General features: G+C 33.9%; 10 protein-coding genes and 1 long non-coding RNA gene across 12 annotated transcripts; 4 read left to right on the top strand and 7 right to left on the bottom strand.

The window, feature by feature from the left end:
- Positions 1 to 15,729: 15,729 nt before the first annotated feature.
- On the bottom strand, positions 15,730 to 17,224 carry LOC149423777 (uncharacterized). The gene is made up of 3 exons (XR_016302228.1): positions 17,057 to 17,224; positions 16,104 to 16,244; positions 15,730 to 15,859 (listed from the first exon to the last, which is right to left on the bottom strand). It is a non-coding gene; the product is annotated as an uncharacterized LOC149423777 (long non-coding RNA).
- Positions 17,225 to 35,094: 17,870 nt separating this feature from the next.
- Positions 35,095 to 42,861, bottom strand: xit (ALG6/ALG8 family glucosyltransferase xit). The gene is made up of 8 exons (XM_089632112.1): positions 42,727 to 42,861; positions 42,362 to 42,634; positions 41,670 to 41,823; positions 41,283 to 41,525; positions 40,874 to 40,979; positions 40,051 to 40,249; positions 39,502 to 39,588; positions 35,095 to 36,401 (listed from the first exon to the last, which is right to left on the bottom strand). Exons 1-8 carry the CDS (start codon positions 42,783 to 42,785, stop codon positions 35,960 to 35,962), a joined length of 1,563 nt encoding a protein of 520 aa, XP_089488238.1. The 5' UTR covers positions 42,786 to 42,861; the 3' UTR covers positions 35,095 to 35,959.
- A 78-nt stretch (positions 42,862 to 42,939) lies between these two features.
- LOC149423775 (transmembrane protein 60) lies at positions 42,940 to 45,870 on the top strand. The gene is made up of 2 exons (XM_089631803.1): positions 42,940 to 44,394; positions 44,530 to 45,870. Exon 1 carries the CDS (start codon positions 43,189 to 43,191, stop codon positions 43,585 to 43,587), a length of 399 nt encoding a protein of 132 aa, XP_089487929.1. The 5' UTR covers positions 42,940 to 43,188; the 3' UTR covers positions 43,588 to 44,394; positions 44,530 to 45,870.
- Positions 45,871 to 50,463: 4,593 nt separating this feature from the next.
- Positions 50,464 to 51,056, top strand: LOC149423774 (transmembrane protein 60-like). Its single transcript, XM_089631802.1, has one exon. It carries the CDS (start codon positions 50,611 to 50,613, stop codon positions 51,022 to 51,024), a length of 414 nt encoding a protein of 137 aa, XP_089487928.1. The 5' UTR covers positions 50,464 to 50,610; the 3' UTR covers positions 51,025 to 51,056.
- Positions 51,057 to 51,186: 130 nt separating this feature from the next.
- On the top strand, positions 51,187 to 54,463 carry LOC149423773 (uncharacterized). The gene is made up of 3 exons (XM_089631801.1): positions 51,187 to 51,535; positions 51,900 to 52,170; positions 54,264 to 54,463. Exons 1-3 carry the CDS (start codon positions 51,323 to 51,325, stop codon positions 54,461 to 54,463), a joined length of 684 nt encoding a protein of 227 aa, XP_089487927.1. The 5' UTR covers positions 51,187 to 51,322.
- A 329-nt stretch (positions 54,464 to 54,792) lies between these two features.
- On the bottom strand, positions 54,793 to 61,257 carry APC4 (anaphase-promoting complex subunit 4). The gene is made up of 6 exons (XM_089631799.1): positions 60,969 to 61,257; positions 58,192 to 58,295; positions 57,216 to 57,377; positions 56,560 to 57,088; positions 56,271 to 56,470; positions 54,793 to 56,139 (listed from the first exon to the last, which is right to left on the bottom strand). The coding sequence occupies exons 1-6, from the start codon at positions 61,075 to 61,077 to the stop codon at positions 54,811 to 54,813; spliced, it is 2,433 nt and encodes an 810-aa protein (XP_089487925.1). The 5' UTR covers positions 61,078 to 61,257; the 3' UTR covers positions 54,793 to 54,810.
- Positions 61,258 to 76,431: 15,174 nt separating this feature from the next.
- LOC149423770 (endothelin-converting enzyme 1-like) lies at positions 76,432 to 177,505 on the top strand. Of its 2 annotated transcripts, none has more exons than XM_089632110.1 (17): positions 76,432 to 76,779; positions 130,486 to 130,550; positions 156,870 to 157,015; positions 157,682 to 157,927; positions 162,793 to 163,061; positions 164,288 to 164,464; positions 165,379 to 165,486; positions 168,575 to 168,719; positions 169,694 to 169,908; positions 170,641 to 170,817; positions 171,406 to 171,509; positions 171,594 to 171,652; positions 171,740 to 171,788; positions 175,257 to 175,324; positions 175,398 to 175,531; positions 176,074 to 176,244; positions 177,326 to 177,505. In XM_089632110.1, the coding sequence occupies exons 1-17, from the start codon at positions 76,768 to 76,770 to the stop codon at positions 177,500 to 177,502; spliced, it is 2,322 nt and encodes a 773-aa protein (XP_089488236.1). In that variant the 5' UTR covers positions 76,432 to 76,767; the 3' UTR covers positions 177,503 to 177,505. The 2 variants fall into 2 exon arrangements, with proteins under 2 accessions (XP_089488236.1, XP_089488235.1); XM_089632109.1 differs by lacking the exon at positions 76,432 to 76,779 and adding an exon at positions 123,641 to 123,929.
- Positions 173,610 to 174,676, bottom strand: LOC149423771 (uncharacterized). The gene is made up of 5 exons (XM_089632229.1): positions 174,619 to 174,676; positions 174,399 to 174,479; positions 174,214 to 174,294; positions 173,830 to 173,937; positions 173,610 to 173,725 (listed from the first exon to the last, which is right to left on the bottom strand). The coding sequence occupies exons 1-5, from the start codon at positions 174,674 to 174,676 to the stop codon at positions 173,610 to 173,612; spliced, it is 444 nt and encodes a 147-aa protein (XP_089488355.1).
- Positions 177,506 to 179,143: 1,638 nt separating the features above from the next.
- LOC149423769 (putative U3 small nucleolar RNA-associated protein 11) lies at positions 179,144 to 185,794 on the bottom strand. Its single transcript, XM_089632111.1, has 3 exons — positions 185,411 to 185,794; positions 184,542 to 184,862; positions 179,144 to 179,486 (listed from the first exon to the last, which is right to left on the bottom strand). Exons 1-3 carry the CDS (start codon positions 185,639 to 185,641, stop codon positions 179,277 to 179,279), a joined length of 762 nt encoding a protein of 253 aa, XP_089488237.1. The 5' UTR covers positions 185,642 to 185,794; the 3' UTR covers positions 179,144 to 179,276.
- A 10,619-nt stretch (positions 185,795 to 196,413) lies between these two features.
- SREBP (Sterol regulatory element binding protein) lies at positions 196,414 to 220,779 on the bottom strand. The gene is made up of 15 exons (XM_089631798.1): positions 220,647 to 220,779; positions 219,432 to 220,499; positions 218,466 to 218,731; positions 214,224 to 214,460; positions 210,424 to 210,604; positions 208,696 to 208,874; positions 206,444 to 206,625; positions 205,769 to 206,011; positions 204,532 to 204,727; positions 204,036 to 204,174; positions 203,426 to 203,576; positions 202,121 to 202,289; positions 199,554 to 199,706; positions 198,420 to 198,555; positions 196,414 to 197,785 (listed from the first exon to the last, which is right to left on the bottom strand). The coding sequence occupies exons 1-15, from the start codon at positions 220,759 to 220,761 to the stop codon at positions 197,568 to 197,570; spliced, it is 3,633 nt and encodes a 1,210-aa protein (XP_089487924.1). The 5' UTR covers positions 220,762 to 220,779; the 3' UTR covers positions 196,414 to 197,567.
- An 8,836-nt stretch (positions 220,780 to 229,615) lies between these two features.
- On the bottom strand, positions 229,616 to 235,897 carry rib (BTB/POZ domain-containing protein ribbon). The gene is made up of 3 exons (XM_089632108.1): positions 235,798 to 235,897; positions 230,608 to 231,390; positions 229,616 to 230,464 (listed from the first exon to the last, which is right to left on the bottom strand). The coding sequence occupies exons 2-3, from the start codon at positions 231,370 to 231,372 to the stop codon at positions 229,616 to 229,618; spliced, it is 1,614 nt and encodes a 537-aa protein (XP_089488234.1). The 5' UTR covers positions 231,373 to 231,390; positions 235,798 to 235,897.
- Between the last annotated feature and the right edge of the window lie 52,461 nt (positions 235,898 to 288,358).

Below are 288,358 nucleotides of genomic sequence, written 5' to 3'. Positions count from 1 at the left end.
CATAACAAAAGGCAAGAACATTCTTATAGGCGGTGATTTCAACGCAAAAAGCTCGTGGTGGGGTAGCCCCAAAACAGATAAACGAGGCGAGGAACTTGCAGAGACAATAACAGCGCTAGACGCTCACATATTAAATGACGGCAGCACTCCAACGTTTGAAACTTGGAGATCCGGCAATCATTTAACATCCTTCATAGACGTTACCTTCTGCTCCAACAACATAATGGACAAAGTAACAAACTGGGGAGTGGAACAGACAGGTTTATCTGATCACAATGTTATAGCGATGATTATATCAGACACAATAATGCCTCCTGAATCAACAACAACAAGGTATAGAACAAAGTTTGCGGACTGGACCAAGTTTAAAAAAGTCGCAAAAGAAATGCTGCAAAAGGCAAACATTAATATTGAAGACCCCGTCCTTTCCAATAACCCAATAATCCTTGAAGAACAGGTCGAGACTATCTCTTCAATCATCAAAACAAGCTGCGAAAGGTCTATCCCAAAACCCGGAGGAAAACGAAAAAATTGCCCATGGTGGTCTGACTCACTTACACTTTTAAAATCGGAGCTGGTCTCTGCAAAAAGAAAACTTCAGAATTCATGCGGACAAAGAAGATCTGAGGTGACGTTACCTGGAAGCCAAAGAAAAATTTAAAAATGAGTTAAGAGAGTCAAAAACCAGTAGCTGGAAAGACTTCTGCCAAAAGCAAACAAAGGAAACAACCTGGTCTAACATCTATAGAGTCCTCACAAACCCACCAAACAGAGCGCCAACATCAACTTTTAAAAACAATAACCCTGAAGATACTGCCAAGGAAATTCTTCAACACTTCTTTCCAGATGACAATGTGATAAATGAAACACCGGAACAAATAGAAAAAAGAATAAAAGCAACGCAAATGTTGCTACAATAAGTGATCACTACTTGAAGCTTGAATAATATGCTGATTTTACCGAAACACACATTTCAAAACTTTTGACAATACAAAATAAATGACTTTTTTTTAAAAATGCGACTAATTTCAACAAATCTTTAGAAAAATCATCTAGAGATTTTTATACATCATGTTGTATTACAGAATAAATTGGTAGCATTTTAAATATCAAAACATTCAAAATACAGATATATCAATATTTGTGAATACATATATTTTTTTAAAATATAACTGTAATAGAAAATATAAGTAGGTATATAATAAAATTTTAAAAAGAGATTTGTTAATCTCTCATTTGGAAAAAAAAGAACAGTTATGCAAAAATATCATTCATAAATAAATTATATAACAACTCCACAAAGACAAATGAAACAATTAGAACTTTGTCCACACATAACATATTAATCCCCGCAACGAATATTACTTTTGGACAAAGAACAGAATACAACCTAGAACCAAAATATTATAATTATAATATAATTTCGGTCGTAATTAAAACACAAATTAAACAATCCAGTCCAATCAAAAATAAATTTTAAAAAACTTTATCATGTAAACATGAATAGATTTCATTAAAAAAAACATTAAAATTAAGTGAAACATATTTATACGAAAAACAAAAACAACACAACACGCTAAGATCTACCCTTTGTTTATGTTTATATTAGAGGATCAAATCACCTTAGAAGAATAATTGATAAACAATAATATTGCAATATGTAGACCTTAGAGCAGGTGTCATATTATGAACCTATAAAGCCCCAGATGGACCTATACGAGTACAATTTGACCTTAGAACAGGTGTCAAACCATGAACCTAAAAAACCCTACACGGAACTATTCGAGTACAATTTGATTTTAAAACAGATGTCATACCAAAATTATATTTTATACTACAACTAATTATTATTATTACTAACTATTTTGAAACCCTTTTTTAAGGTATTCAATACAGAAAATTATGGTAAGTACCACTTTGTTAAATAGTATTCATTTCTGTTCGAATAACGGATTTAAAATATATTTAGGTAATACAGGTTGCAACAAAACAGACAGTGCAGTGTTTTGAATGGCTGGTACACCCCGTGTGGTAGGGGTAAAAACGTAGGAGGGGTCTCATTGTTTCGGGAGCGTCGTGCCGTTTTCAGTCGTTACCGTGGTTTGGACCGGACAAAACCAGGGTTTCACCGTCCGCACGTTTATTTAAAATGACCCTTCTTTTGTCGCCACCCAGCGGGCCTTCCGGTTGCACTTCAATCTTGCGCATCGTGATACCGTATCTACATTCGAAGAAACTGGTTTCACACTAAGACCTAGGTGTTTAGGAAGACCCAAAACGGTAAGAACACTATCGAACGGTCGCGTAGGTGCTCTGCCCGGAAACATGCAATTGCATTGGGCATTGCCGACTACTCACTCAGAAGGATTTTGCGTCAAATCTTATCATTCTACTCCAACAAGATTATGATTGTGTAAGAGTTGAAGCCTGCTGACTATGAAAACTGCATGAATAGCTCCCAAGACACGTTGAACCGGATCCAGGCCAGGCCAACTTTTTTCAGTAGTGACGAGGCGTACTTCCATCACTGTGTAGTGGTGAATAGACAAAAATGTTGGTACTTGGCTGAAAATAACCCACGGTAACTTCACGGGAGACCTCTTCACTCCTTAAAAGTGACCCGTGACTTTCAACGCTCAACTTTACATTTCCATTCTGAAATTTTTTTAGAACCTCAATTGGAAGAACTAACGGACGAAACAGATTTGAGATCTGGTTTCAACAGGACGGTGCTACGGTCCATACTGCTCGAGTTTCAATGACGAAACTGCGACAGATGTTCCCTGCGCGCCTCATCTCTCTGAGAGATGACGTGGGGTGGCCCGCGCGATTACCTGATTTGAGCATTTGCAACTTCTTCCTGTGGGACTACCTAGAGGAAAATGTTATTAATCATCTGCCTCACCTTGGAAGAACTAAAGGATCGAATTCGGGAGAAAATCGCCGATGTGCCAAAATGTGGCCGAAAACCTTAGAAATCGTGTTTATCGATGTATCACTCTGCTGGGGGTCACATCATCTTTCTAATGTCGTCTTCAAGACTTGATGCATAAAACGGCATGATGTACCGAATAAAATAAAATAAACCTCATTTCTTTGAGTAACACCGTTTTATGGACTATCGTTTGCTGCACCTGTATGATTACATCCAATCATTACATCCTGTATGATTAAAATTAATCATTATTATGTAATTTAAAAGACAAATATTTTTGTATTTAGAGAAGAACAAATAATCATCGATCATAGATAGAATATTACAGGATTATTTGTATTATGTTTTGTATATTATGTAGACGATGCGATCTAATTTTAAATTCATACATAAAATAAACACTTTTCTCCGACTGAATGGCGTGTTTTAAGGTTTTATTCCATAAAATTATTTTAACATAGGTAATCGTTACATACAGGTATTGAAATGAATGTTATATATACGGCCGCTAACCAATGTAGGTAGGTATCCATTGAAATAATACATTTTTCATTTACATTTATAATGCAGCAGTCAACTTGTTGCAAATATATTCATGAAAGGTTTGACATGACTTTTTTTCCACTATCATAAAAAAATGGAAAGGTATCAATCTGGCTGGGGCATTTTCGCGCCAAAGCACAAACGTCACTGTGACAGTTGAGGTTAGCGAGTTCGCCGCCAGAGCGCCGTTTTCCAATTTAAATACAAATCGAACGCCTAAAGCACTAGGAATATTTTTGCATTTTGATAAGTGAAAAGGGGAATTCGAGGTAGAACGGTTAGCAGTGTACCTCGAGGAGGGTTTACCCTCGCACTGTTTTATCTCTTTGATGTTTATTGAATGCGATGCGTTCAGTTTTCACTCTATTTAACTCATATATGCCGCATTTGGTTGTCGCATACACCCGTGCCTTCGCTTTTGCTGAAAGGTACTCACCTGTTTTTAGATTTTGGTTTGTATGGGGTCATGACCATGGATTTATTTATTTTCGGAAAGATTCAAAATTAGACATTATTTCATCCGTTCTGCATGTTAAGCAGCAAAATACCTTCGAGTTGTTACATATTCAAAGTATTCACCTTCATTTCAAAAGTCAAAAAAATGATTATTTAGGTACATAACCTTATACCTGTTCAATTTTATACTTGACAGATTTGCATTCTTTGTAAACTCTACCTCAAACTGGGGATTTTTTTAAAGATCTCACTGAACCACCTTACGTTTACCTTGTTTTTAAGGATATGGAAAGTTTTTTGCTTCAAGTTCGAAATTATTTCTTCTGAGGAAAAAACAGAAAATAATAATCACTTCCTGAACAATAAAACAGCCTATAAATAGTTTTTGTGCGCAAATACGGGTTATATTAAAGTTTTGTTAGTTTTCTCCCTAGATAAGCTGGTCCAAATGTCGATAAATATTAGTTTGACGTATCGATTCTGTAGTCGATATGGCTGAGGTTTGTCGTGAATTTTCTTCTAATATTACGTTTTCCATAGCAAAAAATGTTTATTTACACTTCAATATGTCAATATAACTTATATTGACATATTGAAGTGTAAATAAACATTTTTTGCTATGGAAAACGTAATATTAGAAGAAAATTCACGACAAACCTCAGCCATATCGACTACAGAATCGATACGTCAAACTAATATTTATCGACATTTGGACCAGCTTATCTAGGGAGAAAACTAACAAAACTTTATGTCACTCGATGTCCTGTGTTAAAGATTTTGGGTGATTTGTGCTAGTGCAAGCAAAAATTTCGACAGAAGCAGAAATTTACCGAAATTGTTGATAAAAACCTATATCGTTTTAATTTTGAATGTTTTAGGAATCCAGAAGTGATTATAATAAAATAATTTATTCGATTTGTGATATAATAAATTAAATAATATGTATTATTTCTCATAAAAAAGTTGGCAAGCAAGTAGTTAACAAAATATGCCTAGTTTTCAGCCGCCAGTAGAGAAAGTTGAAAATGCTTTTCTGTTTTCACATTGAGAGTAATTTATGGCTAAATCGCGTGTTTTATTCCCATTAAAATAATCACTTCGTGAAATTGAACCCGAGGGTCTGGAATGCGCTTTGTGACAATATGTAGTAGTTTTATTATCATACAACTACTTTTTACTTTGCTCTAAGCCACGTGAAAAAATCAAAACATATTATTAACACAAGAATATGTACATTATAGTATTAATATTAAATATACAGGGTGACTTATGGTAGGTACTAATTGATTTGAAATATTTCAGAAGATTTGTTTTCGAGAAAAAAAAAACGTTAAAGACACGATTCCGAGGTTGGCGACAGACTGCAAACCGCATCGGCAGACCGCATATTTAATACAATACTTGATAATTGGTAAAAGTCACAGACATAGGAATTAATAGACGAGAAGATAATGGCGAGGGGTAAAATCAACTGTTGAAGAACGAAGGGGGTAAAGCTGACTGTGATTCGTCAATAAATCAATCTGACAGTAAATAGGCATCTCGCATTATAATATCACCATTTACTTCTTAAAAGTAAAATCTGCTTTTGAATGAATAGACATTTTTACATGGGAGCGCAAATTACTCGCCACGTTATGAACTAATTTGCGAAGTCCAAATTCGGCAAAGTAAATTTCTTCTATTTGCAGAGTCGTAGTTAGTTTCAGAGTATTTAGTTAAGACACTTTTACAAATGTTTCATAATTTACTTACCCCAGTAAACAACGATGAGCACACTTGAGAATCGCTACATTGTGATGTGATAGTATATGTTTCTAAAAGTGATCCATATAATACGGTGTGAATAAGCTTAAAATAAAGTAAAATAATGCTTACTTATGGAATGTAATACGACAATTGGGTTTATTCTCTTTTTCACATCTATTTTAACAAGTTTTCATATCACAAGTCAACATTTTGCCGTGTTATTTCGTAAAATGAACCGATGATGCCTCGACCATAGTTCGCACAAGAATGATGACGTCACGTTTTCAAATTTCACTTGAGGCCATACGCGAGCCCAGCCAGCTCCAATGGAACCGGTATGGGGAGTGGGGATAATACGCTTTTAATCACTTAGGGCAGGTCTACTAATATTCATATGTCTATGGTAAAGGTACAATTCCGAGGTTGGCGGCAGACAGCAAACCGCTTCGGCAGACCGCAGATTTAATACCAGACATGATAATAATAATTACTAGCAGTTAAAACCCGCTACGCGGGTTTTTTGCTGCTAGGCCCTGCGGGCGGCATTTCGTTGGGCTTCGCCCAGTTTAAGTGATACTAACAATAGTTACATAATAGATAGATATTAGGTCATTCACAGAGAGAGGGTGAGTATATATTGTTAAAACACGGAACAGGAAGGAGTTAATCAATAATAACATTCTCAATTTAGGCATAAGAAGAATGACAGTTGTTTGAATAAATGAAATTTTACGTATTTGTGATGGATTATTTCAAATGAAACACTATTATTGACTACATGTCTACAACTGATATTAATTGTTATCGTACCTAATATAATTTGCTCATAGGAGACTTGAAGTGCTTAAATATGTGTTACAACTGCCAATGTCTATAAGTTGAATCAATATTGTATAGTTTGTCACAACAATTAAAGATAGTTATAACAAAGCTGACTGAAATAATAGATTATTACATATTGCTTAATTGTACCCGTGTTTATGATTAAAATGAGGGTAATTGTGCGATGAGATTAGCAGTCGGTTTATTTAAAAGGTGTTAATTTTACTCCAATTGTTGGTAATTCTTTACCTACAACTGTTACTGTATCTAATAAAGTTTAAAGTTAGATTATATATACACCTTCATCAGGACAATAAAAATCCATATATAAAGGTAGATTATTACAATATAGCGCCCTTGAGGTGATATCTCACAAAAGCGGCGCTATGCAAATTGTCCAATAAATAAATAAGTATAATGTTTACATTTCATTGTGTTCATATGCATTGATATACAACGGAAATAGATATATAATGTTATCCGATTAAACTTTATTTTATTAAAAAACAAATAACTTTGTTAACATCACTTTATTATATACAACCAATACATGTTTCATTGACGAAGTTCACCTTATCAGGAGTAAGTATACACCGAAGTCAAAAATTAAATGTAGATTACAATTGGAAAGAAGAAGTGGAAGGAGGGGGGAGGGGTAAAAGTAGGCTGGGTTTATAAGAATTAGGAATTACAATATCGTTAGACGGGAAAGACCAGTTAAGTGGGAAAATATTTAAAAGAGAGTCTATAAAAAAAAACTTGTTAATTATATCTGCTTTTATATTAACATGATTTTTAATTTCTAAAATTTCTAAATTATTTATTTCCGATGCTTTATATCCTGTGTGAAGTATTTTAAGACCTGAAAAAAACAAATTGCATATAACCATAAAACAATATATTCATAAGACAAATAGCATTTAATAACTGTTATTCTAATAAATTGATAGTTAAAATACTAAATAAACAAATTAATCATATTCTCTTCAAACGGTATATTTACCCTATTACTAAAGATAGAAATACAATGGCGTAGGATTCTGTTTGTGGATAACGATACTTCTAAAATTATATATAAAAACATTCCTAGTACTATTCAACCGGCGTTTTACACTAATAACAATAAAGTAGTATATTTTTAATAATAAAGATAGCGAAAATCAAACATCAAGAGTTTATAAACTCAATTGTGATGATTGTAATTTCTTTTACAAAGGTAAAACCAATAGAAACTTTGAAGTCAGAACTAAAAAAACATCTCAGGGCTCTAAATGGAAATAGTGAATCTGAGTTTGCAAATCATCTTTTGAATAATGATCACAGTTTCGATAAAAATTCAGGTCTTAAAATACTTCACTCAGGATATAAAGCATAGCAAATAAATAATTTTGAAATTTTAGAAATTAGAAAACATGTCAATATAAAATCAGATCTAATTAATAAGCAAAAAAAATCATAAATAATAATGAAAAATGCCATTACAAAGCGATAAGCTTCTAGAAGAATTTTTTTTTATTATTCGCTTGTTAATGGTCAAGTAATTTTGCATAACTATGTGCATTGTGAGCTGCATATTTAAATATTCGCGCCAGTCATTTGGTTCGTTCTTATACCGCCAGACGTGCGCTCTGTCGGTCATCTATAGCCGCCGTGCTTATCGGCCATATTGAAGGAACGCGTGATTTTTTTATAAACGTCAAACATAATCACGTAATTGTGGATAATTTTCATTGTAATGTAATTATTTCAATGGATTATGAACTTTCAAAAAGATATTTTCTTCGATATTATCCAAAAAATTATTTGAGCAGAAACGTATTTTTGAAGAAATCTCGTATTACCTTACGGTTGCTAAAAATTGAGGGGCAGAGTGGTATTTTTTTGCCTGCAGACCCCCTATGCGGAATTAACCCGAAACACACGATTTGAATTCGACCAATCAGAGGGCCTACACCGTCCAAACGCTAGCGTAATAATATTGTAGATTATTAAATAATAAACATTTGGTTTATTGTTTTACATCAAAAGAATTGTTTTTTTAAATAGGCAAACCTTAACCGGGTCAACTGTTTGGAGGTTTTCTCTTTATATAGAATTACTAGTGGGCCTGGGCAGACGTTATTCTGCCACAGACCGCCTTCTGTGTAGGGAAGTTAAAATTTGTGGTTGTATGTATTTTTGGATGAGAAATCTGAAAAAAATGTATAAATAAATGTATGTAGAAATATACATATGTATATAGGATCCCGACAACAGCGCCACCTGTCGGGTCCAAGACCGTTATTTCGAGCTGGAACCAACCATACACATTCACAATTGGGTTGGTTGGGCAGTTTCGGAGATTAGCGTGTACGAACACAGTGACACGTGATTTTTATATATTAACATTTAAAATTACACGGGAGAGTCTATTGTAAAGCTTTTTTTATAAAATCGCACAATAGTCCCAACCGTCTGGGGCCAGTGAGACTATTGCTTTTATTGAAGGTAATGGGGAGGGGAAAGAGATGGGGAAGAGGAAGGTGACGAAGTACCTGATCAGATCTGGTCACCAAACACAAAGCCATTTGGAGCAACATTTAAATCTTCCATTCCGGAACGTGGCGCAAATAAACTATATTATTTTAAATGACTTGTGAAATAACTGTGGTGAACGTTTGTCTGTCGGTATGAAAGAGACAGGCATATCTGAGTGAGACAGCATGACCGAGACGTATAAAAAGGCATGTCTGTTGTAACTCGTCCTCTTTTCAATGTCAAGCTCTTATATTGTTCACTTGTAGCAATACTTGTACTAGCTAAATAAAAACGCATTGTAACGGAGTACCCACATTCTTTCATTAAGAAGAAATCTGGATGATTGGCACGGCAAATCACCACAATAACAATTAAAATTTACTTGCGCACGCCGGGATTTGAACCCGCGACTTCCAGCTTGCTAGTCGAGAGCTTTACCAATAGACTACGGAGGCTTAATTTTCTCTTCCTAAATCTGAATATATATATTTTTTATATTATAATATGTTAAAAAAGTCTGGCCATGAGAGAAAATAACCGAGTGGTTGTACCTATCTACCAATATCCATAAAAAATTTCGCATCAAGTACAAGTCATCCTTCATAATATTATTAAGGATATTGGTTTTCCTGTGAAAATGGAACGGTGTCGTCTAAATAGAGATTCCTCATCTAGATATTATGATGTCAAATAACCTCACTCCCCCCTATTCCCTGTCGCAATCCCCCAGCCCCTCCCCAAATTCCCTTTCCCCATGAAAATGCTTAATGTTCTATATCTACATGAACGAGCTTTACCCGTAATCAAAGGAGCCTGCTTAATGGTTCACAAAATTGGATTGAATTATTTATTGAATATTATTTTTCCCCTCCTTTCCTTCATTCCATCTTGCCTCATAAATTATGCATACATTAATCCCTCAGGTATTGTTATACAAAATGACTTTAAAAATAAAAGCGTTTTAGTGTAAACTGAAGATAACGTAGGTAATTACTTGCTTAATTTAAAACACTGACTTTATATCTATAGTCGATTACTGCATTTTACAAAAATTGAAGATCCATCTATATTATTCAAATCTTACGGGCTTTAGCGCGACGGATTTTGAAGTGATCGCGTGATTAAGTCAGTGCCATCGAGAAATGACAGTTTGCAAATGGCAGCGATTGATATTGATAATCGTTGTTATGTGGATCAGCAGGGGGGCAGACAATTTGGAAATATTAAGACGATGCACCACGTCGTGTAACATTTAAAATCGGACCGCTAACAATAACACTCCTTATGTAGGTGACGATAAGGTTTACATTCCCGTTTAAAACCAGCCACCTGTTTTGATTTATGTTAGAAAACAACATCGAATAAATTTGATGTCCGGGCACAAATATTTCAATGTTTTAATGTCATTTTCCAAAGAACTCAATATGCCACATTATACAATAAAAGCATAAGCGAAAAAGGGTTCGTAAAAAGAGACTCACCAAAAAATATCTCAATTATTTTAAAGGCCGAGATGTTGTTCTACTAGCAGCATTTAAAATATTTCTAAGCCATCATATTTTCAAACCAAAAACTCATGAATTTGCATTAATTCGTAGTGCATCGCCTTAAATGGAAAAAAGACGTCCATAAATGGCGCCAAAACACAGGAATATGTCATCTTTGGGAATTCTGTGAAAATGATACACATTGGGGACACAGGACCAAAATACATTTTCCAATGTCGAAGGGTCCCCCGGCTTAGTGCGAAAATGATACACATTAAAGAAAAAATAATTCACATTTTTATTTAAGCGGAATATGTTGCTTGTGAAATGATGGGGGACTAAGCTAGCAGTAGTTTGAACCCGCGACGCCTGGGTGGAAATCCAACGTCGAAATCCACTCGGTTACTAGCACACTGAAAGAAATGTTTAGGTACGATTTACCAAATTTTCAGTAATTATCTACTAAACAGTTTAGTTGCTGTGGTGACTGCTGAACTTTTAGCTACTGTTTGCTAAACAGCAGTTTATTTATGACAGCTTAAGAGGACATAAGACGTCAAAATAATATCAGTTATGGGCGTTTTTAGTAGGCGCGGCTATAGCCCTTAGAGTAATACTATAGCCAAAACATTTCGTTTACGCCCCGCGTTGGTCAAAATTTCGCACAGTGTGACATAGTTTGATTTCACACGGACAAGTTTTATAATTATAAATTTAAAATGATAATAATAATTTTCATTATTGTTGGCATTAGTTAATGAATTGCATAATTTGCATGGTGTTTTGAAAATCGTGGTATCTACATACAGTATATAATCATCTGCAGTATGCAAGGCATCCCAAATAATCATAAATCACAAATACTTTTTTGTTATTATTTTTGAAGTGAAACTTCTTTAGGCGCGTAATGGATTTTCGGGGACGGAGTAAAACCGAGTCAGGATCGACACGAAAATGCGGGTACCCCCACCACCGCTCACCGTTCACTGTCCCTCTCTCACCATATGCGCTTGTTGAGGTGGGGGAGCCGCTCACGAACGTTCTCTCTCTTCTCTTCTTTCCTCTCTCTCAGACACCAGCGAACTGCGCCACGCCAAGCATCAGCTGCTTGGTTAGTATACTGCGTCGTGAGTGTAATACGAGTGAAATACGTAATTGATTGTGGTTCATACGGTTTGGTACAGAATTTCAGTGTTAAAAATGAGTAGTGACGAGATAGAGGTGATGAACACATCAGTGGCACAAGAGGAAATATCCCCTGAGAATCACCAAAGAAGAGGAGAGTCTGATTCACACAGTGATGACATTAACATAAGGTAAATATAACCTATAAGAGTTGATAAATATTTCACAATATAGTAGTATTGTTGGAATAGGATTGTTTAATATATTGGCGAGATTATATTAACAGTGAAATATGATGTAGGAATGTCGTTACAATCAAAGCAATGGCCAACAGGCGGTACAGACAGCGGAAAAAAGAATTAAAGCCTCCCAAACCTCAAGCTAAAACGGCAGCAGAACGTTGTAAAGCATACAGAGACCGTCAAAAACTTTTTAATTGTAATATTGTTATTTATGTAATATTGTATACTTGTGAATAAATTGAAAATTTTTGGAACTATACATTAATCGAACGTCATTCATCTATAAGAAAATATTAGAAAAAGCAAATCCATGCTTCGTCGTTGAATTATTTAACCTCTAATTTTCAAACTAACCTAAGAGAGAAAATAGAGATGATGAAATGAAAATAGAGAGAGAGGAATACTAGAAGTTTCACTTCTGTCTTGCGTAGGCTTGACACACCCACTTTTTTTTCTTGATAGAACAATCCCGATGAGTTAAAAAACTCACTGTAGGACGGGAGGAACTTACAATACATAGGTGGGAGTAATTAGGTACAATTTTACATTGGTATTTTGATATCAAAATTATAAGTTTCACATACGAAACAGTACAAAAATAGAAAAATAAAATATTTTTAATAATAAAACTTTGACATAGAAAATAGTTCGTACATTACAGTTTTTTTACATCTCAGATTTTAGATTTTATTTCTTGCTAGAGCAATCCCGATGAGTTACAGAACTCATTGTAGGACGAGAGGAATTTACAATACATAGGTGGGATTTAATGGGTAAAATTTTATGTCAGTATTTCGATATCAAAAAACCTTCACCGTCCAATGCTTTGTTTTTCTTTTGAAGTGGAAAAAATATGTCATCGGAAACCAAAATGAATGTACTTCTTATACTCCAAATTGAATAAGCTCAGGAATCGCTGGAAGTTTATCGAGTGCGTATACATGTATATACCTACATATTTATAAATATATAAAATTAATTAAGCTGTCATTTTACAATTATGTTCTGTAGAGAATTTAGCCTTAAAATTTACTTTTAAGTGTTTATTTATGTAGTACCGTCTCAATTCCGTTAAGCATTTTCCTTGGTGCCGTCATTTTGTTCGGGATAAAACTCATTTTGTCTTCTGTTTTCCCATATTTAACTGAAACGTACGTATATATTAGCCAAGAGATTTATTATAAATTGGTTAAATTTTACCTTAAATTTGAAAATCATTTCAACGTAAGTAAGTGCAGTAACTTGGGGAGATAATTGTACAATTCTATCTACAACAAATGATCTAATAATCTAAACTTAAAAGATGAATAACTCTTTTTAATATTCGAATGACTTTAGGTACTTTATAGGTAACATATGTCTGATTGTCTGTATGGAGAAAAACTTTCGATGTAGAGTATTTGTTTTATGGAAAAAAAACTTTCGAATTTCCAAAATTTTATACCGGTCACTTTGTATAATACCTTATACTAGGGCAGACCCAGTTAATTCTTTAAAAATCTGTTTGCATTTTAAAGTAAAGCAATTTTTGGTTAAAATATTATATTAGGTATATATGGCATGTCTGAGTTCTTTACAATCAGTTCCAATTTTTCTGTGCCCAAAAATTGGTGTGACTGAAACCCAAATAATATAATTTATATGTAAAAAGAAACTACATTGTTTATAATTATTATATTTGAAATACTTTTTATATGAAATAAGTTTTACTTGATAATCATTTTTAGGTGTTACAATTACAAATAAAAATCGCACATAACAGCGGAACTTTTTATTCAAAAAAATATTTAAGGTAATATTTAAATATTAAAATAAAGAAACTTAAGAATTAAAAAAACTTCTACCAAATAAACTGTTTTCATATTTTTTTAACAATGTCCAAATTTATCTGAAACATGACCACTGTGCACATTTTAAGTATAAACAATTGAAAAAAAGTAATGTTTTCTTTTATATTGGTGAAATATACAAAAAACCTTTACTCACTTGAGGAAGGAGTTAAATTATAAAAAACAGAAAATTTCACTAATAGAATTAAAAGTAATCGTTTGATTAAATAAATAAATACGTAAAAGAAATCACCGTACATTCGGGCCGGAACAAAGACGACCTTTCCGGCTTGAGCTCTGGCCGACACTGGCCTGGAACGGTCTAAGTACTTCAGCACCTGCACACGAATACAGTTGCGTGCGTTACAGTATTAAAGTACTTACGGCTGTGTTTCCTTTAGCGGTATAGAAATTGGAAATTTCAGAGTGTTATATTTTGATTAATTCTTATGAATACATTAATAAAATCTCTAAAGTTTCTAGAGGGATTCGTCGGGAAGTTACTAATTCATCGTCTACAAAAATAAAATCTGGTGCTTGCCGCTTATCTTACAACATTTTACAATTAATAAAATGTACATACCTTTTTCCATAACATATTTAATGATAAGGTCCTGTTTTTATTAATCTTATATATAAATAACTTGCATCCCTTCGAATCCCTCTAGAAACATTTAACATTTTAGTAATAAGCTCATCAGAAATAATTAAAATGTGAACGTCGGGCAAATACCCGTTATCAGGGTATTGTGTCACCTTAACGATTCAGATATTCTAGCTAAACTAATCGGTTGAGACAGCTTTCTGTGTTTAGTTGTGTTACCTAAAATGTATTTATGACAGCTTAACGATTCAGATATTATAGCTAAACTAATCGGTTGAGACAGCTCTCTAACTTTCTGTGTTTAGTTGTGTTACCTAAACTGTATTTATGACAGCTTAACGATTCAGGTATTCTAGCTAAACTAATCGGTTGAGACAGCTTTGTGTTTAGTTGTGTTACCTAAACTAAAAATTATATACCTAAACCATTTTGTAGTGTTCGGTTAGAAAAACTTAACTGTTTAGATGGTTAGGTTGATTAACTAAACTTCGGTTGGAATAGCCCTACCGATATAGGTGTTTTAGCTCTATACTGCTAGCTTATTATTAAATGGGAAGTGCAGCTTTGCAGTTTAGCTGTAAAACAATACAGGGTGTAAATGTAACCACCATCAACTCGAAGGATTATACCCATAATTCAGAATCATGGGTTAAATACTTTGAGTTGCAGGTAGTTTATTACAACCCTTTTGAGAGTTGAAACCTAAATAAATAAATATTATGTTTTGTAAGACTAGAAAGTACTTATTAAAAACCTCATTCATATAAAAGTTATTTTGTTAAGAATCGTCTCTCAAAATATTGTTTCCAGCTACCAGCAAAGCCTCAAAAAAGAAAACACGTTTGATCATATTATCATTTTTTATTATAATTTTTTTTAAATATAGTAAAAGATGTTTGTGTCCTGATTTGGCAAATTCTTTTCGGCGCTGCCTGTATGTGTCTAGTAATTTACCTTTAGCAGCAATTTTTTGGGTAGGCCCAAAACACACATATGGGGTGAAATATACATCTGCGCTTTCTTTATTAAAGACTTTGGTGATTTGAAAAGCAAATTCATAAAATCTCTTGCTTGTAATGGATCTATCTGGATTACCCTGCAATTCCTTACTTATAATAGTACTGCACAGTCTGGCAGAATTGTCCAACAGACCCTTTGACTCAAACTGCATTAAAAGTGCTTGCCCTTCATTGATTGATAGGAGATAATTGCGTAAGTCCTGGAACACAAAATTAAATTGCATATTGATTACATTACTAATAACCACTTCTATAATCATCTTAATATCAGTCACAGGATGGCTATTCTACGCTGCCACTACTAAAATACATATATCGGAATGTATAAAACAATTAACCTAAGTTACTTGGGTATCTGAAACTTACTAAAATTATTTAACTTACATTCGAAATTTGCTCTTCAAAAGCTTCTTGCGTTATTCTTTGTGATTTGTTTTTATTTTCCAACAAGGAAATGTCATTTACAAGGAAGTCATCGTGTTGATAATATATGGGCGTTGTTTGTTTGGAAGTTGAAGGTATATCTTCAATCTGAAACAAAAAGCGGGTATGTACACAAAGGGGAAAGAAAAGGTGAAGGGGTCAAGCTTTGTTTTTATCCCTTTGGAATTGCTTGACCCCCCGGCAGTCGATTTATTCATTAATTACAGGAATTATTATTTTAAATACTATTATTTTTGTATCAAAATCGCGTCCGGTACAACTATTTCCAAATGGTTAGCCAAAAAAGGCCTAGGTATACAATATGTCATCATTACTGCTTTTAAAAACTTACACTTATGACAGGTGGATTAATAACATCATTGAGCGCATTAATGTGTGCTGTAGGCAGTGCCCGGTGCCCTACAGTCGGAATCAATTCTTTAATATCATCTTGAGATATTATCAGGAGTGTTTTCGAGTCTATGGCTTGAGTCTGAAATAAAGAAAAAAAACGACGAGAAAATACAAAAATTTTCAAAACAAGAAAATAAAAATTTATTTTTCAAAGGAATGAAAATTATTCATGAAAAAAATGTATATTTATACAACAGCAGATACCGAACACCCTGTATCATGAATCAAGTAGAGATAAAATAGTTTTAATAATGAAATTATTTCATTTATATGAAAATTTCAAATGTAAACATTAACAATGGGTGGTCACCCTGTATTTAAAAAAACATATCCCTCCCAAAAAAAACATCAGAATTCAATGTTCAAAATGTTATGTCCGAATTAATAATTTGCCATACACATTTATTAAAATTAAATATAACCTGCTATGATTGACCATCCATCGGTACGATTTCAAAGCTAGTTTGGTTGGTTCTAGTTTCCGGCTAGGGTAAAACTGTAACTTAGAAAATACTACAGTTTCAAACAACATTCGTTCAATACAAAATAATACTGGCGGAAACAAACAAAGAAATAAAGGCGCCCTTGAGGTGATTTTGCACAAAAACGGCGCTATACAAGTGATCCAATTATTTTTTTTTTATATACCACTCTCTGTAACTTGTGTCATAACTCCTGACACAATCTTGGTTGTAGCGTCAACACGCACTCTTCAAACTAGGTACATAATAAATACAAATCTTCTAAATCTATTGCGTAGGTACTTGAGTCATGGAATAATGAAGGTGCCAGTTTCTAAATCAAATAGAATGGATATTATCATAATATATAATATCATAGTTCCATGATCTAAATTCTAAATCAATAAAAAAATGAAAAAAGAAAACTCACCTTTAAATGTTTCTATGTAAGCCTCCAGATTCCAAGAAATTAAATAATCCTCCACGGTTTTGTCTGCCATTATCACTAGGAACTAGGAACAGCGGTTAACATAAATTCAATTCAATTCAAAAATAAATTCGCAACGCGCGCAACGAACGTCAATTCACGTATGGTGCGAACTGTGGCGATCTGAGAACTGCGTCGCTACTGCGTCGTAAATGAACACCTGCGTCGACCGCTAGCGACGACAAAAATATTTACCAAAGTTCGGGAGATTTAACTAAAGTTTTGTTGCACTTTGCCTAAGTTTGTGCAAAGCAACTAATTGTTATGTAAAAATACCAAATTTAGATATTCCAACCTCAGTTTTGCTATATGAACAAAACATTTAACCAAACTAGATGTTTAGTTAAATTTAGCTAAATACTTTGGGAAGTAACACATAAACTTAACTAAAGTTACTAAAGTGAAATAGGTTTAGTTTACTTTAGCTTGATTAACCAAACCGATTATTTTGTTTAGGTAAGTATGCTTTTAGTGTGCTATTATTAAAGTTTAGTTGTAATAGCTCAAGCACATTTTACTAAACAACGACGGTATCTGCACATAAAGTATTTTAGGTAAAGTAGCTGAAGTTTAGGCGATGGTTACACGACTTCAATTAGCTTAACACTTTAGCTAACTCATTTTTTTCAGTGCAGGTTAAGCTAATACATTTTTTATTGTAAAATATTTTTGTTTAAGAAAACACCAAATGTTTTTCGTCGAAATATTGCAGGGTTATTAAAAGGGTTGTTAAAAAATAGAAATCCAAATCAATTGTTGGTTTGACCTTCGACCAAGAACTTTTTCTACCCGCCACGCTTTTTCCGTGGGTAAGTTTTAAAAAAAATAATTCATATTCAACTCTTTTCACCCACACTACATACTACATTGGAAAAATTTCACCTGTGGCGCTCTCCTTGTGAGAGTTGTAACTAATTTTCGGCTCCCTTCGCTCTCATCACTTACTCTAGTTGGAGATGTCATAGTTCCTCAGGATCAATGTAATCAATAATGGTATCATCGCCTAGACAAATTGACGCCCGGGGCGGACGCTCCCATTACGCCTGCATAGGGTAGGTACTCGACAGCTTGTTTTTTAGTTTATTCTGACTTCTTCACTGTTCCTTCCCTGTAAGTTCCATAAAAAGAACGCCCCTGCTCTAAGGTCTTCTGTGCGTGCGATCCCAGCTTGCAAGGACAGAGAAGCTCATCATCCTGATGGAGCTTATCACGACCACTCTCGGTGGATAATTTCGAGGTGGTGAGAGTCCTTCTGTGGAGCGTCCACAGCATACACACAGCTTACCAAAACATATCCTGATGGACCATGACCATATCTGGTCTGACCCAGATTCAGATGCGGACGAATAAGCAACTAGCAATAGGTATTTCCTAATCTAACGACTTCCTTCCCAAATATATAACGTTTATATATGTATTTATATTTTTTATACAGGGTTTTCTAATAAGAGGTGTTATTTTGATATTCAATCGTAAAATATCAATGGTTTCGTTACTTGTGTGGCACGTAACGCCGTCTTGTTGAAATTAAACGTTGTACAAATCAATACCATCCAATTCCAGCCATAAAAATCATTAATCATCTCTCGATAGCGATCCGTTCACCGTAACTGTTGCTCCAGCCTTGAGGTCCAATGACTCCGCTGGACCACAAACTGCACCAAACAGTCACACGTTGAGAATAGAGAGGCTTTTCAACAATAACTCTTGAGTTTTCCGAGCCCCAGATGCGACAATTTTGCTTGTTGACGAAGCCACCGAGGTAGAAATGGGCCTCATCACTCAAAATGATTTGCATTTGATTCACTCCAAAAGTAACATCTACCAGAGTAGCGGACTATTCAAAATAACACCTCTTATTGGAAAACCCTGTATAATATTTTATAATCTTTTATGTATATGTATGTTTATTCTTTATCTTCCACACACCTCACATTGCAGGACATCATAACTGATGTTAATGAAGGCCATATCTGTTTCACGTTGACAGATGGCCGTTTCCTCCTGAATGAGGTTTTCTGAGATTTTCCTCATTCGACAGGCAAATTAAAAAAATAAGACGCAGCTGAATTTCCCTCCCAATCCCAACATAACACAAACAGATAGGTATGTAGTATATGGCTGTGGTTGGCTGCTGGTGATACTGGGGATGAATATGATGAGTACAAACATGCAATTTTAGTAGGGTTTTTAGATTACAAAATTTTCCCTACCGAGAAAATAAGGCCTTTAAGTCCATAATAGCCAGGTAACATTTTAAACACCCTTAAGAGGTAAAAATTGTAAGGCGCAATGACGCCGTTCTATTTGTATAAAGAACTGTAACTTTCAATTCAGTAAATTTGTAAAATGGTTCAAATTGATGGCGGAAAATTTTTTCTAAGCCTAGCACCGATCGAACTAAATTTGGTCTAAAATTTATGGTCTGAAGAGAAAACAATAAATACAATGTAATGTTCAATTTATTGTTGATTTATTTGGGTCGTTTTATTCATAGTGAAGCGCCCTTTAGTTCACCGCCGTAAAAATAATTTAAAATATTATGTTTATTTAATATCATTATTTATCGATAAAAATAAATACGTCAGAAGAGAATTCGAAATACAGTCTAATGTCATTTTCCGCGCGTTCCCGCGTGTAACTCGGCAAGGGGCCCGTGATGTATAATCCTCTAACGCGATTAACAAAACAAGATAAATAAAAAAAAACTTCTCCGCGAACGGGGGACTGAGGGGCCGAAAGTGCCGAACCGTGTTCACGGGGGCGTGTAATTGGCTACAATACGTTACCTGAGCATTTTAATTAATCTTGAAACAACCTGCCCCGGCAGGTACCGGCCGTACAGTTCGCCTGTCCACCTCGTATAGCTTTCTGTAGCCTTCGCGACGCGTCGCTTGAGTTATGGCGGCAATTACCGATGATAACGACGACTGGCGACATCTAGCGATATTCGGCGCAATGAATCTGTTTATTACTGGGAGATGGAAATATATTTTTCAGTAAAGAGATTGCCGTGTATTAGTAATAATTAAAACATAGTATACCTATCGCACCTAACCAGATAATGAAATTTGAACTGTCATATTAACGGCAACTCTTCATAAAAATGTGTAGGGTTATTTTTCGTGACGCTGCATGGCTATGACATCCCTGGAGAATTTATTATGGAAGAAAGGTGGCAAATGCTACTCCGAGCTAGTTACTGTATCAGAAATGTGCAATAAGGTGTAATAATGATAGGATTATATTTATGGTGCCGTTGTCATGAGAAAATCACCTAAAGGGTGTAGTCACCTTTAGCAAAACAATGTTGATTTGTTTTTTTATGATAAACTGTTTCCCGATTTTTCCTTTTCGTCAATAAAAATCTAAAAGTCCTTTGTTTTCTTGTCTATTTTTTCATTTTTTCTTTCAAATTCTTATCTCAATCATGTTCAGACGAAACTTGTTAGTAAAACCAATAAATAAATAAAGACAAACTAATGAATTATTAGAACTCCTTCAAAACTTTCGAAGCAACAAATAAATCCCTAACACAACTTTCCAAATTCACACAATATAGGAGGGCGCTATCCCGAAAATATAACCATGATGTTTTTAAAAGTTTAAGGTGGATGAGTGAGGAAGCCGGCAGGTAGGCACTAGATAGAAGGATAGGAACAGTTTGGCAAAAAAATATTCCGCCCGCTATTTCGGTATTTTTGAAGTTGTCATTTTTTGACATTTGACAGGTAGAAACTACGCCATTAATTAAAATGGAACGATACACGCTTCAACAACGCATCGGAATTATTAAAATTCACTTGAGTGAATCAAATGCAAATCACCTCGGTGGCTTCGTCAACAAGCAAAATTGTCGCATCTGGGGCTCGGAAAACCCAAGAGTTATTGTTGAAATGCCTCTCTATCCTCAACGTGTGACTGTTTGGTGCGGTTTATGGTCCGGCGGAGTCATTGGACCTTACTTTTTCGAAAATGAGGCTGGAGCAACAGTTACGGTGAATGAATTGCGCTATCGAGAGATAATTAATGATTTTTTATGGCCGGAATTGGATGGTATTGATCCGGACAACGTTTACTTTCAACAAGACGGCGCTACGTGCCACACAAGCAACGAAACCATTGATCTTTTACGATGGAATATCAAAATAACACCTCTTATTGGAAAACCCTGTATATAAATATAATACTCCATAAGGTGAGCTCCAGGAACTCGTGTTTATGAGAGCAGTAAGTAAATAGTAAAGTATAAGTATATATACAGTAACTCGATTGTCTATGACACTCTTTTTTATTTACAATTTTGATCTGTGAATTAAATGTTGTTTTATTTTGATTTAACATCTAATAAATGGTTGTTTTGACGAATTTCGAAAAACACCAAAAAATCGGCTTTCCATGTAATTAATTATCTTCCTAGCTTTTTGTAATGTAACAATTATTTTTTAATCTGTTCTTTTAAATAGCTAAGAACGCTTGCTCTTATTGTATTCATGTTCCTGTTTTTATAATTTACTGTAGCAGTATTAATATACCAGCTCTATACTGTTAGTCACACTTTTAAAATCGTCTGTACGTTTGTTTACTCTCATTTTCTGTTTTTTATACACAAGTTTGGTTCTTCGATATAATTGAGTTATAAAAAAATGTATCTAATTTAAAAAAAGGGGTGGCAAAGATCAACTTTAATAGTTGAAACCTAATTTGTTTAAATGTTTTTGCCAAGGCCAAGGGAAAAATGACAAAGAAAAGTTTAAACATAAAATTGTCTAGAATATCATAATATGTTAGAATCGTAAATAATAAATATCATTTTAATGACAGCTCGCATATTTTATGCAAGATCTTTTATGTGATTGAATAATAGGACAATTTTTATTACGATTTTTTGTAAGAAGATTTTTCAGACAGGAGTTACCTAATTTCTACCTATGAGCCATTAAATGTCAGACTGTACCGCCGCATGCGGTGTCAGAAACCAGAGGGGGTATCCCAAATCTTAAAGTGGTGGAAAGACCCCTAGAACGCTGAAGCATTTAGGGCCCCCTTGGCCCCAGGAGAGGGTCCTCGGATTACTCGAGACCCCTAAAGCCTCCGAGATTGAGGGGGCCGGTGTGTCCCCCTTCCCACAACGGGATATAAAATTTATAACGGTGAATTTCTTTGGCAAAGCTCATTCCGCGAGTTACAAGTTTTTATGAGGGAAAACTTTTGCATCGTTCTTCTTCGCTTTTGCCTCCTATTTGAAATCCAAGAAAGTCAGTAGGAACGCAAGTTCACAAAAGCACTCCTCCTGAATGGTTTTTTTACCGATTAATTGATTGAAATGCTTATCATACTTCTGGTATTCGACGGCTCCACCAAAACTAAACGCCGAAAACCCCAATAATTTTAATAATTATTATAGGTAGGTTTTCTGGAATTCCGGCAATAGGTATCACTTCAATGCTTCTTGTAGTGGTTTTTCTAATGTACCACAATAATAACACCTATTCTTATTTTTTTCTATGTAAATACCGCACAACCGTCTGGAGCCAGTGATATTATGACATCTCCAATTGAGGTATGTTGTGAGGCTGTATGTAGTGGGGGGGCGAATGAGATGGGAAGAGGATGGTGGCAAAGTACCTGGCTGTACCGTATTATTTTATGTATGTACTGCGGGATGTACCAAACACGGCTAAAACCATTTCAAGCCACGTTTTAATTTTGAATGGTGGTCTTACACCAGGGCGATACTGTGGCGTATCTTCTACTACCTACTATGTAACTACAAATATATTTTTTAATCACATTAGTGAGGTATTCTTTTTTGGGAGCTTCAAACATATAAACTTGAAAATCCACCAAATCTATTGACGTGACTAGTGACGTCACCAATCACCAGTCTCAAGAGGCCTACGTTTGTTTTCAACCGGCGCTGTATTTTGATTGGGTGTCGAGACGTTTTTTAATTCTTAAGATTTTTAATTTTAACATTTTAACAATAGGTAAAATGTTAGCATATCGTCACTAATATTATTGTATTGAACCAATGTGCAAAAAATCATCCATAATCCCACCTGATAAACAATTTATCGGTATTTAAACACCTGCACCACTACGAAAAAATTGGTGCGACGCCTTTAAACTAAACAATAGAAAAATGTTTTTTTATCACTTTGGTCAACTGAAGTTTATTCCGGGAATCACTTTTACGCAAGTACAATAGTTAGATTTTATACTTTGTAAAGTTTGTTTATACTTTGGTGGTTTGGTTTCTACAATTTTTCCTCTCCTTACTTTTAGGCCATATATATTACTCACGTAGACTGGTTGATATGACAAATTCAGTCGTATGTTGAGTTTTAATGTTATGGTGGTTTTTCGTTTTTAAATGACGGTTTATAAATTCTACGTATAATAAAACTTATTTATTCCGAATTATTGTATATATATATATATATACAGCCATTATAGTTTTCACTGGAGTTCCTTATTTTTGGAGTTAAATCCACAACCTCGTAAGATTTACGTACACGCTTATATTGTTATTTTTAAAATACCAATGAAAACAAAAATCCTTTTCACGTGATTGTACATTGAAACCAAAAATAAAAAGAAAAACTGGCAAATCATTTCGAATGTCGGTGAATATTTATGCATGCGAAAGAAAGATCAGACAAATAAAAGAAACAAGTTTCAAGGTGACCTTTGTTACATTATCTTCTTTGCAAGAATATTTTTTAACTTATATAACAAAAGGTCAAAATGATATTGTATTAGAAAACACGACGGGCGTAAATGATTGAGGGTACTCATTTCATTAAGAGCTTATTTCAACACATCTCTTTCCTTCAAGCAGATCTCTACAGGCACAAAATGGTAGTTATTAACATTTTTTTTTTATTCTTTATTTTGGCTTTCACCCATTAAGAGTGATCTTGGCCATACATTACAACATTTTTCTTATTAATAAATACAACAAATTACAGGATAAAATTGACATGATTGACAAAACAACATTGATAAAACAACATAACATAACATAACGTAACATAAATAAACCAAACATAACATAACATAAATATAACATAACATAAACATAACATAAGCATAACATAACATAAACATAACATACTAACAGGTATGGTGATTATTTATATTTGTGATAATATATTTGTGATAATCTACTGGTAACAGTAGATTATCACAAAATTATAAAAATAGGAACCTGTGTACAATATAAGTGGGCGCTTTTCGTTATTAAACCAAAGATTTTTCTAAAATTAGTAGCGTTTTTTAAAAATAGAATTGTGAAATTGGCAATCTTATAAACAAACACAGCATATGGGAGTAAACAAATGTGATTATAAAGAAAAACATAACACAAACATACTATGAACATAACATAAACATATCATAACATAACATGCACATAACATGAACATAACATGAACATAACATATCATAAATATAAACCTACCATAAACATAACATGGGTGTAACATAAACATAACTTAACAAAAACAATACAGAGCTGGTAATAATGGGTAATTACAAAATTATAAAAATAGGAACCTGTGCACTGGGCATTTTTTGTTATTTAAAAGAACAGATTTTTCCAAAATTAGAAGCATTATTTTGTTTAAAACAGTTCTATGATATGAATATAAACAAATACAATAAAAGAATCAAGAAAAATATACAAATGCATAAAGAATAGTGTTTTAACTCAGTCAAAATATGCAGAGTTGGGATTAGTAAAAATAGATAGAACCTGAACAAGTGAATACAAATGAAAGTGAAAGAAATTTGGTTTATATTTATTATTATGGTCAGATATTAAGGCCATTTTTATAAATAAATTTTGCCAACAAATGGTAAATTTCAGGAGTGTTTAAACTAAGAAGGCAGGGAATACTGGTAGGCAATTTAATATCAAGTTTTACCAATTCATGCATGAAGTTTGGAAATTGGTCATTGATAGGACACTCAAAAAAATTATGGTCCAGAGTATCCTCTGACCCACAATCGCAGTACGGCGAACTGACTATGTGGAACCTGGCAAGATGGCTAAGACAACAAGTGTGACCCAGCCGCATTCGGGTTAAGGAAGAAATATATTTTTTAGGCATGGTAGTGTATTTGTGAAACCAGGGCTTAACAGGAATAGAAGGTTGAATTAATGAGTACTGGTGACCTTTTATCAGAGAAGATTTTTTCCATTCAGAAGACCATTGGAGTTGGTACTTAATTTTTAGAATAGGGAAATGGTCTCTAACCGGAATAGGGATATCACTTAACGGACCATGGGCAGTGGCTTCCTTAGCTATATGATCAGCCATGTCATTCCCAGTAATACCGAGGTGTCCCGGTATCCAGGCTAGGACCACTGATGCATGAACCAGTGACATGGAATGCAGTAGGTCCCTGATCGAGCAGATTAGAGAGTCGCTACTGGAATTGAGTGGGGATGCGCTTATTTTTTGTAGTGAGCTAAGCGAGTCTGAAAGGATGAGTGCGTTTTTAATATTTAATGATTTGACGAGTAGAAGAGCTTCTATGATAGCTATGCATTCAGCAGAGAAAATGGAGCATTCTTTGGGAAGTTTGTGTGGGAAACACAATTTTCTGTGAGGAACATAGACACTGGCCCCGCAATGGGAGTCCTGACTGAGTTTGGAGCCATCTGTGAAAAATTTTATGTAGTTTGGCCAGTTGTTTTCAATAATTGTGTTAAATTCTGCATTATTTAATTGAGTTGAGTTTTTAATGTTTTTTTTACTTATTCCTATAAATTGATGGACCTTCGGATAGAAAGTAAGGCTTTCATAGGGGTATGAGTATAAGGGAAGAGATTCATTGAGATAGGTGTTTGTAGATAAATCCAGGAAAGAGTTGTAGCAATCATAAAAAAGGGGAGGGGTATGATTTTTGACTGGATTTTATCTAATTTATGAGAATTTGAAGTGGACATTGGATCAAACAGACAAGATCCGTAATCGAGATGGCTTCGGATGAGGGCATTGTATAGAAGTTTTAATGAAGCTGGGTGGGATCCCCACCACACTCCTGCTAGAAATCTGAGGGGATTGATGTTGCTTTCACATTTTGTAACAACGTGATTTATATGAGAGTTCCAAGTAAGCTTGGAGTCCAAAAACATTCCAAGGAATTTAACTTCCTTCGAGATAGGGATCACTTCATCGCCAAATATTACCTGAATATTCGGAAGCTTTCGTCGACGAGTGAAGATGACAACTTTGCTTTTGGCAGGGGAAAGTTCAAGACCATTACTATTTAACCAAGCCAAGAGTTTTCTAAGAGCGTTGTTAATTGCTGATGCTGCGATGAAAAGATTGGCGGATATTTTGTAAAACGTTAAGTCGTCAGCATATTGGAGTATGTTGCACATAAAATTAATAGATTTTTCCAGATCGTATGTGTAAATATTATACAGAATCGGGCTTAAGACAGACCCTTGCGGGAGTCCTTTGAATATTTGTCTTATGTGGGGAGAGGATTCGGTTCCATCTACAAAAACAGTTCTTTCTGAGAGCAAATTGATAATGAATTGAACCAATTTAGGAGGAATGCCAATCGCCAGTAACTTTTCTTTAAGAATGGGTATATTTACATTGTCGTATGCTCCACAGATGTCTAAAAATACTGCAATACAATATTCGTTTTTAGATAACGCTAATTTGACATCTGTAACAAGAGAGGAAAGGTTGTCAAGGTTACTTTTACCCTTTCTAAATCCAAACTGGGAAGGGGGAAGAATATGATTTTTCTCTACAAACCAGTCTAATCTATTCTTAATCATTCTTTCAGCTACTTTGCAAAGTGTTGAAGAGAGAGCAATCGGTCTGTAACTTGAGCCTAGACTTGGATCTTTGGTACTTTTGCAAATGGGAATGATTTTTTGAATTTTCCAGTCCGGGGGAATAATACCAGAGTCCAGAAAGATATTGATGAGAGAGAGAAAGTAGGAAAGGGAATCGTCATCAGTGTGGCGGATGAATATGTTCAAGATTTCGTCATTGCCCGGAGCTGAGTCTTTTAGGTCTTCCGTGGCTCTTTTTAACTCGTCTATGGAAAATGGAGCATCTAGCCAAGATGAAGAATTTGGGAAGTAAGATAAAACAGGCACTTCGTCAAGATTAGGTACATAAGGGGGAGCAATTTTGTTAAGAAAGTCAGAAATCCAAATACCAGAATTGTGAGATGACTTCGGCAGGGAAAAGGAAGACCTAAACCTGCGAATCATGGACCAAACTTCCCCCGCCGGAGTAGCAGGGGATATATTAGTGCAGAAATTACGCCAGCTGTTTTTTTTTTTAAACGGAATGTACGTTTAGCAACAGCTTGGGCATTCTTGGCTTTCAAGAAATTTTCCATTGTCATCTGTTGGCAGTATATCTTACTGGCCGCTTTCCTCTCCTTCAGCACTCGAAGGCATTCTTCATCCCACCAGGGGGGAGGGTGAGCCTTCGTGCTTACAGGGGATGATTTGGGAATAGACTTGTCTGCAGATTTTAGAATGGAATCAGACCAAGATTTGTAAGAGGAGGTGCAGTTATCTGAAGAAGGTGTAGGCAGGGAAAGGGTGTGACCCTGGATAGATTCTCTAAAATGGCACCAGTCGGCTTTTTTTGTGATAAATTTTGGCTTTCTTTTAAAGAGGTTAGTATTTAACCCTTGAGCCAGATTTATAATAATTGGATAGTGGTCACTGCCGCAGGGGTCTGATGAAATTCTCCAGGAAATTATTGGATATATACTTGGGGAACAAAGAGTTATATCCACCGCACTAGGGCTCTGCCCAGGTAGACTTAACCTTGTTGGGGATCCGTCATTTAGAAGGCACATGTTCAAGGAGTCCATAAAGTTAATTATTTTGATTCCCGAGGGATCCGTTGATGAAGAACCCCAGAGAGGGGAGTGGGCATTGAAGTCGCCCAGAATGACCAGGGGAGAAGATATTTTTCTAAACATGTGGATCCATAATGAAATGTCAAATGGGGTAGAAGGGGGAATGTAGAGGGATACAAACGTAATATTAGAGACAGTAGCTGCCACTAACTGGAAGGATGAATCTGGGGGTTTAATGGAAATAGGGGTGAAGGACAGGGAGTTTTTGATTAGAAGGGCTGCACCACCCTTCCCATCAATGCGGTCGTCCCGCAGACATTGGTAGCCACTCACCTTGAAGAGCTGAGATGGTTTAAACCAATTCTCAGAGATGGCAGCAATAGAAATTGTGTGTAATTGTAGAAGGCGGATGAGGTCAGCCTTATTGGAGAAGGCGCTTCTACTATTCCACTGAAGAATCCCTGCTGTCAGGGCAGCCATTGGAAACAAGAGAATTTAAGGAGGAGAGTATAGAGGCAGCGTTGGACGGTAGGGAATTATTGTTATTAATTATAGAAATAAGTAACATGATGAGAGTTTGAATAATATTAGAATTGTCATTAGAAATGATGTTGTTTGAGGAATTGGGATTTGAATCAGGGATAAAGGAATTGCAATTCAAAGAATTGGTGTTAGGAAAGACGGTATTTTGTGGAAATGGGGAGCTGATGTTACCATTTGGGAACAAGAGCTGGGAGTTATGGCCAAGATGATCATATCCGGGGGATTTAAGAGGACGAGAAGAAGATTTTGTCATTACAGTCTTCCTGTATGACGAGTTTGGAGGAATAATGTTTTGAGTTAACTGGGGTTGAGAGGCGACTTCAGCAAAAGATTTTTTAGAGGGAGCTATTATTTTAGAAGCATGGAAGTATGATACGCTATTGGAAGCCATATAACTTTTAATGTTTTTTTGGCGTGAAAGTTCGGGGCAGGATGGATTTATGGCTGTGTGAGAGCCTGAGCAGTTGATGCAAGTAGGGGGGTTGGAAGGGGAGGGGCATTGCTCTGCTAAATGACTTTCTGCACATTTAAAGCAGCGAGGAGAAGAACGACATGATTGCTTGGAATGGCCGAACCGACAACAGTTAAAGCACTGAATTGTCGGGTATGAATAAATTTCCACTGGGAGAGAGTTGTGGAAAAGGTACACATGAGAGGGAAGAGATTGGCCTTCAAATGTAAGAACTACAGTTTGGGAGGGTTTCCAAACTATAGAATCGGAAGTTCTATCTTTATAATTCAGCCGCCTAGTCTTTAAAACTTTCCCCGAAGATGCTGGGATAATAAGTTCCGTGATGAGTTCTTCCTCGGATAGGTCTGTGGGGATACCTCTCACTAGACCCATGCGGGAGACATTAAATGAAGGGATGTAAGCCTTGTATTTTTTGGCAGAGAGGTAGTCAATGGAATTTATAAATTTATTGGCATTGAGTGCAGTTGTGAACTCTACACAAATGCGGAATCTTCCTTCGGATCTGATACCACCTGGGGAAATGCCAAGTGGTTTTTTTCCAACAAATTTACCGAAATCAAGGGGATGCAGTGAGTGGCCTTGTGTATTGTTTTGCACATACACGATGAAGGGGGCTTTTGCTGAAGTCGGGTACAGTGAAGCGAGTGGAGGAGCGACAGTCTCTACAGGAACTGTAACCTGAGAAGATTCCTTTTTCGGAAGGACGCTAACTTTTCGTTTTTTGGGAGTAGAGGAATCAGTCATTATTTCAACCTCGCTAGCAATGTCATTATCAAAATTAACAGGGTCAGGATCAGGGGGGACGGGATCTGGTGGTTTTTTACCCATGGCAAAGGCCATTGGGGCAAAAGGAATGTATATTAATATAAAATAACACTTACTGGACTTGGTCAGCAATAAAGGCACTCAAAGAGGACAAAAAATATAGTTTTAACCGAAAAAAGGCAATAAAATTAGGTTTTTTCGTATTCGAACGGAAAAAAGACAAGTGAGTTCTTCAACTGTCAAAGTTCGAATGAGTTATTAACATTATATATTTATTATTTGAAAATAGTTCGCTTTAGTGTTGCCGTTAGCGAGAGAGATCAATGCTTAGAGGTATCTACTCAGGATTGTCATTAATAATTCATTAATTCAGTGGGTGAAAAGTGCGAGTGGGAAGAAATGACAGACGAACCCGATGACCAAACTGAATAATTGAGAACCATTATACTAGCTAGGACAGCACTGTGACCTAACCCTTTTGGCAATATGTATAAATAAGTAAAAATTCTCGTAATAATAGAACCTTAAAATAAAGAACACAAGAAATGCGATGTGGGCGTGTTTCGTGATCCAAAAGAGATAATGTGTTTTGTTTTTCTCGGGCATCCTCAATTTTTATGTTACAACCACATTAATACTTAAAAAACTACAATATATCGACTTTTAAACGACTCCATATTTCATTCCATTGCAGAGATAATGTGTTAAGTCTTCCTCGATCGTCCCCGATTTTTTTCTAACATTAAAATCACTCTCTAAACACTTCTGACACTAATAAGAACACACTTTGAAATTTTCATTAAAATTGGTGCAGTAGTTTTTGAGTCTATAGGGGACAAACAAACAAACATTTATTTTTAAATATATTTAGATTAAATCTATATTCATTTCATTGGCTGGGCGTAGGGCTATGTCCTGTTTTAACTCGACTATTTGGGATATGTCTGTAAATTTGTTTACGTTCCGTTTCCGGTCAAGCTGGTGGCCATTTTGGATACTACATTTTTATGCCGCCAGAGTTCACGTGAGCGGGGATCGCGCTACGAACTGTCAAGTTGGAATAATCAATAATATTATGGTATCTACCTGCATGAAAAAGTTGCACAAAATAACTGTCATAGAGCTAGTGACAAATTGTACAATTTTTTTCACTTTTTTTGGACAAATTGTACAATTTCTTATCTGAATTACATAAAATATATTGTTTATAATATAAGTAGGTAAGTATTTAAGTACCTACATACTGATTTATTATAAGAAAAAATTACAAATATACTTTTTTGGATGCGAGGTCAACTGTTCACAGAACTATTAGTAATAATTTGGCATACGAATTTGCACTGCACTAAAGTTTGTAAACGTGGCATTATCATTTTCTTGGTATTTGTCTATAAAAACCCATTGGGTTATTTACAAATAGAGTCTACACTCCTTGCAATATCAGTGTGAAATATTGTTCCCGTGCGGGAAGTAGAAAGGAGGTGTGGCGGCTGTCGATGTCGCCTGAATCCTTCCGACCGCGAACGAACTCAACGAACGAGTCGAAGGTGACCGACGGTCGCGCGCCGCCTCGCAAACACTCCACAAGTTTATAACATTAATTAATCAATTTACACGACTAATTATTATGGTAAACCCTAATTACCGATGAAAGGATAAATCACTGTTTTCCCTATATTTTCCAATACGACTTGTACAAAATCTCAGCATGCATGTCGGCATTTATAAGTTATCGCCGGAGACCTGTGCCCGACGAGCCCTTGTAACCGACCGATGCCCGAGATATCTCACATCGCACAATGATCTGATATGCGTGACACATACTTCGAACGCGAAAGCTGACTCTATCTATATACATCATTGGCAAAACCATCACAAATGGTAACGCGTGAACAAAGTGAACCATAGAGCCGCGTCCTGTAAGGAGAGTTTACGAGTTACCGATGGTAAAAATTGAACATACAACCAAATTTTATTGGCTGATTTGATGGTAATGCACGATACACGAGAGCATTTCCAGCGGCATTTTGCACTTTGCTCTATTGAATTTAGTTTATGCAACGAATTTAACGATTCCGAAGCAAAACTACTTGAAAATGTACGAATAAAATCGTTTGGTTGAGCGCTGGGCACTAAAGTTAACTCTGGAAATATCATTTTAACGTGCTAATAATAATGCATTTTTATGACAACACCAGGCATGGATTTGTTTTATGACATTTTTTTAAAGAAGTTATTGATAATTGATTCAAATTTTTATTGCCCGGATAAAAAAATAAAGGTGCATAGTACTAACCTACGCAAAAAATACATGGTTATTTCGCATTTGGAACTCTTTTACACCTAAATCTGAGGCATTAAGTTTTTGTTAAAATTCTCGCTCTCCGCTTCAATCGATCTTCAAATAATACGCACAAATTTATGATGTGACATTTTCCGGAAGTAACAACAAATACGTAGGTATTAAAGTGATAAAAAAATCCTAAAACCAAAGAACCTAATTTATATTTTAAAAATAAGTACCCGGGTTGGAATTGATTTATGTTATGATATACTGTATTGAGTGACAAAGTGATTAATATCCAGTATAGAGTTTTTCCTACGCGTTTACTTCTCATTTAAAAAATCTTAGTGTATTTTCCTGATGCAACCCTCCACCAACGCACATGTGATCCATCCGCGGTTATTGCCGTACACGGCTTTCGCATACGTGTGTTCCATTAGGTTCCACGATCATAATATTATAAGTACATTGTGTTAAAACACGCCGTGATGCCGTGTAATGGGTTAGAAATAGAAAAGGCCAGCGTTGTAAAGGGTAACCATTAACCAATGGTAAAAATACGAGCAATAATTAAAGTATAAACATACAGTTTTCTCCTTTCATTGCATGGCAGAACCAGGGTTACCCGGCCGTGCAATTACTGAACTTGCGAGACAACTTAACTGTTCCCCAGGGCCGGGAGGTGGCGGGGGGTCGAGAACACTCTGGGAGGAGTGGGAGGGTAGGTGACATATCAAGCCAAGCTCCGCTGCCCGCAACTACTAAGAATGCAGCCAAATAAATTATTATTTGGGCGCTTTCTCTCTCTCTCTTTGCGCTCGGTGGCTTTCTTGCATCTGAAAGGGTTAACTTTGTTGAGGGGGAGTTAACAGAAATGCATTGGTTTTATTAGGGTGACAATAAATACTTGTATGGGTACTGAAGTTATTTCTTTTAAATGTTTTTTGAAGTGAAACTTCTTTACGCGCGTCATGCAATTTCGAGGACCGGAGTAAAACCGACTCATGACCGTCACGAAAAACCGTGATCATTTCGCTATAGGAGCCTAGCTAATATTATATACCTAGTTTAGGTCACTCTCCAAACTCAGCTTCGCGGTCTAGAGGCAGAGCGCCCGACTGTCGTCGTGAAGAACCGAGGTTCGATCCCCGCTTTAACTATTTTTTTTTTCTTTTTGTGATTTTTTTAATACGAGGAAAAGTGATAAAATGCTCTCGTGCTGCGACTTTGTCAGGCATACATATAAGAAGATATCTACATGATTTGTAATAATGTAGTAAAAAATTACATAAATTTGTTAATTTTAACCGAGAGTCTCCCGAAATGTCTAAATCCATTTAGTGAGACTCTAGACCGGCAGGTGTTCACTCGAATAATTGGCTAGAAGTAACGGTCGGTACCTATATGATATTTTGGTCGAAATATAGCTTACAAATCGATCCGGTAGAGTCGCTCGGTATTTTGATTAATTATTTTTATATTGAATCATTAAAATTACTAATCTAGGCCGATAACGCGACTAATTACCCTCGCAGACGTGCGTGACAAGTTTTTTTAGTAAAAAACACAGCCGTAAGTGAGTTTTTCAAAATTTAGAAATGTTTTCCAAATTCAGACTCCATACGGGTTGATGAGACTGTTAAAACACGATAGATCTTTTCCAAAACGGACAAATATACGGAAATATTTTGAAAAACGACAGATATGACTTCACACTGCCGATATATCTTCGATTCGACCCTATATAAAGCGTTAACGAGACGTTATGTGATATTATTCATTTGCCGTGTTTGAAAACGAAAATTTGCGTGGGACAAGTCAATTGAGGAGTACACGTTGTATACGCGGTTCTCGTCGCGCGAGATACCTCTCCTCGCGGTCTAGAGGCAGAGCGTTCGACACTCGTTATGCAGGACCCGGGTTCGAATCCCATATTTTTATAACTTTTAATTTTTTTATCACATGCTACTTATAAATATGTCAATAGACAGAAAAAAGAGAGAATGAAATGAAAAGAGAGAGAGAAGAATACTAAAGTTTCACTTCCGTCGTGCGTAGGCTTGCCACACAGTGTATTTTTTGTTTGTTTTATTTTTAGGTACTTAGGAAAAAGTAAGTCTAGTAAGTAAGTATCTACATATCAAATTTAATTTAATTGTTTTTATTGTATTACCTATTTCCGGTCAGTGGTTGAGTGGGCATAGCGCTTGGGTCTCACCCGAGCGTAGCGTGTTCGATTCCTCGGCTGGCTAAGTCCTCCATCACAACACAAGCAACATTTTCGGCTTTCTGTGGTGGTAGTAGGAGATTTAAAAAAAAAAAAAAAATGACTATTTTATTTTTGATTTATATTTTAATTTTATGTTTAGGTACCTGCCTAATTTTTTTTTCTCTTTGTTTTACCTTATTTCCATTTTTATAATTTTTTCTTTATTTTATTGTTTCCCTGTTTTACTGCATTTCATGTAATATGGCAGACTGGGATTGCACTATCCTCCCAGTCCTGCTGGATTAAAACTTAAATAAATATCATAACGAATCATTAACACTTCGTTTGATCCATACTTACCAAATTATAAAATCTGTTGGAAATTAAGTTGAAAATATTTTTATTTATAAAATCACTAGTCCCTAACAACATTACTTACCTATATTTTTACATTATCTTCACATAGTAAGCCATGAAGAAGATAATTTCTCTGAGGGCCTACGTCATCTTTGGATATGCCGCATGGAAGATCTTTTTGCGGAGAGAAAGAAGTGAACATTGGTCTTGAAGACACCCATGTTGTAGGAAGGAGGAAACAAAATTTTATTTGATTCATTAAAAATACTATAGTTGAAGTCCCCAAATTTGCCGAGCTTTACACAAAAAATTTTGAATTCAGATTCAGTTGAGACTTGTGCAGAACTCACATAAAGAAAAAAAAACAAAACAAAAAATAAAGAAAAATTATTTAGGTAGGTAACATTTTATTTTTATCAATAATAAATTATTACAATTATTTTTTATAATATGTAATTAAAACAAAACATAGTAAAATATAATAATTTGTGATCTTTTCAATTAATTAAATGTGAGCATTTTCACATTTAATTAATATGTGAGCATTTTCTTAAAATAATTTTTACTAAAATAAAAAGTCACAACGCTCATTTTCTAAACTATAGTCAAACCAGTTTATCCAAGGCAAAAGAGCTTAAGCTAAGATGGACATATTTTTTTAATCTTCTGTCATGTTATGTTGCGAAGATGACTCATCTTGGATCCTTATTGGACTAATGACTTACCGCTGATAGCACCATTGTAACCATTCCACCTTTTTCATAAACAACTATGTGGATTCAGAATATATTATACTCTCAGTTAATAGCTTTAGCTATGTCTGAATATCCAGGTACTTCCCAACATTCTTATTCTCATCTCCTTCCCCTCTCACTTTTTTCAGCCTAACGTGTAATTTCATAAACTATGGACACTGTTTAAAATATGTGAAAGATGTAAAATTTATTTTTCTGATTCTGATGATCGAACTAAAACTGTGTAATTTTAATATTTTAATTCATAATTATTTATTTTTAAAAGTTTCTAAAACCGAACATTCCTAAACGGTTCGAACTGGCTAAAACGTTATTATGATGTAGATAACCCTACTGACTGGTAAGACGTCACCGATGTGGGCTGGCGTGATATCAACAACGCCATATTGTCAAACAAAACAAATATGCCATTATAGCGGCAGACAAAAAATTTTAATCTTCATAAAAAATTTATTAAATAATGGTAAAATAAAATAAAAATCATCAGAAAAAGTCATCAAAAGTATCATAAAAATGGTTACATTGGAGCACACAGCAACAGCACTATGAGTGTGGTTAACATTTTTCTAAAATTTAAAACAAATTTAAACTACTAGTTTGTACTTCACTTGACTTTCTTATTGCGCATGTCCGCATCGTGTACATTCATAGAAAGGAAGTTGCCATACAGCCTTATCCAGGAATACAAGACGCCGACAGCGCAATACACTGAGGTCAACATCAGAGGTAGGAACTGATATGTCTTGTGCAGTTTGAAGAGGTAATGAAACAGGTTATCGTAGAGACATAGCGGTACAAGACCTAACAGGTAGAACGTTTCCAAAACATTCAGCATCGGAAGTCGTTTCAATCCCCCAGCAGCAGGTTTCTTGCAAGCGTAGAGGCTGGGCAGTTGGCAGAAAGATATGCCGGAGTGAATGAGGAGCAGACAAATCTTGATGGGGAGGAGATTGGTCTCGTAGAGCAGCGGGAAGAGAGAGTAGTGTCCAAGGGTGGAGAGAATGAGGAATACTCGGCAGTCGTATGGGTCCAAAGCGGCAAGAATGCTAGTATAAATACATAATGGATCATCAAAATTAGTTTAAAAAAATTATTTTACATTTACACTGTGTCGGGAAACTAGTGGTATAAGCGGTAAGCTGGTGAATCTACATCACAGAGACAGGAGATTTTTCAGCAACGAAAAGGTAAAAAAAAACTTTTGGAACTGGGTCTATGTTTCGACCACAGACATAGGAATTAATAGACGAGAAGATAATGGCGAGGGGTAAAATCAACTGTTGAAGAACGAAGGGAGTGAAGCTGACTGTGATTCGTCAATAAATCAATCTGACAGTAAATAGGCATCTCGCATTATAATATCACCATTTACTTCTTAAAAGTAAAATCTGCTTTTGAATGAATAGACATTTTTACATGGGAGCGCAAATTACTCGCCACTTTATGAACAAATTTGCGAAGTCTAAATTCGGCAAAAAAATTCGGTTCTATTTTCAGAGTCGAATATTTCGTTTAAGTATTTAGTTAAGACACTTTTATAAATGTTCATAATTTACTTCCCAGCAACCAACCAGCTTTGTGTTTCGCGTCCAGACGTTTCTCGATGTGATAGTAACAACTGATTCATATTATACGATGTGAATATGCTCAAAATAAAGTAAAATAATGCTTACTTATGGAATGTAATACGACAATTGGGTTTATTCTCTTTTTCACATCTATTTTTACAAGTTTTCATAGTACAAGTCAACATTTTGCCGTGTTATTTCGTAAAATGAACCGATGATGCCTCGACCATAGTTCGCACAAGAATGATGACGTCACGTTTTCAAATTTCACTTGAGGCCATACGCGAGCACAGCCGGCTCCAATGGAACCGGTATTGGGAGCAGTGGCGGCCAGCTAATATGTGCTCCCGAGCGCCGAACAACCAACAAGATTTCCGACATGACTAATCACAATACGAAACTCGGTTCGGTTATAATATCTCATTCAAAAGGTACCTACTTATTAAGCGCGCTTAACTTGCAGACCGACTTTGACTTGTGCCTATGTTCGTAGCAGTTCGTTTTCGATTGCGATCCAAAATTTAACTGCTTTGTCGCATATTCTGTGGAACACTCGAAAGCGTGGGTACATACCAGTTCATACTATTCTTTGCAAATAATACCATATCATGGACGGCGTTCGGGGTTTTACCACCACATCAGAAGGAACGGTTTATTCAGTAGAAAGTTAAATTAAAACGCGTATGTTTAATGTTATTGTCGATATCGTGGTTTCAATTTACCATCTGCTATTTTCAGCGAATGTTTCGCTTCTTCGATACAAGCATTGAAGATAAAATTTGTCATTAAGAGATGAGTGATGGTCAGATTACTTATTATCAGTTTAGTCAGTAGGTACTCGCCGTTGCCAGGCGCGGTCTGTTGAATTAAAAAAATTTCTTACTCTGCGAAAGTTTTTAAGTTTAATTGCAGGTTATATCGATCTTGTATATCAATTAATAAGGTATATCAATTGCAGGTTATACTAATTTATGATTACTTTTGTGTTTGTTCAAAGTATAAATTAGGAATGAGTTTTAATGTGGAATACATTAAGAACAATAGGTCGAGTTTTGAAAACAAAGTGATAATAAAAAATGCCGGTCCACCTAAAATCTGAACTGATAATAAAACAAGAGTGAAAATCTGGATCGAAGAAGTATACTCGATCATTTAACAAAACAATGTATAACAAAGCTTCGTAGCTCTGTGCATGTGATCAATTGAATAGTTTATTTTGTTTGACATGTTTAATTTACGATGTTTATTCAGTTTGGACAATCAGCGGTGTTACTGATGTTACTCACCTTTCTTAAAAAATCAAAAACATAATTTTTGTCATTTACATTTACAAAAAGTTTTGAGCTTAAAGGTTTTAGGAAAAGTTGACATACGAATGCAATTGGATTCAGGCTACCGTGCCTAAGTTAAACACCATAATGAGCTATTTAATAAAAATCGATACAGGTCAAATTTCCCAGAACATGATTTCAATGTGACGTTTAAAACGTATGACTTCCTAAATAAAGTTCAGTAAAAGTGAACTCTGTGCAATTTACGCCCGCGACGATTTTTCAAAAGCTAACGGCGCTTTATCAATTTCACAAATTTTTTATAGTAGGTACTTGTTTATTAGAAGACTTTCCCGAGACTGTGAAATTACTAAAACTTTTGTGCACCATTCATGACCTTTGGAATGACCTCAGTTGAAAGCTAAAGATGTTTCTCAACGTTAAAAAGAATAAAATCTTTTTTAAACACGTTGAGCCAGGACAGACTGAACGCACTATCAGTGTTAAGCATTGATAGAGGTCTTCGCTAAACAAAAGGAGCAGAGAATAGAACTTGTTTATAAATAGGTACGTACCTTTATTTAATTTATTTTATGACTTAATGTTGTAATCCGGTGAACCCCCATATATTTTGACCACCGGCCGCCACTGATTGGGAGTGGGGATAATACGCTTTTAATCACTTAGGGCAGGTCTACTAATATTCATATGTCTATGGTTTCGACACATTTAAAAAATAATTCTTTAAAAAAACACCTGACAGTTTTTACAAATCTAACCTAAAAAATTCAAACTCCAAACTCGATTTACTCGAAAATGAAAGCTCAAATCAAAAAAAGTTATACCAAAAAGTCAACTCCAAATGTGACGTAGAGTCACCAGTTTCCTGCTTGTACCACTGGTTTTCAGACACTATTTATATATCAGTTAACCCATCCCAAGATATTGTAAGAACCAAAGGTAAGAACGCAATGTATTTTGTATTTAAAAGGACTAGCGTCACCATGCATCACTGCAACGTGATACATCTGTTTGCTTTCAAATAGTCTACCAAAAAACACAGTCTATTTAATTCTGAAATGAAAGGAAATCTGCACGTTGGATTATTTCAACCTCCGTTGCAAGCATAACCATCATGCTTTAGTGCTTGACAGCTGACCACAATTGGTCAAAAGTTAAAATGAACTGACAATCAGCGGTCAATGGGTACTATTCAAATGTCAAATATTCAGACAACCCAAGCTTAGATTCCTTTATAATATGTATTAGACAGGAATGTATTTTGAGAAATAAATACTTGTACAAACCTTAGAGGAATCAATATGATCAAGATTGCCTTTTCGTGAACATGCCAACCAAACATAAAGGAAGTTGCGGCACAAATTGCTATACACCTAAAAACAAAACAAAGTGGTTAAAATTATATACAGATTTTTGTACAAAAGCTAGCTAAGAGCCAGTTGAATAAAGGCCGGTATATCAGTTGCTCTTTTTCCTTGCTTGGTTGTCAAGACGAGCTAAGCACATGGTTGTAAGTAGAGATATCAAAATTATTAGAAGTTTTATCTATGATTTTAATAGAGGAAAGTGTTTCTTTTTTCTTTGCAAAACCAAACTACTGTTATGGCAATTATTTACATAAATGTCAAATTTTATACGTGTCATTACGCCACAGTGTCTAAGAATTGAACTAGTTCCAAGACCAGCAAAGATTAAGCGACCGAATCACCCCGTTTAAATTTGACCAAGGATTTACGTACTTAGCGAGCATAATAGCATCTGACATACCGGTTATACATTATGTATAATTAAAAAAGACATAATTAATATTCATTCTACGATGACAGAAGATGCACCTGATAAAATGGATGGGCCTTCTTTTTTTATCCGCGCCAAGCTTCCAAAGTTTCACCAGAGCAGGAACCATCGCCAGTAAGCTGATGTAAAATGTGACAGCTGGAGATATTGACGGCAACACCACGTGGTTATATTCCTGAACCAAACCTCCAGTCATTGAACCAGATACACTTTTAATATTGTGGCTTAGTTTTGACACTGAAATCAAACAAACATTATTTTATTTATGATCCGTTATGTAGGATCGTTTTCTGTTTTAATATAATATGTACATAATATCTTGATTACATTGTTCTGCAAAGATTCTAATTCAAAATACTGATTTCGGTTGTGTCTCTGTCTGTAACTCCGGTTCAATGAACTTTTGCTTTTAATTTAACCATGATTTTCAAAATTGTAAGTGTTTGTTTGGAGAATCCAGACAAGAAATGCCTACCTATAACATAATATTTTGAACAGAAAATTATTTTAATTGCCATATTTTAAATTGTCACTGACAAATGTAGGGTATTCAGACTACCCTCATTGATGTATTATATTTAGATGAGACACGAGAAAAAATTGGTTAGTTCAACTTGGCCTCCAACTCTGTAAAGCCGAATGACTGGAAACTACAGAATCCAGTCCCCGTGCACTGCTACTTGCGTGATAATAGTGAAACACGTTTCAACAAAATATTGGTATGCAATAGCGCCTCTATGATTGATCCTGTGAATTTTCATGGGTTGGTTTGACAGTTTTTAGGTCACCCGTTGAGATACCTCTCAAAAACCACAATAAAAATGTAATAAACGGGATACCGTGATATCAAAATGTACTTACAAACAATGGCAGCACCTTTGTCAGCAATGTTATAAAGAGCCCAAAAATTTGGTGCCCAGTAGGCGTGACTCAATCCTCTTTTGAAAGGAAAAAGTCGGGAAATTATCTAAAAAAATAAAAATGTTTTGATTTTATGTATGTTTATATCATTATAGCCTTTTACTGGTTATAAAAAAGAACTTAGATAAAAGAATATTGTATTAATTTTAATAAAGGTTTTAACTTAAACCAATTATGGCAATTATGTATAAATGTAACAATGTTTTAATTTATGTCAATAGATGTCACTCCAAGGAATCTACTTACCGACAATTGATTTGTTGCATTTCATTATTATTATGTACAAAATTTATACAAAGTTGAAGACAGTACAGTTCAGTAATTGAATAATACTTCAATAATTAATGACCTGAGGAATGTGCTTGAAGAAGGGTCCAAATGACACAAGTCCAACTGATAACACTACGCCTCCAAGTTTGATCAAATTCTTGATGGAAAAGGAGTACCAGGCTACGTTGACGGAGTCTTTGGATGACACAGTGAAGCAATACGACCTGAACAAGTACACAATGTATGCCGGAGCTATGTACAGATAGATGTGTTTCATATTCAGAAGCACGGCAAACCAGAATGCGGATCGGATGTAGTTATTCTGAAAAAAGTCACGAAAATTATTGTGTACATACTGATTTCAATTTTTTAACACAATGTCTGTGTTTTAGTGAAACTTAATGGATGGCATAAGCGACGGCTGTGTTTATTAATTATTAGAATAAATTAAAAATTATTGTTTTACCTTCATAGCTTCGCCGATAGAGAGAAGGAGGATTCCAAAGAGAATGCCATTGTACTGAAAATGAATGTGGTCCACCATGAGCAAACCCGCATTCCCAAATATCAACACAAATGACAAGATCTTGGATTTGGTGTCACCTAAAGAATCACAGCATCTAAAAATATATCATTAACATAAATTAAATGCAATCCAAGAAATTGTTGCATATTTGAAATGGTTTTACCATTTTCTTCTCTAATGTTTATATAAATACTAGCTAAAGTGTCCGGCGTTGCCTAAGCTTTACACGGAGTTTTTCAAAATTAAAAGTCGATAATGAGCCTTCTCTTGTTTCGAATGTCAAGTGCGCAAAATTTCACCAATTTCAGAATAAAACTGTAGATTTGTACAAAACTCAAAGCAAAGCCGCTCGCTGAATGAAGAAAGAAGTGTAAGAAGATATATGACGCAAATGATGTGAATAGTAGAAAAAGTCTGGGACATCCGAGGAAGACATGGCATGATCAAGTGAACCAGATACTTGAGTCAGGCCATGTCAAGAGTCAGAATAATAGAAGAGTATGTATGAGACGATGTATGAATGTGAATGAGGCAAGGAGTGTGCGCCAAGACCGAGTTGTTTGGCGGTCTGTCCACGTCCGAAAACTGCGTGATGGTTAGTTAGTTAGTTATTCTCATTTTCTGGAACTTACCCTTTTACTCCGATGGCGAAAATCAAGTCAGTGAATATGACAGAGAGCCTCTGAAACAACACAGTCTCCTGTGACTTGTAATTCAGGTTTGTTATCATCAGCATTGCGGGATCCAGGAACTTGGCGATGTGGGACAGACCATACTCGAACCAGGCAAACAGTGGGGGGTAGTCTAACGTCCATTCCGATGTGTTTTCGTAGTACCACGAGTTTATAGGCAGGGAATGTGTTATTGCAAGCCAGTTCCTGTGCACTTCGAAATCAGTGGAATGACTGAAATACAAAAAAAATATTGATTATTAATGATTCTGAGCAACATCATAAAATTATATTAGAAAATGTATTTTCAATGAAATGAAACGTACTAGCATGGAATGAGAAGAAGTTTAATGCAAGTGATGATAAATATAATAGCTAAATACATTATTGCACTGATTTTATAGGCCTACCGGCCACATCACTATCCTATCCTAACCCTTTTGAGGCATGACAGATCTATCAGCTGTTTACGTTAACAATTACCATTACAGTTTCCTTCACTGTCAAAATACCACCACACTAACCCACAAAAAAAGGCAACTGTCAGTTTTGTTTGCTAGAAATTAGAGTTGAAATAATAATATTATTCTTCAGAAGCGATTGCAATAAAAGTAATAATTTTATTTCGTCTTTCTCAGAGTTAAAATAAAATGTGCTTCATTTTCTTGAATGTACCTAAAGAAGTCTTCTCATAATATTTTATATAAATAATCCGTTCTGCTGTAAGAAATTGACAAATAGAAATACCCTCGTTATATCTAAGAATATTATTAAATAATAGTGTAAAAATGGCTATACTGCATCGAGCATTGTTTACATGGTTCATATTGTTGATGTTTTTGATTCTGCTGTGTCTTCGTCTCGAATCCAAAGCGCATTGGACATGGTTCATTGTTTTCATACCCATGTGGGTATTTGATTGGATCCTCTTGATGTACGTTGTATTCCACATGATATCCCATTGCAGAAACGGCATTGAAAGGTTCAGGGGAACCATCAGTAAGAATGTCTGGTACATCACTGCTATTGGCTTGAAAATGTCCGGTCAAATAATCATATGCATCAAACTTGAATATGCCAAAGTGAATTTGCCAATTTATGTCGTAATGAGTCCCATATGGATTCTTTTAGTGATTTTAGTGGTTCATGTGTTTGTAAAGTTGATGAAAAATGACACTCGCTACTAGCGGTTATGAATATCGTATGTTAATGCCCATGTACATTAAAGGAATGTTTATCGTTCATAAGTGAAATGACTAAAAGTAAGCTGTATGAGGATATTCTAATCTTAACAATCGGGCATCATTGTTGTGTAAAACAGTGACACAATTATATCCAGTGTAAACAATAAACTTAACCTTGTAATGCAAAACATATGGACTTATACGACAATCAGTTCTACAATCAAGAAGGTACAAATAAATTATGGCTAAAGTACATATCCCAGCAACTACATCGATTCAATACATAAATGATTTGGATCCACATATCAAGAAGCTGTACACCTAATCAAGTATCATACCGAATCAAGAATTTTAGGCCAAAATATTGCCAGAAAAACTCCAAAACCTTTGACAAGTGATTACTACAAATGTAGACAGAATGCCGCTATCACAATGAATTCTTGTATAAGCACACAGGCCAGGACTTAAGCCGGGATCGCATCTGATCTATTCTATGATCTATTTCATAGGATCTAAATAAAGATAAAAAGGTCTATGACGATTGATGATCTGATATAAATATTTGGCTTTTGCATTGGGTGCATATCAAATCTGCAACCTCCCAACTCCCAGTCAAATGAGTTGGCCACTGACTACTATGGAGGCGACAATACTGGAGACCTCCCCAGCGCCTCGTATATATCTATCGCACAAACGGAACAGTACTACTGTAATATTTTGTGTTATTGAATAAAAAATATTTTTACAGTTTGCAGAAAGTCTACCCTGATTAATGCTATAGCTTATGGGTCCATTTTTAAAATAGCAAAGGTATTACTATGATTTTTTTATATTTCAAAAATCACCAAAATTTTAGTGCTCATTTTAAGTTACAACTCACCATCATTATTGCATTCACTTTTGTATAATTCCAATCTGCAATAATTTATAAAAATTGTTTTCCAGAATACAATGAATCTTCCGACTACATGTTTGCCAAGACACCAACAGAGACAATCAAACCTTCATTAGTTATCTATCTAAATAAATGAAAAAAAAACTGTAAAGGTTTGTTTGTTCAAAATCTTAAATTTCCAAAAGTTCTTCACCGATTGCTTTGAAATTTTGACACAACTTTGCATTCGAATACGTGTGTATTTTTATATACCTTTATTATATAGATGTCACCTGTGACAGGTTAAAACATTTTTATTTTTTTTAAACAGCGCCATCTGTTGACGTAAAATCAACATTTATTTTTTTTTTCATTCAGCTATTTTTTCTCCATCTCCGCAGACAGACTGAGAATTGAGACATTGAAATTATTAACTCTTTGCCTGCAACTTACGCACATGTATGTGATTTGGAAAGTCAAGCCCACGGCGCATCTGACGCATACTTGTGTAATCAAAACCTCCTAGATCACAAGGGCGGGACACTGAACCGAATTGGCCCCATAACTTGTATGAAAATCTTCAAAACAAGTAGTTTTTTTTTTTAATTTAACCAAAACTTTTTAAAAAGTTAAAATAAGAACCAAAATTTTTGTAGGATCTCATACAAGTTGTGTAAGTAGTGTCCCGGCATTGCGATCTAGGTGGTTTTAGTGTGATCGAGCAGCATCCAAGATACAAATCAAAATTTGCAGAATGTATAGATCAAATGGTACTCAACCCGGGTTTAAAATGTGGCTCATTCTTTATTCCATTGACATCTGTTGAAACATTCAAGAATAAAAATATCTTTACTTTCTCCAGATACATGAAAAAACAAAGTCCCCAATTTTCTGCGGGCGGGAGGCGATCTCCCGCCATTTATTCGATAAGTATAATCTCGCTTTGGTTTTGTTTATTTAATTTTATATTTTGTCGGTATCATGAATTATGAACACAATCTTAGTATGGGATGGCTTACATATTTATGTTATTGTAATAAAAAATTCAAAGTTTCAGAACCGAGCCGCGCACAGGTCTGTGTCGATTTGTTGAGCAGTGTAGAGGTTAATTAATAATGTTAAGCGTAAGACTGATTACCATTTATATTATTATTGAATTAGTTTGTATGTTTTATGCATATATTAATGCACTTGTTGACAAATTTAATGTTCTTCCGTATCCGAATGCACAAATAAAATTTAATAATGTAATTTATTTTATTGAAAATGGTCAATGTCATTATGTTATCAATTTATCTTAGTTAAACTGCATAAAATATGCTAAATCAGTACAATTTTGTCATAATATATTGTGAACATTATTCAAATGGCCCGTGCCTTACTAAATTATAAAAAGTTATATTATTTAATGTTGTGAATGCATATTTTTCTCTGCCACATTTATATAAAATAATTTGATGGGGATTGGCTTAGTTTTTTTTAAATATTTATATTTGCGGGCCTCTTTTTTTTAACTTTGTACTGTTATGGTGTTTTTATGAATCTTATATTGAATGTTGTATTTAAAAGGATTTATCTTTCATTGTTGTTTATAATAATATTTATATCTATTGATATTGTAAAAACCAAATGGCTATGTACATAAAATTAACTTTTTGTAAAACTTTAAATTGTGTACCTACTAACTAATAAATAATGTTTACCATACATACTCAGTTATATTATTAAGTTATTAATCTTTACTATCTATATAAATATGTATTTATTATGACTTTACTATCTATATAAATATGTATTTATTATGACTTTACTATCTATATAAATATGTATTTATTATGACTTTACTATCTATATAAATATGTATTTATTATGACTTTACTATCTATATAAATATGTATTTATTATGACTCTACTATCTATATAAATATGTATTTATTATGACTTTACTATCTATATAAATATGTATTTATTATGACTCTACTATCTATATAAATATGTATTTATTATGACTTTACTATCTATATAAATATGTATTTATTATGACTCTACTATCTATATAAATATGTATTTATTATGACTTTACTATCTATATAAATATGTATTTATTATGACTTTACTATCTATATAAATATGTATTTATTGTGACTTTACTATCTATATAAATATGTATTTATTGTGACTTTACTATCTATATAAATATGTATTTATTATGACTTTACTATCTATATAAATATGTATTTATTATGACTATACTATCTATATAAATATGTATATATTATGACTTTACTATCTATATAAATATGCATTTATTATGACTTTACTATCTATATAAATATGTATTTATTATGACTTTACTATCTATATAAATATGTATTTATTATGACTTTACTATCTATATAAATATGTATTTATTATGACTTTACTATCTATATAAATATGTATTTATTATGACTTTACTATCTATATAAATATGTATTTATTATGACTTTACTATACAGGGTGTCCGGAAACTCGTAGTACAAGCGGGAAACTGGTGAATCTACATCACATTTGGAGTCGATTTTGTAGTATAAATTTTTTTTATTTGAGCTTTCGTTATCGAGCAAATCGAGTTTGAAGTTGATTTTTTTTTTTTTTTTTTTAATCAAATTCTTATAAATTATTACTGAAGATCAAAGTACCCAACTAATTAAAACTATTTGAAAGTAAAACAAATGAAGAAACTCGGATTTGAAGCATTATTTTGAAATCACCCTTCATTTAACCCGGTGTAATCATAAAATATTTCTGCTCTGCAGGGTTAAAACATCTGTTATTCAACCCTAAACACCAGAAAAAACTTTAACCCTAAAATAGCCGAAAAATATTTTTTTTTGGTTTTTTTTTTTTTTTTTGAAAATGCTGAAATCAAAAAACTTTATGTTTTTTTGGGTTCCCCATGTGGTGTAGATTCTCCAGTTTCCCGCTTGTACTACGAGTTTCCGGACACCGTGTATATATAAATATGTATTTATTATGACTTTACTATCTATATAAATATGTATTTATTATGACTTTACTATCTACATAAATATGTATTTATTATGACTTTACTATCTATATAAATATGTATTTATTATGACTTTACTATCTATATAAATATGTATTTATTATGACTTTACTATCTATATAAATATGTATTTATTATGACTTTACTATCTATATAAATATGTATTTATTATGACTTTACTATCTATATAAATAAAAATGTTAATGTTCGTTTGTTCAAAATCTTAAATCTCCTAAAGTTATTCACCGAATGCTTTTAAATTTTGACACAACGTTGCAATTGAATACTCGTGTGTTTTGATATAACTATTTATTTAAATGTTACCTGTGACAGGTAATAACATGCTTTTTAAAAAACAGTGCCATCTGTTGGATAAACATGTTTTTTTTTAAATAGCGCCAACGGGTGTAAAATCAACACAGATTATTGTTTCTCTATCTGCACATAAAGACTGATCTACAGCGTCGCGTGGCGGGTACAGCTAGTTATAAATTATTTTATAAGTATATACCACCGTCCAACTAAGTCATAATAAATATATAGATGGTATTACCCATTATTTGCCCTACCGCTGAGGTATTGGTTACCATGGAAACGAAAACGGTAAAAGTATTTTTCCTCTAAAATTTTTTAGGTAAACTGGTGATTATTTTCGTTAGAGGAAAGAAAGGTAAATATTTCCCTAACCGCCGCACTTTTAATTGGCAAAGATTACGGAAATTACACTTTGTTTCAACTTAATTACTACAAGAAACAACGGTTAATGGGGTGAGGATTGTCTGTCCACCTTTGTGTGGCTGGCTGGGTTTGGAGAAGCTGGTTGAGAGAGATCTTTTTTTCCATTGTTTCATACTTAATTCTTTGTTTTATACCACTTTATAAAGTTATATAGGTCGACCGGTTTCGGTTGCACTCAACCAGAGATGTGCTTTATTTCATGAGGACCGACTGATATTTGGGGCTTATGAAAAAAAGATGAGTGGAGATAGTAGGAAGAATGTTGCAAAAAAGCATTTAAAATGGAAAATGCATTGAGAAAAGCATTTAAAAGCAAAATGCAAAATGGTTTTTAGAAAAGCATTTAAAATGCAAAATGGAAAATACCCATTTTGCATTTCCATTTGAAATGGAAAAGTTTTGACCCATTTCCATTTTGCATTTCAAATGGTTTTGGGTACCCATTTTGCACATCTCTGCACTCAACCTTCTTCAGGACAATGGAAATATAAACTATTAAAAGTTAGCGATCACATCTATTCTATTGATCAACGTCAAACTGCTCACATTCCTCAAGAAGAACAAAATCATTAACGACCGTCAATACGGATTCAGGCGGAACCGCTCGTGCGGTAATCTTCTCGCTTATGTGACACATGCTTAGGGACGGTGCCTGGAACGTTACGGTGAGACTTAAGGCCCTTTGACCGGGTTTGGCACCGAGGACTTGTCAACAAACGGCCTTCTTACGGACTTCCGGCATCTTTATATACGTGGATTGCTGACTTTTTGAGGGAAAGGTCGATTCAGATGGTTTCACCTCTTCCTCACACTCAATAAATTAGTTTCACTCAATAGGTTTTGTTGCACATCAATGACCTTTTGTCGAGTGCACCAATTCACTGTTACGCGGATGACAGTACAGTCCATGATAGCTTTTTATTTGACAAGCCCCCAAAGGATATACAAACTTCAACAGCTCGGAGGGCTTTGAAACAGAGAATGGACTTTTACCTCGAGAGGGTTTCCTCTTGTGGTAAAAATAACCTAGTCGAATTCAATGTTTCAAAGACCCAATCATGTCTGATTACGTTTAAAAGGGAACGAAACGACAATCTAGTCTCCTCCAACAGAAGCAATCTTCCCAACATGCCTTCCATTGATATGCTTGGTGTAACTCTAAGTGACCAGCTCAGGCACGGGGGCTCCATCGAAGCCAGAGTCAAGCTAGCCTCACAGAAGCTGGGTGTACTGTAAAGAGCCTGCAAATACTTTAATAGCTCACAACTGCTGACCATGTACAAATCGCAAGTGCGCCCCACTGTTGAATTTTGCAGCCGCCTCTGGTCCGGAGCCCCCCAAAATACCTGAAAAAAACCCTTGACGCTGTGCAGAAACCGGCCGTCCGTTTGATAGATTCCCCTATCTTAGCAGGCGGATTTCAATCTTTAGAGCACAGGCGTCAGGTAGGTATGCTGTCCTTGTTCTACCGATATTACAATGGAAGATGCTCCCAGGAACTAGCGTCATTGATCCCTTCAGCACCGGTGCATAATTAGGAAATACGCCAAACGCGCGCCCAATATTTGTACACGGTTGTCATTTGATTCATGACAATGTGTCGCTTCTACGACCCGTTCTTGAGTTCAACGCTTGGCTGGGAAAAAAATTGCCGGCCTCTCTGTTTCCTCCCTCCTATAACATGGGCCTCTGTGTTTCCTCCCTCCTACAACATGGGTCTCATCAAGACCCATGTTCACTCCTTCCTCTCCTCAAAAAGACCCTCCACAAAGCATCTTCAGAAATGACATAATGGAAATCATTTTCCTCAGGGCCTCCTGTGTGGAGTTAATGTAAAAAAATTAATAAATTATATCCATAATCTGTAAGTACCTAAAAGTGAGGCGGTTAGGAAAATAATTTTCGAAAGAAATGTTGACATTCCTCCTGACACTCCTGAGGCAGATTGGGTATTTTTCCCAATTCAATTTGTTCTTTTTTTTGCTAGCCCGAGTTAATAATTTCTCTATGGTAACTGACAACCTAAAACCATCCTTGTTTATGGCATGGGCAAATCATGGGCAAATCTGACTGACAGCTGTGTGGCTTCTGTCAAAAGATATTAACCAGTGAGTGGCTTATTTATGGATATTAACCTCTGCTTTTGAATTTCTCATAAAAATGAATGAAGGAATCGATAAAAAAATATACTTAACATTAAATAATTATTTTGTCAATCCAACCAAAAGCAGTATTAGTAGGAATCATTATTAGGTTATGAAGAAAACTTTAAAAAAAAAAAACGAAGCCTTTTGCATCGCTGTGAATCACGGCAAATTCAATGTGTAAAATTTATAATTCTGATGTGCAGTAACTTAGTGGCGAAATGGCTATCCTACACAGAGCAATATTTACTTGGTTCATCTTTCTAAATTTTTTAATTCTTGTGTGTCTTCGACTTGAATCCAAGACTCATTGGACATGGTTCCTAGTTTTCATCCCAATGTGGATATTTGATTGGATCCTGCTGATGTACGTTGTATTCCACATGATATCTCACTGCAGAACCGGGGACGGTGAAAGATTTCGAGGGACCATCAATAAGAATGTCTGGTACATCACTGCTATAGGACTGAAAATGTCTTCACAAATAATCATCTGCATTAAGCTTGAATACGCAAAAGTAAATCTTCCAATTTACGTCGTAATGTGTCCAATTTGGATACTTTTAGTCATATTAGTCAGCCACGTGTTTTTAAAATTATGGAGAACTGAAAGTCGGTCGTATCTGGCCTCATGAATACTTCAAAAGACATTCCTCTGCCATCTTCATGAATGTACTGACTATTTATGTAACCTTCATGAAGGTACAGACTATTTTGCTACAATGGTCATATGACATCTTCTAAATATAAAACTTGGCAGGTGTTCCATGTATGTCATTCCACGCGTATTAGCATTATTTAAAAGTGGGGGGTGTGGGAGTCATTCATTTGACTAAAAGGTGACATAACAGAAGCTGTGATTTTGTGCAAAAATATTGATACTCCAGTGTTTGTGATATTGTTTATTCCTATTCTTTTGAATAACAAAGTGTGATGGTGGGGATGTTTCTACAAGCTCCTGAGTTGGGAACCCAAGTGACTGAGGTTCCCCTCGGAGGTACTGCGTCTCTCAGATGCACCAGTAATGATGATCAACACAACTTCATGTTCTGGCAGTTGGGGCAGAACCAAATAATAGGGCCAGGAAATGAATACGATCATGCAAAATTTAAATATGAAGTTCTGTCTGGAAGACTTCTGATCAAAGTGAGTTGTCTAAGAGAATGTATTTATAAAACAATTATTATGTTTTGTCACTGAAAAGCAATAGTTTCAATCTCAATTTATCTGCAGTATTTTGATTTTTATCACAAAACACTCTTTAAATCGCATGTTATTCAATTTTTATACTGCCTTATGATAAAATTATTGTTTATTCCAAGGTTGTCTTTTACGGGACCACATTAAAATAAGGATAACTCTGATGATAACCAATCTCCATTATTGAAAAAAAAAACATAATATAACATGTATTTAGTTTTTTTTTTTATTACCGGTTTAACAGTATTTATCATTTGAAGTAAAATATGTATTTTTGTCCATTAAAAAGAACAATAATTATTTTTTCTAGGGAGTGACTCCTAGTGAAACAGGCTACTATAGATGTGTATCTAAAAACATTGAAAAAGGCAATCTGAACATTGGAGCAGTTGAAATGATTGTGAAGGGAGGCGGTGAGAAGTTCCAAAGAATCCAGACTGAAATCGTTGAGAATGACGACATGGAAATTGTGAAAATAATTTGCATAGCCATTTCGTTGCTGGTCCTCATCACGTGTGCGGTTATGTTCTATAAGTTAAGGACTGACGAGAAAAAGAGGAATGCCCGACTAGTAATGCTAGGTGAGTACATTCTTTATATTATTCTCTTTGCTGGAATTGTGAAACTGTTTATATCATTTAGACAACTAGAAATGAATTTAAACCCCCTACAGACAACTCAATTTGGTTAGTTTAACCGTTGAGTGTTGTGTACAGACGACTAAATGTTGGTTGAATTTCGTCAGTTGCTCCTCTGGGGAACACATGTAGCATGCCTCCTATTCATCAAAAAAACAAAAATTTGCAATCGCTAATTCTAGAAAAAAATTAGCTTTTTACGGTTTCAATCGTTGCATCCTTTACAATACATTTGAACTGCTCCGAAAGGATCACAAGAGTTTCGTTCCTGGTATCTCTGTCAGAGTACATCTTGCTTGTAGTATCACAAGCAGTGGCGGCTCGTGACTTTTGACTGTGAAAGAGTGCTAAGTTTGAAAAATTCAACTTTATTGATGTTGTTTAGTTCAAAATGTTTTTTTTTTTTTTTTTAAATTCTGTTTTTTTAAGATTTTATAAAAGTTCAGTTTGGCCGCACGGATTTCCTGAAAATCTTCATACAAAATTTTTGGCTACAACAATATCAATAATACCATTTTTATAGTATTAGCACTCTAGAACATCTAATGTAAAAAATCCATCAAAACTTCACAATCATTAGTCATGCCTATAATTCTAGTTATTTTTATTCAATAAATGTATGCTCACAAACAACTATCCACGACGGCTCCCTAGGCCGACGGAGTAAAGTTGGTTTAACCGCTCAACCACGCTATAGATAATTTAACTCGGTTGGATGCTCTGGCAGTACAACCGCTCAACTCGATTGCCATGTCCCCTTATCGCGTCTCCACACGGTTCAACTTTACATTCAACTCAACCAAATTGATTGGTCTGTAGTACCCATTATAACTTTAAAATATAACTAATTAATGTTTTTTTTTCTTTTAATGATCTTTTCTTATTAAAAGTTTTAATTTTAATTTGTATTAACTCCAAACTCAGTCAATTGTTTATCAGTAGACTTAAAAAGTAAACAATGAAAGCAAAAGTACCTATACATTCATTTTATTGCACCCGCAAATGCACTGATAAAAATAATAAAGTTTTGTTTCTAACCTCTTTATTTTTCTCTGTTGTAACATAAACTAATGGTTACTTTATTTGAATATGTTTGCCAGGATTCAATGAATTGTTTGTGATTTTTTTCGATATGAAATCCACAGGATTCAACATTTTAAATTATTCCGTACAAATTATGTCAACAATGGATAAACATAATTTCTCATGACTGACATTTTTTCACATCTCCCTCTAATACCTTAATAATCTTAGGTCGTAGACATCCCTATCTCACCGCAGGCATGTTCGAAAAGCCCTTGAAAATACATTTTGTATGATACTAAGCATACGTCGGACATGATAGTGCTTACCTCCTTTGTCTGTATAACAAAGAATAAGAAAGGAGATGGCTTAGGGACAAAACTTGAAGTGACCCACGCTAGGTACATACAGCAGCTTCTCATTTGGACGCTAGATGGCACTGGAACTCGCTATTACCGTATGAGTATGCACGAATATTAAAAATAAATGAATAATTGGGTACTTTGTCAAATCCTTTTTTAGATTAATACTATTGCAGCATATTTTGGGAGGTCTTTGACCAAAAGATCTTCGTAGACGAGCCGCCACTGTGTAGGGATACTTCGACCGAGTCATTGGACCTTGCTTCTATCCACTGTCTCGCCTGAATCACTCATCCGCTATCATACCGGGTACTGACTACTTATCACATCAGTCGAGCACTCGGCTGAATGCGCTGTCTCGGCTGAGAACTCAGCAGTTGTAATTCGGCATTAGCCTGTACAGTGTGTACAGACAGTTATGTTAAACTATAAATCTCTTATTATGATTAGTAATTAAATTATGCAGTTACATTCCTTTTTTCCCTCATTATAGAATTTTGTCTCCCAATGTGATGGCAACCTTCTGAGATTCACCTGTTTCCTGCTTATAAGAGTTTCTAGACACCGTGTAGACATGTTTGTATTGTTTTCATTGTGGAAAATATCACATGTTTAAATAAGATTATTAATCAATGTTTTTCAATTTTTCAGCTGAAGATGAAGACGATGAAGGAAGTGGTGATGAAATCTACAATCGTACGACCACTGTCATCAATGAGAACGCTCCCGGACCCAGCAGAGCCCCGGTGGAACACATCACCGGAATAGACAACAGAGGACTTGACGATGATTTCAACTCGGTGTTCGAACAGATATCTATTAATGTGGCAAACCGGCAAAACTTCATCTAACGACATTGCTAATTAATTACATTTTTAATTAACTACTGGTATACATTCTACTTTGTTTTACACAGTGAATATCTATATTTTTCTATACCCCGCTTGTAGATTGTATGTTGCATCCTAGAGATAAATTGTAATATAATATTATGATGTATTTAAAAGCAATTGATGATATCACTCCAGTTTATGATGCTCTCCTAATGAAACTAGTCAAAATGTAATGTAATTACAAGGTACAATATAATTAATTATTGTGAATGAATGACAAATAAAATAATGTGTTAATAAAAGTCTTTGAACATTCTCAGAAAGCTTGGTTTATCTGTACAAACTTGTAAAAATATTACAAACTATTACACCAGCTCTGGGTTATCTAAATCTATGCTCTCGGACATGGATGGATTGTCGTCGATGGGATTAACGGAGAAATTATTCAATCCAGTCTCATTTAACGAAACGTATTGACTGGGTTCACTTTGCTGGGTGGAAGAGAGAGACTGCTGCGTCGTGTCCAGTGTTTCATCCTCTTCTTCTTCCCCATCTGCCTCCATCTCGAATAGCCGAACCTTCCGACATGTTTTAGACAGCACCACGGCTACTTTACGAACCCCAGACACTGCCAACCTATTGGCAGATAGCTTCTCTAGAACATTACACGCACCTCTTTCTAAAATTCCACACGCATTAACTTTGGGTGTATTTTTTAGAGCGCCAAATGCTTGGCCTTTTTCGTAGGAGACAGATTCTTTTGAGTGCTTCCTGGCCAGATCAACAGGGAATTGCACAAATGCGGATACTTCTTCATCGTCATTTCTGTCCAACAAAATGGATATTATGTCTGTTGAATAGAATTGAACATCGACAGGTTTTAAATAATGCCCGATTAAACTGTCTAGTCTGCTATCATTCAAAGCTACAGATGCGTGGAAATAAAAGAAAGCACTTCTAATTACTAACTTTTCTTCACGGAATAATATTTCCATAAATTGAAAACCTCCTTCCCCATTGCTGGGATAAGTGAAGGCCACTAGCAGCGAACGTTCCTTCATGTCGTGGATTTGTGCCGTCCTTAAAACGTATGGAAATTTACTTTCCGGAAAGACAGCGGGAATGCAATTAATTATGTCAAACAGTTTGAAATGTGACGTTAATGCTTTTTCCGAACGATTAAATACTTTCTGAATAGAATTTTTCAGATGAATCTGCTGTTGGACCAACGAAAACTTTTTGAACTTCTGTATAATGTAAAGGTTATTGTTCAAACAAGGATTTTCAGATAAAAATTTTACCCAAGGATTATTTTCATCGTCCTGCGGTATTGTCAGTTCTTTATCTACGAGATATTGACCGAGTCTCTCCAAACTGAATTTGCCAGTTTTCTTTTCTTTAGGCTGTCCATTTTGGGGTTCTTCAAATGTGGACGGGTTAATTTCAACTCCGACTTTATCAAAGTTTTGTAGGAACTCGGCGATGTATGTTAGATCCTGTTGATTGATTTTGCTTATATCGCTGGGAACATGTTCATCCATCAACCTTACAATCACAACAAACAGCCAGCGAAAGAATGCTTTGTAGTTCTTCATGGAGTGTTCGATCACCTGTTGGAGTTCCAAACACTTATTGAAGAATGCGCTGCTTGAGAGTAATGCTTCACTTACTATTTCCTCATCTAAACCTAGAATCTGAAATTAATATACACACATCATTATCCAATATGTCCAGTCAATACCAGAATGCATATGATGAAAATTTGGTGTACACATTTAGGTTTGTTTTTATTTAATGAGGATTTTAGAAATGAAGTAAAACTTACCTCGTATCTATGAGTGATGCGCGCCAGTCCTCTCAACTCTATTAAGTGATATGATAAATTTTGGCACACAGCGTTCAGCTGCTTCAGAACCAGCTTCTGTATTGTGGAGTAGCTTAGTTCTATGGAAGTTCCAAACTTCTTGAGACCTTTTGCCGTGAGGTCTTGGAGCAGGAAGAGTTCGAGTTCAGCAGATGGAACGCCTAGAACAATCAAAACATTAAAAACCATCAAAACATTAAAAAATGTTATCAAATGCATGTCTAAATAGTTAATGTAAATGTATTTTTACCTAGAATAAGTAAATCTAAGAAGTCTGCTGAAACCCCTCCTTCCGCGACATTGCAGGCATATTTTTCAAGCTTTGAATCCATTTCTAAAAGTATCTGCTCCCAGGCTTCAATGATTGAAGTCACAGATCCGTCAATGTACGATATCAAGCCCATGACATTGACATGTTTAGCCGCCACAGCGTGCAGCTCTTCGCAGTAAGCTGTCAGCACTTCTGTATTGAAGATTACCAGCATATGTGAATCATCCTTTTTATTCCAAACGAAAACATGCATTGAAGTAAAGTCACGTGAAAGATGAGCGTCTAGTATTGTGATGTCTCCTGACTTTACTACATCCTTCAGATCTAGAATTCCACAAGAAAACTGTCCAAAGACACTCATGTGAATTTCTCCATTTTCATATCCAACAAGCAGAATGTTAAGTTCCGTTTGCTCTTTAGCTCGCTTGGATTCTCCTGCGGTCTTATCTCCCTTCTTGTAGTTGGTGTTGGGGAGAGGTGGCGGAGGCAAGTATGTGTCCACATTATTCTGAAAGGGAAATAACAAACATTAAGTACTTACTACTGCGCAAATGTTTGTGTCTTCGTATAAATCATTAACCTCTGGAAAGAGATGGTCAAAAGGAAGATTGAAAAGTGAATTGAGTTGTACTTACAGAATTCCCATAAGCCATGTGTGTTTTCTTGTTGGTAGTTTTCTGCCTCCAGGAGAGACAGGTGACACCGCCCCAGTCGGCATTCTTGTTTATAGAAAGAATCTCCTTGTCCTCCACATCAATCAGGCATATTCTGCCACATGAATAGCCAATTGCCAAGATCTATAATATCAAAATGACATTTAATTTTGATTAAAGTAAAGGTAAAAAAAATATGCATTCTACCAGTAGTCAAATTTAGAGATTTGACAAGAACTTGAAAAAAGCACCATTCTAGTGCACCCTAAAGCCGAGCCATCAAAACTGATTTCCAAAAGGCTTTTGATAAAGAATAACTAAATAAAATGAAAGTTCTAATTTCTCAAAAGTAATATGAAAAAAATAGTGAAACCTATTTATCTATTTTTGAAGGGTCTATTGAAATAAATTACAAATGTGAAAAAACAGTGGATGCGGGAATATAGGAAAAAAAACTACATTAATACTTAAGTGTTAAATAATATACACATTTCTCATATAAATTCATGTATTTAAATAATAATGTCGCGATTCCAAAATACACGATTATGTACATCAATGCGTAATTCAGTGGGATTTTTTTCCACTTCTTTAACAATTTTAAATCTTTCTTGAAGAGTACCCTCTTTTTTCAACAGATGGTTCTTTTTTAAAGTTGAAACGCATCAAACTAGAAAGTAAAAAGATAATTGCACGGGCGCACTGCCGTGTTTGAATGTCCAATGACAATGATAACTAATGTCAGAAGCGGCCGCTTGCAGCGATCGATTGAGTAAAATAGTACAAAAGGTGCTTTAAACGATTAATTCGTTAAATTACGCATAGACGAACGATCGATGCAATCTATTTTTGCGAGTTTTGTGTGAAATTAATTTGGGACTGGAAGTAATAAACGACACATGCAGGAAAACGATTATTCGAGGAATGATTGCTTGTGATTTCACGGTATGTAATTAACCTTTCCATCAGGTCTCCACGCCAGTCCCCGCACCAGACTAGTTTCCGAAGGAGGAGGCAAGCTCCATACTCGGTGCCAGTTCAGTCTATGGAGTTGCACTTCACCTGATAACATAAGAATAGTAATTCATTAATCGCACAATCATATCATTTCTCTGAGCTATTCTGGGGAACTTATGGTAGATTATATATTTATCAATGTATAAACACATTATCTGGTGATACAGCACAATTAACAAAAATAAAATTGTGCAAAAAAACAAATAAGTTACTATGAAAATAATATCAGCGGGCGGACGGTGAAAATTTTGCATCGGCACACCAAGAGTTAATCAGCACTGCCTAATATCTTAACTTTAAAACAGAAAACTGATTCCACATTCTATACATTAAAAATAAGGTAGTTAGCATAAAATTGGCATAACCTACAAAAATGTCAACCTAGAAAAATTGCATGTAGTTTCAAATCATGATGGTAAAAGTTGCAACAAAAATAGGGAATTCACAGCGAAATACATTTTTTTGTTGATCTATCCACTTCTATTGGATAAAAAAATAGCACTTCCAATGGTTAACCTCATTTAGGAAATTTTGTGGGTTACGCCACTTCTGCTCTGGCCGCCTCAAATGCACCACCTCAGCTAGGAGAACTCCTATCCTGGCGTGACAGTTACTCCGCAATGAGGTGTTAGGAATCGGAACACATTCTCTGAGGATGGGAAGGAGGTTAGAGTTTAGCCAGCCAGAGCCAATACTTATAGGAGTGTGGGAAGAACTAAGTATTGTTTTTCCTATTTTATTCCTTACTAGCTGACGTGTACCCGGCGTTGCTTGAGTTTTCTCTACTATCTATAAATATCATATGGATGTTTTATATATACAGGGTGTATCGGCACTAACCCGACAAACTTTAACCAGCTATTCCTTAGCACATTTGGAGTAAAAAATGTTTTGGGCACTTTGCTGTCCGGTAACATTTTTTTTTCAATTAAAAACAAAAAAAAATAAAATTTCCACACTACATCACTGTCATTGGCATTGCGTTTCGTGTTCAACAGCTGTTATAAGCAAGTATGTCAAAAAGCGTCTTCGCTCTTTCGCACACATTAAATAATAATAGTTAAAAATGAGACGAATGGTGCCGTGCCATTTCGTTGTGATTGTAAAAGTCCTCCAATATAGGTACACACGTGCATTATTCAACGGACTGATGGACTAGCAAGGAAAGGGGCGAAAGCACCACTTGCGGGATCCAAGCCGGCTGTAGGAGTAGCAGCTTGCCATACTAAAATAGACAAACGTGGATAGCGACTTTGTTTTATACTATTTATTTATTCATGCTTTTTCTTGCATGGTTAGTACCTGAGTGGATAAATATGTCAGATTTCCACCCAGGCATCGCGGGCTTAATCCTACTACTAGCCAAGTCCTCCATCATTTCACAAGCAATATTTTCTGCTTCCACAGATGGAAGTAGTAGTAATTAAAGGATAAATATTTACGTAACTGCCGCTCTTTTAAAGGGCACAGTTTATGGATATAACCACAGACATAGGAATTAATAGACGAGAAGATAATGGCGAGGGGTAAAATCAACTGTTGAAGAACGAAGGGAGTAAGGCTGACTGTGATTCGTCAATAAATCAATCTGACAGTAAATAGGCATCTCGCATTATAATATCACCATTTACTTCTTAAAAGTAAAATCTGCTTTAGAATGAATAGAAATTTTTACATGGGAGCGCAAATTACTCGCCACGTTATGAACTAATTTGCTAAGTCCAAATTCGGCAAAGTAAATTTCTTCTGTTTGCAGAGTCGTAGTTAGTTTCAGAGTATTTAGTTAAGACACTTTTACAAATGTTTCATAATTTACTTACCCCAGTAAACAACGATGAGCACACTTGAGAATAGCTACATTGTGATGTGATAGTATATGTTTCTAAAACTGATCCATATAATACGGTGTGAATAAGCTTAAAATAAAGTCAAATAATGCTTACTTATGGAATGTAATACGACAATTGGGTTTATTCTCTTTTTCACATCTATTTTTACAAGTTTTCATATCACAAGTCAACATTTTGCCGTGTTATTTCGTAAAATGAACCGATGATGCCTCGACCATAGTTCGCACAAGAATGATGACGTCACGTTTTCAAATTTCACTTGAGGCCATACGCGAGCCCAGCCGGCTCAATGGAACCGGTATGGGGAGTGGGGATAATACGCTTTTAATCACTTAGGGCAGGTCTACTAATATTCATATGTCTATGGATATAACACTTGATTTCAATTTAATTCCTACAAAAAACAACGATTTACGTTGGGATAGATGGTAAATGGTGCATTATTATTCCATTTTCATTCAATCAAAGTTCAAAATATACCTTATAAAACGATCCCTTTGCCGCCATTGTGAACTTTTTGTATGGAGTACTTGCGGAGAGCTTCGTTTCAATCTAAAAACGCATAAATGACTTAATTAACCCAAACTAAAAACCTAATAACTTATTTTGTGCATGTAAATAGTTATTTCTTGTTGAAACAAAGCGTAATTTCCATAATTTGTGCTTAAGAGTGCGGCGGTTAGGGAAATAATTACCTTAACTATGTATTGGTGTAAAGTATAATATTGGTAATTCAAGTCAAATTAGCAGTGCGTACTGCCAAGGGAAATACCGTTCACCGGGGATGTAAATTTGATAGTGCAGAAATCGGAGAGCATACCAGTATCGGCATTTACGTTTCGAAGAAATAGATTAGTAATATAATTACCTTTTGAGTTACTTAGTGCCAATAGATCTAAATAACCACACCAAACCATCAGCTCCACTTGGCTCGGGACATGGCGCTCTTCGATTTGACGCATCACATTCGACGACATGATTTTAAATTATAAATATTCGATCGAGAAATAACGCATTACAACCTTGCTGTGGATAGAGGATGTTAAATGTCGAAATAAAGACTTTTATAAATCACAACAAGCGTCGTCGAATATAACTAGAACTATAAATAAACCAAACAATAAATGCGCAAATGGTAATTACTCTATTTTGCCGGTAATTTTTCTTTTTTTTTAAATGTGACACTTAGTCTTGGTGTTGCAATCCAAAAATAATCATGATAACAACAAGTAGATACCAGTGTCTTTTCTTTGGTGTTACCAGTATGTTTCGGAAATATTCCGAGGAATTAGTTTCATTATAAATCAACAGATGGCATTGGTAACACAGAAATGCGCATAAACAAAACAAGTTTTTCTTTTCTTCGTGAAATAATTTTTCTCTTAGAATCTGTGTCATCTTTGAAGATGCTATGTGGAGGGTTTTTTAAAGAATGAAGGAGTGAACCAGGGTCTCGAGGAAACTCGTACTGTAGGAGGAAGGAAACACAGAAATCGGAAAATCATTCCACAGAAAATTAAATAAAAATAATATTATAAATACACAAATATTAAATTTATCCTTGAAGAAGAATAAAATACTAATAAATCTTAACGAAACATGAAAGAGAACAATATATCGGAAAATAAAAATATAATTAAACATCATATTCGTCTAAATTTAATAGTATTTTCTTCTTCTCCAATGATATATTACATTGTTGGGTATAACATTAAAAAAGTTAAAGAAAGGGTTGTTCCTAAATATTAAATAATTTGCACAGTATGTACATAATATTTGCTGCATGTTCCAGAGTAGTGGAATTTTTTAGTATTGCCCAGGTATAAGAGCAACATTCAGATTCGAAACGTTCCTTGAAATGGTTTAGCCGTGTTTGGTGACCATATCTGAATATCTAAATTGGATTTGGACTTCTGAGCGGTAAAAAGCAGAGCTGTTAAATACAAAATGAGTCGTGAAAGTGGCAATAATGTTAACCGTGCACAAATAACGATGAGCGCGCGTTTTCCAGCTGTGCATTAATGAAAACAAAATTTCAAGGAATATTTAGGTACTTTTTCAATTTTCTTTGTTCTGCACGTTCAAATTCGACAGATTTTCGACTCGATTGTTACGTTTTTTAATTTATAATTATGATTATTTTTATTCGATTTTGTTTTATTTTGAATTAACATGAACGTTATTTTAACGAAAATGCTATTTTAAAACACTTGTAACAGAAATACGAAAAAAATCGTCTTTCCATGCAAAGCATTATAATAAAAAAGTTTAAACGTAAAATATTCTTAGAATAAGACATAGAATCAGTTTTCCTGGGTTTTCCTATGGGCCAACTTTGTGTTGCCATTAAAAACCTTCGATCGCAAAGCAATCTATTTCGTCTACTTTAGATGTTCGATTGTAATACTATAAATAATCGGTTTATTTTTATATTTCTTTAATAAAAATCTGTCTTATCTCACCAAATATTGATTCTATCGACTTGGGAGTGGTCTTATTCCCTTTGTGGAGGTGGTTTTATTAATCCCAACCCACTGCCCTTATGGCAATGTTAATATATTAAAATATTTTTATGTCATTGTTTTGAGGGCCGTTAAACAGGCAACAAACGTGATGTTAACCTAACCTAGCCCTAGCCTAGGTTTATGCCAACTAATTAAATTCATTCAATTTTGTTACGAGTTTTCGGAAAATCATTTGTATCAAGATGGGAAAGAAGACGGGTTGAGAAAATTCAAATTATTTAATATCTGTATTCTAAAATAATCAAAAAAATATATATTTGAAAATCACATACATGCGGACATATACATATTTCTCTGAAATCGGATGACATTACGGCAGTTAATATACGAAATAAATGTCAGTCCTACCCGATAGAAATTTGGCGATGTTTGATAGAATTGTCAATTATAGTTCCTTTTAAAAAAACGAAGTTTTAAAATACATTTTTAAATAATGTTTTTTTTATTGTTCTTTTATTATTTATTTTTAGGCTTTTCGTCATGCAGAATCACGCTGTACCACAGGAAATAGTAAATTTCTAAACGTTTTATTAATAAACATTCCATAATACCATCTAATTTACCTTTCAGATCAGTAAACAATATAACAATACGATGATGATATTGATTTTGCATTATAAAAACTCTCTGAGACAGAAAATCTATGAAAAAAGAAATTTGCAAATTATCCATTCTACTGCACAAGACGATTTACGCGTAACTAAATCAACCAGGTGTAAAAAGTTTTCATCAGAAATAATCACTTTCGTTGAAATCTTTGTTTTATTTTAGCGTGACAGGAAAACCTTACGTCATTATAATAAAATATTTATCTTGTTTTTCAATGCTTTTTCCTGTTTTCCAGACACGTAGGTTAAATTATTACGGTACTTACCAATAACTATTGCACTAGAAAATTTACAACTTTTAAAGTAATTTTACGGTTGTAAATACATAATAAAGTTATGTCAAATTGTTACGCTTTTTTATAGCATGGCAATGTTGCGGAAAATGGGTCGTATGGTGTTATTCACATTTTTGTGGCATATGCAAGTTGTCCCTTTCAATAATAAAAGAAACAATTGTATTACTTGTTGGTCAAAAATTAAATAATTACCTGCATTAAGTAGGTACTTAATATAATATTTAAGGTACCTACCCTATCAAAACACAATGATAAAAGGAAACGCTACTATAACTAGAATATTTTAACAAAGTAAATTGAATATCTTATCTAGGTGTAAAACTTGATGAGCATATTAAATATTTAAATGATAAAATTAAAATATTAAGTTACTTCTTCAAAACCATCAGGAATGTCCTCAGTGAAAAAGATCTACATGGCTCTTTGCCAATCGCTCTTACACGGTATTATCGGATGGGGAAGTGCAAATGATAATATCCTAAAATCATTCATTAAAACCCAAAAGGCCATAGTGAAAATTATTTTGACAGTTCCTCTAAGAACTAGCACTGAAGAAATCTTCAACAAACTTAACATCATGTCACTTAAACAACTCTATTCTAAAACAATACTCCTTTACATTCAGATATACAAAACACAAGAAATAACAACTAACACATACATTAGAAACACTAGACCTTAGGGTCAAAAACATATTCAACAAGCAACTACAAATACAAAACATTTGGTCAAAAAAGCTTCCTATACTATGGTACTAAACTTTACAAAAAAATCCCACTCCCATTTAAAACTCACAACAATATTTAAATCCAGAATAAAAGTTTGGATACAAAACATAGAGAGATCTGAAATAGATAATATACTGACACCAGATACAGACTGAAACTGAAGCCACTCAAATTAACCAAAAAACACCATGTCATATTTTTATAATTATTACAGAAAAAAACATTATTCAATATCATCTTCACATCTTCGGATCTACCGGATCTGCCCTGATGATGGACACTGCAACGCTGTCCGAAACGTCGGCTAAAGAAGGAGTTAGCGCAACACGGCATAACACCCCAAAAACAAACAACAAAAAATTATTCAATATATTTATTATTACTTTATAATATCCACACATCATATTTAATTGAAATCCTCAGCATGGGAGATCTCAGTGAGGATATCATCATATTATCTATTTGTTACAAAAAAATAAGATGGTAAAACACTCATCATTTATATCATTCATATATGTACTGTGAAAGTTCTATTTAAGTTATGTTACTGCCCAATAACGATTTGTGGAATAACGATGGTGTCGAAAATATGTGATTATTTATATTATATATTATTAATTCTTTTACTGAATCAGTTGACCAATAATTGATTATTTTTTTCATAATTAATTTAAATATTATTTACGAATAAATAATAATCTAAAATTTCGATTTTATTCTGTTGAAATTACTGCTTTTACATTAAATAATTTTAATTCCTGTTTTTTTTTTAAATTTTAAACTATCTTTGGATTAATTTCTTATTATTATAATTTATTTTATTAAACTTAAATTAGAAATTAAAAGTATCCTCCACAATTCAGGTGAAATGATAGAGAGAAGGACATGATGGTAGGGTCTTACTAAGAAAAGTGAAATATTTTAAGAAAAGGAAGGAGAAGAAGTTCTGAGATGGTAAAAGGTATGAGGGTTGGGTAGGATTCTAGGAATCGATGTGTCCAGGAGTGACAGACGTAAGAATATATCCCTCCCACTACGGCGCAAGACGATGAGTTGAGAGGCCAGTTGGAGAAGTCAAAGGGTCTCCCCAAATCATCCTCTCTCAATCTGGCACGCCACGCAGCTGGTGGGCAGACGCATCCTGAACACACCTCACCCGATGAACCCGGGAACCCCTGCTAAATCACCAAACGGAGCAAACTATTTGTGGTGAACTATGGCAGAGGTGTTGGTTATCCAATAAATGGTTCCACAATTTTTTTTTTTTTTTTTTATAGTGAATACCTCACAAGAGTCCCAACTGCTCCCGTCTGGAGCCAGTGAGACTATGGCATCCCCAATTGGGGGATGTTGTGAGGCTGAAGGTAAGTGGGGAAGGGAAAGAGGAAGGCGGGGAAGTACCTGGCTATTCAGATCTAGTCACTAAACACGGCTAAAGCCATTTGGAGCAACGTTTCAATTCTGAATGGTGGTCTTACACCAGGGCGATACTGGTAGTATCTTCCACTCTGGAACGTGCCGCAAATATACTATATATTATTTTAATTAATTAATTGTGAAATAACACAAATTAATCAAATAAAATTTAATTGCGCACGCCGGGTTCGAACCCGCGACCTTCGGAATGGCAGTCCAATGCGTTACCACTGGACTATGCCGGCCGTCCGAAATGGTTTCAAACCCAAACCCTCCTCGCAAAATGCATGGTAAATTGTTGTTTATCATTTTATTACAAAGGGGGTTTGGCTTATTGACCCAACCCCTTCAGTTTTTTTTACAATGAATTAAATAATTATTATCTTTGATATTATAATAAATAGGTAGTTCGCTGAACGGGTATCTATTTTTAATTACGAGTATTTATAATGCTCGTAAATCACATCTGGCATGTGGGAACTTTGAACCACGAGAAATAACTGAATAATTTTCTTGACACGTGCCAATTATTATATGACATTTTATATTATATTATCTGCAATTGCGTAGGAAAATTGAATTGTTTTCTAGGCATTCTGCGTTGTCCCCTTGTTATGAATAATGAGTCAATCATCACCATCAATACTCACCTCCCGATAGATTCAGGTTTAAAAATATTTTTTTAACAAAACATCAATGTGAATTCTGTACGTGCACAAACTGTACAGTACCAAATAAATTGGTTTCGGAAATTTAACGTTTCGCGGATTTTTAACAGGAAAACACTCAATCATTAAGGCTTTCGAATTTCGCAGAATTTCAATAGCATCAAAAACACAGAATTAATTTTCTTTTACGATTTCATGGTAGATCGGTAAGCTTCTTAGCTCAGGGACCAGAAGTCGCGGGTTCAAAACTCGACGTGGGAAATCAAAATTATTCGGTTACATAAAATTTTAAAAAGCCTTGTAATAAAAACTTAATTACCACCTTTCGATGCACAACAATATAAGTAGAAAATTCAATATCTACCAACGTTGCATCATTGAAAATGAAAACTATTAATTTTAAGGGATGTACTTTCCTACCTTGGACCATACCGATTGTGTTACTATTAAAATTATTAAGTATTTTGTCTCGATACAATAAAATTGAAAGCTTTAATATAACATGCTCAGTAGAAGATTTCGGCTCTGTAGTCCACGAGTGTTCATATCCTTTTGCACCACCCTGTACACATGCGAGCTCTGGTTTCAAATTTCAAAAAAAGATCAATGGAAAGGCTTCGGGTGCAATATAACAACGATTACCGAATGATGTTCGGACTCCCCCGGCACTGCAGTGCCTCCTCAATGTTTACAGAAGGGCGAGTTCCAGGATTTACAGCTCTAGCAGGACAACAACATTGCAGGACTGAGGGGAAGGATAAACCATCCCAGAAATATTCTTATCATAGAATCCCGTCTGATTTCAGGATCGAGCATTGAAGACCATTAGAGAAAGATACTTGCTCCCACAATCTTAGATCCGATGGATTCCCGTGCTTCTCTGCTTTAATCTCATTATTTTTAATTTTTAATCTATTCTCTTTATTTTCCTATTATGTAAATATTATCTGTACTTATACCCTATATGGGATGTGTGGGATTGCACTCACCTCCCCATATCCTGAAATAAAAAAAATATTCATTTATTTATCCCAATTTACTATGATTAATTTACATTTGACACTCTTTGAAACAAGGAAAAGATGTGTAATTAAATAAGTATTTTTATACAGAAAATCGTTTTTCTTCTTCCATTGCCCTTTCCTATTTGAGGTTGGTTATCATCGTTCTCTATGCAAGCTCTATGTCGTGACAAGCTCATTTTTGATGTTTTATCTTTTGATTTATTTTTAAGATTTAATAAATTGTAATTGAAACAACTTGAAAGTCGTATTTAAAAAGCAACTTAAATAATTTTTCTCAGTAAAACAAACATCGGGAAAATGCTAAAACCAGCCACTAATCTTACAGCAACGGATCAACTTTTTTAATACGTTACCAAAAACATATTAGTCCCAATTCTTCGGCAACTTCAGTTTGCAGAATATTTATAATTTTTCCATGAATGTTTGATGTTTGCACTGCGCAGTTCCCTGCGACGAAATGAACACTGACAATAGTTTAATAGTATTGCGTCATACTGTCCATTTTATAAATGATTTCAAATACCTGTCAGCTCCTTACAATGTAGAAAGAATTTTTAATATCTTCTAATGTTGCATCATGGGGAGTTTCATTCAAATAATACGTAGATCGTAAATGTTAACTTTCGTGTAATATTTTTAGCAGAGTTAGATAACGACAAAGGTTATTGAATTCAAATTTCATAAAAACGAAAAATTTCCTTCATTAGATTAGTTTATTTTTCCCCATGCAAAATGATTATGAAAACTAGAAAGTCAATAGAGCAATTATTGCATTAGGTTCTTCTTAAAATTATCCAATTATTATTATTAGGTCCAATAGATAAAATACGAGTATGATTTTATGGACCCTTTTTATATTTCAAGTTTGTAAATGTTTCTTAAAAAAGTACATTTTTTTACTTTTCCTTTAAAACCACACACATCGAAACTTAACAACCACCACCAACTCATCAATGAAAGCATTTAATTACAAACTAGTATAAATTGAATAAAATTATATAAATCGAAATAGTATAAAAAAATATACTGCTAATATATCAATCATAAAAATGAATCAGTCGTTGTCTCTTTCACGTTTCTATGTAAAATTCTTTATTATTATTTTATTCGACAATATAAAAATAATCATCAGCTTTATTAAAATAGGTAAACTATTAGAAAATTATGTATTAAAAATCCCGCACAGCCATTCTTCTGAAGTCAAGATATATTTTGAAATAATGTAAAATTTCCTTCTTACACATATTTTATACAATGATCAAAATGAATACTGGTAACGGTAATTACTAATAATGATGAAAAATTAGGTATTAAACATCACAAAAAACAATCACCAACAAGGTGTCGAGGTTGTCGATAATTTGTATGGATTCAAAAAAAAAATTCTGCTATTGTTAAATAATATGTTGCACTGATTATATTATGTATTACTTGCGTCTCTTACTTTTCTGTGATATTTGTATTTCATAATTACTTTTAATTTTGAATTTTTATTTTTATTTGTTTTATATTTTAATCTTTATTTAGGTATATGAGAGTTTATGTCTCTTTTTATGTGTATTTGTATGTTAACTGAGTTTTTATATAACTGGATTGTTCTCACGTAAGTGAGATCGTCTGTAAAAACCCAGTATAAATAAATAAAGGGGTGAGATTTTTTTCCATCTGTTTTGAAAAATCATGTCTTCGAGAACTAGTTCAGGGAGAGATGTTATTTTTATGTTATAACGATGTCGAAACTTTGAAAAGATAATAGTAAAATGAAACAAAAAATAGATATTAGAAGATGGAAAATGAAAACGCGACTCGATTCGACCGAGGTGTAGACAGATTGGTGCATTATTTACTAAGTTGGTAGCAGGGCTGACCTAATTTATATATTTAAAAAAAATTACAATATTAATTATTTTTAAGTAGCCAAAATAAATACAGGTGAATTGATGTTATATTTCGTAGAATTATACACAATTGGTAGAATTACACCATAGTTGGTAGAATTCTACTACAATTAGTGGAATTATAATACAATTTGTAGAATTAAACCACTTGGTAAAGCTTTGCGAAAATTGATTACGTTTTACCAAAATGTTAGATATTTACAAAAGTTGATAAAAATTGAGTAAAATAGGTACCAATTCCCAAATTTGGTAGAATTATTACAAAACATTTCATGAAATTTGGTGACATTTATTTTACATAAGCTGAAGTTGACTATTTGAGAGTTGGCTGTGGGAAATTAGGAAGTCTGTAAGATTACTAACTGGAATTTAGAAGTTGGCAATCTGGAGAATTTTTATCGGGAAATCACCTCACCGAAAATTGTAGGAGATTTGGATAATTTGGAGACGCACAATTGTTGATTTTGTAGATATCTACATTACAATACGAATCACAAAGACAATAAAGTTTATCGTATTGAACTCGTTCTTCTTAAAAAACAAAAGCAAAAAAATGCATAAATACGAATAGTAAAGTTGTACGCATCTGTTACAGTAATAACTTAATTTATTCACATTTTAATATGACGTGTTATTTTCCCCAATCTCTTCCCGTCTCGAAATAAAGTGTCAACTGTGTGACAGATGAAAGAGTTGCGTGGTCACGACAGAATAACTCATTTAAGTCTATTTTCTGCTGATGAGGAGACAAAATGCAGAATGGGAGTTGCATAAGAAGCTGCGGCGTTTGTCCTCTGAAAAGCATTAATAACGAAATATATTTGTGTCAGGAAACATCACTAGATTCCAACAAAGTAATAAATTATAACAAAAACTTTCAGAAAAATCACAGGAAAAGATTCAGTTCTAAGTTTGAAAATATTCACGTAACAATTTACCTTTCACAATAATTTACTTTTTTTTCATTAACTTTGTACTGGAAGCCCTGAGGAAAATAATTTGCGTAAAATAATTTCATAATTTGAACATGGTTCATGAAGAGACCGTCGTTGAACTCAAGAATGATTCGTAGGAGCGACCCGTTCTCGTCTGACAAATGTCAAACGTTTAAATGTTGGGCACGAGTTTGGTGTGTTTCCCGACTATTCACTGGTGCCGAAGGGATCAATGATGTTAGTTCCTAGGAGCATCTTCAGATGTAATACCGGTAGAACAAGGATAGCAAACCTACCTGATGCGTATGCTCTAATGATAGGAAATCTATCAAACGACGGTCCGTTTCTGCACATTGAAGATTTTCATTTTTCAGGTATTTTGGTGCTCCAGACCAGAGGTGGCTGCCAAATTCAACACAGAGGCGCACTTGCAATTTGTACAGGGTCGGCAATATAAATCCTGCGGGCCATGTACAGTATGCCCAGCTTCTGAGACGCTAACTTGACTAGGGCTTATTAATATCGTTAAAAATACTAGTTTCGGTTGTCTGTGCGTCCAGCGTAACTTTGGTTAATGAACTCGAATTTTCCAGAATTCAGGGGTCGTTTTCAAAATTGGAACTGATTTGTTAAGAGTTCAGACTATCCCGTTACTTTTCACGGGTCTGCAATAGTTATAAATAAATAATTTAAAATAAATATATGTTTGGTCCGTCAAACAGACGGGCAACGCACATTAAGGAAAGAAAAACATCCAAGTCAATATAATGGTTGTGCCACACGACGCTATACTCTCAATGCATTTTTTGAGGGTGCCCTATATCAACACATCGCTCTCCAGACAATCCATAATATATTATACTGTGTGGGCATGGCCTAGATGATGTGCCGTGTTCTGCTAGCCGGGTGATATTTTAAAATGATGTACCCCTCTTCTGCCTACGCCAATGAGGAAGAGGGGTTAGATATATTGGGGAGCTGCTGTGGTCACGCGGTTATTGGCTGTCAGATGACAGATCCCGTATAAATAAATGTTTTTCCGTGCTCTCCCACTCCCCTTAGCACATCCTAGGGGTGGGAGGAACACGAAGATTATATTTCCGTAAATAATATGTATAGTTCATACCCAAAAAACGCTTTTAGAGTATAGGATCGTGTGATACAACCACAATTTTCATGCTACAAACTGCGTATAGCTTAACATACTCAAAATTGCAGGCCGTCAAATGAGGAACTATCAAACGAAGAAACATTTTTATTAAATCCATTTTATTTGTATCCATAAAATGCACTCTTAAGTTATCATAAATCTAAATGTTTTGTCTCTGAAACACAGACCTTGCGTTGCTTCATACCATCAAAAATGGGAACACAGTAGGTAACATTTATCTATGCCTAGTTTTCATCTAATACAGTTTTTTACTTGATGCTGGTTTGAAATGTAAGGGAACCAAACGCATTTCTTTACTAAGTAACGTAAGTGAAAAACATTAAAAAACCAATCACAATAAATAACTAAATATTTTTTTCATCCCAAATAATTTCACAACTATTTGTTGTTTTGTTGCGGAAAAGAAATCAATGTTTTAGATTTGCGTGTATTTATTTGCATACCGGAATTGAATTTAAAAGAAAAAGTGTTTTCCGTTGGTAGGTTCAAACCTAATTACTGTGCGACGAATCCATTTGATAATTGAATGCAAAGATTTCGTGGGACTCTCACTTTACGACTGTCAAATTGATGACGAAATATAATTCATTTTGACGATGTTGACGACAATAAATCGGTCTCGATTAGGTTTTAATGTTCGGCTACAATACTTAGATATTTTGACAATAAAATGATACTAAAATGTTTAAGCACTATGCTTTCATAGTAGAAAATGTGCTTGGGAGAACATTGTATTTATTGTGGGCTTAATAATATCGTATATCCCAAGAGAAATATCGACAGAAGGATTGAAAATAAAATATCTTAATAATGTCTTAGCTCCGCCGGCCTCTTGTCAGACGTTCAAAGTATTTCAGCTTTGCAATAAAAACAAAACTGAAATTTTATTATTAAAAATAAAAATTATATTTACAAACATAAAAAAATAATAATGGCATTCTTACTAATAATTACTAATAACAAAAAAATAAAAAACTTATTTTATTGCACAAATGTTTTACAAACGTTACTGCACCTCACTTTTTGACGTTTCATATAAAAATAAGTAATAAAAAAATCACGAATTGTGGTCGGTAACTTTGGTTTCTCCAAGGTGCACATTTTAATTATTCTGTGGTTAACTTCTAGATTTGAATATAAAGCGTGGTGTTTTCTCTATATTTCTCACCACAACAGCAAGGAAGATACAACGATTTCTGTGAGACTAAAAGCGAACAAATTTGCCTGAAAATGCCAACTCATTGATTTATTATAAAAAACAAGCATTTTGCGGATTTATTTTCTTCTTATTATTATTTACAATATTTTATTACTTTCTAATACGATTTTATTATTTGAGCTTGAAGTCCCTCACCAAACCAAGAGCCTTGTCTCTTTATATTGGGAGCTACAATTATGTTTCGTACTGTGTAACAAATAAAAATAATTTATTGTAAAAAATGCACATATAAAATAAATAAAAAATTGAAAAAATACATAAAAAAAATAGTCTTAGGGTGACCAGTTAAACATAAGAAAAAAAAAACCTTTGTTAATTTTTTTGTGATGTGCCTACTTATGATATAATACATGAAATAAAAGCAATTGTTCATAAATTCTATTTAGGTGGAATAAAATCCAGAGTGGCAGATGCGATGAGGGCCGGCCCTGTAAAGACGCGATTGAGACAGTCCGTTCCGGGTGCCGACTTATTCGGATTCCAAGGAACCAAGGAGCCGGGATGCTGATTATACCTAACACAGCGCCTTTTACACCAGGTGTTGTTTGGCTTAGAGCGGCCCTGAATACGGTATCAGTATCGCGTTGGTCAAAGACCACTATTCAGAATCGTAACGTTGCTTAAAATTGCTTTTGTGATGTTTAGCCCGGTACTACCCAGGATTCCTTATCTACGTTTCCTTCCGTTCTCCCTTCGTTAAGCCACACAAAATGTCCCAATTGGAAATGCGATAGTCTCATTGGCTTAGTACATTTGGTACTTGAATAAATAAGTAAACATCATATGTCCGTCACACTTGGACACACTGATGACTAGATTCCTATACAACCCTCATATATTTTACCTTCCTACGACTTTATTTCCTTAAATCAAAATCCTAAAAAATGACATCTTCGCGCATGAAACGATCTGAACAAAATTGGCGCTTAAATGGTTAAATGATTGACTCCCTGGTTAAAGCACAGAAATCACTACTAAGAGTCTTCCTCAAAAAACCATTCAGGTACCCCAGTGATGCATTATTCACGGAAATAATTCTCGATGTTAGACAACTGTATATTAGAAAGATTATATTACTTGCACAAAAACAACGTCAGCACTTCCCTTCCATCGACCACCTTCACGACAGCCGACTTTCAAGGAATAATCCAATAGTCCCAATAAAAACCTTGACGTCCCTTGGGCAACGGCAATTCTCGTACTTAGGACCTAAATTATTTAATATCATTCCTAATGCTTGGAAAACGAAAAGTAGAAATGTTTTGCGCAAATTGGTCAACGACTGGCTCCTTGATTTAGGGAGGGTAAAAAGTGAAGATATGTTGATCAATAGATAATATCATTATAAAAAATTATAAAAAATATATATATGTTCATTATTGTCAAAACACTGATGAACAAAACAAATTTTTTTAAAGTCCATACAATACAAAAATACATATTTATCCCCTCTGAACACAATTCTCTATTCTGTATTAATCTATACTTTATTTATCAATGCTATCGATTATTTTCTAATCATCCAACTATATTATAAACTACTCTTCCCATTTTTTCTACCTTACAACTCCTGCGGTGATCTGTCTTTTTATTACTACTATCTGGCTGTTATTTTCTCTACCGGTTTTGTTTTATATTAAGTGCTAAATTATGATATGAACTATATTGTCAATTTGACTGGCCTAAAACAGGATCCATTCCTAGTTGGCTAGTCAAAGTTTCCGCATGATTTATTATATATGATTTTGATGTGAAATAAATTTATTATTTATTTATTTTATTTATGTCCAAACCTCCGCTTTCTTGCCGTCTGGCTTTTCATTTCGTTATTATTTCACCCGCCAAGCCCCGCCGCAAGGCAGGCTCGTCTTCATCACTCGTCACCATCGTCTCCGTGCTCTTTCACCGAACCCCCAAACACCTGAATTTTCACCCTGTCTGGGGTGGGTCACGGCCGACGGTCATCATATTAATAATTAATAATAATTTTCTCATTCACCTAAAGGGGGAACGTTTTTTGCTAGACACCAATATCACATCCCATGTTCAACAATAGACAAAAACTTGCATTGGGGTACAAAACGCACCAAAATAAAAGGTAAATAAGCTAACAAAATTTTATTATTATTCGTAATGCATAACATTCAAATAACACCTGAAACATCCCGTTTCCCTTCACTACTCCCAGCGCTTAAAAAATATGAAAAAGCATCTGTCCTCAATACTTAAGTGAGTCAATCAGAAAACGATACAAATCAAGATTGATTGTTGATTGCGCAATGCTCGATGGTAGATTGTATCTGATGATCGCAGCTTCTGCATTACGGAGCTCTAGCCCTAAACAATCAAGCGGAAACACATTCATTGAAATCTTGGATTGTAGAATTGCTCTAGGTCCCAGTGCGATGATGAACATAAGATTGCAACTAAAACTAAAATCCTATTAAGATAATGAGGAGATGACGGACAGGTGAGGTTAAGTTAAAAGACATTTATTGAAATCTTGGATTGTAGATACTACTGATGAGTGAGATTTCAAATTTTTCATTTTTTTTTTAAATAAAAATATCCGATCATCGAACCTTTTTTCAAAATGAATAAGCAAAAGAAAACTAAAAAAAAGCGCCATCTAGCGACTCAGAAGAAGAAGACACAATGACTAATAAAATAATAAAATGCATTGAAAAAAATTTTGATGAATTAACCAGTCAACTTATAAAATCTTTTATTAAACAAATAAAAGAACTTAAGAAGTCCGTCGAATTTTGTTGCGAGAAACTAGACGAATGTGAAGAAAAATAAAGAAATATTGATTAAACAACTTCAAGCAGAAAATAAAGAAATAAAACTACACATTAATAAAATGGAGCAAAATGAAAAACAAAACAACGTCGAAATACAGGGTGTTCCTTTTAAGGAAAATGAAAATATCACAAAAGTATTTAAAAAATATACTGGAAACACTCAAATGGAATAAAGAAACGATTAAAGTGGCAAATATTTATATATCAGAAGCAAAAATAAAAACCCGAACAAAAATCCTCCCATAGTAGTTTCTCTACAAAACAAAGATAGTAAAGACGTAATTATAGCACATAAAAATAAAGTGCTTTATACGCAAAAAACATAAATTTTGAAAAAAACAACACAATATATATTAACGAACAACCGACCCAATTTAATAAACACCTACTATACCTAGCTAAATCGTCAAGACTTGGGTACAAATTTATTTGGGCAAAAAATGGAAAAATATGGATGAGAAAAAACGAAACATCTCCAATCTTACAAATAAGAATCCCAGAAGACATCCCCACCGAATAAAGAATAGTAAAACCACCCAGCAAACAACTATCAACCTTCAACATGTCTGAAGAAAAATATATATAATTATAAATGTTAAAATCCACAAACTAAATCTCCTCTTTAAAAATGTTAATTTCTCGAATATTATAAGTTTAAGGAAATATTAATAATAACTTAGATTTTTCTCCAAGCGTAATTGTTTTAACTGAAACTCAAGTGAAAGATGTTATTCCATATAACTTACCAGAATATACAACAATTTCCTCTGCCTGTAAGCATACTGGTCATGATGGAGTCACTGTCTTCTGTCATAATCTTGGAAAATATAGGTAAATACTAGGAACCTTTCCTACGGACACAATTGGCTCCATGCAAACTTAGGTACCAAAATTGAAGCAAAAGAAAATTGTAGTTCTTCCATCACCGATTGTAAATGGTTGCTGACAGCGCTTGCATAACGCCTTCCCGCAAAGATCGTGTAGGAAAGAAAAGCGATACGGCCGCTAAGAGGTGGCTCTCCATGTTGGACAGTCGCGGATAGTAGACGCGTTTAGTTCGTTTGGTTTAGTACCACAGACAACTCCCGCGCTGTCTGGCGGCGCAAAGCGACTCTCCCGCGCTAAATTCAAACTTTGTCTTTGGGCGTTCTTTTTTTGACACTTGAACTATGTGATCTTTTTAAAAGGTGCAAATGACTTTTATATTATTTTAAAAGGTGCAAATTATTCAACATTTTTTTAAAAAGTGCAAATAACTTAACATTTTTTTTAAAGGTGCAAAAAATTAACCCCTTTCTTAAATTTAAATAAATGTAATAATAAAATATCGGTAGGTGTCTAAATAACAGTTTTCCGTTCTACAACTGTAATATAATGCGGTATAAGGTAAGTTTTCTCAATGTGTATTTCTTAATTTTTATGTATTTGGTAAATGACTAATTTATATTACATGAATTTGACTAAAAGTGTCAGACTAGAACATGCTTATCTCTTTAAAATACAGAATAAAACTGGAGATAAGGAATACCTAAGAATATTATTGTTAATAAAGTAAAAAATATATATTTTATCGCGTTACATGGTTTTTGTTTGTTGAATTACATGAATTATTGAATACTTTTAAATTTTCTTAAATCAACCAGTTTGAGTTCATACTATTATTTACACTTGTAGAGTGGAAGATACTCTTAGTATCGCCCTGGAATAAGACCACCTTTCAGAATTCAAACGTTGCTTGAAATGGCTTTGGCTGTGTTTGGTGACCAAATCTGAATAGCCAAGCATTTCTTTACCTTCTTCTTCTGCGTCTCCTTCCCCTCACCACTACCGTTAGCCTCACAACATACCCGAATTAGGGTCATAGTCTCACTGGCTCCAGACGGTTGGGAGCAGTTGGGACTGTTGTGCGGTATTAACATTTTAAAAAATATCTTTAATGCAGTTGATTTTCGAAAAACTAAAGAAAATAAAATGCCTTTATTCTAAAAATGTACTTTATCATTTCATCATTTCTAATTTTCATTTTATGAAATAAAATTTTATGGAAATTAGTTCTATAACAATTAAAGAATTTATTTCTGTCCGGTATAATTCATTGAAGGAAAATTACTAATTATCTTCATAATTTCACGCATTTCGTATGACAAGTTAAATTAAAATAAAGCAATTGTATAGCCGCAAAAATATTGGTTTGTTCTTTAGATCATTTATTTTTTTTATTTTATTTTATATTATAGAAAAAAACAGTACATGACTTACAGAGATGAAACAATAAACAGGAATAAGATACTTAATGATGAGTACCTATGATATGTTTCCTCTTAATTTTCCTTTTAATTAAGTTGCAAGACACCATTTCACATGGTTAAGAAATATAAATATTTTCTGTTTTTATATCATTATTTTCACTAAAATATCATGTAAATACTAATTTGAAACGAAATTTGTAAGCCGTTTTGACACAACATTTTGTACGCCGTTTTGACACAACATTTTTACGCCGTTTTGACACAACATTTCGTACGCCGTTTTGACACAACATTTGTACGCCGTTTAGACACGACAATTGTTTGCCCTTCTGATTTTATTGCATTATTTGCGTTCAATATCCCCAAAATTCCACTATTTTCCATTGTTTTGGATGTAGAACAAATTATGTTCAAATATTAAAACAAGGTAAAGCGAATTATTATTATATTCCGATATTGAACAAACACAATGCATTGTTTTTTTTGGATTTAGAACAAAAATAATTCTTAAATATTTTAAAAAATCTTACGGTCTTTTTTACTGGCTAAGTAGTAAAATATACTAGTAATTAGTTTTATATGAATATCTCCATTTCAGTGGTAAAATAACGACATTCTTTTAGCGAGATTTCACAATATTTTTTCAATGTCTGCGAAATTGACACTCGAATGAAATAGATTTGTCAATTGATGAGTTTGAATCATTTTCCTATCAGTATAGAATCAATTTGTTTATCTTCTACATAATGGGGCCTTTCTGAAGTCCACTTCATACTGAGTTTACCTACTATCATATTTTTTACATTGCGTTATCTTTTTCTTAGGTATGTATTTAGTTTTATTTTTATAAGTCTTTCACTCATTTTATCTGATGATTCATAATATATAAACGTTTTAGTCGTGTTTTCATATTTTTATTATGACTAAAAGTCAATGAAATACGATTTTAACAGTCAATGACTCACTGTACTGAGAATGGATGCAGTAAGGATGCCCGAAACGTTGGCTGAAAGGGGAAAAAGTGCCTAATGAATCAGCTTTCAACAGAATACGCGTGCAGGAAAATGACGATATACAAATCAAATGACTGTGAGATTTACAGTCATTTGTAGTTTCATATTCAGATTAAAAAAATATGTATTTAACACCCAAAGGGGCTTTTACATAAACGAATGTAGAATAACTTTGACGTGAGAAATAATTTTGAACACGAGAAAGAATATATCATAGTATTGCAAGCAGAATTGACACGAGCACAAAAATTTAAAATGCAATATTTTAAAAAAAACACACGTTTCCAAATGAATTCATCTTGCTGTCCCTTTATCACTAAAAAAATCAATTGTAAATTGTAAATGAGACAAGGAGGGCACCTGGAATAAGACAATCAAAAGTACTCATAAAAGGACCAGACCTTAGACGAACCAAGAAACTATTCGATATGGACAGAAACTCGCTGAGGGAACTGGTATGACTACTAACGGGACACTGCCATCTCAGGAGACACATGCAGATATTGGAAGTGGAAAACACCAATAGATGCAGGAAATGTGAAAAGGATGAAGGACTCCAATTCACTTATGGTGACAATGTCCTGCCCTGGTGGGAACTAGTGTCAGATACCTGGGGAGACATACAGTGGAACCAGAAGACATTGCCACATACCCAATAACAACCCTGGTGAACTTAAAGGGACTGGGTTGCTGTTAAAGGATTGAGGTAAAATGGGAGATAACACAATGGGCCTATGGCCTAAGAGCTCACGGGAACTACGTGTAAACAGGTTGCGCCCTTTAAAAAAAATAATAGAAAAGGTTGCTTCTCAGTGACATTTGGTAAAAAGTACCTACATATACATCAATACACACAATTCTACTTAAGATTACAATTATTGCACTTTTATCTGTTTCTTAACTTAGAGATATCTAGTAATGATTTTTACTGTTCTTACACGGTGGGATAAAAGGAAAGTGCCAATAGTTAATTTACGATCAAATTATTATTATATTTTAATGGAAACCGACGATTAGAAAATTGAGGAAACTCATTAAACAAACCATTTATTTTATTGTTTCCTCTTTTGCTCTTTTAGTAAAAGTACTTACTGGAAATAACAATTATAATAAATTACACATTTTTATGGACGAATTTGTTATACAAAGAATTTTCTTAAAGTTATGCATCAACAGAGATCATAAAGTTAGGTGTTATTTTCTAATGTTCGGTGTAAAACTTATACTGCGTTTATTATGTGATAAAACGCGCGTGCTTAGCTACGAATTACGGGAAAGCAACTAAGCAAATGCAAGCGGTGAATCGCGCTCTTTGTGGTAACTTTGTTCCTTTCCCATTAGTCGTGGTTCATCTCGGCAGTTCGGCTCATGGTCAGCATAATATTGAGGTTTTGATCTTTGATTTTGATTGAAGCAGTCACTTGTGGTCAGCAATAAAATAAGATTGATCACCAAAATTTCAACAACTAACCTTACCTAACCTGACCACATATTGAGCCTGATATTTTCAATGCATAAATCATAAACAAATGATTTGTTAGATGTGTTTTCTTGCTAATTATGTTTTAAAAAAACATTATTTTTAGTGTGAATAACGCACAAGGGTCCCAACTGCTCCAAACCGTCTGGAGCCAGTGAGACTATGGCATCCCCAATTGGGCTTCCTGATAACCAATGCTGTGAGGCTGAAGGTATACGGGAAGGAGATAGGAAAGAGGAAGGTGGGAAGGCTATTCATATCTCGTCACCAGACATGAATGGTGGTCTTGCTAGGGCGATACTGAGAGTATATTCCACTCTAGAACGTGCCGCAAGTATACTATATATTATTTTAATTGAATAAATTGTGAAATAACACAAATTCATCAAATAAAATTTACTTCCATCAACCAACGATGATTCTGAATACGTAAGTTTTATTATGTGTGTGAATTAATAAATCCCCATTTTAAAACGATTAAAACCGTAAGAAACTTAAAAGCCCTGTGAATGGTCGGCGGGTTCTGACAAGACTTACTCTGCTACCTCACGGGCGGCCGCGTGCATTAGAATGGGTACAATTTTGTGCAAAGTTACGCATCGTTGACACGCACATGGGTTACCATTGCGGTGTACAAATTATTGAAAAGATTTTTTTTTTTAAATCTTGTTAAAAATTTTAACTGACATTTGTTGATTTCACATCGAGCCTAGTGAGTTAACCTTACCCGTTAACCGTTAAAACCGAGGTACTTGTGACGTCACGCGTACTCCGTCAGATTGTGATGGTGTTGGCGGGCTTCGAAAAAAGCGTATTTAATTTATTTTAACTATGAAATCTACATTTTTTGTAATGGATTAAATCGAATCAGAATTCGAAAATAATTCGGATGACGGTTTTTTTCGAAAATTTAAAGAAAAACATAAAGGAGAATTTAATCCACAGTCTGGCCGTTGAACCGAATATCGAGTCGTAGAAGCGATCCATTTTCATGATGATAATGTCTACCGTATACAAATGTTTGGCGCACATAATACAGGGTTTTCCAATAAGAGGTGTTATTTTAAATAGCCCGCTATTTCGGTAGATGTTACTTTTGAAGCTGTCATTTTTTAACATTTGACAAGTAGAAACTACGCCATTAACAAAAATGGAACGATACACGCTTCAACAATGCATTGAAATTATTAAAATTCACTTGAGTGAATCAAATGCAAATCATCTTGAGTGATGAGGCCCATTTCCACCTCGGTGGCTTCGTCAACAAGTAAAATTATACATTAATACAAGCTATAAAACTATACAATTCACTTCCAACACAATATAGAACATCTTATTTTACAGAATACAAAAAACACATATGGAACTGGCTACAATCCTTTTAATATTTATTTTTTTATATTTCACTTTTTTTGTTATAACTATAGAAAAATCGATTTTATATTTTAATTTTTATTGTTTCTCTGTGTAACTAACTCCACTGTATTGTTTTAGTATTATATAACTTGACAATTGAAAAATTCCTCCATAACACAGGTGAACTCCTAGCGTGGAGGACAATATATTATACATTTGTAATACAAATATATTAAAGAATAAATTAAAAAATAAATTTAAAAATTTAAAAATTGTCGCATTTGGGGCTCGGAAAACCAAAGAGTTATTGTTGAAAAGCCTTTCTATTTTCAACGTGTGACTGTTTGGTGCGGTTTATGGTCCGGCGGATTCATTGGACCTTACTTTTTCGAAAATAAGGCTGGAGCAACAGTTACGGTGAATGTATTGCGCTATCGAGAGATGATTAATGATTTTTTATGGCCGGAATTGGATGGTATTGATCTGGACAAAGTTTACTTTCAACAAGATGGCGCTACGTGCCACCCAAGCAACGAAACCATTGATCTTTTACGATTGAATATCAAAATCACACCTCTTATTGGAAAACCCTGTACTTCGCCATGTGCATTACAATAAAAAGTATCATGCTAATGTTTTGCGTCGCATGAAGTTAAATTTCGCTACGCACATTTATATGTATTATTTAATTTAAATTTATAATTTAAATACTTGACATTCTTTAAGTTATGTGTTATTGTTGTAGACATTACAATGCATGTCATAAAAACTGAGTTTTCCTTGTTAATAAAACAATAATAACAGATGCACGTATTATAAAAAATATTGTCATTCCAATTTTTTTTCATTAAATATAAAAATATTTTGGTAAAAAGCAGTCATTTTGTGGTTTAACATATTATTAAATAAAAATAAAATACTTTGTTTAAGAACCCCGAATTGTTGTAAAATTTATTAGACCGATCTGTTTCGCTTCGTAGAAGCATCTTCAGGGTTCAAATTTTTTTCTGGAGTATTTATCTTATTTTTAATGCAATCCAAAAGCGCGGTATTCTTTCTAACATTGTTTAAATCATATTTCTCGCCATAATACAATTCTCGCATAACTTTTTATGAGACAGTGTCAGGCTTGGTTATATATTTCTCAAAAAGACTCTGCAGTTGTTTGTTGTCTGTGAGGAATATCTCCCGAAATTGCCAAATTTTCAAAAATAATTAATTTAGCGATCTGTATCTACCTTAGAGTACTTACAACCTAGTCTCAAAATGCGCGCATGTGCATACGTATCACATTAGAAGAAATGTAATTTTATTATCTTGCTACAAAAATTATATTAAACATATTCTGTTTTTATCATTTTATTTAAATATGCAATATGGTGTCTGAAAACTCGCGGGAAACTGGTAAATCTGCATCACATTTAGAGTCGAGTTTGTGATTTAACTTATTTTTTATTTTAGCTTTCGTTTAAAGTTGGAATTTTTTTAGTCAAATGAAAGAAATGGTTTCTAGGGATTAAAAATCAGCTATTGATTTTTTTGGGTTCTTTCTGTAAGTCCCGAATGTACTACGAGTTTCCGGACACCGTGTAAGTAAGTGTGTATAATGACATGTTTATTGATCAATTATTATTTATATCGTACACATTTACACGTGCTGTAGACAGGTGCATGCGGTATATCAGTTAAATATTCATAACATTGAGACCTGCACATTTTCCAACTGATTTTCCAGCTTCATACCATGGACAATGGACGTTGCACCAATGGCTTGTTTCCTGCAAATGCATAAAAAATGCACCGCAGGATGTTTGGAAATTAATAATGCACGTGGATGAACTTCAAACTGATTTCAACTGCCAAGAACATATGACACTACGGAATCCACATTTTTTTATATCGTTAGGTTGAATGAATGAATAAGAAAAGACTAATGCTGGGAAGTCTGTCTATCTGTTAGTTGTAAGTAAAGTTATATAAAGCAACGTTTCGACAGTTTATGGGGATCTCTAACCAATGCGATACTGAGAGAATAGATTACAATTGACGAGTTGCATGTTCAATGTGAAATAACCTTTTCATTAATTTGCTCACGCGCGACTGGTTCCGATTCCGCGACTTGCCGCAACTTCTGAAAGTTGTCAAAATTAATATTTTGTGGTATTTTTTTAACAAGGATTCAAAACGTTAAAAAAAGATTTTGTAAAAAGAAAATATATTATGTGTTTAGCTTTTCTATGGGTTTTATGAAGACTGTTTAATTCCTGCGTGTGTTTTTAGATCGTATAAATGAATGTTTTTTTCGCTAAAACCCTACATTTACTACTCAGCTAAAGAATTAAAAAATCTGTTGTTGTTTGTACTAATTTTCAATTCAAATATTACACTTTCCCAAACAAAATTGGTTTGTAAAACATACAAGCTTTTTGTGTCGTGTATATTGATTACGTTTTTCACGAATCCCTTATTATTGTAAACATTGTCGAAAGACAAAACATTCCCGAACTTGGAATAACCTGGAAATATTTGAAAATTAATCTCTTATTACCATCATACTAAGGGATGACTAGGCCAGCCGAAGAATTGAACTATTGACACCCAGGTATCGTGAGTTCTATCATTTACAAAAACATGCGTTTAGCTGTCATGTCTTAATATTATTGTCTTGATAAAAGTACACCATCATAAGATGACGCATATAAAGGGAAGTAAATTGTAATCAGCCATTTGATTCGAACCCGATCCATCGCTATCTAAACGGATATAAAAGACTGTATATTCCAGCGATCGTTTCGCTCAGTAAAGTTGGGGCGAGCTTCAAATATTTCGGCTGGCAGCCAAGAAGAGTTTCGCTTTCGTCTCCACGCAACGAAGCAACGAACTAACGGACCAACTAAACCCCGAAGTAACGGCCGAGTGCTTGACCTCACACACAACTGTCACCTCGTCCGTGACCGACCGCCGCACAGTGGGCAGATTCGTCAAAATATGACCAAAAATATTTTATATTGAAAACAATATTTATCCTTAAAATCGTACTCCAAAATTCTTGCTTATCATCTCGTGTTATTCAACTTATTGTGGTGGTTTTAAGTGATGTATATATAATTTTTATAGAAGCTCAGGCTTCTAATATATTATACTATGAGATTTTGTTACTGTGAGAGAACAAATCAATTAAAACGATTCGCAGAAAACACAAAGGAAAATTTTTGTATAATTGTTAGCACGATTGCGCATGTATTAAACTGTAATATGTGTATAACATTAAAAACAGTTTTATATCAAGTACACGTATATGTGATCCTATAGAGCAAAAAATTATAATTAAATTTTTAGACTCTTTGTCTAAAATTAAAAAATCTGGGTACAAATTTTTGTACAAATTAAAAAATAGGCCCAGTAATTTACAAATTAAAAAATAGGCCCAATAATTTTACAAATTAAAAAATATGCCCAGCATACGCAATGAAAACGAAACCTGAAAATCTAGATAGGAGAATACGTCGCTAAAGCAGAAGTAGTGACGTAACGGTGCTAGGATATGTCGTCGTTCTTGAAATACTCAGTAGGGTCAAAATAATTGAACAGATAATTCCATGAATTATGATGTATTGCGACTTGAAAAAAGTAAATTTTTGCCAAAATACATAAGACCCTTCAACTCCTAGGCCCAAATTATCTAAGAACGAAGTAGATCTTTGAAAATGTTTGATTGGACCAGAAGTAACGAAAAATTTAGTTTATTACGGGTACACCATAATATACTCTATGTCACTTTATCTTTTCAGGGGGTTCAATAGATGCAAGTTTTAAAAATTACTTTTTCTCGCTTTTTGAATCCTTCCCACTGTGCGCCTTTGCCTATATAGTCAGCATATTATTGTGCGGGGCTGATTCAAAGCTACCGCTAAAATAAACGGCATTGTCTGCTTTCAATTTTCTCGTAAAATTAATTATGTTCGTCTTATAAGAAAACTAGAATTCCCAGCCTTTTTTTTATGGGCAAATGATCAAAAATACTAATTTCGGTAGTGGTTGCGGTCTATGATTGTAAATCTGGTTTCGTCGGTTCAGTGAACTTTAATTTAAGTATCATTTTCATAATTGGAACTGATTGAGTCAATTATACCGACAAGCGATAAGATATTTTAAAATATATTTTTTTAACGAAAAAATTCGATTTTCGAAATTGGAACTGATGTTTAAAGAGTTAAGACGATTTATAAGGTTCGCACCTACCTCTAAATTAATACATTTTCGCAAATATTGTTCCTAAACCATTCTGCAGCAATTGACCTTTTTATGGTGTGTTCTTTGTTATCTTCCGCTCTGGAACGTGCCGCAAATATACTATAGGGTTTTCCAATAAGAGGTGTTATTTTATTATGTATTTAAATTAAATTTTTATTTATTTCATATACATAAACACACACTTGCCACAAACTACACATCACTTCTTATCACTTATCACTTTCTTATCACTTCTTTTATTTTATTATGTATATAAATTAAAAATTACATCTACTGAAATAGCGGGCTATTCAAACTATTTCAGCACTTATCTCAGAAATATTCATCAACGTCATTTTAAAACTATTTTTCTTTATTTCATCAAAATTAGGGAAAATGTTGTCTCATGCATGTTTGAGATCACAATTTCATTATATATGTAAGCTAAGTCATTGAGCTTTCCACAATGCACGTGCAATACAAATAAAATAAGCACAAACATAGTGACCTATAGGCAGAAACCTGTTTTACACGGGTCATTAAAACCATCAGCATAACTTGTCGCAATTTATTTGCATATTTATTTACGTAGCGCCAGACAGGGAGGATACTGCGCCACCCACTCGTAACGGCGTCATTAATAAACGATATCTACATATTAATGTGATGGAAGTCAGATCAAACTAGTCTTAACAAGTTTTTCTTCTTTCATAGAATAATCTACATCTTTAATCGTAATTTTTTAGTCTATTCTTGTCTTAGGCTTTTCTTTCAACTTATTTTTTTTTATTGTGTTTACTCCACAAATCACGGGCCTTTATCTTCATATTAATTTTTCACATCCGAATTGGGGATCTCAAGTTTATACTTAAATTCAACTCAATTTTATAGTTTAAATTTACTCCCAGCTTCAAAGTGATTACATTTATACTATAATATTCATCTTTACTTTTCACTCGGCGACTCAAAATTTTATTTTCTTCAATTCAGGCTTTCTTCAGAAATAAACTATTTGTCGTTATTTCAAATGATCTTCTTCGAGAATAACCCACGTTTTTCAAAAGAAAACTACTTTTTTTTCAAATTAAACCTATTTCTTCAAGTCTCACTCATAAACTGTAAAAAACTTTTTTTTATAGGTTATAAACATTTTTATTTATGTATTTATTAAACTCCCGTACATAATACAATTTAAATAAAGTAGAAATTTAATACCTACGTACATAAAATAAATACCATTTGATCATTAGATACAATAAATCGAGCAACTATATTTTGCACATCCAGAGTCTTAACTCTGTCTGCTTGGTCTATAATGGTTTACATTTTACCAAATGAAACAGTTCTATTTGAAGTCATAAAATGTATTAAAGCGAACTTATATTGGAATATTGTTGAGCTAAATAATTTAAGGCGGTTTTGGGGTAATCAAATAAGGATAACCACTTATTAATTTTCTTCCAAAGTCTTAATGAAAATTACTAAATTAAATCAGTTACTATTTTTTTCTTTCATTCCACAAACAAACAGTAATAGACCAATAGGAAAAATACATCAGAAACATCAGTCAATAAAAGAATTCAACAATCGATTCAACAAAATTAGGGAAACAAAAAACACAAAAAGATTGATTAAAGAACAAAAAAGCAATATTCGAAAATTTATTAATTAAAATAACAAAACATCATATATACATAATACACAATAAACACTCCATTATAAAAACCCGTACTTTTTTTATATTTGCCTATTTTATTTCAATATATTGATTAATTTTATTTTTTTATTGGATTTAATTAAATTGTAAAATGGAAGCCTCAAAACGGGGAAAGCACCCAGTGAGGCCCACACTTTCAAATAATGTTAGAAAATACATAATGTTATTGTATAACATAAAAATAAATTTACTATTTTTTGTGGCTTAAAATGTGAAATTGATTTCTTCAAAAGTAAAACTACTTCAAAAGTGAACTAAGTTTATAAACCTTGTTGGTTTTGCTATGCGGTTGCCGTTACATACAAGTATCGTTAAACGGTTTATTTTATCCTTTGTTTCGGCATCGGTGTTCAAAATAGCGCCAATGACGTGCTGCTAACTTAGTTTTAAGTACCATCCTATGTGAATTGGGAATAATAAAAAAAACGTGTAAACCGTGGCCAATTTTCGCCGCATTCATTGCTTCAACTCATCGTAACGATTGAAATCGTAAGTATTTTCATTTTCTGACTATTTACGTTAAAAGCATTTCCGCACGTATTTAACTCCGTTCTCACCAACAATCGTGTTAACCCTTTCAGACATGAATTAATACCTACTGGCAGTTATAAAACATATTTGGTGTGCAGAACTGTTAGAAAATATTTGGTGATTTTTTTTGTCAATACTTTAGAAGTTATTGCTACTTCAATTTGAAACAACATTTTGGCTTTCACTTATGACAAATAATGCACTGCAAAAAAACATTTTAAAATTTATAAAAAATACATTCATTTATTTAACAATAAAAACATTCCTACCTCCAAGGAAATATACATTAAAAAAGTTTAACAAGTAGCCAAAGTAGCAAAGCCAGTACTGCCAGCAATTGGAAAACGAAAATCGCTTTTTTTAATCGCTCTAGATAGGAGAAAAAAATTAAATGTACGCATGGATACGGAGAAAACTTACTTATATGAAATACTGTTAATTTATTAAGAATCTGGTCAAATTATTCGTTTTCCTGTTGAAAATGGGACTGCGGGCCTATAACGAATGAATTGAAAAAGTTCCTAACAAAGTATCAGCCAAAAGCAAATGTTATGTGAGGACGGCGGAACACATGTTCATACAAATATTGATACTGACATACTGTAGCATTCCGTCGTGATATCTATTCTGAATGAATAATATTTTATCAGGAAGTTCGCATGCTGTCACTTTTTTAACAGTATCATTTTTCTCCGTTCACGAAAGGGTTAAAATTAAAATTCTTTTCATTTAACAGAACTTTAAATAAATTTATGTCTTTTCGTTTCACGTTTTCCAGAAATTTTTACGCAATTTTCCATAAATATAACATGTAATAAGTAACTACCTACATAATTAAAAAATAGTGGTGAATAGGAACTCTTGGGGTGAAAAACCACCGTTCAGAATTGAAACTTTTGTTGCTTGAAATGGCTTTAGTCGTGTTTAGTGACCAGATCTAAACATCCAGGTAATTTCCAACCTTCCTCCCCCCCCCATATTCATTCCCCCCCTTCAACATCATAGCATGCCACAGTAATTGTGGATGATAATATAATCCCATATATTCTGGGTAGTTGAGACTCGTGTGTAGTGATAACACAAAATATTTGTAGATTTTTTAGAGTTTTGAAAAAAAAATTATAAAATGTGGAAAAAACAATTTTTTGTGTCGTATTTTGTTGTAATTAATAATAGTAACCAATGGATTATTTCAAAGTTTCGTAGCTTATGATGGAAATAACATTGTGATCTAAAAATAGTTGCGTTGACCTATAAAATATTATACCTTACAGTGAAAGCTGTGCAATTTTCACGACACCAGAGCTCACCGTTCCAGAGTTTACAGATCAAAAGCTGCTTCAGAAAACGGTTTTTCTCTTTCACTGTTGAGATTATTATGGCTTTAAGGTCGTAAAGAAATGATTCCTTCATTACTTCATAATTTAAATTTTTCAATCTGCAAACTCGTGTTCCATATAAAATGTAGTGAAATTATAAAAAAATCTGACTTCGGAGAAAATAGCCTAAGTCGGAAAAAAAGTCATGACGTACTTTTGTTATCTGGCCAAGAAAATCGTGAGGAGTACTGATGTTTTATTTGTACTTATTAAAATACTTGAATTAAACTCTCTCGCGTTTCAGGGAAAATGCGTTTACTTTACATGTTGAAAAAGTTCTAAGAAAGAAAAAGTCTCGGGCAAATATAAACATTGGAGTAGGTGGGTCAAATTTAAAAAATTAATTTAAAGCAACTGCTTCGTACACACTGAGGAGATACGCCGATAGACATGACATGAGGAATGTAGAGTCTTATCTAAAAAAGGTATGAATTTGAAATACGAAAACATTAGTATATACATTGAAATATGTTCATTTTACGGGTAGATTTACAGATGCCATTAAGCACGGTTGAAGTAATGTTGGAACAAGAAAATAAAAATTTACTACGACTACAACATAATATAAAATAATAAATAACATTTAACTTGCATCCTCTTGCGCAAAGGCAGCGCCGGCGCGCCGTAGCAAACGACATATCTCACGAGGTCACGAGGCATCGAGGTATCGCGGCGCACAACGATAGTCTTAATTCGGCATAGGTTTGCGAAAACATTGTAAGATCCATTGTGTTGTTTTGATTTTTGTATGAAGCTTTTTGTGTTGATTCTATAACGCAAAAAAATCTGAATATCGGATTTTTCGGTCGCATGGATTTTAAAGGCGGAATTTTAAGGGCGTACTATTTATAATGTGCTGACATCATTATAATGCAAATTTGTCTTAAATAAACACATTTTCTCATATTTTTAATGGGTGTTCACCGCACAAACGCACATTAGAGAAAACACAAAGATCACCACACCGCTAGGTGTAATCTGTTCAGTGTTCGCACAATTTTACGCGAGCCAATAAACTCATTAAAACTGTTAACATAATATTGGATCAATTTAAGGAATTGGCGACACGCCAGTGAAATTTTAATTTTAACAATGACCAGAATGCTCATTACTGATTCAAGAATAACCTAGACACAGTTTCAGCGCTGCCGGATTAAAGAAAGTAGGTACTCGGTTTACAGATAAACTTAAAATTCTGTTCAGCACCTAAACAATTTCTTTTTTCCTTCACTGTTTTTACAATTCAAACACCGAAAGGTTTAGTGAACCTTTAAATCAATTAATATTTCAATTAAAAAACTGTATACCTTAGGCGACTCGCTAACGGGCCGGTAAGAAATGGACATAAACCGGATGCAGTGTCGTACCATGGTTCGTGTGCTGTAACACCCTGCGCGGAAAAGCAAACTTCGCCATAGTTTAGTATTCAAATAACTTAATTAATAAAAACAACGAAATTTCAGTTAGATATATCCACTTTTTTACCCTGCTACGGGCATCTTCAGATAGAGTCAGGAAACATTAGGGTCAGGGAAAATGAAATATGATTCATTGAAGGGATCCGGAGACGACCCATGTCAATTGTCAATGTGCTTACGTCAATTTACATTGAAGGCGAATGACGGCATTTCAATATTTTCTCCCTAGTTCCGTCTGCCGAAACAGTAGGTAGGTGCATAGGTAGGCACCTACCTGATAAAGTTTTTTTTTTGCTTTACATAACTTCGGACAATCGCAATATAATGCAAATATAAATAAAACAAAATCTCTTTCCGTGATAAAACTGAATTAAAAAGAGCTCGATTGATTGAGCACGATTATCAATCGCACAGAGAAACGATCATTCATATGCTCAATTAAATCTGTTAACGATCAATAAGCAATTGTCAATTGCATCAAAGGGGTAAATTGACGTAACTATTGACAATTGATATTTATCGTCTCTGGACCGCTTTGCTCCTGCATTCAAAATATATTTTACATTCGGCAATAAGAAAAATAAATTCTTTCCATTATTTTGTCCGCTTTTAAGGTTTTAACATCGTTTATAAATAATTTTACTAGTGGTAGTCCCAAACTAAGACATTTTATATAGATTATTTCTTGTTTCTTGGCCATTCCTTTATTTCGAAGAATTTTACTCCTGATATTTGTAAGCATAATTTATCTTTGTTTTCCTGTCGACTAAAGGTATTTGAGGTAGCTTTGCCGATAGAATTATTCGTTTGTGTGAAAGCACAATGAATCAACACAATACCTGCTTGATTAAAACGCAAGCTTTATTTTATTTATAATGTTCATAACAGACAGAGGGTTAAAAAATATAAATGATAAATACCAACCGTCTTACAACGGTTTACAATATTATGTAGAGAATAAAACAATAAGTGTTTAAAACAACAACAACGACAATAAAACAAGTGGTGGTAAACATTGGGTCAAGTGAAGTCAAGTGAAAAAAAGAGATTTTAGAAATGTAAAGTTCTGGGGACTATCGCTAAATATGTCCGGAATCTTGCCACTACAGTGGGTATCATAGAGTGTCGAAATTGGCATAAGTGGTTGAGAGAGGGTTAAGCTGGTTCTTTAGAAAGGTACAAGGAAATTTTGGGATTTCGTTGACTGAAACTGATTTTTATTGTAGCCAAAAGCGGAGCTTCTACATAGTTATTTATATATTTTTTTTAACTTTTGCTAATATTAAAACGTAAATGGTCAATCACAATATGTGTATAATTTATTATTTACTTCTACCTCTCTCAAAAGGTGTAAAACACGTATCCTTGAAAACTGTTAATTGCCGGTATTAACAGTAAATGCATTAATAGTATGCTCTTTTGAAGTTTTAACTGACATCATTGTGCAACAAATTATCATAATACCTGCACCTATGTTTCTAAAATAGAATGAATTTGCTAAAGCGAAAACTACAGGCTATGCTTACTGGAGACTACAATAATATTTAGTTAATCCCTTGAAATACTGTAAGTTGTTATAAAAAAAATACGGTGTGTGGCAAGCCTACGCACGACGGAAGTGAAACTTTCAGTATTCTTCTCTCTCTCTTTTCATTTCATATTATTATTATTCAGAATGCTGAACATTATAGTTTTAAAAAGCATAAATTTATTTATAGGCGTGTTGTTAACAAATGAACGTTTAACTAGATTCCTAATATTGACATATTTATAAGTAGCATGTGATAAAAAAATTAAAAGTTATAAAAATATGGGATTCGAACCCGGGTCCTGCATAACGAGTGTCGAACGCTCTGCCTCTAGACCGCGAGGAGAGGTATCTCGCGCGACGAGAACCGCGTATACAACGTGTACTCATATCACATAACGTCTCGTTAAAGCTTTATATAGGGTCGAATCGAAGATATATCGGCAGTGTGAAGTCATATCTGTCGTTTTTCAAAATATTTCCGTATATTTGTCCGTTTTGGAAAAGATCTATCGTGTTTTAACAGTCTCATACCCGTATGGAGTCTGAATTTGAAAAACATTTCTAAATTTTGAAAAACTCACTTACGGCTTTGTTTTTTACTAAAAAAAACTTGTCACGGCACGTCTGCGAGGGTAATTAGTCGCGTTATCGGCCTTGATTAGTAATTTTAATGATTCAAAATAAAAAAAATAATTACTTAATCAAAATACCGAGCGACTCTACCGGCTCGATTTGTAAGCTTTATTTCGACCAAAATATCATATAGTCAAAATATCTAAAAGTCGCAGCACGAGAGCATTTTATCACTTTTCCTCGTGTTAAAAAAATCACAAAAAGAAAAAAAAAATTAGTTAAAGCGGGGATCGAACCTCGGTTCTTCACGACGAGAGTCGGGCGCTCTGCCTCTAGACCGCGAAGCTGAGTTTGGAGAGTGACCTAAACTAGGTATATAATATTAGCTAGGCTCCTATAGCGAAATGATCACGGTTTTTCGTGACGGTCATGAGTCGGTTTTACTCCGGTCCTCGAAAATGCATAACGCGCGTAAAGAAGTTTCACTTCAAAAACACTTTTTCAAAAAATTTGCATGTTTTATACTGTATGTAATGGGGTACAAACCATGTATACCGTTTAAAATGTGTGGAAGATGTAAAGTTTATTCTCCGATTATGATTATCGTACTAAAATATGTAATTTTAATACTTGATTTCAAAAAAGGTCTAAAACTGCACATTCCGAAACGGTTCCAACTGACCACAACGTCATTATGACATGGAAACCGCCAATGTCTGGTAAGACGGCTGTTACCAACGTGGCCCGGCGTGACGTCAGCGTTGCCGAATTCAAGAATTAAAACGAACATGTTGTTATGGTGGCAAATCGAAAATGACACTTTTTATTTCGTTATAGAAAATTTATTCGTCAACATAATTTTTTCGAGAATAAAAAAAAACGGTCAAAATACTGTACAAAAACAGCAGAATATATATTTTTCAATAAAATTGAGAATTCAACAGATTTGAAAAAGGAACATTTTTAATTCTTACGTATTACAATATCAAACTTTTCTTTTAAGAACTACTTGCCGTTATAATTTATGGACTTATTTTTATTATTCTTTATTTTGGCTTTCACACATTAGGGGTGATCTTGGCCATACACAATTAACATTTTTCTTATTAACAAATACAACAAATTACAGAATATAATTGATTTCATATCATAAACATAACATAACGTAACATAAATAAACCAAACATAACATAAACATAACATAACATAACATACTTAACATAAACGGTACAGAGCTGGTAACAGTAGATTATCACAAAATTATAAAAATAGGAACCTGTGTACAATACACGGTGTCCGGAAACTCGTAGTACAAGCGGGAAACTGGAGAATCTACACCACATGGGGAACCCAAAAAAACATAAAGTTTTTTTTTTTGAACATTTTCAAAAAAAAAAAAAAAAAACAAAAAAAAATATTTTTCGGCTATTTTAGGGTTAAAGTTTTTTCTGGTGTTTAGGGTTGAATAACAGATGTTTTAACCCTGCAGAGCAGAAATATTTTATGATTACACCGGGTTAAATGAAGGGTGATTTCAAAATAATGCTTCAAATCCGAGTTTCATTTGTTTTACTTTCAAATAGTTTTAATTAGTTGGGTACTTTGATCTTCAGTAATAATTTATAAAAATTTGATTAAAAAAAAAAAAAAAAATCAACTTCAAAGTCGATTTACTCGATAACGAAAGCTCAAATAAAAAAAAAATATACTACAAAATCGACTCCAAATGTGATGTAGATTCACCAGTTTCCCGCTTGTACTACGAGTTTCCGGACACCCTGTATAAGTGGGCGCTTTTCGTTATTTAACCAAAGATTTTTCTAAAATTAGTAGCGTTTTTTTTTTTAAACAGAACTATGAAATTGGCAATCTTATAAACAAACATATATGGATTATAAAACATAACACAAACATACCATGAACATAACATAAACATATCATAACATAACATACACATAACATGATTTATTTTTAACGTTGTTAATAATTTAAATTGTGAATAGTTTTGTCATCAAAATTTTCTTTGGACTATCTATAAATACTATAAAACAAGTCGCCATCCGCGTTGTCTGTTTGTGCGCTTAGTTCTTGAAAATACGAAACGGATTTTCCTAGGTTTTTCATTATCATTTATAGAATTTAATCCGTAAGGTTTACTTACATAATGTATGCATATTATATTTATAGAAAGTACAGAAAGGTCGATGTTTAATAATCAAGTAGTAAAAATATATTTTCTTACACTACATTGCTAACGCTGGGTCAGCCTTATGAGATACATCAAAATAATTCACTACGGAATTCATACAGAAAAGTCCACGGTGACATATGTCTATTTCCTAAGGGTAATCCCCCGAAATGCCGGGTAGACGTCAGCAAATATATTATATTCAAGACAAACAAACCACCAACCATTGTATATGGTATTTGCCACACGTATGGTGTGGTATTTAGAGTACACATTGTACATTTTACGTCATTAAAACAACAATTATGCCCTGTTTAGATTTAGGGGAAAATCTCTAAAATAGTCATAATGTTGCCGAAGCCTTAATAGCGACCATTGGCGTAACTTTTTAGGGGCTGATAAATCACCCCCGATTCTTTATTTATTAAAGTTTGAATCGATATACGAGTATTAGTCGTATATTTAGGTCGCGAATTAGAGTTGACCCACACAACACACACTTAGGATTGTGTGTATTGGTGCATATATAATTATATAATAATACTGTTGTTTAAACTATTTTTTGATATGTTATTATTATGCGATTTAGACGCTACCATTTTTGTAAATTTAAAGTTCCTACGAAATTCCTGTTTTATGTAACTATATATGGAATGCTCCATGTATATATTAGTATATATATTTGTATGTATGTATGTGTATGTGCAGGCATATATATGTACCCGCCTCAGAACAGAAATCTTCTAGTGAGGCGGGTTACTTTCATGTTTGTAATTTTGATCATGTTATTGCAATAAACGCCCGGGTTGCCGGCAATTAAAAAAAAATATATATATATATATACATTTCCGACAGTGATTTTGCTGCGAAATGTCACTGAGGAACAAACTGTACTTTTGGTTACGCCTCTTTATTATTTTTAGCGAATAACATGAAACATGCTGTTTGCAAGGAATGCATCTGTACCAACTCTGTATGCCATATAACTATACATTAATCCGATCAAATTTTTCTAACCCTACTTTTTCCACCTAAAGTTTTCCTCTCAATTATGTTTTACCGCCAAAACCTGAAAAAAACAAATTCATCGCAAACAAGACAAAACCTACCTCAATTGTTTTAGTTAGTTATAAATGTTATTATTTATTATACAACTCTCATTGTGTCATTGCTCTTTAGCAAAAACCAATAGAAGAAGGGTTATATTAAATAACATAATGGGATGGCTAAAGGTGAGAAGATGGAAGACAGATTACCTATTATTTAGTTATCACGAAGTGCTGATCACGATTTGTATGTATCCGGAGGTAAAATTAATATATTCAGGAAGAACCGTCAACCTGTATTATTTACGTAACTTCACTAGTTATTGTATTATGATTTGCAAACAACTTAAAAATAGCGTTTCCTTTAAAAAAAATTTTATCGCATAGATTACTGTCAGATTTTTTGTTTTAAACAAATTAGATGGAAACCATTCTCAGATCGTGGAAAAAAGTTTTAAAGGGTTATTTCATGTTAACGTGGCATCTAGTATATTTATTGTATAGCATATCGACTGTGATTTGGTAAAACCCTTCAAGCCATATTTTTTCCGAATGTCACATTTCAATTGTTCGTGTAGAATGTTTTCAATGTTCATGGTAAAAGAATTTTCGGTTGACGACATTTTTTATTCTAAACACTAAATTTATGCGTAATTTGTTTTTAAGGTTATTTATCAAAATCATAAATAGATGTGCAATATTTTACATTTAAGTAAACAAATTTCCATTTTTAAACAAATTTAGATATTTAATTAGTTTTACGAATCCGTAAATATCTGCTTTTATCATCTCGTTTTCGAAATCCTCAAATTATCCTCAAAATTATCAAAATCATAAATAGATGTTCAATATTTTACATTTTGAAAAACAAATTGCCATTTTTAAACAAACTCAGATATTTAATTAGTTTTAATAGATGTTCAATATTTTACATTTTGAAAAACAAATTGCCATTTTTAAACAAACTCAGATATTTAATTAGTTTTAATAGATGTGCAATATTTTACATTTTGAAAAACAAGTTGCCATTTTTAAACAAACTGATATATTTAATTAGTTTTACGTATCCGTAAATATCTATCCGCTTTTATCATCTCGTTTTCGTCTCAAAAAGTTTTCATTTTTTTATGACTTGTTGCATAGCTTTTTTCAAATGTAATTTTATTCTTATTTTTTATGTTTCAAAGTATCTGTCAAATTAAAATTATACTACCAACCATGTAAAAGCCCTCTGGGCGTTAAATAAATAAAATAAATAAATAAATTTTGTGGCTTGAAGGGTAAGTAGTCGATATTTACACACGGTGTCCGGAAACTAGCAATACAAGCGGGATACCCGGGAATCAACATCATATTATAATGAATAGACCATTTGTTTTAATTTGTTCGATGCATTTCAAAAGACATTAAGACACAGCTGTTATTAACACCCTAGCGACCGATATTTTTTATTTGATCTAAAAATTCCAATTATTGAAGACAATATTAGCGATTCCTAAATAAAAATGTGAAGCAGAAATAGATACGGTCTCATCTACGACTCGAACCCAGGACACTTGCCTCGCCGACTTGGGTTCGAGTCCTAGATGTGACCGTATCTTTTTCTGATTTTTCTGTTTCAGATTTTCGTTTAGGAGTATCTAATATTGTCTTCAATAATTAAATATTACAATTTGAGGTTTTACTCACTAAGATATTCCGAAAAATTAATAAAAAATCCATCTTCTGACTCGACTTCGACTCTAACGAAAGACTTATACTCAAATGTGATGTAGATTCACGATTTTCTGATTTCCCTGTATATATATGTAGTGCCCATAAGTTTGTACTTACTAGGGTTTTACCACTTAGTACTTAAACGATGTTATATTCAATTGTAAATCTAGTCACATACATATTACCGGGTTTATTCCTCACTTTCCTTATTAATTACCCTAACATAAAATGATCACGCATAGCATGCCTCGTTCGTTAAAGAAATAAGATATCTGCCTAGCTCCAAACTCAGCGAAATACAATTATAATATTATTTATTTGTAAAGGTAGGTATATACTTACTATTTACTCGTTGATAAGTTGGCGTCCTGGCGCCCGCACAATAAGTGATTTTCCTGGTTAGTCGAAATTGATGATTCAAATTTATCACAAAACGGGATTAACTATGTACTTCTGAGAATTTTCATAGACAATACATTGATTTTGACAAGTAGATAAATGGCGGGAAAACATTTTTAAATAGGGAAAACAATAAAAAAAGTAGGGTTAAAAAGGAAAAAGCAGTAGGAGTGGGATTCGCTTCCAGCAAAGGAGTCGGATTCAAGAACTCATTCTGGCTGAATCAACACCACTAATACAGATCGCTTATCACAATAACCTTGATATTTTTTGTGGATAAGGGGATAGTGGAAAATGTCACGATTTTATTATAATATCACATGATCTTATTATTACCTAAAATATGACACTTTTTCCTGAAAGTGTTACGTTCAACTATAAATGTGTAGTTACTTTTATTATGAATAAAAAACATAATACCTATTTATGACGTTTTTCCAATACAATTTTTTTCGACTTTTTTTAAATTTATACGCATGTTATGGCAAAAAAACTCTATTCACGAAAAACACTCGTCTCAATTAATGATATTTCATGTAGAATTTCATTAAAGGCAAGGTTTGTCGTGATAAATTATGCAAATGAAGAAATTATCGAACATCAATGCATATTTTATCCACCTGGAATGCAATTTGTAATCAGCACCCATACTATGAATATTGATATAATAGGAATTGTTCCGTTAAAGTCAGGGGTGGGGTACCTGTTTGGTCGGTGGCCTTCGGATGTTTGTAGTCTCATCTGCACTTAGATATTTAGTCGAGGGGTGAGAGGGGGGCAACTAAATGATTATTTTATATCACACCTGATAAGAATTCTAAAAAAAATTATAAATGCGTGATTAAACACCATATTTACAAATACTAATTTATATCTGCACTCGTGATGCGAGAATGGTTTCCCCTGAATTGCGTCAGCAGACGAGTCCGCAACCCGAATTTTATTTTGCACATTCAGAACCAGATTCTGGTTTTAATTTAAGAGTCCACAAGCTTAAATGATGATTATACGAGGAACAAGCAATTTTTTTTGCAATTTGAATTTTCAACTAGGACTGGAACATAAGACTGGTTTTCCCCGAACTGCGGAAGTAGACATCCACAACTGGGATTTAACTGTTACATTCTGAACACAAAACTGGTTTGAACTTTAGGAGTGGATCCGAGTGGATCGATCTGAACTTTCAGAGTGGATCCGAGTCCCCAGCTTGAATTAGGATTAAACCTAAAACACGAAGATGGTTTTCCTTCGATTTTTGCAGTAAATTCTACTCTGTAACTAGATTTTGTGAATATGTTAGTGGTCTGCAACTAGATTCCTATAATGACGCACTAAACATGAAAACGGTTATTTTGTATTTATTTAATAATTTAAGTAACTTGTATCTCACATTTAAAAATGTATCATGAAAGAAAACCGTTCTCGAGTTCTGAATATAATTGTGCCTTTCAGCAAGGCACACCTTATGACTCGCGGGCCGCAGCTTCCCCTTCCCTGCATTGAAGAAAATTCTTTTTTCTGAGACCTTCTAGCGTTCAGCTTTGAACATGGGCCTTCCTTACTCTGTCTCCAGTTTTTCGACTCTTTGCGACTCCCACCCATCTGGCGCCTTAGCACAAGAACCACATATAAAGGTTTCATCTACAATGTCGGTTATTTGACAACATTTTCAAGAATGATAGCTGATCGCCAATGAACAAACAATGGTCTACGTTAAGTAAATCTGATTAATTTATTTGATTTGTACTGTTATCCACCTGTGGTTGTGGTCGTGGTCGATAAAACTTAAATCGATGTGCTTTTGCTGGGAAACCTAGAAACCGGCAGTTTTCAATAATGATAATTTTTTGACCATCGAAAATTTCAACGTCACTTATAGACAGTTTGGTAACTATCTTTTGACGCGTGCCACAAAATAGTACAACTGCCCTCATGACTTTTTATGCTTACAAGTACCCTTTAATTTGTAATCTTCTCTGTAGCATATTGGTGTACAACCGTCTTATGGAGAACATGAAGAAATAAATAAAATATATCATTGAACACTGCAATCTCAGGAGACACATGCAGTTGTTGGGAGTGGAAAACACCAACGGATGCAGGATGTGAAGAGGATGAAGATACTCCAATTCACCTTTGGTGCCATTGTCCCGCTCTGTTGCGAACAAGGCTCAGATATCTGGGAAGACACATTGTAGAACCAGAAGCCATAGCCACATATTCAATGACAATCCTGGTGAACTTTATAAAAGGGACCGGATTACTGTTAAGGAATAAGGTAGAATGAATAAACCTTACGTCAACCGTCTCCTATGAAAAAAATGTCACTAGCACATTAAATTTCATGGCAACATATATTTTTATACCTACCAACAAATGCCATTGTATTTTGAAAAGATTATCAGTGAGTCGTCCTAAGCGTCCAGCATAGTCCAACTTGGGAGTCAGGATTACCACTGCTGCTAACCGAAAGAATTTAGAACTTTGTTTTATCAGTCCAAAATTAAATAATTTGTTTGCAAAGTTCAGTAACATCATGGCAAGTGATTTGTATAAGCGTTAACTTAATAAATATCTACATCTTGCATTTGCTATCTGCTTCAATCAACCATCTTATCGTTGTATACAATGCATCTAACTAGACGTGTTCAATATCTTTAGCGCCGTAGTTCTTTAATGAAACACCTGCATAGTAAACAATATTACCTACATACTATTTAACAAAAGTTCTTTTGACCAGTGGCGGTTGGTAGTTTGATTAATGCTACAAATATTTTTTTTGTTTCAACACATAAAATTCCCTTTCGGCCACATCTCATAACGTCGATGTAGAGGCTATCGTAGATTTTCTACTATTTTTTTCGAAAAGTGTCATTAGTATGTTTCCCTTATTGGTAAAAAAGGCTGGCCTTTTTAGCAATTGGCAAATTAAAAAAATATTTACGACATGGGGTTACCCTTTCCTTGCAATCGCAATGTGGCCTTTCTTTTACTTTTTTTCCGTACAGTGTTTTAATTTATTTTTTTAATGTGTTTTTAGCAATAAATATTTGCAATTTTTTGTGAAAAAGAAGAAGAATAAAATCATGATACACCACTAAATATCGATGTACACATAAAAATAAAAATAACGCATCCGACTCGCTTAAAAACTCGGAAGCTCATACGAACGCATTAAACATAATAAGCAAATAATTAAATTAAATCTCTTATTGCTAGATTACGTTCGTTTTCTTAGTAAAATTCTTACAAGCGCCAAATGGTAGGTACTAAACCTGTTATGCAGTGATCTCTATAATATAAGCACTGCTAAAATATTTAGTACAGACTTCAGAGATGTGCTTTATTTCAAATAAATCCATTTCAAATGGAAATGCAAAATGGGTATTTTCCATTTTGCATTTTAAATGCTTTTCTACAAACCATTTTGCATTTTGCATTTTAAATGCTTTTCTCAATGCATTTCCATTTTAAATGCTTTTTTGCAACATTCTTCCTACTACTCGTATCTCCACTCATCTTTTTTTCATAAGCCCCAAATATCAGTCGGTCCTCAACCTCGCTATGAGAGATAATTTACATTTGTCAAGTTGCTCCCTGGTAGAAGCCCTGGCAATTGAGTGATACCATTACAAAAAATACTAATTCAAATACTGAACTTGGGGCCATGACGCTGTAATATTAAATGTTAGATTTTTTTTTTTTTATAGTGAATACCTCACAAGAGTCCCAACTGCTCCCGTCTGGAGCCAGTGAGACTATGGCATCCCCAATTGGGGGATGTTGTGAGGCTGAAGGTAAGTGGGGAAGGGAAAGAGGAAGGTGGGGAAGTACCTGGCTATTCAGATCTAGTCACTAAACACGGCTAAAGCCATTTGGAGCAACGTTTCAATTCTGAATGGTGGTCTTACACCAGGGCGATACTGGTAGTATCTTCCACTCTGGAACGTGCCGCAAATATACTATATATTATTTTAATTAATTAATTGTGAAATAACACAAATTAATCAAATAAAATTTATTTGCGCACGCCGGGTTCGAACCCGCGACCTTTGGAATGGCAGTCCAATGCGTTACCACTGGACTATGCCGGCCGTCAATTAGCCGTCAAGTAGCAGTTTCTATGTTTTTACGTTAGCAACATGTCAACATTAGTCCCGCGCAAATTTTTTGTGGTTTCATAATCTGTAGACGTGGTGTTTTTGGATTTACCAACATGTGATATGTTTGTTATACATTGATGTCCATTATTAAATGACAAAATTGTTGAAAAATTCTATAATTATTTTAATTGTTTTTAAGAAACCATTTTGCATTTTCAATGCATTTTGAAAATAGGTATTTTGCATTTTGCATTTGAAATGCTTTTCTAAAAACCATTTTGCATTTTGCATTTTCAAATGGAAAAAATTTGACCCATTTCCATTTTGCATTTCAAATGGTTTTGGGTACCCATTTTGCACATCTCTGACAGACTTATATTTTGAGAGAGGTATATTAAAAAACATCAGTTAACATTGCATACGAGTGGTGTGTAATCTATTTATAACAGAATTGTAGCCTGAAACCGTACTATGATTATTACAATAATACACACGCCTCGACCTAACGGCAGGAACATGAAAGTGAATCAACATTAATATATCAGGGCTATCCAACTGATAATTTATAATTTTATATTAAATCTGTTACTTAACTCCAACAAATTCAATTAATGAAAACTCATTATTGATTCTAAGTCTAAAATTAAAACATCTCAAAAATTTACGTTGAACACTTGAATCAATGATATGAATATAATTATTAAAGACAGGTGACCAAATTGTAGAGTCATATTATAGAATGCTTCTAACGAAAGATGTGTACAAAATTGTGTACAACACTGTAGAAAATATTGATTAATTTCCTAACTTCAGTAACTGAATTAAATAACATTTTAATCTTGTTCAATCTATTCATATAACTTCAAGAACTTTATAAACCAGATTTCCGAAGCATATTATCCGAAATCTGGTTAAATAATGTTCGGATAAAAACATTATCACACAAGTACACATATTTTATTTAACGAAATACCAATATTATTATAATTTTATTTGAGAACAAATAAAACACTTTATATAGTAACTTGTAGTAACTATTTCCTGAAATTCTTCAGAATATAATGGAAGCAAATCAATGTAAAAACTATGAAATAACTTTTCACATAAATCAATTAAATAACATAATACGGTTTCTAAAAACATATTGGAGTTGGTAAATGTTAATATCCAATACTTCTTTTTCAGTTCTTTGAATTTGTGCAGTTATTTCCTTTGTTAACTTTCTTTTAAATAATATAAAATGAGTTTGGTTATTTAATGTGTTTTGCCAAAGGAAAAACCGACACGATTTTACACCTATACATCTATTATGTTTAACTCTAGGCTTAACTTAACTTTGGTTTCTTCTTTTTATCTCAAATAGACGCTTACAAAGTGCGTCAAACTCAATTATTCAATGTCATGGCATCGATAGCTTACTAGATATATTCTGTTTTGAAATATATTTAACCCGGCTGGGCGTAAAATCTAATAAAACCTAATGTCAGTAAGATTAATTTTTAATAAACACGAAATTAACATACTTATACTAATATGACCGGTCAGTGGTTGAGTGGGCATAATGCTTGGGTCTCACCCGAGCGTCGCGTGTTCGATTCCTCGGCTGGCTAAGTCCTCCATCACAACACAAGCAACATTTTCGGCTTTCTGTGGTGGTGGTAGGAGAGTTTCAAACATTGTTGGGTTATTCGTAACCTGGGAATGTTTGTCTTTCTTTTAAAAAAAAAAAAATAAAAATAAAAAGTATAATTATATCGTTATTTCTTAAAAACACCAAGCCGGCATTGTATTTTCCTGTGACTAGAAAAATCATTTGAACTGAATGATACTTTTCTTTTCAATTTTCGATTACGTAAAGTCAATTCTTAAATTATTCATGTTTTTTAACATTTCAGTTTCAACATAAATTGGCATATGCATCTGGTTGTAGTTAACTCTGTTATACATCGAATGCAAGTTAGTAGTATGTTATTAGGTCTATGTATTTGCGTAGGCACTATTTATGATAGATTTCACCTGACAAGAGCCCTATCGAGCATCTTCCGTTAAAAATCAGGCGGAAAGAAATATTTATAGATGAATGGATGCATTAAAACCATTTTTGGGTAATACATGTTAAATAATATTAAAATTTATTTCCACGTCTTCAATTGCTTGTAAATTGATCGGTTTTGTAACGGCGGTACTATGCGGTAATATGCGTTCAATTTTTGTTTATTGAAAACCTGTTTATACCGAAATCAAAAAATCAAATCAAAATCACTAGGTTAAAGGGGCATATGGCAAAAGCGAGTTTTGAAATATATCTGAAAAAGGGGAAATTAAACACACTAATCTTGGTTGTTGGTGCATGGGTAACATTTATCAAGTTAAATGAACTTTTAGATTTCAAAATTGGTACTATTTATCATATGTCAGACAAGCGATAAAGTAGGTACCAAAATTATTTTAAGAATTAATAATTCTTTTTTTGAAAATAATAATAATTCTTAATTAATTAATAATTCTTAATTAATTAATAATTCTTTTATTTTCCGTTTACTGAAATGGTTGATATACCGAGAATACTTTACTGAGACAACGCACGTCGTTCACATATACATATTCTTATGGCAATTCCTTTTCATAAGCGTTGCTGCATTACTATGAATATAACGTGTCTTGTATTTTTTTGTGCATTATTGAACAGATGTTTTAATTTTTGTTTTATGTTTTTGGGGTGTTATGCCGTGTTGCGCTAACTCCTTCTTTAGCCAACGTTTCGGACAACATTGCAGTGTCCATCATCAGGGCAGATGTGTTATCTATGTGTTATTAAACATGTGTTATTAAACAACCTCAAATAGATTTCCTGGTCTTAAACAATTTATCTTGTTTTGTTCTTCGCTTTTTTGTACATCATCATTGAATCCATTTCAAAAGTGCAAATAAGCATTATTTTTTCAACTGCAATTAAAACAGATGATGGTTATTCACTTGCAACTTTTAGGTATTATTTTATAATATATAATCATTGTTGTTTGTTATTATTGTTATTACATAAATCACTTATTAAATGAGATAGCGGATATGTAATTTAATTAATGTAATTACCACACACATCGTAATAACATCTCATTGGAGTTTATTAACCTTTTCTTTAAAATGTTATTACGAGGAATGAAATCACCAATCGTAAATAAAATTACATACTTTGAAGTGTTCTTGTTTTTGTTATAATAATGTAAAATTTTACAAAGCTTACTCGATATTTATTTTATATTATTATTTAGACAGAATACACAAATAATGTATTTACGATACAAGATTTTTTCTCCCTGTCTATTTGTGTATATTTATTAAATTCATTTGTTATTTTTTTTTTAAATCTATATAAATCTGGATGTATATGTATATGTTTTTTCCTTTGAATATACCTAGCTAAATTTAAAGTACCTATAAATATAAATTTATGAAAAATACGCTATATTTTTCGCTCCCTTACGGAGTGCAATATAACTAGTAACTAGGTCCTAAAATGCCACCCTATGATATTTTATTCCATGTTCCTGTTTATTAATAGGTATCTCTTACAAAACAAAAGCTAGTAAAGTTTATAAATCGAAAAGTTATATAAATGGCACACATGTTTGTCAAGTGCGTACACTTATACCCAAGCGCTGGGTAAGTTTACACACTCTTTTTTCATTTTACTCTTGGGTGCAAAATTACCAATTCAAATAATTTTTCATATATACACGTACTTGCGGAATATTACACTGTAAAAATTAAACATGAGATGAAATATGTATTTTCTTTTTTTTTAATCGGTGTATGGGGTAAGTGTACGCACCCACTTAAACCTACCCATTTCAGTATTTTTTCGTAAAAAATGTATTTGAGAAATGTCTACATAAATTTTATAATTAATCTCGAATTCAGTACCTTCCATAACTTCGGTAACTTACTGACTATGTTATCATAAAACATTCGATATTTAAATTCACTGGGAGTTCATTCGAAGCTTCTAAAACTGCATTTGTTGATTACTGCACACAACTTGAGCAAGCGCAAGTCAGAGGTGGTGACACCCGGCACGCGTTTGACTCATAACCAGCTTAAACAAGATCATTCCTTTGATAATATAATAACTTATAACTAATGGAAATGACCATCGCTTCCTCATGAATTGGTATCGTACGAGACACAAGAATGATTATCATATTATTACGCGTTGGCAAAATTCGATTAAGTGTCATGGTAGGTATAATGTATTATTATTAACGACTTAGTTTTTTTATTTTAATATGGAGCACTGCGTAAATAAATGTTATTAATTTGCTTAGTATAATTAAACCGATAAATTAATAACTATGAGTGACATTTATTTTCTACGCACTGGATGTAAGATAAGCGAACATTGTATATATTATGCACTGACGCATGTACAATTTATTGTAATGTGTTTACAATTTAGACGGCCTCCGTTGTCAATCCCGACGTCCGCAAGTAAATTTTATTTGATTAATTTGTGTTATTTCACTAAATTATATATTATAGTATTGCCCTGGTGTTAAACCACCATTCAGAATTGAAACATTGCTTGAAATTGCTTTAGCCACGTTTGGTGGTCATATCCTTCAATCTCCTTCCCCTCCCTAATACCTTCAGCCCACAAAATAACCCAATAAGGCATGCAGTGGGCCTATGCTCACTGGCTCCAAATTGTTGGGAACAGTTGGGACTCACGTTTAAAAAAACACTACTCGAATTCTTTGGAATAATGTAAAAATTTTATGTGTTATGTTAACCTCAAAAAACACTCATTACAACTTTAACTTCCAATAATCTCGAACTGTTTTCTAACCCTACTTTGCTGGTAGTTTCCCCCCTAAACTATGTTTTCCCGCCAATAATCTTGCTGTCAAAACCAACTGATCTACTTAATGTTAATTAGACCCCAAATCTGGAACTCATTCAAATTTGGAGAAAACAATAAGAATAATATGAAGTTCTGAAAACACCTGGTAGCGAGTATTTAACAATGTGTGTAATTTATTGCCTTTAGTATAAAAAATGTAAAGAATGGAACGATGTTTATTATAATAATTCGGTGTGTTAACTATCAGAATCTTCAAAATATACTGGCTTTTGGATGAGTATTTATATTTTTAAAGATAATTAGATATGTTCAACTTCAGAAAAAATCAACATGTAAAAAAACAAGTTTTTTTTAATAGATGAATCTAAGAATACTTTCTTTTCTTCTTTTTGTTTTGAATAAGGATTTAACCTTCCTTCCCAGTGACTGGCACTAACTGCTGTGAACTTATCTTTTAAAAATCTTATATATATATATATGGTGTTGGTTAGACTAGGAATTGAACATTCCTCCCCATGGACTGGAGTCAACTGCGCTAACAACTTAGCCAAATGCCGATCGGGTAGTACCGACATTTTTTTATATTAATAGAAATACGTATATATCAATTGGATGGTACCGAGATGTTCGTATATTTATTGTTGTAAATGTTGATAACATCATCCAATTTCAAAAGTTGATAGAATCCACTGTCATCGGCAACGAGTATATCTGCCGAGTTTCAGCTCGATCGGATGTCGGGAAGTGGGTTAATTTACGCTTTCAAAATTTGCCTTAATTTATTCCCGATAACAAAAGGGAATTTCAAATTTTTATGAGATTGAAATTGAATGAGATTTGAGAGTTAGTTGGTCGATGTTTTAATAGAGATGTTGTTGTGTGGTTATGTCTTCTCTGTGGTGAAAAATCAAACGCACGTACAACCGTTATCATAAACACGAAGATTTAAAATGTTACTGAAATTTTGGGACACGTTACCAACAATAATTATTATTTCAACAGAAATTACGAGATTACCAACTCGCCTCGAAGTAATTCGCCAAAATTTCAACAGTACAATTGATTCGACGGAGTGTTTTTCCTGATTTCTTTTTTCATACTTCGATGATTCAGTCAGATGCTCTTTCTTTTACCTCTGATTCCATCACAAGCTGTAATATCTTAATCTGAACACTTTACTAATCGTGGAATAATGAATTCACGATGATTTTAAATAAAAAAACATTTTTTGTCTTCAGGCTCAAAACTGGGGGCGGATATTCTCCATCGCCAAAAAAAAACAAAATAATTGTTTTTATTTTAAATTTTTATTTTTATCTAGAGCAATCCCGATGAGCTAAAAAATTAAAATGGGAGAAATTATTGTGTTAGTATATATAGAAAGACAAACATTCCCGAGTTGCGAATAACCTGACGATATTTGAAAATTTCCCACTACCACCACAGTAAGCGAAAAATATTTTTTGTGTTGTGATAGAGGACTTAGCCAGCCGAGGAATTGAGCACACTACGTCTTGGCGGGACCCAAACGCGATACCAACTCAGCCACATACCGAATTTCTTAGATGAATAACGGTTTTCAACTCCGTAAAATTTTATATAAAATTCTATTTATTCTGTACACCTGTACGTATATAATGATTTCGTGAAACATTATTAAAGCAGTAAAATTTTGTTAAAGAAATTATAAAATAGAACACATGCAAAATAATAATAAAAGCTTACATTAATATTTATTTATGACGTATATTATTATAGCCTTCTTGAAACTAAATTTTTGAGAAAGTATTGCCAACTGCATCTAATCTAGATACAACCGAGTATCTAAATGGCTCTGTCCCATGATATTATTGTTAATAGAAGCTGGTGCTTAGGAAGGGAGTGAGGAGTTAATATCAATGATAACTTAATAATGGTATAAGCTTTCATCGGAAAGTAGGGTTTTACCTTAATCAGTAGTCGTGTCGCGGTCGGAAGGATTCGGGCGACATCGACAGCAGCCACACCGCCCCCCCATCCTGCTTCCCGCAAGGGAACAATATTTCATACTGAAAGAATGGAAACTCTATTTATATACTCGTATAACTCAATGGTTATTTTTATTTATTTATTTTTTTATTTATTCACATTTAAACCCGCTAAACTACTTATGTAGTTTGTCAGCAGGATAGTAGCAGATTACTGTAGATTATTTTTTAAAACTGAAATGAAAAAGGTAAAATTATAGCAAAAAGTATTACCTAACTGAGGAAAGATAAGTGTATATAGAAACATGAAGAATATTTTTTTTTTGTAACAAAAGTATGAAAATAATAAAATTAGTGTTTCATAAATTAAAAGAAATCTTATGTGAACAGTTTTTATAAACACCAACTAATAATAGTATAAGGTGCATTCCCACACAGTCTTGTGTACATTTGAACTTGTGTACTATGTATTTAAAAATATTTATGAATATTAGAAAATGTAAAATTAGCCAAAGAAACTGATATGCAGCCTACATGGTTACATTCAATTGTAAATGAAATGTATATTAATTTTACAAATGTACCTAATCGAGTCGAATCGAGTTACCAGTGTGGATTAAAAAATAGTACCTACCTAGATTTAGTTATTGTTTTTATAACATACTTAGGTACAGAAAAAATATTCGTATTTCAATCCAGAAATATCATACTCAGCATCCGCGAACATTATAAAAGAATTTTAACTGTACCCAACTATCAGATAGTTTCACAAAAAATCAAATCGTTCTAAGACATGGCACTTGTGTATAAGCAGTACCCCATTGCAAAACCAGATTAGCCCAAAAACATATTCATTTTATTGCACCTAAAATTAAAAATTTACTTTTTCACTTTTACAATTACAACCTTTTATTCATAGAGATCGTGTTGGGTCGAAACTTTAATTATTATAAAAAATAAATCAAATCTTTGCTAAAATACACAGAAATGTATATATTTTCTTCTTATAAGTAAACAGTCCTCTGTAGTAGTATCTAATTACATCGATTGTGATTTGTACAATGCCATACATTCATGCCTTTGTTTTTTTTTGACTGCACCATATTTATATGCTTTTATAAAACTTCTTCTTTCTAAAACAGTAGGTACAATATTTTTTTATGTTTGGTTGATAACTTCCACAAAAAGTCATATTTTATGTTATTTCTTGTTTTGATTTCAGTTATCGTTTTTTTATATTTTCTTTTTATACACAGAATGAAGAAGAAAATTAGAAGTGCTTTCCATATAAATTCGAATGGAGACAAATGTGCCACTAACCTCTCTTATATACTTGTCTGAAATTGAGTATTACCATTTGAATTTGAATTTTTTCCTATTTGAATTTCATTATCATGGTAAAAGACAGTCATAAAAATCCAATCTAAAGGCTAAATTTGGCTTGTATTAAGAACACGAAACACGCCCAAAATGCACTTCTTGTGTTTTGCTCTATTCTATGCGTCGGATCGTTGGAATGCAACTGCAGCAGCAGTATATAGATTACTAAAACAACTCGAGTGTGTAATCTGACTATATTCTTTGATTTCATATCTTTTATCTTCAAAGAAAACGTACACCTTCATTTTACGCTTTCTTCTTAAACCATAGAAATGTTATAATAACCACTGTAATACCCACGCAAAGTCTATTGCGTTGTAGTTTTTTTTACCGCGTAGGTACTGCACTGTGCTTTTTTTTGTACAACTACTATATATATATATATTCAACACCCACTAACAATTTATTGCTCTTCCCGACCGATCCACATTATGGGGAAATTAGCTGATTTAGCGATATTGGAAATTTATAATAAAACAGATTAGTATGTTAGGTTCTTATAATCTACTAGAGGAACCCGCAATGCTTAACTATTGCTAAGGTTTTTCTCGGGCGTGTCCGATTTCTTCCACCATTCGCTACTGTATACTACAATGTTACTGTTAAAGAACTACATTAAATCGACTTTAATTCCAGTCTGTATCTCATTCCTGTGCAGATATATTCCGTTAACTATATATCTGCACCTATACACGGTGTCCGGAAACTCGTAGTACAAGCGGGAAACTGGAGAATCTACACCACATGGGGAACCCAAAAAAACATAAAGTTTTTTGATTTGAGCATTTTCAAAAAAAAAAAAAAAACCAAAAAAATATATTTTTCGGCTATTTTAGGGTTAAAGTTTTTTCTGGTGTTTAGGGTTGAATAACAGATGTTTTAACCCTGCAGAGCAGAAATATTTTATGATTACACCGGTTTAAATGAAGGGTGATTTCAAAATAATGCTTCAAATCCGAGTTTCTTCATTTGTTTTACTTTCAAATAGTTTTAATTAGTTGGGTACTTTGATCTTCAGTAATAATTTATAAGAATTTGATTAAAAAAAAAAAAAAAAAAAAAAATCAACTTCAAACTCGATAACGAAAGCTCAAATAAAAAAAAATATACTACAAAATCGACTCCAAATGTGATGTAGATTCACCAGTTTCCCGCTTGTACTACGAGTTTCCGGACATCCTGTATATTCCTCGGGCGTCCCTGACTTCATCTGCCATTCAAAGAACTCTCTAAACACTCCATCAGAACAATCTTGGAAATTTTCAGCGATATCGGTGGACTGCTTTTCGAGTTTTGCGAGAAACATATGCAGGCTGAATCTGACTAGCTGACGTGTACCCAGTGATGCTGAGGGTTATCCATACAAGATAGACATATACCACCCTGGACTTTTCTGTAGGCCTTTTTAAGATATACAATTCTGTAGTACAATATTTTGATGTATCTCATAAGGTTTAGCCAGCATTATTAATGTAAGCCCTCTAAAAAATAATCTTTTTAATGAAGATTTGTTTTAATCTCGGAGGTTATTATTATTTAATAAAATCCAATTAAATGTTTAATTCATGAACAACTCAATGTTATCATGAATTATGCTTTGAATTGTAAATGTTACGCACTTTCTTTCGGTTTATTGATTCACACTTATTGAAAATATAATGAATTTATGTGTGATTTAGTAAGTCAGACTTTTTCAACAGTGAAAGAAGAATAAAATTTACCGGCAGCACGTAGGTCGTTGTTATAAACAACAGAATGTTATCGATGGGATTACAAAACAGTTAAAAAAATATTTGCTTAAAATGAAGTTGAATAAAAATGGTTTATTTATGAAAATTATTCTCTGAACTTTCTGCGTGCTATGTGTATAATAATTAATAATGAGTGTAATGCATTGATCAAGTATTATCTAGACAGTGACGATTTTGTTGTTAGAAAGGGATCATAAAAATTCAATTGAAACTCTAGTTATCTTTAGCCTAACGGTTTATTGATATCCGGAAAGGATCTTTTTTGCCGAGCAAAGCATCGTTCAATCAGAGACACGTCCGTTCGCCGTCAAATCCGGGCGTATACTAACTGATACGTCTTTACCAGTGTTGCCAACTCAACTACTTCAAAATATGCTAGAGTGATGGGAAAAATATGCCAGAAATATGCTAAATTCCTTTTAAAAAAGCCAAAAAAAGCCAACATAAATTTAACTAAGTATTTATTGAGAAATAGAGTGATGGGAAAAATATGCCAGAAAAATGCTAAATTACTTTAAAAAATGCCAAAAAAAAGCCAACATAAATTTAACTTAGAAATAAAATTAGTGAAATAAAATATCAATATCTTCATCTTCTTCTTCTTCATTAACAGCAGCTGATGTGGAAGGCTGAGAGACGGAGTCGTAACTTTCTTTGGTTCTAATGCAGCGTAGTACTTCGTCAGGAACAGTGTGAGAATAACAGCGCTTTCCTGCTTTCTTTAGGCCAAATCTTACGTACAAAATGGCTTTAGGGTTCTCACCGCCAAAAGATTTCGGAGTTTTGTTTTGACCAGACTCATTTGGCTAAATACACGTTAATGTCCGCATTTGAATGCGGCAATGTTAAAATAGACATTGCAAACTGACATAAATCACCGAAGGGGTTATTATTAGCTGCATCTTTATATTGTATGACTTCATTCCAAAACTCTACAGTGGAAGTCAAGGATTCCCATTTAATGTGAACTATGTTTCTCCATTGAGACACCAGTTTTTCAATCGATATCATTTTTGTTAGTTAAAAAATTGGCTTTTATTATTTTCATGATTCTGTAAAAATAAGCCAAATAAATATGCTATATGCTAAAGGCATAATAGTTATGCTAAACATGGAGTAATTATGCCAAATTTAGCATATATTATGCTAACTTGGCAACACTGGTCTTTACGTCGATACGATAAGTCTTTCGGTAGACGGCATGAGGTAATTTTTTATTTACAAATTCGTTATACCTCACCGTGTTAATTCATTAAAAAAACATCGCCAAAATGCACGTTTAATTTAATATTATAAAATTCAGGCACAAATATGAAAATGCTTTCCGATTATTTTGTAAAGAACTTAATTTGCCACATTATACAATGAAATTATATTCGAAAAGTGATTCACAAGTAGGAGATTTTGAACTTCAACACAGTTATTATAGGTCAGACACTTGGACACAGACACAAGGCTCATGAAAAATTTATCAAAAATATACTCGATTATTTCCAAGGCGAAAATGCGTTCTACTTGCAATATTTCATTACAGCGTCTATAATATTTCCAAGCGATCAAAATTTTAAACCAAAAACACGTGATTTTGTAAGATTTTGCATTAATGAAATGGGATGTACAAATTGCTAATGTTTGTAAACGTCTACGAGCTATTGTGGGTAGGATTTATAAAATAAAATATTTCGTGCCTATAAGTACTTTAAAGTTAATCTACTTATCTCTGGCTGAATCCACTATACGTTATGGAATTACTTCTTGGGGACATTCTTGTAAAACTAATATAAGCTATATACAAACATTACAAAACTCCATTATAAAATTGTTAATCCATAAATATGACAATCAACACAGAAGTAACATTAAATTAATATACAAGTCTCTGAATATTTTACCTGTCAGAGGATTATTGTTTTATAATATTGTAAGTCAACATGTTATATTGTCTGATTCATTGTATAGGGAAAGAGTTTGCCATAAACATAACACAAGATTCACTCAAAATGAAGGACTGGTAGTTCCGAAATGTACTAATAAATATGGTGAAAGAACTTTAAACTATATAGTACCCAAAATGTTTAACTTATTACCAATGACAATTAAAAATAATAACATGTATACTGCTAATGTTAAATATAATCTAAGGAAATGGTTATTGGATAATAATGATCTATACTGATGCCCCTGAAATGGAATTCATATTCTTAGAAAATGGAAAAACAATTATTTTGTAATACCTGACTACCTACCTCTATTTATGAAACTATTGATGTACTTGTTGATAATACTAATTTGTTCATACATTTATTTTTACTTGCTTATTTTATAAGGCTTTTATGTTTTATGTTGATAATACTAATTTGTTCATACATTTATTTTTACTTGCTTATTATATAAGGCTTTTATGCTGCTATTTAAACTTTTCTGCAATGTAACCAATTTATGTAATTATGTACCGTTCAAATTGTATCTTATGAGTGTATAAATGTTGTCTCTATGTCCCTGCTGACAAACTACACAAGTAGTTTAGCGGGTTTAAATGTGAATAAATAAAAAAATAAAAAATTCGCATTGATCGCCCAAACAAACATATTCTTTATCAAAAAGAAAATGCATTGTCTCGCAGTTGAAAGATCGGAAGATACATTGCATTTAGCCTTTTGTTGTCTGCACGGAGCAAATTTGTGTTCTGGCAAGTTCAAACCAACGTTAGCTAGAAGATCAATTTTTTGAAACACGTATTTAAGGCAGTTAGAAATATTATAGGTAGGCCCTCTGGCGGATTTTTTCATAAAAAATTTAATCAGCTACTTGAATATTAAAAAAATATGAACCTTATGAAGCGCTCCGAAGAGGCGGCGTATCGTTTAAAGTAACAATCGATAAAAATTATCCATCTTTTTAAGAAAAACGACTAAGGCTCGGTGTATCTTCGCTGTGTGCGACATTCCTAGCAAAAATTTAAGCGGGCTAAATCGACCGCTTAAGCCTTGGTAAGCCGCATAATAGTTCCCTTTTTAGTCATCGAGGCGCTAGCAGCAACAAATGTCAAATATGACGTTTTCGTAGTAATTACGTACTCCAAATCTCAAGGAAATATATGTAAATTGCGTAATTTTGTCAGTATGGACATATTATATTTCTTTCATCGAGCGATGGGGTAAGTTGATGTTATTAATTTAAAATCAATATAAAAGAAACAAATAGTCTAGTAAGGTATTATAGGAGGAATTTTTCAACGTCAGGACCATAGACATATGAATATTAGTAGACCTGCCCTAAGTGATTAAAAGCGTATTATCCCCACTCCCCATACCGGTTCCATTGGAGCCGGCTGTGCTCGCGTATGGCCTCAAGTGAAATTTGAAAACGTGACGTCATCATTCTTGTGCGAACTATGGTCGAGGCATCATCGGTTCATTTTACGAAATAACACGGCAAAATGTTGACTTGTACTATGAAAACTTGTAAAAATAGATTTGAAAAAGAGAATAAACCCAATTGTCGTATTACATTCCATATATAAGCATTATTTTACTTTATTTTAAGCATATTCACATCGTATAATATATATCAGTTTTAGAAACATATACTATCACATCGAGAAACGTCTGGACGCGAAACACAAAGCTGGTTGGTTGCTGGGAAGTAAATTATGAACATTTATAAAAGTGTCTTAACTAAATACTTAAACGAAATATTCGACTCTGAAAATAGAAGAAATTTATTTTGCCGAATTTGGACTTCGCAAATTTGTTCATAACGTGGCGAGTAATTTGCGCTCCCATGTAAAAATGTCTATTCATTCAAAAACAGATTTTACTCTTAAGAAGTAAATGGTGATATTATAATGCGAGATGCCTATTTACTGTCAGATTGATTTATTGACGAATCACAGTCAGCCTTACTCCCTTCGTTCTTCAACAGTTGATTTTACCCCTCGCCATTATCTTCTCGTCTATTAATTCCTGTCTGTGGTCAGGACAGTGTTTTCAGCGGTTTGTTTGTCATTATACTCCACCGCGTGGAGAAAAACGAGTATTGCAGATTTATTAAAATCCTATTAAAAAGTTGATAGCAGGCCATTACCTAATAAACTATTAGTATTTTCATAATATATCATAACATGTGTTCATGCAGCTGCGTTTACCCCGTTATTATAATTTAATGAAAAAATTCGAAAATATTAGAATTTTTATGAACACGTGTACCGACACCGACATCGCCATAACATATATGTGGTTTACTGATAGTGTATTAAGAAATCTGTCAATTTATTCGTTGAATCAATCCGCCTGCAGTCCCATTTTTAACAGGAATAAAAATAATTTAAAGAGATTTTTAATAAATTGCCAATATTTTATCAGTGACTTTTCTCTGTGCGACCTGTTCTCCATTGATTTCAAAAATTGCAAATGATTATTCAAAAATATGTACACATTATTAAAAAATTATAAACATTCCTACAAATTATGCACACCCAAGCACCTTTAACAAATTCTTATTTAAAGTCATTAACTTAATATCCCATAATATCGCAATGTGAAAGTAGATTAGCTGACAATGAAAATCAAACACGAAATTATCGTGTTGTGCTAAATGATACCAAATACATACAATAGAAATGTCCGTCTTCACCTGAATTAACAAACATTTCTTCTTGAAAAGCATTCGTGTGTGACATAAAACGACTCGATAGACGCACAGTGAAAAGTGCCTACATATACTGCTACCAAAATTCTACACGTCTTTTTACGATAGACTGGTAATCCGGTGAAAAAATTGCCACTCACGTAATGATAGCCAAAAAAGTGACTAAAATTACTGAACTACTAGGCTTAGTAACTTTCTTTCAAGTAGCGAAACTAATAAAGGCAATTGAAATGTTTTCATTTTTTACTCTCTGAACCACGACGAAAATTCGTATTCATGAAAACATTGCTAGATATTTTTTTTTAGTTTCATCTCTAGTAATTCCATAACATGGGTGATATATTTTGCCTGTCTCAATAGGAACTCCTTTGTTGAGATCAGGCTCATTTTATAACAGTTTACAGCAGTTTATAGCATAAATACAGATACCATTACAACATTAAGTTTGAATTTAAAAAAACAAACAGAATCGTACCATTGCGTACTTATAAATTGGTTAGAATAAAATCTTTGATGTTAGATCTGTCTTAGTTGATGATTCGAGACTAGGTATCTGTAAAGTAAATTAATCTGTCTTGGTTGATGAACCAAGACTTGGTATCTAAAATGTAATTTAATCTGTCTTGGCTGATGAACCAAAACTTGGTAGCTGTAAAGTAAATTAATCTGTCTTGGTTGATGATCCAAGACTAGGTATCTGTAAAGTAAAATAATCTGTCTTGGTTGATGATCCAAGACTTGGTATCTAAAATGTAATTTAATCTATATTGCCTGATGATCCAAGACTAGGAATCTGTAAAGTTAATTAATCTTTCTTGGTTGATGATCCAAGTCTTGGTATCTGTAAAGTAAATTAATCTGTCTTGGTTGATGATCCAAGACTTGGTATCTGTAAAGAAATGTAATCTGTCTTGCCTGATGATCCAAGACTTGGTAACTGTAAAGAAATGTAATCTGTCTTGCCTGATGATCCAAGACTTGGTAACTGTAAAGTAAATTAATCTGTCTTGGTTGATGATCCAAGACTTGGTATCTGTAAAGTTAATTAATCTTTCTTTGTTGATGATCCAAGTCTTGGTATCTGTAAAGTAAATTAATCTGTCTTGGTTGATGATCCAAGACTTGGTATCTGTAAAGAAATGTAATCTGTCTTGCCTGATGATCCAAGACTTGGTAACTGTAAAGAAATGTAATCTGTCTTGCCTGATGATTCAAGACTTGGTAACTGTAAAGAAATGTAATCTGTCTTTCCTGATGATCCAAGACTTGGTATCTGTAAAGTAAATTAATGATTATGTTACAAATTTGAAGCAGATTATCAATTTTTAATATTCTAGTATCATGACAAGTATGTTATTTAATATATACAATAGTTTTATTGATTAAACGTAGTAGCGAAGTCCAATTTAAGTTCGCCATTTCGTCTGTACGTAAATTTATTTGTACGTTCCGTTTCCGTTTCAAGATGGTGATCGTGTTAATTATCCAGCAAAGATTCTTCTATTCAAATGTCAAATCTTGATGTTTATTTGGACTTTCTTATAGGCATTTTAATTTTCAATATTATGGTATCTATCTGTGTGAAGAAAGTTTGAAAAAATAAAATCATTGGTTTTTTTGGAAAAAATTGAACAACTCCGTACATGAAATTAAAAAAATGTTACACAGGTTAATATGTAAGAGATCCCAGTATGGTAATAATGTTTGTTATTTCATCAATAGATAATCCTCACGTGTGAAGTAAATGTGTGACCTATTTTCGAAGGAAGCAAACACTTTGGGGTGTGACATTATATATTAAATGAAAAAACACACTTCGTAATATACCACTTTTTATTTGAAATAATAATGACAGCCAACCGGATTTCGCTTATCTCAAGCTTCGTCAGGGATTATTATATTAACTAAAGATAATTACTTTGTTATATATTTACAATACTATGTTATGTTAAACATATATTATTAAACGTGTGTCTGTTTGAATGAAATATCTCGCATAGCCACACAGATAACATGTTGTATAATACCTAGTTCTTGTTTAATAGGCGCCCAAGGCGGAAAGAAAAAATAATAAGTATCTACGCAAGATTAGCTAGATAATAATTATTTTATTCACACACGGTTAAACAGCTTAACTTCTTCTTTACAATTTGACAACAATTATTACCTACATATTCCACAAATTCACTCACATATAACATGTTGAACCAAAGCATTGTGTTCAATCTTTAAAATCCGTTCACTCGATCCTGTTAACCCCAGAATAAATAAATAACCGCGGCCAGTTGTTTCATGGAACTTGAATAGAACTTTCACAGAAAATGAATATTAACTTTGAAATATGATGAATTTTTCAAGATTGGTGAAACCACTAACACTAACCACTAACACTAAACCACTTCACATGGTGTAAAATTTTATGTCGCCTTTGGTTCATCGTGGTCATAGACATTTAATTGATAGACTTGCCCTAACATGAAATCTGCAGCAACGGTAAAAATGAGTGAGGTGAGTAAATTATAACAAATTTGTAAAAGTGTCCAACTATATAGTGTAGCAAAATATTCACTTTTGGAAACAAGCCCGAAGTTTACCCGATTTGGGATTTGTTGCTAAGTTTTTAACGCAGCCAGCAATTTGCCCGCAATTGTAAAAATGACTTGTAATTCGTAAGAAGATTTTATTTTCAATGACTGCGAGTTGCCTGTATACTGTCAGATTCATTTGTTGAATCAAACAGTATCGGTTTGTTCTCCTTTCTCTGATTAGCTAGTCTATCAATTTGAATGTATTTGATCGTTGTAGATACTTTCAGTATCACCCTGGTGAAAGAACACCATTAAAAAAATAAATTTTAATTAATAGCTATAGCTGTGTTTAGTGACCAATACGGATAGTCAGGACACTCCCAACCTTCATCTTCCTCTCCTTTTCTTTCCTACTATCTTAATTCTCACAACTTACCCCAATTGGGCATAACATTGCCCAATTGCCATTACCATACTCTTTTACGGAATTAACTATGAAAAATATTCCGTTAATTTGAATCCCGAAAACAGAGCTTTTCTAACTGGAATAAGTTATTGTCACCTTTGGTTCAACGTAAAAATGGGTGAATTTTTACATGTATTTTTACCACACGTATATTTTCACATTTTAATGTCATGTCGATGACATTACCTCCTACATCAAATTGACACGCAAAGAGTATTTTCTTTGATGTGCATGTCAATAAATTTAATATAAATTATGGTGGCGCAGACTTCATGTGAAGCGAACATTTAAATGTATCATTAAATATCCTATTAGATAGGCTGTAAGATGTATATCCGAATGAGAAGTTAGGTTTATTTCGAAATCAGTTAAAAATAGTCGAATGAAAGAAAACACGAAACTTTCCATCACGTCAAAGTTCGTTTATCTGTATCCTAAATCTGTCAAATGAATTTATTAATTGACTGTATCGAATATATTTTACAAAGAGAACTATTTAAAAATAGATTGTTTTTCTGGTCTGATTGAACAGTTGAACAACATATGTATTTAGGGCAAGATAATGTTAAACAAAGTAAATATTTACAAAATACAGCTCCTAGATAAGAAACGGTGCTAGAAAATGTCCTCTTCGTTATAATAAATACTGTAATGATATTCGAAATCTTCTTTTAAGACAGACTAACGGGTTACGAATAACCTGACGAGATTTGAACATCTCGTACTATCATCATAGTAAGCGGAAAATGTAGCTTGCATCGTGATGGAGGATTTAAGGCAGCCGATAACTCACGACCCCAGGGTGTTATTTTTGTATGTTGGTAACTAGTTGATGGGAAAATAGTTTAGAAGACTGACAAACTTTTTAAACAAGAATCTCTTCGAATTATTGGTAATCCACTCATTATCAATCATTATGAACACGTATTCCGTCATCGTGATAATTCATTGGTATTTTACTAAAAGTTTATCAGGAAATCTATTAATTTATTTTTTAAGAGCCAGCAATCTCGTAGTTTGAGGAGAGTAAAAAGAAGTAGTAAAACAAGTTACACTATTACAATTTTGTTCTGGTCGCTCCTGTGAACTTTTGAAGTTATATAAATATATATTTTTTTAATAAATAAGGTTATTAGTTATTAATAGTATTTATATTGTGTTTTTACATACTGTGACATTTGAATGCTACTCTTCCATGGAAGCTTTAGCTTGTGGTTGGAAGAGTGTAAAATACATTATTGTAGTTATTTATAAGTAATTAATAATAAAATAAGTACATGTATGTTGAGATGTATTAAGTAGAAAGTTAAAATATAATTGTGTTACATATTTGTTAAATACGATATAAATGTAGGTAACTATAATATATCTAAAATAATTTAAATATGAATAAAGACAATATAATATTATTTTTGTTTTTGGAGAAGAAATTGTCATTTATGGGAAATGAAAGAGATTTGATTTATTTTCAAGATCAATTAATGTGGAAACAGTTTTTTTATAAAATTGTCTTTAAAATATTTTTTCACTGTGTTCAAAGTTTTGATTTTGTCATTAATGCTTCTAATTTTTTCCGGTAGTCGATTAAAAAAAGTTCTTCCTAGGTAGGTAGAATAATTTTGTGCCAATAAAGATTTTAATTGTGGGCATGGCAAATTATAGTTGGCGAGTACGATGTTCAGTTTAATATTGGTACTTTAATTGTTGAATTTTTAATGTACAGATCTATAAATGGAGGCACTTGAAATTCTTCCAAAAATCTGTTAGATTGTAATTTATATAATATATATATACATAGTTTCAAGTGATGAAAGTGATTTCTAAACCCATTATTATGTTGGTCGAGAAACGTATAATGAAAACATCACAAATTAATAAATAAATCTGACATCCTTCAACAACTTTGGTGGCTAACGCGTATTCTATACAAGTGTCCCACTTGCGGTACCACGTACAAATTACATACGCCAGTGTCCCCCGTTTGTCAATCGTAAACATTGAACACAATCAATTTATTTTCCCCACAGATTATTGGTGACAACTGATTTGCCTATCATCAAACAAGTTTCAGTTGCACATTGCGCTGATCGTGAGGGGACCACAACTTACATAAAAATAAAATCATTATTACATTAATATTTTAATTACTCTAACATAATGGCGGAATGCTAAAAAAACATTGTAAACTGGATTATATTAACAGATTTAGTTTTGGTTTTAAAGTTTTTTTTATATGAATTCTGCACAAGAATTCCAACTGCTCCCAGTCGTCTGGAGCCAGTGAGACTATGGCATCTCCAATGGAGGTATACTGTTAGGCTGAAGGTAGTGAGTGGGGAGGGGAAGGATACAGGAAAGAGAATATTTAGATTTATTAATTTCTTATTTTATAAAACTATTTTCACATGCTCGGCTGGTATATGAATAGGGAAATTTATAAATGTTAAGTCCAATCGAATTTTTCCTTTTTTACACAAGATCCTGAGTGAATGTGAAAAAAGGGAAATTAAAAATACAATTTAATTTACATAACATATTTTTTTAATGTTTTTTATTTAGTTATAAAATTACATTTTTTTATATCTAGTATAAACCTATTTAACTTATTTGTATTACATTAAGGACACTTTACAATACATCTAAAACTTATCCTTTGTCGTATTTAAGCATAACGCGTAACCCACGAAAAGCAGCATAGCTTTTAGCTTCGGTAATTCATTGATCTCTATTTTAAATCCTTTAAAATAGAGATTATTTTGGATTCCCGACAAATGTGTTTTGGAAGAAAATTTTGTTTTTAAGGATGAAGAGTGATGTATTTTATTCAGAGACATAATAAAATTTGATCCGAAAATTGATAGATAGGAAAATATAAATTTGAAAAGTTTTTTGTCAATTTTCTTGCTCTCTTCTTACAGATAAGCTACACATGGTGTAAAACGTGTTTTTACTTGAAAATATGTCATTTTTGTAAACCTGTTTGACACACCTCCCTAAACAGGAAATCAATTGATTTCCAATGTTTGTTATTAAACAGGGAATGGTATTTTTATCAGGTAGAACAGTTAGATAAAAACGTTTCCACCGATTGAAATAATCAGTAATATTATTGGTATCTACCGCGATATGCACACAACCAAGGCGCCTATAAATTTGATAAAAAAATAACGTCACATGGATATGGACATAGACCATACGTTTGGAAAAAACGGGGTATATCTTAAATGTTTATAACATAAACATGTTAACGTGTGTTGTACTTGATAAAATTACAATTCCATTGTAAGTGTATATTATTAATTTCATAAACATTAAAATGAATAAAGGGTATTTATACCCATTTTAAATCAATTCTCAATTGAACCTGTATTTCAGTTTAAAACATCACAACTCAAACACTATCTGATTTTTGTACCCTCCCCAAATTTATTTTTTTTCCTTTTTACAGCTTGTTACCTTTCTAAAAGTTGAAAACATGTACATGTATAAATAGTACAGACACATTTCGTAGAACTATAAATAAATACTAGAAGGCTTCTACCTCCACTTTCGGCCTACAACTTCGCCACCTAAAATTACCATTGCCTATTTTAGGTACTGGTAAATTTGAATAATGTGTTACAATAATCGTGCCAATCTCAACACCTGGTCACCCCACTCGGGCGGTCCTACACCAGTGACTCAAGTTGACTTTACACTTTACATACAGTGAAAAGGCAACGCATTGGTTCTGTGTTGTCTTTAATATAACCACAGTATTTAGTTATTTAACCAAATCTTTAACATTCATTAAGCCATGAAGCATTTCGCTATATTATATTACGTCAACTGTCTGTTAGTTTGCATCGGTTTATAATAATAACAGTGATATATCTGCCCTTGAAGAGATATGTCCAGTGTTCAGCGTTCGATGTTACTTTAAAAAGTTCAAAGTTTTTAACAATCTACACTCTACAGTCATGAGTTCTGTTGTGATGAGCTCATCCTATTCTCGTCTCAACGTTGGTATATTTTGAATTCATTATTGGCTTATACGGTTGTGTAATTGTAATGTATTATACTAGGAATTTGAATTCCATACACGGTATTAATGTTTGTGTTTTAAGTTTGTTTTTGTTTCGCGGTTTGGTATTGTTTCACATTTTACAGCGATTTTAAAAGCCACAGGATGTGCTGAGGTTTGAAAATATAAACAAAAGTACTTATTCATGCTGTGTTTATCTAATATAAAAATGCGTAAGGTGTATAAATTAGTGGTTCAAAAATTCGTGTACTCTCTAACATGACGTCGTGTTATTTTGAAGGGCTAAAAGCCTATTATATTTGATAAACGTTTTGTATACGAAGTTGAAAGATGAAATTTGTTTGTCTATGGTGAAACTGAATTTACACATATTTTTAGTGTATTGCGAAAATGAGATGCATCTCTCACTTTTTTTAAATTGACTAACAATAGTCCATTTAAATCTGTCACACTGTTACGTCAAGTACACAAACCGTTAATAGTTTTAAACCGTGATAGAAAAAAACGGTTCATTCGTTAAATATAACGCTTTCTATCAGTACTGGAACTAAATATTATGGCGTTAATAAATTCACTATTAGCGACACCTACTCATAACGAAATAATACGTGGGTAGCTAGCAGATATTAACCGAGTTGAAAAAAACGGTCAATAACCAATAATTTAAAGTATTCGATTCAATTTGCTGCAAAAAGGTTTTTACAGCTTTTTTTTCAAAACTCGAATAAAATATTCGTATTTATTAACTAACTTAAATAGTTGTAAGAATAATGGCATTGGTTTCAATCGCACTTCATCGCACATGAAACATACAAATGGTAGAAAGGCTGGGGCAAAAACAGTTAAATACACGCTTTAAACAGCACAGTTGTTTTGTTACAGTATTTCCGTCAGAGAATAAGGTTCTACCGTTACGCGTCACACACGCCTTTCATCTCTTTCTGACTTCCACATGCTCGATTACGTATAGGTTGGCCGGTGTTGGTGTGTTTTGTTTTGTTTCTGTTTTTTTCAGTCCCAACGATAGTGAAATTAACGACTCTCCTTTCTCTCGCGCTTCGAACCAATTCTTGTTCGCAGATTGCAAAAACGTAAACAAAAACAAAGTGATTATAATGCAGCCGAAGAATAAAAATTGCAGGTTAACAACTCCGTAGCTCTTTATAGCATAAATTATTAATCAAACTGGTTGCAGATATAGTAAACCGTGTACCTAAATTGGTAGTCGCGTGATGTGTTTGTAAATATTAAATAACATGGTGTAGTCTTACATAAAAATTAATTCATTACTATGTTAAGAGTTAGAATTTTAAATTGGATGCTTGTAAGCACTCACGAAAGGAATTTGCATTCTTCGAGGCAATAACCATCACGATATGTTAATTACGATATGATACGATTATGATAAAATTGATCTGACACTGCAAAAGGTGGGAGGTAATATTTTAAATGGAATACCTACTAATCAGTTTTAAGTTATAAGTTAAAAGAAATTAATGATTTTGTAATTATATTATATTCTTGCTAATTAGCTCTTGAATACTGATCGAAATGTAGGTAACTGGTAATGGTGCCAGGTGACAGCCTCCGTGGTCGGGGAATAAGGCTACTAGCAATCCGAAGGTCGCGGGTTCGAACCCCGGCGTGGGAAGGTAAATTTTCATTGATGAATTTCATTTATTCCAATTTATTCATTTAAAACAGTATATAGTATGCTAGTGGCCCGTTTCAGAGTGGTAGATACTTTCAGTATCGAGCTGTTACGACCACTGTTCAGAATTGAAGCGTTTTCTTGAAATGGCTTTAGCCGTGTTTGGTGACCACATCTGAATAGCCAATAGACACTTCCTCACAATCCTCTCCACCATCACCTTCCCCCTACAACCTTCAACCTCACAACACACTCCAATTGAAGATACCATAGTCTCACTGGCTCCAGACTTTTGGGAGCCGTTGGGATATTGTGCGGAATTCGCATAAAGAAATAAAATTAAAATGGTTTTTGGCACTTCTTGATCAATATATCATATGATACAATAACTTTCTAAGTTACTTTTTTTAAAGTAAAGTAGATACAATGTTAAAGCGTGGGGGGAGCCAAAGTGTTTACATCTGTAAAAAAATCTTTACTGTACCAAAAGTTTATTATTTTTTTAAGAATAAAATTTGAAGCATTAAATATTTAAGATGATAGTAACTATCATAAGATCGGGGCAAATTAAACTCATCGTTAAAATATATGAGAAACACAGCTGTTTGAGCTCAAGCCTCACTTGTAAAGTAGCTGAATCTGGGGCAAGTCATCTAGAGATGAAGATATCAAGAATAAAATAATTAATCAAGCCGTCGTAATAAATCGGATGCTGATGCAATAATTATAATTATTATTATATTTGGTTGATTTGTGTAGCGCCGTTTTTGTGAAAACTAACCTAAACGGCGCTATACAAATATATAATGTATTTCTACAATAAATATGATCTATCTTATTAGTAACTATAGACTCCACAAACTATTATCAATTTATGTCTAACAGATTGCATCCACCGGTTCGTCGATCACCAATACAAAACTATATATTATGTACAATGCATACTGAAGCTGCGTTAGAATGATAATGTTTACATATTTTTTTTTTTAAATTACACATGTTGATTAATTCGTAAAAAATATTTATTTTTGTTAGATGGAAAAAGTTAATTCTCTGAAGGTTATAGAAATAAATAGGAATATGACGCTAATTATATACAATAAATGCATTAATGACGGATTATTTCACAGAATTTTAACAAATCATAAAATTTGTCTGTGAAAGTTCTGTTATCATTTAATCGTGGGCCGGTTTCACAGTGATTGGATAGTAACAGATCTTAAATAAGCTTTCTAAGAACTTAAATATTAATACACACGCAGTAATAAACACTTTTCTCTGAAATTAGATGACATTAAACTTTACATAGATAGTATAGAACGTATCCAAAACAAATTTATAAAATATATTACCTACAGATTCAACAATAATTTTGAGTGTACATTTGAAACTTTGCAGCGAAGACGAGCAGTAGCTGACTCAATATTTATACACAGAATTTTAAACAATGACATTGACTGTACTGAATTTCTGTCCCTTATTAACTTTAACATACCTTTGAGACGTACACGACATACAGTGCTATTCCACACGCTAAATTATAAAACAAATGCAGCATCTAATTCGACAATTAACTGAGCTCTTCATACTCTAAATAATATTTGTCTTAACTCTAACATTGACATTTTTTCGGATTCACTGCCCAAATTCAAACGTGGCATCATGTCAATAATTTAAACTATTCAATAAAACACACACACGCACACACGAACACTCATACATACATTACACACGTCACACACACGCCTATAAACTACCAATTAATAATTAATAGTAATTAAGGAATAAACATACTTAGCAGACATTACAAGGAAACATATCATAGGTACACAACATGAATTATCTTATTCCTGTATATTGTTTCAACTCTGTAAATCTTGTACCGTTTGTTTCTATAATATAATAAATAAAAAATAAGGCATTTAATATACGAAATAAATTTCGGTCCTTCCCAACCTGTGGAGAAAGGTTCAATCCTCAGTAAAAAACAGATTTTTTTTTTTTAAGTTGGCTACTAGACGGCCCAAATGACGATTTGGCGAAAATTAAAAAACAGATGATTTTTTTCACTGTCTTTCAAGGTTCAATCCAATCGAAATTATCATGACATATTTATTATAACAATGTGTATAAAAATGTTGATGAAACTATTATTCAACGTGAAGGTAATTTTGCTCTGTAAATATCCACTTACGTGTTTATTTACAAACAAACTAATAAAAACAGCCTAATCATAGACGTAAGTAGGCTATTTGCATTAAAAAAATGGTTATGAACGTATGCTCGCTATTTGCTGTGTCACTATGTTTTCCTTGACTTGGAACATCACACAAATCTTTTGTTATAATACTTATGTCTTTAATATTCCTTTATACACATCACAAATCATTTTTGTTAACATAGTGTGTGTTTTAAAAGGTACAGTTAGTAGATAAAACAATAAAGTATTTTCATTGTTTTTTTTTTATTCTAAAAAAAAACGAAAATATAGATATTTTTATTTTATTTTTATGTTTTTATTCGTGAATTCGAATTCCGGGCGACGCGACGTTAGTGACTGCCGTTTTACCAGACATAGGCGTTTTCTATGCCATAATGACGTTGTAGACAGTTGGAACCGTTTCGGGATGTGCGGTTTTAGATAGTTTTTAAAATCAATAATTATGAATGATAATTTTAAAAATACATATTTTTAGTACAATGGTCAGAATCTGAAAAAGAAACTTTAAATATTCCACATATTTATTACGGTATTTAGTGAAAATATCCCATTGATGAATGAATTTTTACACTTGTTTTATTTTTCAATTTTCAAGTTTAGTCCTTTTTCTATAAGTGGTTAAGGTATAGTAGACCCAGAGAGGGGTCATACGTCATCGAAGAACGTTCTCTTCCTTCTCACACGTCTTGTGTTAAATCGAAAAAGACAGAAGATACTAGAACTATGTCGTCACATACATACGACCTCTCTCTGGGACTACCACACTCTTATCATTGTGTATATTACCGTTCTTTAGTTGTTATTTTTACTATGTTTTTTTTTAAAGTTATGAAACCTTTCTGAACCTTACGTGAGTCTTTTCATGTTTGATGATGTAGAATAACTTTAAAATATGTGGTGCTACTTCAAGGTTAAAGGGTTACAAGGCAATAAGGGCTTATCATTTCAAGTTGAAGTGATAAGCCCTTTTTGTTTGTATTTTGCTGAAATTGTCCTTACTTAACATTATCCATGTTATCACAGTTGAATGTTCTTACATGGCATGTGTGAAAAATGTTTTTTTTTAAGTCTACAGTAGTTCTATTTAAAACCTGACAGTCTTATAAATAATAAATAGGTCGTAGGGTTTAAACCAAGATAGCCCTTGATAACTCAAACAGACAAGGGTAAAGAGTGTTTGTTCAAATAGTTGTGTTTTAACGTCTGAAAGAAATGGACCATTTTAGATAGTCCGTTGGTCAATGCATTGGTGGTCACCTAAGTACGCAGTAACTGTTACCGACGGGAAGTGGTAGAATTCCTTTCAAAATCTTGTAGTCCCATTCACTGGGCCAATGCAGTTTAATTATTAAGAGTTATATCACATTTATTGCTGCTGAATTCTTCGGCCAGTTCATCTCGTCCTTCATGACGGTCGCACGTCTCGTTCTCAGGAGTAGCTTGATGTTCAAGAGACACTATCGCTGTCTGGATGACAGTACCTGGATAACCAGGAAGGAAAGTGTGAGTTTTCTCCTTAACTCGGTTACTTTCTCTTAATGATTTCATCAAATTACATCAAGATTCATTAAAAAAATCATAATGTTTTTCAAAGTCTATTTATTCATTGTAATTTTTAGTAGAAATGTTTTTTTTTTTATTTCTTTTGTGTTTGCCATTTGATTTTTTTAATATTATTATGTACTTGCAAAGAATCCATTCAAAATTATTATGACACATACTCGTATTTATTATAACACAGTAGCTGTAAATTTTGATAAATGTTTTATCCAACGTGATAGTAATTTTGCTCTGTACATACTATTTACATGCGCATTTATTTACAAACTTACAAAAACTGCCTAATCATTAACATAAGTAGGATATTTGCAATTTAAAAAATGGTTGTGAACGTATGCTTTTATAAATGCATCATTTTCATCGGATTTCATTGAATTTTGTGTTCATTCATTAAATGTTCATCGGATTTCATTAAATTTTATATTCATTCATTAAATTTTCATCGTATTTCATTAAATTTTATGTTCATTCATTAAATTTTCATCGGATTTCACTAAAATTCTTAAAAATCATTAATTTTCGTAATTTCATCAATTTGTTCAAATTTCGCAGTAAATCGAGAAAAAAATCAGGATTCCGTAAATATCGCAGAGAATGTAACAGTAAGCTGAATGTTGCTTTCACAATCATAAAAGTTTGTTGTTGTTTTTTGTAAACGTGTGTTTTTTTGACGAATTCGCTTTGTTCCTTCCCGAATAAAGCGAATAAAAAGATAACTGTTTTGTATTATTCCTTAAACTACAGATATGATCTTCTGGAGTGGACAGTTAAATTCACCTAGAATCACTATTATAATTCCAATTAATCTTGTAATTATTTGTTGGGATAAAAGATCGCAAAGAAAGAACGATCTTCATATTGCGTTTAATTCTATAGTCTAGTCTCGGCTATTTGAAAGAAGTTAATTATTCCTAAAAACAATTAAAGGAAAACGAATCAACTAAAAACAAAGTCTAGCCGAAATTGCTATTTAACCGCGAAATCATTGGGAAACTTACGATGCTACTTAAAGCCACGCATTTTTTGCTGATAATTTCTGCTATTTCTAATACTATTTCAGAATAATAAATTACCATTAAAGCTTATCTCATTGAATTGCAGGTGACTGACATCGATGCTGAAAGTCACCAAACCACAATCAGCGCTTCGGCGGCTGAGAAGAAATGGTAAGTTTCGTTTTATATTAAATATTTATTTGTAATTGGTTCTACAAAAATATGTGTTGGTACCTTTTGTTTTGATCCAGACTTAATCCTTTTATTTGATTTGATGTGTTGGTGATTTTCTGCGCGTGGTTTTAATGAGATTAACGAGGCAAGTTTAATGGCTTATATAGTACTTCGTTGTTTTTTTTTACAAGTAGTGTCTTTACAAGCAACACGTAGGTGGTATATTTTAGTAGAATATAGAGTATGGATGTCTGTAACGTCTAGAAGCATGAACATTATAAGATACTTTGTATTTCATAATTGAAAGTCCGAGTAACCGCAGGTGACTTTCATATTTCGCTCCAAAAGAAAGATAGTTTATTTGGACGATGTGATGCATTTGAATGGCACGTTCGTTCGTACTGGCCATTGTCACGACCGACCAACACATCTCAATCCACTAGAAAGGCGAAGTATAGCGGAATTCGTTGGGTTTTTTTCGGAGGCTCGTGTCTGATGGTTGGTGACTCGTTGAAACGCTTTAAGCCTTACACACATTACGCTATATTATTCGCGCATAATTTGGGCGTGGCATATACGTTTTATATGTTGAGGTGACACACTACACTATAATCTTACTCAGGAGAGGGGGTCAGATCAATTGGGGAACTGCCGCATAATATCATTTCTTTGTATGAGATCTGTCACTTTAACAGATGACAGCCGCGTAATTACAGCGCTCCGTAAATTGTTCTGACTCCTTCTCCTACCAACAGGGATTCGCATAATAATCACGGCACATCATCGTCGCCACGCCCATACTTAACACATCATCCTTCAGGTGCAATAGGGCCGGCCCTGCACAGAATATAATCATCACATTATGTGATCTGTTTTTTTTTTCAAAAGGGAACCATTCACTTACGCCTTTTCATCTGAACAAAAAATAGTTTTGCCTGGCGTTAGGAAGTCAATTAACTTTAAAATAATTCAAATTTGTATACATACTCATAAAGATTGTTCAACACAAAAAATGGAAAATTCTCTTACGGTTTTTTATTAAGTAATTGGAATTATTGAAAACTTTTATTTTTCGTAAACTGGTAATTTAAATAACCCACATCAGGTAGGTACCAATGTTAAGGGTTACCGTTATAATACTCATTTGTAATGTATGTCGTTGTCACTATTTAATTTATTCTAGGGTTATCACATACACATATTTAGGGAAAATTTCTTCTTTACGGCTTTAAATTGTGGTTTCATGCGTTGGGAGTTATATACTTTCTGAACCGGGCAAACTTCGGTTGGTAGGTCCGGGCCTGGGGTCAATGGTAACGCATTCCTCGGCATATAAGGATTACTTTTCTGTTAAACTCGGATTGAATTGATAACTAGCATCAGTTCCGTGTTGTGATTTCTCCTATGGGGGAGAAGGAATATAACCGATTGTTGTATAACTTAGTACCTATGTATCTGAATCTGTAATTCCCGGCACTGGTCCCTGGAAGTACAAGAATGATCTCACTATTTGATATGTAAAAAAGTTATATCATGTGAGATGAACCCCAAAATACAGTTGCGTGAAATAATAGGTACCTACTAGGTACTAGGTTTCATTCGTTCTTTCTGTATATACATATATGTAAAACCTATTATTTTTTATGGGATACCAAGAGTCCCAAATGCTCTCGGAGTCAGTATGTCTACGGCATCCCCGATTTGGGAATGTTGTAAGGATGAAAGAAGTGAGGAAGGGAATGTGGTAGGAAAGAGGAAGGTTAGGAAATTATCCGTAATGACTTAAAAAAAATACATTTATTTTTTCACTTTAGACATGGCCGCTGTGCACGTGAACGGGCACTAAGGCAGTCACGCGAATTAAAAATATATTTCACTGCAACAATAATGTCAATACTAATTTTTTTTTATTTTTTTTTTTTTTATTAAAACACAAATAACATTGTTTACATCACTTTATGAAGTGATGTAAACAGTGTTATTTGTGTTTTAATATAAAATAAATAATGCCATCACAAAGTGAAAAGCAGTTAGAAGAAGTTTTCTTCGAAAAAAAGAAAAATCAATACTAATTCATTTATAAACTATTTTTACCACGCCTACCCGCTTAGATAACCAGTATGCAGACGTTGCAGATATTTTTAATAGCACTAAAAAAACGTACAAAAAACATTGAATGTATTTTTTAAACCCTTGCGCTAATTTTTTTGGTTTCGGGAATAAACATGTATTACGCCTAGAGACAATTTGTTCAGCAAATTGAACAAATTGGCTCTTTGTTCGCTTTTGGCAACAGCTCATATCGTCTCATAGAAATAGTCATAGTTAAACATATACACTAAATGGTGTTAGAAAGAAAAAAACACAAAGCTTTATGTTCAAATACAGATGTTAACCACAGAAAAATTAAAATGTACACTTCTATGAAACCAAAAGTTTCGACCACAATTTGAGAAAAATTATGAAACTTTGTGAATTTTTTATTAATTATTTTCATATGAAATAATAAAAGTGAGGTAGCAATAATGTTCACAATATATCTGTCTATTGAAATGTATGTGTTTTTTTTCGTTATTATTGATTTTAGTTCAGTGTTTAGACCAAAAAACGTAAGGTGAGCCATTTTTAAAACTGTTCATGTTTGATTCCAAAATTTTAGCATTTAAAAAAATAAATGTTTATTTTTAAATCGTATTTTATCGCCTTTAATTTATTTTTCGGATACGTTCAGAAATATTCCACTTATTTGGATTTTATTGCGAAGCGGAAATACACACAGATTCTCAGACTTAATAACAGCATCTTTAAGAAATATAAAGGTCAATATACAAGAGGGCTGAAGGGTTAAAAACAGTTATTAGTTTCCATTTTTGAAGTGAAACTTCTTTACGCGCGTCATGCAATTTCGAGGACCGGAGTAAAACCGACTCATGACCGAAACGAAAATGCGGGTACCCCCACCACCGATTAAAGTTCATTTGATCTAGTCAAAGTTTTGAAGTAACATATAAATGCTTCTTAGCTCATCCCGACAACTGGCGTTGGTGGTGTAATGGTCAGCATAGTTGCCTTCCAAGCAGTTGATCCGAGTTCGATTCTCGGCCATCGCACATTATTTTTTTGTTTTTAACGCCTTTTTCATTCAATATCTTATTTTTTAGTAGGTCAGAACATTTTTTAAAAGAAAATAATATTGCAAAATAATAAAAACACTTATCTCACTGTGATAAAACATTACTCCGCTAGAGCGCGCTTTGCGTTATTGTTTTGGATTAAAATTATTATCTAATCCGTATATTATGATAATTGTATTACATTTATTTAATTAATTTATTTATTTTGATAATATGTAATAATTTACAGAAAAAAAAATTAAAACTATCTCCCTCTGATAAAATATCCGTTCGCTAGAGCGCACTACGCGATCTTGTGTGGGATTCTATTTCTGTACATTGTACATTATTTTTAAAAATATATTATATTTTGGGTGTGATGTAGGTAACATTATAAAACATAACAAGCTCTCATATTTTCAGAACCTACATAATATAATCAATTTATGCGGCTTTGCTTACAGTTGGTGCTCAGCGTGGTTGGCTTTCAATCAGTTAAGCGAGGTTCGATTCTCGGCTGTGGCATTTTTGAAGTGAAACCTTGTTGAGGTGGGGGAGCCGCTCACGAACGTTCTCTCTCTTCTCTTCTTTCCTCTCTCTCAGACACCAGCGAACTGCGCCACGCCAAGCATCAGCTGAAACTAGAAGTTTCACTTCTGTCTTGCGTAGGCTTGACACACCCACTTTTTTATTTTCTATGATACATCCTCATTGTATATCTTAGTTAATTTGTATCACATCATTAATATAGAAAAGCGATATCCGTTAGAGCAGGTATGCTGTCAAGACGTTTTCACTTTTGCAGTACAAACGTGAAAAAGATACTATTCAACGCATTCTATACATCTATACACGTCAGAACTGTGGGTGGATCACATTGCACCCCAGTGGCATAAGATAAAAGTCGCTTACAAGAATGCTTATCGTCAACTGTTCCGCCTACCGAGATACTGCAGCGCCACTGAAATGTTCCTGGAGGGTCGATTGCACTCTTTCAGAGCGCTTCTCCACCACTACGTGGGAAGTTTATGGCGCAGACAACGCTAATCAAATAACACAATCATTACTGCCATGGTTGCCTGGATGGAGTCCCCTCTGATGACCCTCTGGAGACGGGAGATGTCCAAATGTCCTCAATAAACAGCTACTTACACACATTTATGTGTTTCTACCTAATCGAAAATGAACAAAATTATATAAAAAATTAAACAGAAAAGTCAGTTCGTTTTATAGCAGCCACCAAACAGGATGTAGGTACAAAGAAAATTGTCATCAATGGATCAATGGGACTCATAATTTATAATTATTATCATTTTATAATAAACCTACACATTTCCTTATCATTTTGTCAGTTCAAGCAGTGAATGATTTACAGACTTACACACCCGTCACAATCCCATTAGTAACTCATCGGAACGATCCAATTATTCTAATCAAAAATATTACTATCGTTTTCTACAAGTTTGCATAAGGTAGTCGACACATTACGCTATTCGCATCATGGCTTGCCCTATTTCAGCATATTTCTCACCATACACTATCGATGGGAATGTAATCTGTCGGCCCCATAAAACGCAATTGAGAGAAGGAGAAATTTAACGCGATATCTATAATTTTCGCCACTCATTTTAAAAATAGAACTAATTTTGAATAGATTCCCGGAAGGGACCAAGAGATTCTCATAACACATCTACATAATTTATGTTAAAAATAAACGTCATTAATATTTTGCACGGCAAAATAATATATAATATAAAATCAACTTTTTTTAAATACACTCTTTTTGATTTGACTGAGGATTGAACCATCCTCCCCAGGGACTGGCTCTTCTCTCTGTGAACTTTGAAAATTACTTTTAAAAGTAAAACAAAAAAATGAAGATTGAACCTTTCCTGGAGAGACTGACTAAAGTGATTGAAACGCGCTATCACTTAAGCCAAATCCCAATTTATTTCGTGCATTTTGCTGCAATTTTTTTAATGTTATCCAATTGCCACCAAAATTTGACAGAAAGCATTGTCATCAACAATGAGTCTTTGTGCCGAGTTTCAGCTCGACCAGGTGTCGGGAAGTGAGTTATTTCCACTTCCAAGATTCCACTTCATCCATTAAATTATTCATTCATTGAAGAAAACAAAACCAACATTCCAATAGATAATTCGATTCAAGTCGATTAAAAATCTTCACTCATTTGTACTACATTCTGGTACTAATCTATGGCCTATTCATTTAGATATTTATTCTTCGTGCGTATGCAATTTTTTTATTTGGTTCACTGGGTTAATAATCATTTTCAGAATTTGCTATATACGTGTGAATGCACTGATTAAAAATTAGTTGGATGAATAAATGATAAGTTTAATTTGATATATTGTTTTTATGTGATCATTTTTTGTATTCAAGTACCTACTTGTATGAAAAATAAAAGGTTATTTCATGTTTGTATACACTAGCGCAGACCCGTGAAAAAATACGGGATATTATAATTGTAGGATTTCTGAAGCATTATTTTTATTTCAATTCCTACATGCGACCGCATCTTTTTCTGGTTTTTCTGTTTCTAATTTTCGTTTGAGAGTCGTTCATATTGTCTTCATTAATTAAATATTACAATTTGAGGTTTTACTCATTAATTTATTAAAAAATAAATTAAAATACTCATTCTAGTTAGTAGAAAAGTCAATAGATGTCGCACATTAAAATAAAAAAGGATATATTTGTCCAAGACACTGTCTGGATTGCATTTAATTAGGAAAGATTCATGAAATCATTCGTAAGAAAATGAAGATTCTGCTTGTAGTTGTTAATAGAAGAATGATACAGTTAAATGTGACCGAAGGGATAGAGTCGAATTAGCACAGTGGTAGAGCAAAACCCCGGCAAGGCGGAGGTCCTGGGTTCAATTTCTAGATGCGACCCAATCTTGCCTCAGAATCATTGCCTTGTCAATTTTCTTTGAAGAAAATTAGAGAGTTAACTAACACCGTTAGACAAATCACGAAATCTGTCAAAAATTTTAACAAAAGAAATACGCTTTTCAATTAAAGAATTTTTATTGCTAGAGCAATCCCGATATGTTACAAAACTCAGTGTAGGACGTGAATAACTTACAATCATAAGTTGGAAGTAATAGGTACAATTTATTAAAATAAAATAATTTTCTGATTATAGGTAGGTACCTGCTTTATTGCTTGTCTGAGTCATTATTCACACAATCAGTTCCAATTTTGAAAATGACACTTAAATTCAAAGCAACGTTGAGTTCATTTAACATGATTTCACGCATGACTGACAACCGAAATCAGTACTTTTGATTGTTTAGTATATTATCTTTTATCAGGAACTCTCGTTTTCCGTACGTACCTACCTACTCCAATATATTATCTCGTGAAGTCTTGTTGTATAGCATTCGGAACAAAACTGCAGGAAGTTGAAAGTCTAATCTTCGATATGAATGATCCCCCGACCCTCAAGGTCTCCGGGTCGGGTATTTCTACAATAATAAATAATATTATCTTCCGGCGTACCTAGTACCTACTCTCTTCTCGTATTATGATATCTTCAATACTTATGTTTAAGTGTCCCATACAAAGAATTTACTACGAAGCTTATTAGAATAATTTCATTCACGGTGCCGTATGCTGTATGATAATTACTCTAAGTAGGTACTATAATCGTCAACGTTTATAAGTCCTAGACCAGTGTTGAGCGATCTTTTTTAACTGGAGGGCCAATTTATCAATGCGGTATTTTCATTCTTTTATTCTCGAAAAAAATTACGATAATCAGGGTTTTTTATGCTGGCGAATACATTTTCTATGACGATTTAAAATGGGCCATTCGATATTCCGCCAAATTTTTTCGTTTATTAATTTGGATGTCTAAATATAACTTATCATTCTGTATGAACGTGTGAACCTAAGCTATGTCTTTTTTTATTAGAATGTTTAATTTTACTGTGTGTATCTATTCATTTCGAGTTCTTGTTTGTTTTAACAATGATTCAGATAACAACAATATCACCTAAGAGCTTGATACTTATATATAATTAACTTTTGTGGCAATAATAAAGGTCGGTATTATACTTGACAGCCAAATCTAAGCGATAAGTAACGTGTATTTATTTTTAGCCGTGAATACAATAACAGTACCTACCATATTATTGTAGCAATTCTATATCAACGTCCCAATATCACACTCCTATGCGACGGATTCAACAGCTAGGAAACAAATACTACGATGTTATTGATATATTTTTAGTACATCAATTCCAATATATAAGCATACCCTATTGAAGTTTTTTTTTTCATCAAGTAGTGGAATATTTTAATAAAGGTATTTAATTTGACTAAGGACGGGTTGTTTCGGAAAATTTGAACAATTCATCATATTTCAACGTTCATTTTCGGGTTCTGTGAAAGACTTATTCAAGTTCTGTTTTTATATCATTGTAGGCTAGTTGCTTGACAAAACTGAAATAAAAACAGAACTTGAAAAAGTCTTTCACAGAACTTGAAAATGAACGTTGAAATTTGATGAATTGTTCAGATTCTCCGAAACAACCCGTCCTAACACATAATAATTTTGTCAAATGAAACAGAAAAAAATATTTTGGATTATTTATGTTTTGTGCCCACATGCTGTATAGATCAAGTTTAGTGATATTTAAACTTTATTTTTTTGCAATTGTTTTAAATAGTCGTGTCCTGCACTATTTTCGTGTATAATTTCGTAAATATTTTTTATAAATATGTATGTAAAAGCCTTAATAGGCGTGAAATAAATAAATACAGCTAATGATACAATAATTGACAGTAAAAAAATTATATTTTGCTTACTCCTAACTTCGGTAATTATTCGGAATCGCTGGACAAGGATTATATGAAATATTTTTAAATAAAACCTTCTGATTTACCTTAATTACTATAAAAGGAATCTGACTGCATTTGGGATATTTTTAATTTTAGCCTTTAACCTTTAATAATCGAACCTAACCTACAATAATCCAACCTAACCTAACCTAACCTATAATAATCCAACCTAACCTAACCTAACCTATATCCTAATAATAATCCAACCTAACCTAACCTAACCTAAATCCTAATAATAAACCAACCTAACCTATAATAATCCAACCTAACATATAATAACCTCACCTTCTTTAATTTTTCTATTTTATAAAACATACCTAAATATCTTTATTTTATTTTTCGAATTTGGCTTAAATAGTACCTACCTAGTATTTGCATATGGTAAAAAATCTAGCCACTCGTATCAGGAATACAAACAAGAGAAAATGTTATCAACAGAAACCATTCCAGCTCTCATCCCATACAACGAAAGTGAATTTTCGATTTACGTAATTAAAAATTAAAATGCTAAAATTAAAAATATCCCAAATGCAGTCAGATTCCTTTTATAGTAATTGGTAAAACAGAAGGTTTTATTAAAAAATATATCGTATAATCCGTGTTCAGCGATTCCGAATATTTACCCTAACTTCAATTGGCTTTATTACATAGCGAATAAATGTCAATAGAGGAAGTATAATTATGGTACAATCATTTTTAAGAGATTCTTGCTTGTGTAGTGGTGTATTAAGTATTTCGAACCAATATGAACCACTATTGGTGTGCACAAATATGTACACATTCAAACGTGCGTGATTTTACTCTACGCGCACTGTGAGTCACGATTTATAAGGTTGTCACAAACTCGTGGATTTAATTGCAACAAATTATGCTTTCGACTAATTATAAAAGAAAATCTAGCGATGTTCTTATAATTATGTCAACAAGTGCAATCTGACAGCTTCACCATCCGCCGACAGTAAATTCTTCCTGATAGAGCAATAGTAGTGGGCATATCACTAAATCGGCATTTTGTAAGACTTGTTCGAAAATGGTACAATATGTGTGCAGTGTTCTCGTCTCCAATGCCATTGTAGAAAGAGTTTTTAGTGTAATGGGTAATGTGTGAACTGACGAAAGAAATCTACTATGTGTGAATACCGTAAAAAGCGAATTATGTGTTTTCTTCTATTTAAATGTCAGATGCACTGAATTTAAAGATACAATTTCAGGCAATAAACGATTATTTAAAGCAGTATCATCTAGTGCCAAATATGTTAAACGGTGATTTTATGCTTACCAATAGCAATAATAAATATAAGTTTTATTGTTTACTGAGTGTTTTATTGTGTTCACCCTGAGAAATTTTCGGTGATTTTCTCTGTTTGTTTCGGCCAAAATCAAAGGGGTTTATGATTATCAAAGGGCCCTTTGATTTTCGATAAATTTTACCAAAAAAAATCAAAGGGGGGACCCTTTGACAAAAAATGTTCGGTTTTTTTATCTGGACCATCTGGCAACCCTAGTAGTAATACTGGCCTTTGCGTTATCGGGGAGTTTTCTTTATTGGCAACCATATCTGAACATCATAACACTCTCACTAAGAATGTGTAAGAAAGGTGCCTAATTAAGAATGTTACTTGATGAGCAAAAAAAATTAGATAGTGTTGGATAAGTAACATGAACTCGAAATAACGACTTATTACTTTGTATCTCAAATAAAAGCAACACAGGTTGAAAAACCTTTCACATGCACATGGGAAAGAATTGAAACGTTGCTTGAAATGGCTTTAGCCGTGTTTGGTGACCAGATCTGAATAGCCAGGTACTTCCCCACCTTCCTCTTCCCCATCTCCCTCCCCTCCCCAAATACCCTCAGCCTCACAACATACCCCAATTGGGGATGCCATAGTCTCACTGGCTCCAGACGGGAGCAGTTGGGACTCTTGTGCGGTATTACTGTAAAAAAAAAAAAAAAAAAAATGGGACCTAAAATGTTAAAAATATGTTAACAAAGTATTAAAGTATTATAATTTTTTGCTATGTGAAGCCAACATCCGTTGGAGAAAGGCATAATGACCTAATCATGTAAAAATAATGGATTTTATCAATTATTATCACAAATTAGCGTTTTGCAATGCTTAAAATACCAAGTAAAATGACGCTTCTGCCAAGATTGTGGTTGAACAGAAATAAAAATATAAACGTGTGGTTATAGATGAAATTCATAAATAGAATCGTGTTTTCTAGTTGTGACGTCATTAAGTTTCAAACAACCGAGCTTCCTATTATCTGTGGTAATGCGTCATTTTTTGAACGCAACCAATTAATCAATTTAAATATCGTCTAAAATGTCAATTTAAAGATATAAATCTAACTCGTATTTCGAAGGAAATTTATACAATTTTCAGTTCAAATATAGAATCTTGCAACCCGAATTAAATTTTAAATGAAGATAATGATGTCGGTTAAAAATGACGGTAACTTCCGTCATTTTTAATCGTGGAACGAATATAATGTTAGTCATTTAAAAATGAGAAGTTGAAGGCCGAATTAACTCAGTGGTCAGAGCATTGCCCCGGCAAGACAAAGGTCCTGAGTTCAATTCCCAGATGCGACCGAATCCTTTTCTGTTTCACGTTTTTTTGTTTGATAGTGGTTAATATTGTCTTCAATGTCAATGATTACTTATACTGATCTACTTACTTACTTTAAATAATTTGTTTATGTTATGTACCTACCATACTATAATTATTTATACTCCTTTGTACAACATCACTATAATAATGTATCTACATGTAAAAGCCTTCGAGGCGTGAATAAATATATAAATAATAGATAATAAAAAAGTGTCGGCTCACACACGATGACAGGCCATTGACATTATAATATTATTTGTAATGATAATAATGTACATAAATACTTACATGGCCAAATCGATTGTAAAGTGGTATTTTTGCAAATCGAGCTATTTCCGTGTGTACAAATCTGGAGACCTAAGTTCAAGTTTAGAATTTAATCGTTTTTTAATTGATTAAAAGCTGTGAAAAAGAACGAAACAATTTTTCAATACTAATACTAATAGTACTATTCAATACTAATACTAAATGGACAAAACACTAAAGAAAGTACCCACTAAAGTATAAAGGGGACGTACGGATTAACATCACTCAAATGAGATTAGTAATTTACATCATTACACATTCAATGAAAAATTAATTCGCAAAGAATTTTTTTTTTCAATTTGGGAGGAGGGTGCGGGTCCCGCCGCCACGGAAACCATTTATTGGGTAACCAATACTTCTGTCACAGGTCACCCTAAGTGGTTCGCTTCATTTGGTAATTTAGCAGGGGTGCCTGAGTTCACCGGGTGAAGTAAGTAAGTCTTTTTTTTTTATAGTTAATACCTCACAAGAGTCCCAACTGCTCCCGTCTGGAGCCAGTGAGACTATGGCATCCCCAATTGGGGGATGTTGTGAGGCTGAAGGTAAGTGGGTAAGTCTGATTGTGTTTCCCAATCCCTTGAAACACAAAATCCTTATAATAGTATTTTAAGACACCGCATTTCTAATATACTTCCCTCGAACACTTAAGGTTTTTAAATTATACTTTCCATACATTTACCGTCTTGAAAAAGTAGTTAAATGCAGCATACATGAAATTCTATCGATAGAAAAAAAAACTAAAAGTATGCTCAAAAATTATTAACGACACGTCTTTTTTTTAAATACTGGCATACAGAGCTCCGGGCCAAAAAGGTCCCTTTCTCTTACATCATGAGTTTAGAATTGGTGGTAGAGCGACACGTCTGGTTCTGTTGTTTATGTTGTTATGGTATGAAAAAATCACAATGTTTTTAGATATTTCTCGAGAGATTTTTTCCCTATAAAATACTTACTTAGATATTTTATTTTTTGATACTTTTAAGCCTATTAAGCATCATCGTTTTTCAGGAACAACTTTTTATTTTCAACTTATTTTGAAGTTCATACCCATCAATGTAATATTTTATCTTTTTTATTTTTCTGTGTCTTGTTTTGTTTCGTGTTTTATTAAAATTTATTAGTATTATCTTATTTTTCAATAATATATTACATTGATGGGTATAACCTTCAAAATAAGTTAAAAAGAGAAAGTTGTTCCTGAATATTCATTTAGACTTTCATTCATTTAAAAGTCAAGGTATCCCATATAAATAAAAATCGGATATGTTTATCCGAGACACTATCTAGGTTACAAACCAATTTCATTAGAAACTTTGTTTCCATTTAAAAAGGTAGATGCCAAAAATATGGGAAAATTAGTTTAAGATGATATTGTTAATTCTGAATTTGAAATATGATATCGACAAATATGATGCTTAGTAAAGAGGTCTCAATGGTCAAGTAGCTTAAGACGCCTGTCCCGGTAAGACAAGAGATCCTGGGTTCAATTGCTAGTTGTGACCGTTATCTTTTTATTTCATGTTTCGTTAAGATTTATTATTGGGACAGTTATCTTTTTATTTAAATGTGTCTTGTTTTGTTTCATGTTTCGTTAAGATTTATTACTGTGACCGTCATCTTTTTATTTTTCTGTGTCTTGTTTTGTTTCATGTTTCGTTAAGATTTATTAATGTGACCGTCATCTTTTTATTTTTCTGTGTCTTGTTTTGTTTCATGTTTCGTTAAGATTTATTAATGTGACCGTCATCTTTTTATTTTTCTGTGTCTTGTTTTGTTTCATGTTTCGTTAAGATTTATTAATGTGACCGTCATCTTTTTATTTTTCTGTGTCTTGTTTTGTTTCATGTTTCGTTAAGATTTATTAATGTGACCGTCATCTTTTTATTTTTCTGTGTCTTGTTTTGTTTCATGTTTCGTTAAGATTTATTAATGTGACCGTCATCTTTTTATTTTTCTGTGTCTTGTTTTGTTTCATGTTTCGTTAAGATTTATTAATGTGACCGTCATCTTTTTATTTTTCTGTGTCTTGTTTTGTTTCATGTTTCGTTAAGATTTATTAATGTGACCGTCATCTTTTTATTTTTCTGTGTCTTGTTTTGTTTCATGTTTCGTTAAGATTTATTAATGTGACCGTCATCTTTTTATTTTTCTGTGTCTTGTTTTGTTTCATGTTCCGTTAAGATTTATTAATGTGACCGTCATCTTTTTATTTTTCTGTGTCTTGTTTTGTTTCATGTTTCGTTAAGATTTATTAATGTGACCGTCATCTTTTTATTTTTCTGTGTCTCGTTTTGTTTCATGTTTCGTTAAGATTTATTAATGTGACCGTTATCTTTTTATTTTTCTGTGTCTTGTTTTGTTTCATGTTTCGTTAAGATTTATTATTGTGACCGTTATCTTGTTTTGTTTCATATTTCGTTTAAATTTATTAGCATTATCTTTTTCTTCAATGATATACTCGCATTTTATATTAGCGCTCTACCTCTAACATTCGTATTTTCTTATTATCTGCCCTTCAAACCATATACTTATTTTTAAACGCTTACTACGCAGCCTCAATAACGTTTTACTTAGCATACCTCAATCCATTATGGGCCGTATATCAGTATTTTTAGTAATGGCATCACTAGGTTTATCTTGCCAGGGCTCCTACTAGAGAGCAACTTAACGCACGTAAATATCTATTTTATCTTTATTGAACACTTTCCGTCTTGCTCATAATAGATAATACGGAGGGATAGGAACAGGTTAGTAAAAAACGTTACACGTAATCACGCGTATACCGGCCGTAATACAGCAGTATTAGTGGCTAACAGATTTTTAAACCGTCCGACCCCTAGGATTAAGAACGTATGTATTACCATGGTATTAATACAAAGATCGCGGACTTTATTTGATTTGACAAATATATATCGGTCGCGCAATTAAAATGTAAAAAAGCAGTAATACCCATTGGCAGCACTATCAGAGTAATATTTTAAATCGAAATATCGATTTACCAAAGCAAATACGGAACGCATAATAAAATTGGCCAAATTTCGAAGCAATTCAACGCAGACCGGGTCAATGCCATCGCAAATGATATCTGAAGAATCGTGAAGTTAGCAACTAAACGCGAAATGCTAAAATTACAGTGTTTTTGAGGATCGGAACAAAGCGGTTACCAGTCTACAAAAATCTTGCATGAATGTTATTATGAGTAAATATTTTAACATGAGCAGTATACGTCCTACCTCATCGTATAGCTACACCAGCGCTGCAGCAGCGTATTAGGGAATCTTTATAAGAAAGACAGAAGTTTTTAAGTTCCTAAAAAATATGTATTGTTTTTTTAGATAATATCTATACATTTGTGGAGCCGAAACCGTAATCATAAAAAAATCCGTCAAAGAAAAAAAACGCGACGTTTGCTCCGAAAATTATTAAAAACATGATGTGTTGTTATTTAACATGGCTTAGGTACGAAAAAATTCACAGTGTATCTTAAAATGTATCTTAGCCATGTGTTTTATTAAATATTTTCGCTCAATTATTTTCATTTTTTTTAAATATTAGCGCGCTAACTCTAACATTCGTAGTTACATATCTCCCTTTCAAACCATCTTCTTCTTCTTTTTGAACGCTTACTACGGAGCCCTAACGAGTATAGAGTGCAACTGAAATTTAGGGACTAAATTAAACAGTCCCAACAGTTTAGTTGATAAGCACAAAGTCTAGACGCAATCCATCAGTGTCAAAACCAGAACAGAAGCTTTCGAAAACAGCCTAAAATAAAATTAACTAGTGCCTACTTAGTTAATCGTTACCCAAACAACAGTACAATTAGTTATTTTCACGACCGCGCCATTGAACTTCGGGCCCGATTCCACGAGCGCAGGTTCATTCGTCCGAATCCGTAACGAGTGAACGTAAGTACTTTTCTTGCACATAGTGTTCTGTGCTGTGTGCACCATACACAAGGAGAGTGAACATTGCACAGGCAGGGGAAGGGTAACGGAGGTTTGAGAGCCATTTTTACTTCAATAAATAATTTCTTTTTTTCATTTCAGCAACGCCATAAGATAAGAAATTAACTTTTTTTGTTTGTTTATTCGACAAAAATAATAATCATATTTTTCTCGTAGTTTATGCTGTATTATAGGCCAGATTCAATTTCTTCAATCAAACTGAGTGACTGCCGTGTTCAAATGTTTCATTTTATATATTCAGTGCTGAATCTTATAATATGTATTAATTGGTGACCAGATTTAGACATAAATCATGAATTCCTCACTTTTTTATGGGAGTACCGCAGAAGAGTCTCAACTACTCCCAACCGTCCTGAGCCAGTGAGTCTATGGCATCCCCAATTGGGGTATGTTGTGGGGCCCTAAGTACCTGGCTATTCAGATTTGGTCACCAACCACGGTTAAAGCCAATCCAAGCAAGTTTTTGATTCTGAATAGTGGTCTTACACCAGGACGATACTAAGAGTATCCTCCACTCTGGAAAATTTTAAAATTTGTGGCAACCTTTTCATGTGGTTATTCCGATATAAAGTTTAGTCGCGTAGTAGATATAAATTAGCGGTAAGCAAACAATTTTTGTTCCTAGACGATGAATTAGTTACTTCCCGAGATATTTGTCAAGAAACATCTGAGATTTTAGTAATATATTCATCAGAAAAAAATTAAATTAACCCTACGGAAAGATCAATTTTCTCGGCCTGCTAGGGCAAATTCGACCGTAAGTCTGTCCATTACGCTGGGCAGTGCGCCTAATATTTTTGAATACGACTTCTTCAGTTATGTCGTTAATATTCTCACTTTATTTTAGAGAATGGCCAGGGAAAATTCAACCGTAAATCTGTTCAATACACAGGGCCGCGCGTCGCATATTTTTGTGCATGGCTTCTTCACTTAAGTCGTTATGATTCCGACGGGTTTTGACACGTCTTAAGTGTTTCGTTTGATGATGACCCTATTATGTTGACCCCGAAAAAGAGGTCACTGGGAATATACCATATTGGAACTGGTGTGTGGACGTGTGGAGGGTGTTATGTGGAACGAAAGGGGTAAACCTACTCAGGAGACCCATTTTGAATGATTGAGAAACCCAGAATCCGAAAGAGCTTGCGTATATTGCGCAAAGTAATCACATTAAATTTCCAGCTTTAAGGCTCCGTTGTAAGCGTTCAAAGATGGTTCGAAAGGGAGATATGTAAATACGAATGTTAGAGGGAGCGCACTAATATTAAAAAACGATAATAATTAATAAAAATATTTAACGAAACACGACTCTCTTGGAATAGAGCAAAAATCTCTCGACAAATGATTTAGTTGCAGTTAAAGATACACTGTGAATTTTTCATGCCAATAACATATTAAAAAACAGAACAAAACGTGTTTTTAGTAATTTTCGGAGCTTACTTTGCGATTTTTTTCTATCGAGGGAATTTCATATAATTAACGTTTCGGCATAACACATGTATAGATAATATCTTCAAAAATAAATAAAATTTGGAACTTAAAACTTATAGAGTTAATGAGAAACTTGTTATAAATCGGTAAAAATTGGGTATGCGGGGGGCTTAAGGTATGCTCTCTGAAAACCCGCGTACCCTCAGTAGGTACTAAATATTACAATATAATAGAATATTGGTATTTAAGCTATGAGAAATATCTCCGTAGAATAATAATGAGATGAGCAATCACGCTATCATTGTACTCCGAACGGAATCTCCCTATTAATATTTATAAGACGCTTCTGTTGTCGGATATCAAAGTCCAATTTAAATGGCCTGGTATAAATACTTCCTAGAATATTGTCTGAAACCTGACCTTAACAAGCGTTTTTGTTGGTAGTTTTTCTTTGATACTAATACTGAGCTCTTCTTTTAATTCACATATTTAAAAAACATTGATAGTTGTACATTTCATAAAACAAAGTAAGTAATAAAAATAGTTTAAAAATACACACACAATTTCGTTTTGAAATTATTGAAGATGGTATGCTACGTTCAATGAGAAGAAAAGAGTGGTAAATATATAGGTGCCTACTGATTAAAAAGAAATCTATTGAAAGCTAAAACATAGGAACATTCGACTTCTTGAATACAGCTGGGTCGATCACGACCCACTAGCGAAGTGATCAGATACATTGCCATCGATAAATCGATCCTCCGCCTCCGCGCTGGCCGTGTGCCATTTTGATCGAAATCGAAAGTACCCGATCTTTGATAGGGTTGGTATAGGTTGACAATAGATGTAAAAATTTTGTAGACAGGGTGTAAAAAGAACTGGACAGAACATTAGTGCGATTTTGTATAAATGGCATTGAAGGCAAATCAAAGGTGAGGGGAAATTACCTGGCAGCCATCTTGTATGACAAAATTTTGAATGATTTGTATGCAATATGGTACATAATAAACTATTATAACTTCAATAGTGTGTTATGATTTTTTGGGATATTTAATGAGACAAGGAATGGGATATATCATTAATAAATTTAAACAGGTTTTGGCCTTTGTTCATACATTTGTCCCCTCACACTGCGACTTCAAATTGATCTCGAACAGCTCTGTCCAGAGCCTTTTATGTACACGGTTCTTGAGACACAGAAATAGAGATGTCTAATCTGAAATGGTCTGTCAGTGCGGTTCCACGTTCGAGTTATTGGAGATGGATAATTTCAGAAAAACTAACTTTTCTTCATTGCGTTTACTTCGGGACGTGAACTTATTCCATATACGAAACTTCTACGGTTATTTTTCGGTTCCCTGTGGCGGAAATCTTTATCGGTATGCTATTTTCTAATTTGGAAACTTAGTACAAACTTACCATCTCTATTTTTACTGTCGCGAGAGCAAGATTTGTGACGCCCGGTCTACAAAATTCATAAATCTATGGCCGCTCACCACGCCCATCACAGGTGCTGAATGAGCTCACCGCTCCTCGATTAAATGATCGAATCTTTTTTTTAAATAACGCAATAAGTATTGGGGTTTTTATATCATTGATCGGGTTAAAGTGATCGGCTAGTTAACGATCGACCCGGGAATAACCCTCGACCCTAGACAGGAAAATAAAATTGATTTTGCAAATGATAATATCGTAAAAGCACTAATTAAAACCCAAAAGTCCACAATTAAAATTATTCTGAAAGTCTCTGAAGTCAATAACATCATGTAAATTAAACAACTCTATTCTAAAACTATACTCTTTAAATACAACATTTGTGCAAAAAAGCTTCCTATATAATGGTAATAAACTCTACAACAAAATCCCACTCTCATTCCAAACTCACAACAATATTATAACATTTAAATCTCAAATAAAAAGCTGGATACAAAACATAGGGAGATCAGAAATAGAAAATATAATGACACCAAATACAGACTGAAATGGAAACCCCTCAACTGCACTATGAAATATATTTAAATTATTTCAGAAAAAAACAATACATAATTACTTCATACTATCCATTCTACTTAATTGTAATAATTTGTAAATGAAATCCTCAGCATGGGAGATTCCAGATCATCTATATTTGTTACCAAAAAAATAAAATACTTATTATTATCTGCTCAAAAGAGTTTTCCGATATTTTAATATCTTTAGTATATTTATTTCAAAAGATACACACATAAAAAGCACACCGACACGCCCATAACACTACTATCCTTAATCGTGTACCTACGATTTATTTTTATTTTGTATGTACCGCAAAAGAGTGCCAATTGCTCCAAACCATCTGGAGCCAGTGAGACTATGGCATCCCCAATTGGGGTATGTTATGAGGCTGAAGGTAGTGAGAAAAGAATGGAGATGAGGAAGAGAAGGTGAGGAATTGCATTACAAATAAAGTTATTTGATTGATAATCAGTTTTTGTTTTTGGCATCTACCTATGATCCCATTGTTAGTAGATTACTGTATCTCTCATAGACATATGAATATTAGTAGACCTGCCCTAAGTGATTAAAAGCGTATTATCCCCACTCCCCATACCGGTTCCATTGGAGCCGGCTGTGCTCGCGTATGGCCTCAAGTGAAATTTGAAAACGTGACGTCATCATTCTTGTGCGAACCATGGTCGAGGCATCATCGGTTCATTTTACGAAATAACACGGCAAAATGTTGACTTGTACTATGAAAACTTGTAAAAATAGATGTGAAAAAGAGAATAAACCCAATTGTCGTATTACATTCCATATATAAGCATTATTTTACTTTATTTTAAGCATATTCACATCGTATAATATGAATCAGTTGTTACTATCACATCGAGAAACGTCTGGACGCGAAACACAAAGCTGGTTGGTTGCTGGGAAGTAAATTATGAACATTTATAAAAGTGTCTTAACTAAATACTTAAACGAAATATTCGACTCTGAAAATACAACCGAATTTTTTTGCCGAATTTGGACTTCGCAAATTTGTTCATAACGTGGCGAGTAATTTGCGCTCCCATGTAAAAATGTCTATTCATTCAAAAGCAGATTTTACTTTTAAGAAGTAAATGGTGATATTATAATGCGAGATGCCTATTTACTGTCAGATTGATTTATTGACGAATCACAGTCAGCTTCACTCCCTTCGTTCTTCAACAGTTGATTTTACCCCTCGCCATTATCTTCTCGTCTATTAATTCCTGTGTCTGTGGTATCTCTACATAAATATTTTTGCACACGTAAGAGGGGTGTAGGTACGGTTTATAAACAGTTATAATCACTTAGAAATAAAATCAAAGCACGTACATCACGTCTCGTTACAGGTGGATAAACTAATCTGTGCCGTTGGGGGCGTCGCCCCTAGAGATAATGTGGTTTACCTGTTCAAAATTAATTAGATCGCTTTTACGTCATTCCCTTTTTTGGAAATCTGCACCGTTCCTTATAATAATAATACTATTTGGCTAATTTATATGGCGCCAAAAATCACCTCTAGTATAGACTGCCCAACCAGAGTCCAGTTGAATAAGTACTCACACAGATGCATTTCGTGCATACAGCATGCTCCAAGCTAAGATAAGAAATCACAAGCTAAGATAAGAGATCGGTAAGAAAGAGATCACTTTTCAAGAGTGTGTTGAATTGCCACTGTTACTAGGTTACCAATTTATTATTACTTATTAGTATTTATCGCGTTTCATATAAGCCTCCGTAAATCGTGATTATGTATTGATTACTATAAGTACCTAGAGTCTCGATTAACTACTCAATATTTTAATGACTGATTTAACATTGACCTGTGAACTTAGAATTGTTATTATCCCGTTTATTAATATTCCCGTTATATTAAAACTATTAAATTGTTTTCGTGATTACCTGGATACAATATTTAGGTATATCACAAATTTTACTGGTATCTAATAAATAGGTAAAATGTATTATGTAGTTTGTAATATTCTACAAGTTGTGTTATCTCATGAAGTTTTCCATGTTTTACAAAAAAAAATATTATTTTATAAATGAACAAACAATCAGTAATTATTTAGTCTATGGTAATATTATGCATATAAAAATGAAGAAAAAAAAGGAAATGTTTTACATTTCAGGGTAACCATCCTGTAATTATTTATCTTAAAAGAAAAACAACAATGTAACCTTTAAAAAAAAACGTTATTTTAAAACATTAAAAATATACCAATCTGTATTCAGTTTTTGTCCTCCCGTTGCGTTGTAATTATTATCAAAGAAAATTTAGTTTACGACAGTCAAACAAAATTGCATTTTCGTTAATTCTGTCTTCTGCCCCCCGAATACCCAATAATACTAATCATAAATAAACCAAACTATTATTTTTTTATTTTTTTTATGTGACACCTCACAAGAGTGTCCCTGCCTGTGCAGTGTACAGACAGGGGAACTATGTCACCACCCGGTTGGGCGGCGTTGTGAGGCGGAATAAGGTAGGGGCTGTAGGAAGGGATTTGTTAATGCGGGCCTTGAATTAATACGTCCAACTCCACTAAAATATTGGCAGGATCAACAACGCTGGACGATAGAGGCGCTAGTGTAGCATGCTGCCATCAGATTGTGTGGGGGCATGTCAGAAGTTGGAGGTATTATTAATATTATAGGTTATTTGGCCCCACTGAATGAGAAGTAAAAAGTCATACAAAAAGGAAGTAGGTACCTACCAACCCAGTACCTACGTCGTTCCAGCCTATGTTTTTGTTATTATAGAATTACAAACTTTTCTGTACTTTTGTGTACGGTATTGTGAATACAAAAGAAGATCATAAATATACCACCCACAAGAAGACTAGATTAAGTATAATAAGTATATAAGTAATTTATAAGTAGATAAATATATATAATATGAAACAACCGTTAGGAAATATGTTTTTGTGGAAATCAATTCGTTTCTAGAATATATTTCACTGTACTAATCTATTTAAGAACCACATTTGACATTTACATTCCGCATTCTTCGTAGTAATCTTATATTTCACCATAATATTAGCAATCTTACACTATACCTACCAATCTTCAATCGTGTCCACGATTAATCGTGAACGATTAGTTTACCCTGCGACTGGAACACGAATGTATTCAACGATTCTGTTCTATAAATTATTTAGCAAGTTTCTTGTAAACAATACATTCCACATACAATATATGTATATATAAGCCTAATTGCGTTTAAAATAAATAACAGTGGGAAGGAGGGTACTAATATTAAACAAATGTTTTGCGAATACAAAAGACATTACTAAGAATCTTCTCAAATTAATTGCCCTTGTTCATATGCTCATGACCATGGACGATGGTTGACAACTTTCAATACATCGTAATTAGAGGGATATTTTAAAAGTTTTTTTAAATAAAATACAATTTGTATCTTATTATTGAGAATGTATAATATTTTCCCAATATAAGATCACATAACCACAGTTTGTGTATCAAACTAATCTGCGAAATACGATTACTGTGAGGTGAAAGCTTAGCGACTTTTCTGTTTGCAATTTGTTTGTCCATTCAATTATTTTTAACTTGAACTTCTATCATTAACTATGGATTTTTAAAATATATACCCATAAAAGATAAGACAAGACGCCATTCCATTTGTTCTTGGGGAAAAGTGGTATTAAAATATGGAACGATCCGGGTAGAAAGGCTTAAAACCTAACCTAACCTAATCTGAAAAAAATTTCCCACCAATTTTCCCCCTAAACTGAGGTTTCCCGCCAATCATCCGTCTGTCAACACCATATTTGCTTTCATCTTGCCAAATTAAAAAAGAACACATTCAAATACGAAGTAAAACATTTTTAGAAAGTACTTACTACGATTTCATTACAAAAATTAATATTGGGCATGGTCAATGGTCATTAAATCTCCTAAATATACTACCAATTCTAAAAATTCCCAATACTAAAAATGTATTTAATTAATATTAATTTATTGATTTTCGAGTAGATACCTATACTAACATTTTCGTGTTTAATGAAGCACATATTATTATGCGAGTACACAGTCTAGTAGTACGCTTTCTCCATTTTCCGATATCAACAAGTATTGGTGATTATAAAAGATTATCGTGCACAAACCGTGAGATTCCTTTATCATAATATGTGCTGCGTAATATTCAAGTTTTTAGTTACATACTCCCCTGTCACGTAACTTGTCGAATGCCTCTCGTAAACAAATAATTGCCTACAAGAGTTTTTTTAATAGTACTTACTCAGCAAACGTGATACATAATCTAGCAACATAAAGCGACCCATAGACCTCCATTTCTGTAGCAGAAATCTTCTGCACGAATATCATCGAATGAACATTGTCAGTTTTTTCACAAAATTGAACAATTCATCAAATTTCAAAGTGGTTTATATAAAGTTTATCAAGTTCTTCACCTATTGCTTTGAAATTTTAATACAACGTTGCATTCGAATACACGTTTTTTTCATATACCTATATTATATAGTATACAGATGTCACCTGCGGTAAAAACATCTTTTTTTTTAAACAGTGCTATATGTTGGACTTACAAAACAAACCCATCTGTTGGACGTAAAATCAATACGGACTATTGTTTCTCTATTTTCACAGACAGACAGACAGACAGCCACAGCAACGCGTTACGGGTACAGCTAGTAATGATATAACGACAGAACTTCAAGAGAACCTTCACAAAACTTTAAAATTTTCGAAAATTGATGAATTGTTCAAATTCCATGAAACAACTGGACTTTAGAGTTTATTGTTTCAGTTACGTGTTGCATAGGTAGGATGTTCTTACGCTAAGGAAATACAATTATTTGATAGTGATATTTGATTAAAATCTTATAAAATTTGGTTAAGGAGTAGTGAAATGAGATAAAAATATTAGATTACATGAAAAATTATTTTACCTATTGGTTAAAGATGTTACCCAAGATTAAGTTTTCTCTCTCGCTTTACCAGTGTCCAATTCCTTCAAAATTATTTTACCTACTAGTCAAAGATGTCACCCAAGATTAAGTTCTCTCTCGCTCTCTCTCTCTCTCTCTCTCTCTTTAGCTTTGTCCAATTCCTTCAAATTATTTTACCTGCTAGTCAAAGATGTCACCCAAGATTAAGGTATCTCTCTCTTTACCCTTGTCCAATTCCTTCAAATTATTTTACCTACTAGTCAAAGATGTCACCCAAGATTAAGTTCTCTCTCTCTCTCTCTCTCTCTCTCTTTAGCTTTGTCCAATTCCTTCAAATTATTTTACCTGCTAGTCAAAGATGTCACCCAAGATTAAGGTATCTCTCTCTTTACCCTTGTCCAATTCCTTCAAATTATTTTACCTACTAGTCAAAGATGTCACCCAAAATTAGGTTTTCTCTCTCTTTACCTCTCTTACCAAATTCCTTGAAATTCGCTCTTACTCGGGTTTATTTTTTTATTGTAATAATTATCGTTCGAGAGGTTTATTGGGGTGCAAAGTATGTCAATGAAACCACAAATTTTCGATTAAGATTGTGGTATATTATTTTTGGCTCGTCGCAATACAGTTCACAGTCACACATTCAAGTATTGATGGCAGTAATTATTTTTCTGAATAATTTCCAGAATTAACATTAGTCATTTCACCAAGCATTAAACCTCCCTACACGTTTTTTGTAATAATTCTGTAATTTGTCAGACAGTCTTTAGTTTCTAATATTTGTGATTACAACACAAGAGTACGAACTGCTTCCAAATCTCCGGAGGCTGTGGAACTAAGACGTCCCCAATTGGGGTACGCTGTGGGGCTATAGGGAACGTGCAAGATAATGAGATGTGGAGGAGGAAGTTTGGGATGTACTGACAAGTATTTATTGTTGTCAGGTTTGAGAACCTATGGGCCGCTGTAAACCCCATTGATATGCACAACGCACTAAAAAACCAAATACAGTTTGTAAATGTCGCAGCTCATTATTGTTGTTTTTTTGTTGAAGACAATAACGTGTTCACATGAATGTAAATTAACCGGCCCTATAAGAACCCTGTCATTTATTTGCGAGTCAATAAGAGTGAAACATGGCCATTGTTAGCTGCAGGTGTGTTATTTTGTTTTAAATCAATTAATTTGAACAGACAAAGAAAATCAAAATATAATTATAACATTTCTAAAAAAATTCTAATTGTGAAAAAATAAATTTCCGAACCTACTTACACCACTTTCGTCAAATAGTAGTGAAACAGGCGGATTTCTTCGGAAATGATAAAATAAAATATTAAATGAGTGTAATCAATTAGAATCGGCATTTTTATACATTTTTCTATCCCATTTTTACCAGGGTGGGCGCTCTACTTAATCATTCGTTAAAGACCTGCAGTCCCGTTTTAACAGGAATATAAGTAATTTGACCAGATTGTATAGTAAATTAACAATAATTTTTATCATATTTTATCTCCGTGCACAAGAAGCACAAGGGGGAGACCGAAGACTTTTGCTAAAATACGATCTGTGAAAATTCCAGTTTCAGGGAAAATACTTCCGACATAAAACCTTTATTGAAAAGGCTAAAATGCTGAATGAACCAGTTTCTGCAGTGACGGAAGCAAGATTAAAAATATATAATATCTTTATTGTAAACAATTAGCAACTATAGCTAAAAATACAAATTAAAAATAGTGTACAGTGGTTTAAAAATTAGGTTAGGTGACATTTTCGTCAAAGTTTTTACATTGCGTTTTTTGACATGTCCCACGGTTTTGATTGGATTTTTCATAGTTGTATTATAGAATATTTCATAGTTATATATTTTTAATATGCAAATTTACCTTATTTAGACGACTTTACAAGTGTCGAATCTGTATATTTTATTGTGTATATATTTTTAATTATTTACTTAGATCAAAAGGTAATGTGTTTTTTATCATGTCCCATTTCTACATTCAACGAAAAAAAGCCTGATTTCTAAATTAACTTTAGGTGATTACAATGTAGTCAAAATATTGTCATTGGGTGTATAATATATTTTTTTAATAATTTTATTTTTTTATTTCCGTTTTTGGAACTTTTACATAAGAATAGTTAAAACTCCAGCAACCATATTTTGTATTTTTAAGTGATAACAATGCAAAAGATGGTTTCTGACCTTATAGCCCGTCCATTAGCCCAGCTCAGTAGGTTTTCTGCACAGTGAGGAGTAGGTATATATTATGGTAGTTAGTCCCAGAATTTCTGCACTGAAAAAAAAAACCTACTTCTAGTAAAGAGGTATTGGTGAAAATTCCATAAAAATTGTATTTGAAAAAAAAAAACATTTTCAGTTACTACAAAATCCTTAAAGTCGTACACGGAGAAAACATAACGTTTAAAACATATAGTTTATTTTCATATTACGTCATTGTATATTATTATGACAAACGCAGATGTATGAACACGTATTCCCTTATTATTACGAATTAACTCAAGGTTTATCAGGAAGCTGCCTGCAGTCCCGTTTTTAGCCGGATTACTAAAAATGTTTATGGATTTTTAATAAATCTGCAATACTATTTTTTCTATGTGTATTTTTCGATCTTAGCATTCAATTTCAATTCAAAATTCAAAAAATATTTATTGCACAAAAAGAGTACAAAGGGTATAGCTTATAGGTTACATCCTATTTCTTCCAGCTAACCCAATAAATACACATTATATTACATAACCCAACAATTACATGTTAACAAATAAATAAAAATAAATAACAGTAAATAAAAATTAAAAAAACAGAGGTATTTAATTCATGTAAGGTATTCATTTAAGGTGTAGTGACATTTGTTTAAAAGAAATGTTTTTAGTGTTGATTTAAATTTAAGTGTGTCGGATTTCAGTCAAGTCACGAGCCGCCACTGGACTATTCGGTGATGCCAAGATCAATTTGGGTAGGTACCTATATATAGGTAATCACTGAGTTGTCACCACTGAAAGTCCAGAAGCGCATTTGGTGCTTTATTTGTCTAATATAAGTCCTTTTATTACAGTCGGGACCAACCGGTGCGATGTTCCTCGGTTTTGGTTGTGCTGCTGTCGATGCTGCTGGTGGGAGTGTGCTTCTGTGCCATGGTCTTCTTCGTGATGGGCCAGCGCGCCCCCCGGCCCTGTCTCTCTGAGGAATGCGTCTCCACGGGTAATTATTAATTCATCCACACTAAGGCCATTTCAAACTAAATTTTACTTTTGAATTACGTATTTTTTTTACCAACAAGAGACTGAGGGTATCCACTATATTAATTATACAAACTAATTTTGGTTGTGGGTTTGTCTGTAACTCCGGTTTTCAATGAAATCGGATTTGTTTTGAATTTAAGTGTCATTTTCAAAATTGGAACGGATTACGTCAAGAATTCAGAGAAGCGAAAATTATTGTAATTGTCATTTTCTCGTGATTTTTCTTACATTTGAAAAGTACTTCACTAATTCCATTTTGTTTTTGGTAAAAATTGAATAATTTCACTATAAATCCTCGATATAATTTTTTCGGAAAAAACGATTCAAAAACCCTTTTGGATCCATTAGGATCTACGCTGCCTGTGCATACGTATGTAACTAGGTGAGTATCTAGGGATGCAATTTTATTTACATATCTGTTAAAAAACACTAATGATTTATGAAGCAATGTTAACTGTTTCTTATCATTCCTTCAAAATTGTCAAAAGTGGAGTTTACAAACTTGCAGTTTTTGCAGTGTTGGTCACTCAAGAACTATTTACGACGTAACGTAGTTCAATCCAGTTGTTCCCTTATAAATACGTCTACATGATCTCATCTGGAAAACAATCTACCCCTTTCCCAGCATCCAGAATAAATGCCGCAATGGACCGCACGATAGAACCATGCCAGGACTTCTACCAGTTCGCGTGCGGCGGCTGGGAGGAGCGTAACCCAGTGCCGGAGTGGGCCACGAGCTGGGACCAGCTGGCCATGCTGCGAGAGAGCCTCTCCAGGGACCTGCGAGTCCTGCTCGAGGAAGGCGATAACGAAGGACTGCCCAAGAGCGTTGTCAAGGCCAAGGCGCTGTACAAGACGTGCATGGATACAGGTTGGTGGATTGGTACTTTCTAAATGGGTAATTCCAATATAATGCACCCATAGGCCCAGTATATCAGTTGATTTTATGCGCGGCTTGGTTGGAATGTCGAGCTTAGCGCGGCTTGGAATAATCCGTACTTATAGGTTGTAAGCCTAGATATTAAAAAATCCAAGTACTGTCTATGACTTTGATAGAGGAACGTGTTTCTTTTCTTCCTTGTAAAACCAAACTACTGTCTAAAACCAAACTACGTGAGTGGTATAGATCTACTTTATCTATATTTCTACTGCCATCACAAGATCTCGATCTTTCAAAATGTCTCCCAAAATTGCCCAAGGGTTAAAAAGATGTATTTTTTCTGGTGAACTTTATTGTTCATAAAATGTTTACTAATATGTAATGGAATTTCCAGTCAATGTAATGCCAACTGTTAACTGTCATGAGTCAAAGAACACAAAAATCAAATAATACTCTTTTTAAATTGGCAGCAATTCGAATTCGCCAAACAATCCGGATGTTTTCTGTTTACTGCCGATTAGCAAAAGTACGGCCTGATTAGCCTACCTCTTGAAATGGATTACGAATGTAAAAGTGAATTATTTAGTTCCTACTACCTAATGAAGTAGAGAGAAGAACCATTAAATTGACCAACAAATTAGATCTTTCGATTAGCCAATTCTTCCTGACGAAACAAGTCAAGTCGATTCATTCTCTGGAACAAAATGTTTCACATTTTTAGCAATTTTCAGCAAAAAGTAAAGTATAGCCAATGGTGTCATCATTTGCTTCATTTCACACCTTCATGTTCTGGCCATCAAAGAGTGACGCTTAAATTTGAGGAAATTATGTCGTTCAATGCCTCAACTAGCTAACTTATATAAAATCTATTCTATCTAAGCCTATAAGAATGGTGAAATTGATGCTTATTTTAATGATACGCTAAGCCAAATTATCTGTGATAAGAACTAGGCACGCGATACTGTATTATGCAGTTGAGTAAATCCGATTCCCGTCTTTTCAAGGCATAACCACGCCTAATGTTAAATACTTGATAGCAGCAGGTAAAAATCACTGAATCAATAACTACAATCTGATATCAAATAATCATTTCCTATAGTTACCGAACCTGTTCAGTTACGTTACCTTTACTAAAAAGCAGAAAAAGTTGTTTGTTCTTTGGAAGAGCAAAATCTTTATAACTATGAGATATAGCGCCTTAAAATTTATACAGTTTTTTTCTGTCTGGAATTTCTGGGAAGATGTTATATTGACCTACAGCGTTATTTCATTGTGAACTTGGAGCTTTAAGATATGAAAATACAAGTCAGTAGGTTTGTTCCGTATTCTTCAATATTGTTCAATAGAAAAAAAAGTGTTCAAATCTAGTAAGATAGGAAATCACGTAATAAAACTAATAGACGCTTTCAAGATGCTGATATTGCTCATAGTTGGTACCTCAAACAGCATAGGTTACCGATCTGTCGATTCAGGAAGAGCTTAGGCAACCAAAAAGGTTGATAACTAAAATTTCCACAAAATATCCTGATGACATTTTGGCCACACTGCTCTGAAAACCGAAAATGCGAACCTGAATAAACTCAGGTGCATAGTGGAAGGCAGTAGAAGCAGAGAAAAGTTACATGCTCTGGACTAATCAAGTCTCGCATACGCCAAGAACATGGTGTTCATAGTCAGAGTTCTCTATGGAGCACAAGACCGTGAGGAGTGGAGAACTTGGTTCATCCGGGAAATAGCTGCAGGGTCACGATCACCAGCTACAGTCAGTCCTCAGCAATGAGCGAAAGACTGAAGAAAATCTTTACGCGTTATGTAATGATTACGTAAGCACTTATTGAATGCTAAGTTTATACATATTTACAAAATTACATATTGTTAACTAAATTTTTTTTATAAACTAATCAACATAGCGTATTAATGCAAACCCAGTTCAAACGCGAAATGAAACCATCTCTTGTGACAAATTTTTAATCTTTGTGACAATTGTTTTCTATCCAGTCAAAAAAGAGTACCTAACTACCTAATTTATTAGGTAGCTACTTAGGTATTTATGCAGCTAACTGAAACGGAAATAAATTACCACTTTATTCAACTAAATTACTTATCTAAATTGCTGAATTGTGTAATTTAAATATTAAATACGTAATAATCATCATAATATTGACTTTCTGCATTGGCTAAATAGTTTTATAAAATCAAATTGAAACCCAGTAAGATTTAAAATGATACTTCTAAATAAAATGTTCGTTTTTCAGTTAATTAATGAATAAATAAAATTACATTAGTAACGGATTGTTTGAATGCCTTCATGGTTTATGTCTTGATTGTATTGTTTGTTATTTATAGTGCCTACCTTCCGTGACAAAATCACTCAATGAATCACCTTTTTTTAGATAAAAAACCATCAATTAGAGAATCCTAAAAAATAAACGCATTATTTACTTGCAGAAAAAAACAACGGTGTTTTTTTTTGCTATTGACCTTACTAAAACTTTTTTCCTTTTGCAAACCGTTGTTTCTTCTTGGTAAAAGAACATTCATAATCATAATATAGGTAGAATAGAAACTATCTAAAAATATTGTTAGTAAATCATTTAGAGACCCTTGCTTATGTATTATGTAGTGGTGTACTCATAAATAAACCACTCACTAGATCGATATCTTCGGGCTTTTTGTGTGAAACAAATTGGTCCTAATAAACCATAGATACGCCCAATATATAGGCAATACCGTTCTCATTCGGAGCCTACTAATTATACACCAATGAAAATCTCTAAAAGTTTATTCCATAGACTTTCAGTCATAGTTTTTCATTGGTGGATATAGTTAGGTAATCATATGACGTCACAATATTTCGTCTCCTCGGATCGGAGTTATACCCTCCTGGTACTGAATGGATCAAAAAAATATTTAATTTAGTAATATTTTTGTTTTGATGAAACGGAATTTATAAACATCGCTATGCACCCGGTACGTATATTTGGGAATTTGCGGGGTACCTACATTCCCCTTTAAAACCTATCTATATTATTGTCTTTAAATGGAAAACCTTCCTAATTGGACACTCAGAAATTGTCATATAGGTGGTACCTACTGATTTTTTTCTGTCTTAAATAAACTAATAAAAATATATAGTTAAGCCAATTAGGTAGGTACGTTTAACGTTCATACTACGAAACCTGAGGGTGAAATTTTATTATTCGCTGTTGTTTTCATTCTTCAAAACAATACAAATTTTTCGAACATCGAAATACTTTTTTTATAATTTATTCGTATCAATTATGTAGTATGGGTAAATTTTATTTTTTACTGAAGTACTAAAGTGACGCACGTTGATCTATTTTAGCAAATAAATTTAAATCCAACCCCTCTAACAACAAAAATGGGTAATTATTTACCTACGACTACCGTTTGAGAAAATATTCCGTACATGTTAGGTTAGGTTGGATTAGGTAGAATTAAATCACAAACCAGTCTATACAAACCTAGCGTAGCCCACAAACTACTTGAAAACTGGGATATAACTCTAAAGGGGACGCGAGCAGGCGTTATTAAAGGGGCAATTTTTTGTAGTAGTAAAAACGGTAGTCGTAGGTAAATATTTACTATAAACTATTACCAAAAGGTAAGTAGTGATGCATGCATAATATAAATTTAATGCCACAATAAGAAGGAAGTCGCATCTAAATATCGTAATATCCTCATGTTTTGTAAGCTAAAGGATAACTTCTAAAAATACATACATTTGTAACAATGGGCTTTGTTATTATTCCCACAAAGCATCCGGATTCAGTTTATGGCGTTTTGTATAATGAAGACTAATTAACATACTCATTGTTTTTAATTGCAATCATAGCATTTAATCTGCAAATAGTGCATCGTGCATGACACGATCCATAAAAAAGCTACGAAATGTACCTAACCCACGTGTGTTTTTGTTTTTGTTTAAAGATAATCATAATTATGATTATGTCAATTATGAAATGATCAAATTATTCAGTCGAAAGGATTGGAATGTTACTAAACATGTCGAAATGTTAAAGGTGAAAAGATAACCGAAATGATCGAAAAATTGAATAATCGAACAATGATTCTAATGAATCATAATAACCTTGAACTTACATTATTTCGATTATTTCCCAGTATGCAATTATTTAATAGGTACACGGTTTTACAATACAAGTGAAGTGCCTGGTATTGTCCTGTATTTTTTACAGTTAATTGAACAATTAATTCGTAGCTCCATAGCTGATAATGGAAATTCTAGCTAAAAAAATGATGTGGTTCTAGGAATTCGATACAGAAAAGGGTGTGAAAATTTCATGGCACCAGAGCTCACCGCTTGAGTTGTTTTCTTACTGAGACAAACTATTTTTCGGCAGTACATACGCAATATGAACATGAATAAATAGTTTTGTTTGTAGCAACTTGTAAAAAGTGTTCTTTCATAAAATAATTAAATTAGCGCCATCTATGAACGCATATATTATAACGTACGTTACTTTTAATCTTAAAGAAAATAATTATATTGTGATATGGCCAGATGCAATGGTATGAAATGAAATGAAATGATTATACACCTCTATTTTAATTTAGAAAGAAAGACAAACTTTCTCATACTTTAAAACTATTACTACCGTTTTGCAATGATGGAGGAGTTGGCCAACAGAGGAATTGAACCCATTTGACCACTAACCATATTTATATATCATTAAAAAACATTAAAAACGACATAGAAAAGTAATAAAACTGAAATGAATAATTTTAGTCCGCCTCAGCACAGGTTACCCTAGTGAAGAGGACTAAGAAATCCAATTTACTATACATATATTTAATATCATATTTTTCTTTTTCAGGGAAGCTAGAATCTGACGGATTGACGCCCATCCAAGAGACCCTGGAACTGATTGGCCTTCCCTCCTATCCCCCGGGAAGCGGTCCGGACCTAAACGATACCAGCGCACTAAACGACACCTCAGAGAATGGCACCACGTACAATGAGAATGGGATCAAGAGGTCCTGGCAAACTGCGGCAGGTCGGGCCCGGAGGCTTCTGGGTCTCAGCGCCCTGATTGGATTGCATGTGGCTGAAGATGTCAGGAATACTTCACGAAACAGACTTGTTGTGAGTTATCTCTTTTTAAATGTGTATACCGCACAAGAGTTCCAACTCCTCCCTGCGTATCGGAGCTAGTGGGACTATGGCATCACCAATTTGTGGATGTTTTGTCCAAAGGATTTTGAGGGGGAGAAGACAGGAAAGAGGATGGTTGGGAATTACCTAGCTATTCAATTATGATCAAACACTTCTAAAACCACTTTGAATAAAGTTTTGATAACGAATGGTAGTGTTTAACCAGGATGATGCTAACAGTATTCGCTTTAGAACGTAGAACGGATTTAATATCATGCTGTATATTGTTAATTAATTTATACATGGTGTCCGGAAACTCGTAGTACAAGTGGTAAACTGACGAATCTACACCACATAGAAAACCCAAAATAACGATCTAAGGTTTGCGATTTTTTTAATTTTTTGCATTTTTTTCATCAATTAAATGGTTAACAAACTTTTGGTGCCGGTTCTGCGCTTCAAGGCACTTATACAACTAACACTTAATAACTGATTTTATTCAAATTTGGCCTAAAAAGTCCAACTTCTGACTCAATTTACCCGAAAACAAAAGCTCTAATAAAAAATTTAAATTGATAATTTTTTTTACAGTGGAACTATTTATTATATAATACAATGTAATAAAATGAAATATAAAAAATAAGTGTAAACAAAAAAAAATCCCACAAAGGCAAACCCTGTTCGTGGATATCATAATAGTTTTTAACAAATTTCTAAGATTTAAGTTATACCACAAAATCAACTCCAAATGTGATGTGGATTCATCAGTGTCCCGATTGTGATATGAGTTTCGGGACACCATGTATAACATATGACATGCGACAAAAGAATATATATATTTTTTTAAATCCGTTTATATTGGAATTCGAACCAGCGAGACATCTGGATGCGAAGTCACCTAGTATACAGCCCTGCTTCGCAGGTCACCAAGTTATGTAGTATTATAATTATTGATATAGAGACTGTCTGGGTAGCTTCTCATGTTTCCTTGTTCTCCTGAGAGATGCAGATCACCAGGTTTGTCATTCGCTATGTGTCCTGGTTCCACCACATGACTTCACAGATATCTAAGCCTTCTTGCCGTAAAGGTGGGATATCAATAAATGAACTAGTGTATTTTTTGGCTTTTGGGGAATTTGATTATGTCTGAAAGTACCTAAAACAACAACAAAAATCTGGAGAATTACTAAAATGTTTATCTATAATATTTTTTCCAGATCGAACAAGTGTCCCCAGGGTTCAGTGAACGCTATCTGATAAACCCAATCAAGTTCTCTACAGAAATAGGCCAATACAAGAAATATATTACATCTATGATTCAAAGATATGATCCTGAAACGGATGCAGAACAATTTGCTGAAGACATTCTCGGATTTAGCACTGGATTAGCACAAGTAAACAAAATTTATAATTTCTTCAATCGTTGCAAAATTACTTTGTGGAGTCAGAAATTTCTAGAGGCCGAAACTTCCAGCCCTTATATCTTCAAAAGCACGTCCTTCAGGTACAAACGGGAACCTTCTTCATGGATGGGGGATAGAGGGCTACCACACCATATAACTCCCTTGATCGTTCCGAGACTCGTTTCCGTATTTTAGTGGCATGCGCATTGTACACTTACTTTTATAGTATATATTGAATAAATACTTTGGATATAACACTTTTAATTAAAATCGTCTACATGTTTCAAAGACAATGGGCTTCTTCGTTAGCATAATGAAAATTAACGAATTTAAAAATAGACAAGTAAAGAGAAATAACTATATAAAGAAAAAAATATATAGGTATATTTTTGACAAAGAATTTGCTTTGAAATATGTAGATTATTATTAATTAAAAGCGTATATCCAAAATATTTCATTTTCATATTTTTAAAATTTATAATACTTAAATAATTTAACCATTCGAGCGATAGCGTATTTACAAAAAAAAAACCTTTGCGATGGAGATTTCCAAGTGTTCGCTTTTGAATTTCCCCGCGCTCATTCAAAAAATCATACCTCCGAATATTATTACTGAAACATATGAACTGCTTACTGCTTTTTAAAGCCAATTAATCCACTTATATTTCGTCATTTATCCCATATTTTGTAGGATTGATAAAATAAATTAAAATAAAAAAAAAAAAATAAGCAAAAACCGTCTACCTAAATTTAGGCAACCATGGTTCAAGACCTAGAGCGACGATACCTAAATTTTGGTAGCCAACGTTTGGCTGTTTTATACTGCTAACCTAATTTCGTAATAAAACATAGTATTTGATTTATATATAAGCAAAGCAGCACACTTAATGGTGGTTCCATTCTAGATTATGACACCATCAGAAGTGAGGAGAAGTGGATCACACTTGTTCCATGAAGTTAGTATCATTCAGCTGATGGAGGGAGCCAATGGTGGTCCAGAAGCTTGGAGAGATGTAAGTCTTTAATTATATTTATTTCACACAACTGTGATCCTACTCTAAAACTTTGGTCCAAAAACACTTGATATTTGAAACATGAAGGACATCTAGTGAATAGTTTGCACACTAAATGGCAGGGCATAGATTTGATGATATTGTTATGGTTTGGGAACACCCTTTGTCTGCCATATTTATTCACTCGTCAACCTACGGTCAGTGTGGGCAGGACCGGCGAGTGTTATATCTCTATGGGACTTGCCCTGCGCACGCAGAAATGGAACAGTCCGATCCGGGCGCCGACTTGCCAAGTCGCCAAAGAGTCAAGGCGCTGATAATACCTAACACAGTACCCTTGAGGTTTTTAATAGCTCCAGGCGCCGTTTAATTCAGGACTGGCCCTTAAAGCCCTGGATTTATTACAGGAAATATTTGATGGACTATAGTTAGTTAGTTGTGTACTTCATAACACAACTATAGCCCAAAGTTTATTGTTTTGTAGATTTCAACTATTACATTTTAATGTACATAGAAAATAAAATATAAACATTATTTTCCAATCCTTCAACAAATAGCATTAGCAAAGAAAACCTTTTAGAAGAGTGATTCCGGACAATAGTTTTGTGAAATTATAGTACCATAGAGTATATTTATAATTAACTCATTTCCAGGATCTATAACTTACGCAACTGGTATTTTTTTTATTTTTTATTTATTGTCAATTTTTTTGATACATACAGGTACATATATAATTATACAAAATATAAGGCAGTAACAAAAAAATCCCACAAAGGCGAAGCCTGTGCGTGGGCATTATAAGGTGAAAATCAAAACAGTGGTGGTTACATTATCTATGGTTTAAATCAGAGGTTCCCAAACTTTTTTGTGTCGTAGACCCCTTGCCATGTTTTTCTGTTTTTGGTAGACCCCCTACTTACCTGATATTGATTTTTTGTAAATTTCTAACTGTAGTGAAGTTTAGTGTTATAAACTTAAAGTAAAAACACATGTTCAGTTTTATACATTTATTAATTGAATTTAAATTAAAACTAGGTACTCAAAATAAAATTTTGTATCTGTTATACAAAATAAACGTAATATAAAATAAACTAAGCAATAGGTAAATGTTTTTAGTGGGAAGGACGAACCTGATGCTTTAATAATAAATTATCAACATTTGGCGTCAATTTTGTAAGGTTTAATCTTAAGTCTCCTCGGCTAGTGATGTCCAGTCTGTTTCGATGATGGAATGATGACGATGGAAAGGAAATTGAAAATTTCCTTGCCATATTCCATAATACGGGATAAGTAACGGGTATATTTTTTTGCAGCTAGAAGTGCTGATATCCGTGCTTAAACTGAACCTTGAGTTCTTCTTTCGTACTTATTTCAGTCAGTTCCTCTTGTTTTATGACATTCATTTCTTCTATGTCACCATATGGGTTAATTATCCACGGTGGTATTACCATAGTCAAAACATCCTCAAACCTAGTTTCAAAATCTGAATAGAGGGCATTTAAATGTTGAACGTAGGTTGAAACTTCGTCTTCCTGGCAGTTTGTCTGTGACAAATTGGGAAACTGGGAAAATTCGCCCCGTCCAATATTTTGCTTCATTAGTTTAACTCTGGCAAGAAACGCTGATAAGATGGACTTTGTTTTAATCAAATTTTGACTGTCGCCTTGTAACTGCAAATTAACCATATTAAATTTTGTAAACAAATCTGTTAAATAGGCGATGTCTGTTTTCCACTTCATTAAATTGTCTTTAAAAATTTTATCTTTAGTATCCAGAAATTCTAAAATAGTCTCAAAAAGTGGAAAAAATCTTGTCAAACATAAGCCTTTCGACAGCCAGCGTACTTCAGTGTGAAGGAGTAATTGATGAAAGTGTTCGTCATTTTCTTCACTCAACTGCGCAAATAACGTATTCAACGCGTTGCTTCGGATTCGGTTTACTGCATAAATGACTAATTGAAGAGATTCATGTAATCTAACACTCAAATTTTTAGCAACTAAATGTTGTCGATGGATGACACAATGTATTGCTAACACCCCTGGCACATTTTTTTTTAAATAGCTTATAAATCCACGATAACGTCCAACCATGGCAGGTGCTCCATCTGTAGCTACTGACATTATATTTGATAAAGGGATTGCTTTTTCAATTAAGTAATCCTTCAAAACATGAAATATTGATTCACCTTTAGTGTCGGTTAAGTGTAAGTAAATAGGTACTATCAGTGTATGTTGAGATCCACTATCGTGGACCCCCATTTTCATTTCATGGACCCCCAATTTTTTTTTTCGCTGACGTAGACCCCTTGCAGGTTGTCATAGACCCCTGGGGGTCGATATAGACCACTTTGGGAATCACTGGTTTAAATGAAAAAAAAGATATGAATAAAGAAAAAAAAAATCATAGGTATAGTACATTTGGTTATTTTAATAAAAAAACAGTTTAAAAGAAATTAAACTTTTTTTTTTTTTTAATTTAGATGGTAACATATTATCATATATAGGTATCATATTCGTATAACTTATAGAAAAAATTCTCTCACTTCCAGATACTTTTTTACCCAGCTTTTGATATTTATTTTATACGAGTTTAGGTTTTGGCACATCTTGATGGAACTCGGCAAGGAATTAAACAATTTTGGGCCAATATAGTTAATGTGTCTTTGGGCTAGCCTAGTTTTGCAGTGAGGCACTGTGTACATGCATATGTTGTGTCTCTGGCTAGAACGATTTGGATTTTTACAGAAATTATAAGGACGAGTGTATACAAATTTAAGACATTGGACACAGTAGATCTGCCTTAGTTCCATAATGTCAGTTTCCTTAAACAATTTATCGGTGGGATATGTCTTGGTCTTCTGGTGCATTATCTTAATGATAGACTTCTGAATAATTTCTAGAGGTTTCACATGGTTATTGAATGTTCCTCCCCAGGCGATTATTCCGTAGGAAATGGATGAAAGTACCAATGCATCATAAACAAGCCTCATAGTTCTTATGTTAACGATATTGCTCATGCGTTTGAATATGTAAATTAGGTGCCTCAGTTTATTGACAGTTTTTTCTATTAATTATCTTCACACTTCCAGATGCAATGGGGAGAGTACCTGGAGCAGGTTTTCCAAGATACCAAGATAATTTTGTCTCCAAATGATGACAGGGTTATTGTAATGGACTTGCCTTATCTCCAGAAACTTGCGGTTATGCTAACAGCCACGGATAATGTAGTCATAGGTAAGATAATATTGTATGAAAGGTAGATACTATAAAAGGTTGTATCATCTATTTATGTATATTGGCGCTACAACTTTTGGAGAATTCTGGCCGAAATGCCTCCATTCCTGCCAATTCCAATTCTACTTACTTTGTCCAGTCACCTAAGCTTAGAAAGTTGAGAAGCCTCTTTCAAGGATATAAACGGAGTAAAAATATTGAAAGTCGATACAAAATTAAAATGGCAATAACTATCCTACTAAAATTCAAAGTACCTCTCTGCCACCGCTTGGGAAGCTTATGGCGCAGACTACGCCATAGAAGAATACCATCATCACTGCCAGGCTGGAGGGATGCAGTCCACTGATGGCTTTCTGGAGACCTTCTAGAGTCAACTATCCTCCATAAACGACTATTTGCATAACCCCTGTTAAAAAAAATTTTCACTCCTTTTCTGTTTTTGTTCTATTGTTTTTTTGCTGATTTTGTCTATTTTATTACTCTGAAGTATGGAATGTATACATTGCACTACCCCTGCATATCATCTGGAATAAATTATTATTATTAAAAAAGTTCTTTAATAAACACACTGCATATATTGAAAAAAACAGAGGGTTACATAGATCGATAGTTTTTTTTGTTCGATGGATCATATCACTGACGTGTCATTCGAAATGTACTCTTTCACAAACCCGTAGAGATATGTCAAAAATTATGTAAAACTAGTTGTTACATGTGAAAAATCACAGGATGTAACGTGACTTGCATACTTTGTCCAGTTTTAAAAATTGAATTGTTTGCAAAAGTAATGTACACACAAAATGAAGTAGAGTAAAAAAATTATTGTCCGCTAAAATACATTGTAGATAGGTACTTAATCCGTTATCTGAATTTAAAAAGATGCTTTTAAAAAATTTCTCTCACATCCCTCAGTTCCAATTGTGAAAAGTTCACACACAAAATTATGTTTAATGATAAAAATATGTTATTTGCAGAAAAATTCGTATGGTGGAGCGTATTCTCAACAGTGGCGCCTCTGACAATCACTGACTTCAGGGATTTGGGATTCACCTTCTCCAAAGAAGTGTTTGGACTCCAGCAGAGAACCCCGCGTTGGAAGGGTTGCACAGCTAATGTAAACGCCAACTTTGGCATTGCGCTCAGCTATCTCTATGTCAGGAGGCATTTTGATCAGAACTCACGTGAAAGGGTAACTATAAGTAATTAATTAGGGCATCATGCAGTTTCTTTGCAGGCTTTGTAGGCAGAAGAGGTGGAATTGGATGGAAAAGAGTTATTGATTAACTTTTGGAACCCCGAGCTAGCGCGATCTAATACCTCCATAGTGTGCAGAGGATATTATTTATTTTTTTTATTTATAGAGCGGAGACGGTTTACGGTGAGCACTTAGGCCATAGGCTCATTGTGCTTTCTCCCATTTTACCTCATTCCTTTAACAGTAATCCAGTCCCTTTAGTAAAATTCACCAGGGTTGTCATTGGATATGTGGCTATGTCTTCTTGTTCTACAATGTGTCTTCTCGGGTATCTGAGCCTTGTTCCCAACAGAGCGGGACATTGGCACCAAAAGTGAATAGGAGTCTCTTCATCCTCTTCACATTTCCTGCATCTGTTGGTGTTTTCCACTCCCAACAACTGTATGTGCCTCCTGAGATGGCAGTGTCCCGTTAGTAGTCCTACCAGTTCCCTCAGTGAGTTTCTGTTCTTATTGAGTAGTTGTCTGGTTCGCCTTGGGTCTGGTCCGTTTATGAGTACTTTGGATTGTCTCATTGCAGAGGATAAAAATCCCACTAACAAAATGTATTAATGTCCAATTACCTTATGGCTACGCCAGCGCTCAACAGATACAAATTAACAACGGGTACTTTTGGCACTTGATTTAAGAACTCATATTACTGTATTTTGATATTAATTTTTTTCAGGCCATTGCAATGTTGGAAGATGTGAGGCAAGCCTTTTCCGGGGCTGTAATCCAACTGGACTGGATGGATAATTCAACAAGATACAAAACACTAAATAAACTTAAAGCCATTCGTAACTTTGTGGGCTTCCCTGCTTGGTTATTGACAAAGAAGCAGCTTGATACCAATTACAAAGACGTAGGTTGCCCTTACAATAAAAATAATAATTTAATTTAAAATATCATTTACTTAGTTATAAAGAAAACAATCCGTAAAAAACTATCTATTTTTATTAATGGATGTATTTAAAAATATATATATAAATATTCATTTTTGATTTAACTTTCCTCTTTCGGCAGATAGACAACGAGTCTATCTGCGAAGTTTCAGCTCGATCTGATGTCAGGAAATGGGTTAATTTTTACTTTAAAGATTTGCATTCATCGATTCAAGAAAATAAAATCTTAATTCAAATAGATATATATAAAAATTACCCCGTTGAACCCCTCCTCACCTACATGAAATATTATTTATATATTGCTTGGTAATAATATAGAAGAATAAAAACAAAAATTTATGGCGATGCAAATTTAAAGAGTATGCATCCAGTATCTATTCAATTATGTGGGTTATTATAATAAACAAACAAAACTTGCTACATGCAAAAAAGCCAGTTGACACAATTTCACCACAGTACCTACACAATGAATTATTACTTATTGCAATAACTAAATAATGAATTATGACATAAACTTAAATAAAAAATGTATTCAAAACTGTTTTCAGACTGATATCGTAGAAGGCAAATTATTCGACACATATCTAAAATTAACCAATGCTTCTGTCAAAAAGAACTTAGAAAGTTTGCGCGAAAAGCCCGACAGAAATAGGTAACTAAGTCATATTGTAACGCAATAAAATTATTCTTACCTAATTTTAAAGTGTTGCTACCAATCACTTATGTCTATTTTTAGGTGGGTTGCAACACCGACCACAGTAAATGCATTTTATTCGGCCACGCTGAATTCAGTCAGTAAGTAATTTTTGCAATGATTTTGTCTGCGTACAAACTTAAGATACAAAAATAAGACCTGATATTGAAACCTTAATGTTTTTACAGCTTTCCCAGCAGGAATTTTGCAGCCTCCATTTTATGGGAATGGAATTGAGTAAGTACCTTACATCATAAATCAACTTCTATAGATTGATAATTTCTGGCTTTTTGTATGAAACAAATTTGTCCTAAAAAACCATAGATATGCCAATATATATACAGTAAAATTCTCATTCGGAGCCTACATAATATTATACTATATACTAATGAAAAACTTTGAAAGTTTATTCCATAGATTTTCAGAGTTTTTCATTGGTGGATACAGTTAGGCAAACATATGACGTCACAATATTTCGGTTCAAATTTCAGAGTTATACCCCCCTGCCTTGCATATAAATATTATTTTATCATTAACCATAGACAATAATGGATAATGAAATTGGGTAGGTACTTTCTAGAAATATCTTCCTTCATATTTGAATGGATTTTTTTCAAATAACAATAAATTATTGCACCAAGCAAAAGAATAATTGAAGACCCCAAGGCAAAAAGTTGTTAACTTACATTGAAGGCATTCTGAGATATTTAGACTTTTGCGTTTTGCCTTATAATTTTTTATTCGAATGTCATATACAATGTACTGATCCTTCATGGTGTAGTAAACAAACCAAATTTACATTACATCTTGTAATATTAAGTAGTTTTGCAGTCTAAAAGTTAAAATAAACATGTTTTCTACAAAAAAATGTAGTTAACATTTTCATGCCATCTTCAGGGATAGGTGAGGAAGATACAGAATTGAAAGGCAAGAACATGTTAAATTCTTGTTGTTTTATTTAATCAAACAAATTAAACTTTTTTTTTGATATAAAGTAACTAAATAGTAATTATTATTGAAAAGAAAAGATAGCAGAGCATGTGTCAATTTTTTTTTGAGACTTTTAAAAAATCAACGAAAAACCTCATCCAGGTATGGTAACAATTTTTGGATATCATTCCATTTGGCCGCATCGATTTCTTTGTTATCTCTCACTTTTGATGATAGCATTGGAGGGGAAGATAATTTTTCACACCTTTTTTTAAAGATCCACATCTTTCCAAGGCTCTTCTTCGAGAGTGATTCGCGATATTTATAAATCCCGAATTCCTCCACTCTTATCCAGCGAATTCCTTTTTGAAAGTTAACCTTTTTTCCGATAGTGTTTTTTGTTTTGTGTATAAAGTTCAGATGCCTTTTTCTAATCATGTTTTTGCATTTCAAATGCAGCTTTATACATATTTACATGAATTTGGTCAGATTTGTTGCTATCGTCCCACAAGTGTCTGTCTTAGGCACACCAAACGACAAGTTGAAATCCTCTGTAAAGATCCTAGTGTAACGATTCAACGAAACAGGGGCATACTCTTTTTCTCCACAAAACATATTATAGAGCTCATACAGTTTTGGGATTGACAAATCGGATGCGAGGTACAATTTATGGGGATTTTTGTTCCTGGAATAATACAAAGCTTCTGCAGGGAAAATATTGATGTGTTCTCTTACTTCTTTAAGCTGGTTATCTGGTGTTTTGTTAGGCCTCGTTCAGTGGCGACCTCTGTGACTTACTGCTTGTGATGAAACTCCTGCAGCTACTTTTCTCCTCGAAATATCTAATCTGCCTCTACCTATTTGGTAAATGGATTGTAAGGCTGGTTTGCAAACTCTTTCATTATTTCCTTGTATTGAAACAGAGTACGTAATATTGCAGGATCGGTTGGCCGAAGTGATCCTGGTTATATTTTTAATATTCATCGATCTCAATAACAAAGTTGATTGGGCTTCTGAATGTAGTGAATAAATCTCTAGAAAGAGTTTTTGCCTAACTTCGGCATTAAATCTTGAATTACATTTCAATCTGCAGTTGCTAACACAAAGATTTTCTTCCAGTTTTGGTGTTTAAGCAGGTTTAAGGCTTTTTTTATAATTAACATAAGAATCACCTCTCATCCTAGCGTCCCGCGCTTTTTCTCTTGCTTGCCGTAGCTTGGGCCTCTTCCTACTCTTTTTAGTGCCTGAAAATAATACACACATTCATATCAGTTAGCGAACAGTCAAAAATGTTTTTTTTTTAAAGTTAATCTGAAATTATATACCTAGGTACAGCAAGACAAATTACCTTCTAAATGACTGTTTTCTATATAAGAAACGTTTAAATTGTTTTCAATTTTGCTTTCAGCGTCCTCAGTATATTGTCCTACACTGCTTTCCACAGCAAGAGCTGCATCTGAAAATAATAATTTAATCTTCATTACATGCAAACCAGTAAAATAAAATTCAATTCAAGGAATAAAGCCTTATCCTCGCCAGTTTGATTTAAAGTATTGAGTATCTCATCTTGTTGTACGTATTCCAAAATTATATCTACTGTACCAGTGGTAGTAGCGATATACTCTAGACTACTCTGATTATCTTCTGAAAATACAAAGTACAATAAAATAATCATTTTTAGTTCAATGTTCAAAAGAATTTAGTGTCACAATAAAGTATTTTTTATGTTTACCTTCCATTAACATGACATCATGTTGAGGTATTCCTAATAATATCCCAAACTCAACACCAGTCAAAGAGTCTTGAACACTTTCTGAAACGAAATATTGTAAAGCATTAATGAAGGAATTCAAAACATAAAAAAACATAAAAGAATATTCAGAGTCACAGAGTAAAATATTTTTTTTTTGCATTTACCATCCATTAAAATTACATTATTTTGAGGTATTTCTAAATGCTTCTCAGGTTGTACTAAATTAGTGGACTCTTGAACACTTCCTGAAACAAATTAATAAGCATTACAATAAAAAAATTGTTGACTTTTAGACAGAAAAACACCAAAACAAAAATGATTCACCCATTTTCAAACTACTTTAAGGATAAATTAAGATGAACGATAATGTTTTATACAGCTTACCTGATTCCCTGATCAATTTTTGACACATCTTCACCATTTTTTCACCTCTGGAACTCATTTTCGATGATTTTTAAATAAAAAACACCCACTGCAAAACTTTTTAAAATCACCAAGGTAAACGTCAAAGTCAGTGAATAACATGTTAAACATAAAAATCTAAACCAATGTAGATGGGAAGAAGTTGTTAATTACAGAATTACGGCAAGAACTTGCTAACTTGGTAGTTAACAAGTTCTTGCCCTGATTTTATCAACATAATGTCACAGAAACACGTAGTTAACATGTTCATCACATTGATTTAAGCATGTTCTTGCCATTTTTAAGCTCTGGCATGGTGTTCATTGGAAAGAGCGTATGCGAATTAGTTTAGAGAGCATTCTAACTCATTTTTTACGAAAATGTAAGTTAACAACTTCTTGCCTTGGGGTCTTCAATTGTTTTTGACAATTTCGGGGGGAAAATGAGAAAAATACAGCGAGTTAGAAAATTGTTTTAAGATTAGTAGGCTAGGTTGAGTAATACATAAAATTAATATGTGGATGCTGCCGGACTGGGTTAATGGGTCTAATATGTGGTTGTCGCAATAAATCGTTGTATGAAATAATGATACATATCATAAAGTAAATTTTCTATTGCAGAGCAATAAATTACGGATCAATTGGTGCAATCATGGGACACGAGGTGACGCATGGTTTTGATGACCAGGGTTAGTATTATCACATTAGAAATTAATACTAGTTGATATTCCAAGCTTACTATAAAGGATTTCCTTATTTCAGGAAGACGATACGACGAACACGGGAATTTAAAGCAGTGGTGGTCAGCAGCCACCCTGGAACACTACCACGGGAAAGTTCAATGCATCATTGACCAGTATAACCAATATCACATGGCGCAACTCCCAAATTACACTGTAAGTGATTAAACTTTAGCAATAATCAAAATACATAAATACATTATTAAATAATTCCTAAATCCATTCAAAAGTGGCAGCACACTCCAGGAGTCTCCCAGGGCATGTGGTGAGACAAACACAGCATTTTTCTTTATACCGTATACGATTTCCAACTGCCTGGTGCCAGTGGAACTATGGCATCCTAATGTTGGGGAATGTAGTGAGACCTAATGAGGTGCAGGGAAAAGTCAAAAGAAGATTAGGAAGTATCTTGCTATTCTAGATCTATTTGCTGAACATAGCTGTAACCATTTTAAGCAACAGTTGGATTCCGAATGGTAATGTTTAAAGTATCTTCATTATATGCAGAAGAGTGGTAGATACTATCAGTATTATTCTGATGCAAGACCACCATTTAGAATTGACACATTAATTGACTAGATCTGAATAGCCACTGTATTTCCCCACCTTCCTTTTTCATATGTCCTCCTCTCCCAGAAGTAAAAATGAAGTGAAAATAAATTATGGAAGTCAATATTATATTTTTATCAATTTTCAAGGTGCATGGTTTCAACACGCAAGGAGAGAATATAGCTGACAACGGTGGACTGAGGGCTGCTCTCCACGCCTATAACTTATTCTCCTCAAGAAATGCTTCCATCAAGAGGGACAGACTACCAAGTATGGAGCAATATACACCGCAACAACTATTCTTCCTTGGATTTGCACAGGTAAAGAAATCGATATTACCCACAACCAGAAATCTCTACAAATTTCAAATTTAAGAATACCAAACAAGAATTTGTTCTGTAAAGCCACAAAAACATCACAGAAAAAGTAACACCACTGTTAAGAACAATACTATGATCGGTTCGATGTTTCCATGTTCGATGATGGAAGTAGGAGGATTTTAAATATTGTCAGATAAATCGGAACCAGGAAATGTTTGTCTTTTTTGTAACATTAACTCTATATAGAAGGTCCTGTGGAAAATAATTTTCCCCTAGTCTATGTCATCTTTGAGGATGCTGTGTGCGAAGGGTATTTTTGAGGATAGGAAGGAGCGAGTGTGTCCTGAAGATACCCATGTTGTAGGAGAAAAAAAACACAGGAGCCGGTAAATCCGTTCCACAGCCAATGTGTTAACTCAAGAATGAATCATAAAGATAACCTGTTCGCATGTTTCAAAATTTTGAAAAGGTGCTAAAAAGATCAATGACGCTAGTTCCTCGGAGCATTTTACTGATGCAAATGCTGTAAAGAATGCAATCCATTTTAAGATAGGGGAATCTGCCAAATGGACTGCCGGTTTTTTTTTTAATTTTTATGTTAAAATCTTACTTTTCTCGTACCCTTTTGCTAAAACAACTTTTGGCAAAGAAATTTTGGATACTTTGCAACAAAGCTATACAATGCACCTTCGCTGGCCAAATTAACAGATTAATTAATTAGACAGAACACAAATTATTAAAAATATAAATACACATAAGTCTTGTGTCACCAGCCAAGATAGATCAAACATCAACGATTTTATTAAAACCTGTTTAAAAGTTTTATAAGTATGTATTTCCATTGGTAGAATGTTTGATTGTCTTTTATTTTTAATATGTTTGTTATTTTGGTTGTAAACTGCTTAAATTATAAACTGCGCTTGCTCTCAATGCAGGATTTCCTAGCGAGACAGGCATAGTAGGTACATTACTTTGTACTTTAATACATGAAAAATAAAAGCAACCGAAAAATAGAAGTGTACAGCAGATAAGGCATTATGATTACTTTATGTATTATTCATGCATTTTATTATTTTTGCAGATTTGGTGTGGTAATTCGACCGTTGGGGCGCTGAAGTCAAAACTGGTGGAAGGTGTTCACAGTCCTAACAAGATTAGAGTAATTGGCACATTGAGTAACTCAAAAGAATTTTCAGAAGCCTGGTCCTGTCCAGCGGGCTCTCCTATGAACCCAGAACACAAATGCGTTCTGTGGTAACGAGAATTGTGATTTAGTTATAAGCAACCAAAGATAGACTGACATTAAAAGTATGCTAGAATAATTGAATAAGATTAAGTAAATATTTTTGCAAACAACTTATCAGATTGACAATGACATACAAGCATAGATCGCTTCACATTGTAAATGTAACAAATTTCGTGTTAATGAAATACAAAAAAAAAAATGCAAATTCATAATATTTATAATGAAATACAACACGGTATACAGTTATGTATGCATACAATTGATATGTACTAAACTTTTATCACAAATTAAACCATCAGAAAAGCACAATTATACGTAAACCGTCTCCGTTTTATAATAATAAAACATCTGAAACTATTTTTTTAAGGAAAGAAGTTTTTCAAATATTTTTAGGTTATTCGTAACCAGCAAACGTTTGTCTTTCTTTTAACATGAAAGAAAGAAAAATTTATGAGATATTTTTATGTGAAAAGGGTTTGTAGAATAATATCTAGATTAGTTACATAATAATTATGAGTTAACAAAGTTGTGTTGTCTTTAATGACTACACAATTTTTTTAAACTTTCTTTGACCTAGTTAAGTGATTGAGTTCAAATATTATGCTCTCTATTGAAAATGTTTGGTGCTAAATTTAATTTTCTCTCTAGTTTTTGATACAAAAAGACATAGACCTTTGAACTGATAGACCAGCCAATCAGGAAAAGGGAAACAAACCAAGTCGCACGAGGAGCGCAGGAGGCGTCGTCACCGTCTTCCTTTTTGTGATTTGTCGATAAACGACTCTGACAATATACAGGCAACTCGCATTGTAATAAAAAAGTAAAATCTTCTTACGGATTACTAGTCCTTTTTACAATGGCGCGCAAATTGCTGGCTGCCTAAAAACGTTTGGCTAGTTTCCGAAATTGAATATTTAGCTAAGACACTTTTGCAAATGTTTTAATTTACCCACCTGACTCATTTTTAGCGTTGCTATGCCAGGTGGTTTGTTTAAAAACGAACATTCACATCCTGCGTAGAAAAGTCTCACAATGTACAGCGGTGCAAACCTGTGCCTTACTTTAGCAAACTTTACTTTCCTGTGCAGAGTCTGTTTATTTCAATGTGCGCTCTTTGGCAGTCAATGTACGATTGATGCCATAGTTCATTCAAAGCTTTCTCGAACCCTCCTGGTATCAAAAATATGGTCACGTGGTTTGCCTCCAGCTCGACGAAATCATGTTTCATGTTAGGACAAGTCTATCAATTTGAATGCCTATGGACAAAGGTGATGAAAAATAACAAAATAACATTCCAGAAAAATTTATGGTTGAAAAACATCCAATACCAATAAAATTATACACAAGAAATGTATGATGAAATTAATTAATTAAATTATTATGTTCCATAATATAATTTTCTAAATATGATCTATTCTTATTACCATTTAAAATGATTTTTATTTTGTTTAAATTCGTAATTTTTTTTACTGCACAACGATTTTAGGGGCATGTTATTTTGTAAAGTAAATGAATTTTCTCTTTGTAAATAAAATCCTCTAGTAATTAAGATAATATACGCAATATATTTCAGCTGTTGGTGAATTGTTAATACATCACTTATTTTATAGGTGATATTGCTCAAATTTGGTCATTATGTACCCAAAAGCCTCTACAATTGTTAAACGTATTTAAGAATGCACTGTTTCTTTTATTACAAAAATATACTTATAAAATAAAAAACAATTCTACATAAAACATTATTTATTTTTAATTTTTTATGTAAGCAATTACTATATGTAAGTAATTACTTTTTCCGTTCAAATTTCCACTTGTAAACTGGAGCAGAGTTCTTGGTGGCCGCCTTTATCCGTTTGGGTTTCTGGGTCTTCTTGTCCTGCAAGTGGCGTTTGACCTCCATCTTCTGCTGGATAATGGTTAGCTCCTTTTCTCTTTCGATCCTCTTGGCCAACTCTTTGTAGGATCTGTCACGTTTGCCCTTCATCGCTTCAAGAGTCTGGAATTAAAGAGAACAAAATTAAGGATTTTTGAATGCAATGACTTCACAAAGGGAGATTGATGATGAGGTGAGATGATGGAAATGGTTTCCCTCGGGGTTTGTGTCATTTTTAGTGATACTGTTTGAAGGGTCTTTTTGGAGAAAGGAAGGAGTGAGACTAGATCTTGAAGAGACGCATGTAGAAAACACAGAGGCTGGCAAAACATTACACAACCGAGTCGTTGAACACAAGAACAATTCGTAGAAGCGACCCGTTCTCATGTAACAAATGATGGGCACGTTTTCGGCGTGTTTCTCGACTGCACTAGTGCAGAAGGGATCGATGACGCTGGTTCCTCGGAGCAAATAATTACTGAGGTTTAAAATTGGAACTGATAAATATATGATATAATATCAGACAAGCTATAAAGTAGGTACCAAAATCATATTATTTTAATAAATTATAATAATAAAAGAAAGACTTTTAACCTTTGCTTGAAAGGTGCATTTCTTTTATTAACATTTTTGACAGATCTAAATCACTAATGATTTTTATGTTTACTAATGGTGTACATTTAAACGATTCCCTCTAATTATTTGTCAAAAAAATATTGTATAGAGAAATTTTACAATATTCGTTTTTGATAGGCAAATATACATAAATAAAAATGTTAATGTTTGTTTGATCAAAATGTTAAATCTTCAAAAGTTCTTCACCGATTGCTTTTAAATTTTGACACAACCTCGCATTCGAATAAGCGTGTGTTATTATATACTTATACTATATAGATGTCACCTGTGACAGGTATAAACATATTCTGTTGAAAAACAGCGCCGAATTTAAAAGTAACAGGCGCTATTGTTTCTCTATCTGCACAGACAGACTGAGCCGTTGGTGAACAGCAGTATTTTACAAATTTGCAACCTAACGAATCCTATGATTTTAACATCCTGTGATATTTCATGGGTCTGCGCTAGTTTTAAATAAAGTTAACATAATACTTAAGATGATAGACTTTCCGGCCCATACAAAAAGGACGCCCAGGTAAAAACATTTTCTACACCGAAACTAGCACAAAATGAATAAAAAAAATTATATTACCTTCTAGACAGAATAAGCTATGTCGGTATGTTTTTAAATTTTCAATACGTTTCGTATTAACGTAGACATTCACTGTCAAACATGAATATTTTTCATGTTTGACAGTGAATGTTTTAAACTTACCGACATGGCTTCTCCTTTTGAGAACATATTTGTGTTTTTAAATTACAATTTCATGAAAGTTTCGATGTTGAAAAGTGTAGTGTATGTGGTGTAAAGACTGGTTTACATAATATGTAGAGATGTGCCGATTATGACTTTCGCCGACTAGCCGACTAGCCGATTAGTCGGTTGTAATAAGACCGACTAGTCGGCTAAGCCGATTACGGTTTCGGGGATAGTTCTAGTACCCTGAAATGTCGCGCATGGCCAAAGTGTACCTCTGCTGTCCCGCAAGTTCTGTTTACAGTGAGAAGCTGTTCTCAGAGGCCGGAAACATATATGAAACAAAAAGAAATCGATTGCTACCAGAAAGGCAGAAGCTTTAGTCTCCTTACATCATAATTTACCCTTAATTAAAAAATATAAGTTATAAAAAATATAAGGAGATTATGATATTTTTGGTTGTCACAATTGTGACTTTGATTTGATTAGATTATGTAGGTATGGTTATAAGAAATATGTTTTTTTCATTTTTTTTTGTTTTTATCAAACAGTTCATGTTTAGAATTTTTGGATATATATATACATAATATATACATATATTACTGTGCATCTTGTACATACAATCTTGATTTAATACATATAACTGAGTTTGTTAATTGAAAAAATCTACTTTTTATTTTAATAATAAGAAATACTTATAAATGTTCATTGAAGACAAGAAGATATTATGTTGTTTTTTATGTTAATTAGGATAGATACTAATTTTGTTCAATAAATGTCATAATTATGTTTTCTTTACAAGCAAGTAATTTTAAAAAGTGATTACCAAAGGAAAGATTGCTTTACATTTTTTAATGTATAAGACTGATTATAAAAAAAAAAATATATAATCAAGGTTTTTATTTCATGTAGTTCCCCCGCATTCATATTATTGAGAAATACATACAACGTAAGAAGCCGGATAGTCGGCGCTCTTTGCCGATTAGTCGCCGACTAATCGCCGACTACAATAGTGGCCGGATAGTCGGCTTTACCGACTAGTCGCCGACTAGTCGGAACATCTCTAATAATATGTAATAGTCATGGGGTTGATATTTTTTTTTTTAATTCACGAGTTTTTTTAGTCTAATAATAATATTTTAGAGATTATGGTTTAATATAATATTTCTTACAATAGGTACGTATTATCATTTTTTTACATGACTATTTTATTATATTACTCAAACTAGTAAGACTAATGAGTTCAAACATAGTATGTATTAATATAAACTCTCTCACAAAAATATTAAGTAATGACAAAGAATGGCAAGAAATATATCAATGTAACGATATAGAAGAATGCTGAAAAATATTTGATAATAAATTGATCTGTAGAAATATTTAGAATTATTAGTTTCAATTAAACCGTGGATAACCCACGGATTAATCATTTCAATTAGATACAAAGAAATACTCTATAAACAATGTACAAAACAATCAGAAAACATAACATCACAAAAACATTTCAAGGCTTATAAAAAAAACTTGCATATCTTATAAAAAAACACAAAAGACGATTACTATAAACAAAATCTGGAACTGACTGAAAATGATAGTAAAATAACTTGGTCCATCATAAACGACATTACCGACAAAAAAACTCTTCAAAAATAAAACAACAATAATCAACAACATAAACCACTACAATTCTAAAATTGGTTGTAAAGAAAAATCCTTTGAAGCCGCAAATGTATTTAACGATTTCTTTTTTGCAAATTTAGGGAAAAACCTTGCTAACAAAATAAAACAAGACCCGAGTCTGAATGAACCAAACTCTACAATAAATAATGAGCATAAAATTGAACTATTTCAACCAACAGCACCAGGTGAAATCTTATTATTGTAACAATGTTATTTATAAAAGGTGAAATAAAAAAATTGAAATTCCTGAACATAATGTTATTTATATCCTAACATTTCCTGATCAGACACGATCAGTCACGAATTGGTAATTGCCAAGGATACCTAGGATCTACTAATTCAGGCAACATATAATTTAAATAAAATGCTGTGAGCTTATTTATCATATGATTATCCCAAAAATCATTATCTCTTTCAATTTTATTGTAAATAAGTACTAATGGTGTCCACATTACAAAATAGCAATACTTTCGTCCAGTTCTCAGCTGACCCTGAACTTGAAAGTAATAGTTATTATTTTTCTTCACATTCATCACCCCGTTATTCATGAAACAAATGTGATTTTCTTAGAATCAATAGCTGTCTCTGGTGTCACCTCTTTTGCCGTTTGTAGATATTTAATTTCAATAATTGCATCTTCATTTTCAATTAAACCGTCAGGACCAGCTCCGAGGAATTCATATTCTTGATCTATGAACAGTCCGCAAGGTAAAACAAAACCAGTGATTTTTCGAAATCTTTTATATCCAGTAATTCGTTTTCCGTGCCATATTTCCCCGAAAAACTCGAATACAAAAAAGTGTTTTGATTGTTGATTCACAGGATATATTTGCTCTCATTTTACAAATTTTACCGTATGAGGATGCTGTAAGCCTTTTTCTTCTTTCTAGTCTCCACAGAGTACTTGTAGCTTGATTCACAATATGCAATTTGCTTAGGTATGTGTACGCACTTCCGAGTTCCGAATAGTATTGATGCTAGATCCTAGAAATATTTAATCTGCACATATCGCTGATCTGATGACCGATAGGTGTATCTCATATTTGGAATTTTTTAGGAGAGTCAAAAAACTGTATTTTTGCCAGATTCTTATACAGTTTTTAATAATTGTTTTGTTAACCTCTCAGACAAAGACTTTTATCTACTATGTGTTCCTTTGAGAACTGTCAAAACGTGATAATTGTTGTGTTATTTACGAGTTTTGCTAAAAGCTTCATAACTCACGTTTTGGGAAACGTAGCCTCATTCTAAAAAATGTTTTGGAAAGATTATGAAATCAACTATCGCATTGTGTTGTAATACGTAAATATTTGCGTTTCTAAATATACATTTTATGAAAACGTCAAAAAAATGTAAAAATCGCTTACATTTATTTCAAAGCTTTGAAAAATGTACTTTTTTCTGAGTATCATAAAGAAATAACACTTTATATATTGAAGAAATATAATTAGAAACTATTAGTCACCTCAAAATATTAACCGTTCAAACTAAAATATTTTTAATAAATTATTTAGAAACGCAATAAATTATGAACGAACAAGATGACAGATTCAATCGGCTTAGATAATGCAACTCTACGTTCCATAGATATTCTTGAATACAGACGCGTAGCGTTATTCATTATCGATACTCTGTTTTTTAAATCATGGCAATCCGTATACTAGTGATGGAAATAAATCGATTTTTGTAAAATCTCGCGCGTTTACGTGAAAAGACGTTCTAATGTCTTGACCGCTATTATCATATTTACGTCTTTTGACGTTCTAATGTTCTGAGTGGTTAAAAAAAAAGCGTGATTAAAACCCTATTAGCGAATCGTGTAATAACATGTACATATAAGATAAAAACAGTAAAGCTCGAGCAGAAAATATTATTAATGTGAGATAATCCTGTTGTTGATCGCCGCATCGATATGAGCTGTAGCCGGAGCGGGGAGTAAGTAGTACGGTTTGTTTATTCGCGGGGTGTGGGATGATCCCACTGGGATTTGGGACCGTGTGCCGGCCGAGGCGACAGTATATCTATACGTAAGTGTTTGTGCTCTTGCTTTGAAATACAGTAAGCGGAACAGACTAAAAACGATGAAATACCTAATCATCACGCGCACTTTCCAAAATCTAATCTCTTAAAGTGTGATTTTGGAAGATAACTAACTTTAGGAAAATAAATTAACAAAAGTAAGTTACCTTTTTATCAATATCAGGTAACTTCAGCTTTTCCAAATCAGCAATTCTCAGTCTATTAGTTCTGTGCTGCAGCAGGGAGGGGTGAGTGTCCAATCTCTTGGCGAGGTCAAAGTTCTTGGTAACTTTCTCATCGTCTACGAAGAATGTGTGACTGTTAGGGACTTTGTCTGCAGAGTCTATCAGATGCAACTGCGATTGAAGCCGCTGGATTTTATTGGTTTCAATGGTCCTTTTCATATTAATGTATTTCAAGTCCTGAGTTTGCATCAATTTTATCTGGTCCGGGGTGTGTTCATCTTCCTCTTCTTTTTCGTGATGTTCCTGGAAGCAAAACATAACACATATTGTAACACAAGGGTACATTATGTTTTGAAAAGGAAAGTTTCTTGCTGTCTGGGATCCTATCCACCCAGCAAACACAATAAGAGGTTATCGCAAGTTTAAGTTATTATGGAGCGAAAATCTGATAAATAATAAATATTCCCCACAAATCCGAACATCAACAAAATGTTCTAAGGCCCAAAAATATCTGTAAAGACACGAGGAAAAGATAAACCTGGAAGCAGAATGTGGTAAATATCCAGTATGCAGAACCAATACTCACAAAACTAAAAAACACTAAAGTAGGTTTTCAGGCATGTTATATTTAGTTTTTAGAAAACGTAAGAAAATGACCTCAACGTGAACACAAAGGTTTTATCAAATGTTAATGAAAATGCATTATTTTGCTTCTCGGGGGACTGAAATAGTTGTTATTATAATAAAACTTTTTTTAAATAATTTGTACGTATTAAGTATGCGGCGCGCCTCTGCATAGTAAGTTATAGAAGGCACAGAATTAGATAATTTTTGCAACATTGTTTACTCACTCCTTTTTTAACTTTAGAGTTAATCATGTGATAATAGAATTCATCAGGGTTTTTGTTCAGAGCTCGTTTACTCAGCAGAGTTAAGGTAGCATCTTTATCTTGGAAATCCCTGGCGCGCTTAACATAATCCTTCTTTTTCTCTAGAAGTCCCAAATGTTTACGGGCCTCTGGTTGATGTCTTTCTCGATGCGTTTTTTGGTTAGATTTTGCCGCATTCTTCCAAGACGACATTTTTACTGCGGTGCTAAACTTCCTTATATATAAAACTATAGATTCTCACAATTGTTGAATGATTTAACTAACGGAAGGTGTCTTCCAAAATAATTCAAATAAAGGCAAAAAAATTGAGGATTGTCAAACAAACCATACACGTGAAAATAATTATGACAGATGCAACCATAGATATACCACATAACCACATGCAGTGTTGCCAACGGATCTTGGCCCATAAACAAATGTCTTGGCCTAATGTCGCCGTTTTTCAAACATTAAGTAGCCTAATGTAGCCGAATTTCAGTTGCAGTGATTCTAATGAACTCGCATAAATTCTGCCCACATATTATGTTATGTTTTTTTTTTTTAATTATTATTTGTGAAGTATCCTAATTTATTTATTATTTCTGAAGTAGCCTAATAGGCGACCTTAGATTTTTTCGTCGCCTATTCTCGTTCTGAGTAGCCTAAATGGCGATAAATCGCCTTCGTTGGCAACACTGACCACATGTACGAAATTGCAGATGCAACCGGTGTTGTCAATTCGATTTTTAAAATAAATCCAGACGTCAACCGAAAAGGAGCTAAAAAGAGCTTCAACTGGCTTCAACCACGCTAAAACCTTGTAGTCTTAACATTTTCAACCCTAGGGGGGGGGGGGTGGCGGCTACAATACAAGTGGAATACAATACAAATGGTATACAATGTTTACATTGCATTTTGCTTTAAAAACTCTTCCGTTAATTTCAACATAAAAACATAGTGCATTTTTGATGAATTGTGAATTATAGGCGAAATTTAGACGAAACAAACTTGTGTGTTTTAAAAAAAATGGTAAAATTTCGATCGCGCTGGCCTCGCTTATTATGAATATTTTTTAGATAAAACCTTTAGATTCACCTTAATTATGAATAGTAATTAAGTACGACATAACTTTTTGCATTCGGGGCGGTGGAAAATATTGCAATAAAAATTTCAATTACGTAAAATTAAAATTAGCTTTCGTTTTGTGAAACAAGACCGTCCATTTTCAAACTTTATTTGTTTATTGTAAAATGTCATTTTGTTTTGTTGGTATTTCTGTTACTATAGGACGAAACGAACGGCTAGAAGTAGCTAGAGACAATCGCGCGGGCGTTTTTTTAATGTTAAAAAATTCCGTCAAATTAGTATTTACCTAATACCTATGTGTGCGTTGTGATTGAAATTTATTAGCTGGATTTTATTTTTTTACGTTCAAATTTTATTTAAGTTAACTATTTCTGCGATGTTGAGCGGCTACGCTAAGTTTTGTAACATGGTTTATGATGAAAAAGAAAATGCCCCCTTTATACCGCCTACTCGCGTCAAGGCAAGAAAAACATCCCAGTTTTCAATTAGTTTAGCGGCTACGCTAGGTTTGTGTAACAAGGTTTGTGATTCAAAAGAAAGTGTCCCTTTTATACCGCCTGCTCGCGTCAAGGCAAGAAAAACATCCCAGTTTTCAAATAGTTTAGCGGCTACGCTAGGTTTGTGTAACATGGTTTGTGATTCAAAAGAAAGTGTCCCCTTAACACCGCCTGCTCGCGTCAGGGCAAGAAAAACATCCCAGTTTTCAATTAGTTTAGCGGCTACGCTAGGTTTGTGTAACATGGTTTGTGATTCAAAAGAAAGTGTCCCCTTAAGACCGCCTGCTCGCGTCAGGGCAAGAAAAACATCCCAGTTTTCAATTAGTTTAGCGGCTACGCTAGGTTTGTGTAACATGGTATATATATATCGTCGCATTAATTCGTAGACTGCGTAACTCCAAATTTTTCGAAAATACGTTTTTAATGCCATCTGGTGTTAAAATTAGACCCGCATCGACTAGTAAAACTCGAAAATTTAAAAAAAATTAACCTTTTAGATAAACTTTCTAATTCTTTTTACTATCCAAATTATTTTAACACCAAATTTTACTGCTCTAAATGTTTTTATTACCAAAACCATTTTAATTATTTTAACATCAAACCTTATCATTCTAAATGTTTTTTTACCCAAATTACATAAAATTTGATTGTTTTGAATGTTTTTATTACCCAAATTATTTTAATTATTTTTCCATCATTTTCTATTATAACCCTAATTATTTTAATTATTTTTCCATCATTTTCTATTATAACCCAAATTATTTTAATTATTTTACCATAATTTTCTATTATAACCCAAATTATTTTAATTATTTTTCCATAATTTTCTATTATAACCTTAATTATTTCAATTATTTTTCCATCATTTTCTATTATAACCCAAATTATTTTACCATCATTTTCTATTATCTTTACATTTTTACCTTCAAATTTTATTGTTTTAAAGGTCTTTCAAAGTATTTTAATTATTTTTACTTCAATTTCTATTTTTCCAATGGTTTTTATTACCCAAAGTATTTTAACTATTTTACCATAAAATTTTATTATTTTAAATGTCTTTACTACCCAAACTATTCTGATTAATTTATCATCAAATTCTATGTTTCTAAATGTTTTTATTACTCTAATTATGTTAATCACTTTACCATAAAATATTATTGCTCTAAAGGTTTTTACTATCTACAGTTTTTTAAGTATTTTACCATAAAATTTTATACCTTTAAAGGTTTTTATTATCCAAAGTATTTTAATTATTTTACCAACAAATTTATACCTTTAAAGGTTTTTATTATCCAAAGTATTTTAAATTATTTTACCATCAAATTTTATGGTTTAAAAGGATTTTATTATCCAAAGTATTCTAATTATTTTAGCATGAAATTTTATGTTTCTAAAGGTTCTTATTATCCAATGTATTTTTATTACTATACCATCAAATGCTATTGTTTTAAATGTTCTAATTATCCAAAGTATTTGAATTATTTTAACATCAATTTTTATTGTTCTAAAAGTTTTTATTATCCAAATTATTCAACTTATTTTTCCATCAAATTATATTGTACCAAAGGTTTTTATTATCCAAAGTATTTGAATAATTTTACTGTCAAATTTCGTTGTTTAAGGTTTTTATTATTCAAAGTACTTGAATTATTTCCCTTTAAAATTTTATGCTTTTCAAGGTTTTTATTATCCAAAGTATTTTCATTATTTTACCATCCAATTTTATGTTTTTAAAGGTTTCTATTATCCAAAATACTGCTATTATTTTACCATCAAATGTAACTGTTTTAAATATTTTTTTTATTATCCAAACTCTTTAAATTATTTTACCATCAAATTTTATGGTTTAAAAGGATTTTATTTTATTATCCAAAGTATTCTAATTATTTTACCATGAAATTTTATGTTTTTAAAAGTTTTTATTATCCAAAGTATTTGAATAATTTTACTCTCAATTTTTACTCCTATATTACTCATTATTTACCACCACTAGCAAAATGTGTGAACTTTGTATGGATCAACTTATGTATCTTCGCAACCGCAACATGATCACTCAACTTAATATTGATACAGAAACATTTAACAACTCAGAACACACTTTTGACAAAGCGACAGAATGTAATTCTCTGTTCACAGAAAAACACAACTTAAACATAATTTCCCAAAACATTAGAAGTATTCGAAAGAACTTCGATAATTTCTCGATCCTCTTAAACGAAATAAACATAAGCTTCGACATTATTATCTTGACTGAATGCTGGTTAGATGATTCGTACACAAACCTAAACTTAAAAGACTATACAACTCTCCATTCCACTAAACATCTAAATCAAAACGACGGTATAGTAATCTTTGCCAAAGATTCACTAAACCCATCAATAACAGAAATCAACCTAACCGAAGCAAACTGTATCCAAATCTCCCTCGGAACAGACATCTCTATATTTGCCGTCTACAGACCCCCATGCTATAACAATCTCTCACCTTTTTTCAACTCCTTAAATAAACTTCTCGAAAAAAATAAAAAAACACAACAATTAATTATTGCAGGGGATATGAATATTAACTTACTAAACGGGCAACCAATAACCACAGAATACTTAAGTCTACTTACTCACTATGGATTAAACTCGACAATCAACTCACCAACAAGAATTACGTCAAACTCTGAATCCTGTATTGACCATATATTTGTTAAAACTAGGAAAAAAACATCTTCATCCATTATTCGATCAACGGTCACAGATCATTTCACTACTACACTAAGCATACATCATAACAAGAAACAAAAAGATGAAAAAAACAACTCCGTACAAGACAAAATTAATTTTAAGTGCCTAATAGAGGACATACATAAGGAATCTTGGTCAAATGTAATAAATGAACCCGACCCAAACAACGCGCTGAACACTTTTATGAACACAGTTGGAACCTACATTGCTAAACATACAACAAAAAATACCCCGAAAAACTACTCACATAAAGAAAAAAAAATAACACCCTGGATCACGAAAGGATTAGTAAACAGCATTCATAAAAGAGACACAATGCACATGCAAGTGCGCAAAAACCCATATGATGACAAACTAAAAAATAATTACCTGCTATATAGAAACCTTTGTAATAAATTAATCAAACAAGCCAAATACAAGTACTACAAAAAAGAAATAAAATCCGCCAAAAATGACCCCAAAAAAATCTGGAAAATCGTCAAAGATATTACTTTCTCCAATCCGAAAAAAGACTTGAAGATCAAAGTACTGTTAATAAATGGAAACAAAACCCTTACAAAAAATGAACCTGCTAAAATAGCTAATTTTATTAACTCCCAATTTGCAAAAGTCGGATCTAACTTGGCTGAAAAAATTCTTCAAAAAAACGGCACAACAGAAGACTCTTTAACCAAACTATCCTCTACCATACAACCAAATCATTCGTTTTATGCTCACAAAATAAGTACAAAGGAAATCTCGGATTTAATTATTTCTCTCAAACCAAATTGCGCTGTGGGCCCAGATAACCTCTCCAATCATAATATACTGATTAGTCTTCGAGAACATATACTTATACCACTTCAACATATTTTCAACCAAAGTTTCAGCCTCGGCATTGTCCCCGATCACCTAAAAATAGGTTGTATTACTCCAATACATAAATCGGGAGACAAAACGCTGATCTCAAATTACAGACCAATCACTCTGCTAAATTCGCTATCGAAACTACTAGAAAAAACTATGAAAAAAAGACTGCTCGCATACCTTGATAAACACAAACTGATCTCCACCCGTCAATTCGGGTTTCGAGCGAAAATGGGAACAGAAGACGCCTTATCGGAACTAACCACCTACATAGTGAAAAACCTAGATGGCGGTTCAAAGGTGTTAGGAGTGTTCTTAGACCTAGCAAAAGCTTTCGACACCATCTCACACAAATTACTCCAACAAAAACTCAAAAATATTGGCATAACAGGTCCACAACTAAAATGGTTCATTAGCTACATTGAAAATAGACAACAAATTGTAAAAATAAATAATCAAGAAAGTGACAAAGTAGGCAACAGGTATGGAGTACCCCAAGGCAGCGTCTTGGGTCCCATACTGTTTCTCATCTACATTAACAGTCTAACTGAGATAAGCCTAGGGAACATAGAGTACAAAGTAATCAGTTATGCAGATGACACTGTAATTTTATTCAAAGCCCAATCATGGGAAAACGTCTTCAAACACACGGAAGCAGGGATGACTGAAGTAAATAGATGGCTAATAAATAATCTACTGACACTAAATATTTCTAAAACTAAATACTTAACTTTCAGTAAAACATTAGCTGGTCAGCCAGATAGTCGCCCACAACTTCATCTTCACCCCTGCACAGTTACCTCATTAACTAACTCACGCTGTGTTTGTGACAAAATTGATTATGCGCAAAATATTAAATATCTCGGTTTAACTGTTGACAATAACTTAAAATGGGATCTCCAAATCAACCTAATTACAAAAAAAATACGGAAACTCTCTTACATCTTCAAAACAATTCGAAACATTATGTCACTACCTCAGCTAAAAAATATATATTTTGCACTCTGTCAAAGTATTCTTATGTATGGTATTTCAGTATGGGGAGCAGCAGCAGAGACTCATCTCAAATCACTTAAAATTAATCATAAAACAATAATCAGAATTATGTTTAGAAAGCCTTATCAACATCCGACAGAACAGCTAATGATCAACAATAACCTATTAGACATAAATAAACTATTCATAAAGAAGATCATCTACAAAAACTGCATAAAAATATCACCACACTTCATAACTCACTCGCAAAACACAAGAGCAAACACACACAATCAATTACAAGTACCATATATCAAATCAAATTTTGCAAAAAAACATGAATCTTACTTGGCACCACATATATTCAATAAGTTTGTAGCCCAAACAAAGACCTACGTCGCATCTAATAATTTGAATTGGGTATTCAAAAGATTTTTAAACTGGTTGAATGTCAAAGAAAGAAGAGAGATAAGTAATATTCTTAATATCTAAAATTATATATTTTCTTTTTTCTACTCTGTTTTTAAATTCTGATTTTCCTCTTATTTTATTATTATTATTTTTACTATAATATATATATTTCCTTTTTTTTACCACTTATTTGTTTTTATGTAATTAGAAATTGTTAGTTACCAGCCTCAGAACAGACTTTGTCTAGTGAGGAGGGTAAGGAGAAAAATCATGTATGTACATAACTAATAATAAATAAACGCCCGGGTTGCCGGCACTGAAATTGAAAAAATTGAAACACAAATTAGGAAACTGCGTAAAATTATGGTGCCATTTTTACTCGCGAATACTTCGTAACTCCTTAATTCAGTATTGGCCGGTGAGCCGTGCACGCTTGTTGTGTTTTTGACTGAGGAAATTTATTTACAGTGTAATAGTTTTACCGTGAAATTAACTGAGATAAGTTGATTAATCAATTTTGAACATTTTATAACCTTAATTTTAATTGTGAAGTCACGAATAGTGTTTTGTATCTGTAGTCTAAACTAACATCTTCTGCACCGTGTGACGCTCTGCCGTAGCTCTCTTGTTTTATGTGTCTCTGCGGTTTCGTAAATACCTAATAGGTCCTTGTTCTGTGATTATCTCTTCTTCAAGGTCACCATCTCTTTGCAAGTGGATCTCCTCCTGATGCATATCCGGATCCGGTTCTTCACTGTCCTCTTCAAACAAACCCAAAATATTTACGGTGGAACGTGCGGCAATTCCATCTCGTCTCTCCTCAGACACAGTCCGTTCTCTGTCAGGCATCTTCCGCGGGTCAAGCACATGTCTTGGTATGCCATCTACTTCGATGTTGTTGACTGAAGTAAGTCCTGTCACCCTTCCATGCACGATGTGCATCTCCCATCTACTGGTTTAACCGCAAGAAGATCGCCCACTTAGAACTCAGTCAATACTTCCTCTTCTATATTCACTTGCGCAGAAGGGTGTCTCCACGAGTGTGAAGTGTGAACTATACTAGACAGCGCAATACCTCGATCATCCTGACTTTTTGCAGCCAAAGATTGTACCGAAACACTGCCTGCAGGGGATCGCTTCCACTTCTGGCTGCAGTTCTCTTTATTGTTTGATGATGTCGTTCAACTATACCGTTTCCAGCTGGTCGGTATGCCGCGCAAAATCTTTGACGAACATTCCATCTCTTACACTTATCTGTAACACTGTAGGAACAAAATGCAGTACCATTGTCCATGAGAACTACTTTGGGCGGGCCTCTTTCCCGAAACACTTCTTCCAAATGTCTGATAATCGAAGCTGCATTATCTGACTCGATTTCCCGCCACACGGCAAATCTACTTGGACCGCAATCGATAAATGTGAGTAAACATTTCCTACCGAAATGAGTAACATCAACTGCCAAGCGACTCCGGGTTGTCACAACATTAAGATTACCCGCTTCATGGGATGATGGTGGAGGGTCAATTGTCCTGCATTGTACGCAGGAACGCACGCATCTATCGACGTCCTTTCTTCTCGCCTCGGGATCGACCAGCCGGGCAAGATGAAACGTTCACTTTACTCCAAAGTGATGCTGAGCATGAAGAGTTTCTACGCTTAAAGCACATGTTTGCTCACCAGTTCCACTTTCAAGTCTCTCCCACCTATCTTCACACTCTGAGGAGTCTCTTTCACAACGTTTCCTGTCATGGCTACTCTTTGCCCGGGTCTTGCAAACCCTAGTAAGTACATCAGTTTTATTTCTACAGGACAACAAGGGTGATCGACAATGTCAGATCAAATTCTTCTACAATCTCCTTCATCAACTCCAAGCGTCACTTAACGATCATCTCTGACACGACTACTCCCGGTCAGTGTAGATCTCACCCAGCACAAAACCGTCGCCGAATCTGTAATGATCTCCAGAGTTTGAAGATTTTACTTGAGAGTCAGATTTAATCCCTTAAGGAAGGAAAAGTACCAGCATTTACAAGACTTAAAACAGATATTAGAAAAGGATTACCACTCCTTTAACGATAACCTTCCGCATCATTAAAATGCATCTAAATAGACTGCCTCGACATACACATACATTGTTGTGTTTTATTTTGTAAATGTAAAATTCCTATCTCCCAAATTTTCCGCTAGGTTGTTCATAAAACTGTTCGCAGAAAAGTATGTATCTTTTGTAAAATGCGTATCTCCATTCTCGGTTTTTACGTAAAACTGGGATGTTTTTCTTGCCTTGACGCGAGCAGGCGGTATAAAAGGGACACTTTCTTTTGAATCACAAACCATGTTACACAAACCTAGCGTAGCCGCTAAACTAATTGAAAACTGGGATGTTTTTCTTGCCTTGACGCGAGCAAGCGGTATAAAAGGGACACTTTCTTTTGAATCACAAACCTTGTTACACAAACCTAGCGTAGCCGCTAAACTAATTGAAAACTGGGATGTTTTTCTTGCCTTGACGCGAGCAGGCGGTATAAAGGGGGCATTTTCTTTTTCATCATAAACCATGTTACAAAAACTTAGCGTAGCCGCTCAACATCGCAGAAATAGTTAACTTAAATAAAATTTGAACGTAAAAAAATAAAATCCAGCTAATAAAATTCAATCACAACGCACACAATGCATGCATATTAGGTAAATACTAATTTGATGGAATTTTTTAACATTAAAAAAAACGCCCGCGCGATTATGTTTCTAGCCACTTCTAGCCGTTCGTTTCGTCCTATAGTAACAGAAATACCAACAAAACAAAATGACATTTGACAATAAAGTTTGAAAATGGACGGCCTCGTTTCACAAAACGAAAGCTAATTTTAATTTTACATAATTGAAATTTTTATTTCAATATTTTCCACCGCCCCGAAGGTTAAAAGTTGTGTCGTACAGTAATTAAGGTGAATCTAAAGGTTTTATCTAAAAAATATTCATAATAAGCGAGGCCAGCGCGATCGAAATTTTACCAAAAAAATATGCGTTTTGGTAATTATTCGGAATCGCTGGACAAGGATTATATGAAATATTTTTAAATAAAACCTTCTGATTTACCTTAATTACTATAAAAGGAATCTGACTGTATTTGGGATATTTAAAAATATTCGGACATTCCAACGGCAATTCTACCAGGGCAGCAATCGAATATATGGAGAGATTTCCACATCGAAGGCATCCAAGACGAAGAGTGATCGACGGATTAGCGAAACGTGTCCATCGTACTGGAAATGTTCGTTCAAATATGGCCGATACCGGTCGTCCAGCATTACGCAATCCTCGAATGGTAGAAAACATATTAAATTGTTTTTTAGAACAGCCAGGACGTAGCCTTCGATCTGTTGGGAGGGAATTAAATATTCGACACCAGGTGGTCTAGGATACCCTCAAGGATGATAGTCAACACCCGTTCCATTACCGATGTGTTCAAGCGCTATTACCTATGGATTACAATAGACAGGCATTTCTTATTCAAATGAATGTTCAAAACGAAGCATTCATCGAAAATATTTTGTGGACAGATGAGAGCACATTCAGTAGAGACGGAATGTTCAATTCTCGCAATGAGCATCAGTGGGGACATGTCAATCCTCGTGCGAAGCGACCCATCATAAATAAACCACTCTCGACCCATGGAGATCGGAATATCGCTACATATTGTGAGTACCTACCTAAGCTAATAATAATTCCTATCCGTTACGTCGGCGGCGTCGTCACATCGCATAACGAAAAAATTTTAACCCTAAAATAGCCGAAAAGTATTTTTGTTTTTTTTTTTTGGTGAAAATGCTCAAATCAAAAAACTTTGTTTATTTGGGTTCCCCATGTGGTGTAGATTCTCCAGTTTCCCGCTTGTACTACGAGTTTCCGGACACCGTATATATATATATATATATATATATATATATATATATATACGATTTATTTTTTTTGGTTTTCAGTTTAATTTGTAGAATTCCATTTTTAAATAAAATAATAATTATATGTAAGAATTAATTAACAACGTTGTGAAGAGGGACGCTTAGACGGTTTGGACATGCAGAGGGATGAACAGAGAAAGGAGTGTGAGAATATGACACAAAAGTTAATGGTAGAAGTCAGAGACACCCGAGGAAAACATGGCGCAACCAAGAGTTTGACCGGTCAGTGGCTGAGTTGGCATGATGTTTAAAAATTGTCAGGTTATTCATAACCCGGGAATGTTTGTCTTTCATTAAAAAAAAAACTCCTTGCTGAGCCGGGTATCCGATAGAAACAACAGCGGGGATGCGAAGCAATTCAGAATTTTTGTGCAGCATGCGGGAGTTGGTGAGAGTTGAGAATGCTTTGTAACAATTTTGAGTAAAAAAACAATGTGTACAAAATATATTTTATTTGATACTATATTAACAATGTTGTAATAAATATTATATAAATTTACAAAAATGGCTATAAACAAGCAAATAAAAATTCACCAATAATTTTTTATGCAATAAAAAGATTCTTATTTTAGTACGATGAAAGTGTGTTTCAACAACATTAAATTATTATTTTAATAATGACCATTAAAATTTAAACTTACATGCATAATTAGATTTACATATTTTAATAATTAATTTTAGTAGGTACGTCAAACATTTGGTCTCAAACATTCTATAATTTTTATTTATTTTTTTAATACATTTCCAAAATAGGATTTTTTAAATGTTCACTAACATTATACCGTTTTCCGCAGGGGAATGCAGAAAGGATAGACAGCCACAAAAATCTTTCTCGTCACACACTCCTGCTTCATTCACATTCATGCATTGGCTCATACACACTCTATCGTGGCATATCTTTCTCGGGCATTTTCGCATCATATAACTGCACCCTTGGGGTGGTTTTTCAGAAAATGCACATTACAAAATATCCAATTATTATTACATAAATATTCTTCTTTCATTCATCCATTTTACATGCCTAAACTATCTAAGCTTTCCTTTCAACCCGTGTACACTGCTGAATAAATATGGTGAGAAATCCACATCGACCTTTTCTCTGAGTACTATTATCTTTAAAAAGAAATAATCTGGCAACACGGATAAGAAATAGAATTAAAGGTTGGTGACTTGTAATAAATTTACAATATTCAAAAATACTTTAACCTCAACAAAATTCTTATAATTTTCAATACAAAACTTTTACAACCATGTAATGATTATGACCATAATTTTTGTATGGAGCAACCAGTTTTCGGTGCCACCGAACTCGTGGCATTCAAAGGCTTAATGTATCATTATGTTTTTTCACATTTTTCAACAGACGTATATATAATAAATTATATGTTATGCACAGATAGTACCGTTTGACCCTATACATTCCGCGAATATTATTAAAAAATTTTATCTGCCACAAACATAGGATTAATCTTATTAATTACACTACTTACGTTCAGCCGTGGCATTCTTTCCGAATCTAAAAATTTTGAACACGGTCATACATAGAACTAGAATAAACAATCTTCAGGTATAAAAAAGCTTTACTTTTCCTAAATCTAAGTTAATAAATAATTTAGTGCATGTTAACACATATTCAGTTAGTGGCGGAAGAGGATCCGATCTTCTTCATGAGATGGTAGCAGTCCTGGAGGCGCTTTCTGTGTCCGATGCGCTCCAGGGTCCTGGCTGCCTCGGCCAGCATACCTGCTCGCTCGCCCGGAGCGGACAGCAGTGGCTCCGGCAGGTGCTTGCACGCCACGTATAGGGCCTCTGCCCGTTCCGCTTCCCCGCCCCATTCCACGAATCCCTTATCTGGAATTATAAATTAATACATTAAACATAATCTGAGATATCTGCCAGTGTACTCTTGCACAAGCCATGTGAATTATATGTGAATAGTTGAATCTGTTTTTCTTCCCTCCTAAATCATTAGTGTCTTTAATAACCAGATTCACTCCTTCCTTTCCTCAAAACATCCCACCACACAGTATGCTCAAAGATGATGTAGGTAAGTGATTTCCTGCAGGGCTTCTTGTGTGGAATTATTGATATTGGAATATCTTTTGAGGATTATACACACCAAAGTAATATTTAATAATTAAAGAGGAAGAAGTATTAATAAATCTAAACGAAACATGAAACAGAAAAAGAAACGAAAAATAAAAAAGTTAACAGTAAAAAAGGGAATTAATGGAGAATAATACTGGTAATTCTTAAATTGTGATGTAAGATTAATAAGAATGACGATCTCAGTAGCTCAGTGGTTAGAGTGTTGTCCCGGTAAGACAGATGTCTTGGGTTTGATCCCCAGTTGCGACTTTTTCACGATAATACTGCTGGCCGTGAAAATCTATATTAATGTGCGAAGGGTTTATCTCCAGTCTATATAAAATTTAAATCCGCAACAAAGATTTCTTATTACACTATTTCAAAATAAAATGACTACCTTTGCCGCAGATGAGCGGAGGACGTTGTGAATGCGGCTGGAGGGAGCGTGTCAGCAGCTCTTGCGTGCGGCCCGGTGCGGCGCCAGCAGCCACCCTCAGCACTGCTGTCTGCACTAGCACACGTGATAATACCCACTGGAAAAATCACACAAATATTTATTATTATATTTTCTTCACTCTTGTTTACCTTCGCATTGCCAACAGGGCTTACCAAAATCTCCGAAATTACTATCAACTACAAAACCTATAAACATAATTATAATGATAAAATGCATGGGGCTCCTCAATGACCCCACATGGTAACAAAATGTCGAAGATTAAGATTGCAAAAAAAATAAAAAATAAATTTCTAGAAAATGGCAAAATAGGAAAGAAAAGGTGCTGACGGACCAAACTTTCAAAAAAATATTGTAATCAAAAGATTGTTTACAAAATATAAAACATCAGAAATAATTTTACCACTCGGGCCATGTATTACTGTATTTGTCACGAAACATTAAAATCCGATGAGTTGCCGTGCTATATCCATCCCCAACTGATACATTTCATTTTAATATGAGTACCGTACAAGAGTCCTAACTGCTCCCAACCATCTGGGCCATTAAGACTATGACATCCCCAATTGGGGTGTGTTGTGAGGCTGAAGGTTGTGGGGAGGGGAAGGAGATGGGAAGAGGAAAGTGGGGGAGTACCTGGCTATTTAGAACTGGTCACCAAACATGGCTAAAGCCATTTCAAGCAACGTTTCAATTCTGAATGGTGAATACATCCTCATAATACTCATTCTATCTTATTTCCTGTTATGGTCAGACACAATGGCCCATGAATTAAAATCATAGTTAATCTTAGAAACAAGGCAGATAGGTCATGAACCATTAGTAGTATGAACCGCGTGTCATCAACATTGTTCACCTACAAATACAACAACGATGCCCCACTTGTTTAGTTTGGTTGTAACTTGGTGACAGTCGCCATAATCCCATGCCAAACCTTCCATTGTTTCCATTATCTTTGATAAAAATGTTGGGGTGCTTTTGTCTCACCAAACTCACACAGGAATGTGTCTATCACTTGGTGGGGTGGGGGAAGTAAGGACATGTTTGGCATAAAATGATTAAAGAGGTTCAACATACGGGCACACTTTCAGACAGCTTCTTGAGGCAGTTGAGGTCCCTCTGGAAGGCGCTGAGTTGGGCAGGAGAGGCGCAGGTGTGGCCGCCGCTCTGCGCGTCCCAAACTCCGGCGCGGCACTCCATTATCCAGTCGCAACACAGCACCTGGAATAACTGGACGACACAAGGCTAAAATAAAACTCTATTTCTATAGCACAAATAAAGTGAAATTTTGCCTCGGGTTCTCTGGTAATGGGATGCTGAGTTCCCGTCAAAAACGGCCCCCTAACTACTAAAATGGCGTTTTGCGCGCCGTGTGCTAGCTGATTTCGATATTACTCGCTGGAATTTTTATAAATTGTACTGTCTAACCGGATGTTTTTGTAAATTGTACTGTCTTACAAGATAATGTGTTCATGTACATATCAAAATTTAATGTTTATTGCATAAGTAGTTTTCCTAGAATAGCTACTTATTTGTAGAGAAATGATTATTTTTGGGGTTTTATTATATTTCCATAAAGCTAAATAAGGGTCCTTCACAATGAATCTAAATAAATACAGTAATAAGGCATAAACAAACACCAAAGGTTGTTGATGTTTCCACTATCGCAACGCACTTTTTCAAAGATAAAAAAAATATGCAAGTGACGAAATGACAAGCTAGAATACTTATTTATTTAGAATTAACGACACAAGTGTCATTTACATGCATGATAGTTAATGACAGTCACAGTACAAAAATAATATAAAATAGAAAGAAGAATGAAAAGAAACATGAGAAAATGAATTTTGAACAAGTAAACAAAACAAAGGAAAAAAAGAATACATATATGTACATTAGTGTATAAATCAACGAAGAAGAAAAACAAAAAACTTGTTTTGCGGTGACCTCGTTAAAATATGCACTGCTAAAGTGTTTGATAAGTTTAGCTAACAACAAATAATATTGAGATATTGTTGACGAATAAACAATACAGTCCAAATACTAAAAATCTAATTGTGCAGGAGACAAAAAACTTTTGAGAAGTATCAACTTTACACGAAACTATGTTGTTAATGGAGATAGGCAGTATGTATTTCATTCAAACTATAAACGATGTCGGTTGTTTGAAATTTTGCTGTGAGAATCTTTATGAACTAATTAATGAGTGAAGAAATGAACAGACGTAGGCGGAATTCGCTTCTTCATCAAATTTCATAAAAAAAAGGATTTTTATATATTTATTCATTTATTAATGCCATTTTTACGGGTTTTTATATATGAAAAGTAAAAATATACAGTACATACATATTTATTATGCGTAACTAACTGCCAGAGTAACAATCTTTTGTATGTATTTGTGAAGTGATAAATCAAAGATGTCCACTGACTCTGTATAATTATTTCCCTCCATATTATGGACAACGAGGAACACATATGGTAGTTAGTCCCAATCCCAAATGGTTTTAGATTGTATGTCGGTTAGGGGGTATTGTTTCTTCTTCAATGATATATTATTTACTGGACGAGCGAATAAAATATGTGTTAGTATGCTAGGAGTATTTTTTAAGTTTCAAGATTACATAAATCGAGTTAGGCTACTAACATATCCGGTGGGGATATGCAGGACTTCGACGGATACTGATGTTAAATAACCGCGGCGGATACAACAGACTTCAAGTGGTTATAATGAACGAAAACCATTATCATTTACATATTAATTTGTATTACTACAGCAAGAAAACGTGCTGTTAAAAGGTTGAAATTTTCAATACACAAAATTAACGGTCACAGTTACTGTGGGATGAAGGTACAAAATGAATTGATTAAAACTCACTATACTAAATCTCTATAGATATGTAAATATGATAAATAATTACAAAAATGCAGGCACTAAAGCGCAGGCAACAAGTGCAGTAAATAGCCACAGCAATGGTTGCATTGGAGGAGTACTGCACAACATGTAATATGGAAGGTGCAATGCAACTACAATGCACCAGCGACATGACGCAAAATACTACTTTACTTTTCAAGGCTGAAAGTAAAATACATACAGGAAAAAAATATGACTAAATAATTTATTCAAAATTAATATCCAAGTACACACTATCTACAACATAAAAAAACAACAGTGCAAAGAAAACAATTATAAAAAATGCTGTTACAAAATTTTTTAAACCATTAGATTGAAAATATTTTTCTCGGAAGATTTTAAAATTAATATAGGTGTTTCAGGCTAATGGTTATTGTTTATAGTCCTTTGTGCTTTGCATAAAAACTTTGTCTTGTAACTGTAAGTATTTGTGTACATAGTTAAAAAAAATTACTGCTACGTGGTTAATTACTAAAACATATTACTACTTTACTAATTTACTTGAAATTTATGCAATATCAAACATGCCGAATGTAAAAATAACAAAATCAAAAAATTAACTAAAATTGTAATAATAACAAGCACTAAATAAATATTAATTAAAACTGTATATTTTAAAAGGTAAAGATTGCCCTGACGATCGGAGAGGCTACATCAAGCTACACATTTTGACACAGCGTTTTTGTGATTGTATCAGGTTAAAGACTGTTAGTAAAGATGGAAACATCCATACCAAGACTATGGGCGTGGGGTCCCGGCAGGCGTAATAGGCCAACGTGTCCGACAGCTGTCGGCCGGCCGCGTCGCAGCATCGCAGGGCACGCTCCTCGGATGCCGCGCGCCCCCCGTCCGCCCCCAGCTGGCATAGCGCCTCACGGCACAACATGGCCGATAGCACAGCCCTGGAAATCAGAGGAAAGAGTTAATGAACTCATATTAAATAGTGTTACAATAGATATGATTTAACTCATTGCATCGAGAATTAAAACATATTTTTTTCTGTCAGTAGGTTGGAGTTTTTCCACTTTGCATTCAAATCCAAATAAATGGAATAATTCTGAGTGAATCCGAAAACTAAAAACTGTTATTGAATAGTGATGAAATAGGCTTTAGAATTTTATTATTAGAAGTAAACAGAAGGTTTAGAAATATTATAATTTTTAATGTAAACATAAAAAAGTATTGAAAATGTCTCATCTTACGAAAAAACACACATTTTACTAGACGTATCATAAAATACACCTTTTTTTTTTTGCTTCATGTAAAAATAATTACTTAATTCATAAATTTTTCACAAATTGCAGTCCGAACGTTTGGTTTCAGAGAGATATACATTTTACTGTGGTTAACTCCTATATTTGAGTACAAAACGTGGTGTTTTCTATTTCTAACACCGTTTAGATCATATTTCTAACCAACAGTAAGGAAGACAACGAGTTCTATGAGACCATACGAGCTGGTCCCAAAGTGCGAACAAATTAGCCCGAGGCGTTAAATACTAAAACTGTCCTGAAAGACAAACCAGCGATTCATCTAGAGCTACGCAGCACGTTGATTCGCCGGATTTGTGATGCAACAGGTTATGATTCTCAAGCCAAGTATTAATACTATTGATTTTTTGAGGTATTAAGCCTTGACGCACTTCCTTAGACAGCATTTGGTCCACAGGGATAGGCACATATCCGATTCTCGACGATACAAGCATCTTGGTGGATGTTCTTACAAAGTCACATGTTGCTGATATTTTGTAAACTCGTCGGTGACGACAGTCTCCCGACAGCCGGGCGAGGTCGCATGGTTGAGAATTTAAATACGGTGTTAAACAATTTGTAACAATGCGTGTGCTATAGATCAGTGCTAGGAATAAAACAGTGAACAAAGAATGACAGCTACAGTAATTGTTTGGTTGTGAGTGAGGTGAGACAGACTGTGCTCGTCAAGTTGTTTGCGACATGAGTATAGAATACTTGGGTACCCCTGTGAAAAAAGGGTCTAAGACCACAGATATGTAGAAATAAAGGTAATTCAATGTAATTACTTAGGCATAGGGTCGTCAGTCATGCTCAAAGACGGGGGAAGCGACTTGAGTCGGTCCAGCAGAATACTGGCGGACTTCTCATCCCCCAGCAGCCATTGAGCCGCTATCTCCACTACATTGCTCCACCACTCCATCACGGGGTCCCAGCAACCTTTACAGGAGAAAGAAACATAATTACAAAGCTTTGAAAGCTCATAACTTCATCATTTTTACAGCTATTGAAAATCTAATTTTACTTTCGCTCTTAACTCTTCAAATTTAATTAATTTTCATCAAAACAAAAAATTACAAGACAATTTCATTGTAATCCATGGAGCGAACAATATTAATATTGTCAGTTATCTTATGTTTTATAATTAAATGGATATTTCAAAGTTCCAAACTTAATTTACATGAAACGAAAACTTAATTTACATTTAAACGACTGATTGAGATGAAACCTGGTGAAATACAGTCATTCAGAATTGAAATGTTGCTTGAAATGGCTCTATCTATGTCACAACATGTCCCATTGTGGATGCCATAGTCCCAATGGCTCCTAGCAGTTGGGAATATTATTTCGAATAAAAATAAAATTCAAAGCAAGTTAAGGAAAGTCAAGAAAACTTGCCTAAGTTCTGGGGGCCAATAGGCGCCACATTGTCGGTCACAAGTTTGACCATCTGCAGCACGTCCAGAGTGTGCGAGCTTCTTCCATCGGCACAGAGAAGGGTTTGGAGGCTCCTCTCCAATAATTCAAAGTGATATACCTATGTAGAAAAAAACATCAACAGTTAATAACCAACACCACAGACTATAAATTATGTGCATTGATAAAAATAATGATCACATTGTTCCTGATTTCTGCGCTATACAATCAAAATGGAAATTTTTACAAAAATATCATCTATTTTAGACAGATGTTGTAATTTTTTAAGTTTACTAATGGTGTTCATTAGAAAGGAAAATTTCGGGGCATCTTTTAAAAGGCAATGATCCTCAGGCACATATTTTTTTACAAATACTTTCAGCTTCACAAAATTCTACAATTCCTACAAATCCTGAGATTTTTCATGGATCTGCGTGCTAATTTTTAATAAAATTACAAAAATGTAGTGCACTCTCACCCTCATGGCATAAGCCAGCGGATCCGTTTTGTTTGGCAGCTGGCTGAACATGGACATCTCCGGGTGATTGAGGTGATAGCTCCACTCTTGCGTGATGAAAAACCGCTGGCCGTAAGGTGTGAAGAGCCAGCGGAACCGTGCTGGAGTCTCTCCACATAGCTCAGCGCAGACCAGTTTGGCCTGGTTTAGATAATAACTGTAAAGAAGAATTTTTATTATGAAAAGGGAATATATAATGCTTAATTAATGAACTCATTATTGGAAATGCGTTCAATCAAGTAAATTCAATTTTGCATAAAAATAGTACCTTTTGACTTCGGTCTATTCGTCTCTGTTACACTGCCTGACATCGTATTCACCATTCCAATTGATTTAGTCCTGGGTCGATCATGTTGATCATAATCAACCATTTTAATTCACAACACAACAAATAATCGATTGATCGATTTAAAAAAAAGATTCATCATTCAGCTCAGTCAGCACTCGTAATGGGTGAGAAAAGCAAACATAGATGTATAAATTTTGTAGACCGGGCGTCTCAAATCTAGTTCTCGCGACAGAGAAATAGAGATGGTTAGTTTGTACCTAGTATTTAATTTGGATCACATTAGAAATTAGCATACTGATAAAACTTCCCGACATCAGGAACTGGTTCCAAAAGTAACTGTATAGCGAATAAGTTCCATATAATTCATGTGTCAGTTTCTGGTTAATCATCTTTATTTCTGTGTCGGGTGAATGAGCTACACAATTCATACATCTATGGTCTACCTACTATCTACCTTAAAACCCATCAAAGATCAGGTACTTTTGAAAGGTCTACCTACTTTTGTCAAACAGAAGTATTTTCGATTTCGACTAACACAGCAGCCGCACAACGATCTATCTTCGGCACACCAGTTGAAAGTACCGATTTTCTTACGACCCGATCACTTCGCTAGTGGACCGTGATCGACCAAGGTCATGTAAAATGATCGATCGACTAATTAACTCTAATTTGATTTTGAATTTATACTGAGAGGCCGAATTTTAAATTTAAAGGAGAATCTCCCAGACTTTTGGATCACGATACACACCCACTTTGCATTTCTTGTGTTCTTCTTTATTCTTTGCCGATTATGATTAACCTGATAATATTTAAAAATCTTCTCCTACCATCACAAACAAAATTCTGTTACAGAACACTGAATTCATACAATCGATTAGAATCAATAAAAACAATAATATAAAATCTCACCCGCAAAGAAAGTGCATAAACGGCCTCGTCTTATTCTTGACCGCCAGGGCGATGGTGACAAACACGTCGGCTAGATGTGCTGAGGTGCCCCCGGCCTCGGCCAAATTGAGGGCGGCCAGCAGCACCGGCAGTGAGGGACCCGGGCTGCCCTCCACCTCGGCCAGCACACCCTCTAGCTGACAGAGCCGATGGTAGACAAACGAGAGCTCCGTGGACCAATGGATGCCCAGACGGCGACGGTCGCTGGAAATAAGTTTATATTGTTGATTTGTGATGTTAAAATCTACAGTTTTATTTGAAATGATTGATTGGTGAAATTTTGCACACTTAACCTTCAAAACGGGAGGAAGGTGGCAGTCTACATGAGATTTTGGAAAACCACCCCCCACCCCTTAAAGCACAATGTTGGTACTTCTCGAGGAAAATTTCGAAAAACTCTGCATGAAGCCCGAGCAACACCAGGAACTTCAGCTAGTATTATACAATATCAAGATTGTACATTGTTATTAGCACATAAAATTATCCACAAAGACGACTGGACCACAGGAAGCCAGTAAAATTCTTCAGGCAATAAGTGCATTCCGGATAATGGTCACGATAATGTGTATTAAAATATAAAGATCTAAGCCCCAGGTTCAACAAATTCAGTAATTAAGTGTTAATTGGTGTTATTACCTGCTGTGCCAGAAATCTCCGCTGCGTCTGGCGAGCCACCTGCCACCGGGGGCTCTCTGTATCATCTGCCTCACAATCCCCCACACAGTCCCGGTAGCGTTGTGAAATCTACTTGATCTTATCGGCCGGCCCACTACAAATAGGCACTTTCGTAACTCAAGTCTAGCGTTGTTTAGATCGCCCTGGAAGAATAAAATAAGGTTAAAGACATGTTTGGTGACAGATCTAAATATCCAGGTACTCATGATTGAAATCCCCACAAGCTGAAAAAGTTTTAGTTAAAATACCAAATAAAAATTGAAAATTCATTAAATCGTAGACTGTTTGCAGCTTAATTACCATCAGATTTCTGTTTCAACCTCTTTTTCACCAGCATATCATCAAGGATACTATAAAAAAAATCATTTCTCTGAATATAACCAGTTATTATGAGGACACTACTTATAGAAGATAATTTTTTTATATAGACTTGTAAGACGGTGCAATTTACAAAAACATAATATTGCAGAAAAACAAGTAAGTTATTACGAAAATAGAATCAGCTGGCGCACAGCGAAAATTTAGCGTTGATTAAGAAATTAAGTTACACAAATAAAATTACTGTTCGGAGAAAATCAATGAAAATAGTTGTTATGTAATTTGAAGAACATAATAGCGAAGACTTGACTGGAAACTAAACAAGTATGTTTTAAACAAAGTTATCAACATATTTCAACCCCCAAGCAAAAGGCAGTCAACAAAATAAAGAGATACAGTAGAACCCCGTTAATTCGAACCCCGATAATTCGAAAAAACGCGTAATTCGAAATTTTCGCCAAAAAAATTTCCGCAGAAAAATTTTTTCATACAAAATTTTTTTTAATTCGAAATTCGTTAATTCGTAATTCGAAATTTATTTTTGTCCGCGCACGAAAATTTGTACGTGTAATTCGAAAAAATTTGATTTTTGCGAAAATAAATCATAATATTTCGTAAATCTGAATCTAAAAGTCAGCCGTGGCGGTAAAACGCCGAAAAATGTATTTTTACGTGGTAATACATCGTCCTAATTAGTATTATTATCTTGTAAATCTGAATCGATTTACACTGGAATGTCATACTTTTTCAAATTTATTTCGAATATCCGAGTTTGAAGGGCCGAGAAAATACGTTTTACGCGGAAACATGTCGTAGTTTTACGAGTTTACACCAAATATCTGAATTTAAAGGGTCGGCTGCGACGAAACTCGGCCGCGAAATTTCGGTTTACGCGTAAATATATCGTATTTTTACGAATTTATTTCGAATATCTGAATTTTAAAGGACCCGCCGCGACGGAAATCGGACGCGAAATTTCAATTTACGCGGAAATATATCGTATTTTTACTAACTTTACTTCGAATATCCGAGTTAAAAAATACGGCGCGACGGAAATCGGCCGAAAAAATTCGATTCACGCCGAAATATGACATATTTTTACGAATTTACTTCAAATATCTGAACTTAAAAGGCCGGCCGCGACGAAAAACTGCCAATAAAATTGGATTTACGCGGAAATATATCATATTTTTACGAATTGACATCAAATATCTGAATTTAAAGGGTCGGCCGCGACAGAAATCAGCCGCGCATTTTCGATTTACACGGAAATATATCGTATTATTGCGAATTTATTTCGAATATCTGAATTTAAAGAGCCGGCCGCGACGGAATATGGCCGCGAATTCTCGTTTTACGCGGAAATATGTCGTATTTTTACCAATTTAAATGCGGATATTTGAAATAAAGGGCCGGCCGCGACGGAAAATTACCGCGAAATCTAGATTCACGCGGAAATATATCGTATTTTTACGAATATCTCAATTTAAAGGGTAGGCCGCGACCGAAATCGGCAGCGAAATCTCGATTTTCGCGTAAATATATAGCATTTCTTCGAATTTATTGCGAATATCTGAATTTAAAGGGCCCGCCGCTACGGTAATCGGCCGCGAAAATAAAGAAATAATTGGTATTAATACGAATTTACAACTAAAATTCCACCTGGATTTGAAGAGGCGGCCAAGAAAATCGATTTTTGGCGTTTTTTTTTTTTTTTTTTTCTTCACAAAATTTCGAATTACATGGGAATTCGTTAATTCGAAATTTGATTTTTGATGTCCGGTGGATTTCGAATTAACGAGGTTCTACTGTATGTGTAAAAGATATTATTTGATGAAAAAGTGAAATGATTCACAGTAACAATTACTAAAAAGCATACAACAATTTATTGATACCTTGTCAATGCAATGTTCTGCTTTTCTTTTGTGGTGCCAGAAGTTGTTAGCTTGCACGGATTTACTAGCGATGATGGGGTCGCCATACACCAGCATCTTCACCAGACAGGCTCCGAGAATCAAGAAGTTCAGGGTCCACAGGAATACGGTTGGCATCCAGGACCACCAACTTGATTCATCTAGAAATAAATAAAATTTATAAATATCAACAAATAAATAATAACCTAACCTAACAGAAAGAATATTAGATATTTTCATTCGTGCTGAAATTTTCAAGCTCTTAAGAAGTTACATCTATACCGGACGGTGTATAGGATACCGTTCCCGGCGACCCTCATTTCGGAATGATCAGATATGCGAGCGGGATGCAGGTTACGTAGAGCTTCGATACCTCAAGGGATCGACCGGGACCAATCACCGCGCCAATATTTTGAATTTACGATGTATGGAAATGTTTAGATTAAGTTTGAGAGAGTTCGGCCGTAGATATTAGGAAATAAAAAACATAGATAAAACGGCCGGACTCTCCTTAGCGTAATTAGTTGAAAAAAATGTGTATTAATTTAGAAGTAAGAAAATTAAATAAGATTTCCCCTGAATATGTTGGGCAGGGGACCCCCACACCGAATGAATATATGTACAATTGATTGATAAATAAAAATGCCAGAGAGGAGTGGTTAGGATTGATTAAAAGAGCATAAAGAGTAGAGTAGTTCTAAAGGTTGTGACCTCCGCTAAATAAATCGTAGCGGACGTCACATCCCGCGGATCATCAACGGCCTGCGAATGAAGGCAGCGCGTTGTCCCCGCCCTCCCCAAAGTCGGGAGAGGGGGATTGCGCAATAAATACGGCGCGCCAGCCTTCAGCAGGCACTCTCTCTGCCTTGGACCGCCACAAGCTACTCTACTCCTGCTCTTCCTGACTGCTTCTCTCTGGATCTCAACTTGGATCTTCTTTGACTTGGCTTCCCCCTGGATTCCTGCCTCTCCCTGCCTGTTCCCGCACCAAGGATAAAGCAGATTTCGGCTCCAAACTGAGCAAGGATAAAGCAGATTCCTATACCGACCGGAGCAAGGATAAAAGCAGATTCCTGTACCGACCCGAACAAGGGTAAAGCAGATTTCTACCCCGGATCTAGCGGCTAACTACGGACTGACCGGCCCCCTATCATACAGTCTGTGTAAAAGACCTAGCTGGCCAATTACAACATCAATTGGACAACTTTACTCTAAATCTGCAATCCTTCATCTCTTCAAATCCAATCTGCATACATATTCCCTTACAATCCCAATCAACAATAATAACCAGATCTTCAACTAACTACACCCTTAACCCTTAGAAAGGTTTGTTTCAGAGAATTTGAACAATTCATCAAGATTTATTTATTTACACTTGTAAAAATGTGGTTACTGTTTTAGATAACATTTTTCACATTTGATATTAAAATTTTATTATTTAGAAATAGTAAAGCTTATTTTAAATGCATACACCGGAAAGATAATTTTATCTCGTTTCTAAAACAGTACTTAATTTTACGGAATATTAAAAAAAAAAAGATGTATATAGCGCATTTTAAATACGCTGAAAACATAGCTAATTGTACAAAGTGATGAAAGTACTGAAGGGTTAAACATTATAATTACATGCCAACATCATTGACACAACCCACTTCTACTCCAAGCGGGAAAGGGAATGATGGTTAGTTAGTTGCAGAATTTTTCTCTCACCCATTTCGATGTTGAGCATCCTTCTGCTGATGTAGTCATCACCCCCTTCTGGCGCACCGCCTCTGAAGACGCGGCCAAAGGGGTTGAAGGCCAGTAGGCCCACCATGAAGGCGCACATGGCCAGCCGCGTGTGGTCTCCCATACCCGCCATGATGCGCTCCGAGTAGGAGTCCGTATGAACCTGGACCAGAAAAAATCTTTTACTAATCTGGATATTTAAATAAAAAAATATTAGGAATCCAAAGCTATAAATAATGTTGCATGTTGAGAAAACATTTAAACATGCAAACCGGTCTATTAAGAGGAACGGCTGCGGTGCCTGTTTCATACAAAATTTTAATTTGGATTTACGGCTAAAATACTAGAGTAAACTGTTTTTTTTTTTTTTTAGTTAAAAGACATGGTAAATATAAAGTACGCATATGGATCAGATTTTCGATTTTTGCCTTAAATTATAGAATATAGGCCCCAGAAGATGACGATTTTACATGATTTTACGAGGCATCTTTGGCAATTTTTTGTGACCAAATGGAAGATATTTTTTGAAAAAAACTCACATATCCCGTCTCAGGCATATAATGAACTATACAATAAAATTTGAATCTTCACTGAAAAAAGTTTTATTTGCTTCAAAAGCCGAATTTGGTGGCCACAAATTCAACGTATATTTAACCTTTTGAATGCCAGTAGGTAGAAGTGTAGATGTGCACAGCAGGCCGTGAATTTTTAATCGAAATAAATCATTTTTAAATCTTATTTTTATAAATTAACAACATTACACCTTGAAAGGATATTTAAATGACTTACCAAATTTATTCAATATTCAAGAAAAAAAAAAAAAAAAAAAAAAAAAAAAAACGGGACATTATGTATGATACAGAGGCTCAAAGAAGAGCGAGTAAACTCGCTATTTTTCTATGGCTGGCCTGCTGGGCACGGCCAAGAATGCGAGTAAACTCGCTCTTGGCACAGAAGCGGTTAACTAGCTTTTTTGTTATTGTCTCATTCGCACTTTCTTGAGTCGGACTGGCTAGAGTAGGTGAAGCACGGGCCGGGGGGCAGGGGCCCCGGAGAGATCGCCTGCTTAACAAATACATGCATACATACCTACGTCAATCGTCCTTCATTTTTTATTATTATTGCTAGTGTATGTATATGTGACATTCGCAGTCAGCCCGCGCGGACATATAATTGACGAATTTGTTACTTTGTTTACGAATAATATTATTTTTAAACTCCACAGTTTTTAACCGAAGCATCCCCAAATAATTTATTTCATTCAACATGGGTAAGTAATCATTATTTGAGCATTTTTAACAATGATAATTAGGTTATGAATTAGGGTACTTACGTTATTGATTTTTATAAAATGTTATTTGTGTTTTAGGTCGAAAGTGGATACGTGGTAAGCCACCCAGTATGCACCGGAAAAAGAGGAAGTGCAATGTCAAAAAGACAGAAAGAACTCGAAACAGGTGAAAATTAAATGCAATATTTAAATCAATATTTATTATAAGTATTTATTTTTTACGGTAAAAATGTAATGTTTTTTTGTTGTTTTCAGTTCCGTAAATGATGTTAAAGATTGTCAGGCTAAATTTGCCAACAAGGATTTTTTCGATGCTAAAACATCGATGTGAATTGTGGGATTTTGAGCAAACGGTAAGCAAATAATTTTATTTTCACAAAAACAAACTCTCGAGAATGTACACAATAACATCAAGATACCATCTTTTGGTTAGTAGTGAGAGTTTCATTTTATTGCCGTTCAGCTTTTAGTTTTGATGACAGTGTTTTTACACATTGGTACAATTCAATATTACACCGACGATCTTTAATTAAAAGTGATTAAATTTAAGAATAAAAACCGTCCTCCATTTTTGCCTATAATTGCTTGTACTATTTTGTCGAATTTGTAAGTATAATCACTACACATATTGATCATACCTTGACAGTATAATATGCGGTCTTTTGTTTTCACGGTTTGATGCCTGATTTTTTTTCTTTTAGTACCGATGTGATTGAACCCGAAATATCGTCGCAGAAAATGTCAGACGTATCACCCGACATTATATAACATATAAGTAATGCCTTTAGTTAGAAAATTTGGAAAATTTTGTGGTTGACTGACAAATTTTATGAAATTAAATTTTTAATTAAATTTTATTTATGTAATTATTTATTTGCTTATTTATATTGGAGTCTGTTCTTACTATACAACTACTACCTGTCCGACTTTTTTTTATTTTTCACCTTGTGCACATGTATTGTGTAGATTATAAAATAGGATTTTTTTCAGTATAAAAAATCTGGGACTAACTACCATAAATGTATTCCTCACTGCCTAGAATGGACGGAAATAATTATACCGATTCATTGAACATTTTTTAATAAAATATGCTTGTTGCTATTATTCTTGCTGTTATTGTGCTGCTATTTTTATGGTTATTTTTATTTATAGTTGTATTACTTAATTTTGTTGTTCACATAATATTCTTCTTACACAACACTTAAAAATAATCTCGACCAAAATCCCAGTGATAAAGTCAGTGCGTGTTCGGAATTATATACACAGCGACACGACTTTATAACTTTCTTCCAGATAAAATAAAAAAATGTGATTCACAAAAATTTCAAAGGTAATGTAAAAATTAAAAAATAAAAGATTATGTCAAAGGTAAGGCCTTTACCGGTGCACTTAAACAAATTTTAAGTAAGTGTATATTTCTATTCTCTACAATTATATTACTTACTGTTCATATATTATTTACTGCTGTTAATTCTATGTACTTATCTAATTTATAAACTTATACACCTATTATTACTATTATTATAATTTCGTCTGTGGCCACATGTACGATGCACGTGTACAATTTCCGTATCTCCTACAATAATACACGTATCTGCTAATTTAAATGAACTAAACAAAAGGGTGATTCCCCGTTTAGATGCAAATATATTCACGCACAAAAGAAAAAAAAGCATTTCTCTTTTACTGGCCTTTTATGCGTGATATTGTCAGTGCCTAACGTGTACATGCGCATATACCAATACTATTAAAGAATAGGTCGGAAGCCCTTGTATGCTGTGCTGCTAATGGAATGAACTAAACGAAAGGGACATTTCACCGACTTCGTGCAAATATTCAAGCATTGAACTTAATTTCTTTTTTATTTAATCTCATATTATCTAACTTTTTTTGATCGCTTGCAACGTCAGCCGTACTAAAAGCCAGGTACTCCCTCTCCGTTCCCCGCTGCACGCTCCGTTAGAGAGGGACACAGGACAATAATTATTTTTGCGGGAGTCGAAATTTCGTCTGCGAAAACAACGCTCTTAATAACCTTTGTTATTCAATCTCGAATTTTGTTTTTGCATATTCAATATTTACTGTGTAAATATCATCTCTTATTAAACGTACTAATTTCAGATGTGAAATGTTCCTGCGTGATGTGTAAAATTCAATGAAATCCTAATTTTCCAAATTAGAATTGATAAGTATTAAATCTTAATATCAGACAAGGGATAAAGTAGGTACCAAAATTATTTATATCTGAAACATGTATTTCTTTTGTTTTTTTTGACTTTTTCAAATTTTTGACAATGTTAATCTGAATAATGATTTTTAAAGTTTACTATCGGTGTTCATTCGATGATAAATATATGAAAATTATTAACAATTATCTTTTTGACAAGCAATGAATATTTTATAAATACCTTTAGCTTCACAAATCTTACAATTATAATATCCCATGATTCTTCACAGGTGTGTCATAACATGATTAGCGTAAAATAATTACCTTTCCGAACTCAGGCGATGATGGCATGTTATCGCTGTCGGTATGCGACGGCGACAGCGATGGTGAAACATCGCTGGCGGGGGGCGTTGAGCTACCGAGCAGGTGGTCCGGAGAGGCGACCCCGTTCTGGTGCGCCGACATCTTCAGGGCGGCGTTCTCCTGCTTCAGCCGGGCGTTCTGGTTCTGCAGGTATCTGATGTAGTCGATGGTCTTCCTAAGTATGGCGGACTTGTTTAACTGGAAAAATATGATTTATTTATTATACTTAAAATAGTTCCGCTTTATGTGGTCTAATATAAACATACATTTTAACATTTTAATTGACTTCTTTATTAATTTTCTGACGTGTACTCGGCGTGGCTGGGGGTTATCCTCAGGAGATAAGACATATACCATAGAATACTTTTCTGTAGGCCTTTTTAAGATATACAATTCCTTAGTACATTATTTTGATGTATCTCATAAGGTTTAGCCAGCGTTAGCAATGTAAGCGCAAAACATCTGCTTGTCTCTACTTTCTATACATGTTTTTTTATATATACAAACATTCCGGAAGAAATTCTCTAAATGATAGTAAAAATCCTATCAAAATCCGTTGCGTAGTTTAGAATAACAAACACGCACAAACAGATAGAAGCAGATAGCGACTTTGTTTTTTACTATTTAGAGATTTCTAATATTTATTACATATGTTCATCATTTTAACATCTTTTTTCATCTTGATCGCAGACGCCAAATTTTCGTCGAGCGCCATTTGATTTTATTTTCGTAATAACTTACTTTTTTTTTTGCAAAATTATTTTTTTGTAAATTGTACAGTCTTACCAGATAACATGTTTATAAATATATTTATAAAAATAGTATATAATCTACAATATAGTTTCCCCAGAATAGTATATAATAATCTACCATATAGTTTCCCCAGAATAGTATATACTCTACCATATAGTTTTCCCAGAATAGTATATAATCTACCATATAGTTTCCCCAGAATAGTAAATAATCTACCATATAGTTTCCCCGGAATAGGTAGTTATATTCAGGGGAACGAAGTTTAAATAGTATCCTTAACCTGTTGAAGCCCGGAGCATAAAACAGAAAAATATTAGTGGAACCTAAATTTTATTAGACCAAACGATGCTGATTTTGTTTTCATACATTTTCGAAGCATTAAGGTCAAAATGTATCGCAAATTATTCTAATAGGAATCATATTAGAATGCTCGAATGTTGTCCAGCAACCCATCGGCGTACCACAGGTTAAGTTATGCTGCCAAACGAGAGGTTAAATTGATTATTTATATGGAACTAAGCTATACAAATTACAGGTTTTTAAATGTGAATACCGCAGTAGGACTATGGCATCCTCAGTATTTGGGGTATGTTGTGAAGCTGGATGGTGTGAGGAAGAAGGTTACCTGTAATTCAAATCTGGTCACCAAATTGGGCTAAAGCCATTTCAAGCAACTTTTCGATTCTGAATGATGGGCTTTCACCAGGGCAAGAGTATCTACCACTCTTAGCTTATCTCAAAAAGAAACATTAAAGAATATACGATAAAAAGATAAAAGCACTGATATAAATGAAAAGAGATTTAGTAACATGTGATATGGAAATGATATTATACTAATAAATTACAATACAGAAGACCTTACGCTCAACCAAATGAAGATAAAGGATTGATCATTTTTTGATGTTGAATTCAATATACAGGGTGTATCGGCACGTACCCGACAAACTTTAACCAGCTATTCCTTAGCACATTTGGAGTAAAAAATGTTATGGGCACTTTGCTGTCCGGTAACATTTTTTTTTAATAAAAAATTTACTATTCATATTGTCACCACATGTCACCAATGTTTTATCCTTTGTCAAAGTTTGAAAACCCATCTGGCAATATTTTGTTCGAGTTTCGTTGAATAATGTACGTACGTACCTATGTTGGCGCGCTTTTACAATCACAACGAAATGGCACGGCACCATTCGTCTCATTTTTAACTATTATTATTTAGTGTGTACGAAAGAGCGAGGACACTATTTGACACACTTGCTAATAACAGCTGTTGAACACGAGAAACAATGCAAATGACAGTGACGGAGTGTGGATTTTTTATTTATTTTTGTTTTTAATGGAAAAAAAATGTTACCGGACAGCAAAGCACCCATAAATTTTTTTACTCCAAATGTGCTGAGGAATAGCTGGTTAAAGTTTGTCGGTTACTTGCCGATACACCCTGTATTAATTAATTACACAGTAGTAATTTTTCTTAAATTAAGAGAAAATATCATATTTGTAAGTAAACAATAATAAAATTTTAAATGTGTGCAAAAAAATGTCTTTCATTATCTAAAATGTAATTATTGAGACCTTAGTCTAAGTGTAGATAACATTTCAGTGGTTAGTAATATTAATATTTCTATTAATTTTCTAACTAACGTAATAATTATGTCATGCCATGTCACAAGACATTAAATTTTAGGATGTTGTGATAGATATTTTTAGACATTTAACAAATAAAATCTATATTTTACGAATTTTACCTATCAGCAATGTCATAATAACATCTTTAAATAATATTATATACAGAGAGTCCCGTGAGTGGTAGATAACTTTTCAACTGTAGGTGGAGGACGCCAAAGCCATTTCGGAAATTGAATTTCATGTTTAATAAAAATCCCCTGGTTATTGAGTTAATTGGAATTTTTGAAATTCTCTCTTCAGTACCATAGACACAAATTAATTAATTATTCAGTATTATTCTTGAATAGTAGTGCTATCAGCAGAATGTCAATTTTAGAAATTTCAAAAAGTACTATTAACTCGACAATCAGGGGGCTATTGTTAAACACGATTCAATTTTCGGAACCGTCTTGGGGTCCCCTCATCCACAGTTGAAAGATTGTCCACCACTTTCGGGACACCCTGTATAGAGGAAATAATTTTTCTGTGCAGGTACGATAAGCAACAATAAGATAGATAATTATTAAGTCTGTCCCTTTAACTTTGTCGCATATGTGATCGATTGGCGGCTATCTCGGTATCTCGGTACGTGGATATCGCATATGTGATTTAACCACTCAGAACATTAGAACGTCAAAAGACGTAAATATGATAATAGCGGTCAAGACATTAGAACGTCTTTTCACGTAAACGCGCGAGATTTTACAAAAATCGATTTATTTCCATCACTAGTATACGGATTGCCATGATTTAAAAAACAGAGTATCGCTAATGAATAACGCTACGCGTCTGTATTCAAGAATATCTATGGAATGTAGAGGTGCATTATCTAAGTCGATTGGATCTGTCATCTTGTTCGTTCATAATTTATTGCGTTTCTAAATAATTTATTAAAAATATTTTAGTTTGGACGGTTAATATTTTGAGGTGACTAATAGTTTTTAATTATATTTCTTCAATATATAAAGTGTTATTTCTTTATGATACTCAGAAAAAAGTACATTTTTCACAGCTTTAAAATAATGGTCAGCGATTTTTACATATTTTTGACGTTTTCAGAAAATGTATATTTAGAAACGCAAATATTTACGTATAACAATACAATACGATAGTGAATTTCATAATCTTTCCAAAACATTTTTTAGAATGAGGCTACGTTTCCCAAAACGTGAGTTATGAAGCTTTTAACAAAACTCGTAAATATCACAAAAATTTTCACGTTTTGACAGTTCGCAAAGGAACACAAAGTAAATAATAGTCTTTGTCCGAGAGGTTAAGAAGTTTCATAAAAAAGCATACATTGTGATGGGATAGATTGCGTTGAAAAGGCCAGCATTGAAAAGGTTAATGTCGCTGTAATAAAGATGTTTTGTACAAAAAGACTTCATTTGTGTAGAGTGAAATCTAGATTGATCATATCTCGAAAAACCATTTTCTCACGTGTCGTTTATTTTATCCAGCACCGAATTACTTTCATAAATATATCGCATCGTTTTACCACACAAAATGTTTAAAGCAAGCAGCTTTTGTACTGTTTTCCTCAATCGACCGCTGCCGGCGGCCACTTCCGACATTAGTTGTCATTATACGTTCAAACTCATCGGTGTGTGCGTGCAAGCGAAGCGTTTATTTCATTTGTATGTGAAATATGTATCTTTTTTTAGAATGTTAAGCATTTAAGCTTGAATGCAGTTTTTTTGTATATTCCTGAATTCATTGGTTATTTCAATACAACTGTTCAAAAACAAAAACGATAGATAGAGGTTTCACTGCATAGCATACCTTTGCATCATCACCAACAAGCATGTTCTTCAATTCTACGATCTTATCGTTGATGCTGGTGCGGTACCGTCTCTCGATAGCGTTGTGAGCACTCCTCTTTACTTCCCGAGGCTTCCCGTCCCCGGATCCTGGCATCCGGCATATTGGCACCTTATCCGACTCCATCATCAGCGGAATGCCGGTAAGGATGGTGGTGCCATTACTGGCGTTCATGAGGGTGTGAATCGGCATCGAGGTCTGAGGGCCAGCTTGAGACGTTGTAATACCTGGAAGATTAATATGTAATTCATTCTAAATAATTCTTCATTTGAATAGAACTTGCTCGATGACAATAATAAAGTAGGATAAATAAAACTAGATTTGAACTTATTCTTGTAACTTGACCAGTTATTGAAAGACAAGTGCAAGTGTCCAATTAGAGAAAATGGCGGATTATATTGCACACATACAAAATATGCTAAAAATTAATACAGGTATTCCTTAACAACAAACATACACGGCTATCGATCTTTCCATTTTTTGGTTTAAAGTTGAGGTGTTATGTGTACGCTCCCGAGAAGACTCCATTTTGATAACTTATTTTTGAAAATGTGGCAGAACAAAATGAACAGAAAAATATGTGACAGTTGCTAGAATACATACAGGACTAATAGAAATGTCCTAAAACAACAATAAAGAACCCTGGTTACTGGTGAAATAGTCAGCTGAAGTAAGCTAGATGGCGGTATAGTAACTGAGTATGTAAGATAACATTTGAATTTTACATATGAATACCGGCGAATTATAAAGCTTGATTTTGTGCTTTCAAATGGAAGTAAAAATAATGACAGATTACAGTAGTTGTCGGATAATCGAGCGGCAGATTACTGAAAGAATACTGTATTATGGTCTGAGATTGCACAATGCCTAAGTAGATTATGTGTTAATATATTTATCAAGATAAATAGTTAAATATTTTAATTTTACCTTGTACAGGAGTGGAGTACATGAGAGTTCGGGGTTGCTGTTCAATCTTCACATGTTTGGCTTGCAGCACTACGGGGGCCAGCCTCCTACCCGCTCCCTGTACCAGCAGCGGAGACATCCCCTTGTCTGTCACCAGCAGCTGGTGCTGCGGGGGCGCTCCGTGGGCTGCCTTAGAGCCCCTCGGAGGCTTTTCCCCGTGATGCACCAGTTTAGGTTGCTGGGGCACAGTCACAGATTTAAAGTTCACATACGTCGGATTCTGAACTTGTCCTTGTAATAAAATATTGTTCTGTCGCACGACCGTTGGATTGTTCACCACATAACCGTTGATATTACCAACCGTGGGATTTTTCGAAGAAGCGTTATTTTGCATCGGTTTTGGTGTGATGGGCTGTGATTGCACGCTGTACGATTGAGGTATTCCTACTTGGCCAGAAATAGAAACCTTTTGTGGCAAAATATTTATCACTGATGACACTTTTGGCGATTGCACTTCATTCATGGTAGACACTGTAGGGGAAAAGGGATGGTTGTTTTGTTGCAGTTTTGGAGAATGCGCTGGAGCATCAATAGGGCAAGGTGAACCCATGTGAGAGCCCGGTGAATGAAGAGAAGCCGGAGACATAGAACCAATATGGGATCCTGGCGACAACTTTGGCGAGTGCATCAACGCCGGAGACATGCTGGGTGATGACATCGGCGTCAAAGGCGAGATCTTAGAACAATTCATAAAATTGATAGGTGGTAGCGGTGTGACTTGTCCTTGATTTAACGAATACATATTCGGAGAATGTATTTGTCCACCGGGTGACACTTTTGGTGCATAGACGTGGTTCATCGGGGGCACTATAGGAGGCGGTTCTTCTTGCGAATCATAACTGAATGACGACAAGGTGTCTTCCTTTTTGAACACCGGTAACTGCGGGTTTGGAGAATGTGACACTTGTGCTGGTTTGATGTTTGCAGGAATAGAGGAAGTTTGATTCGACACTAATTTCCCTTCGTCTGTATTCATGTAGCTTTCGTCATCAAATAGCATTTGACCTATATCATTGTCAAGTAAGAAATCTGTGAAGGAAGAAAGCATAAATGTATAACAAATTAATATAAAAGCAGCATTAGAAAAATATTGAAATGTACGTCAAGTCTGACGCAATATTATAAACAATATTCCAGTGGACTAAATACAAGAGGAAACTTTGCACAAAATTATACCTTCTAATCCAACAATCTCGTTTAAGTTGAAGACATCACAGTTGCCGAACGGCTGAGACGTTTCGAACTCCATGTCCGAATTTTGTGGAGGAGACCACTCATCAGGACCTTCCATGTTTTTGTTTTCGCTCTAAAGTCATAAATAAACCACTCTCTAGATCGATATCTTCGGGCTTTTTGTATGGCGCCATTTTGTCACCCCCTTAACCACAGACGACCACAGATAAAACGGTCGTATGGTCCAGACAGGTAATTATATTGTGGACCATAAATAAATCTCAAGGCCATTTAAAAAAGTGCAAACATAGACAATATGACTGCACCCAGCTAACATCGTTCATTCACTAGCCCAAAAAAAAAATATTTATAAATAAAAATATTGGAATGCAGTTAAAGGAAAATAAAAAAAACCCACAGCTATTCACACATAAAAATACTTTTTATTTTCAAAAAGACAATGGACAGTAATACAAAACAGGGTCAGTACAACCGATGTATTGAGCATTGATTTATCATTGAAGTACAAGATAATACTAATATATCTAAACAAAACATGAAACAGAACAAGACACAGAAATATAAAAAGTAACGGTCTCAACTAGGAATCGAACCCAGTCTTACTGCAACAACTTAATAGGATTTGACATTGCACAAAAATACAAGAATATATACACAAAATACATATTCAACAAATTTAAGTGTTAATTATTATTGCCACAGCACTAGAAGTTATTCAAATTCTCCTGCAAGGGTTTCATATAATTTCCACAGCTTTGTCGTCAGCAAACATCATGGAAAATGCTGGTTAAATCTGAATACTTACATGATGCAATTCTGGAGAGGTTTAAATGACCTTGTTTGATGTAATCGTGGCTTTTTTAGCAGTTTTAGCATCCTAATACGTGGTATAGTATCGCGTCGGAATACGGATAGGTCTGAAAAGGAAAATTAATTAAATTATTAGCCAATGAAGTACATTCAGGAATTAGGAACATTGTATCAAAGAACGAGAGGTTAGTACCTTATTTGACAACGGGTTCGGGTCCTTCTTTCAGTTGGTGGAGATAGACAGGATATTATATGATGACTGGAAGATTAAGCGTTGCCAAGCATTCTTTTTTAATCCCAAAAGTACCGTATTTTTGCTTTCATTTACGAAATGACACCCACAAACAAACGTATTTCTTGCTGCTTCTTGCTAGCACCGGATTATCGAATCCGTCTGAGCAACCTTTAACACAACACGGCATTAATTTATCACCTTGAAGAATTCTAGCACGCAACATTATTTTTAGATGGGTTAGACGATTTTCAAAATTCAAAATATTTACGCTAAAAACTGACTTCGACTTCCGAAATGGCGTCTTGGAAATTACCGTTAATTTTTATCGCAGCATAACACATGCTTAGCTTCTCTTTCTGTTACACAAGTCGCTATGGTAGAGAGCGAGAGATCAAGATACAATTTTTGCTCTGAGCCAATGAGATCTGAGCTTTCAGCCACAACAGCTTTGTCTATAAGAATTTGGGTTGAGGATAACTCCTCCCATCAGGGTTACAAGGTTATGCGAGAGTTATACGCCCCTGCTCTAAAGTGCTCTAAAGTCAGGCCAGAAAATTTAAACCAATAGCAATCGAGAGGAACATCGTATGACATTGTGGGGCTGCCAGGTAAAAAAAATGTGATCTAATGCTTTTTCTGGCCAAGTACTGCCAAGTTTGACGTGACGTGGTAAGCGATGGCACACTAAAATAATTATTACTTACAAAATAATTGTCCAATTTAAAAATATCTTTCACTTTAAAATCTCAATAGTATCCTACGGATGTATGTTGTTATAACCGTAGGATACATTATTGCTACGTAAGAGTTTCAACTAATTTACAGCTCAATCATTGTATTTCCTTATTCATTTGTGACTAAATCACATCACGTCAGTTTTCATACACAATCTCATATCTATATCTACTGATCTCAAACAACACACATTTTTACTGGTGGTGCTTGTGTGCCTACTTTTAAAAAAAATAAGCAATGCTTAAAATATTCCACCTATCAACAAGTGAGTAGTATAGTAATGTCTTTCGGCTATCAAGGAAATAACAAATTTATATGTCATTCAGGTCACTTTCTGTAAGGGCCCGTTCCCACTTCCGTTTTCAAATCGGGGGCGGGTCCCGTTTTAAAATCGGATGCCCTAGTGGCTGTAGTGGATGTATGGAGCTGTTCACACTTGTCCGACACGATTTGAAAACGGATCCGACATTTTTTGTCGGATGGCTCGCCTACGCAGCGCGTCCGTTTTCAAATCGTGTCGGCACACGCTCGCTCATAGTGTTGTATGGAGCTGTTCACACTTGTCGTCCAGTCGTTCCGGCAGAGTCCCCGCCAAACCCCGACCCCTCCCCGCCCGCTCCCTGTCGCAAGGAAGCAGGCACGCTGCGTGCTTGTATTTGGTTATTTTGTTAAGTAAATAAATCAAAACTACAATAATGGATAAGGAAATAAATCCCGAAAATTTAATACCACTGGTCGAAGAAAGAGTATGGTAATATTTTATCTTTAACTAAATAAAAACAAAACACTTGGTGTACACAACTTTTGTACATCAAAATTTTTATTTTATTTTATTTAAGTTTACTTTTTTTTAAATTTTAAAGCTTTAATGAGATGCACGGAAGAGCGTATTAGTTAAATAAACACATAATAAAAAATATTTGAGTGTTTATTGTTTTCTTACTTTAAAATATCGATAGCCTTTCTTCAGGACAAATGCACTTTCTCAATTTTGTATTTTGATATGTTAAGCTCTCTGAAACTCATTCCAGTAGATGGTTAAAGGAAGTGATAGACATTCTCTTAAGCCATTAAGCGCCCTTGAGGTGATTTTTCATGGTGAAAACGGCGCTATATAAATAATCCAATCATTATTATTCTAAAATAATTAAAGAACTTTAGTTCATCACTTCTCAACTCACCAATTAACACTTGGAAAATTCGTACAGAAAATCATTCGGCTATGATTGGGTGTATTTAAATATGTAAAATTTTCTTTTCACTTTTTTCCTTCTTTTTAATGAGTACAACATGACAACAAGAGCTTCATCGTCGTCCATTGCGCACCATTACTGAAGAATGAGCAAATAACATGTTTTTGTTGAATCGACAATTATTTTTTTTCGTAGAGTATGGTCCGTTTTTAAAACGGTAGTGTGAACAGGGCCATTGGCCATCCGTTTTTAAAACGGGACCCGCCTCCGATTTGAAAACGGAAGTGGGAACGGGCCCTAAGCCAGTCATAGAACCCATATGTAAAAGTAGCCGTCTACATGTGGAATCAAATTTTATTTTTTTATTTTTATTGAATAAATAGTTAATAGGTACATAATATCAACAAACAAGTCCTGCTAAGCCGATTGAATTGGCTTGTCAACAGGTGCTTAAAGTTAGTTTCAAATACATTTTTTAAAGTTATAATTTACATCTTATATCTACAGAATTAACAATTTTTTCATACAATTTTTCATACATATTAAAATAAATATTTTTTTCCGATAGCCAATTTTTCACCATATATTTAACCTTATTCATAGATTTACATTGCTTTATAGTGTCAGGTAATAAATTAAATATCTACGGTATGTTGTATTCAAACGTTCTCTGTCCGTATTTATTATTAAATTTCGGAACTATTAACCCGTCATTGCGCGTGAATCTAGTACTGTATTTATGTTCTAATTTTTCTTTATGCTGCGGGGTAAATATATACTGAATTATGATTTTTTGCCATAGTATAGCCTTAACAGGTAAAATTTTGGCACTCTGAAACAGCAACGGTGTATTATGTCTCTGTTTAAAAATATTAGGGACGACTAGTAATTTTACAATTGCGTTTTGTACAACTTGGACTTGTTTCAGATTGGTTATACTAGTATTTCCCCTTATGGTTAATCCATATCTTATAATAGATTCTGCCATTGACATATAAATTATTTTAAGTGTTTCAATTGATAGGAAAAAATTTAATGTGTACATTCTGCCAGCAATTGATCTGAGTCTTTTACAGGTTTTTTTTAATATGTTTGTCCCATTTGAAAATAATATATGATCTCCTCTTTCAAACCTAGGCCAAAAACATCCACGTGAAGAATGACAAAAACTACGTTTTCTTTTTTTAAGGCGCATACTTTCATAAATGTTTGCTTGGTTTGTTAAGATAGGAAATTAGAAATACGTTTTGGAAGCAATTAAAGGGATCCGCGAGTCAAAAAGTTTGCGAACAAAACGAACAATATTTTCTTTAAAAATTCCATCTTAAAAAAAAATTGATGGGCGAAACAAACTACTAATAAGTTTATGGTCAGTGAAATAGACAAAGGGCTTAATTTACTTAAATGGTCCATAGCATTAAAAGATATATTATGTTCTACGGCAAACGCGACCAACCTGAAATTATAAATAAATAATTACCAATATAGTTGATACAATAAATTTGGAAACATGTAATAAGAATTGAGAAGATTTATTTCATAATAATGTAACATAGATTGAACCTTGTCGTAATAAAAATAAATTATAAATAAATGTATTTTAGAATCAATAGCGTAGCGATACACCTTACCTTATCTCAGCCTCTTTTATTTGTGAGACTTCTGTCGCTTTTTACCGTATTGCTGTCATTTCGAGTATTGTAGGCTGAAAAGCAGCAGCTTGGATATTATCAGCATGTTTAGCCCCCTTTTGCATGCTTCTGTATCTCCGACTTTCCGCACACAAAATCTTTCCTACAAGCATTGCAGAAAAAAAAATTAGGTCCTTTATTGCTCTTCTTGAGCCAGCCTTTAAAAACCTCTTCGCTCTCCCATTTCTCCTGGTACTTCTGCGCGTATATTTTTTTAGGCCTTTTGGCCGAAGTTGAATTATCCTCATCCGGAAGGTTCCTCCTTGCGCCAGAAGTCGAAGGTATATCCAACGTGTTGACCTATAATAAATACTATATTATAAATTCAGGGTGTACTTATACCAAACATATAATAGTATAGGTTGTGTTAAACTAAACACTGAATATATTGGAAAGTAGCTTATAAATTTTTTAAACTTAGTAGCTGAACGCTGAACTTTGTGTTACACTAACCCTGTTTTACATGTTAACTAATTGGAAAGAGAAAATAATAATTTCAAAGTACTTACCACTGAATTCAAAACAGAAATCTTAATAAAAATCACTGTAAACCAACCGAAATTGCCGAAAGTGGAAAGCCAAAAGTGAAAAACTGAGAGAAGATAATTTCTTATTGTAATGATCATAGACAAAGTCGTAATCTGAAACTTTTAAGAAGTCCCCGGTTTTAATATTTTTAGGAACATAAATATAATTTTGAGTTGTCAGTGTTAAAAATAACATTGCTTCATTTATGTACATCAACATTATTTAAGATTCCTGGAAATCCCAATAATAAAAAATGAAAATACATTTATGTTCACTGGCAATCCCAATAATATTGTCAATTTTTTTTTGCCAAAAAGTACGAAATTTCCCTAGATATGTGCTGATTTCGTGAAAATTTCTCTTTTCCCTAGAATTTTTTTTCTCCCCTAGATCTAGGGAAATTTCCCTAGACCTGGCAACGCTGGTGGTTTATTTATGAGAATAATCTTTCTCGTTTAACAGTTGGCAATCTTGCAAACGGGCAATAATATTTTGATGTTTTCTACATGCAGTACATTTGAATCTGACATTTTATTATTTTTAGTGAAGTGAACTTCTAATTAATAATAATCAGATGTTAAGTTGGTTTTGGTATCGTCATAGTATGTCCTAATGGTAATCGTTGGATTATGTCATAATAGTGAATCTTATGCGAAATGTTTTTTAATGTACTCATTTGTATGAAGTCTTGTTGGGTATTTTGTTTTCTGCATTACAAATATTTATATTTCATTATTACATACTCTTCTCGCATATTTAAATGATCTCACACGTACCCCTTTTGATTACATGTTTTAACACATGTTTTCACAATCAATTAGATAGTATGCTATAAAAAAACATAATATTATTATGCAGGTTATATCATAATTTAGCAGATTGCATAAATCTACACACGTGTATTATTCTTCGAATTAAAAAAAGAACGAATGTTTAAAAACAAATGATTTTTATTAATGGAAATAACATAATATTATGTAAATATATATGTTTGTCATATTGAATAAACAGATATCTTAAAACTAATAAATATCTATGGATGCATAATAAAGATACTTAAAAATGACCATTCAATAATGTGAAAATACAGGCACATTCAGTTATATTGTGATATTACCTAACATAGTAATTTACTATGAAGACTTAACAAACATCAAAGACAAACAAACATACAGCAATCCAATTTGTGACTCTAATCCACCCAAAGAACTAACTTATCCCAAAACGCTTTGTACCAGATTTGAAGATAAAACCGCTGAGCATTTAGCAATCAGCCAACCAAATATAACTAATGGAATGTCCTAATTAATTAAACAAGGCAAAAGGCACAATTCAGTTGAGTTATGAATATCAACAAGATGTTTAACTAACTTAAATATATTCAGTCTTCTATTAGATAATGCATGTAATTCATTAAAACATATTCATATTGACAAAACACTTGCGTGATACATGAAACAATACATAACATAATCATTTGTAAGTCAACACAACTAACGTTAATAATTCTTTCAGAGGTATGCAAATTAATTATTAAAACTACAAAATTGTCTTACAGCTGCACGAAACACAAGTGTATTTAACTATAACATTTAGACAAACTAAAGATGCAGATGTTAACAGTTAATGGTTAACGCCGATTGCGAAATTCCATCATCTGCAATTAGACGATGAAAGTAGATTGTATTTTAGTATTATTTAAGCAGGCGGTGATTGTAGCCTGTAGCCAGTAAGGTTGTTGTTGTATTTACTAATAAGCCTGTTTGTTACTATGGACTAGAATACTTCCTCCGCAGATGAGAAACCTCTGAATATAAAATATTGCTCTCACCCGCGGGGAATATAAATATACGTCAGTCTATTGTGAGGTAACGAGTGATATTGCATAAATAATCAGTCTATTAAAATCACAGCTGTGTGAAGAAATCTGCAAGTGCGGACACTAATGTACGAGAATGGCTGCGGCTGCAGGATGCAGGATCCATCATCACAAAACCTTCATTTAATACCGTCTCCGAACACCTTCGAATACCTGACACTGAGTGTGCGCAAACCTAACACCACAGAACACTGTGCAATTTCATAATATATATATATCTTATCCTTGATTAGTACACAGTTACACACCCTTATCGCCTAAACAGAAAGTGCTTCGCTGACAAATAATTTTCCAAAGTGAAACAGCAACACTTATTATTGATATATACGCTTTATAAATAATTTATTACATTTCCTTATTTCTTATTTTAGCTTAAATATATAAAGCTAGCTAATTTTCCCATCCTTTATGTCAGTGACAGACTATACTATATTCTTGTGGCTTGTCCTATTTCAGCATATCGCTCGCCATACATTCCCATTGTGAATGTATGGCGTGCAATTCGCTGAAATAAGCCAAGCCATGAGAGTATAGTGCAAGTGTGTCAGCCCCATTAGAGATAAGTAAGAAATTATCTCTTTACCACTTTACCAACCAAGTCATTCTTAATTGTGTGGCTTGCTTCTAAAAGCGCCATCGTCAGTTTTTCTAATTTCAGGAGGCCTGTAGAATTTGCTTTTTTTAGCAAGTATTAATTTCGGCAAAGCTATGTTCTAGTGTAACGTTGCCCCCATGAATCGAAATAGAAAGGTTCCTATAGAATTCTGAAGAAAACCCAATTATTAGGAAAAATCGCATTAAAACATTTAAAAAATGACATTGGCCCTCTTAGAAGTACGCAACAGAATTTTCCCATCAAAACGTAAGATGTATTTTATACAAAATAATAATAATATTTATGAACATTAGCAATTTTTTCATACATAACAGTAGACAACAAACACATTACATATCTTCTTAATCCTTAAAACCGGACTCTTTAATTCACAATGCCTAATTCGAATCTTGTTCAATACTTTGAGAAAAGTGGAAAAAAAAACTGTAACTAACTATTGAAAAATTATTCTCCTCCTACAAATATAATAATAATAATCAAGAATGCATCAAACTGCGGCGTAAACTTAAACCAGTGTAAACGATAAAAAATATTTAACATTGAAAATATTTTTCTAACAATGAGATTATAAATGCGAGACTAACTTTACTTTTAAATTTTCACAAGTGAAAAGATAACTAAAATTATAAATACCAGCGCTAAGTTTTGTACTTGAATGTAGGATTTTAAAACCTCGATGTAAGACAATAATAGACATCCCTCGGCGTTGTTCCATGTCCCATAACCCTTGCCCAAACTTAGAGCTAATGTCTTTAACTACGCTAGATTATACAATAGTATGGACATATCAGTCTAGCGATTATCCCGCAGGGTCATCGCCTCTGTTTACATTTAGGTTATATAAAATGTTTAAATTATAAATACAATAAATCTTCAGTCTTATAGTTTCGTTTCTCGTCGCTGTTAGAGGAATATTCGCAGAGTCCCCCGTACTGCTGCCTGCTACCTGGTCCCGAGTGAATTTACCGTACGAGAGACTGCTACCGAACAAGTCTACAGCATTTACGACACGAGAATCTAGGATATGAAAAATAAAACAACGAACTTAATCCTACTTAATCTAAATATTAACTTTCGATTTCTTAAAACTATTTGCCGATAACAAAATATAGTACGGGGTGCTTATTTATTCTCTCGTAATATTGCACTGAATCCTCAGTCTGCTTTATGAGCACTTTAAACCTCCAATGGAGTCTAACGTGAATTAACAAAGTAATAATAGATTTTATAATTTATACATTTCCATACGTGAGCTGAATTAGAATCAATCTCTGTCTCCGCAGTCGATGGACAAGCCTCTTCTGGAGTCATCACGGTAATCCCGCAACACGTCTTCCTTCTTTATTATGGCTGAGACTTGGTTCATGTTCATGGGAGGGACGATGACTCCGGGAGGGTCGGGGTCCGGCTTTCGGCTAACTGAGAGGTCTTCCACGCGGTCCTCATCGTCTGTTTCTTCGGGGTGGAGGCCGTTGGGGCGGGAGGGGCGTGGCGGACTAGGGCTGGCGCGGTGGATATACTTGAGCACCCCTGGTGACGGGGGAAGCGGGGGCGGGGAGCCCGTGGGGCCTAGTCCCGCAGCGGCGGCGTGGGCGGCGGCGGCTAGTGCCATCGCATGCAGAGCTTCGCGTCCGCCCAGTTCTCCACGTCCTTCCAATGCCTGTTGTAAGAATCCTGCGTCGAGCAATGCTGCTGCGGGGTGCATCGGTTCCTCATCTCTTCCTCCAAGCCACCCTCCTCCCATGCTTCCAGGACTACCGTTAGGCTCGCGTTTGATGCTTCTGTTCATAGGCCTGCTGGTAGTGATGCCCAGCTTCTTGACCTTGTCGTAGAGAGTGCGAGAGGGAACGCCGAATTTCCTCGACGCTTGAAGGGCGCTCATGCCGTTCCTCACGCACTCTATAGCGGACATGATATCCGTCCTCGTGTACTGCTTGTACCGCTTCCACTCCGGCTTCTGCTGGGGGACGTAAGGGGCTATGCCGCAGCGGAGGTCGCTGGCGAAGTTCTGTGGCGGGGATGCGGGGTGGAAAGAGCGGTTTATGCTGTCGTCATCGTAAGATTTGTCGGTGTAGGGAGAGTGCGCCTCTTCCGATAGTTCCGTGCGATGGTGCTGAAAAATAACAATAATTTAAACTGATATTAGTGACGATTAAAAATAGTAATAGTATAGTATTAGTGACGGTATAGAATCTCAACATTATTGAAAAGGTTTTTTATACTAAAACAATGTCAATTCATTTGAATAATAATTACCTTATAAGAATCATGTGCGGATCCGTTGGAGTGCAGACGGTCGGAGCGTGGTGGCGGGACATGGGGAGCTGGGGGCACGGGCTGGCAGAGCAGGCCGGCTGCCGGCTGCGACGAGTCCGCCACGCTGGTCTGGGCCAACACGTTGCGCAGAATGGGCGTATCGCGCGACAGCAGCATGGAGCTGATGCTGGAGAGTTTCTTGCGCTTGAGTGGATTCATGTCCGAAGCGGACTCGTAGGAGGCGCTAAGGGAGGGCGGGGGCGCCGGGTGCGGCTGGTGCGGCTGGTGGGGCGTGTGCACGGGCGGCAGGCTCCAGGGCGGGGGCGAGCAAGACGAGTGCGCGGGGGCCGGCGTGGCAGGGCAAGGTTCGGGCTCCTCGCGGAAGCGCTGACGCAGCTCGGTCATATCGAACAGCCCCTTGACCTCCAGCTGCTCGGCTATCTTCATGATGCGCGGTATCTGCGACTGCGTCACGTTCACCTCGCCCGTGTACATGTACTCCAGCAGGGCGCGCATCTCGAACTCCTTGACCCCGGGGAAGAGGATGCTGCAGTGGTCCATGGGTACGTCCATGAGGATGGTCTGGAAGTAGGGCGAGTTGGCTGCCAGGATGACCCTGTGCGCCTTGAACTGCACGTGTTCATCCACGACTATCGTGCAGTCCACGTAGTACTCCATCTTTATGAGGATATCCAGGATCTCCACCAGATTCGTCTTGTGGTTATTCCACCGGAGGCAGTAGGTTTGTCCCTCACTGCTTCCCATCTTGATTTTGTTTATTATCTGAAAATAGGAAAAACAATTTATAATTACTGCAAGTCTTGTAAATTTAAGTCGACTGAAATGTGGGTAGCTCCTACGTATTAGCGATTTTCAAGTATTACCCTACCTAGTCATCTGATGACATAAAGCCAATGAATCACTTTCGCACATCCTAAAAAATTCTTTATCATAACTGGAACGTTGCTATATTATTTTTGTCCATATCGTCCGCCCACGTGAATTACAGTTGCGATCACGACCACTATGATGCTTCATGTAATCGCAATAACAATAATAATTACTTAATCATTGATGCAGGATGACGCATCGTGTTTTTTAGTTCCGCCATGAGCCTGTGTCGGTGAGTGCACACAAACAAACAAACAAATAGAAAATGGACGGTGGTATTTGGTGGGCGGTGTTCGCACCCCTCTGTTAAATAATAATAAGGTATCCATGAAACAATAAAGAAGGGGATGATCAACAACATGTTTTTGGCTACGACTTAAAAAAGCTAAAGAGGCACAGCGCTAAAACAAAGCAAATTGAAAAGCGAAATAAACTTTACAACTTATGTATAGCACAATGATATTTATGTGGATAGAATTCTTAAGACTTATTTTTTCTGTTTGTATCATTAACGCCTTTCGGCTTTTGCATAACTAACTTATAGTATAAGACATGGACTAGAACATGAACTTAAAATTGCGTAAGTAATAAAGAATCCTTATGAACGTCTAAAACAGCAAAGTATAGTAAATATAAGTTTATAATATAATGTGTAAACAAGTAAAAGCAAAATGAGATCCAGTTTAAGTAATACAATATTGGAATGCCAAAAAATATATGTATACTTATATTACTTATGTCTAAAAAATTGTAATTTACTTGAGATATGAGGTGCACAATAAATGCTTAAGTGTAATCATTTAAAAATAATTGATTAGCTTTTCAACCGGCTTCGTGCACGAATTATATTGAAAACTATGCAAAAAGATTAAACCACCCTAGTAGCTATAGCATTCACATGGTTCGACTCTGGTGGGGGGGTTGGAAAATTTGTTTTTAGTACCTCTACTTACACCACATATTATTGACAAAAGAGTTGTGAAAATAATTTTGTTATATTTTATGTAATGTGTACTATTCTCTTTTTTCCTACACAATACTGAGGGATTTGAACCTCCCAACCCCGTCCCTCATCTATAAGCCCTTGGATCTAACAATATGATGTAGTGTCTTAATTTTGTAAAAGTTTAATGGGTATTTCTACACGGTCAACCTTTACGATCGGCCTCTAAATTATCATAGAACAAACGATATCATGATGTCTAGTCTTATTTTGTAAAAGTAAATTGATACTTTTCAAAGTACATGATGAAAATGAGGTTGCGAGCTGAAAATGGTCCGTTCCGTACAAAATACATACCTACAAAAATATTTATGTGAAGAAAACACTTAGAGATAGAATCATATGTGAGTCTTATCAGATTAATCTAAATATTTATATTGAGTACCTAATAATTACCTATCGACAACATCTAATTGCAAAATAGAAATGTTAGTTAATTTTGTACAATTTTTTTAAGGGTATAACATTTAATTCGATGATTTAATTTATATAACTCACTAACAGGTAGGCAGAGAGAATGGACTAACGCACTCCTGGCCTCAATTGCGTTCGTACTTCGTCTCATATCCTCCTCTGTATTTCCGACTCTAGACATGGCGCCACTCAACTATTTGATTCACTTGTGTCATTAAAGTTATATGAATTATATAAAGATAACTGTAATATTATTTATCTATAATTGTATCACTAGGTTATCAACTAACAGACTTACCCATAAACTTGTGCAAATAGTAAATATAATTCTATGCAAAATACATTTTTGATAGTGAAAAGTATCGGTCTATTGATTTGCAATGAGCTAGACAGATAAGCATTTTTATCTTGCAAATTAAACAAATATTGAAATGAAGCTACGCTGTATTTAAGTATAATTTGGAAATTTTTTGCGAAATATTACGCTATTCTAAGAAATAAATATTAAGAAACCGATGATATCCAGAGGAAATACAAAGTAGATTTATTATATTTATTTTTGTACATCTAAAGGAAAATATTAAGAAAATTAATAAAGACGCTATTGAATTGGAAATACCGTTATCTATATTTTTGCCATTATTAAGCAATTTGAAATTGTTGAAAAGGGTAGGCATTAAATTGGCTGAATGAAAATCCAGAGAAAAATATGTAAAATATCCATTAGAGGTTCAGACGTTTCAATTTTAGTTGATCAACTGGACGCTTGAAAGCATATTGACACGCGTGTGAACCTTCTTTCAATAAAGATAAGTTTTTAGTTAGAAATTGTTAAATTTTTATCTTTAAATTAAAGTTGATCAACTAAAACCGAAACATCAGAACGGGACATATAGGACAGTACAAATATCTGGAGAAGAACGACGGCCTCCGTGGTTAAGTGGTTACGTACATAGGCCACATATCCGAAGATTGCGGGTTCAAATCCCGGCGTGCGCATGTAAATTTCATTTGATTTAATTTATGTTATTTCACAATTTACTGATTTAAAATAAGAAATATAGTGTATTTGCTGCACGTTACAGGGTGTTAGGTACTTTCAATATGCTCGAAATGGCCTTAGGGCGCAGTTGGGACTGTCCGTTTCACAAACAAAAAAGTGCAATTTGAATTTTTCATCAGTACATCTTTTTACTGACATATTGTTATTTTAATCGCTTTCTATCTAGTAACTAAGTATATATGATTTTATTTCTAATTCAGTCATTATGTTTAATCATAAACAGTAAATAAAATAAATAGTGCTTGCAAGATATAAATTTTGCGAAACGAACACACTTAAAACATTGAGAACGGTGCAGCGAAGGAGTTAATAATTATGTAGGTAGCACTCTAGAATATTATTTTTGAAAATAACGTTTGTATTTTACCTAGTCTAAAATTACAAATATTACCTGCAATAACTAATGCGTTGAAACTTTCACATTTTTGAATCTTTTATAAGATTTTTATTTATTTATTTGAATGGGTATATAAGTAGGTACTTTTTTTGAAGAGAAGAGGACTTGGTTACACCAAACATATTTGAGACAAATATGTTTGGTGCAACATTGCGCAAATATGTTAATACGTTAATTTATTTAACAAAAGCAATTAAATAAATAAATTAGGTACCTACCATTGAAAAATGTTCTGCACAACACAGGTGAACTTAAATAAAATCAATTATAGATGGCAACAGTGTTATAAAGTTGCTTAAATTAGAAAAGTTTTTTTGGTAACATTTTATTTTATTTAGCTTGATTTGTAAAAGTGACAAGCTCATCATAAAGTTATTTCAGTCCTCCATATATGATTAAACATAAACATTCTAAAGAAAACGTTTAAAGTAAACATCCTACACATGAAACCGCATCTTAATTGAAATTTTCCATGACTAGGTACATACCAATCAGATTAATCAAGCAAAAAATTTGCTTTTTTATAGACATTTTTTATTCAATCCGGCCAAAAAGAGGAAAATGAAGAAAATGCGATTTTTTTACAGAACTCTTCGTATAAGCGTAGGTATCTAACTACTTAAGAAAAAATGCACACATTAGCTAGCTTATTATCTACTGAGCATTTCAGTAAAACCATCTACAATCAAGTACCCAGCAATTTGGTTAAGAATAAAAAAATATTCACAAAAAATAATTTCAATTCTTTTTATATTATTTTGTTATTAAATTAACAAATTTGGGACCCCTCCTTATTCCCGGCTAAAACACTGGGAGCGGAAGTTGTTTAATTTGCATGAATTGCCTTCTCAACCCCTCGAATAACTTTCAGTTCCTACCTACGTAGTGCAATTAAATAGCCCAAATTAAAAAAAAAAGTGCTGCAGCTCTATATTGTCTATCAACTCAATTTGCAATAAATCCTATTAGGTAAGTACCTAACTCATTTCGTAGGTAGGTAGTTGGGTTGGAATGATAAAAGGGTAGGTATGAAAGTTTCACGGTAAAAGAGATTTTATTTTTATTTATGTATTTTTTTATCAGAATGATAACAAATTTAAATTATCTTCGAAAGGTGTAAAATAAATTTTCTAAGGATGACTAAAAAAGAGTAAAATATTTTGAGGGGTAAAAGAGAAAATTTAATTATTTTTTTCAAAAAATTGTTTTTAACATAAAAAAAACATTCTGCACATTTCACTAGGGCATTCCCGTGTCAAGTTGTCGAGAGAAATAGTATTTTTCTAATTTGTTGTTGAAATTGCAGCCATAATGATATTACTAATTACGTTGACTAGATATTAATTAATTGTTAAGTCGAATGGTATAATAATAAAGATGACTAAAAATAAGGGAAATTATTGTTTCCGAATGAAAACTCACCGATTAGTCACAAATTAGTTCACAATCCAAAGCAACGTAGCGGTCAGTCCATGTCACACACCATGGCGTCGCCAATTCGGGGAACAAACTGCCGAAAAACTTAGTTGCACCGCGATCGGAAAACACACCGGGCACACTATACTATATCAATCACAAACACGACCTTCGTGCAGGGCCGTCACTCGCTGACTGCGGCGTGCGCGGCCGTGCTGCTCCGGCGCCCGCTTCCCCCCGCGCGCATAAAAATGTTTTTTACGCGCAACAAAATGCAATCCCGTGGTATTATCTCCCTCTCCTATCGACGAATTGCAAGCCGCGTACGCGTGTGCGTGTGAGCGGGGCACAGACGGTTCATAACGCGGTGTTTGTGTGTTGGTGTTCCCTCGTTCGTTCTCGCTCGTTCGCTATCGTGCGGCCGCCATCGCGCGCCGAATTATGATAGGACATTCCTATAAATTCGTTAATTCGTCGGTCTCTTAGCTCCGACTCCTCGCCCGCGGGATAAGTTATCAACAACTACTGTGACCGCCGGCTTTCTTATGTATAACCACTCCCAGTCCATGTTATCACATTGTAGCCCCGGTTATCTGTATAATTATTGCATCGTTGCATGGCCAAGAGACAAATTTAAAAATAAAACATTCGAAAATTTTCAAAGTTCTCTGCAAAAAGGTTATGGCTTTATGATCCCTAGAATTGATAGTAATCTAGGTACACCGATTTCGCAGATTTACATAACAGCTTTCGACTATTATGCCCCAGACATGTCAATGAAAAAACTGTTTACCTGCTCAAGAAAGAATTTAAGAAGTAGGTACTTATGTAAAACTTGAGCTTAAATCGGTCACACGGACATCTCCACAACGCTTCTAACCATATTTATCTCTTCAGTTGTGGAAGAACATTATTATAAGCATCATAATATTTTATTACATATTTCGAAAGGTACCTACCCAAATTGTCTTCTAACAAATTCTGATTGGACGAAAAATCTAACAGGATATCATTTCAAGTTGAATTCTTGCGGGTTTCGAAACTTAGTGTGTACGGCGGCGCGCCATCCCTACGCACTCCAGTCTAGAAGTTGTTTGTTAGCACTTGAGATGTTGATGTTAGGGCCTGTGAGCCTGTAGTATAGTGACAACGCCCTAGGAAGGTCAATGCCCAAGTTACGATAAAGTTCCAGAGAGGAGCGGCGCACATTCCTGCACATTACTAAAAAAAAGCGCGAGGGTGCCAAAATTACCATCCCAGAATAACTTCACTGGGAATCCAGCTCGTATGCACTCGGAATATTCTAAACTGGAGTGAAAAGGCACAACGGTTCAACTAAAATAGGAACCGCTAAAACTAATGACGCCAGCGTACACAAAAAAATTGAATGCTTCAGAGAGACCAATGAAACTGATTATTTATACAATTTCACTATTTAAAAATGTTTGATCTTTTCTCCAAATCGGCAAAAAACAAACCTAACTTCGGGCAAACGGACACCGAGACACTTCTATCGGTGTATATCTTCAGTGCCCAGAAGTTACCAAATACCTAAATAAACAAATGTTGTATTAAGTTATTTGATTCGTTACGTAAGTACTAATTGTAGGTTTACTGAGATTTTTTGGGATATCTAAGCCCTGTCAATGATTTCGCAAAAACGACTGCTTACAAATATGATTTTTTTTTATTATCGTATTTTTTCAAATAATTTCAGCAGTGTTAGTAATTTTGCCTATATACCCGGCGGATTATCGAGCCAAATTTGCACAACTCTTTCATAATTAGCAAAATATTTTTTTTTAAAACCAACATTTTCTCGGCTGGTCGCAGTGTGGATTGTTCAAAGTATTCATCTTTACTAAAACCACAGTTACTTACCAGTAGCATTTCACTTTAGAGTTTGGGCCAACCGCAAAAATACAAAAACAAAGCCATTAGCGAATGGATAGATAAAGCGGTGCGGTACTATTTCACATGTGCCTTCTATTTGGAGGGCTTTTGGAGACTTGGAAAAAAAAGTTATTCATCGTTTTTACGGTTTGCACAACACGTTTTGGCTAGAATCTTATTTTTGTAACCGCCAAATTTTTCGGCAAACTACAAATTTGATTAATTTATGTACACTTCATTAAGGCTTCACTACATTGTACCTACTGTTTTTTACTGAATTACAAAACATACAAAGCTATTTGGCGTCAAAATCTATCTAACTAACTAACTAACCATCACGCCGTTTCCCCGCAGGGGTAGGCAGAGAGGACGGACCGCCAAACAACTCGGTCTTGGCACACACTCCTTGCCTCATTCACATTCATACATCGTCTCATAGATACTCTTCTATTATTCTGACTCTTGACATGGCCCGACTCGAGTATCTGATTCACTTGATCGAAAATCTATCTATCTTATCTGTATACAAAAAGAAGAGTGCCTGTGTGGCTTTGTTTTTTATACACATTTATCGTTTCTTTACAAGATTGATGAAACTTTGCACATTTGACCTTCAAAATGTGATTTTGTTGTTTTCGATTTTTTTTTCGAAAATTCCTTTTCTCACCACTTAAAGCAGATTTTTTGTATTTCTCTATGAAAATTTTTCACCCTTTATCTTTCAAATAAGAGGAAAATTACTGTCCAGATCTGAATTAAAAAAATCGTAAATCTCTGACAACGCCGGGGCCTCTGCTATTAATATGTATTTTGAAGCTGAAGTTTTGAACTGAAAACAGTAGACCATATTAAATGAAAAAAAAACTTATTGACCTAATAAATGAAAAAGTACAATCTATGCATTCTTGGTAAAACCCGATAGACACTTGAAGCAAAAAATTTGTCCAAAAATTACATATAAATCTAATCAATAAATTCTTAACCTAACCTCAACTAGAACAACTTTCAGGCACTTAACTATAAAATAAAGTTTTTCCCATACCTTTGATTGCGATTTTCTAAGAATTAATGAATGAAAGATGTTTATTTTCAAGGAATAATCCTATCTCCAAAATAAAATTTACAACAAATCAGATTTTACATAATTACAAATAGCATAAATAAATCTCATTGAAGAAGGCAAAACGTCAACAGAATTGCTTCAGAAATTTAAAATCCTCACGTAAAACGTATTCATTTGTTCTTAGCGATTTCAAATGTGGAATAGATGCAAAAATTAGGTAGGTACCACCTCAAGCAGTTGTTTTTTTTTAGATCCCAGACCGCTCACTGTGACAAAAAATAAATTACCCCTATGATAGGCTATTCATCCATGGTTTTTTAAGACTCGCCATTGATCCATTGTGTTTGTAGGGCGTTTGCAAATCAATCGATATGATCCGGGAATCGATCGGCATTCGATATTCGGTTGAGTGCCTACTCATTGTCACTTTGCTGATCTACGTAGGCACCTAATTGTTCCGATCTATTTAAGGGTAATAAATCTATGCGGGACAACGAATTCATAATAATGATCGATCTGATATTATATTTTAAAAAATATACTTAGTTATCTATGTATTGAGTTGTAGCAAAATTGCAGATTGATGACATGGTTTTGATCCAGAATTAGTGGTTTATGTTGAAGTTTAAATTTAACCTCATTTATTGTGTGTAGGTACCTGTTTTTAAATCCTCCATATTTTTAGGATAATTACTAAACAATTGGTAAGGCATTTAAAGCGCGTTTACGTAAAATATGTCACGGAATTGAACACAGGACCTTGCCGGGGAAGTGTTCTGACCGCTGAGCTAGTTCGATGTACGTCATTTTTAACTGTATCATACTTGGACTAAGAGCTAACAACATTTTCTTAACGCATTTGTTTTTTTTCTCTCTATTCCTTGTTTGCTCCTTTTTTCACAGCTTTCATTTGAGAGACGTAAATATTGCCTTCGATGATTAAATATTACAATTTGAGGTTTAAGGATTAGGTTATTCTGTAAAAATAATTAGACATCCTTTTTTACTACTACATACCGATTAGAAAGAAAAACGATGGCGGCAAACAAGCCAATTTAATTGATTTTATGTTGAAGAAAGAATTTGTTTATTTAAAAATGTTTATCAATTTCGCCCGAGATAAGATCAAATTGACCTTAATTCAGGCACGATGACACGCCCACTACATATCGAATCATCTCTCTATTTTTTTTTTATCAAACAGTACCTATTGGGACCTTTGTCTTTATGGTTCAAAATTGATATGAAATGTAATACTAAAAACATCTAGTTATTTTTAATGCCTTCACAAATTGATAGTAATATTTTTTCAATCTGTCAGGAATAAATACATCACGTAAACAACAAATTCAATGTCAGGTCTTGCTAACCATCTTACACAATGATAATCGTGAGAAAGAAGATTTTAAAACGATGCTTTTCAAAATCACCTGTTCTCAGATGTTCTTTGTTTATAGAAAATTGATATGTTTTCAAACATTTTTTTACGTCAAAGGTGTTCTTATAATCGTTGTCTAAACTGTGCCATTTTTTGCTAACGAAATCAAACACTGGACTCATCAAAGAATATAAAAAAAGTTAGTCTATTTAACTGCACGCTTGCACTTTGCGGTAAAAAAATCGGCAGGTGCATAAAAAACGCGCGTAGAATTCGGAAATAAGATGGGGCAAATTTATCCACCATAAACATTAAGTTTTTATTATTCGGTGTCTCGTTCTATCTTCATTGAGTTGTCTCCTGTTGAAAGGAGCAAGGGATAACCTTCAATCCCCCCTGTTTCGGATGTAACTGCTTGCCCCGTGTTTCTTTCCTGAGCACAGTTTGAGTTTAGAATGAATTAGCATTTGAATTACCCTGTGATACATTTGGGGGCTAATCATTGCAATAAGGGAATGATTGCACTTTTACTGATTCAAGATAATTACCTAAAACATTCTGTCTTTTGCTTTTCTTTAGTGTCTTGTCTTTGTTTCGTGCAGAAAATAGACATAAGTGTAGTTAGAAAATATAAGATAGCAAAAAAATTTATTTCAGACTAATAAAATTCGATATTTACCATTTGCCAGTTCCAGGTTAGTACCTAAATATCCAGTGTAAGTATTGCCCCGGTGAAAAACCACCATTTAGTTTCGAAACGTTGCTTGAAATGATTGTAGCCTTGTTTAGTGGCCAAATTTGAATAGCTAGATTCTTCCCAACCTTTCTTTTCTCCATCTCTTTTCCTTCCTCACCTTATTTGGGAATGTCAAATTCCCACTGGGTCCGTATAGTTGGGACTCTTATTTACTTGAAAATGGTATCTACATGGAGAAAAATGAGCATTGCTGATTTTTTGAAATCTGTATTAAAAACGGGATAGCATGCCGTTTCCTAATTAACTAATTTTTACATTTTCAATGTAGCGGAACACGTGTTTAAACACCTGCGTATGTACTGATAGTACACAACGAAGAAATGCGAAAATATTAGAATTTTTAAGAACACGTGTTCCGATATCGTAATCGTACATTACTAATAGTTTAACTGCGAGTTTTACTGATAGTTTATTAGGAAACCTGTCAATACATTCGTTACAGGCCTGCAGTGCCATTTTTAACCGGAAAACGAATAATTTGAGTAGAATTTTTAATAAACTAGCAATATTTAACATCAGTAAGTTTTCTTCGTGTACTCATTAAATTAAATTCCACGAAAACGGTCAAATAAATAAAATCACGTGCAAAATGCTAAAAACATTTTTTGGTAAAACCACTCAAAATCAATATGTTAAAATGTACATAATTATTCACCAAATTTTAAAACAAACTAAAAATTCGATGTTGGGAAGCTTACTACAAGAAGAAAAATAATCACGTTAAAAATGCATTATCATATCCAATTCATTATAAAATTGAAGCGTTAGGTACCCACTCAAATCTTTCCATTCATTAATCTTACTTATCTATTATTCTCTCACAATATCGTCGATAGTACAAGTTAAATTATCACCTGCATAAAACAATCCCCTCTATAAAATGCACCGAGGGTAGCTACTAGGGGCTACTTGCGCCAAACTATCCCTTATCCGATCTTGTCTATTATTATGGGTAAACAAACCCCGAACAAATGCCTTCCGCAAACCGGGGCCAATTGTTACTTCGCGTACCTACATAAATTATTTAATAAAACGCTCTATAAAGGCATAATTATCGCAATGAGGTCGATGTTTAAGCCTTCCCCCTTCCGGTCATAGAATCATAGGGATGGGGGTGCAAAAATGATGGGGGATGGAGTCTGCGATCTTCTCCTAGGGCATGGGGAAGTCTCATTAATTTGATGTAGCACTTTCAGTTAAAATGTCGGATTATAAAACAGAGGAGAGTACCAGGATAAAGGTTGGTATCTAGTCCTTTTTTATGACTTTCAGGGTCGGGATGAGGGGATTTCAATGATTCGATAGTTTAATTTGGCCGAAACCTTTTGATATTGGTTAAAGAAGCCTGTAGATGTCTAGTCGAAGTACCTGGTGTTTTTAGTGCCCAGATAACTACAGTGAGTACCTACTATGGCAACCCCAATATTCAGATTTTGAGTGGCTCGAGAAACGTGGCAGATAAATGAGAAAAAAATACACGAGTTCCGACTTCCTTATATCATATTCGTGTTTTACCTATAGTTTGTTATGAAATTTGTGAATTCATTCATTATAGGCCTTTAGTCCCGTTTTTGACAGTAAACGAATAATTTGACCATATTATTAATAAATTAACAATATTTCATCAATAAGTTTTCTCCGTGTAAGAAGCAGATAGATTCTCAAAGCAATATAATTTACTTGTAGGTACCTACTCACAAAATAACGGAGAAAATGGTTAGTTGTATTTTATGGTGGCATTTTTGATTCTCAAAGCTACAAATATTTTTTTTTAATTGCCAAAATTCATAAGTAAATTAAATCGTTAGTTACATCAAATTGTTTATTACAAAATTAAGTTTAAATTTACGGGATTATCTGTCGAGAATCAAAGATATAAAAATTCGTAGAAAATACAAATTACCACAGTACACCAAGTATAACTTATTGATTGTGAGTAGAGAAAATCTGTTATAATTCGACCATTCGTTCGCATGATCGTAGATTCAATGTTATGCCTAATCAGTGCTGCCTGATAGAATTTTAAAACATAATTGATTGAGATGTAAGGCTTGTTTAGACAAATTGTATTATTCTCGATTTGAAATATATTTCTAGTAATAATAAATAATAAATAGTTTGTAATTAAGTAGGTAGGTAGGTATGTAAATCTTATGATTTTGTCGGAAATTCTGGTTTTAATTTATTAAATAAGAGAAAAATAGCAACGTACAAAATATAAATAAGAATGATAACATATGTACATTCTAGCATCATGTTAATCAATCAAATGCATTTTACTAGCTTTGTATTAGTGATTGACGAACCGGTGGATGCAATCTGTTGACATAAATTGAAATATTGTCTATAGTTAGTAATAACGGTGACCAGATAAATAATCAAAATGATAATTCATCACATCTTTAAAAAGGTATATAAAGTCATAGAAAGTGATGAAACAAAAACTTTATTAACTGGGTTAAGTAGGTTAGGTTAGGTTAAGTTTAATTTTTCATCGTTTCTAATGACTTTATATCACTTTTTAAATGTGTGTTGAATTGTCGTTGTGTTGATTTTTCATGGAACCGTTATTTCGGTGACTGGATAAATCATCAAAGTGGTAATTCATCATATCTTTAAAAAGTTATATAAAGTCATGGAAAGTGATGAAACAAAAAAATTATTAACTGAGTTAAGTAGGTTAGGTTAGGTTAGGTTTAATTTTTGTCGGTTTTTCATCGTTTCTAATGACTTTATATCACTTTTTAAAAGTGTGTTGAATTGTCACTGTGTTAAGTTATCATGGAACCGTTATTTAAAATGATCTGCATAAGGATAAGTACAGGGTTTTCCAATAAGAGGTGTTATTTTGAATAGCCCGCTATTTCAGTAGATGTTACTTTTGAAGCTTTCATTTTTTTTACATTTGACAAGTAGGAACTACGTTATTAATAAAAATGGAACAATATACGCTTCAACAACGCATTTAAATTATTAAAATTCACTTGAGTGAATCAAATGCAATTCATCTTGAGTGATGAGGCCCATTTTCACCTCGGTGGCTTCGTCAACAAGCAAAATTGTCGCATCTAGTGCTCGGAAAACCCAATATTTATTGTTAAAAAGCCTCTTTGTCTTCAACGTGTGACTGTTTGGTGCGGTTTATGGTCCGGCAGAGTCATTGGACCTTACTTTTTCGAAAATGAGGCTGGAGCAACAGTTACGGTGAATGGATTGCGCTATCGAGAGATGATTAATGATTTTTTATGGCTGAAATTGGATGGTATTAATTTGGACAACAATTATTTGCAACAAGACGGCGCTACGTGCCACACAAACAACGAAACCATTGATCTTTTACGATTAAATATCAAAATAACTCCTCTTATTGGAAAACCCTGTAGTATATGTTCCAAGCTGTGAATTAGTACCTCCCTAATTGAGAATAACTCGTGTTTATGGAGGGAGTGTCGTTTTATGTTTTACCATAATACTACCATACATATAAACTTTAAAATTATGAACATTTGTATACGGAATAAAATATATATTTCAAAAATTAAAAAAAAAATTAATGTGCAGACATAACTTTTTTAAGAGATGAATCTTTTACCTTACCATTTTATTAATCCTAGAGTACAACACATCTTCAGTGGTTCTTCCATCCAAGGTTGAGATAGCCCCCATGCCTCGTGCAGGGGTACCACAGGGGTGGAGGGTGCAGGGGTGCCATAGAATTGTAGCTGATTAAAGCGGCACGCGAGCCCCAGACGATGTTTTATGACATGTCACTGTGATGGCTAAAAAGCTCTCGTGTTTCACTCCATTGTTATTTGATCAGTTGATAATGCTGGTATTAAATAAAACAGTCGCGAATTATTCGCCCGGCTCTATTTATATCAATAGATCCATGCTCTGTGTTGTATTAATATCAATTAAATTGATAAAACTTTTGTATTCTCGGTGGGAACTTTGAAAACTATTGTAATGGAAATATTAGATAAAATAGTATCTTCCGTAGTGTGGTCGTGGTCTATGTATTTGACCATGAGGTTTGCTGGTTCGTTTCCTGCAATTATTATTTTTTGCTGTCTTTTAGGTGTAGCTATGTGTACGTTACATACCTATATACGTGTATGGAATTTTAATCGTGAATGCATCTTCCAAAAAATAGTAAAAATAATTTCAGTTATATCAGGTCCTCTCAGTTTCGCCCTGGCGGAAGAATGTAAATCAAATTCAAAACGTTTTTTAAGATTAAATTAGACTTTGATGAGCAGAACTGATAGCCAGGTACTTCCCAACGTTTTCTTGCCCGTCACCTTCCATCCCAATTACCTGCAGCCTCACAACATACACCGAGAATACTTACTGATATAAAATATTGTTAATTTATTAAAAATCTGGTCAAATTATATTGAAAAATGTAATGTTTTCGAATTTCGTCCATTATATTTATTCGGACAAGGCCACCTATGTGAACACGTGTTCATATATATTCTGAATGATTAATATTTGATTATAAAATGGGCATGCAGTCATTTTTTTTTTCAAATCACAGTATTTTTAAAAATCGTCCGTTATCATTTTTCTCTGTGACCCCCCAATTGAAATTGGAATGCTATTAAATTTATCATTACTTCGGGCAGTTGGGACTCTAGTGCGGCTTTCACATAAAAATCCATCAACTTTATAATTTTATATTTTCAACGCCACAGTTAGAAATTTGAAATTTTTTTTTTTCACAATTGCCCTCAAAAATACCTGATGATGACAAAATTCATCATGAATTATTCAAAATATCCTATTTAGACCTAGTCCAATATTTGTTTTCGGTACAAATCTTCTCATTTCTTGAAACTGACTATGAATTTTTAAATACCTTCTTCCCTCGAACTTAAAAATGATAAGCAATCTTGTTATGTATACAAATATCCCGCACTAATATAAGGGTAGTTTAAACTCTCTTTAAAATCATGATACCCCCAGTTCACTTACAATGGAATTTGCATTCGAAAGCCACAAGTCACTCGACAGTATTTGAATAGCAATTTGTCGAGAGCAATAAACAATAACTTGTTTGAATGCAAAATAGTTCCGGTGTGGCGTCCCTCGCAGCATCCCGGGACCAGGGGTAGTTAGCAGGGGTTCATCTCAAGTGTTGATTAATAACAAAAGCCACTGGTTTCCTGTGGAGCGTGCAATTATTAGGGGTAGAACACCTTTTAAATTTTAGAATAGTCTGTAATTTCTTGTCTTCTACATTTGATTGCATTAATTTTTAATTGTAAGCGATTTAATGTAGCCTAAATGTTGGGTAGATAAAATTCGTAATAACGATCATAGGGATTCCAACATAATTTTTAAGGGCATAAAATCTACAAAATGGTCAAACTGTTCGTATTCCTGTTTAAAACGGGACTGCAGGCCGTGGATAAACGAATTGACAGATTTCCTAAAAAAACACGAATATATAATTATATTTATTAGGAATAACGCAGCTGCCAGAACACGTGATTCGATATATTCTAAATTTTAGGAAATGGCGTCCCTTCACGTTTTTAACATGTTCTTAATAAATCAGCAGTACCAATTTTTCTCCGTGGAGTGTAGAAAATAACAACGCTAAGTCGTTTTACGATTTCCATAATTTAATGTTCAGGTGATAACTAAACTTCCTCAATATTTAAAAGAGTTAAAATTATGGCTTTTCAATACAGCAGTTGAAACTTTTTTTATTTAATTTGTATCACTTTACGTTTCTCAGAAACTGCACACTTAATATTACACTAAACACTTATAACTTCACTATACACTATTGTAAGCACTTTTTATACAAACCGCTTAAACAAATTGTAATCTTATTTTTTTTTTACATGCCCACAGTTTGTTTCTTTCTAGGTACAATAGTATAATGTATTTAAATATATTACCCAGGCACTGACTGCGCCTTAGTGGGTTCGCATTATCCTTATTGATTTTTATAATATTATATTTACTTAATGTAATAATTGGGAAAAATAAAGATATTAAAAAAAGCCCATATTATGAAATCTCCGTGGAAGTACATTCCTACTTCTTCACAAAATCGTTTCCACGAAGAAATAATGAAGTTTAAGCCATTTTTATAAATAGCTCGTAGTTACACAGATTCTGTAATGACACTGAATTATTGCAGATTGCGATATTTAAAAACTTAAATCCCTCTACGAAAAAACGAACTTTTGAAAATCTGTGTTTTTTTAATCAAATCGGTTCAAAAACCGACAGTTACCATTTGGTTTGCATTGCCTGCCCATTGAATAGCGCAACGATAGCTTACATTTATCTCGATGAATAATATTATAGTGTAATTGCCGGTGCCAGCGGGACCACGGGGAGGCTGTGAGGCTGTGACTGAGACCGCCCTTCTCACGCGCGGGGTTGTTCTTACTCTATTACACATAGCCTAGAGAGGGGTGAAAACTTCCCCTAAACTTGTCGGACTTAAGATTTGCATGACTATGGCTAAATGCTGGTTGTTTAATTGAGGTAAGTAAGTCACTTAAATAAGAAGAATGCTCAGAGGGCGAGAGTTAGAAGGCACGGAATAAGAAACTTCAATGTTCAAAGTAGGAAATTAATTCGGTACAAGACTTTAATGTGCAGATACTAAATTTTCGATGTTTAACTTCACAATCATATGAAATATAGCCAATAAATGAAATGAGAGTATCATAGTGTGCAAGAATGACCTTCATATGGATAGTGTAAGACGTTAGGTTAGGTTACCATTCCTAAGAGAAAGTCCAGTTATATTCAATTTTCCAATTATGTCCTAAATCCTGTATCTAAATTTCGCTAGTAAACAATTATATAATTTTAATTAAGTGTTAATCTCAAGTGACCTACCAGGTAAGTATTGTACTATATATTATCTCCATAAATAGTTAAGTAATAACATAGATCACTGTAGAGATGTATTATAAGTTTGTACAGCGCCCTTGAGGTGATTTTGCACAAAAACGGCGCTATACAAGTCATCCAATTATTATTATTATTATTGTTAAGTAGATACTCAATTAGGTTATCTAAACATGATGGAATCTACATTTTGTTGGATGGAGTAGAAGCGTGAACCCTCACAAAAGCAACAAAGATGAAACTAGAAACATCCCATTAAATTGTCACGGGTTGAGAAATCTCTGGACAGACCGAAAAGCTAATGTCAAAATCACGACAGGAATTTCTAAAGACAGAGAAAATGTAGACAAAGTAAAAACGTATAACTATTAACATCACTTTGGTTGTCGGCTGTAAGGATAGAAGTACGGTAACAAAAACTGCGTAAAAGTAAGCATAGGTAGTTTTGACATAGAACAATACATATATTTCGGATAAAGTTTTGTATCTAAGGGTCAATGATAATGCTCGATCTCTGATGGAAATGGAGTATGTATCGTCTTATTTTATTTTTTTTCAAATAAATGTATAAATAATACACGGTTATATAGCCCCCGATGGAAATGATATCTCGAGCTGACTGTAATAGCTTTGATTTAGAAGCAATCCACGCAGAAAAGCTGTGAAAGTTCTTTTAGTTCTGATAAACATAGTTCTAATTTTCTACACTACTCATTATATTATGTTATTCAAACGTACATAATCTTCAATAGCATTATTAAAATACAACATATTCAGAAACCTACAAACTATTCTCTGCCTAGCAACTAAAATATTCAAGCGCACATAATCTCCTTCGTTATTCCGAAAGTCTAGCGCATTTATTTTGACCGCGGACAAAAGCATTAAGTATCAAACTTATGCCTGTAATAACCGTAGTAGGTACCAAAGATTACAACGGTACTATTTCCTGCTGCACATATTTCCACTGCACATGCAGTGAGAGGCTGCGACTGCATCTGACCTCAATCCTCGGCCTCCCCACAGCTGAATTTGAATATGAGATCACGGCAAACATTATATTACAACGTACCTACGTTAATTTGTCGCCAGAATGTTCGAGAAGGATAAAAAACTTCTAAAACGTATCTACGACTCAACAAGACACAAGTTAAAAAGCTCTTTTCTAGAGCCTTCCATCCTTTGAAAGTTTTCCATGTTAAATTGAATCTTTCTAGTATGTGCTCATTCAATAGTAGTTATCTCCAGTTTTTAAAGCTTACGCTTCCACTTAAACTGTGTTTAAATAGCAATGGAAGTGTTTTTTAAAAAGGGCTCTTCATCTCATATCAGTAACCTGAGCATTCTTCCTCATTTTCTATTCCGGTCATTAAATTAACCTGTAAAGTCTTAAATCATGACTTAACTTTAAGGCTGTATTTGAAACCCTTCTACTTTCTAGTATCTGGGCACTTTACAAAGTAAAGCTCTCTTGTAGACCATTTGGGAAATTGGTGGATATCTTCTAACCCGGGCTTTAAATTTACCTGTATTTATTGCCGCAGGTGGGTATGAGAGTCTTCTAGGTTGTGGTTAGAGGCTTGACTGGTCCAGTGGGTTGTGTGGGAGGTGGGAGGCTGTGTTGAGGGTGGGGTGGCTGGGGTAAGGTGAGGTTCCCAGGCCAAGGACAACCAGTCTGCCATATTCCAGTGCCTCCACCCCGGATCAGTGCTAGAGAAAGCCGGCGAGCTTGAATATGTTTACCTACGTGTCACATTTTTTACAATTTATCTCTTACGCGCCAGCTTATTTCTGTAATAGTAATACGAACTTGCGCGTGATTATTTCGAGATGCGGATGCATTAGAGATTACAACCACATATTTATTTAATGGATTGGAAACTCTACTTCTAAAATATTTCTAGAAGTAGAGTATCAGGCTGCATTGAAACGATATTTTGCGCACCTACATAAAACACTTTGTCTTAGGTGCGTTTATAAAAATTGATATATTTTTTCTTCAAAGATCTTGATATAGTGCATTTCATATATCCTGTAAAGCTGTGCATGCATCAGTAATAGATGAAAGAAGATGCGGAAAATCAGGAATTACTATAATACCCGCATGTACACGGAGAAAACTTAATGATTCGAAATACTGTTAAAATGGGACTGCAGGCCTATAACAAATGAATTGATATAGTTCATAATAATGTAGCAAATGTTTTGTGTGGACGGCGGAACATGTTCATACAAATACTGATAATGATACTGATACTGTGGCATTGCGTTATGATATCTATTGGGGAAAAGAACACGTGTTCTCCACATATTCTGAATTACTAATATTTTATCAGGAAGTTCGCAAGCTGTCACTTTTTTAACAGGATCATTTTTCTCCGTGCACTCTTCACTGGCCAACTAATGGAGGGAAATAGTTATGCCGACATATGGTATGTGGCCATCTTCAATACAACACTAAATGGATACAAAATATTTTAGCTGAAATACTTTTGTTTTGTTTAAACAAATTTACATATTGTCATTAATATGTCTACATATTCCCATATAAAAGCCCTAAAAACGGCGTTAGTAAATTCATTTTTAGAAAAAACCTTTTAGAAGAAAAGTGTTATTAAATAGCGGGATTGATTTTGGGCTAACAAATTTTGTTGTGTCATATAAACGATAATATAACGTAATAACTATCGAATTATAGATATCTCACGCTATATCTAAAGCTTATCTAGATTTACATTCTAAAACGTAATTTTTGTATTTTTTTTAAAATCAAAAACATAATTTGAAATATAATAAACATGATGGAAAAATATCTGAATTTAATCAAGAATATTAGTAGGAAACTAATGTATTCACGAAATTATGATTTGCGCATATTAAAAACATTTTTCTTTAAAAAGTTCCAAAATCTTGTATTAAAGAAATAAACATACTTTCTATTTTCGGTCATCGAATATCGATGTAAACTTTATATTACTTATTGATAGTTTTTTTGTATTGATTTGATTATGATTGTACAAATCAATTGTGCCACCATTTCTAGAAATTTTACTAATCAACTGGAATGGTTGGAAAATTCCAATAGTTCATTAAACTGTGGAATGTAGAGGACAAACAAATATCCCTTCCCTTGAGATTAGGGTGGAAAGGTGTACAACACAACTACCTGGAATATAGTGATGTATTATTTGCAATGAAAAAACATTAATTTATTTTAAGTAAAATAAATTTAAAAATAATCGGCATATTTTGAAATCAATTGTTTCTTCGTCAGGATAAACGTATAGTGAAAATTAATAAGATCAGACAAAAATTATTACAATGAATGGTGATTAATTAGTTATTTTTACAAAATAGAATTAAATAAAATGTACTAAGGTGTCTAAATAACCAAAAATTATATTATGAGTAACGGTAAAAATGTGAAAATAAAAATAATTTAAATTTTATTTTATTTAATTTATTTATGTATTTGGAAACCCATTTTATAAGTAGGTACATTCAAATTTTGAACTTTATGTAAATATTAATTTTCAAACTCCTACACGGAGAAAAATGAATCCGTTAAATAAGTGATAACATGCCAATTTTCTGATAAAATATTAGTCATTCAGAATATATCACGACGGAATGCGACAGTATCAGTTTGTTAATATCAATATTTGTATGACACGTGTTCTACCGTCCTCATAAAACATTAGCTTTTAACTGATGCTTTGTTGGGAACTTTGTCAATTCATTCGTTAAAGGCCTGTAGTCCCGTTTTTTACAGGAAAACGAATAATTTGACCAATTTGTTAATAAATTAATGGTATTTTATATCAGTAAGTTTTTGAGAGAAATAATAAAATATCTAATATGTGACTCAAAAAACATTTCAAATTACCATGATTGTGATATTGCGCAGTTTTTAGTTCTCGATAGTCCTTTATACTTATGTGGGACGGAGTGGGTGGAGTGGGTGAAAGTGGGGTACAGATGGTGGGTGGTATGGGGGAGGGGAGGTAGATGGAATTGGTAGATGGCCGAAAGGAGGGGGGAAGAGGGAGGCTTATCGCTGTCCATCGCAGGTCGATACATAGTGGGCGATTTAACTACAAAGTGCGTGTGCGTTTTGTAGGGCGCAGGACATTTTCAGCGACGCTGCTGGGAGCCACCGACTGACCAAACAATTTCAGATTTATTAAATAAGTTGTATAAAAAGCAGTTGTAAAAGGATTTAGGATTCGACTACAATTTCTTGAGAGAGATTCGTGTATCTATGGTATCAGGTTACACGCCACGCATGGTTTTTAAATCAACTCCCACGGATATAATATATTGAATCTGTCGATCTGTACTCAGCCATTACATAATGCATTCCTTATTTCATAGTTTTTTTTATATCTGTAAATAAACTGCACTTTTTTCTTTCCTCGCTCATTAACTACGAGCGTTATGACCGGCAAGTTTATTATTAGATAATACACACTTGTACAACTTAACAAATACGTCATTTAAAGATATCTACTATACAGTTAAGATAAAATATTTATTATCAATTATTTATCCTTAAAGTCACATCAGGAGTTTTTTGCTAAGTTTGTAAGATATCAAAGATCAAATACCAGGGGATAACGTTTTTAAAATATGGACGAAATCGCCCACTTCTTATCCAGATGGCGATAAGGTTGAAATTCCCGCTTACCACAGGCCGCCTGTTTTATGCAAAAAAGCTATATAACCTAGATATTCGTCAATTATACATTAAGACTATTCTTATATACATATGGAAAAAAATATCATCAAAAAAACATCACAAAATAATCATACGCGTTACTCGTCACACCTAAAATGTGTAATTCCTTCAACAAAAACAGCATTTGACCAGCGACAATTTTCCTATATTGCTCCCAAGATATTCAATTCACTCAATATAGATACCAGAAAATCGAAAAGTGAACATCTTTATATAAAAAATATTCAGAATTGGTTATTGGTAAAGGGAAGGAACTATTGCAAAGAATGTCTCGTGTCACTAAATTAAATTAACTGCTCGTTTATTCCATTCTATTCATATGTTTTCTTCTTATTTTTATTTTATATCTTTTTTTCTCTCTCTCTTATTTCTGTATATCCTAACATATTAACATTGTAATCTAAAGAAATATGGCTACCATAATATGGTATAGCATGTGCCTAGTATGGTGGCTGTAGAAACAAAAAAACTGTAATCATTTAAATTTTTATGATTAAAGAAACACAAAAAAAACCTTCTACACAATTTTTTCAAATATTTAAGGTTTAATTAATAAAATTTGTACCACAATTTGATCATGGTGTAGTTTAGTAGGTTCATAACATATTTCCTATCACCGAAATCAAACTCGTCGATAATTACAGCCGCGTATCAGACATCAATTTTTCAAAAGAAAAGCGCTCTAATATCTAATGGCATTTTGGCAATTTTCCCAGGAGCGGGAAAGTGGACGAATCCAACAGAATACATAATTAAGGGACATTTGCTATTAGGGCGAGCTTTTTAGAGTGTACATCGACGTGTGTGTGTATGTGTGTGTCCTTTTCGTGTATTTATTGATTGATATTAGCCGGTACATTTTCTACGCATAAATTGACATATAATTATAGGCTTTCTTTATGCTGACGATGTCATTTGACAGTTAGAATGACTTATGTACATACTGACAAATGTATTAAAAAAATTATATAGTGGATAAAATATTATGCAATAACTGAACATAATCGACCGGTCGGCGGTGGATGAGTTGACATCGCGTTTGGGTCACACCCAGGCGTATTGTGTTCAATTCCTCGGATGGCTAAGTCCTCCATCACAACACAAGCAACATTTTCTGCTTTCTGTGGTGGTAGTAGGATATTTTAAAATATTGTCAGGTTATTCGTAAACAAATAATATATTATTTATTTTGTAAATGTTATAAGTTACAGCAATAAACCTAATGGGAAGGCTACTGGTTGCTAATCTTAACTGCAGTGTACTCTGTGGAATTATGTATCGAAGGACCATTTGATGATGAAATTAGTGTACGAATAAACCACTGTACCAAGGAGAATAATATATTGAATAGGACGAAGAAGGGGACAGGACTCACCGCGTATCTGATTCTAAAAGGCAACAAAATCTCTCTGTCTGTGAGTTGTGGAGTAATGAAATTCACACATATTTTAACGTCTGTTATTCACACATATTGTTTTCGGCTGGCTATATCCTTTCCATCATGAGCTATGATAGAACTCTGAAATATCATTTTGACTTAAAATTTTTGTTTGTTCAATATTGTTCCAAATCTCGGGTGAAACCGGGTAGTAAAGTATGACAGGAAGTTTTGAAAAAAAATATTAAACTAAACTATAATACTTAGCTAATATGGTGGTAAAATAAACCTGATAGAAATAAGTTTTCAAAACTAGTTTGTGAATGGATTTGACTATCAAAAACAGATTATCAGAATTGAGAAATAAAAGATAAACGAAAAGATCACCGTAATAAAACAACCCTTAACACCCTTGTCCGGGGCACAAATTGCAAGCGAGTCCCATTGAAAGTCAACAAACAAACCCCTAACTGACATTAATGCACACCATGTGTTCAGTGTTCATCCCTTCGCCATGAATGTAATACCAAACACTATTCGCATCAATTCACATAGCCAATATTGGATATTATGACAATCCCATAATGGGGCGTGAAACCGAAAAACGGCTGATCCTGCCGTAAAAGGGTAGGATTGAAGAGAAAACCTTCAACTGGGCAAGGGTTGCCCCTTCCCTCCACCGCTTCACACCCGCGCCAACCCTTCAGGAAGGCAATGATCTGTGAAGAAATCGTCCACCGGACTTAGAATCGTTTTGCAGAATAAGACGACTCGTGGAATAACACGTTTAAAACTAAATTTAAATAAATTATTTTTTAGTATTTACACGAGTAGAAACATAATTAAATAAGATACCTACTATGAAAAAAACTGTCCTCTTCAAATAGTGTTTGTTTTAACTAGGTACCTAACTAAAATCAAATTTGTATTGTTCTTTATACGCTATGTAACAACAATTGTAAGTATATATTTGAGAAGGTGATGTTGCTTCACCGCATCTTGGAGATCACTCGAATAATTCGCTGGTAGTTACAGGTAAATAGATATCATTTTAAAGAGACCCTTGCTTACCTTCTATGAATTTAAAAAAATAATTGAATCACGATTAAACGGAATTTATAAATGTTACTATGCATCCATTATCTTTGGGCAATTTCAGTGTGCTCTAATGCATTACAATATATTTTTTAATGATTTTACTGTGCAGCTAAGGGATGAACTAACGAAAAAAAAATGTATCCATATTTTTTTGGTATTCAGAAAATCTACACTAGTGACACTGACTATAATGTTAATTGTGTCAAGCTTTAGATACTTAGTTTTCAAAAATTAAAGTATTTAACTTTTTAAAGATAGGACTCAAATTTGAAATAGGCACCATTTTCTCTTTCGGTACAATTTCAACAAATTGTTGAAAAGTACTAATATTGTCCTTTGAAAATAACAAACTGTTTTGTGCAGTGGTAGTCGAGCAACGTTTTCTTTGTATGCTGAAATAAATAAATAAAAATCTACCCGTATTCTTACTGTAGGTACGTCTATTTTCAATTTTAGATTTAGCTGCGCCATATCTTGGGCCGGCTAGTAGCAGTAAATCCCAAAGATTTGACTGGGGATTGAACCTTCCTCCCCAGCGAGTTGAGTCTACCGCGCTATCAACTGCCTCAAATCGCGATTGGGTAGGACCGTAATTTATTTCGAATATTAATGTAAAATATTAATTTATCCAACATCAGAGGAAATATCGTATATCTACACGTATGTGTGCGTGATTGTCACCAAAATACATTGTCATAGACAATATGACAAATGTCAGTTCGATCGGATATCTTCAAAGATTTGCTTTCATTCATTCACGAAGACAAAAGTGAAATTCAAATAAATGCATTTATAAATGATTTAAATAATAAAAACGCTACATGGCAATTTTGAAAATGTATTTTTCCACAGATTACCCCATCTAAAGGAAAAAGGGTTTAGTCTCGTCACTGCAATACTGTGCACAAAACGAAAATAAACTGACGTCCCTTTGTGCCTATCTGACGCCATTCAATAAATCCTGCTTTGTCCCTCTTGAAGCGATAACTTGGCACATTGGATGCAATTTCATTTTTTGCCCTTCTCACGCGGGTTGTCATAGAATGCTTATCTGTCAGGAATAAAACAACGGTTATGAAGAGTTATGTCAGAAATCCAATATGCTCCTTTAGATAGTGTTCGTATTATGCTCATAGTAAGAAGATAATGTTAGCCGTTGAACTGTAAGATATATTTTTTGCCAGGGTATGCTATCACCGAGAGACACAGTTTTTATGTTATTTATTAATATATGATATACCTTGCTATATCATATTACCTTAATATTCATGAAACTATGTAATGAATAATTAGTTAATCTATAGTAGGTGTAGGTAGCTTTGTAAATTTTAATAAAAAATAGTTTTTTTTCCTCGTGAATAAATCATCAAATATATTACTTTCGATTGGTGGTTCTTGAAGGGAATCAAGGATAAAAATAATATAACCTATGCATGAAATGATTTATTGACATTTCAACGAGTCGGGTACTTCAAAATTTCACTCCCTTACTTTCTTTCACATCATTCCTCAAATGGATATGCAACAGATCCACCAAATCGGACAGATAGAACTTGATAGCAGATAGATACATATCACATAAATAAATAATGGTTTTTCCAGTGTTGCAAGGCAACCATGAGGTGAAATTTAAAAATAAAATAAAAACGTTCCAAATATAGTCATACGTAGAGACATAGAGAAAATTTTTCGATAACGCTAAATTAATCACGAATTAAAGCGAATTTCGCATTTTCGGGCAAATGACGTGAATTTTAATATTTTTTGCGATAATATTACTTCTTTGTCAATCGATTCGACAAGCAATAGTCATAATATTGAATACCAATCGTTTAAAAAAATAAAACCATGTTCCGCCAAAATAACTCGAATTTCGCCAAAAATAGCGCGAATTAGCAAAAAATAGCGCGAATTAGCAAAAAATAACGCAAATTTAGTCGAAAAATAACTCGAATTTTTTATGTTCCTAGCCGTGTGTTTTTATTATTATGTATTGAGTAATAGCAGTTGGTAAGCATATGGTAAATTTTTATTGGTAACGCTGTTTAAATTTTCGGTTTTTACGTAAAAAGCTATCTTCGTAAAAATACTGATGAGTGAGTACCTCTGAATTTAGTTTATCATGACTCTTTTAATCTTGATCAAATTCGCTAAAGTCATTAATTTAATGAAACTGTCAGTGAATATTACGCTTGCATTCGTGACACAAATCACAATTGGGAGAGTCGAAAAAAACATCGTCTCTTTTTGTTGACTTTGGTTTTAATTGGCGTGGGAGAGCAAAGCTGCCTATATAGCGGATACCTAATTCATCTAGACTTTAAAAGTCCCCATTCTATATTTGGAGGCATCTATGCAAGGGGGAGTGACTTTCGCGTTGGCAATACTAACACGAATGTATGGTGCGGGTACCTAACTAAAAAAATCCGCGTGTTGTTTTTTACTGTTTGTAAACAACATGTGTGAATGCTTAAATTCTACAGCCATATGTGCTAAAACATGGCGGCCAAATTTCATTCGCGGCTTGGGTATTCAAAGAGTGTATTGTTATTATCCCTTAGTTTTAAATAATTTTCGGAGTTTATTTTGCGATTTTTTCTATCGAAGGAATTACATGTAATTAACGTTTCGGCAAAACACATGCAGATATATTATCTTAAAAAATAACACATAATATGTTTTTTGGAACTCAAAAACTTAAAGAGTTAACGAGAAACTTGTTATAAATCGGTAGACATTGGGAATGTCAGTCATTACGCAAGTAATATTTTGTATTGATGTGGCAGAAGTCGTGAACTACATCAAAACCCTGTTCCTGTGTTGACTTGAAACTATCTTTATTGTTTATGTGCCCAATATTTGTCATTTTGGCAGTAATTTTTTTTATCCTGTATTGTAACATTTCCCCTTGTATTAACTTAATAACTTAATAATTATAACGTAATATGTAATGTATTGTAATTTGACAAGTTCGGTTAATAAATAAATAAAATGTTAATCAGTTTTAAATATGTATATATTTTGAGAGTGATACTTCGACTAATTTTTCATTGGATCAACAAACTTTTACATGCTACTACGTTATATGCTACAGCTATCTACTTAGACTTCGCTATCAAATACCAACAATTCAATGGCCGTTGCAAATAGGGTTCTCATTTAATTTATCGTTTAGCGTGGCAATAGGATGTGTAGCAATTTCGTGACTTTAATTTAAGGGAGGGGCAGCGGAGGATCTCCACTTGGTTAACTTTCGCCACACCCAGCCCAGTACTCAATGTGTCCCTCTTTCCTCTTTAGTCTGTTGCCAAGTGCGATTCCGTCCCAGGCGATACTGACAGGCGTAGTGGTAGTGAAAGGCTATCTTTGCGTTTTATCAGCCATCATACGGATGGTTAACAGTAGCGTGCATTGTTCTATCACCAGTAAAAATATAAATACATGGGCTGTGTATAGTTTTTATGTTCGATTATGATTATTGCACTTTCACAGTTTTACATTTTAAAAAAATAATTCTAAAACGATTTAAAATGTGCCATTTTTATTTGTCACCTAACCACATGTTATTTTTATTCGTGGATATGGCGATGTCAACGTCACAATGGCCAATGTTGGTGAAAGCTTTCATACCAGCTAGTAGAGTTTTCTATGCCACAATGACGTTGTTGCCAATTGGAACCGATAGTATTTTTTTTTAAATATGGCCGAAGTGAATAGGGTCCAATTAGCTCAGTTGGTAGAGTCGTAGGCCCTGAGTTCAAGTCCTAGGTGTGACCTATCTTTTTATGTTTCAATATTTCGTTTAAAAAAATCGCTAACATTGTCTTCAATAATTAAATATTACAATTTTGTAATTTTTAATTAAAATTTGATGAATTGTTCAAATTCTGTGAAACAACCCGTCATAAGTCATTCACACATGTTTAACGGTAGTCATAGTTTGTGAAAATATCCAATTGTGCATTGAATATTTGAAAACGATAATTTTACTATCATCTTCCGCTGATTGTTGTTGCCAACCTAGAAACTAATAAATGCGTACTATAGTTCCTTACCAAATTAGTGGAAGAAATAAATACGTATTGATCAGAAATATGTCACATACTACTTATTTTTTCTTATAATATGTTTTCATGGTTCGTTTTTCTTAGGGTAGGCACAGCTTTTCAAAGTGACTGTGCGCCACTGATGGTCAGAATTTTTAATGCTATTTCAATGGAGAACCAAAAATTTTTTTGAAAGTCGTCAATTCCTGATAACTTTTTTCAGGATTCATAGAACTTTTTCCTTTTTTCTACATAGTGACAGTTTTAGCTTCCCTCATTAAAATATTGTACTAATTATAAAAACATTGCCTTTGAGATGGCATACCTAAATGCCAATTCAATAATTCTAATGCAAATTGTAATTTTTTTATCGATTTTCTGAAATGTAGCATTCACAAAAGAAGTGGATTGCTAATTTCTACTATTTGCATAAATTCCCTTTTGCAAACATTTTTCTACAAAATCACGCAAAAATATTAGCATATCTTTTATAATTATCGTAGGGTATGTTTAAAGGACTAAATCTAGTTTAATTTGCATAGATGAATCAGTGTCTTGAAAACTTTTCGTATTAGGTATCTTGCTCTGTTAATATTTAAATGTGGCAATTTGGTTGCAAAAATCTTGGAATTAACGAAGCTACGCGTTTCCGCTTGTTTCAAGTTATCCTCGTAAACCAAATTCCACGCTAGGAGCAAAAAAGGCAACACTCACTGGTTTTCAGTTCAATGCTCTTTTCGAGTGGAGACTAAAAAATATGGTTTACTATCGTAGAGAAATAACACATAAAATAAAGGACCTCTTTATAAAAAGCGTGTTGTTTAGGTGTTGTTTGCTTTCAAAAGTTCTTTCTCCTGGATAGTAAGATATATATAAAGGTTTCTCAAAAAATCTAAGCAAATCTTGTTGAGTATATAGGTACATTATTTTAGTACTCTTTTTGGATAGACGACAAAAAGTTGTATTGATATTAATGATTTTTTAACAAAATGACCAACTACTCCCTTTTATTATCTATTGGCAAACATAGATTAAACATCCCTTGCTGATATGGTGCCTTTATTTAACTTACTAGAAAAGCTTTCCTATCGACTTGTGACTCACATGCAGTTTCACGATTTGCTCTCAAGTTAGGGTACAATTACAGAATCACTTTAAGATTTCCTTCCTAATGCCTGATCATTTTAGCATTAGCTTGGTCATGAGTTTAAGGTGTCTGCTAGGTTTTTTGGTATGATTTTGTATTTTTCTGAGGACTCTGAGGATGAGCGGGTGGTCTAGGAGTTGGGAGTAATTGGGCGGGGTTCGGGTGGGAGAGGGGGTGGGGTAAGGTAAAGATCGTCGACCCCTCTCGGCTGAAGGAACCGAAATAACGATGTGATGCTACAATCCAGCGAGGCCAGTCGGGCTGCGTATAATATCCAGAAATATGTACACTCTGGAGTGAGTGCACCGGCCCCTAGTTTTGCGGCGAATGGGTTTTCTTGATGTGGTCCGACATCAAAAAACAATATATTTTATCTTGCTTAATATTGGAGATTTATAAAAAATACATTGCCAGTAAAATCAATATTCAAAAGCTCATTAGAAAGAAATGGCCTAGAAATCCCTGACAGTTGCATGGTGGGTGCAAATTTCAAATCATCAGAGCCTAGTGCTAGAAGGTTTGTACATTAAAAATGATTAGTAGGAACCACCAATAAGGATCGAAACGTAACTTCAAATCAGTCAACCTACGTTTAGTAACAAAATGTTTTGCTATCGGAATAGCCAGGTATATTTCAACCTTCCATCCCTCTCTTTCTTTTTCTTTTTTCCATCCCTCATTTCCTTCCGCCTCAAAAAAAACACAATCAGAGCTGAGATAGTACGGTATCGCATGAGACAGGTGCTAATGTAATTCTGAAAAATTCCCAATGCTCTCATAACTGCCGACTATCAACAAGATATTCATTTTGTAATTATGACAAAAACAACGAGAGAAAACAAATGACTCACAACTAGGCATACCTATATTTATATAGCTATTAGTTAGTACGTTTCTATCGCAAGCAGGCACGATTAAAATCAACGGAAATATTGTTGTCAGTGGCCAAAGCCAGACAGACAGCCTTACCCAATGTTAAACTTAAAAAATTGACGTAGATCAAAGCCGTCAATAGAAAAACCATTTGTAATGCATGCACATAGTACGCAATGTACTTCCGTGCCTCGACTGCTATAATAGGCAAAGGGAAATGGAATCTATCCACTTGAATTTTGAAATAGTTAATGGAGGCCCGCAGCTATGGGGTGTACAAAACATGCAACGCACACGGGCGGGAAAAGAAGTGGCGTGGAAATCAGTATAATTTTTTTGCTCGTCACAATTTTTTTGATTATTATGTACTTATTGATTTATTAAAACTGTTATAAAGATGACTGCGAAGGTTTTATTTTGAGAACTACTTATACATACAAATATTGGTTACTTTTTTCCGAAGTAGAACTTGTATTTGCCAACACGGTATTTGCTCAAAAACCTTTTTGTTAGAAACATATTAATATTTATATTTCAGAAGTATGATTGATACTAAGATTAATTACGTTACGATGCGTATGGAGGAATGCTTCATTCAAAACGAAACCTGCAAGACAGTAAAATGCAAATAATCCTGATAAACCACAATATCAATCGGATACGGATCGAATCAATTCCATTTTATTTTACAAAACTCATTTAAAAACAGTTGAAGACATGAGAAATCATTAAAGAAAATAACGGACTATCTATACTTCAGTGAGCTTTTTTTTAGGAAAACTGGTAAATATCGCGACGCGGGTTTTCGCTGCGTACATAAATAGCGTGTTTGGGTTCCACCCAGGCGTATTGTGTTCAATTCCTTGGCTTGCTAAGTCCTCCTACAAGCCAAGGAATTGAACACAATACGCCTGGGGGGAACCCAAACACGCTATTTCGCTGCGTACATAAATAGCGTGTTTGGGTTCCACCCAGGCGTGTTATGTTCAATTCCTTGGCTTGCTAAGTCCTCCTACAAGCCAAGGAATTGAACACAATACGCCTGGGTGGAAACCAAACACGCTATTTCGCTGCGTACATAAATAGCGTGTTTGGGTTCCACCCAGGCGTGTTGTGTTCAATTCCTTGGCTTGCTAAGTCCTCCTACAAGCCAAGGAATTGAACACAATACGCCTGGGTGGAAACGAAACACGCTATTTCGCTGCGTACATAAATAGCGTGTTTGGGTTCCACCCAGGCGTATTATGTTCAATTCCTTGGCTTGCTAAGTCCTCCTACAAGCCAAGGAATTGAACACAATACGCCTAGGTGGAAACCAAACACGCTATTTCGTTGCGCACATAAATAGCGTGTTTGGGTTCCACCCAGGCGTATTATGTTCAATTGCTTGGCTGGCTAAGTCCTTCTTCACACCACAAGCAACCTTTTTGCGCTTACTGTGGTGGTAATAATAATAACAATATTTGGATGATTTGAATAGCGCCGTTTTTGGGCTAAATCACCCCAAGGGCGCTGTACAAATATATAATTCATTTCTACAATGATCTATGTTATTATTAACTATACATGGATAGAGATGGCAAAATTTCGTTTTAACTAAAAATGCGAAAAAATATTTATGTTTCGAAAATAGGGCATTTATAAGTTTTCTTTGCGTTTCAAGGCATTTGAAAGTGTTACCAGTGATTTCTATTTCGCGAATTAACGCGAAAAACGTGATTTTGGCCGTATTTCAGCTAAATTATTCTATTTAGCGAAATAGGCGCGAATTTCCCGAAAATACCGGGTATTAAAATAATATGTGAGAATTTCAAAAAATCGATATTTACATTACGATTTTTTATAATTTTGTTACTTTTTTATGTGTAAATATTTAATATTTTTTTACTGTAGGCTAAAATTGCTTTTTGACATTACACAAATTGTGCGAAATAAATAAAAAAAAGCCTTTTGATGTTAATCGCAATCTGCATTTGTTGTGTTTGTGTTCGACCCGTACTTAGAGTTTCCTTCCTTATTAATTTAATATTAAAATTAATTATATATAATCTTTCACATGGAAATACTTGCAAATGAAGGTTTATACATATATTTTACCAAAAATACTTAAAATATGCACTAAAAACATTCAGGAAATACATTTTTTCTATTTTGCTACAAAACGCTAAATTATGCCTCAAAATGCTATAAAACGCTAAATTTCCAATGGTTAATGCTAAAAAATCTGAAAATTAATGCTAAATTTTGACATCTCTATACATGGATATAATATACAATACCACACTTACCTGGTAGGTCACTTAAGATTAACACTTAATTATCATTAACTAATTGTTTACTAGCGAAATTTAGATACAGGATTTAGGACAGTAGGAGATGTTCAAATATTGTCAGGTTATTCGTAATCCGGAAATTTTGTCATTCTTTTAAATTTTTAACTAACATTTTTTCTTTATATATGTTTGCAAAAGTTCGTTATCTCGAAAACTGTTATACGCTGACGCGTGTTTTTTAAAGAAATGGATTCAAATTTCCATTATCGGTAGAAATATTCACAATTTTGCGATGTACAATGTTGCTTTCTTTACACTAATAAACAAGCGAGCATTGTATTAAACGTTTTCAAAAACCGCCCAGGCGCGGGCCTGAGTAATGGATTCAACAAATTGTACACAGAATGCATCGCCGAATATTCCGAAGCAATGACCTCAGAGCCGGGCTGTCGAGTTGGTGCATATTGTCTACTAAACTGCATCCCAAGAAACAAGGCAGTACGGAATCTATTAATTCTATTACATATTTCTTTTTTCACATCAAGAAACATTTCGAATGGCTTACTTCTAAGTATAACAGTCAGCATTTTCCCAGATAAGAAGAAAAATAGGTACACAATCTAAGAATATCAAATTGATAACACCTCTTCATAAAGTAATTTTGATCCACCATTTTGCGAAACAGAAATATCTGTTTCACGTTTAAAACTAAGCTTTTCTCGCACTAATTTTATGGAATTATGAACTACAAACATAACTTCTGCTACTGGGTACTGCAGGGATACATATTGCATACCCAACACATTCAAGAAGTATCCCAGCACCATATTTTTCATGGCTCAAAATTAGTGAACGAGTCGAATAGAGGCGGTGTAGTACACAAACAATACTTGCAGTAAACTAATGCCTAGGTTTAGAGTCTGCTGTTAGAGTAGATGGTAGGTTCGGATGGGAGAGCGAGCCACAAGTGCGAGCTGCATTGAACATGAATATCATACATTAACCATTTGGCTCCAAACACTTGACTGGGAGGAACACCCTCTGCCACACGGTGTTAACTATTAAGCATCACTATTTTCGCTATATACATCTTCTACTGGTTATGTTAGGTTAGCTAAATTATTTAGTTGAGTAAAAGGAAAGAGACGGTGTGAGGAAGGGAATACCTAGTTATTTAGATCTAGAACACTAAACACGTCATTTGCCAATTTAAACAACATTTCGTTTCTAAATCTTTTAAATAGTGATTTTGAAACTTAGAATGTTTACCACTCTAGATAGAAATAAGAGCATTACAAAAGTACTACGATTAATAATATTCATTGAAAATTATCAAGTCTGGAGCTTTTCAATGCGTCCGGTTTTTGGTAAGTACTAATATGAAATATATTTACTTAACGCAATACTTTGTATTATACTTATAATTCGCGACTGCAATTTGATTACTTTATAATATACTTTGTATTATACTTAATACTCTGAATTAAACTTCCTAACTGTTTAATATACTTTGTATTATACTTAATAATACGTGACTAAAACATGATTACTTTATAATATACTTTGTATTATACTTAATAATACGTAACTAAAAAATTGATTGCGTTATACTATTCTTTGTATTATACTTAATACTATAAATTAAACTTATTAACTATTTAATATACTTTGTATTATACTTAATCCTTTCAATTATATTTAATAATACATTACATAAAACTTATTTACTTTACATTATATTTAATACAGTTTATGATATACTTTGTATTATACTTAATAATACGAGACTAAAACACGATTACTTTATTATATACTTTGTACTATACATAATACTTTGAATTAAACTTCTTAACTTTTTTAATATGCTTTGTATTATACTTAATAATACGTGACTAAAAACTTGATTGCGTTATACTATTCTTTGTATTATACTTAATACTTTGAATTAAACTTCTTAACTTTATAATATACTTTGTATTATACTTAATAATGCATGACACAATTTTCAAAAAATTGTAATATTCACATGCAATGTAAACAAATGCATATTATATAGCGTATTGCTATATCATTTTTTAAATCAACACAGGCAGGTTAGTTGCTATGTAGATCGTAGGCGCGGACCTTTACTAAATCTAAAAATAAACTTGTTTTCTGAAAATCTACGATTTTTAGAAGCATGACGTGCATTTGGCATCCTTCACAACATAGAGCATAGGTCAAAAATACTAACGTCATGATTTTTATTTGCGGTTAACTACTTGCTTCTACTTTCAGAATTATTTATTAAATTTGCTTATAGTCATACAAATAATTAAAATAAACATAGATTTTATTCTATCTATTTAATATAATATTTGAATTTAGTGTTGTAAGTAACCATTTGTAAAAATACAATACTTTCCTTTTCATTTAGAAAAATACCAGACTCGTTAAAAATCAAGGAATTGTGGGGTTAGTAAAGCTGATAGTATTTATGAAATATCAGCCTCGGGATGCCTATCATAAATAAACCACTCACTAGATCGATATCTTAGGGCTTTTTGTATGAAACAAATTGGTCCTAAAAAACCATAGATACCTATGCCAATATATAGACAGAAAAATTGTCATTCGGAGCCTACTTATTATGTTATACACCAATGAAAAACTCTGAAAGTTTATTCCATAGACATTCAGAGTTTTTCATTGGTGGATATAGTTAGTAGGCAATCATATGACGTCACAATATTTCGGTTCTAATTTTCGATCGGAGTTGTACACCCCTGATGCCTAATTTGTTATTCCAATGTAAACCGTTAGAAAATTCATTATTCAAATTTAGATCCGTCAAAAATGTAAACAATTGAATTACTTATTTCATATATAGAATTATTATGATTCATTATTAAAATTAAAATAATAAAATGGTACCTGCTTTATCGCTGGTCTGATATGATTTAATACTTATCAGTTCCAATTTTGAAAAATAAATTGGTTAATTTGAATAATTTTACACTGACTATTTCACATTACGCATGCACGTACTAACAACCTAAATTAGTATGCTTAATACTTTTTATAAAAAAAACATCGGACTAAACGGAGCCCTTATTGCAATTTCTGTTTGAAAAAAATAGTTTTTTGCTGAAACCGGTTTGTAGCTGGTTGTGCAAAACCTTTGATTTTAATTACAACATTCAATCATCCACAAGCTACATACGTTGTATCAGAGCACAAGCAACAATAATTTAAGCTGATAATTTAGGAACTTTAAAAAATACATGTATTTTAAAATTCAAAATATGTTTTTTTAAAATTCAAAATATGTTATTTAACTCTGTGGCTCATTGTCGATGAGGAAAATCTCCAGTACCATCCCACTGCTTGTGGCTGCACCACTGCCTTGCATTATGCCCAGTGCATTGAGCTATCCGAAGCAGTGGCTAAACTAAACAGTGAATTGAGTGAATACACCCATGGACATGCGGGTCAGGTCCTATGCATTGCAATGTACCGTTGCATTCGAGATACTAGTATGAAGTCAGTAACTGGGCACTGGTTAGGTACTGCCCAACAAAATGTTAGCATGTATTTCAGTATTGAGATAATTCATTATAAACTTATCTAGTCTAGTACTAATTTAAAAAATATATATTTTAAGTTAAGTTCTGTAGATATGTTCTTTTCAAGCTTTGTTATTATTTCAGTTCTTTGAAATAACTGGTTCATAGTGGAATAATAACGGAACTCGAATAGAACTATCACATTTAAATTTACGAACATTTATTAAAAAATCAACCAGGTTCAATCAACAATCAAAAAATTAAAAAGGGTTTGACTGTGGATTGAATTGTCCTATCCAGAAACTTTATTCGACAACTTTACAACCTTGCCAAATGCTAATCGTGTAGGACCGGCATTTCAGAGAAATGCGTATATGTCCACGTGTGTGTACGTGATTGCCACTAAAATTTGATGTATTGTCATCAACAACGAGTCTATATGCCGAGTTTCAGCTCAATCGGATGTCGGAAAGTGGGTTCATTTCCACTTGCAAGATTTACAATAATTCATTATTTTTCAGTATTGGATATTCAGTACTAAACAACTGGCCTTGAGTGTTTTTAGAAACATTTTCAAATATATTTTCCTAAAATATTTTTGTATCTATGCGTGCACATTATTATATGCGGTCCAAAGAGATTAATTTGCCTGTACTCGAGCGTACAAACATTCCTTAGTACTTACAATTAAACTATGTGGATACCTACTATATATTAATGTGACATTATTCATAGGTACGTAGGTAGGTACTAGAATTGCCATACTAGCAAAGTACCTACCTACTAAATTAATTTAGTATGATATAATAATAATAAATAATAATAATAATTGGATGACTTGTATATAGCGCCGTTTTTGTGCAAAATTACCTCAAGGGCGCTGTACAAACAATACATTTCTACAGTGATCTATGTTATTACTTAACTATTTATGGAGAAAATATACAGTGCAATACTTACCTGGTAGGTCACTTGAGATTAAAATTTGATTAACAATATCTAATTGTTTATTGGCGAAATTTAGATACAGGATTTAGGACTTAATTGAAAAATTGAATATAACTGGACTTTCTCTTAGGAATGGTATATTTAATTTAAGGGTACGACAGCTTAAAAAGGTAAGTTTTTAGTTTAGACCTGAATTCTGTTGGACTTGTTATGGATCTTAGTTCCGGAGGGAGTTTATTCCAAGCCTTCGGCCCAGATATTTTTTTTTTCGAATTCCGAAAGCGCGATCACCAAACTTAGTATTTGGCTTGCGCTTAGGTTCTATCAGTCTGCCTACAGCTGATGATGTTGCTGATCTAAGAGTTGACTGCCTCAGACCGGTGTTTTCCGGGACGAATAGTTCAGAGATGTAGGGTGGGGCCATTTCATTGATGGATTTAAACACCATCCAGCACAGTTTGTACTGGATTCTTTCACGGCACTTGAGCCAGTGAAGGTTACGAAGGTGTTCTGAAATGTACGAATATTTTGAAACCCCGGTTATGAGCCGTGCTGCCGCATTAGCTTTTATCAAATGTAATTTTATTCTTATTTTTTATGTTTGAAAATATTTGTCAAATTAAAATTATACTACCAACCATGTAAAAGCCCTCTGGGCGTTAAATAAATAAATAAATAAATAAAAATTAAACACTGATTGAAGTTTGTCAATTTGACATTTTGGAAGGCTGGCATAAATGCCGTTGCAGTAATCGAGACGTGAGACTACGTAAGAGTTGATAAGTAGTATTGTTGCTTCTGTAGGAAGGTTTCTTCGGACAGACTTGAGTTGTCTTAGGTGAAAAAAACCGGCGCTTACAGTCCTATTTATTTGACTTCTAAACGAAAAGTCTGAATCTAAATTGACACCGAAAAGTTTGACTGTTGTTTTTGGAATGATATCGCTGCCGGAAATAGTAATAGGTGAATTTTCTATGAAATGTTGACGTTTGTTTGTGGCTGCCCAGAGAAACTACTATGGTAGACATAATAGTTACTAGACTAGGTATATAATATGACCGTTAAATGACAGACTTGCTAGACTTGGTAGATAACTGTTGGTAAAGGCAGATATTATGTTATAGTGTTGCCAGATAAGACAGGCCGACTTGTTTTGGTGTTTTTCGTAGTTTCTTGTTTATCAGTTGTCTACAGATTAGTCGACTTGTTTTTAGAAAATGTTTTACAAGGACAGTCTGAAAATACCAGTGACACACATAACTTCTAGGCCGTTCACACTTTTGTAGATTTAATTATAACTCTATGTACTAATACTGTTAGATAATGACTTACTTTGATAATAACATTATTGATAGTAGATGCAGATCGCGCAATTACGAGGTTGACAAGAACAAGATATAAGTTGTGTGTACTGGTGTATATCTTATTCACTTCTAACAGCGATGTCCCTGCAAAACTTCACCGAGAAACAGCATTTTGTCTTGATTCCATCTATTTACAAAAAGTGTACAATCGACCCGAAGGCAGACAAGACAGAAAGGGTGGTTTCTGACGGTTCAAATCTCGAAATCCGCAACTAAAATTTATTTGATTAATTTGTATTTTTTCACAATTAATTATTTTAAAATAATATGTATATAGTGCATATATTTGCGGTACGTTTCAGATTGGTAGATACTTTCAGTATTGCCCTGGTGAAAGATCACCATTCAGAATTGAAACGTTGCTTGAAATTACTTCAGCCTTATTTGGTGACCAGATTTGAATTGCCAGGTGCTAACCTACCTTCGCTAAGCTCAAAGGTTTCAAAAGACGTGCAAATAAAGCTCGGAGGCTTTAAGAGACGTGCAAAGAAAGCTCGATGGTTTTGAGAGACGTGCAAGGAAAGCTCGAAGGCTTTAAGAGACGTGCAAAGAAAGCTCGAAGGCTTTAAGAGACGTGCAAAGAAAGCTCGAAGGTTTCGAGAGACGTGCAAGGAAAGCTCGAAGGCTTTAAGAGACGTACAAAGAAAGCTCGAAGGTTTCGAGAGGCGGACAAAGAAAGCTCGAAGGTTTTAAGAGACGTGCAAAGAAAGCTCGAAGGTTTTAAGAGAAGTGCAAAGAAAGTTCGAAGGTTTCAAGAGACCTGCAAATAAATTATCTTAGTAAAATTCATGTTATACTTTTTTGAATTAGGATTGACTTACCCACCACTTTTGTTTACTTTCAAATTGAAGTTCTATTTTTGAATTAGGATTAACAACTTACTACTTTTGTTAACATTCAAATTAAAATTGTATTTTTGAATTAGGATTAAAATTTTACCACTTTTGTTATCTTTCAAATTGAAATTGTATTTTTATTACTGTTCATGTGTACAGTAAATGTTTACTAAAGAGGCTTCTTAAAAATAATCCTGCAGAACGAATAAGTGTTGGAACACCTAAACATTGGTTGTGGGATGGTGTGGAAACCGACATCGCATCTTTGGGAATGAGCAACTGGAAGTAAGCCGGTATAATACTGACAGAAGTAGAAGTATTTTCTAGAAATAGCTAGGATTCTCCATGGTTTCCTCTTTGGCCTCCCTTTATTTCTTATTTTCCGATCCCTTGTGACTTTCACCCACTCGAAGTCTGCAGTTCTCTTAATTTCGTCAAGCCATGTTCACGTGAATGATTACATTGATGATGAATATACATAATTATATAAGATAATTAGCAAAACTTAACCACATTATGAGTGGGTATCATTTGACTGTTTAAGTATCAAACTATATTACTTTATTTGGTCCGAATCAAGTCACCAAATTTCTGAGAACTTCCATCATAGCTCGCAAAAAAATTATTCACCAAAGAGTCATGCTTCAGTTCGTGTAAAAAATAATGCGAATCATTTTGGCGACACCATTTCGTAGCTGATAAAGAATGTTAATAAAATTTTAACACCATGATTCACTATTTGCGGTCATACTAATTACACGCATTATTTTACGTCATTATTACTTTTCACTAATTATTAACCAGTTTACTGATTCAATTCAACAACAATAAAATATTTAAAAAAAATTATACTGGTGCCTCCCCAATTTTTTGGAGCCTACAAAAAATTTTAATAAAAAAAAACCTGGTACAATCTTACATAAAATCTTGAAAAATTTTTTAATGCCAAAAATAAATGTGATATAATTTCACTTCTAAAAATGTACACACATAACTCATGATAAAGTGAAAAGGCTATTGACTTTCCTACTAATGGACAATGGACAATATCAGCGGGAACATTACACGTTAATCGGTTCAATTGTTGGCAGATGAATCATCTAAATTTCATTAATTCATTTAAGATATTATATATGCATACTTTTCTATAAATCCAGCTAACCAATTGGGCGCCTTTTGCACCCGTTTTCTAAAATCAATTCTAAAAACCCTAATATTATAGAACTTCCTTCTTCATCTGGTGCTAATAAAGTTAGAGAGAGTATTTATCGATGTATTGTTTTTAATGGAAGTATGTTACATGTAAGTTTCTACGTATGTAAATATGTATGTATAAACCATATAAGCTACGCAGACGACATGATCTTCCTAACTCCGTCGATCAAGGGATTAATATTACTTCTAAACATTTGTGAAGAATATAGAAAACAGCATAATATGATGTATAACCCGAAGAAGACGGAATTGATTGCGTTCCACCACGGAAAACATCCAGATACAAGTAAGATGCTCCCCGTATACCTTAAGGAGGCAAGAATAAATACATGTTGGTACGTAAAATACACGGGGCACATTATTAATCAAGACCTATCGGACGATGGCGATATCGAACGACAAAGGAGAAGCCTAAGCATAGTGTCTAATTTGATTGCCCGCAAATTTTGCAAATGCAGCGATACCGTTAAAAAAATACTGTTCAACTATTCTGTACTGGCCTGTATACGTGTGAGACATGGTGTCACTACCGAACTTGCTCGATGGAACGACTCCGAATTCAATATAATGACGCCTGTAGAATTATATTTGGATACCGAAGACTCAGCAGCGCATCGCCAATGTTCACTGAATTAGGGGACTGAATGGATTTGCCGGCCTGATGAGACACCGGGTCACTGGAGCCAGGATGCGGCTAATGGCCTCCGCCAACACGCTGGTGACCGCAGCCTACCAGCACCAGGCGCCACTCCTGAGTGAGCGCTGGGCCCAAGCTCACTCAAGACCACGCCCTGCATAGTTGTACTCTGTTGTTAATTTATTCTTCTTCATATAGTTTTTCATTTTTCACCTATTGTACAAAAAATATGTATGTATATATATATATATGTGACGTGTGGGATTGCACTAACCTCCCCACATCCTGGAATATAATTTATTATTATTATTATAGAGACAGTAGTTATAGGCCTTAGTCGTAAGTCACTAGATATAAGTCTTAGATGTAAGTCACTAGTTTTAGGTCAGTATTTTTAGTATTAATTATTTAAAAAATATATTTGAACACCACCCTGAGGTGATTTTTCACGAAAACGGCGCTTTATAAATTATAGCTTGACATACTTACCTCCGGAGACGGGCTCAAAATCTCTACTTAGCAATCCTCCCGACTACCATCTGTACATGTGGTTAATAAATACACGTAGAGACGATAGTCGTTATTGTATCAACATATATATTACATTCTATCTCTATTTGTATAGCAAAAAAAAAATCGACACTTAAGTATAATTTCAAAAAAAAAATCATCCTTATTTACTACAGTTTTTTTCACATTTGAAAAGCCAAAATCATAATATTAGTTTCGTAGTTGTTCAGCAATAAAATGCGAAATTCTGCCAAGTACAGGCTGGGGCAAAAGTAATCACCCGATGTTATTTTGCTGTATTTTGTTTTTATGATCAACTTTGGTACTGCTTGTGATTTTTTTTTACACTAATGTAAACCGATTCATGTCTTATCGATTTTTTTTCTGCGTTTGTTTACTTCACAAATGTCAAAACCGAATTGATATTTGGCACCATTTTCAAAAGTTATAGCGTTTTTCAATAGGGTGATTACTTTTGCTCCACCCTGTACAATAAATTAATATTGATTTAATTCTGATTGTCAGTAAATAGATATTTTTTGCCAGTTAGAGCAACAAAATTCGTGATAAATATGATTGTTTAAAAATCTTCCGATCAAAATTGAACATTGCACCTTCAATAAAACAAATGAAATATTTACATGTTTCCAGATAAAATTATGCAATTGTTGGATATATTTCGCAATATGTGTCAATGGCCGGTAGTTTGGATGTTAATTATCAGTGACCAATAGCCCAGGGTCTGTTGACAAATTGGCGACTAATGCAAATGTTGTCTTATTAATTGTGGGTCAAATACTACATAATTAGTTTGATTAGCCGAAACGCAGTATCTATCTCCAATGCATTAATTAATTGGTCATTTAGTTCGGTAGTCAAAATTGCGTAGGTATTTATGGGAAAATCATTTTAAAGAGGACGCGTTTGAAGGCATTTGTAGATATCGATGGTATCGAAAGTTAAAAAAATAATTTATAACTAGTTTAGAACACCCGCCAGCAGTCCTCTCTTACCCCGCAGATGCCCAACGTGTGCGTAGCGACGTTTATCAATTCTGTTTAAATTTAGACATGTTTTTTGTTTCATTCTTCGGCTTCATAACAAAACAAAATTGAAGTTGTTTTATTTCCACCCTGTATTTTAAATAAATTGATTTACCTGTTACGTCATACTTTTTTTACGTCATATGTCACATGAACGAACAAATTAATATAGTTTGGAAAATAAATGTTGAAAATATTTCTAGTTTAATTGGCAACACCAAGATGATTCTAAGGCAAAATGCACGTAACGTACCTACCTATATACATATGGTGACCGGATAAATCATCACAATGATAAATAATTCATCACATCTTTAAAAAGTTATATAAAGTCATGGAAAGTGATGAAACATAAACTTTATTAATTGAGTTAAGTAGGTTGGGTTAGGTTAGGTAAGGTTAGGTTAAAAAATATTTTTTTCATCGTTTATAATGACTTTATATCACTTTTTAAAAGTGTGTTGAATTGTCACTGTGTTGAGTTATCATGGAACCTATAATTTTTGTGATTCTTATCGCCTTTTCATTGTATTGGTTCAATAAAAGTCTTTTTACCTGATTGATATGAATGCTACTGATGGATCTGCAATTTTAACAGAGATCGGAAAATTGCTAATGCATAGATCATTTTACCCACGAATACCAATATCTATAACTTATTTCTTATCATTATGGGTACCTAAGAAATATTCCTTATCAAAATTACGTGTTTTCCGCTTTGACAAATGATTACCTACGTTATTATGTAGGTATCTTCTTTCCTTAACGACTTTTCGCTAATAAATACACCACCAACTCTAATAGACATTTAATTGCTTTAGATTCAGGTAAGTTTAATGAACCGATTTTACTAATTACTTCCAATTTGCCGTAATTGACCAACGACTGTTATCTTAAAAAAAAAACTAAAATTCCCTAGCATTGAAAATCAGCAACAAAGAATTTTCTGAACACTTAAATACAGATAATATTTCAGAACGTTTCTATATTAAACTGTTCTAGTTCCTACGGCAACCGACAATTATATTATTTAACTAGCTGTGGTTCAGTCTGTCTATGCAGATAGAGAAACGATAGCGCGTGTTTCTTTTACGTTCAACAGAAAAAAAGCATGTTTGTCCAAAATATGGCTATTAAAACTATGTTTTTAACTGTCACAGGTAAAATCTATACAATATTGATATATATATATATATATAAACACACACGCGTATTCGAATGCAACTTTGTGTCAAAATTTCAAAGCAATCGATGAAGAACTTTCAAAGATTTAAGATTTTGAATAAACTAACATTTACATTTTTATTTGTATAGATGGATCTATAAACCTTTTTAGATCATAAAACACCACTCTCAATATATTTCCGGATATAGATATGACTATTATTAGATAATTCGCGCATTCGTGACCAATATAACTCGGAGTGTTCGCGTGACGCGTAATTCCCTGAAAACTTGAATTATTGGGCGCCAAACCGATGAATGTTTTCGCGCCAATATCGGCGACCTTGGCCGCCTCGCTCGAGGGAGTAGTACACTCCGTAGTATTCAGTACCTACCTCACCAAAGAGACGGGCCGTGTGATTGGACCACAGCGAACACTTACCTACCGTAACTTCGCGAATAACCAATGAACGTCACTGTTTTCTTCAATCATTTTCTGGTTACATAAAGGCACCTTGCAAAAAAATACACAATCAAAAAGCTAACATCAAAATAAATCCTTATTTTTCATGTATCTTTTTACTCATTCATATCGCAGCCACGTGAAACGAGATGTCCTGTTAACAAACCTTTGCTTGGCGAAGTCCATTTCTATGAAAAAATTGGCGTCAACAAATTAAGTTTTATCGAGCATGTTTTTTTTTACGACAGAAGACCGCATGAATTACTGAGTAATGTTGTGAGTGTGAATTAAGATTTTTATTATTATCTAATTAAGGATTGGTAATGAATATGTTTACAAGATTTGATGTCTAAAGGCTTCATCATTTACAATATTCAATTCAATTATTAATATGAGGCCATTGAAGGGCTACCATTGGAACAGCAGGAAAGTTCGTTTGGTTATTTTGCTTGATCTTTAACTATGCGCCCTTTTCAAATATGTACATCTATTCCAATTTCGCTTTTCTTTTCTTGAATGAATGTTTGAATGGAGTGGAATCTTAGAACCCATTTATCAAATATTATTATAGATTTTTGTTGGCAATCACGAAAACACACAAAGACAAATACGAATTTCTTTGAAATTGGATGATATTTCAGCCAATAATATCCGAAATAAATGTCAGTCCTACCCAATCGTGATTTAGCTCCCTTGTTAGCGCGGCTGGCTCCAGTCAAAACTCAAATATGAAATATATACAATATTTAAAATCAGCCTTCATTTCATAACAAAACATTCAAACAGGTGCTAAACAAACAATTTCCTGTTTTTTAACACCTCTATCAAATTGTCTGCGTTTAATGACATAACGTTAGACAGCTTTAAACGAACAAAATGCAATAAAGCTACATAGATTAACTGAAACTTAAAAGTTAGTGTGCTTTTTAGTGCTATAGTAAATAAATTTTGGTACAACTTTTGCCTAAAGCCAGTAAAAAAAACTAAAAAAGGCTTTATTATAAACATATTCTGTTACCCGGAGCGCATGAGATACGAGGAGTAATATATACCAAATAATAAAACACGAAACAAACCCATACAGGTGAAAAACAGATAGCGGATACCAAATACCTATACTTTTGCATTCACGCACACTTCTACCAAAGCATTCTGTTTTTTTACGCAGCGGACCGGCTTTTTTATCACCATTTATTACACTATGATTATTTTGCCTCGCGAATTTCGTGGTACGCGAAAAACAACGCTCCATATCTATACCCACTTCTTTATATACGTTCATCTCATTCCATTAATCATATTCAATGTGATAAAGAGAGAGACAAACTGACAAATATGTTGAACTTGAATCTTTCGATGCGGAAAACAACAATATTATTTAGTGAGTCATTTTTAGGTTATTTATACGTTCTGAGAAAAACATCGTTACGCAAGGCGGAGTGTATCAGTGAATGCTTCTTCATTGATTATTGATAACATGGGGAGATTTTTGTATCTAATCTAAGTATCTATGGGTAAACAGGATGTCATTTTATCAAAGTTAAAAAAAGTGAGACTGCTCAGAGTAATATGTCGTGTGTTGATAATAAAGAAGTTATTGTTTCTATGACCTGCGCCCCTAGCACAAGCATATCGATAAAGGCTAATTTGAAACAGTTAACGTCACCTAAAACTGCTTAATTTAGTCGAAATTAACTGTTTTATGTAGGCAAGCGACACAAGCACATCGGTAAAACCTTTTTGGTGTGCGTATAGGCTCTGAATATGATGACAAAATCACCAACATCATCCATCAATATTTTTTATAATAATAATATAAACAGAGCATTTTAGTGTCATTTCACTTTAAGTGCGCTAGTGTTTAAGAACTATTACTTAAGTATTCATATATAGGTATTACCTAAAAATTAAATTTTTGGCTAAGGAAAGACTTATAAAAATACAGGAATCTTCCTCTAACTGGGCTGCATCCGTCTGATCAACTAACCATGATCCTCCAATACAAATTGTAATATTAAATTATATACACGGTTTCATTATTTATATTATGTAGGTTGGATAGGTTTAACTACATCTATTTGAATTCTTTTTCTTGATTGAATTAATGAAGTGAAATCTTGGAAATAGAAAATAACCCACTTCTCGACATCGGCTTTGAAACTTTGCAGACCGAAATATATCTCGGTACCATCCAATTAGGATTTCGCATAAGTGATAGCGAGGTTCCATCATTTTAGTCAGTCTTTGGGGAGAAAGGTTCAATCCATAGAAAAAAGATGTATTATAGTAATAAAACTTTTAATAGTAATTTTTTTATGTGATTAATACAGGGTTTTCCTATAAGAGGTGTTATTTTGATATTCAATCGTAAAATATCAATGGTTTATCAACGTTTACCGTCTTGTTGAAAGTAAGCGTTGTCCAGACCAATACCATCCAATTCCGGCCATAAAAAATCATTAATCATCTCTCGATAGCGATCCATTCACCGTAACTGTTGCTCCAGCCTCATTTTTGAAAAAGTAAGATCCAATGACTCTGCTGGACCATAAACTGCACCAAACAGTCACACGTTGAGGATAGAGAGGCTTTTCGACAATAACTCTTGGGTTTTCCGAGCCCCAGATGCGAGAATTTTGCTTGTTGACGAAGCCACCGAAATGGAAATGGGCCTCATCACTCAAGATGATTTGCATTTGATTCACTCAAGTGAATTTTAATAATTTCAATGCGTTGTTGAAGCGTGTATCGTTTCATTTTTATGAATGGCGTAGTTTCTACTTGTCAAATGTCAAAAAATGACAAAAAGTAACATCTACCGAAATAGCGGGCTATTCAAAATAAGACCTCTTATTGGAAAACCTGTATAATATTATAATAATCAAATTATATTTTAATACCTATGGAAGTAAGTTAGGTATGTTTCTGCAATCTGCATCTATCTCTTATTTATTTTCCGTAGAAAGACTTAATTGTGCCCAAATCTTTTACCAGATGATTAAACTACTTTTCTTCGTATGGTTACTGATCAACGTGATAAATGATTGAACGAGAATTTCAATTCTCAAGATTCTCAGTTTCTAAATAATACAATGTTTACACTTCTAATAATATAATAAAACTCACGTGTTATGTTATTCACTGTGTATCATTGACTAAATAATTTATATTCAATGACGTGTATTCAGAGGCGGATTTGCAGTCTTGGCCGCCCTAGGCCCTAAGGCCCCAGACCATGTAGCCGCCCCTTTCTCAGTACCCATCATATTGACCAGGAGTATCCAAACTTTTCAGTAAGTTCCTAGGGTCAAAACCTGTTTTAATTTTCCTGCCATTATCATTCATGGTTCATGGGGTGAGATTTGTCGAGGTCTTGGCGGCGGATACGTCTGCCCACCTGCTGCGTGGCGGGCTGGATCGAGAGAGACTGGGTGAGGGAGGCCTTTTGACCTTTCCAGCCGGACTATCTTGACCTATCGCCTTGCACCGCAGTTGGAGGGATGTATTCATACGTATGTCACTCCTGGACACACTAATCCCCAGATTCCTACCCACCCCTCATACATTTTCCTTTTCAGAACTTTCTATCCTTCCCTTCCTTAAAAAGACCCTCCACACAGCATCACCTACATTCATATCGCATCATATCGCTCGCCGTACATTCCAAATTGGAAAGTATGGCGAGCGATATGCTGAAATACGCCATCCCACGCATATTATAGCTCTGTGTGTGAACACGCTATTATGCATAACAATACCTAACGCGGTTCAGTCACTAGCGCAACTGAATCACGGTAGGGATTGGAAATAGGCGAGCGGGCGAGCGACGCGTCGCGACGGAGCATGATAGGTGTGGCGAGGGCGGCTGCGGGGCGTGGGGGCGCGCTGTGTGCTGTGTGTGAACACGCTCTTGCATATCGCTATTTCGTACGTAGAATATTTAGGTACTTAGGAAGTAATTTCTTGTTATCATCTGTGACTTTTTTGTCACGATTGGCCGCCCCTAATATCTGGCCGCCCTAGGCCCGGGCCTACATAGGCCTAAGGGCAAATCCGCCTCTGCGTGTATTATTGAATACATTTATTTGAATTTCACTTTTGTTTACGGGAATGTGTGAATGCAACTCTAGGAAGCGGAAATTAACCCACTTCACAACCTCTGATCGACCTGAAACTCAGCAGATAGCTCGTTGTCGATGACAATGCATTCTGTCAACTTTTGGTGGCAATAAATGTCGGTTCTACCCGATCGGCATTTTGAATATCACCCGGGTTATCGACTCCAATTCCTGTGTAGGAAGGTCCAATCTTCATTCAAAGAAATTTTTATTATTTTGTTATGTTTTAAAATACATGTTAAAATAGATGTATCTTAGTAAAATATCTAGAAGAAAAAGACATGATTTTTTGGAAGAAAGTTTTCAAAAACGAACACAAAATTATGTTAGATTTTGGACACATTTGTGGATAAAGTAAAAATCTATTTAATTAATTAAATTGAGAAATTAATTACATACACCTTGCTTCAGAATGAAAATACTCGCCGAACCGCTTTGACGGGAGACCACCATTGCTTTATATGGCTTTAACTATATTTTGTTACGTTCTTTTGAGAACAACTTTTCGTCTTCGCCGCCGTCCTAAAGCCCTTAAGCCGAACAATATTTATCAGTAACGAAACATTATTTCGACTATTTTACAAAACTTTCAGCACTTTTTTCAACTCTTTCCCGCATTATTGTCCCACTTATGACTAGATCAAATTTTATGCCTTAGATAATTATTTGAAAGCTTTTGGTGAGCATTTTTTTTACCTGAAAGTTTAGTTTTTTTTAATTTGATATAAATTATTATTATTTTTTTTTAATTAGTAAGGATAAAACCTTAAACACAAACCATTTTGTTATTTCACCATTTATTACACCATTCAAAATCAAAATTTGCTTGAAATGTCTTTAGCCTGTTTGGTATTAATATTCCCAAATATTCCATTTAAACATCCCACTTTTCTCTTCTCCATTTCCTTCCCCTCACCACTACCTTCAGCCTCATAATATACCCCAATTCATAGCTGCAGACCATTGAGAGCATTTGGGCCATTTGTGCCTAAGAAAAAATTATTTACAGTAATCAATAAATTAACAAACTATGTATATAATAATGGATCCCAGAACAAGCAAGCTATCGCGGGAATAACTATCGCATACTGAGTAAAATTACTTTCATTGTATTTATTCTTGGCTAATTTTTAAATTTAGTTATTCGTAATCTCGTTATAAACGGGACTGCAGGCCCATAACGAATGAATTTATAGGTTTTCTAATTAACTTTTAGTAAAATACTAAAGTATTATCACGATGTTGTAATTATAATATTTCAACATTTCGTCATTGAAAATGTTGATGCATGAACACGTGTTTTGATATGTTAGGAATTTTCTTAAAGTTTTCAGGAAGTGGCCTGCCATCCTGTTTTTAACCTAATTGCCAATAATGTGAAGAGATTTTAAATAAATTAGCCATACTCATGTTTCTTCCTGCACCCCAACAGAAAAAATCTCTTCATATTACCAATAATATGAAAGATTTTTAATAAATTAGCTATACTCATGTTTCTTCCTGCACCCCAACAGAAAAAATCTCTTCATATTACCAATAATATGAAAGATTTTTAATAAATTAGCTATACTCATGTTTCTTCCTGCACCCCAACAGAAAAAATCTCTTCATATTACCAATAATATGAAAGATTTTTAATAAATTAGCTATACTCATGTTTCTTCCTGCACCCCAACAGAAAAAATCTCTTCATATTACCAATAATATGAAAGATTTTTAATAAATTAGCTATACTCATGTTTCTTCCTGCACCCCAACAGAAAAAATCTCTTCATATTACCAATAATATGAAAGATTTTTAATAAATTAGCTATACTCATGTTTCTTCCTGCACCCCAACAGAAAAAATCTCTTCATATTACCAATAATATGAAAGATTTTTAATAAATTAGCTATACTCATGTTTCTTCCTGCACCCCAACAGAAAAAATCTCTTCATATTACCAATAATATGAAAGATTTTTAATAAATTAGCTATACTCATGTTTCTTCCTGCACCCCAACAGAAAAAATCTCTTCATATTACCAATAATATGAAAGATTTTTAATAAATTAGCTATACTCATGTTTCTTCCTGCACCCCAACAGAAAAAATCTCTTCATATTACCAATAATATGAAAGATTTTTAATAAATTAGCTATACTCATGTTTCTTCCTGCACCCCAACAGAAAAAATAGGCGTCATAGAGAATAATCCCACTTATTAGGAAAGAAAAGCTTAATTTAAAAAAAAACTTCTTAGCTACGGGTAAAAAAATCACAAAGTTCAAATTTGTATTAACCCCTTGTCTCAAAGTGTTCTCCAGTTTTCTTTACGGTATGAATTAGAACAACCTTCCAATGTCCTTAATTTGAAGAACGCACAATGGTAATTATTAATTGTCCTGACATACTCTCTAGCAGTAATATAGTCCAAACCCATCAGCCAGGTATCGATCCGCCACAATTCGGCGATGGTGAGGAAGCCTGAATTTTTCATTAGTCCTCCACGAATCAAGATGCGTGTCCATTTTGGTAAGGGCGTAATTTGGACAGCGGCTTTGTGAAATACCCCGAGTGAATGCTGGGTGGGGGAGGGGGGTGCATAAACAACTGCCTTCGTTCTACCTTAGTACCTACCTCAGTACTTTCTACCTTCCTCCGTGTGAAAGTTTATTTGACGTTTCAAGAAGGAACTGCGTATTATGTAATATTTAGTCATCTATTTTGAAGGAATGTAGGTACTTAAGAATGTAGGTCTCATGGACATATTATCTTTTTCCGTATGAACAATGGATTCTTTCATTATTTATTATTCTTTTTATAGTAGTACATAACCTCCCTTTGCATTTTACTTTTAAAGTTTACAATTAATATCCTTGATTCAAGTTGTCAATTTTGGTTAGCTAGAGTTAGTGTGCAGTGGCGGAACAAATAAGATATTTGGTGTTAGTGCTTGGCGGAGTGCTAATACTAACCCTTGCAAAATGCTGCGAAGATTGGATTTGCAGAACAAATTATATAGTTGGTGTTTGTGCTTAGCGGAGTGCTAATATTCTTACCCTTGTAAAATGCTCCGAAGATTGGATTTGCAGAACAAATGAGATAGTTGGTGTTACTGGTGTTAGTGCTTTGCGGAGTGCTAATACTCTAACCCTTGTAAAATGCTGCAAATATTGGATTTGCAGAACAAATAAGATATTTGGTGTTAGTGCTTAGCGGAGTGCTAACACTAACCATAGTAAAATGCTGCGAAAATTGGATTTACAGCAGAAATAAGATATTTATGAGAGAAATAAGATATTTATGCAGAAATATAATATAAGAGAGGTACCTACCTGTTTTTCTTAAGGCTCCGTAGTAAGCGTTCAAAGATGGTTTGAAAGAGAGATGTGTAAATACGAATCTTGAGGGAAAGCGCTAATATTAAAAAAAACGATAAAAAATTAAGCGAATATATTGAAAATATTTAATAAAACACCACTCATTTTAAATAGACCAAAAATCTCTAGACTTTTAAGATCAAGTGAATATATGAAGCATGAGAAGATTGTTGAATGTGGATTTTGTTTATTTATTTGGACATTCACAGTACATTTGACTACAAGTTACAAGGTTCTAAATATTAAATTATACATAGTTAACTTACCTATTACGTATGTCCTTTATGTCCGGGCAACTTCTTGGTAATGAGGAAAAGTGTTTTTTCGCGAATCCATGCTGAGAACTTACGTTTCCGTATTTTATAAAGGTTAATATTATTATATTTTTACACGAGGAAGATAAGGTATATAGTGTTTATGTGCCTATGGAGACTGCATGTCACATTTCAATAGAATGGTGAGCAATAAATATAACATCTAATTTTCGGACACAAATGTTTTTATGAAAAAATTAATTAGTTTCAAAGTCGAAAATTGATCACCCCGTTTTACGGTACGTTTAGTTATTAATTATTTAGAAAAAAAACAAGCGGTTTTTTATCAATGCGTTGCAATGTGAATATTTTTTACTGTAATAAAAACTCCGTTCAATAATAGTGTTGTAATATTATTTTATCATTATAGAGACAATAACCCTAGATCAATATTCCACCAAAATAATATTTGCCACTAAGGCCGATAGAACTATTAGAAAACAAACACGCATTTAATGGAGCAGGGAAGTACCTATGTAACTTACATACAAACTTGTCAATTCTGACTTTGGTTACATGGGAAATACGTGTATTTTTACACAGAGAGGTGGGTACTAGGTACTGGGTACCTGCCTATCTGGCCACCTGTATATGTGTGTATGCCAATGACGTAAAAGGTAACGTAGGTGTTTGAATAATTTAACTGGACCTTGTTTGTCGTGGGGTGAGGTGACAGGGTGGGCGGGAGAGGGGTGGGTGTGTGAGCAACTGTCCTGGCAAACTCGTATGAATTTTAGATTCACAGGCATACCTGTTTGGAAAAAGTGCTCTTCTTTCCATTAGGCTGATTTTTTTTTAATCTGACTATTAAAACGTTAGTTTACCTATTTTGATAAAAAATATTTCACATGCTCACTTGTGCCGCATTTCAGTAAAGTTCTCCCAAGTATCAAAATCTTTTTTTTTTAAATTTTATAGACTAGGTGGTAATAAATGTTTGGCATCACTTAAGAAATAAACAACATTACCATCAACAAATTATCTTTATGCATATATTAAATAGGATCAGCATTATAGATTCTTAGTTTGCGGATATACCTACTTTGTAAACACAGAGAATCTAAAAAATATATTATATTTTACTTGATAACCTAAGTATGATACAAAATTCATTAAAATTTCTTTGAAACTGCAATATCAAAGAACATATTTCTGGTATTCCATTATTAAGAATTGATAAGTCTTTGAAAATAATGTGAAATTTGGGGTGACTGACTCAAATTACATATTTAATGTGATATGTGTCATATTTGACATTATGATTGGTCCAATTTAACAATTTTGTCAATCTTTGATAATTTATTCCATTTGAACCAAGTTATTTTGCGACTTTTTCCATGAAAAATTGATAATAAATGTTTGTCGTATAATGCACCCACATTCGTGCAATTTAAAGTGAGCAGGTAAAGTAAACTACAAGCTGCTTAAAAATAAATTAAAAAATTTTACATTGAAGATATCAAGGAATAATACTAAAATGCTTGAAATAAGATAAATTATGCCAAAAATTCGTAGAATTATCTATTAATACTTCATTTTTTTTTCATTTAAAAGTAAACCTTTAAGGTACTCGTAGATACAATGCTATTATTTCATCCATATTTCAGATACTTAAAAGCTTCGATAGAGAAGTAAATTAACGAAATAGTTCCTCTCCATGGTAATCTGAACTTTGCTTTCTCAAAAACTTTATAACGATAGTCATCTCCTAAGAGATGGTTAGGTTAGGTTAGGTTAGGTTAGGTTAGGTAATCAGCAGTGTAAATCAGTGTGGTTAAATCAGCAGTGTCATCAGCTATCGGAAGGGTGAAGGAGCCAAAGCGCACACCAGATAATAAGTTCGAAGTTCTTATATACTTTCAGCGTATCAGTCTGTCAGTTGAAATGAACGTTGCCCCCTAAAACTAAGACTGTTAAAATACTCGACAGAATTCAGGGCGAAACGCATGTCTCCAGAAAAGAAACAATGTTAAAATTCTTATTTCAGTGCATAAATTCTCTGAAAAATATAATGTTTGCACTACCATTACTGTAAAAATATAATGTTTGCACTACCATTACTGTAAAAATTTAGATCATCATTGACATTTAAACTTTTTAATTATTGGTGTTTAATCCACGTGCACGATTTCACTGGCTGCAACTTCCATAAATACCAATTATCAGTTTTTCATGATGCCTCGTTAAATCAAAGTGAAAACGCGGGGAAAAGATTTTTTAATAAAATTTTTGTTTTTATCTACATACGTAGCTTTCAAAGCTTCACAGTAATGATTTAAAAGAAACCAAGTGTTAGATTATTATCAAGTCATCGGACAAAAACGCTTATCAAGTTCATATATCTAAATAATATTATCTGATAATGTTGAAAATAAACATTTTTTAAAGTTGTCTGTGAATTTGAGACAAAATTGAACAATTTTTTAAATATTTTTCTAGGGTAAAGCGGAGTAACTTTTAATTCCGTTTCTCGTGTAACATTTCCGCGCGCGACACGAATATTCGGCTGGTGTATAATTTGTGCTGGGGGACGCGTAAATAATGCACGCCATTTGGCAACGGGACTCCCCCAAGAACCCACCAACCCTCCCGGCGGCCCGCGGCCCCACGGCCCACTACCCTGCCCCCGGCAGGATTGATTATCGAGGCATATTTACAAATGGTACTATCAAGTGTTTAATTACTAACAAACACTGAAATTTTGGAAAAAAAATGATAATTCCCTACCGTGAAATATCCTCTCTTTGTCTCTAAATAACACGTTTTTGTGGAGATTTTTATATGAAGTCCAACTCTCAGAAGTCAGCGGAGCTATTGTAATTATTTGAGCAAATTGTGTAGCTGAAGTGGTCGAGGGGTATGGCTCTCTACTACGAATCCGGAGGTCACTGGTTCAAATCCCGGCATGCGCAAAAAAATTGTGTTTAATTAATTTGTGTTGTTCCACAATTATTAATTCATTAAATATGTTAGACAGTATTAAGAGTAGAAGATACTCTCAGTACTGACCTAGTGAAAGACCAGCATTCAGAATCAAAAAAGTTGCTTGAAATGACTTTAGCCGTGTTTGGTGACCAGCTATAAATAGCCATCGTCCTCTGCCTATCTTCTTCCATTCCTACTCCTTCAGCCTCACAACCTACCTCAATTGGAGATGCCATAGTCTCACTGGCTCCAGACGGTTGGGAGCAGTTGGGATTATTGTAAGAAAGTTTGTGAATTAGTACGTAGCGATTCATATCTGGTCAGTCTGGTCAGTCGCACCAGTACAAATTAGGAAACCTTTTTTTAAATGAAAATGTATTATATTTAAAGTATTAATAACAGCAGTAAAATTAGTTTCTCTATATCTCCAAAAATGACAAAGTTATCAGCTTTCACAACGAACTACGCTAAGTTGTATGCAATGGTGTCTCGTAACGTCACCCGAGACACGATTCTGTGCAAATCATAATTCGAATGGCAGTGCTGCAGTGTGTTTTCAACCGGCCGCAAGTTTCAATATTTTGACAGCTTGCATATTCGGTAGGAACTTATTTGGAAAGTTCCAAAAATTCCTCAGCTTGCTCTAATTCAATTGATTAATTTGTAAAAAATGTGAAATTTCGTTGTTAGAGACGACCTCATTCTCTTCAAATCCCAACTTTATGTGGCAATAAACAATTTTCTGTTAAATATTTTGCACAGGGTTTTCCAATAACAGGTGTTATTTTGATATTCAATCGTAAAAGATCAATGGATTCGTTGTTTGTGTGGCACGTAGCGCCGTCTTGTTGAAAATAAACGTTTTTCAGATCAATACCATCCAATTCCGGCCATAAAAAATCATTAATCATCTCACGATAGCGCAATCCACTTACCGTAACTGTTGCTCCAGCCTTTTTTTCGAAAAAGTCAGGTCCAATGACTCCTCCGGGCCATAAACCGCACCAAACAGTCACACGTTGAGGATAAAAAGGCTTTTCAACAATAACTCTTGGGTTTTCCGAGCCCCAGATGCGACAATTTTGCTTGTTGACGAAGCCACCGAGGTGGAAATGGGCCTCATCACTCAAGATGATTTGCATTTGATTCACTCAAGTGAATTTTAATAATTTCAATGCGTTGTTGAAGCGTGTATCGTTACATTTTTGTTAATAACGTAGTTTCTACTTGTCAAATGTCAGAAAATGACAGCTTTAAAAGTAACATCTACCAAAATAGCGGGCTATTCAAAATAACACCTCTTATTGGAAAACGCTGTATTACAGGTAATTTCTTTATGGCTTCTCCAAACAAACATTTTCAATTTTGAAAATCATGACACTTAAATTCAAAACAAAATTTCTATAGTTTATTGAACCGGAATCACAGACACAAGTAATTTTATATGATCTGATTTAGAATCCGTTACTTTGGATACAGTTTTAGGCAATAAAAATATTAATGTATAGAAATTGTACGATTAAGAGAACAAATCCTGAATATTCGACATGTTCACTTATCAAAATGTATTGGAATATCACGTGATCCAAAAGTAAGTAGTAATAATAAAAATAATAATAATTGGATAATTTGTAAAGCATCTTTTTTGCCGTGAAAAATCACCTCTAGGGCGCTGCATAATTTATTATGGGCTAATCCATTTAATTTTATTATTTATAAACAGATACAGAAAAACATACTCACCTAGCAGGTTACTTCAGATAAAAACACTTTTATTAAAAAGTTTACGACTTTCCACGGAGAGGACAGTACCTATGGTAAAAACATTGGGCATTGATTTTAAATTTGCAATTTTACCCCCGTATGTACTACCCTATTGATATCAAATTTATTCAAAGTTTAGTGGCAAATATAGAATTGATATTTATTTAAATTTAATACTAAAGAAATTTTATGAATTACCTTAGAAACTTTAAAAATTCTTAGTTGTACATTTTTACACATTTAGTTATTTTCAATGTCACGGACTGTAAGAGTAAAAGGTTTCTGTCTTATCTTTATCTCCAAATTATGTCGAGTCTTTGATCATTATTAAATCATGTGGCAGCCGTTGAAGGCTCTAAGGTCCTGACATTCCGAAAGCACGCCCAACGAACTTAGAATGGTGTGCGTTTAGTGTGTTATAATACGATTTCATCAAATTTAGGAAATAAGTTTTCAGTAGGTATGTACCCTTTTTATAATCACTATACGTATATCTAATATCTACCTCCCCCGTCACCTGAAGGCTTCCCTTACATGTATTAACTGTTTTCAGGATTCGTCCTTCTCAAGTTTCACACACCATTTCGCATCCCTTCGGCTATTAGACACTGAATACGGTCGGTTACTCAGGGGTAGTTTCTGCTTTACCTGCGATACTCGCCTTATTAAAGTATGTAGATTCGTAGATACCTCCCCTACAAACTACGAACTACCCCCGAAATTTCGATCAATAAACCCACAGCCGGACTGCGTGGACGCTCGTATCGCCGTACAAAAAACGCTGAAAAAGCACACAATTTATGTCATTTCCAACGCAAATGTCCACTATTCA

The sequence above is a fragment of the Hesperophylax consimilis genome, chromosome 5 (genome assembly GCF_061612785.1).
Source record: "Hesperophylax consimilis isolate HC1 chromosome 5, BYU_Hcon_1.0, whole genome shotgun sequence".
In the NCBI taxonomy this organism is placed as follows: Eukaryota; Metazoa; Arthropoda; class Insecta; order Trichoptera; family Limnephilidae; genus Hesperophylax; species Hesperophylax consimilis.
Note: the sequence above shows the minus strand (reverse complement) of the source record. Positions and strands in the feature narration are given on the sequence as shown.

What these genes read in the sequence shown, in the direction of transcription:
- LOC149423775 (XM_089631803.1), top strand. Translation starts at nt 43,189, where the DNA reads ATGGCTATACTGCATCGAGCATTGTTTACATGGTTCATATTGTTGATG.
- LOC149423771 (XM_089632229.1), bottom strand. Translation starts at nt 174,676, where the DNA reads ATGAGTTCCAGAGGTGAAAAAATGGTGAAGATGTGTCAAAAATTGATC. An exon ending in AAAATTGATCAGGGAATCAG is followed by an intron (nt 174,480 to 174,618) that starts GTAAGCTGTATA and finishes AATTTGTTTCAG; the next exon opens with GAAGTGTTCAAGAGTCCACT. An exon ending in TAATGTAATTTTAATGGATG is followed by an intron (nt 174,295 to 174,398) that starts GTAAATGCAAAA and finishes ATTTCGTTTCAG; the next exon opens with AAAGTGTTCAAGACTCTTTG.
- SREBP (XM_089631798.1), bottom strand. Translation starts at nt 220,761, where the DNA reads ATGGAAGGTCCTGATGAGTGGTCTCCTCCACAAAATTCGGACATGGAG. An exon ending in AGCTGTCTGAAAGTGTGCCC is followed by an intron (nt 198,556 to 199,553) that starts GTATGTTGAACC and finishes TGATTTTTCCAG; the next exon opens with TGGGTATTATCACGTGTGCT. An exon ending in TCCGCTCATCTGCGGCAAAG is followed by an intron (nt 197,786 to 198,419) that starts GTAGTCATTTTA and finishes TTATAATTCCAG; the next exon opens with ATAAGGGATTCGTGGAATGG.
- APC4 (XM_089631799.1), bottom strand. Translation starts at nt 61,077, where the DNA reads ATGTCGTCGAATGTGATGCGTCAAATCGAAGAGCGCCATGTCCCGAGC. An exon ending in GGCACTAAGTAACTCAAAAG is followed by an intron (nt 58,296 to 60,968) that starts GTAATTATATTA and finishes TTATGTTATCAG; the next exon opens with GTGAAGTGCAACTCCATAGA. An exon ending in GCATCACTCATAGATACGAG is followed by an intron (nt 56,140 to 56,270) that starts GTAAGTTTTACT and finishes TATTAATTTCAG; the next exon opens with ATTCTAGGTTTAGATGAGGA.
- LOC149423773 (XM_089631801.1), top strand. Translation starts at nt 51,323, where the DNA reads ATGGTGGGGATGTTTCTACAAGCTCCTGAGTTGGGAACCCAAGTGACT. An exon ending in CTGGAAGACTTCTGATCAAA is followed by an intron (nt 51,536 to 51,899) that starts GTGAGTTGTCTA and finishes TATTTTTTCTAG; the next exon opens with GGAGTGACTCCTAGTGAAAC. An exon ending in TGCCCGACTAGTAATGCTAG is followed by an intron (nt 52,171 to 54,263) that starts GTGAGTACATTC and finishes TCAATTTTTCAG; the next exon opens with CTGAAGATGAAGACGATGAA.
- rib (XM_089632108.1), bottom strand. Translation starts at nt 231,372, where the DNA reads ATGGGAAGCAGTGAGGGACAAACCTACTGCCTCCGGTGGAATAACCAC. An exon ending in CCGCACATGATTCTTATAAG is followed by an intron (nt 230,465 to 230,607) that starts GTAATTATTATT and finishes GTTATTTTTCAG; the next exon opens with CACCATCGCACGGAACTATC.
- LOC149423770 (XM_089632109.1), top strand. Translation starts at nt 123,888, where the DNA reads ATGAGTTCTGTTGTGATGAGCTCATCCTATTCTCGTCTCAAC. An exon ending in GTCCAGAAGCTTGGAGAGAT is followed by an intron (nt 165,487 to 168,574) that starts GTAAGTCTTTAA and finishes TCACACTTCCAG; the next exon opens with ATGCAATGGGGAGAGTACCT. An exon ending in GGCCACGCTGAATTCAGTCA is followed by an intron (nt 171,653 to 171,739) that starts GTAAGTAATTTT and finishes ATGTTTTTACAG; the next exon opens with CTTTCCCAGCAGGAATTTTG.
- LOC149423769 (XM_089632111.1), bottom strand. Translation starts at nt 185,641, where the DNA reads ATGTCGTCTTGGAAGAATGCGGCAAAATCTAACCAAAAAACGCATCGA. An exon ending in ACTCTAAAGTTAAAAAAGGA is followed by an intron (nt 184,863 to 185,410) that starts GTGAGTAAACAA and finishes TTTTGCTTCCAG; the next exon opens with GAACATCACGAAAAAGAAGA. An exon ending in TACCTGATATTGATAAAAAG is followed by an intron (nt 179,487 to 184,541) that starts GTAACTTACTTT and finishes CTTTAATTCCAG; the next exon opens with ACTCTTGAAGCGATGAAGGG.
- LOC149423774 (XM_089631802.1), top strand. Translation starts at nt 50,611, where the DNA reads ATGGCTATCCTACACAGAGCAATATTTACTTGGTTCATCTTTCTAAAT.
- xit (XM_089632112.1), bottom strand. Translation starts at nt 42,785, where the DNA reads ATGTATTTAGCTATTATATTTATCATCACTTGCATTAAACTTCTTCTC. An exon ending in CTATCGGCGAAGCTATGAAG is followed by an intron (nt 41,526 to 41,669) that starts GTAAAACAATAA and finishes GACTTTTTTCAG; the next exon opens with AATAACTACATCCGATCCGC. An exon ending in AGGCCCATCCATTTTATCAG is followed by an intron (nt 39,589 to 40,050) that starts GTGCATCTTCTG and finishes TTTTGTTTTTAG; the next exon opens with GTGTATAGCAATTTGTGCCG.